Source organism: Mauremys mutica, chromosome 14 (genome assembly GCF_020497125.1).
Source record: "Mauremys mutica isolate MM-2020 ecotype Southern chromosome 14, ASM2049712v1, whole genome shotgun sequence".
NCBI lineage: Eukaryota > Metazoa > Chordata > Testudines > Geoemydidae > Mauremys > Mauremys mutica.
The window spans coordinates 2,419,153-2,705,928 of NC_059085.1; the positions used below are offsets into that span (position 1 = coordinate 2,419,153).

The 286,776-nt window shown below is 49.7% G+C and overlaps 3 protein-coding genes and 1 pseudogene across 5 annotated transcripts; 2 read left to right on the forward strand and 2 right to left on the reverse strand.

The window, feature by feature from the left end:
• Positions 1-729: 729 nt before the first annotated feature.
• Positions 730-16,788, reverse strand: LOC123349501 (C-factor-like). Its single transcript, XM_044987659.1, has 6 exons — positions 16,772-16,788; positions 11,056-11,232; positions 9,902-9,911; positions 9,390-9,548; positions 1,861-1,971; positions 730-852 (listed from the first exon to the last, which is right to left on the reverse strand). Exons 1-6 carry the CDS (start codon positions 16,786-16,788, stop codon positions 739-741), a joined length of 588 nt encoding a protein of 195 aa, XP_044843594.1. The 3' UTR covers positions 730-738.
• Positions 16,789-17,720: 932 nt separating this feature from the next.
• LOC123349502 lies at positions 17,721-41,838 on the forward strand (annotated as a pseudogene).
• A 28,300-nt stretch (positions 41,839-70,138) lies between these two features.
• TMEM170A (transmembrane protein 170A) lies at positions 70,139-93,129 on the reverse strand. Of its 2 annotated transcripts, none has more exons than XM_044987655.1 (3): positions 92,910-93,129; positions 78,010-78,111; positions 70,139-74,665 (listed from the first exon to the last, which is right to left on the reverse strand). In XM_044987655.1, exons 1-3 carry the CDS (start codon positions 93,022-93,024, stop codon positions 74,535-74,537), a joined length of 348 nt encoding a protein of 115 aa, XP_044843590.1. In that variant the 5' UTR covers positions 93,025-93,129; the 3' UTR covers positions 70,139-74,534. The 2 variants fall into 2 exon arrangements, with proteins under 2 accessions (XP_044843590.1, XP_044843589.1); XM_044987654.1 differs by having other exon boundaries at positions 77,941-78,111.
• A 1,107-nt stretch (positions 93,130-94,236) lies between these two features.
• On the forward strand, positions 94,237-233,579 carry CFDP1 (craniofacial development protein 1). 2 transcript variants are annotated; one of them, XM_044987576.1, is made up of 7 exons: positions 94,241-94,534; positions 97,433-97,541; positions 98,566-98,806; positions 101,304-101,422; positions 147,772-147,882; positions 218,331-218,489; positions 232,709-233,579. In XM_044987576.1, exons 1-7 carry the CDS (start codon positions 94,480-94,482, stop codon positions 232,797-232,799), a joined length of 885 nt encoding a protein of 294 aa, XP_044843511.1. In that variant the 5' UTR covers positions 94,241-94,479; the 3' UTR covers positions 232,800-233,579. The 2 variants fall into 2 exon arrangements, with proteins under 2 accessions (XP_044843512.1, XP_044843511.1); XM_044987577.1 differs by lacking the exon at positions 147,772-147,882 and having other exon boundaries at positions 94,237-94,534.
• Positions 233,580-286,776: the final 53,197 nt, after the last annotated feature.

Sequence of the window (286,776 nt, forward strand, 5' to 3'; positions counted from 1 at the left end):
TTGATTCACATCAGCCTCCCTTTGTATTTCACTAATTACTATAGTCAATATGAACATACCTTTGTATAATGGACAACAATAATGTAAAGGTACATTTTATTTTTCTACCGACACTTCTAATGCTGGTGTTGCTGTTTACCAATAAACTCCTTAACTATCGCTGTGAAACAGCCTGTGTACATCCTCTTTGTGGAGGGATAGGAGGGTGGATATTGGTGCTTCACATTCATGTGTTTCATGTTCCTTTTGTTTTCTTAGTGAGCTAATAGAGATAGAGAATTAGACTAATTTCCTTGTTAAAGCCCAATTTCTGTTGTCTAGGGAATTCCACGCTACCTACCCCGTGCCTGGAGTCTGTTATTCAAGTAAGCTCAGCTGGATCGTGCACAGTTAATTTTGTATCTATAACAGCTATTGTAATACTTTGCTTTTAATATGTCTCATCAGAGGCTCTCCAACTGCTTCACAAGGGTCAGGCAGCATTAGGGGAAACTAAGACTAAGTGATGTGCCCAAGGGCCCAGCAAGTCAGTGGCAGAGCTGTCTCCCCTCTAACTACGCGGCAATGCTTTCCTTTAAAGGAGGTATCCTGAATCCATAACCCAAAAGAGTCCTGTGAGGAGAGAGACTCAGTAACAGAGTTTGGGCAGAGATGTTTATTTGTGAGATGCAGACGGGTGCTGGGGTGTCCTGTGTACACTGCTGTACATGAATGAAATCATTCCTGTAGGCTAGGCTCTCACCATGGCACAGTTCTTTCTGTCCAGTCCACTATGATCCCATGATGTTTCTCAGAGAGGGTGGAGAGCACCTTCAGAATCCCCTGCACGCTGTCCTCCACCGTCAGCTCTGCCTGCAGCGTGCACATGAAAGGGGGAGAATGAAACTTCACTCGTGTTCGAAGCACCCACCCCAGGGAAGTGGGCTCCTGGCCTCGATGGCAGCTGGCCCACACCTTCCTGTGCTTGCTGTTTCCTTCTGGATCACAGCTAGCAAATCCAGGCTGTTGCTGGGGGGGCGGGGGGAGGGGAGTGGGGGTTGGGCAGTAGTTGCCTTTCTGGAAGGAAGGGGGAGCACAGATGTTGTGAACCTGTGTGTGTGTGTGAGAGGGAGATAGGGACTGGAAGAGAATATGATGCTGGACCTCCTGAGGTTGGAAGCAGATTAAGTTCTCGAGGCACAAATAAGAACAGCAGCTAGGTGGCACAGGAATATTGGGGAGGGAAAGGGAGGAACAATAGGACCTGGGGAGTGGGAGGGGGGATTCAGCTGGAGGACATGGGACCCAAGGGCCCATGTGGGATAAGATAGAGAGGGTATATCTACCCTGCATTAGAACCTGCAGCTGGCACGTGCCAGCAGACCCAAGCTAAGGGGTTCGAGCTAAGGGGCTGTTTAATTGTGGAGTAGACATTCAGGCTTGCGCTAGAGCCCCGGTTCTAGGACCCTGCGAAGTAGGAGGGTTCCAGAGCTTGTTTATTTTACAACTACAAAAAGTTTGCTCAAAAGAGGGGAGTTTACTCAATGTTTAGCAGGAGCAAACAGGGCAGTGGGTGCAGGGTGTGTTCAGCTCCAGCAGTGGCTGGAGTGCAGAGAAAAGCCTAATCAGCGGAGACATTATCAGAGCTGTTCATGTGAGAACACTTGGCCAAGGGGATTTGATCTGGATGTCTGAGTCTATCCAGTTTTTTCCTTGTGCAAACTTGTCTCGGAATCAGCAGCAAAGCAATGACACTCTGGTCTGAGCGAATGGCAATAGATGCAATGAGTGACAGTGCCTAACCCCACCCATCATCTCACCCTCACGCTGCCGGGAGACGGAGCTCTGGGCACATCTCTGGAAAGTCATTAGCTGCTGTACCTTGGCAGTTCCCAGCTCTGTTTTCACCCAACCCGGGTGCAGCGCAATGCACAGGATCCAATCTTCCTTGTGTGTCACCGACTGGCACCTTGTGAGCATGTTCAGAGCCGCCTGGATGTGAAGAATGTCCGGAACACAGGCAGAGTCATGGGGGAAGAGAATTAACATGAATTTATGAGTTCCAGAAGTGGCACTTCGACAATCCTTCAACTGCACATAATTGACTTGTGCTGCTGAGAAACCTGCGTAACTTGTAGGCTGCACAGGCCAACTAGCTTTGCCCCTTTTCCTTTCTCCTCCCTTCATAAAACAGGAAAATTAAATGCAAACCAAGGCAAATTAAAGCGCTAGATCAGGTACTGACCAGTGAGGACGGTCCCAAAGCTACAGGTTACTCTGCTACATTAACTCAGCTGGGTCTCCTCGGGGTTATAGTTCTTATTCCTCTCCTTGTTAACAGTGATCATGTGCATATTCCACTCCTTAGAGGAAGCAATTGGTTTGATTCCTAAATTTTGGAGCCAGAGGCCTGAGGTCCCTGAAAGCCACATCCTTCTTCCCCCAGGGTCGGTGCCAATAGGGTGACCAGATGAGATGAAGAAAATATCGGGACACATTGGGGATGGGGGGTGGTCCGCCAGCAGAGAAAAAAAAAAGCCGAGTGCTGCCAACGGAGCGAAATATCGGGACAACCACCCAAATATCGGGACGGTCCCAATTTTATCGGGAAGTCTGGTCACCCTAGGTGCCAACACTAGACTTGTCTTCACTGCAGACTTAAGTTGCGTGTTGCCCCTAACCAGGGTCCCATCAACACACTCACAGACCCTCCACTCAAGCGTGGGGAAGCTGTTAATGCTGGATGCCTGGCCCCTCATGGGGCCCAGACCAAACCCCAAGTGAGCATGACTCTTCAGCTGTTAACGTGCCAGTTCTGCAGCTCAAGTGCTGCTAAGCCACCAATGCCTTCCCATAGTTTCCCCAGTATGCCAGCAAGGACAGACACCATCTCCCACAATCCCCTGGGCAAGTTCATAGAGCAGAGCGGCTTACAGCAGCACAAGGATGCATGGGCTATGCCCTCAGACATCTTACAGCAGCGGTCCCCAAACAGTGGGGAATGCCCACCTAGGTGGTGTGAGGGAATGTTCCAGAGAGTGTGGTGGGGCCCACGCCAGCCACCAGTTCTGCTCCTGCCCTGCCCCCAGCTGCATCCTCAGCTTCTGGCCCTGCACTGAGCCCTGTCTCCAGCCTCAGCGCAGCTCTGCTCCCGGCCCTGTGCCAGCTTCTAGCCTCAGCTCCTGGCCTCAGCCCTGCTCCTGGCCCCATACCCACCCCCCCAACTAGGGTTGCCCACTCTGACTGAAGCTATTCTGGGAGATTTTTTTTCCAACATGACATAATGTCATTTTCTTAAAATAGCCTATAAAAATCTCCCGGATTGCTTTCAATAGTCACTGGGAGATTGATGCCAATTCTGGGAGACTCCAGGCCAATCCTGGAAGGTTGGTAACCCTACCCCCAGCTGCAAGCCCCAACCTCAGCCCCCTTACCCCTGTCTGTGCCATCCCTCCCCCCTCCCCCCGCTCCAGGTGTGTGTGGGGGGACATGGACAGGGGTAAGGCGGGAATGTGACCCTCAAAAGTTTGGGGATCACTTTCTTAGAGCCACACGCGAGTGAGGGCAGCATCACTGGGAACACAGCAGCTTGAGTTTCACAGCTATTTTGCAGTGTGGCCATTCTCACTGGAGCTGGGCTAACTTAAGAGAAGTCACTTGAGTGCAGCTAACTCATGTCAATGGGGCAATGAGGACAGACCCTCTCTGGTGCAGAACTGCCCAGTCTCGTGGATTGTAATGGGCTGAGAACAATCCCTGGTATGTTATCAAGGAAAGAGAGGGGGAGTTTTATGGACACCTTAACTACCTTTTACATCCCATGCCAGGGAAACAGCCAAACACACGCTGCCAGCGGAGGGCTCATTTCTGTCCCCTGCTCTTTGTGGGATGCTCCGAGTGCAGATAGGGAATCCTCTGTAAAAGTGGCTCCAAATTGGACTCAGATCCCTTTATTGGGGCAGGGAGCAGAAATTAAGAGTATTTGGCTGTAAGGATAGTCAGGGTTAAGTCTTTTATGAAGAGGAACACGCTCCGTTTGGGGGGCAAAATGAGCATCGATAATTCAGAATGATTTCCCCACGTTAAGGCTCCTCACACCTTTTTGTCAACTGTCTGAAATGGGCCATCTTGATTCTCACTACAAAAGTTTTTCTTCTCCTGCTGAGAATAGCTCATCTTAGGCCTGGTCTACACTAGGACTTTAATTCGAATTTAGCAGCGTTAATTCGAACTAACCGCTCAACCGTCCACACCAGGAAGCCATTTAATTCGAACTAGAGGGCTCTTTAGTTCGAATTCGGTACTCCACCCCGACAGGTGGAGTAACGCTAAATTCGATATGGCTAGTTCGAATTAGGCTAGGTGTGGATGCAAATCGAACTTAGTAGCTCCAGGAGCTATCCCACAGTGCACCACTCTGTTGACGCTCTGGGCAGCAGTCCGAGCTTCGATGCTCTGGCCAGCCACACAGGAAACGACCCGGGAAAATTTGAATTCATTTTCCTGTCTGGGCACTTTGAATCTGACGTCCTGGCTGGACATCGGGGCGAGCTCCGCAGCACCTGCAACGATACAGAGCTCTCCAGCAGAGGAGTTCATGTTATCTGTGAATAGAAAGAGGGACCCAGCATAGACTGACTGGGAACTCTTGGATCTGATCGGTGTGTGGGGCGAGGAGTCTGTGCTTTCGGAGCTGCGCTCCAAAACACGGAATGCAAAGACCTACGAGAAGGTCTCCAAAGCCATGATACAGACAGAGGATACAGGCAGGATGCAACGCAGCGCCGCGTGAAAATCAAGGACCCCAGACAAGGCTACCAAAAAATCAAAGTGGCAAACGGACGCTACGGAGCCTGCCACCACTGCCCCACCAGTGACCGTGGACTCTGACGATGGGACAGTGTCGACGGCCAGTTCCTCGGTGATGTTCGCAGACGGGGAAGATGAGGAAGGGTTTGTGGAGGACGAGGCAGGCGAGAGCGCTTACAACGCTGGTTTCCCCGACAGCCAGGATCTATTCATCACCGTCACGGAGATCCCCCAACAACCCTCCCCGGCCATTAACCCGGACCCTGAATCAGGGGAAGGAGCAGTCGGTAAGTGCTGTAACCATGTTAACTTTTATTCTTAATATAACAGGAATCTTAACTGTGTGAAAAGGAGGGCTCTCTAGATATGGGGATAGAACAGAAATCATCCTTGGAGATCTCCACGAAGCTCTCCTTGCGTTAATCGAAAAGCATCAGCAGGAGGTTCCTGGGGAGAGCTGCCTTATTGGGTGCTCCGTGGTAGCACAGTTTTCCGCGCGAGGCTTTCATGAGGAACTCAGGGAGCATTGCCTCCCCGAGCACGGCTGCATCGGGCCCTGGTTCGTGATAGATTTCACGCAGCATGCGCTCTCTATCTCCTTCAGTGCCCGTCCTCACAGTGATCTCGCTAGGAGACTCATGCATCTAAGTAGTGGAATTACTGTTATGGTGCGCCTGGTCCAAAGTATTTTTAATAAATCCACGGACAGACGGCATAGCACAGACTCAGCATGCAGCTGCGTGACGAGCGTAACGGAAAGCCAAAGAATCAAATGGACGCTCATGGAGGGAGGGGGGAATGAGGACGCAAGGTATCCCACAGTTCCTGCTGTCTCCGAAAATCATTTGCATTCTTGGATGAGCTCCAAATGCTTCTATGGTAAAACACCGTGTCTGCGTTGGTTCAGGGCACAGCTCTGCAATTTACGCAACCCCCCCCGAACCCGAGAAGTTAAAGGGAAATCAATCCTCTGTTGACTCGTTTACATGTCACCGTATCTTTACTGAATGCTGCAGATAGACGCGATGGTGCAGCACTCAACACCAACATCCTTGCTCCCCCCACGCTATGGATGGCTGATGGTACAAAACGATGGGTATCCGTCCTCATCATCAGCCTATTGGCACATGGGGCAGTGCAAAAGGGCTGGTAACCATGCCGACTAGCATCAGTAAGGTCGATCAAGGGTGCCTGTCCCTAATTTTTGATGGCAGATGGTGCAATATGGCTGGTAACCGTCCTCATCATTGCAACAGGGGGCTGAGCTCCATCAGCCCCCACCCTTCATTGTAAATAAAAGATTCAATTGCCCCTGGACTAGCAGAGGGATGATGGGCTCCTTCATCCACACTCCTTAATGTCCTGCCTGGACTATCATTGCAGCTGGAGGTTTCCTTCCACTCATTTCTCACAAACAAGTCACTGTGTCTTATTCCTGCATTCTTTATTACTTCATCACACAAATGGGGGGACAATGGTATGGTAGCCCAGGAAGGCTGGGGTAAGAACGGAATGAACAGGTGGTATTGTTGCAGGAGCACCCCCTGTGAATAGCATACAGCTCATAATTCATGCAGGATCGGACACAGAGCAGCTGTGCTCTCTGGTTCTATGATACAGTGGTTCTCTAGTACACTTTCCCATAACCTAGGCAGGACTGATTCTATTTTTAGATACCAAAAAGGAGGGATTGACTCATGGAATCATTCCCAATTTTTGCTTTTGCGCCCCTGGCTGCTCGGCCAGGGGCACTTATGACAGCACCAAATGGGGCAGTGCAAAAGGACAGGTAACCATGCCCATCTTATTACCATCTTATTACCAATTTATGGTATGGTAGATGGTACAATATGGCTGGTAACCATCTCTGCTGTCATGCAAAAGCAAAAGCATGCTGCTGTGTAGCGCTGCTGGCCCGCCTCTGTCAGCGGCATCTAGTACACATACGGTGACATACACAAAAGGCAAAACAGTGTCCATGGTTGCGACGCTATGGCGTATGCCAGGGCAATTCTGGGAAAACGGGCTTGAAATGATTGTCTGCCGTTGCTTTCCCGGAGGAAGGAATGACTGGAGACATTTACCCAGAATCCACCGCGAAAATGATTTGTGCCCCAGCAGGCACAGGGGTCTCAACCCAGAATTCACAGAGACAGGCTAGACTCAGTTAATTGTTCGCAAAAATGTATCTTTGCAAGGAATTCACTCCCTGTTTCCCATCTCACAGCTTCCACTGTCTCCAGACCTGCCACAGCATCCCCCTCGCAGAGGCTGGCAAAGATTAGGCGGCGAAAGAAAAAGACAAGGGACAAGATGTTCGAGGAACGTATGGGCTGCTACCTAGCAGAGGCGGACCAGCAGAGCCAGTGGAGGGAGAACGTCTCTCTGTGCCAGCGCTCACACAGCGAACGGGAGGAGAGGTGGCGTGAGGAAGACAAGCAGGCGACTGAAACGCTGCTTGGACTAGTGAGGGAGCAAACGGACACGCTCAGGCGCCTTGTGGATGTTCTGCAGGACCGCAGGAGGACAGAGACACCCTGCAGTGTATCTGCAACCGCAGTCCCCCGCCACAAAGTCCCATACCCCCCTCACCGAAAATAATCAGGAGGAGGGGCGGCCGGGGACGTGAATACTGTCACTGCACCACAGCACAGTGCTCAAGTACCCAAAAGCTCTCATACCGTACATTTGCCGAAGTCCTTCACTTCCAGACTCACAGTAGTCCCAATCCCAGTCCCATCCCCTAACTGTCTACTTAATTAATAAAAATGCTTTGCTGTTAATTACTGTTTCCGTTATGTTTTTTCAAAGAAGACTGTGTTTGAATGGGGGGCGTGGGGAAGGGGGTGGTTAATTGCATAGGACAGTCACCTTTCCCAGGGTACAGACACGGGGGCAGGATCAGCAGCGGGTCACACACACGGTGCAGTCAGTAGGCACCCTGGTCGGTTTTTGGAGGTGGTTTCCAGGATCTGTGTGGGCGGGGGAGATGTGACTTTGCAGCGGGGGAGGGCGGTTACAGATCTTATACAGCGGTCCTTGTCCTGGACCGCTGAGTCACGCAGCTGAGGAATCTGTATCCGTCCTCCTCCACCAAAAGGTCACATATCCCCCCGCACACAGAATTCCATAAAGAGGGATGGCAGGCTCCGTTGAAAGAAGCATTCCGGCATTGCGGACCGCTCTAGGAGCAGGAGCCTGTCATTCCTTGAGTTTAGAGGCGGTCTTTACATCACCGCACACCCTACCCAGCACAGCCTGCGTCCCAGTTTCAACCCTTTCACGAAAAGTCATGAATAAAGAAACCTTTGTTAAGTAATAATGGGACATGTATTTTATTTTTACACGTGTGCTGGAAGTGGGGGTAACGGGGTATGTAACCGAAGAGGAGAGTCAACAGTAACTGGGTAAAGAAACAGGGGCAGGTTCAGCTTCTCTGTAAAGAAACTGAACAGTCACAGGTTACGCTGCTCGCTGCTCGCTGGTATTTGAAGAGTTCCTTGTCGCTGTCCCAGGCGCCTGTATAGGGCTTCATGAGCAAGTGCATTAGCGGGCAGGCTGGGTCCCCGAGGATGACTATAGGCATCTGCACATCCACAACAGTTATTTCGTGGTCCGGGAAGAAACTACCTTCCTGCAGGCGTCTGAGCAGCCCACAGTTCCTGAAAACACACGCATCATGAACCTTTCCCGGCCACCCGAGGTTGATGTTTGTAAAACGTCCCCTATGGTCCCCCAGTGCTTGCAGCACCATTGAAAAGTAGCCCAATTTCTCATCAGCTGACTGTGGAAGAGGTGGACGATAAAGTGCGAGGAGGAGAAAACGGCGATGATCGCAGCGGGCTCCATGCTTGCAGTGCTGTGGCGTCCGCACTGTCACTGACCAGAAAAGTGCACGAACAGATTGCCCGCAGGCGCTTTCAAGGAGGGAGGGAGGGAGGTTGTGATTGACGGTTCAATGACAACACTTACCCAAAACCACCCTCGACACATTTCTCCCCCCAGCAGGCATTGGGGGCTCTACCCAGCATTCCAATGGTCAGTGGGGAGTGCGGGAACTGTGGGATAGCTTCCCACAGTGCACCGCTTCCAAAGTCGACGCTGGCCCCGTGAATGTGGACTCAGAAATTCGAATTAGTGTATTTAGTATGGATACACAAATTCGACTTCATAAGGTCGAATCCACAAATTCGAACTAAGTTGATTCGAAATAGTCTTGTAGTGTAGACAAGGCCTTAATTAATTAGCCTCTTAGAATTGGTTGGGCAACTCCCACCTTTTCATGTTCTCTGTATGTATATATATCTTCTTACTCTATGTTCCATTCTATGCATCTGATGAAGTGGGCTGTAGCCCACAAAAGCTTATGCCCAAATAAATGTGTTAGTCTCTAAGGTGCCACAAGTACTCCTGTTCTTTTTGCGGATACAGACTAACACGGCTGCTACTCTGAAACCTTCTCTTTCCTGGTACTGAATGCATGAATCAGCATGGGACATGCCATCAGGGCGTGTTTGGTTCAGGGTAACTACAGAATTGTCAGATAGGACATGCACCCCACCACCCCTAGATCTCATGACTTGTTAGCAGATGGGCCGGACCTTGGTGCAGCGGTAGGAGATGACTGGAAAGGTGGCCAGCCTGGGGGTGTTCCCGATGGAGCCTCCTATAGTGGACACGTTGATAATGGCCGCCTTGCTGCAGCTGAGCCCTGTCTGGGTGCTCTTCTGCTCAGCCTTCTTCAACAAGGGCAGGAACGCCTGGAGGGAGACAGACTGTGTCCGTTTGTCCTGGCTAATAAACCTGTAATGACAACAAGGACAGATCTCCCACCCGTGACTGCTTGTCCAGCCTCTGGCCCAGAGTAGCTGCTACAGCATAGCCAGGCTACCTGTGTGAGGTGCTGGGCCTCAAAACCTGCATACTCCTGGCCTCTCCTCCTCCCCAGTGTCACCCAAGAGATGCCCTCCATGGCATGTACAGTGTTGGGCCCTCCACGGCAGTTCAGTGGGAGGCAGGCATTGGAACCTCTTCTTCCTTGTCCCATCCCAGCTTCTCTTCCTCCCTGAGGCTCCACGCCTGCCTCTGTCTCAAACCTAATCTTGCTGCACACCTGTCCTGTGCTCCACCCCTCCGCTTGCCCTTTTGTTTCCTCCACCCCGTCCCTGTTTCCTACCTGCCTTCACTGCACCCCATCTGCTAGAAACAGCTTCCCAATTCGCTCTCCCTCATTGCCACCCCGCTCCTCCTTCAACCCACTTCTCAGCCACCACCTGCCAGCTCTAATGTCCCTCTGACACCTGAACCAATTTGTGCCTTCAGACTACAATGCTCAGACCCGCAAAAGTACCTAGGTACCTAAGTCCCAGTTGCTATCCATCAAACTCCCGCTGAACCTTGTAAGCACCTAAGTTTCTGCCTCTGGGCATGCGCATGGCTACTTCACTCTAGGCATCTGGATACCTATCTCCACCTAAGCCCCTCAGCATTTCATGAACTGGGGGGAGATAGGTGTTCATCTGCCCAGAGCACTTGCCAGGCCTGATCCTGGTAGTCATGCTCAGAGGCTGCCTACTAGATTAGTCCTCTTCATAGCCCACCTGGGATGTGGGAGACCAGGGTGCAATCTGTCAGAGGGGGAGACAGGATTTAAACAGAGTCTGTCACTTCCTAGGCAAATGCTCTAACCACTGAGCTATGGGAGGGTTCTGATGAGACATTCTTCCCTGGTGAAGCTGTTCCACTGGGGCTAAATAATAAGAGAGTGATTGGAGAAGGGCGACCGGACCCTCAGGCTCCCACGTGGGTGCCCTAATCACAGACACAGCCGTTCTCTCTCTTCTCTCTCTCTGGCCACTGTGGATAAATACTCAAATAGCCATTGGGCCAGAGAGAGAGGGAGTGCATTTTATTCTCTATATGTTCCCACCTGCAAAGTGCTGGGGCCATCTGTAACACTGCATAAGCATCAATAAATGCTAGGAAACATTTGGATGAGCGTGTAATGCCCTGGCAGCCAACGTCATCAAAGAATCTTGGGCTAAAGTCTATTCTCTGCTACACAAGTGCCACTCCATTAATGTCATGGGAGTGGCACAGGTGTAACTAAGGCATCCCTTTGACTTAGAACATCAGGTCCCTTTGACTTAGAACAGAGATGAGTGAAATTCTAGATCTCTTCAGCTGCTTTTCTTCCCTGCAAACCAAAGTACAAGCTACAAATTCTCAGCTGAAGCCCTGTGGCAGGCAGACTCTTACTTGGGTCACAACATTGGTCCCACAACGTTGATTTTATACATGGCCAACATATCTGCAGCAGTTGCTGACTCCAGGGTGCTCTCTGGCATAACACGAGCATTATTTATCAGCAAATTCAGGCCAGATCCTCCCAGATGGGCCTCAGCTTTCTTTGCAGTGCCTGGATGCTCGCGGGATCTGTAGCTTCTGGAGAGAGTGATGATGGGATTTATTACGAGCGCGGGTTGGTTCCATTCCTGATATTATGTGAAATAAATATGGCTGAGGTTACAGTGGTTTGTGTTGAAGAGAGAGAGATGTCATCCCTTACCAGCCAAGCTCTCAGGAGACACTTGTAGAGATGAGCTTTCGTGAGCTAAAGCTCACTTCTTCGGATGCATAGAATGGAACACACAGACAGGAGATATTTATACATACAGAGAACATGAAAAGGTGGAATACCAACAGGCATACCAACAGGCAGAGTCTACCAACAGGCAGAGTTTATGCATACCAACAGGCAGAGTTTATGCATACCAACAGGCAGAGTCTAATCAATTGAGATGAGCTATCGTTAGCAGGAGGAAAAAAAAAACTTTTTGAAGTGATAATTAAGATGGCCCATAGAAGGTGTGAGGAGAACTTAACATAGGGAAATAGATTCAATTGGTGTAATGACCCAACCATTCCCAGTCTTTGTTTAGACCACAGTTAATAGTATCTAGTTTGCATATTAATTCAAGTTCAGCAGTCTCTCTTTGGAGTCTGTTTTTGAAGTTTTTTTGTTGCAAAATTGCCACCTTCAAGTCTGTCACTGAGTGGTTAGAAAGGTTGAAGTGTTCTCCCACTGGTTTTTGAATGTTATGATTCCTGATGTCAGATTTGTGTCCATTTATTCTTTTGCGTAGAGACTGTCCGGTTTGGCCAATATACATGGCAGAGGGGCATTGCTGGCACATGATGGCATATATCACGTTGGGAGATGTGCAGGTGTACGAGCCCCTGATGGTGTGTCTGATGTGATTAGGTCCTGTGATGGTGTCACTTGAATGGATATGTGGACAGAGCTGGCATCGGGCTTTATTGCAAGGATAGGTTCCTGGGTTAGTGTTTATGTTGTATGGTGTGCGGTTGCTGGTGAGTATTTGCTTCAGGTTGGGAGGCTGTCTATAAGCGAGGACTGGCCTGTCTCCCAAGATCTGTGAGAGTGAGGGATCATCTTTAAGGATAGGTTGTAAATCTTTGATGATGCGCTGGAGAGGTTTTAGTTGGGGGCTGTAGGTGATGGCTAGTGGTGTTCTGTTATTTTCTTTTTTAGGCCTGTCCTGTAGTAGGTGGCTTCTGGGTACTCTTCTGGCTCTGTCAATCTGTTTTTTCACTTCAGCAGGTGGGTATTGTAGGTTTAAGAATGCTTGATAGAGATCTTGTAGGTGTTTATCTCTGCCCGAGGGATTGGAGCAAATACGGTTGTATCTTAGAGCTTGGCTGTAGACAATGGATCGTGTGGTGTGTCCGGGATGGAAGCTGGAGGCATGTAAGTAAGTATAGCGGTCAGTGGGTTTCCGGTATAGGGTGGTATTTATGTGACCATCGTTTATTAGCACAGTAGTGTCTAGGAAATGGACCGCTTGTGTGGATTGGTCTAGGCTGAGGTTGATGGTGGGATGGAAATTGTTAAAATCTCAGTGGAATTCCCACCGCTGCCACCATGTCCTGGTGTCTCACCCCCACTTTGAGCTTGTGGGTTCAAAGATGGGGACCCGCAGGTATTCTGCCACCATGTCATAGGTCTCACCCCCACTTTGAGCTTGTGGGTTCAAAGATGGGGACCTGACTTGGTTTCCCTCTAAACTAAAATTCTAGTTTAGATCTAGTAAGCTGCCACCACTCAATCAGGAAATGTGGATTGAGACACAGTCCTTCCCCAAAATCCTAGGGGATTCCAAGAGCCCCAAATCCATGGAGTTCTTACACCCAATCCCTCGGACAGAGATAAACACCTACAAGATCTCTATCAAGCATTCTTAAACCTACAATACCCACCTGCTGAAGTGAAAAAACAGATTGACAGAGCCAGAAGAGTACCCAGAAGCCACCTACTACAGGACAGGCCTAAAAAAGAAAATAACAGAACACCACTAGCCATCACCTACAGCCCCCAACTAAAACCTCTCCTGCGCATCATCAAAGATTTACAACCTATCCTTAAAGATGATCCCTCACTCTCACAGATCTTGGGAGACAGGCCAGTCCTCGCTTATAGACAGCCTCCCAACCTGAAGCAAATACTCACCAGCAACCGCACACCATACAACATAAACACTAACCCAGGAACCTATCCTTGCAATAAAGCCCGATGCCAGCTCTGTCCACATATCCATTCAAGTGACACCATCACAGGACCTAATCACATCAGACACACCATCAGGGGCTCGTACACCTGCACATCTCCCAACGTGATATATGCCATCATGTGCCAGCAATGCCCCTCTGCCATGTACATTGGCCAAACCGGACAGTCTCTACGCAAAAGAATAAATGGACACAAATCTGACATCAGGAATCATAACATTCAAAAACCAGTGGGAGAACACTTCAACCTTTCTAACCACTCAGTGACAGACTTGAAGGTGGCAATTTTGCAACAAAAAAACTTCAAAAACAGACTCCAAAGAGAGACTGCTGAACTTGAATTAATATGCAAACTAGATACTATTAACTGTGGTCTAAACAAAGACTGGGAATGGTTGGGTCATTACACCAATTGAATCTATTTCCCTATGTTAAGTTCTCCTCACACCTTCTATGGGCCATCTTAATTATCACTTCAAAAAGTTTTTTTTTCCCTCCTGCTAACGATAGCTCATCTCAATTGATTAGACTCTGCCTGTTGGTATGCATACTTCCACCTTTTCATGCTCTCTGTATGTATAAATATCTCCTGTCTGTGTGTTCCATTCTATGCATCCGAAGAAGTGAGCTGCAGCTCACGAAAGCTCATGCTAAAATAAATTTGTTAGTCTTTAAGGTGCCACAAGTACTCCTGTTTTTTTTGCGGATACAGACTAACACGGCTGCTACTCTGAAACTTGTAGCGATGTGGCTGGTTCCTTCAAGCTATCGCATTCAAAAAACTGCATACAAAGTTATTTAGGTTGCAAAGTCAAGCCCTCAAAAGTAAGATTTGCAGCTTTACAATTGTCTGCACAACCTTAATTCTGTTCCCTTGCCCATCTAGCTGTGCACTGAAGGAGTCAGGCAGCCTGTGGAAAAAAACCACAGTGATCATGTAACTAAAGACTGCATCATAATGTGTAAACACAAGCGAGCCAAATGGAGGTTGCACAGGCAATCTCTAATTCTGGCATCTCCTGACTTTCCACTAGCTGCTTTTGCAATCTAATTAACATTCCTTTTATGCAGTTTCCTTTATCTGTAATTTCCTAGGTTGCTTTTTTTTTTTAAAGGAAAAGACTAAAAAAAACCCACCCTCCATTATTTGCACTTGTAACCACCCCACTTCATGATCATCAGGAGGCTTTGAACTGTGAATCTTCAGCAGAAATATCTACCACTTGGGCTACAAGACTAAATACATTTGCTAGCAGCAGGAGAAGATTGTTATACTGGAAGGGGATGAATTGATGTCACCACATTCTAGGGACACAGAGTGGCCCAGGAAGCCTGGTTTGCTTTCTCTCCTCCCCCTACACCCCAAAAGTGTGGGGCTCTTGCCACATGTGGTGTCCCCAGAGAGGGAGCTGCGCTGGTGCTATGTATCAGATCAGAGGGATGGTCAGACAGGGAGCCCAGCTGGCTCCCTCCTATCCCCTCCCCACCTTGCCCTGCTACAGCAGCTCAGGCATCTCCTGGTCATTTGGCTGTGAACCCCCTGTGACGTTATTGATATAATCTGGGACCATATAGAATATGGTTGCAACCAAGGTCCTGTAGTGGCACCAAATCTTATGTAAAGGGGGTCATATAAGATGTCTAAGACCAGGTTATGGGTTGCTGGTTATGATTATGGTGTCTATATGTATGTATCATTTTGTAGTTGAAGTTATGAGCATTGGCTCTATACTGTCTGTATTTCAAATTTGTGCTGTGTTTTTGGGAAACATCCCAGACAAGTTGGTGTTAGCCCTGCCTAGCCTGCTTGATGGCCCATTAAGGACCATCAGCTACACAATTGACCCATTGAGAGGAGGCAGATACGCCTTGTAACTCAGCAAAGTATGCAGGGACTTGCCCATGTGACTCCAGACTCCATTTTGCTGTAAAGCCTATAAAATGCTGATGCCTCATCTCCGTCTTGTCTTCAGTCCTGCTTCTTACCTCTGGAGGGACTGTGCTACAAACTGAAGCTCTTAACAAAGGACTAACCCATCCCAGTGGGGGATGTATTCCAGAGACTTGATTTGAACCTGCAGTTTACTCCATCACTGCTACAAGCCTGAACTAAGAACTTTGCCATCACTGTATGTAATTGATTCCATTTAACCAATTCTACCTCTCATCTCTATCTTTTTCCCTTCATGAATAAACCTTTAGTTTTTAGATTCTAAAGGATTGGCAACAGCGTGATTTGTGGGTAAGATGTGATTTGTATATTGACCTGGGTCTTGGGCTTGATTCTTTGGGATAGAGAGGGTATTTTATTGGGGTATTGGTTTTCATAACCATTCATCCCCAGGACGAGTGGCACTGGTGGTGATACTGGGAGACTGGAGTGTCTAAGGAAATTGCTTGTGTGACTTGTGGTTAGCCAGTGGGGTGAAACCAAAGTCCTCTTGGTTTGGCTGGTTTGGTTTGCCTTAGAGGTGGAAAAACCCCAGCCTAGGGCTGTACTGCCCTGTTTAAGCAATTAGTCCTGAATTCAAGTATCAGAGGGGGAGCCGTGTTAGTCTGGTTCTGTAAAAGCAGCAAAGAATCCTGTGGCACCTTATAGACTAACAGACGTTTTGCAGCATGAGCTTTCGTGGGTGAATACTTGCATCCGAAGAAGTGGGTATTCACCCACGAAAGCTCATGCTGCAAAACGTCTGTTAGTCTAAGGTGCCACAGGATTCTTTGCTGCTAGTCCTGAATTGGCACTCTCAGTTGGGTCCCACCAGAACCGCATCGTCACACCCCCACAGAGGGGAGATTGGGGGGCTGACTCTGGGGAGGGAATCCCACCCCCGAATGCCCTGGCTGATCGCCACAAGACGTGAGTTGAAGCTCTGATTGAGGGGACAGATTCCCGGAGTCAGACTGGGGCTGGGACCTGCTGCTAATGGGCAGTTCTTTGTGACTCTAGGAACTGCAGTCAGCTGTGTCCCTTGATCAGCAGGGGGTGGGGGGGAGCAGAGAACATGCCCTGGGCTGGTTGTAAGGGCAGCGAGGTAATAGGCTGGCTGGGCTTTGCCCCAAATGCTCCATTCTTTCACCAGGTGGCACTTTTCTGCTGGCAAAGGGAGACGTAGGATTGTTGACACACTGGTGCAGCTGGCAGTTTGCCCTGCCCAGAACCCCTAGCCCAGGTACAAAGGCACTGTTAAAAAGAAGCAGCCATACGCGTAACCACTGGCAGGTGTGCTGCCAGAGTCTCTTTCTGAGAGCTGGGTGGGGACCACAAATCTGGCCAGGGAGTTGCCAGTTACTTGTGCACGTGAAAAGTTAATGGGAGGCAGATCCTCAGCTAATGTAAAGTGTCACTGTTCCACGGCAGTCGCTGGAGCTATGGCAATGTACCCCACCTGACCTGAGGATCTGCCCCATACGGCACCCCAAGAGAAATGTCAGGCAAGCGATCCTACTCTATTATCGTTAGACTGTTCCCGCAGACGCTAGGCTTGTGGGAGATTTAGTTTGTCTTCTCCTCTCATAGCAGTTCTCACAAAGCTGAGCATAAGCCGCTCCTGCTTCCATTGGGTTCTGCGGCAGAACTCCCCTTTGACATAAAGGCAGCAGAATCTGAGCACAGATTACCAGATTAGGCAGGCAGCCTCTGCAACTGAGCCTACCTTGGTATCCCTAGACCTTTGCCTCTTTCACCCATCGAGTGGCAGGGAGGCAGGGCAGTGGTTTGACAGATGGGTGCGCAGGAAATGCTGAGGGCCCGTGAGCAAGAACCACGTGGAAAGGGGATAAAAGTAGCACATGACAAAGTTCTGCCCTAGCTTGGGCTGTTACTGTGGGAACATTTGTAGATTTACTGGGGCTATAGACTCTGCACCATGCCTGTGTGGGTAGACAGAGAAAGGCCCATTGTCCCAGTGGACTCAGGGAATGACCAGACATTGGTGCAAAGAACTGGTCTGAGCTGAGCTCCTTCAGGGGATGGAGTTTGCACAGGTCCCCTGCATGCACAGGAAGTCCTGGTCATTTGACTGTGAACCCCCACAGGGGCCTGACTCTGAGGAGAGAGCCCCACCCCTGAGCATTCAGGTCGATAGTCACAAGATGTGAATGGAAGCTCTGACTCTAGGGACAGATTCAAGATGTCAGACTGGGACCTGGGAGGTGCTGCTAATGGGCAGTTATTTGGTGACTCCAAGAGCTGCAGTCAGCTGTGTCCCCTTGATCAGCAGAGGGGGGAGCAGAGAACATGCCCTGGGCTGGTTGTAAGGGCAGGGAGGTAACAGGCTGGGCTTTGCCCCAGATTCTCCATTCTTTCAGCAGGTGGCACTTTTCTGCTGGCAAAGGGCGCCATGGGATTTGCTGACTCACTGGTGCAGCTGGCGGTTTGCCCTGCCCATTGCCCACAGCCTGGCTCAGCCATGGTACAAAGGCACCTTTCAGTGATAACAGACAAGCCTGGACCTAGCACCATCTCTGGGCTGCGTAACTCTGGGGCCTGGTACAATCAGGAGTTTATCTTAGACACCTACATTGAAAGTTAGAGTCAGGCACTTACTCTGAAAGGCCTTTGTTAAGTGGGTGCAGCTGAACTGAGCTGGGATATGACTCAGCTGCAAGGGTAGAAAAGGAAAACTCTCTGGCTCCAGGTCAGATATCTTTGTAGGTGAGAGGAGGGATGACAGTGGAGGTTTAAGATAAGAAAGGATCCTCTGGAAAGAAAACAGAGGAGGGAAGAATTGGAGCAAGTCTGTGAAGAGTCCACCCAGGGGACTAGTTAGAATCATAGAACCAGAAGCGGCCGCAAGGGTCATCTAGTCTAACCCCTGCCAAGATGCTGGATTTGTTGTGTCGAAACTGTCCCAGACACATGGCTCGCCAGCCTCCTTTTGAAAACTTCCAGTGAGGTAGATTCCACAACCTCCCTAGGCAGTTTGTTTCATTGTCCTGCTGGTCTTCCAGTTAGGAAGTTTTTCGTGAGACTTAATCTAAATCTGCTGTGCTGTAGTTTGAACCAATTGCCTCTTGTCCTACCCTCTGTGGCAAGAGAGAACAACTTTTCTCCATCTTTTTTATGGCAGCCTTTTGAGTATTTGAAGACAGCTATCATAACTCCCCTTAATCTCCTCTTCTCCAAACTAAATATACCCAGTTCCTTCAGCCTTTGCTCATATGGCTTGCATTCCATCCTTTGAGCATCTCTGACACTCACCTCTGGATCCTTTCCAGTTTTCCTGCATTCTTTCTTTACAACGATGACCAAAATTGGACACAGTACTGTAGCTGAGGCCTAATCCGCACTGAGCAGAGCTGTTCTATCACCTCCCATGACTTGCATGCTATGCTTCTGTTAATGCAAACTACAACTGCATTTGATTTTTTGCAACAGCATTGCATTGGTGACTCATGTTGTGATTGTTATCCACCACAACTCCCAGATCCTCCTCAGCAGTGTTGCTGCCATGTCAGTTAAACCCCATTCTGTATTTGTGCGTTTGGTTTTTCTTCTCTAACAGTAGCACCTTACATTTGTCTTTGCTGAATTTCATTTTGTTGTCTATAGCCCAGTCCTCTAATTTATCAAGAGTTAAAGTACAGCACTTTGGTTTGCACTGCTACTCATACTCCCATAGTCTGAACAGCTAGGCTGTGTAGACAGAGGGCCAAATTCCTTGTTGGTGGAAATTGGTTGGTGTAAAAGCTCAATAGAGCTGAGTCAATTTACACCAGTAAAGAATTTAGCACAAAAAAAATGAAAAGGAGAGCTGGAATGTAGAGCATTTCTAGGAGAGGGAGTTGCAGAGAGAAGATACCTAGCTGCAGTATAACAGCTGATGAGTGGAAGCCACATTCTTAGATTCCTAGAAGGTGAAAGATACTACATTATAGAACCAAAGTGACAAACATGGTCAAAATATAAGGGAAAGTTTACAAAAAATCTGCTCAGGTGCCTGCAGATTTTGGGGAGCCAGGGAGGGGTGCAGAGGGAGCTATTGGGTTGACACATTATTGCCAGGAGGAGGAAGCAGCTAGCCCAGCTGTTTGTCCCCCTCTGATGGAAATGGTGTCACCTCCGCCCACTATCCCTGCTAAGCTCTTCAGGGGGCTCCTGGAGGGGGGAGCAGCAGGCTGGTAGACCCAGGCTCTGCAGGGTCATTCTTCTCTTGTGGGGAGGGACACGTTCCCGGGCTTTCTGCCTGAGGACCCAGACCCAAACTCAGTAGCCCTTCTCTCCGTGTATCAGAGTTTTCCTGCCCCACCTTTCCTATGTCTGTTAGGGGAGCCCAGGACTCCCTGCTCTTCTCTGGGTTCCAGACCTGTGCCCAGCAGCTAGGCGCTGCTCCCTCAGACTTCTTGGACTTCTTCCCACCTTGGCCTTCCTTCAGGCCCTTTCCCCCAGCCCCTCCCTGGCCTGACTGTACATCTGTCTCTCTCAAGGCCTTTCCTCCCCTCTCAAGCAACCAGAGGGACAGCCCCTCCTCAGCTGGGCTTCTGCCCTCAATGCCCCACCCAGCTCCTGCCCCAGCTGGAAACAAAGGGTTACATATAAAACAAAATCATCACACACATTCTAGAGCCTAAGCTTAACTCTCTGACAAGCCCCAACTCCTTTTCTCAGCATTTTCCACCAGATTGACCAAGATCCCCTTTTCATAAGATCACTGGCAGCTTGTCTTCACAGACAGAATGAGGCCAGAGTGTGTCTCTGCACCACAAAGATACCAGAACAGACCTTTGATGTTCATCTGAAAACGGTACCCCCAGTTTACCTCTCCCTGCTAGTTTCCTTCTGAAATCTCTGCTAGCCCTTCACTAGGATTTGACTTATGACTTCTGTTGTATGACACACAATGGTCCATCAGGAGGCAGGTGCAGAGAAGGCAGGTCTGCTCACTCAGAGTGACTCAGCACATAGCTAACATTTATAAAGAGAGCTAGCGAGTCGGTGGAGGGCTGGAGCCAGCAACTGGGTGAAGATGGCAAGGCTGACAGGGGCTGTGCTGGTGACTGGTCTACTCAGGGAATTGGCCTGGGACTGGTTAAACACTTCCTGGGGAAGCCAAACCCACCGGAATGGATCTTTGCGGCCTGCCGGGACCCAGAGGGTGCACGAGTGGAGGTGAGAAACTAGGGAGAAATGATCCCAACAGATTGACTGAAGCCTTGTTTGTACTGCTTCCAGCCTCCACTGTAGTTGCCCTGCTGTAAAGCCGTAGTGTAGACAAGCTAAACTGCAATTTGCATCAGTGCAGTGTACCCTAGTTTCCAGCTCTATTGGGGCACATAATGGCTTTACCTGTCTACACTAGGGGTTTGCACTAGTGCAGTTAGAGTTACCATATGTTTGAGTTTCCCTGCACTGAGCCTCTTTTTCAAGCCTGTTTTCTCTGTCCTGGCAGGGATTTCAAATAACAGAAAATGTGTGGGGTTTTGCAGAGCAGACAAGCTGCAGCTCAGAAAGAGCTCTGGTTGGTCTGCTTCCTGATGGTCCATTCCCCTGCATCCACAGCTGATTGGTTCACATCCACAGCTGCCAGATCCCACCCACCCAGGCCCCACCTCTCAGCCCTTGTGGGTGGGTCCCATTGATTGATGGCTGTTGCTGCGTCCTGGGCTTGTGCCAGCTGCCCTGACACGGTGAAGGGAGTGACATTGACCCCCACCTCCAGTGAGTACCCCTGCTGCGGATACATAAGAACGGCCATACTGGGTCAGACCAAAGGTCCATCTAGCCTAGTATCTGTCTACCGACAGTGGCCAATGCCAGGTGCCCCAGAGGGAGTGAACCTAACAGGTAATGATCAAGTGATCTCTCTCCTACCGTCCATCTCCACCCTCTGACAAACAGAGGCTAGGGACACCATTCCTTACCCATCCTGGCTAATAGCCATTAATGGACCTCCATGAATTTATCTAGTTCTCTTTTAAACCCTAGTCCCAGCCTTCACAACCTCTTCAGGCAAAGAGTTCCACAGGTTGACTATGCACTGTGTGAAGAAGAACTTCCTTTTATTTGTTTTAAACCTGCTGCCCATTAATTTCATTTGGTGACCCCTAGTTCTCCCACTTCAACCTCTCTAACCACTCAGTGACAGACTTGAAGGTGGCAATTTTGCAACAAAAAAACTTCAAAAACAGACTCCAAAGAGAAACTGCTGAACTCGAATTGATATGCAAATTAGATACAATTAACTCTGGCCTAAACAGAGACTGGGAATGGTTGGGTCATTACATTAATTGAATCTATTTCCCTATGTTAAGTTCTCCTCACACCTTCTATGGGCCGTCTCAATTATCACTTCAAAAAGTTTTTTTTCCTCCTGCTGATGATAGCTCATCTCAATTGATTAGATTTTGCCTGTTGTTATGCATACTTCCACCTTTTCATGTTCTCTGTATGTATAAATATCTCCTGTCTGTGTGTTCCATTCTATGCATCCGAAGAAGTGAGCTGTAGCTCACGAAAGCTCATGCTAAAATAAATTTGTTAGTCTTTAAGGTGCCACAAGTACTCCTGTTCTTTTTATCTTCAGAGAACTATCCATGATGACTCCAAGGTCTCTTTTCTGATTAGTTGTAGCTAAATTAGCCCCCATCATACTGTATGTATAGTTGGGGTTATTTTTCCCAATGTGCATTACTTTACATTTATCCACATTAAATTTCATTTGCCATTTTGTTGCTCAATCACTTAGTTTTGAGAGATCTTTTTGAAGTTCTTCACAGTCTGCTTTGATCTTAACTATCTTGAGCAGTTTAGTATCATCTGCAAACTTTGCCACCTCACTTTTTACCCCTTTCTCCAGATCATTTATGAATAAGTTGAATAGGATTCGTCCTAGGACTGACCCTTGGAGAACACCACTAGTTACCCCTCTCCATTCTGAGAATTTACCATTCATTCCTTCCCTTTGTTCCCTGTCTTTTCTCAATCCATGAAAGGATCTCCCCTCTTATCCCATGACAGCTTAACCCCACTTCCAGTTCCCCCTCCCTCTCCGTGTCCTCTTTTTGGGAACCTGAGTTATGGAAACCCTAAGGGCTGTCCGTCAGTGGCTGCAGCCCCTGATGCAGACAGGACCTTACCCCAAGTGTCCCCTGACAAACCTAAAGGACAATTTTTTCAGTGTGGGTTGCTCCTGCTCTCCTTACTCATGTGAGTCATCCCACTGATGTCAGTGGAACTACTCACCTGAGTAAGGGGTATTGGATTTGACCCAGAATGTTCAGATAAAGAAACTTTGTTCATCCTGGGGTGAGAAGGGTGTGAGCCCAGGTTTCTGTGGGCCTTACTCTAGACAAGGGCTGGTTAAAAATGATGCCGCAAAAAAAAATATTTTTTTTTAAACAGAAAATTGAGGGATTGAAAAGATTTTTTTTTTGCCAAACATGTCTGCATTTACACATCTGTGTAACATTTTGACTTTTTGCCAAGAACACACAAAAAATCCCCAAACTGAAAAGTTATTGGGTTTTGGTCAAAAGCCAAATTATTTTGATGGAAACCCAAAATATTTCAATTTTGATAAGCTGCTGCAGTCCCTCATCGGAGTCGTAGTCAGGTTTACTCATGTCCCTATTCTCCTCTATAGATTGGTTCTCCAGCCAGACTACATCTCCTATCATACACAATGGTCAGGGACTCCCATGATGCACCTTCCCAGGGACTCCCATGATGCACCCACCAGGGACTCCCATGGTGCAGCCTCCCCAAGACAGAGAAAGCCATTATGTGCAGCAGTACAGCTCCCCTCCCCAGTGGGGCAGGGGAGCTGTACTGCTGCACATAATGGCTTTCTCTGTCTTGGGGAGGCTGCACCATGCAGTCTGACCAGGGAGCCTCATCTGTGGAGGAGAATGGGAGCAAGAGACACTCAAATGTTGTGTCACTCCATGGCTCCATTGCTGAATTGAACTATTTCCATTTTTGATTTTTTGGCAGCAAGTCAATATTTCTCATGGGGGAAAAAGCCCCACTATTTGACTGTCTCTCCTTCAGACAAGTGGCATAGCTAGGACAGGAAAACTGAGTGAGCACTGACTTTTGGGGTAGAGGGCAATGACAGGGGAGACAGGGAGGAAGGGGAGGCAGAGGGGATGGGGGGGCCTGCCTCCCCCTCCAGCTGGCCCTTACCACTCAGCAGGCACCAGAAGATGAGGCTGCCCAGGGCACACAAGCTGCAGGGCATGCCCATAGGGCTGAGGGGCGGCCCCACCAGGGATCGAGCTCCACCCACCCCTCCTGATCCTGGCTCAGTGTCCGTCCGCCCATCCATCCATGTCCCTCTCCTGCCAGCACCGCGCGCTGCCAGGTCTCCAGCCCCAGCACTAGCTCCACCCAGACTCACCCCCTCCAGGCACACCCCTCACTGGGGATGACTCCTCCCTTCCCAGCCTGTGGATTCAGGGGGCTCCAGCCCTGAGATTTGGGTGGGCCTGGATGCTAAGTGAGTGGATGATAGCCTACCCAGGGCCACACGTGGCTACGCTCCTGCTTCAGACAAATTGCCCAATGATCACAAGGGCAGCTTTGCAAGAATAAATATTGCAAGATCAGGTCTCGAAAGTTAATGCAAGGAACAGAAACGTTCTTGTTCTGAACGTGCCCTAACACGTAGTTGCCGTGGGGCTGATAATGGCTTCGTACCTGGTCGGGAGAGAATGGAACGCTGGGGGCCTGAGCCAGCCCACTCATCAAGGGACTCACATCACATGCTGCATCCCTGACCATCTGTTCCAATAATTGGCCTAATCCTCACCCAGACTCCTATGGGAAAGCACTGGGGGCTAGAGGGTGGCCAGCCCCTGCTCCCCCTTCCTCTCACTCGTGCTTCTGACACAAGAGTTGGATTCATCAGCACTCCGCACACTTCTGTGTGGGGCTTGTGGCTCAGGGGCAGGGAGAAGGCAGGACCATAAGCTTGTACCGCTTCCCTGCATCAGATAGCAGAGCTGGCCAGCTGCAGAGGGCAGCTCACTCTGGGTGAGGCAGAATGTTTCCCAGAGCTGCCAGGGGGGAGGCAGCTCTGACCCATCCTCAATGCAGGCCTCTGCCTTAAGGCCATAGCTTGGCCCTGAGCAAGTACAGCAGTGTTTTAGCTCAGTGTCGCTCAGGATATGTCACAGTAGCCTTATAATATACAGTGCGAGCAGTGTGGAGGGGAAGCAGGGGTCTGGAAGGCCCTGCTCTACCAGACTTCCTTTGTGACCTTAGGTCAGTCACTCAGGCTATGCTATGCTGGAGGTGGCGGGGTAATTTCCAGCATGGGTAGACGGACCCACGCCAGCTGTGATCAAGCAAGCATACTAAAAATAGAAGTATAGCCACCATAGAGCCAGCAGCAGGAGGGGCTAGCTGACCCGATACATGCCTAGGATTTCAGACAGGACTGCACAGGAGTGCAGCTAGCCTGTCCCATGGCTACATGGCTACTTTTAGTGCAGTAGCTCAATCAGAGCTAGCGTGGCTTGGTCTACTCAAGCTGCAAAGTGCACCTCCAGCTCCAGTATAGACATACCCTGAGTCTCTCTGCACCTCAGTTCCCTCTCTGTGTAGTGGAGGTACTAGCACTTCTGTGATAAATGAAAGGGGTGGGAGGGTAGCTCCCTTTTATGGACACCCAGCCAGCCAGTTAGCTATAAGTCCTCTCTTAGTAGTTGTTCTCTACTTGCTTTACCTGTAAAAGGTTAAAAAGTCTCCCTGCCTGAGTAAAAGGAAGGAAGTGGACACCGGACCAAAAAAGCCAATGGGAAGGCTAAAACTTTTTTTAAAAGGGGAAAAAATGTCCCCATTGTCTGCCTGTTGTGGTTCTCCGGAGAGGGGGGACAGAGCAGCGATGCTGTAAAAAGCTTTGGACCAGGTATGAAAAATCATCAGATCATACCTAAAAACTACTCATTTGAAACCCCAGATATGTAAGTAGATCAGGGAATGTTTAGGAAGACGCGATTAGGTTTCTCTCCTTTTTATTTCTTTATGGCTTGTGGACGCCTCTGTGCTAACCCCAGGTGCTTTTGTTATGCTTGTAACCTTTAAACTGGACCTCAAGAGAGCTATCTTGATGCTTAATCCTTGTAATTGTTTTCTTTTAAATCTAGCAAAAAGCCTAAATTCCAGATGTATTTTCTTTCTAATAAACTTTACCTTTTTAAAGAACAGGATTGGATTTTTTTGTCCTAAGAGGTTTGTGCACATGTTTAATTAGCTAGTGGCAACAGCTGATTTCCTTTGTTTTCTTTCTCAGCTCTTCCCTGGAGGGGGGTGAAAGGGCTTGAGGGCACCCCACAGGAAGGAATTCCCAAGTGCGCCTTCCTGGGCTCTCAAAGGGGTTTTTGCATTTGGGTGGTGGCAGCATTTACCAAGCCAAGGTCAGAGAAAAGCTGTAACTTTGGGAGTTTAATACAAGCCTGGTGTGGTTGGTACTATTTTTTAAACTCCTTGCGTGCCCCCACCTTCTGCACTCGAAGTGCCAGAGTGGGGAATCGGCCTTGACAACTTCCAAACCTCACAGGTGTGTTGTGAGGATAAATACATGACAGATTGTGAAGTGCTCAGACATGATGGTGATGGGGCCAGAGAAGTAGATAGAGGCTGGGAACACAATAAAAGCCAGCATGAATATAGAGTGCTCATTGTCTTGTTACTGCATCAGGCCTCCTCAATGCTTTTCAGCGTTACTTCCAGAATTAATTCAATTTTTTTTATCATATTTATACCAGTTTGATCATTACAGCTGCAAATGCCGCATAAGCTCCTCAGCAACCCAGCCTTTAGCCTTATATTTCTAACAGTTTTTTTAAATGTTTCTATTTCCAGGAAATTAAGAATCTTGCTGCAAAACATCCAAACCTTGTGCTGGTGCCGCTGGGTATGTCATTTTTGCATAATCTCCCACTATAAACAATCTCTTGGAAATCTGATCTTTTCTACTTCTGGTTCCTATTATTTGCTTTGAAATTCAAGGTCTTTCTCCAGTTTCCATGCTCCTTTCTTCATCTGGAAATAATGTGCAACTCTCATTCCAGCAAAATGACTATTTTGAACTATTGAACTACTGCAGGTCAGCATTGAGAGCGGCCCATCAGAAATGGCTCAGATCCCAAATTCCTTTATAAAACATCTTTTGTCAGTGTAAAAACGTGCAGACATGAAGTTTGGGCTTTGGGGTTGTCTCAGGCCAGGAGCGGACTGTTGGGGCTGTGTTCAGGGTCAATTCCTGAAAGAGTTTTGCTTTATTTGCCTTATCAATTATCAACAAGGGCACAATGACCTTTAGTTACCTGTTCTCCACTTCAGCAAGGTTTTCCTGAATCCAGTGACGCTTGTAAAGACCCCAGATTACAGGCTTCAGCACAGCACCTGTGTGTCAGATCTGGCTGGAGTCCCACTCACCAGATTGCTATGGGGGAACCCAGCTTCTCGATCCCCAGGTGGTTTAAGCTTCTCTGGGTCTCAGCAGGTGCAGCTCTGGTTCCTCCCTTAACCTTTCTGTCACTGCTCCTGGGCTCCCACTCCGTCTGCTACCCCTTCATGAGAATGGAGCCCCTCAGCCCATCTGCCTTGGGCACCCAGGAGCAATGCTGATCTCCCCAGATACCCTGTAGATTAACCACACGATCTCCCAGAATCCCTCCAAGGGTGTGAGTATCTCTCCCAGCAGACACATGGTAGGTGTAGCATAGAACTCACACAGACTTTGCAAGAGTTCTAGGATGCTGTTGCTCTTAACTTAATCACATGAGAAATACAGGAGTACCTGTGGCACCTTAGAGATTAACAAATTCATTTCAGCATAAGCTTTCGTGGGCTACAGCTCACTTCTTTGGATTCATAGACTGGAACACACAGACAGGAGATATTTATACATACAGAGAACATGAAAAGGTGGAAGTATGCATACCAACTGGAAGAGTCCAATCAATTGAGATGCGCTATCATCAGCAGGAGAAAAAAAAACTTTGAAGTGATAATTGAGATGACCCATAGAAGGTGTGAGGAGAACTTAACATAGGGAAATAGATTCAATTAGTGTAATGACCCAACCATTCCCAGTCTCTGTTTAAACATAAGTTAATTGTATCCAATTTGCATATTAATTCGAGTTCAGCAGTCTCTCTTTGGAGTCTGTTTTTGAAGTTTTTTTGTAGCAAAATTGCCACCTTCAAGTCTGTCACTGAGTGGTTAGAGAGGTTGAAGTGTTCTCCCACTGGTTTTGAAATGTTCCAGCTCTGGGCCTCCCCCCACCCGCACCCCCAGCCCTGGGCTGTCCCCCCCACACCCGCACCCCCTACCGCCCCAGCCCTGGGCCTTCACCCGTGACCCGGACCCCCCTGCTGGCCCAGCCCTGGGTCACTGGTAACCTGCTCCCAGGGCGGGTCATTCAGCAGGAATTTTGGATGTGCACAGAACACAGACAGGATTGGTTCCCATAGGGTTACAGAACTGCAGTAAAGTGGAACAATTTTCAGCTTGTGTGATATCTGGATGCATATTATAAGACTGTCCTCCATAAATGAGGAAAAGTTGAGGTGCCTTTATTATTCTTTTGTTCCACTCTTTGTTTCTATGGGGAATTTGCCAATGCAATATCACTGTCTTCCTTTTAAACAAATAAAACTAAAAAAAAAAAAAGGCAATGATGTTGAAAATAGCAATTCCAGTTCTAAAAATCACTGGGAAGCATTTCTTGCTCAATTTTATCCTACGTTTTCTAGAGCAAATTACAGGGGATCAGTATATTTGATTTGGGAGAAATGAAGTAACAGCTGCCCAAATTGAGCTTGAGCACTCCTGAATTTTGAGGTGATCAAATCTGGAAGGCAGGTGCTAGATTCCCTTTCTGAATATTAGCTAAATCTGGAAAGGAAAAATCAATTTCTGCTTCCATGGCTCAGAAGTGGAAATCCTCCTACGTGCCTGGTACTGTATCTAAAGCTGCCCAGGTCCAGAGCCTCCCGTCCCTTACTTTTCATTTTAAATTCTAGTGGGATCCATGTACCTCCCTTGCTAGGCTTCAGATAGAGAGGAGCACTGTCCATTTAGTCCACCCAATTCCTTCTTTGGGGGCTGCAAGGTGAGGTCACATCAATATCCCTAATCCAGTCTGGGGATGTCTTCTGAAGGGGATATCTGGGCCAAAGCCATCTACTCCTTGGGCACACTTGTTCCCCATTCACAGTGCCACCCCACTCTAGCAGTGAGCTCTCCATTCACAGCAAGCTGCAGCATGAGGTTTCAGCTACCATACTTCCTCCCCCTCCCTTTCCTGTTGAGAATGGCCAAGGGAATGCTGGGAAATGTAGTTCTTTCCCTGCTCCAGGGCTGGCTCTATAGGCAGGGAGCTAACCAAGGAACTACAGCTCCCAGGGCCCCCTGTTGGTTCCCAGCTCCCAGGCTGGATCCCTGCCAGCTGCTGCCTCTGCAAATGAGCTGCCCCAAGCAGCTGCTTGCTTTGCTCGTGTCTAGAGCCACCCCTGCTCATAACACAAGAACTAGGGGTCACCAAATGAAATTAATAGGCAGCAGGTTTAAAACAAATAAAGGGAAGTATTTCTTCACACAATGCATAGTCAACCTGTTGAACCCCTTGCCAGAGAATGTGAAGGCCAAGACCATAACAGGGTTCAAAAAAGAACTAGTTAAATTCATGGAGAATAGGTCCATCAATGGCTATTAGCCAGGATGGGCAGGAATGGTGTCCCCAGCTTCTGTTTGCCAGAAGCTGGGAATGGGCGGCAGGGGATGGATCACTTGACGATTCCCTGTTCTGTTCATTCCCTCTGGGGCACCTGGCACTGGCCACTGTCGGAAGACAGGATACTGGGCTAGATGGACCTTTGGTCTGACCCAGTAGGGCCATTCTTATGCTCTTATGATGCACCATCCTGGTGCCATTGCTCACAGGAGGGACAGGGGAACCGATGCACCATCCTGACCCTGTTACTCACAGGAGCGGGGCGAGAAGGGAAGAAAGTTGTGCTGAGCTGTTGGGCTCTCTGCTTTTCCCTCCCTTCCCTCCTGTGAGAATAGCAAGCAGAGGGGAGAGATTCTGCTGGTTTCCAGCAGGGCTGAGCTTCGAGAGGGCAACGGAGCTTCTCGCATCACCAACAGACAAGCTCCAGCACCCTCTGAAATCCCTTCACTTGTGAAAAAATTGTGCAAGTTGGAAGTACTGCAGATTGTGACAACCTGCCACCCTTCATCCATCCATCTCACAGCCCCAGAGACCCACGGAAGTGTCACTGTCATGTAAGGAGAGTCCATGTCCCCCTTCCGAGTGCTGGGTGTTGGTTCTGTTACAGCTTGAGTTCAGAATACAGTCACAGCTCCCTGAGGGCACCATGTGGACTTTAAGGGTGAAAGACCTATGTTAAGAATTAACCTCTCCATTTCATAGATGGGAACTGAGGCCCACAGCAGTTAAGAGACTTACATAAGATCACACAAGCTGTGGCAGAGTCAAGAACAGAACCCAGCTCTCCTGAGGCCCAGCTGACCACATGACCATCCATCCCATCTTGCTGAAGCACCATGTTATCTTGTTTTTAGAAGTTACTGATCCAACAAGTGTCAAGGCAGCTGCAAAGAAAGTTGGGGACCATTTGAAAAGCTCTGGGCTGAATCTGCTAATCAACAATGCAGGCATGACCGAGACCCATATGGTGGACTCTGCAAATCCTGAAGACGTGCTAGTGGTGTATAACACAAACTTGATTGGGCTCATGTTAGTGACTCAGGTAAGCATTCACCTAGCATTGGGTGCTAAGATCCTGGAGTTACACAGACATAAAACTGGAAAAAGTTTTTGATTTTTGTGGGATTTTCTGTACACCAGAAATCTAGCAGAAATACACAAAAACACAGCTAGGATTTTCCCATTCTATGGCACTTATCTGGCCCCATCACTATAGTATCATCAGAGCAGCTCACACTCTAATAGAGTCACCCTCACACAGCCCTGTAAGGTAAGGCAGCATTACTGGGAAAGGCAGTAGTGACTAGAGCAGTGGAATGGGGCTTGGAAGTGCTAGGTTCTATTCCTGGCTGTGCCAATGGCCTGTGGGCTGGCCTTACACAAGTCACATCACCGCTCAGTGCCTCAGTTTCCCTATCTATAAAATGAGGCCAATGATGCTGATCTTTACTGTTATTGAAAGAAGTTCTGAGCATTTCCAAATAAGTTACCATAGGAATGTTAAGTTTAAAATCTACGGTCCAGTGATTAATGTCACATGCTGGGAGTCAAGAGATATGGCTCCTATTCATGAAACTGCTGTCAGCTCATTCTGAGCTCCTGGGCAAGGCCCATCCCTTCTCTGTGCCCAGCTTTCCCATCCATCACATGGGGACAATAGTCCTCCCCTACCTTTGAAAGCACTTTGAGATTCTCAGATGAGAAGTGCAAAGTATCCCTGATGTTATACCCAGAGTTCAATGGAACTGTTTTGCTAGGAAAGGGCTGATGATAATGGTTTGCTGAAATGGCTAGATCACCTTTCAACTCACAAGGCAAGCTGGATTGTCCCTGCTACCCACCACTACAGCCTACATCAGTAACACGTAACTTGTATTACACTGAGCTCTGGTTTTCCTTTCATGTACAATGCTCACTAGAGATTGCTCACCCCAGCATGGTTCTGTTTCTTTGAATGGTCACTGTTTGCTCTCCCCAGGCGTTCCTGCTCTTGCTGAAGAAGGCTGCCCAGGGAAGCAACCAGAAAGGGATGAGCTGCAGCAAGGCGGCTGTCATTAACATTTCCAGTGCATTAGGGGTCACTTGAGAAAGTGCATTAAATGTTCTTTCTACGAGTGATTGCCTACCGCTGCAGCAAGGTACGGGGGGCCATTGTGGACTGCGCCTCACAGAGACTGAATGAAAGCCTGGAGGGTCAGATTTCCTCCTGTGATACAGCCCCTTTGTGATGCATTGGTGGTGCAAAGGGGCCAGAAAGCTGGGAGATCTTTTCAAGTGGGAATCCCCTGCTGAAGGAGAACTGGCATAGCCAGCTCCTGTGCCACCCTCATCATAGGGGTCATGGGTAGAGGTTCCTGCACTCTGGGTATGTTCAGCTGTCAAGCTGGCCCTTAGGGGCAAAAGCTAGTCAGCATCCTCTGTATCTTTATTCTAAACTGATATTGCTGCTTGGACATCCCCCACTAGTATGTTATAAAGCTTTATAAAGCCGCGCACAAGCGACCAGGGAGCTTTGCGAACAGGGGCTGCTAACAGGGAGTTTCGCAAGGGAGTTCTCCAGGTGAAGGAGGAGCTAATACAGCATCTGTGGGGTAAGTGACTGTCTGTAATGTGTGTTTGTTTGTGTTTGGGGGTTACTTGCTAGTCAGCATCCTCTGTATCTTTATTCTAAACTGATATTGCTGCTTGGACATCCCCCACTAGTATGTTATAAAGCTTTATAAAGCCGCGCACAAGCGACCAGGGAGCTTTGCGAACAGGGGCTGCTAACAGGGAGTTTCACAAGGGAGTTCTCCAGGTGAAGGAGGAGCTAATACAGCATCTGTGGGGTAAGTGACTGTCTGTAGTGTGTGTTTGTTTGTGTTTGGGGGTTACTTGCTGTGTGCTGAGCTTGTGTTTGTCAGTCTGTTTGGTTGTTTGAGGGACCGTGTGCTCTGGCTGGCAGTTGGAGGCAGGTTTGAAAGCTCGAAGCCTCTGGTAATTGGCTGAGCCTTAATCAGTGGGCGGGGCATTCACTCAGGCCAGGGCTTTATAAAGCCGCGCACAAGCGAACAGGGGCTGCTAACAGGGAGTTTCGCAAGGGAGTTTAGAAGGGGAGTGGGAAGGGAGTGGGAGCCCCTCGCCAGCCCTAACCCCTTCCCCGTGGCCCCCCACTAAAATCTATAAACCGAACCACATTCCAAAACTACTTTCCGTAAACCACCCTTTCACTATCTAGGAGACAATGCAGGCAGAAGCCCAGCAGCAGAGTGGGGGCTATCCAGTTTATTGCGCTGACTGTCGCATGTATGATTACCTGCCCTGTGGGCAGGTGGCGTATGTGTGCAGTCGGTGCAAGGAGCTCCTGGCCCTCAGAGACCATGTACGGACTTTGGAGGCCAGGGTGGCGGAACTGGAGGAGCTGAGAGAGGCAGAGAGGTATGTTGATGAGGCTTTCCGGGACACTGTAGAATTGTCCCACCTCCGCTTAGACAGCTCCTGTGCTGTTGAGGAGGAAGAAGGGCCCAGGGAAGCAGAGCAGTCAATGGGAGCAGAGGGAAACCTTCCCGTAGTTGGGACCCTCCTTCCAGATGGTGCTGGGGTTGCCTCTCGCACTGAGGTTGCCTCTCCGGGGGAGGGAACTCCAGTTTCTAGGAAAAGGCAGGTGTTAGTAATGGGAGATTCGATTATTAGAAATGTAGATAGCTGGGTCTGTGATGACCGGGAGAACCGTATGGTGACTTGCCTGCCTGGTGCGAAGGTTGCGGATCTCTCGAGGCATCTAGATAGACTTATGTGTAGTGCTGGGGAGGAGCCGGTGGTCGTGGTACATGTAGGTACCAATGACATAGGGAAGGGTAGGAGAGATGTCCTGGAAGCCAAATTTAGGCTGCTAGGGAAGAGACTGAAATCCAGGACCTCTATGGTGGCATTTTCAGAAATGCTCCCAGTTCCACGCGCAGGGCCAGGTAGGCAGGCAGCACTTCAGAGTCTCAATGCGTGGATGAGACGATGGTGTAGAGAGGAGGGGTTCACGTTCATTAGGAACTGGGGAAACTTCTGGGATGGGAGGAGCCTATACAGGAGAGATGGGCTCCACCTAAACCAAAGTGGAACCAGATTGCTGGCACTAAACATTAAAAAGGTTGTAGAGCAGTTTTTAAACTAGGAGATGGGGGAAAGCCGACTGCTGCAGAGGAGCGTGTGGATCGGACACAGACTTCTCTTAGGGGAGAGTCTGATGATAGAGAATCTCCAGGTTATAGTCAGGAGCAGAGGAATGAGAAGTATAATGTAAGGGCCGGATCAGATGATAAACAGTCACATAAAAAAGAATCTGGCACATCAGAAAAAGGCAGGCTAATAAACAGGGACAAGTTTTTAAAGTGCTTGTACACAAATGCCAGAAGTCTAAATAATAAGATGGGTGAACTAGAGTGCCTTGTGATAAAGGAGGATATAGATATAATAGGCATCACAGAAACCTGGTGGACTGAGAGCAATCAATGGGACACAATCATTCCGGGGTACAAAATATATCGGAAGGACAGAACAGGCCGTGCAGGGGGAGGAGTGGCACTATATGTTAAAGAAAGTGTAGATTCAAATGAAGTAAAAATCTTAAGCGAATCCACAGGTTCCATAAAGTCTCTATGGATAGAAATTTCATGCTCTAGTAAAAATATAACAGTAGGGATCTATTATCGACCACCTGACCAGGACAGTAATAGTGATGATGAAATGCTAAGGGAAATTAGGCTATCAAAATTAAGAACCCAATAATAGTGGGGGATTTCAATTATCCCCATATTGACTGGGAACATTTCACTTCAGGACGAAATGCAGAGATAAAATTTCTTGATACTTTAAATGACTGCTTCATGGAGCAGCTGGTACGGGAACCCACAAGGGGAGAGGCAACTCTAGATTTAATCCTGAGTGGAGCGCAGGAGCTGGTCCAAGAGGTAACTATAGCAGGACCGCTTGGAAATAGTGACCATAATACAATAGCATTCAACATCCCTGTGGTGGGAAGAACATCTCAACTGCCCAACACTGTGGCCTTTAATTTCAAAAGGGGGAACTATACAAAAATGAGGGGGTTAGTTAGACAAAAGTTAAAAGGTACAGTGACTAAAGTGAAATCCCTGCAAGTTGCGTGGGCCCTTTTTAAAGACACCATAATAGAGGCCCAACTTCAATGTATACCCCAAATTAAGAAAAACAGTAAAAGAACTAAAAAAGAGCCACCGTGGCTTAACAACCATGTAAAAGAAGCAGTGAGAGATAAAAAGACTTCCTTTAAAAAGTGGAAGTCAAATCCTAGTGAGGCAAATAGAAAGGAGCACAAACACTGCCAACTTAAATGCAAGAGTGTAATAAGAAAAGCCAAAGAGGAGTTTGAAGAACGGCTAGCCAAAAACTCCAAAGGTAATAACAAAATGTTTTTTAAGTACATCAGAAGCAGGAAGCCTGCTAAACAACCAGTGGGGCCCCTTGACGATGATACAAAAGGAGCGCTTAAAGATGATAAAGTCATTGCGGAGAAACTAAATGGATTCTTTGCTTCAGTCTTCACGGCTGAGGATGTTAGGGAGATTCCCAAACCTGAGCTGGCTTTTGTAGGTGACAAATCTGAGGAACTGTCACAGATTGAAGTATCACTAGAGGAGGTTTTGGAATTAATTGATAAACTCAACATTAACAAGTCACCGGGACCAGATGGCATTCACCCAAGAGTTCTGAAAGAACTCAAATGTGAAGTTGCGGAACTATTAACTAAGGTTTGTAACCTGTCCTTTAAATCGGCTTCAGTACCCAATGACTGGAAGTTAGCTAATGTAACGCCAATATTTAAAAAGGGCTCTAGGGGTGATCCCGGCAATTACAGACCGGTAAGTCTAACGTCGGTACCGGGCAAATTAGTTGAAACAATAGTAAAGAATAAAATTGTCAGACACATAGAAAACATGTGGACAAGGGGGATCCGGTGGACATAGTGTACTTAGATTTCCAGAAAGCCTTTGACAAGGTCCCTCACCAAAGGCTCTTACGTAAATTAAGCTGTCATGGGATAAGTAAGTCTAACGTCGGTACCGGGCAAATTAGTTGAAACAATAGTAAAGAATAAAATTGTCAGACACATAGAAAAACATAAACTCTTGAGCAATAGTCAACATGGTTTCTGTAAAGGGAAATCGTGTCTTACTAATCTATTAGAGTTCTTTGAAGGGGTCAACAAACATGTGGACAAGGGGGATCCGGTGGACATAGTGTACTTAGATTTCCAGAAAGCCTTTGACAAGGTCCCTCACCAAAGGCTCTTACGTAAATTAAGCTGTCATGGGATAAAAGGAAAGGTCCTTTCATGGATTGAGAAGTGGTTAAAGGACAGGGAACAAAGGGTAGGAATTAATGGTAAATTCTCAGAATGGAGAGGGGCAACTAGTGGTGTTCCCCAAGGGTCAGTCCTCGGACCAATCCTATTCAATTTATTCATAAATGATCTGGAGAAAGAGGTAAACAGTGAGGTGGCAAAGTTTGCAGATGATACTAAACTACTCATGATAGTTAAGACCAAAGCAGATTGTGAAGAACTTCAAAAAGATCTCACAAAACTAAGTGATTGGGCAACAAAATGGCAAATGAAATTTAATGTGGATAAATGTAAAGTAATGCACATTGGAAAAAATAACCCCAACTATACATACAACATGATGGGGGCTAATTTAGCTACAACGAGTCAGGAAAAAGATCTTGGAGTTATCGTGGATAGTTCTCTGAAGATGTCCACGCAGTGTGCAGAGGCGGTCAAAAAAGCAAACAGGATGTTAGGAATCATTAAAAAGGGGATAGAGAATAAGACTGAGACTATATTATTGCCCTTATATAAATCTGGGATGTCTGGGAGCTCCAACCTAAACACCAAATTTGCACAGGCTCCTTAGAGCACCTCCCTACAGGGTTGGGCAGCTGGTGGTACCCGATCCCAGTTTGCCCGGCTGCTGTAGTATATCACAATAAACAGATATGTCCTTGGGGACTGATGTGGAATGAGTCAGTATTTTGGACTTTAATGGGGGTGAGTTAATCAAACAGTGATTAAGGCTACAGAATCCTGGCCATGGGAGCCAGAGTTGCATAAGAACAGGGGGTGGGGGAGCTGCGTCCGAGCAGCAGGGTCTGGAGGCACTGGGATTGGCAAAGGACAGAATGTCTCTGGGGCGTGGGGAGTCACCAGAGCAGAATGGCAGCACCTTGCACCCACTCTGCACAAGGCGCAGGGCAATGGAGAATAAGGCCCAACATAGAGTTGGGTAAAAGTGGGGTCAGCCCAAATCTGACCTCCTTTTGCGACAGGCAAGATTCCTGGATTTAACAGGGCCCGGGGTTTCGGGGTGGAGGGGAACATGCAGCTGGCAAGCATTGTGGAAGACAGGCCCAGGAGGCCCTACACGCCCTTCCCTGCCCCCTAGGCCAGGTGCAGAGTGCATGCTGGGAGTGTGTGGAGGAGCCAGAGGTAAGCTGGGGGAGAAGGAGTGAGCTGCAGCACTGTCATCCATCGGGCAGTGTGGGGGGCCTGCTGGTTGCCTATGTTGCTGCATGAGCTGGTTCAGCCCTGGACTGGGAGGGTACAAATGTGGCATAAAACCACCTTCCTTCACCCCTGCCCCCTTCAGCAGATCTGTGAGGTTTATGTTAGTCCACAGCAAAAAACAGCACCCCCAAACCTGCGGCCTTGTCTAGATGAGAGAGGTCAGTCAACTGAACTGTCCTCTAGTGTAGGGTTACCATATCTGAACATTGAAAAAAGAGGACATTCCATGGGCCCCCCCCCCCAACTCCGCCCCTTCCCTGCCCCCATTCCAGCCCCTTACCCACAGTCCCCACCCCAACTCCACCCTCCCTGCCCCATTGGACCCCTTCCCCAAATCCCCAACCCAGCCTCCTACCCGGAGCGTGCCACCTTCCCCCACCACCCCCGCACGTGAAACAGCTGCCTCAGAATGGAGAGGGGTAACTAGTGGTGTTCCCCAAGGGTCAGTCCTAGGACCAATCCTATTCAATTTATTCATAAATGATCTGGAGAAAGGGGTAAACAGTGAGGTGGCAAAGTTTGCAGATGATACTAAACTATTCAAGATAGTTAAGACCAAAGCAGATTGTGAAGAACTTCAAAAAGATCTCACAAAACTAAGTGATTGGGCAACAAAATGGCAAATGAAATTTAATGTGGATAAATGTAAAGTAATGCACATTGGAAAAAATAACCCCAACTATACATACAACATGATGGGGGCTAATTTAGCTACAACGAGTCAGGAAAAAGATCTTGGAGTTATCGTGGATAGTTCTCTGAAGATGTCCACGCAGTGTGCAGAGGCGGTCAAAAAAGCAAACAGGATGTTAGGAATCATTAAAAAGGGGATAGAGAATAAGACTGAGACTATATTATTGCCCTTATATAAATCCATGGTACGCCCACATCTCGAATACTGTGTACAGATGTGGTCTCCTCACCTCAAAAAAGATATTCTAGCACTAGAAACGGTTCAGAAAAGAGCAACTAAAATGATTAGGGGTTTAGAGAGGGTCCCATATGAGGAAAGATTAAAGAGGCTAGGACTCTTCAGCTTGGAAAAGAGAAGACTAAGGGGGGACATGATAGAGGTATATAAAATCATGAGTGATGTGGAGAAAGTGGATAAGGAAAAGTTATTTACTTATTCCCATAATACAAGAACTAGGGGTCACCAAATGAAATTAATAGGCAGCAGGTTTAAAACAAATAAAAGGAAGTTCTTCTTCACGCAGCGCACAGTCAACTTGTGGAACTCCTTACCTGAGGAGGTTGTGAAGGCTAGGACTATAACAATGTTTAAAAGGGGACTGGATAAATTCATGGTGGCTAAGTCCATAAATGGCTATTAGCCAGGATGGGTAAGAATGGTGTCCCTAGCCTCTGTTTGTCAGAGGATGGAGATGGATGGCAGGAGAGAGATCACTTGATCATTGCCTGTTAGGTTCACTCCCTCAGGGGCACCTGGCATTGGCCACTGTCGGTAGACAGATACTGGGCTAGATGGACCTTTTGTCTGACCCGGTACGGCCTTTCTTATGTTCTTATGTTCTTATGTTATCAGCTTGGTTGGAGAGAGGCCTCCCTTAGTCCCCATTGCCATGCTGATCTATGGCTCCGCTGCTCCTATACCTTACCCACATCCTCTGTCTGAGCACCACCAGCTCATGCACCAAAAGCCCCCAAACTGCCGGCAAACCACTCCCTGACCTGCAATCATGCCCCATCTGATCTCCACAGGCCAGCTGCATTGCTAATTTCTGACCATGAGTGCTCACCATCCATGGTAATGTGAGCAGAATGGAGCCTGGTCTCAGCTGGGAATTCTAGGGGGCCAAGGATGCTGGGCATTGCCTCAGCAGAACCGTGCGTTCTCCCTCCCACTGCCCCATCTGTCAGTGCTGTGGGATCTGGGTTCATTCCCCTTTCCTCACATGCTGCTGTCTCTGCTCATGGTGTGTCGCCTGCAGGCTGCTCTGAACATGCTCATCAGGTGCCAGTCCTTGGATTACAAAGAAGATGGGATTCTGTTTGCCGCCCTCTGCCCTGGCTGGGTGAAAACAGATGCAACTAGCGATGAGGTGAATGGCCTGGATCCTGTTAGAGTTAGGGGTTGAGACGGGAGCCTCACTGGCTGTCCTGAGGACTGAAGTTCTGCCTACAAACAGAGCAGAGCATTTGCAGCAGCCACAAAGCACTGCTGCGCTGGCCTTACCTCCCCTCTTGCGTCCCTCCATGGCAAACATGCTCCATGCTGGAGCTGCTGATGCCACCTCTAGAGGTGAGAGGATACCTCAGCCCTCGCTCCCATCTGCCTTTGGCCCCTCTCTCCTGAGGCTGCCAACCAAATACTGGTTAGGACTGTGGGCTTTGGGGATGTGAATATCTGTGGCCAGATACTCTGCTAGTGTAAACTGATGTAGTGCCGCTGAAATCAGCTGAGCTACAGTGACTTGCACTAGCTGAGCATTTAGCCTCTTGTCTATTAGATAATAGCCTGAGACCACAAACCTGTTTCACAGAGATCATGAGTAGCCCAGACCCGTGGTTCTCAACCAGGGGTCTGGGGCGCCCCTGGGGGGCAGTGAGCAGGTTTCGGGGGTCTGCCAAGCAGGACCAGTGCAGGACCCTGAGCCCTGCCACCTGGGGCCAAAGCAGAACCCAAAGTCACTTACCTTCATGGGGGCCCTTGTGATTTGGGGCCCCAGGTAATTTGCCTTGCTTACTACCCCCTAACGCTGGCCCTGGCTCTTATATGCAGAAAACAGTTGTTGTGGCACAGGTGGTCCGTGGAGTTTTTATAGCATGTTAGGGGGGTGGGGGGAGTCAGAAAGAAAAAGGTTGAGTACCCCTGGCCTAGACTAACAAGGTTGCTACTGCTTTTCTTGATCTTTTAAGCATTCTCATCATAGGACATACAAAAATCAACTAGAAATGCTGTCAGCTTAAGCATAAAATTAGGGCAGTCCCTGGAAACACAAGCCTGCTGCTTCCATGAAAATAAATGAGAAGGTAGGTATGTCTCTAAAGCAAATTGAGGTGTGGTTGCAGCATGTGTAGCCATGCTCACATCAATTTTAATCTAGGTAGCATGGGTAAAAACTGTAGTGAAGACATGTTGACACTAGAACTGCTATTGTTACCCACACTAGCATGATTAAAGCTAGCACAGGTATGCCTCCCAGCACTACAGTTGCAGTGTAGACGTAGCCTAACTCCAGAGACAGAACTGTGCAGAAGAGCAGTGTGAGAGCTCCTAGGCCGGAGATTGCTGATTTCCAAGACGGTGGGATGAGAATGGCTGCTCTGCTCTCTCAACTCTTTGGGATCTTCTTTCCTTTCCTCAATAGAAGTTCAACATTTTGCTAGGGAAACCCAAGTGAGCTCTTCCTGAGTCTTCACTACACAGAGAATATCTTTTTATTTATGTGTGAAGTTAAATTACTCTCTGGAGCATTCCCCTGCCGTGAGCCTTCTTCGTTTTTCATGTTGTAAGACTCGTGTTATTAGGAAGTTATTACTGAGGGGTGGGCTGGGAGGAAACTAGATATTTTGCTCTAACATTTCGAGTTGTGAGTAATCAGCTCATGGTAGGGTGGTAGGGTCATGCCATCAGATGCAGAATTCAGCCAATTCAGCAGCTCGTGTTGGTTTGCTTGTTTAGTGAATCATAGAATCTCAGGGTTGGAAGGGACCTCAGGAGGTCATCTAGTCCAACCCCCTGCTCAAAGCAGGACCAAACCCAACTAAATCATCCCAGCCAGGACTTTGTCAAGCCTGACCTTAAAAACCTCTAAGGAAGGAGATTCCACTACCTCCCTAGGTAACCCATTCCAGTTCTTCACCACCCTACTAGTGAAAAAGTTTTTCCTAATATCCAACCTAAACCTCCCCCTCTGCAACTTGAGACCATTACTCCTTGTTCTGTCATCTTCTACCACTGAGAACAGTCTAGATCCATCCTCTTTGGAACCCCCTTTCAGGTAGTTGAAAGCAGCTATCAAATCCCCCCTCATTCTTCTCTTCTGCAGACTAAACAATCCCAGTTCACTCAGCCTCTCCTCATAAGTCATGTGCTCCAGCCCCCTAATCATTTTTGTTGCCCTCCACTGGACTCTCTCCAATTTATCCACATCCTTCTTGTAGTGTGGGGCCCAGAACTGGACACAGTACTCCAAATGAGGCCTCACCAGTGCTGAGTAGAGGGACCGCCGAATACCAGGACCTGCCGCCCCTCTCCGGAGTGGCCGCCCCAAGCACCTGCTTGATAAGCTGGTGCCTGGAGCCAGCCCTGGATTACGAGTTAGGTTGATAAAGGTAATAGGGTTGATGTAATATACTTAGACTTCAGTAGGGCATTTGACTTGGTAGTGCACAAGATTTTAATTAAAAAACTAGAATGAGATAAATTAATGTGGCACACATTGCATGGATTAAAAGCTAGTTAAAATGACAGGTCTCAAAATCTAACTGTAAATGGGGAATCATCATCAAATGGGCGTGCTTCTAATGAGATCCTCCGCCCCGGAGATGTGGTCTTGGCCCTGCACTATTTAACTCTTTTATTAGTCATGCAGAGGAAAACAAACTCATAACTGATAAATTTTGCAGATGACCACAGAAATTAGGGGCGTGGTAGGTATTTAATCTGATCCATGCTATATCACACATAAGAAAAGCCAGATCAGGAAAAGCAGCCATGTTAGAAACGGTTTAGTCAGTTAAATGGTCACATTATAGAAGGTGAATTTCAGGCAACTGCCATTCAATTCACTGGCAAGATTGTTTTAAATGGGAGTTGGATTGGCTTGTGCTCAGCTCGTTCTGCAGAGCCAATACACTGCAATGGTGATTTTAGTCCCTTTTCCTGCAGCAGAGGCATCAGAGCAAGTTACTTCAGCAGCCTTAATGGAAACATGCCTCCACCTGCTCCTAAGCCCGTCTGTAAGAGCTGAGTTGGTGGGAGAAAGCATGGTCCTGTGTAGACAGCAGCAGCAGCACTGTCTCTAACTTGGCATGAGCAGCTACCATCCCATGACTCTTACTCCCTCTAGAGACAAGTGCAGTTTTATCTTCTCCTTTAACATGGTTTGAATTTTGCAGGCACCCCAGACTGTGGATCAGAGCGTAAGTGGTATACTGCAGGTGCTGTTCACACTCTCAGAGGCACACGATGGGACCTTTATGAATTGGGAAGGAAAAGTAGTTCCTTGGTGAGAGAGGCAGCAACATGCCAGACTCAGCCTGAGAATTTCCCCGAGTCATCAGCATGGATGCAGCATCCCTTGCATACATCATTAATAAAGTTGGATTTGAACCATATCTCAGGGTATGTCTACACTACAGGATTATTCCGATTTTACATAAACTGGTTTAGTAAAACAGATTGTATAAAATTGAGTGCACGCGGCCACACTAAGGCCTGGTCTACACTAGGACTTTAATTCGAATTTAGCAGCGTTAATTCGAATTAACCGTGCACCCGTCCACACCAGGAAGCCATTTAATTCGACATAGAGGGCTCTTTAGTTCGAATTCTGTACTCCTCCCCAACGAGGGGAGTAGCGCTAAATTCGACATGGCTATGTCGAATTAGGCTAGGTGTGGATGCAAATCGAACTTAGTAGCTCCGGGAGCTATCCCACAGTGCACCACTCTGTTGACGCTCTGGACAGCAGTCCGAGCTTCGATGTTCTGACCAGCCACACAGGAAAAGTCCCGGGAAAATTTGAATTCCTTTTCCTGTCTGGACAGTTTGAATCTCATTTCGTGGTTGGACATTGGGGTGAGCTCAGCAGCACCGGCAGCAATGCAGAGCTCTCCAGCAGAGGAGTTCATGTAATCTCTGAATAGAAAGAGGGACCCAGCACAGACTGACCGGGAAGTCTTGGATCTGATCGGTGTGTGGGGCGAGGAGTCTGTGCTTTCGGAGCTGCGCTCCGAAAAACGGAATGCAAAGACCTACGAGAAGGTCTCCAAAGCCATGAGAGACAGAGGATACAGGCGGGATGCAACGCAGCGCCGCGTGAAAATCAAGGACCCCAGACAAGGCTACCAAAAAATCAAAGCGGCAAACAGACGCTATGGAGCCTGCCACCACTGCCCCACCAGTGACCATGGACTCTGACGATGGGACAGTGTCGACGGCCAGTTCCTCGGCGATGTTCGCGGACGGGGAAGATGAGGAAGGGTTTGTGGAGGACGAGGCAGGCGACAGCGCTTACAACGCTGGTTTCCCTGACAGCCAGGATCTCTTCATCACCCTCACGGAGAGCCCCTACCAACCCTCCCCGGCCGTTAACCCGGACCCTGAATCAGGGGAAGGATCACTCGGTAAGTGCTTTAAACATGTAAACTTTTATTCTTAATATAACAGGAATCTGAAGTATGTGAAAAGGAGGTCTCTCTATATATGGGGATAAATCAGAAATCCTCCTGGGAGATCTCCACTAAGCTCTCCTGGAGGTAATCGAAAAGCCTCCACAGGAGGTTCCTGGGGAGAGCTGCCTTATTGGGTGCTCTGTGGTAGCACACTTTTCCACGCCAGGCTTTCATGAGGTACTCAGGGAACATTGCCTCCCCGAGCACGGCTGCATAGGCCCCTGATTTGTACTGGCTTTCACGCAGCATGCGCTCTCTATCTCCTTCAGTGACCCTCCTCAGGGCAATCTCGCTTGGCGACTCCTGCATCTAATTAGGAAAATTACCATAATGTTACGCCTGGTCCAAAGTATTTTAAAAAAATCTCCGGACAGACGGCGTAGCAGAGAGTCAACACGCTGCTGCGTGACAAGCGTAACGGGAAGCCAAAGAATCAAATGGACGCTCATGGAGGGAAGGAGGGTGGGGGGGCTGAGGACGCAAGCTATCCCACAGTTCCCGCTGTGTCCGAAAATCATTTGCATTCTTGGCTGAGCTCCAAATGCTTCTAGGGTCAAACACAGGGTCCGCGGTGGTTCAGGGCATAGCTCGTCAATGTACAGCCACCCCCCACCCCCAGAAGGAAAAGGGAAAGAAATCGTCTCTTGACTCTTGTAAATGTCACCCTATGTGTACTGAATGCTGCTGGTAGACGCGATGCTGCGGCACGCTACGGTAGCATCCTCGCCCCCCTCCCCCGCCTCATGGGTGACTGAAGGTGCAAAATGACTGGTACCTGTCCTCATCATCAGCCTTGCGGTAGATGATGTAGTGCAATAGGACTGCTACCTGTCCTCATCATCAGCCCATAAGTAGATGGCCTGCTAACCTTCTTCATCATAGCAACAGGGGGCTGAGCTCCATCAGCCCCCGCCCTTCATGTGTAAAGAAAAGATTCTGTACTGCCTGGACTATCATAGCAGCTGGAGGCTGCCTTACCCTCATTTCATTTCCCTAACAAGTTACTGTTTCTTATTCCTGCATTCCTTATTACTTCAGCATACAAATGGGGGGACACTACAACGGTAGCCCAGGAAGGCTGGAGGAGGAGGGAAGCAACAGGTAGGGTTGTTGCAGGGGCACCCCCTGTGAATGGCACGCAGCTCGTCATTCCTGTGGGATCTGACACAGAGCGGCTGTGCTCTGTAGTTCTCTGATACACTAAAACCCTAGTACAGTTGCCCCATATTCTAGGCGGGACTGTTTCTATTTTTAGATACCATAAAGGAGGGATTGACTCGGGGAGTCATTCCCAGTTTTGTCTTTTGCGCCCCCGGCCGATCTCGGCCAGGGGCACCTATGACAGCAGCAGAAGGTGTAGTGCAATAGGACAGCTACCCGTCATCACCTTGCCAATTTACATTGGCGTGGTTGATGGTGCAATATGGCTGATAACCATCTCTGCTATCATGCAAAAGCAAATGAATGCTGCTGTGTAGCGCTGCTGAATCGCCTCTGTCCACGGCATCTAGTACACATACGGTGACAGTGACAAAAGGCAAAACAGGCTCCATGGTTGCCACGCTATGGCGTATGCCAGGGCAATCCAGGGAAAACGGGCTCGAAATGATTGTCTGGCATTGCTTTCCCGGAGGAAGGAATGACTGACTACATTTACCCAGAACCACCCGCGACAATGAAATTTGCACCATCATGCACTGGAATCTCAACCCAGAAGTGCAAGGGTCGGGGGACACTGCAATGGGGTAGAACAGGGGCAGAGTTTATGCTTTCCGGATTGCCTGCTGCAGGAGTGCGGACGAGATAGGTGCTGTGCATGGTGTTGTTCACAGACACAGACTAGACTGTGTTCATTGTTCGCAGAAATGTATCTTTGCAAGGAATTCACTCCCTCTTTCCCATCACACAGCTTCGACTGTCTCCAGACCTGCCCCAGCATCCCCCTCACAGAGGCTGGCAAAGATTAGGCAGCGAAAGAGAAAGACACGGGACGAGATGATCGCTGAAGTTATGGGGTGCTCCCGAGCCGAGGCGGACCAGCAGAGCCAGTGGAGGGAGACCCTCTCTCAGCAGCAGTGCTCACACAGCGAACGGGAGGAGAGGTGGCGTGAGGAAGACAAGCAGGCGACTCAAACGCTGCTTGGACTAATGAGGGAGCAAACGGACACGCTCCGGCGCCTTGTGGATGTTCTGCAGGACTGCAGCCAGGAGGACAGAGCCCCCCCGCAGTGTATCTGCAACCGCCCTCCCCTGCCACAAAGTCCCATACCTCCCGTCACCCAAAGTAATCAGAAGGAGGGGCGCCAGAGGCCGTGTAAACTGTCACTGCACCCCAGCAGAGTGCTCAAGTACCCAAAAGCTCTCATACCGTAATTTTTGAGAATTCCTTCCCTTCCTGACTCACCCTAGCCCCAATCCCAGTTTCATCCCCTGACTGTCTGGTTAATTATTAAAAATACTTTGCTGTTAATTACTGTTTCCGTCATGCTTTTTTACACAACGCTGCAACTGGAGGGGTGGGTGGGGAAGGGGGTAGGGTATTGCATAGGACAATCACCTTTAGCAGGGTACAGAGACGGGGGCAGGATCAGCAGCAGGTCACACACACAGTGCAGTCAGTAGGCACCCTAGTCAGTATGGGAGGTGGTTTGCAGGTTCTGTGTGGGTGGGGGGGTACGTGACTTTGTAGCGGGGGAGGGGGGTTACAGATCTCATGCAACGGTCCCTGTCCTGGACCACAGAGCCACGCAGCAGAGGAATCTGTATCCGTCCTCCCCCGCCACAAGGCCACATAGCCCCCGCACACAGAGTCCCAAAAAGGAGGGATGGCAGGCTCCGTTGAAACAACCAGTCCGGCACTGCAGACCGCTCTGGGAGCAGGAGCCTGTCATTCCTCGAGTTTAGAGGTGGTCTTTACATCACCGCACACCCTACCCAGCACAGTCTGCGTCCCAGTTTCAACCCTTTAATGCAAAGTCATCAATAAAGAAACCTTTGTAAAGTTACAGTGGAACATGTATTTTATTTTTAAACGTGTGTTGGAAGTGGGGGAAGCGGGGTGGACGGGGTATGTAACTGCAGATGCTGGTCAACAGTAACTTGGTAAAGAAACAGGGGCAGGTTCAGCTTCTCTGTAAAGAAACTGAACAGTCACAGGTCACGCTGCTCGCTGCTCGCTGGTACTTGAAGAGTTCCTTGTCGCTGTGCAAGGTGCCTGCATAGGGCTTCACGAGGCAGGGCATTAGCGGGTAGGCTGGGTCCACGAGGATCACTATAGGCATCTGCACATCCCCAAGAGTTATTTTGTGGTCCGGGAAGAAACTACCTTCCTGCAGGCGTCTAAACAGAGCAGAGTTCCTGAAAACACGCACGTCATGAACTTTGCCTGGCCACCCGACGTTGATGTTGGTAAAACGTCCCCCATGGTCCACCAGTGCTCGCAGCACCATTGAAAAGTAGCCCGATTTCTCAGCAGCTGACTGTGGAAGAGGTGGACGATAAAGTGCGAGGAGTTGACAACGGCCATAACTGCCGCGGGCTCCGTGCTCGCAGTGCTGTGGTGCCCGTGCTGTCACTGAGCAGAAAAGTGCACGAACAGATTGTCCGCAGGCACTTTCGGGGAGGGAGGGAGGGCGTGATTGATGGTTCAATGATGACAGTTACCCAAAACCACCCTCAACACATTTTTTCCCCCAGCAGGCATTGGGGGGAAATCCCAGTATTCCAATGGGCAGCGGGGAGTGCGGGAACTGTGGGATAGCTTCCCACAGTGCACCGCTTCCAAATTCGACGCTGGCCCCGTTACTGTGGACTCACACAGTCGAATTAGTGTTTTTAGTGTGGATACACAAATTCGACTTCATTAGGTCGATTCCACAAATTCGACTTAAGTTGATTCGAAATAGTCTTGTAGTGTAGACATACCCTAAGCACATTAATTCCGTGGTGTGCGTCCACGGTCCGAGGCTAGCATCGATTTCTGGGGCGTTGCACGGAGGGTAGCTATTCCGTAGCTATCCCATAGTTCCCGCAGTCTCCCCCGCCCCTTGGAATTCTGGGTTGAGATCCCAGTGCCTGATGGGGCAAAAATCATTGTCGCGGGTGGTTCTGGGTAAATGTCGTCAGTCACTCCTTCCTCTGGGAAAGCAACGGCAGACAATCATTTCGCGCCCTTTTTCCCTGGATTGCCCTGGCATACGCCATAGCATGGCAACCGTGGAGCCTGTTTTGCCTTTTGTCACTGTCACCATCTGTGTACTAGATGCCGCTGACAGAGGCGATTCAGCAGCGCTACACAGCAGCATTCACTTGCTTTTGCATGATAGCAGAGACAGTTATCAGCTGTTCTGTACCATCTGCTTCTATTGTAAATTGGCAATGAGATGATGGTTACCAGTCCTTCTGTACTGTACTGTCTGCTGCTGTCATGGGTGCCCCTGGCTAAGGTCGGCTGGGGGCATAAAAGACAAAAATGGGAATGACTCCCCGAGTCAATCCCTCCTTTACGGTATCTAAAAATAGAATCAGTCCTGCCTAGAATATGGGGCAAGTGTACTAGAGAACCAGTATATCAGAGAACCAGAGAGCACAGCCGCTCCATGTCAGATCTCGCAGAAATGATGAGCTGCATGCCATTCACGGGGGGTGCCCCTGCAACAACCCCACCTGTTGATTCCCTCCTCCCCCAGCCTTCCTGGGCTACCGTTGCAGTGTCCCCCAATTTGTGTGATGAAGTAATAAAGAATGCAGGAATAAGAAACAGTGACTTGTTAGTGAGATAAAATGAGGGGAAGGCAGCCTCCAGCTGCTATGATAGTCCAGACAGGACAGTAATGTGGGGGAGAGGAGCCCAGCATCCCGCTGCTATGATAGTCCAGGCAGGACATTAAGCAGTGTGGGGGAGAGGAGCCCAGCATCCCGCTGCTATGATAGTCCAGGCAGTACAGAATCTTTTCTTTACACATGAAGGGCGGGGGCTGATGGAGCTCAGCCCCCTGTTGCTATGATGAAGACGGTTACCAGCCGTTCTGTACCATCTACTGGGAATGACCGGGAGGCCAGCCAGGAGCACTCATGAGCTGATGATGAGGACGGATACCAGTCCTTCTGTACTGTACTATCTGCCACCAGGTTGATGATGATGATGGATAGCAGTCATATTGTACCATCAGCCACCAAGGAGGGGGGGCGAGGATGCTACAGTTCACTGCCGCAGCATCGCGTCTACCAGCAGCATTCAGTAGACATAGGGTGACATTTAAAAGAGTCAAAAGACAATTTTTTTCCCTTTTCCTTCTGGGGATGGGTGGGCGGGGGGCGTAAATTGACGAGCTATGCACTGAACCACCCCAGACAATGTGTTTGACCCTACAGGCATTGGGAGCTCAGTCAAGAATGCAAATGCTTTTCGGAGACTGCAGGAACTGTGGGATAGCTGGAGTCCTCAGTCCCCCCTCCCTCCCTCCATGAGCGTCCATTTGATTCTTTGGCTTTCCGTTACGCTTGTCACGCAGCAGTGTACTGAGTCCCTGCTGTGGCCTCTGTCTGCAGATTTTTTAAAAATGCTTTGGAATTTCGTCTTCTGTAACGGAGCTCTGATAGAACAGATTTGCCTGCCCATACAGCGATCACATCCATACGGTCCATGCTGGAGCTCTTTTTGGATTTGGGACTGCATCGCCACCCGTGCTGATCGGAGCTTCACGCTGGGCAAGCAGGAAATGATATTCAAAAGTTCGCGGGGCTTTTCCTGTCTACCTGGCCACTGCATCCGAGTTCTGATTGCTGTCCAGAGCGGTCACAGTGGTGCACTGTGGGATACCGCCCGGAGGCCAATACCGTTGATTTGCGGCCTCACTAACCCTAATCTGATATGGTAATACCGATATTAGCGCTACTCCTCTCGTTGGGGAGGAGTACAGAAACCGGTTTAAAGAGCCCTTTAAATCGATATAAAGGGCCTTTTAGTGTGGACGGGTGTGGCGTTAAATCGGTTTAACGCTCCTAAAATCGGTTTAAACGCGTAGTGTAGACCAGGCCTCAGTGCTTCTCTGCAGAGAACCAACCACTAGATGCTGTGGCAAAAAGGAATAAAATGATCCTTGGATGTATGACCAGGGAAATAGAGAGGTGATTTTACCTCTGTATATGCCATTTGTGAGATCGATATCGGAATACTGCAGCCAGTTCTTGTGTCCACATTTTTAAAAGGATGTTGAATAAATGGTGGGTGCAGACAGGAGACACAAAATGATTTGAGGGGTGGAGAAAATGCCTCACAGTGAGCGACAAAAGGAGCTCAATCTCTTTAGCTTATCAGAAAAATCAAGAGGTGATTTGATTACAATGTATTAATCCTTCATGGGGAGAAAAATACTGGCTGTTTAATCTAGGGCATGGCGGGGGGAGGAGAAGAACTAATGGCTTGAAGTTAAGGCCAGACCATTTCAAACAATAAATAAGGCACAATTTTTTAACAGTCAGGATGATTGAACACTGGACCAAACTACTAAGGGAAGTAGTGGATTCTCCATCTCTTGATGTCTTCACATCGAGACGGGCTGGCTTTTTCAATTAGATGCTTTAGTTAAACACAAGTACTGGCTTAACAGAGCAATAACTGGATGAAATTCTCTGGCCTGGGCTACACAGGAGATCAGCCTGGATTATGTAAAGGTCCCTGCTGGCCTGAATATCTGTGAATCCACAAATATTCCTGTGGGATTGTTGTGCATGAGAGTGTGGGAAACTGATATGCAAGTTTCTAGGATGAGGCTAGTTCTTATCTGCTGGTAGGCAGTAATAGGATAATAAATTAAAAAGCTGTCTAGGATGATGTTACCCAATGAAGTTACAGCTGCTGCCTGTGTGTATTTTATTAACCAATTAGCAATTGCTTGATTGCTTGCTTTAAGTGTATAAAGATGTATGCTGGAGAGAAATAAAATGACTTTGCTTTCAATCATATTGATTGTTGAGCTTTGTCCACGCACGCCTGCGCTGCAACAAATGGTGACCCCGACGTGATTCGTATCGAATGAAAGTGTCGGTGGCCTGACCCAGGCGGAGAAGCCCAGAGGCGAACGGCCAGGAGCCTGAGCCCAGAGGCGGGGAGTGCTTATCCGACGTGACTCGTATCGAGTGATGATAGTGTCGGGAGCCTGAGCCCAGAGGCGAACGGCCAGGAGCCTGAGCCCAGAGGCGGGCGGCTGGGAGCCGCGGCGGGGAGTGCTTGGGAAGCCCCCGGACCCCGACGTGATTCGTATCGAATGATGATAGTGTCGGGAGCCTGAGCCCAGAGGCGAGTGGCTGGGAGCCTGAGCCCAGAGGCGGGGAGGAGCTGCGGCGGGGAGTGCCGGAGAAGCCCGCGAGCGTCCGAAAAGTGAGACGCACCTGAGCCCTGAGGAGAGCGGCTATAAGCCGCGGAGGAGAGGGGCGGCTATAAGTCGCGGAGATAAGCGGCGGCTACAAGCCGCGGAGGAGAAGGGCGGCTATAAGCCGCGGTGGATAAGGGCAGAGCAGCTAACGTGAGTACCGCTGTATCAGCTGAAGAAAAGATAACACAGAAGCCTTTGTTGTACATTATGAACCGACAGGGGAAAAGAATCTCCCCTGCTGCACTATCTTACTTATTAAGAAGAGAGGGGGAGTTGTGGAGGCTCCTCCCGACCGGCCTTCGGGCACAGGACGAGGAGGTGCTCCGCTGGAAGCGAGCCCTGGACGGGAAGACGTTGGAGTGCACGGCGCAGGTAGAGGCTCGTGCCGTGGCCCCGGAGGTCATTCGGACCTACAAGCAAGTAAGTTGTTTTGGCAGGAGCCCGGAGAAGGCTGGCTGGTTTGAGCCTGGGACAGTGCTGGGAAAACCATTATGCTTCTCCGGTATGAGCAGCAATAGCTGACACAGGATTCACAGATTAAAAAAAGCCAAGCAGGGAAGGAAAAGGAACAGCATGAGTTAACTAAGCAAGCTAAAGATAAGACTTGGCGAACAGCCCAGACTAAAGAGAGCGTGACTGGGCCCAAAAAAGTTAATGAGAGCTGCAAAACTCGGCCTGGCATTACCGGAATGTGTTAGATTTCTTTTCTTATGGGTAAAGAAACGCTACAAAAAGACTGACTGCTTGGACCCATGATTTTTACTGCAGAAAGACCCCTCCACATCAGAAGAATCTTTCTACTGATGATTGGCCTATGTAATTTTTTAGTCCTATTGTGTTTTTGGATAGCATGAAAAAGGGACAAGGTGTCCCTTGGCAGCCCCCATTGTGTTATTTGGAATTTTTTTTTTGTTGTTTTTTGAAAGAAGCAAAATTACTACGGGATGGTGTCCTGGTAAATTTCCCCCGTAGAAGCTGAACCATGCCGGTGGTGGAAAACAAGAAAAAACACTTATGTTGTTGATATTGCCAAAGTCCAGAAATTCCTTATTAAAAAGATATTGAGAACTGACCCTGGTGAAGAAACAAAGAATTACACACTGGCAGGACGAAATTTGTGGGACTTATGTTTGGAATTGTGGTATTAATTGAATTTCGGGGTTTATTCTACAGGCTGCGCCCTGTGTTTTGGATAAATCCTTCAGTATGTATAGCCCACCCTAATTGGATTGTAAATGATATGTCCTTATTTTACTGAGGCTGAGAAAGCATTGCCGTGGGAGCTAGTATGTTTGAATTTTTGAATGGCCAGCTGATGGCCATTCGGAGTGATTTTGAGCACCAGGATAGCCCACTGCCCTTACAAATATATTAGGAGTACCATCTGATCTGGAGTTGTAAAAATATATTTAGACACTGTTTAAGTAAAAGTGTAAATATTTGCAGTGCCCCTCCCCAGCATGTAAACCAGTTGAGTTGGGGGGTGAGGGCTTTTACATATCGAACCCTGCCGGGTTCATGGGGAGGATGAATGTGAAATTATTTACCCCAGCTTTTTAGAGTTTAATTGTTTGTTGTTTTTTAAGTTTGAGAAAACTCAGCCAACGGGTTTGTTGAGTATTCTCAAGGGGGGAATTGTGGATTGTTTAGGCATAAATTTAGGTAATTTGGGAGAATGGCTTTGAATTTATGTGATCCTAAGAATTTTTATGTAAAGTGTTTTTGTTAGTTTGTTTAGATTTTTTGTTAATTTTGTATTATGTACTGATTATTGGCAGTTGTATGATTGTTTGATATTTGATGTAGCCCCCACGGTGGGAAAGTACAGATAGTTGTTCACAGAAGATACCAGAAAGGTAGGGGCTAGTATGGTTTAGCAAGAGGAAATATGGATCGGGCCCAGGCAGGCACGCAATAGATAGAGAACTTGAAGAGGAAAAAAGGATCGGGCCCAGGCGGCGGGCAACAGACAACAAGCTTGGAATACTGGTTGATAACCTTGAGGGTGTAGTTGATAGAACAGGTAATTAACTACTAGTGAGTAATGTTAGGCAGAGTACAAAGTTAACTCTGTGGTTGCTGGAGGGAATAGCAGTTGAATTTTGTAAAGATGCTAAAGAGAAAAGTTTTTGGTGTTTTTGAAATGTTTGTATATAAATTTAGGCAAAGAAATTAGTTTGCAATTGTTTGGTCATAAATAATTTGTTGTTGTATTTTGATGTTTTATGTTTTGTTTTGTTTGATGTTGTTGGTGTTGTATGTTATGAATTGCATGGTTATAGGTGAGCTTTGTAGCATAAGGTATATTAATTTTTTTGTTTTGTTTGTATGCCTTCTGCTATAAGTTTGGTGTAGTTTATTGGATGTTTTTAATTTTTTTTGTGTTTAAGAATAGGGGGGAGATGTCCGGTTGCATTTTCCCTATGCTGCCTTGGTGGAAAATTACAGCAGCGTGGTCACAAGAACAGAGGGATGAGATAAAGTTGTTATGAGAAAGTAGGGAACTGCCAGAGCGAGGCAAATGCCAGGTGGCCTAGCTGAGATTGTTTTCAAGGTCCCAGATGGATTCCGGCGAAGTGGGTCCGGCCTTGGCTGATTTTGGCGCAGAGTGCCATAAATACTACGGCCTTTTGCTTGCCCCATGTTGCTGCAGTGGAAGCCCTTATTGAAAACCTGCTTTGTGGGTGTTTGCACATTGGCAGAACCCTCCTGGCCCCTTGGGCCACTTGCGTTACCTGGAGGAGGGATGTTTAGGTAAAAGTAGGGCACTGCGGAAGATATTGTTACGGTTTAGTTAGGCAGCTGGTGTTTAGATTTGCTTTTAGTTTTGCTGTGTAATAGATTGTAGTAATGTGATGCTATGAGCTGGGAATGTTTTGCTGTGCCTTCCCTTTTTTATTATGAGAAAAAGGGGGAAGTGTGGGATTGTTGTGCATGAGAGTGTGGGAAACTGATATGCAAGTTTCTAGGATGAGGCTAGTTCTTATCTGCTGGTAGGCAGTAATAGGATAATAAATTAAAAAGCTGTCTAGGATGATGTTACCCAATGAAGTTACAGCTGCTGCCTGTGTGTATTTTATTAACCAATTAGCAATTGCTTGATTGCTTGCTTTAAGTGTATAAAGATGTATGCTGGAGAGAAATAAAATGACTTTGCTTTCAATCATATTGATTGTTGAGCTTTGTCCACGCACGCCTGCGCTGCAACATATTCCAACCACTCTCATGTCACCTATTAAGAACAGATTCCAAGCTGAGCTGAGCAAGATACCTGACACCTTCTCGGGCTCCATTTTGGGATTGATGTGTTGGCTCTGACCAAGTTTTTTACAGTTTGTAGATGTGGGCTAAGGTTGTTTAAAGGGCTGCATCCTGCCGATTCACGACAGACTCCATCCAGGCCTCCTCATGGCTGCCTCCTGCACTCCCATGAGTTCTAGATTCAGAGGGTAAGGCCAGAAGGGATCATTATGATCCTCTAGCCTGACTTCCTGCAGAACCCAGGCTGTGGAATTTCATCTGGTGATTCCCACATTAAATCCAAGAACTTGAAGTTAAACTAGTGCAAAGTCCGGGGTCTCCCACCCCTGGAGCATGTCAGGATCCCAACAAGGGATAGTCATGACCAACGGTCAGAGGAGGGGCAAACCTGTGCCTGGCAGTGGTGGAGGAGTTCATAGGTTCCAGACCTGGGTTGATACCAAAGATCAGAGTCCAAATAAGGTCTGGGGCAGGAGACAAAGTCCAAGTCAAGCCAAGGTCAAAGCCAGGAGTTCAGAAGCAATGAGTAGAAATCATTGTTGCAGCTACAAAAGACCCATAGTGTTGCCTAGACACTTCCTGGAACGCCTCTTGAGTTTATAGAGGGTGAGAAGCCAATCAGGAACACGAGGCTGCTGCCTGATAGATGCCTTGAGGTGGGACTTCCCATGGTTTATGTCCACAGTCATGGAGCACAAGCAGGGTGTGGCATCCTGGAGATGCTGGTAGCTCTACAGGTCTGGGGTCTAGACCCTGGGGTCTTACAGGGTTTCCCTTGGAGTTCAGTGAACTCAAACCCAGGGCTGGCTCTAATTTTTTTGCCGCCCCACCCCAGCCCTGGGCTCCCCCGCACATCTCCTGGCTGCCCCAGCTCTGGGCTCTCCCCCCCCTGCTGCCCCAGCCCTGGGCTCTCCCTCCCCACCCGCACCCCCTGCCATCCCAGCCCTTGGCCTTCCCTCACTCGTCCCCCGCCCCGCTGGTCCAGCCCTGGACTCCCTCCCCATATCCCTTGCTGCCCCAGCTCTGGGCTCCCCCCTTCCTCCTCACCAGTGTCCCTTGACCCACACACCTCCTGCCACCCCAGCCCTGGGCTCTGCCCCCTCCACCCACACCCCCTGCCGCCCCAGCCCTGGGCCCCCCCCCCACCTGCACCCTCCTTCCGCCCCAGCCCTGGGTCACTGGTAACTTGCTCCCAGGGCGGGTCATTCAGCAGGAATTTTGGATGTGCACAGAACACAGACAGGATTGGTTCCCATAGGGTTACAGAACTGCAGTAAAGTGGAACAATTTTCAGCTTGTGTGATTGGAGGATATCTGGATGCATATTATAAGACTGTCCTCCATAAATGAGGAAAAGTTGAGGTGCCTTTATTATTCTTTTGTTCCACTCTTTGTTTCTATGGGGAATTTGCCAATGCAATCTCATTGTCTTCCTTTTAAACAAACAAAAAGGCAATGGCTGTTGAAAATAGCAATTCCAGTTCTAAAAATCACTGGGAAGCATTTCTTGCTCAATTTTATCCTACGTTTTCTAGAGCAAATTACAGGGGATCAGTATATTTGATTTGGAAGAAATGAAGTAACAGCTGCCCAAATTGAGCTTGAGCACTCCTGAATTTTGAGGTGATCAAATCTGGAAGGCAGGTGCTAGATTCCCTTTCTGAATATTAGCTAAATCTGGAAAGGAAAAGTCAATTTCTGCTTCCATGGCTCAGAAGTGGAAATCCTCCTACGTGCCTGGTACTGTATCTAAAGCTGCCCAGGTCCAGAGCCTCCCCTCCCTTACTTTTCATTTTAAATTCTAGTAGGATCCACGTACCTCCCTTGCTAGGCTTCAGATATTGAGTGGGGCACTGTCCATTTAGTCCACCCACTTCCTTCTTTGGGGGCTGCAAGGTGAGGTCACATCAATATCCCTAATCCAGTCTGGGGATGTCTTCTGAAGGGGATATCTGGGCCAAAGCCTTCTACTCCTTGGGCACACTTGTTCCCCATTCACAGTGCCACCCCACTCTACCAGTGAGCTCTCCATTCACAGCAAGCTGCAGGATAAGGTTTCAGCTACCGTATTCCCTCCCCCTCCCTTTCCTGTTGAGAATGGCCAAGGGAATGCTGGGAAATGTAGTTCTTTCCCTGCTCCAGGGCTGGCTCTATAGGCAAGGAGCTAACCAAGGAACTACAGCTCCCAGGGCCCCCTGTTGGTTCCCAGCTCCCAGACTGGATCCCTGCCAGCTGCCGCCCCTGCAAATGGGCTGCCCCAAGCAGTTGCTTGCTTTGCTGGTGCCTAGAGCTGCCTCTGCGCTCCACATCTCGTCCAAGATTTTCTCCTCCTGGCTTGGTCCGCTCTCAACTGGCACATGAGCCACCGAAGTATCCACAGGGGCCTTCGCAGTGGAGGTGGGGTTGCCCCTGAATGTTGTGTCCAGCTCTTTGTAGAACCGGCAACTTGTGGGCGCAGCACCGGAGCAGCAGTTTGCCTCCCTTGCCTTGTGGAAGGCGTTCCACAGCTCCTTCATAGAATCATAGAATCTCAGGGTTGGAAGGGACCTCAGGAGGTCATCTAGTCCAACCCCCTGCTCAAAGCAGGACCAAACCCAACTAAATCATCCCAGCCAGGGCTTTGTCAAGCCTGACCTTAAAAACCTCTAAGGAAGGAGATTCCACCACCTCCCTAGGTAACCCATTCCAGTTCTTCACCACCCTACTAGTGAAAATGTTTTTCCTAATATCCAACCTAAACCTCCACCTCTGCAACTTGAGACCATTACTCCTTGTTCTGTCATCTTCTACCACTGAGAACAGTCTAGATCCATCCTCTTTGGAACCTCCTTTCAGGTAGTTGAAAGCAGCTATCAAATCCCCCTTCATTCTTCTCTTCTGCAGGCTAAACAATCCCAGTTCCCTCAGCCTCTCCTCATAAGTCATGTGTTCCAGCCCCCTAATCATTTTTGTTGCCCTCCGCTGGACTCTCTCCAATTTATCCACATCCTTCTTGTAGTGTGGGGCCCAAAACTGGACACAGTACTCCAGATGAGGCCTCACCAGTGCTGAATTGAGGGGAATGATCACATCCCTCGATCTGCTGGAAATGCCCCTACTTATACAACCCAAAATGCCATTAGCCTTCTTGGCAACAAGGGCACACTGTTGACTCATATTCAGCTTTTCATCCACCGTAACCCCTAGGTCCTTTTCTGCAGAACTGCTGCCCAGCCATTCGGTCCCTAGTCTGTAGCAGTGCATGGGATTCTTCCATCCTAAGTGCAAGACTCTGCACTTGTCCTTGTTGAACCTCATCATATTTCTTTTGGCCCAATCCTCTAATTTGTCTAGGTGCCTCTGTATCCTATCCCTACCCTCCAGCATATCAACCACTCCTCCCAGTTTAGTGTCATCTGCAAACTTGCTAAGGGTGCAGTCCACACCATCCTCCAGATCGTTAATGAAGATATTGAATAAAACCGGCCCCAGCACCGACCCTTGGGGCACCCCACTTGATACCGGCTGCCAACTAGACATGGAACCATTGATCACTACCCGTTGAGCCCGACCATCTAGCCAGTTTTCTATCCACCTTACCGTCCATTCATCCAGCCCATACTTCTTTAACTTGCTGGCAAGAATACTGTGGGAGACTGTATCAAAAGCTTTGCTAAAGTCCAGAAATAGCACATCCACTGCTTTCCCCTCATCCACAGAGCCGGTTATCTCATCATAGAAGGCAATTAGGTTAGTCAGGCATGACTTGCCCTTGGTGAATCCATGCTGACTGTTCCTGATCACTTTCCCCTCCTTTAAGTGGTTCAGAATTGATTCCTTGAGGACCTGTTCCATGATTTTTCCAGGGACTGAGGTGAGACTGACTGGCCTGTAGTTCCCTGAATCTTCCTTCTTCCCTTTTTTAAAGATGGGCACTACATTAGCCTTTTTCCAGTCATCCGGGACCTTCCCCGATCGCCATGATTTTTCAAAGTTAATGGCCAATGGCTCTGCAATCTCACCGGCCAACTCCTTTAGCACCCTCGGATGCAGCGCATCCGGCCCCATGGACTTGTGCTCGTCCAGCTTTTCTAAATAGTCCCGAACTACTTCTTTCCCCACAGAGAGCTGGTCACCTCCTCCCCATACCGTGCTGCAGAGTGCAGCTGTCTGGGAGCTGACCTTGTCTGTGAAGACAGAGGCAAAAAAAGCATTGAGTACACTAGCTTTCTCCACATCCTCTGTCACTAGGTTCCCTCCCTCATTCAGCAAGGGGCCCACACTTTCCTTGACTTTCTTCTTGTTGCTAACATATCTGAAGAAACCCTTCTTGTTACTCCTAACATCTCCGGCTAGCTGCAACTCCAAGCGTGATTTGGCCTTCCTAATTTCACACCTGCATGCCTGAGCAATACTTTTATACTCCTCCCTGGTTATTTGTCCAATCTTCCACTTCTTGTAAGCTGTTTTTTTGTGTTTAAGACGAGCAAGGATTTCACTGTTAAGCCAAGCTGGTTGCCTGCCATATTTACTTTTCTTCCTACACATCGGGATGGTTTGTTCCTGCAACCTCAATAAGGATTCTTTAAAATACAGCCAGCTTCCCTCGACTCCTTTCCCCGTCATGTTATTCTCCCAGGGGACCTTGCCCATCAGTTCCCTGAGGGAGTCGAAGTCTGCTTTTCTGAAGTCCAGGGTCTCTGTTCTACTGCTCTCCTTTCTTCCTTGTGTCAGGACCCTGAACTCAACCATCTCATGGTCACTGCCTCCCAGGTTCCCATCCACTATTGCTTCCTCTACTATTTCTTCCCTGTTTGTGAGCAGCAGGTCAAGAAGAGCTCTGCCCCTAGTTGGTTCCTCCAGCACTTGCACCAGGAAATTGTCCCCTACACTTTCCAGAAACTTCCTGGATTGTCTGTGCACTGCTGTATTGCTCTCCCAGCAGATATCAGGGTGATTAAAGTCACCCATGAGAACCAGGGCCTGTGATCTAGCAACTTCTGTTAGTTGTTGGAAGAAAGCCTCATCCACCTCATCCCCCTGGTTTGGTGGTCTGTAGCAGACTCCCACCACGACATTACCCTTGTTGTTCATACTTCTAAATTTAATCCAGAGACTCTCAGGTTTTTCTGCAGTTTCATACCGGAGCTCTGAGCAGTCATACTGCTCTCTTACATACAACGCAACTCCCCCACCTTTTCTGCCCTGCCTGTCCTTCCTGAACAGTTTATATCCATCCATGACAGTACTCCAATCATGTGAGTTATCCCACCAAGTCTCTGTTATTCCAATTACATCATAATTCCTTGACTGTGCCAGGACTTCTAGTTCTCCCTGCTTGTTCCCCAGGCTTCTTGCATTTGTGTATAGGCACTTAAGATAACTCGCTGATTGTCCCGCTTTCTCGGTCTGAGACAGGAGTCCTCCCCTCTTGCAATCTCCTGCTTGTGCTTCCTCCCGGAATCCCACTTCCCCACTTACCTCGGGGCTTTGGTCTCCTTCCCCCGGTGAACCTAGTTTAAAGCCCTCCTCACTAGGTTAGCCAGCCTGATTGCAAAGATGCTCTTCCCTCTCTTCGTGAGGTGGAGCCCGTCTCTGCCTAGCAGTCCTTCTTCTTGGAAGACCATCCCATGGTCAAAGAATCCAAACCCTTCTCTCCGACACCATCTGCGTAGCCATTCGTTGATTTCCACGATTCGACGGTCTCTACCCTGGCCTTTTCCTGCCACAGGAAGGATAGACGAGAACACCACTTGCGCCTCAAACTCCTTTATCCTTCTTCCCAGAGCCACGTAGTCTGCAGTGATGCGCTCAAGGTCATTCTTGGCAGTATCATTGGTGCCCACGTGGAGAAGCAGGAAGGGGTAGCGATCTGAGGGCTTGATGAGTCTCGGCAGTCTCTCCGTCACATCGTGAATCCTAGCCCCTGGCAAGCAGCAGACCTCTCGGTTTTCCCGGTCAGGGCGGCAGATAGATGACTCAGTCCCCCTGAAGAGAGAGTCCCCGACCACCACCACCCTCCTCCTCCTCCTCTTGGGAGTGGTGGTCGTGGAACCCCCATCCCTAGGACGGTGCATCTCATGCCTTCCAATCAGTGGAGTCTCCTTCTGCTCTGTTCCCTCAGGTGTATCATCCACTCCACTCTCTGCACTAGTACCTGTGGAGAGAACATGAAAACTGTTGCTCACCTGTATCTGTGTTTCTGGTACATGGATGTTTCTGGTACTCTTTCCCCTTCTGGAAGTCACATGCCGCCACTTATCCTCGCTGGCCTTCTGTCCCCGCTGCGTAGCCTGCTCTGAATCTTCAGAACATTGTGCCCGCTGAAGCTGATCCTGACGTCTATCCAGGAAATCCTCATTTTCTTTTATGGAACGCAGGGTTGTTATTCGTTTCTCCAGACCTTGAATCTTCTCTTCCAAGATGGAGATCAGCTTGCACTTTGTACAGACAAAGTCGCTTCTATCCTGTGGAAGGAAGACAAACATTGCGCATCCTGTGCAGGTCACAACGGCGGATTGCTCAGCATCCATGGTCTCTTCCTTCAAAGAGCTCTCTCCAGGCGAACTCCCAGGCAAACTCCTTCTGTTTGTCTCTCTGCTGTTTGCTTTGACCCTGCACTGTAGTGTGTCCCGGTCATGGCCCCTTTCTGTCATGCACCGTGAAATCTGTCTGTAGGTATCAGGGCTGGCTCCAGGCACCTGCCCAGCAAGCAGATGCTTGGGGCAGCCAACGGTGAGGGGCGGCACGTCCGGATCTTTGGTGGCGGGTCCCTCGTTCTCTCTCAGAGTGAAGGAACAGCTGCCGAATTGCCGCCGAAGACTGAAGCAGCAGCGGTAGAGCTGATCGCAATCGTGTTTTTTTTTTCTGCTTGGGGAGGTAAATACCCTGGAGCCAGCCCTGGCTGTCTGTACATAGGCTATGGCCAGCACCCTTTGTAACTTGAGACCCAGCAGGGAGCTGTGATCAGGTGATACCTTTTGCCCAGGAAGCAGGACAAAGTCCAGGGCATCAGGCCCAGGACTCCCCAAGATGGACTTAGCTAAGAGTCACTAAGTTCTGTGCAAACAAGTTCTGTTCTACGCTGTGTACCTCTCGACAAATAAACCTTCTGTTTTACTGGCTGGCTAAGAGTCACTGCTGACTGCGGAGTTGGGGTGCAGGGCCCTTTGGCTTCCCCGGGAGCCCCACCCGGGTGGACTCGCTGAGGGAAGCACATGGTGTGGAAGGGGAGGCTGAATGCTCTGAGGTCAGACCCAGGAAGGTTGAAGCTGTGTAAGCTTCTTGCCCTGGCGACAGTATGCTCACAGGGAGGAGGTATGCTCCCCCTGAGTCCTGACTGGCTTCATAGGGAGTAGTTCCAGAGCATCACCGTGACAGCTAGCTCTTCTCATTAGTGGATCTCAAAGGACTTTATGAAGGTCAGGATCCTTCTCCCCCTTACAGCTAAGGAAACTGAGGCACAGAGAGGGGCCCAAGTTCACCCAGCAGGCCAGTGGCAAAGCTGGGGATAGAACCCATGTCTCCTGAGTCCCAGTCCAGTGCTCTGTCCACAGCAGGTGTCACTCTCTAGGTCCAAGTGGAGAAGGGGCTCACTTTGAAAATGACTTGCAAGTGAGCTCTGCATGGGCTGTTTGTATGGGTAAGGGGCTCCTAGGCAAGATGACCCCTCAACAGCAGGATACACAAAGGTGACCAGACAGGCTACTTCTGCCATGCCTGGTACAGCAACTGTGAAAAAATGGGATAGGGGTGGGGGGTAATAGGCGAGTACATATGAAAAAGTCCCAAAAAAATGGGACATCTGGTCACCCTATTGACAGAGAGATGTGTTCACAGGGACTCTGCTGATTGAGCTAGTATCAGCTGAAGGTGACCCCTGCAAACTATTGGAGAAACTGACATGATCGCTGGCCAGTGAAATCAATTGCACTAGACTTGTGTGTGGGTGCAAAGGCAGTTCCTACTCAGTAGAGTAGGGTTACCATATGTCCGTATTTTCCCGGACATGTCTGGCTATTTAGTTGTTAATCGCCGTCTAGGAGGATTTTTATAATATATAACAATGTCTGGAAAATACGGACGTATGATAACCCTACCCACTGCCCCTCTCGGTCACGGATTGCAACCCTGCCTCCCACACAGTGCTACTGCAACCCCGTGCCCCACTGCTAGGAGCGGTGGCATCTCTGCAGCCAGTTGCGGGTGGGGGGACCCACGGCTGCTTCTCCCTCCTCCGAGCATCCCCCGCAGCTCTGGCAGAGCCTGTCTACCCCCTCCGCCCCGGCCGTGCAAGGAGCCCCTCCGCCAGGGTCCGTGCAGCAACTCCCGGGGGCCCGAGCTCCCCCTCGGAAGGGCCCGTGCTGCCGCAGCCTCACCAGGTCCGGCTGGGAGCGGGGTGGAGGCGCCCTGAGCCCGGGGACAAGGCCCGGGCCACGCACGCAGCACTTCTCTGCTCCAGCCCGACCAGAGAGGGAGCCCGCGGCTGGGATGCAGCCTCGCAGGTGGGAGTGCGTTGGGCTTCAGTGGAGCATCCGCAGGCATGCCTGCGGGAGGTCCAGCGGAGCCGCGGGACCAGCGGACCCTCCGCAGGCATGCCTGCGGGAGGTCCACCGGAGCCGCCTGCCGCCCTCCCGCGGCATGCCGCCCCAAGCGCACGCTTGGCGCGCTGGGGTCTGGAGCCGGCCCTGAGCCCAGGAAGAACATAAGAACATAAGAAAGGCCGTACTGGGTCAGACCAAAGGTCCATCTAGCCCAGTATCTGTCTACCGACAGTGGCCAAAGCCAGGTGCCCCTGAGGGAGTGAACCTAACAGGCAATGATCAAGTGATCTCTCTCCTGCCATCCATCTCCATCCTCTGACGAACAGAAGCTAGGGACACCATTCTTACCCATCCTGGCTAATAGCCATTTATGGACTTAGCCACCATGAATTTATCCAGTCCCCTTTTAAACATTGTTATAGTCCTAGCCTTCACAACCTCCTCAGGTAAGGAGTTCCACAAGTTGACTGTGCGCTGCGTGAAGAAGAACTTCCTTTTATTTGTTTTAAACCTGCTGCCTATTAATTTCATTTGGTGACCCCTAGTTCTTGTATTATGGGAATAAGTAAATAACTTTTCCTTATCCACTTTCTCCACATCACTCATGATTTTATATACCTCTATCATGTCCCCCCTTAGTCTTCTCTTTTCCAAGCTGAAGAGTCCTAGCCTCTTTAATCTTTCCTCATATGGGACCCTCTCTAAACCCCTAATCATTTTAGTTGCTCTTTTCTGAACCGTTTCTAGTGCTAGAATATCTTTTTTGAGGTGAGGAGACCACATCTGTACACAGTATTCGAGAAGTACCATGGATTTATATAAGGGCAATAATATAGTCTCAGTCTTATTCTCTATCCCCTTTTTAATGATTCCTAACATCCTGTTTGCTTTTTTGACCGCCTCTGCACACTGCGTGGACATCTTCAGAGAACTATCCACGATAACTCCAAGATCTTTTTCCTGACTCGTTGTAGCTAAATTAGCCCCCATCATGTTGTATGTATAGTTGGGGTTATTTTTTCCAATGTGCATTACTTTACATTTATCCACATTAAATTTCATTTGCCATTTTGTTGCCCAATCACTTAGTTTTGTGAGATCTTTTTGAAGTTCTTCACAATCTGCTTTGGTCTTAACTATCTTGAATAGTTTAGTATCATCTGCAAACTTTGCCACCTCACTGTTTACCCCTTTCTCCAGATCATTTATGAATAAATTGAATAGGATTGGTCCTAGGACTGACCCTTGGGGAACACCACTAGTTACCCCTCTCCATTCTGAGGCAGCTGTTTCACGTGCGGGGGAGGAGGGGGAATGTGGCACGCTCAGGGGAGGAGGCAGGGCTGGGGATTTGGGGAAGGGGTCCAATGGGGCAGGGAGGGTGGAGTTGGGGTGGGGACTGTGGGTAAGGGGCTGGAATGGGGGCAGGGAAGGGGCGGAGTTGGGGCGGGGGCCCATGGAATGTCCTCTTTTTTCAATGTTCAGATATGGTAACCCTACACTAGAGGACAGTTCAGTTGACTGACCTCTCTCATCTAGACAAGGCCGCAGGTTTGGGGGTGCTGTTTTTTGCTGTGGACTAACATAAACCTCACAGATCTGCTGAAGGGGGCAGGGGTGAAGGAAGGTGGTTTTATGCCACATTTGTACCCTCCCAGTCCAGGGCTGAACCAGCTCATGCAGCAACATAGGCAACCAGCAGGCCCCCCACACTGCCCGATGGATGACAGTGCTGCAGCTCACTCCTTCTCCCCCAGCTTACCTCTGGCTCCTCCACACACTCCCAGCATGCACTCTGCACCTGGCCTAGGGGGCAGGGAAGGGCGTGTAGGGCCTCCTGGGCCTGTCTTCCACAATGCTTGCCAGCTGCATGTTCCCCTCCACCCCGAAACCCCGGCCCTGTTAAATCCAGGAATCTTGCCTGTCGCAAAAGGAGGTCAGATTTGGGCTGACCCCACTTTTACCCAACTCTATGTTGGGCCTTATTCTCCATTGCCCTGCGCCTTGTGCAGAGTGGGTGCAAGGTGCTGCCATTCTGCTCTGGTGACTCCCCACGCCCCAGAGACATTCTGTCCTTTGCCAATCCCAGTGCCTCCAGACCCTGCTGCTCGGACGCAGCTCCCCCACCCCCTGTTCTTATGCAACTCTGGCTCCCATGGCCAGGATTCTGTAGCCTTAATCACTGTTTGATTAACTCACCCCCATTAAAGTCCAAAATACTGACTCATTCCACATCAGTCCCCAAGGACATATCTGTTTATTGTGATATACTACAGCAGCCGGGCAAACTGGGATCGGGTACCACCAGCTGCACAACCCTGTAGGGAGGTGCTCTAAGGAGCCTGTGCAAATTTGGTGTTTAGGTTGGAGCTCCCAGACATCACTAACTTCCAGACCCAGGGTCAACATGGGCTCTAACTTACCCTCATGTGACCCCATTCAAATGAAGGGGATCACACGTGTGTAACAGCAGAATGGGTGCCATAGAGCAGTGGGGTTTAGCCTAGCTGAGGCACTCTCTGAGGAGTTAGACTTTGTATATTCCCAACAAAAAAGGGTTTATTTGCCCTAGGAAATCAAACTTTTCACAATAAAAAGCCATTTTTTACAGGAAATTTTGAAAAAAAAAGGAAAATTTTCTTTTCAGTTTTTGAAAACCCCAAAATGTTGGAAATTTCATATTTAAGTTTCTCCCTTTCTCTAATTTTTCCCCCACTAAATGAATAGACTGGAGTGGGGTGGAGTTTGTGTTTGCTGCTGCAGAAATAACAGCTGCTGACAGCAGAGATTTGCACTGGGTGCCGCTGAACTGGGCTGGGCTCTGACTCAGTCCAATTTTCTTTTCTCTCTTTTTTCCCTTTCCACTCTGAAACTTTTCAGACTTTTTTCAACTTTGGAAAAGTTAGAGGGGAAGAAGGAAAGGCTGCGACTTTATCACTCTGGAATCCTTTAAAAGATGAGGGAGTTTTGAAAAGATCTAGAATCCCACAGTTTGCTTTTTTCTGTTGCTGCTCTGCAAACTTTTCCAAAGTTAGAGAAGTTTTGAAAAGTTACAGAGTGGGAGAAAACAAACAAACAAACCTCTGGGTATTAGTCATTTTTATTGCACCTTCCTAGAAAGAGGAAAGAAGGAGCTCTGTGTGTGTGTGTGTGTGGAAATAAATACGTAAAAAAGGAAATTTAACATTTTTTAAAAGGTAATGAAAAATTTTTAAAATGGAAGATTACTCCATTTCAAAAATTGCAAAATGGGGGAAAAGAACTGGTTTTTTTTTGTAAATGTTTTCCCCTAAGTTTTGACCATACTTTGGTGGTTCCATAATGCAGTATCTTTTAGCTTCCAATAAATTTGCCTTACAAGCATCCAAACCTTGTGATACTGCTGCTAGGTATATTCTCTCCAAACACCCTAGAAATGCCCTACATTCTAACTCTCCTTCACAGTCCTTTTGCCCAGCTCTGTTGAGCTTTTACACAAGCCAATTTCCTCCAGCAGGGAATCTGGCCCTTTGTGATTCTATGTCTACATGGCTCAGCAGTTCAAACTACACGCTGTGCACCTGAGCGCGCTCAGCTGTTGTGCTGTGACTCCCCTGTGTGGCCACTGCACAGATTCGCTCCAACCCTTCCCACTTTTGTTCTCTTACCAGGGGAACCTTTCTAATCTTGCATCTAAACCTGCACTGTCCCCCTAAAAATATCTGACCTGGGGCAGAACAGTTTTCCTTTCCTACACTTGCAGCTGAGTCAGAGCCCAGCCCAGTTCAGCTGCACCCAGTGCAAATCCCTGCTGTCAGCAGCTGTTATTTCTGCAGCAGCAAACACAAAGCCCTGCAGAGTAAGTGATCCCACCTGATTCTGGCTTTGCACGTAGGCGGCAAAGGTAAGCTCCCTCTGATTGTACCAGGCCCCAGAGTTACACAGCCCAGAGATGGTGCTAGGTCCAGGCTTGTCTGTTATCACTGAAAGGTGCCTTTGTACCATGGCTGAGCCAGGCTGTGGGCAATGGGCAGGGCAAACCGCCAGCTGCACCAGTGAGTCAGCAAATCCCATGGCGCCCTTTGCCAGCAGAAAAGTGCCACCTGCTGAAAGAATGGAGAATCTGGGGCAAAGCCCAGCCTGTTACCTCCCTGCCCTTACAACCAGCCCAGGGCATGTTCTCTGCTCCCCCCTCTGCTGATCAAGGGGACACAGCTGACTGCAGCTCCTGGAAAGTACTGCCCATTAGCAGCACATCCCTGCCCCAGTCTGACTGCTGGAATCTGTCCCCTCAGTCAGAGCTTCAACTCGTGTCTTGTGGCTATCAGCCAGGGCATTCGGGGGTGGGATTCCCTCCCCAGAGTCAGCCCCCCAATCTCCCCTCTGTGGGGGTTCACAGCCAAATGACCAGGAGATGCCTGAGCTGCTGTAGCAGGGCAAGGTGGGGAAGGGATAGGAGGGAGCCAGCTGGGCTCCCTGTCTGACCATCCCTCTGATCTGATACATAGCACCAGTGCAGCTCCCTCTCTGGGGACACCAAATGTGGCAAGAGCTCCTGACTTTTTTGGGGGAGAAGGGGAAGCAAACCAGGCTTCCGTGAATTTTTGTTGCCCTCTGCTGGACTCTTTCCAATTTTTCCAGAAGGATGTGGAAAAATTGGAAAGAGTCCAGTGGAGGACAACAAAAATGATTAGGGGACTGGAGCACGTGACTTTTGAGGAGAGGCTGAGGGAACTGGGATTGTTTAGTCTGCAGAAGAGAAGAAGAGGGGGAATTTGATAGTTGCTTTCAACTACCTGAAGGGGGGTTCCAAAGAGGATGGATCTAGACTGTGGTGGCAGATGACAGAACAAGGAGTTGCAGTGGGGGAGGTTTAGGTTGGATATTAGGAAAAACTTTTTCACTAGGAGGGTAGTGAAGCACTGGAATGGGTTACCTACGGAGGTGGTGGAATCTCTTTCCTTGGATGTTTTTAAGGTCAGGCTTGACAGAGCCCTGGCTGGGATGATTTAGTTGGGGATTGGTCCTGCTTTGAGCAGGGGGTTGGACTAGATGACCTCCTGAGGTCTCTTCCATATTTTATGATTCTATTAAAAAAATACATGGAGATATGCCTATCTCATAGGGCTGAAAGGGACCCTGAAAGGTCATCAAGTCCAGCCCCCTGCCTTCACTAGCAGGACCAAGTACTGATTTTTGCCCCAGATCCCTAAGTGGCCCCCTCAAGGATTAAACTCACAACCCTGGGTTTAACAGGTCAATACTCAAACCACTGAGCTATCCCCCCAGGAATGTGATGACACCAACTCATCCCCTTCCAGTATAACAACCTCCTCCTATTGCTAGCAAATCTATTTAGTTTTGTAGACAAGTGGTAGAAGTCTGTGCTGAAGCATTCACAATTCAAAGCTGTATTCATGATATATGAAGTGGGGTGGTTACAGGTGTAAATAACAGAGTTTCTTTTTAGCTTTTTCATTCTCTAAAAACCCCCTAGGAAATGAGATTAAAAAACTACATTAAAATAATGTTAATTAGATTGCAAAATCAAGCTCCCATAGGTTAAGAAATGCCAGAATTAAGATTGGTCTTGCAACCTACTGCATCATGATACAGTTCTTAATTACATGACCACATACTATTTTTTCCACAGGCTGCATGCCTCCTTCAGTGCACAGCTAGATGGGCAAGGGAACAGAATTAAGGTTGTGCAGGCAATTATAAAGCTGCAAATCTTACATTTGAGGGCTTGACTTTGTAACCTAATTAACTCTGTTTGTATGCAGTTTTTTGTATGTGATATATTGATAGCTTGAAGGAACCAGCCACAGCTCTACAACTATCTCCTGAGAGCTCAGCTGGTAAGGGATGACATCTCTCTCTCTTCAACACAAACCACTGTAACCTCAGCCATATTTATTTCACAGGAATGGAACCAACCCACACTCGTAATAAATCCCATCATCACTCTCTCCAGAAGCTACAGACCGTGTATAAAATCAACGTTGTGGGACCAATGTTGGTGACCCAGGTAAGAGTCTGCCTGACGCAGGGCTTCAGCTGAGAATTTGTAGCTTCTACTTTGGTTTCCAGGGAAGAAAAACAGCTGATGAGATCTAGAACTTCACTCATCTCTGTTCTAAGTCAAAGGGACCCGATCTTGCCTTAGTTACACCTGTGCCACCCCCATGACATTAATGGAGTGGCACTTATGTAGCAAAGAGGAGAATTTAGCCGAAGGTTCATATAGGCATCCAGGCACCCGAAGCAAGACACAAATCATTCATTGCCATCTCTTTCCATTTCTCAGACCAGAGTGGTACTTTGCTTTGCTGCTGATACCGAGATAAGTTTCCTAGTGGGAAAAGTTAGCCAGACTCAGACCTTTAGTATCATCCAAATGAAATCCCCTGGCCACGCGCTGCTCACATTCACTTGGAGCAAACGAAGAGCACTGATAACATCTGTGCTCATTCGGCTTTTCTCTGCACTCCAGCCACTGCTGGTGCTGAACGTGCCCTGCACCCACTGCCCTGTTTGCACCTGCAGACTCCTCCACTTGGAACAAATATTTTGTAGTTGTAAAATAAACAGGGTTTGACTAATGAAGTGAGAAGCCAGGACATTTCTGGAGTCCTCAGACATTTGCGGGGCTGCAGGATGCTGTGAAGGCTGGGAGCGTCCCACTAAAACCTGCATTTGTAGTCACTTCACTAGTAGGCCCTAGGATCATCAGGGCACAAGACCATTGTGATTTCGCCCCCCTGCTGCAACCCACACTCTTGCAGATGGATAGGGAATAACCAAGGATGTGGTTTGTGTTTTCTGGAAGTATGATGGGGTTAAATCTTCCTCCCTTTCCAGTCATTTTTCTCCCATCTTCCAGTGTCCCTGTCTGCATCTCACCTATGATCCCATATGCTCCAGCTGCATCCCCCATCCTGCCTCATCTGTATCCCCAGGTCCTTTTGTCCCCCCCTTTAGCTCCTTTATTTGTGCCTCTACCTGTCCACGAGAACTTGATCTGCTTCCAACTTTGAGAGGTCCAGCAGCTGCTGCAGCTTCTCCTCCAGTCTGTATTTCCACCCCCCACCCCAGGTTCACAAGATCTGTGCTCCCCCTTCCTTCCAGAAAGGCAACTATTGGCCCCCCAGCAACAGCCTGGATTTGCTAGCTGTGATCCAGAAAGAAGCAATGAGCACAGGAAGGTGTGGGCCAGCTGCCATCGAGGCCAGGAGCCCACTTCCCTGGGGTGGGTGCTTTGAACACGAGTGAAGTTTCATTCTCCCCCTTTCATGTGCATGCTGCAGGCAGAGCTGACGGTGGAGGACAGCATGCAGGGGATTCTGAAGGTGCTCTCCACCCTCTCTGAGAAACACCATGGGATCATAATGGACTGGACAGGAAGAAATATGCCATGGTGAGAGCCTGGCCTACAGGAATGATTTCACCAGCAGTGTACACAGGACACCCCAGCACCCGTCTGCATCTCATGAATAAACATCTCTGCCTGAACTAGTGCTGTTACTGAGTCTCTCTCCTCAGTCCTGCAATGAAGCCTTTTGGGTTATGGGTTCAGGACACAAGGAGGACATTTCTTTAAAGGAAATTATTGCCTAGTAATTAGAGGGGAGGCAGCTCTGCCACTGAGCTGGTGGGCCCTTGGGCATATCGCTTAGTCTCAGTTTTCCCCCTAAAGCTGCCTGACCCTTGGGTAGCATTTGGAGAGCCTCTGATGAAAAGCAAAGTATTACAATGGCAGTTATAGACACTAAATTAAGTGTGCATAATCCAGCTGATCTTACTGAAATAACAGACTCCAGGCACGGGATAGATAGTGTGGATTTCCATATATAACAAATTGGGCTTTTAGCAGGAAATTCACCTAATTCTCTATCTATATTAGCTCACTAAAACAAAGGAACAGGAAACAGTTGAATGGGAAGCACCACTATCCACCCTCCCACCGCTCCACAAAGACGATGTACACAGGTCTGCTTCACAGCGATCATTAGACTTTATTGGTAAACAGCAACACCAGCATTAGAAGTGTCAGTAGAAAAATAGAATTTACTTTTACATTGTTTTCTGTTATACAAAGATTTGCTCATATTGGCTGTAGCAGTGAGATAGATAGAAAGGGAGGCTGATTTGGTTCAAACCAGCACACAGTATGTGCACACACATGAACAACAGGACCACGAACCTCTGCTCCAGGCATAAAATGACTCCAGTGCAGAAGGCCTCTTGCCAGGCTCTTTGCTTCACTTAAGCCTTTGATTAGGCCCTCTGGACTAGGATGAAATGCACCTTCAACAGTCAGTCAACAGCACCTGTGCTTTCACATTTTTCTACAAGTTCTTTGCTAGTTTTGGTCATTTTGCCCCACGATGCAGTGGGAACTGCACTGCACCAAAACAAGCCTGGGTCATTTTAACAGCCCCATGCAACAGCTGCACAGACCTTTGATAAAAAGTTGGTGACAAAGAGCTACCTTCTAGGCATAAACTGTTATTACAGTGTCTTCACTGGCTCTTAAGATTCAGTCCCTCTCTGCCCCCCAGTAAATATTTTTATGTACAGGCGGAGGGCCAGATCCTCAGTTTTTGTAAACTAACATAGCCCTATTTATTTCAGTGATGCTACGTCCATTCATACCAGATGAAGATTAACTGTGAGCTTCTTCTACTTCCTTAATTAAGTTTGAAAGGACATTAAGGAACTGAGCAAGCACATTTGATGGTGGGGGTGGAAGACAGACATTGCTTTTAATAATGATTTGTTATATCAGCTCACAAGTGCTCCTTTTGCGTTAGGTTTATTGCGTGGGAAAGGAGAGAGAAGGATGTCTCCCCTGTAGCCTTCTGCATTTCAACAGAGGGTGGAAAATAAGACTGGAGAAAACCGAAGATAGGGGAATCTCCAAAACAATATGAACAGCCTTGCCCATGGGACTCAGTATTTGATAAGACTGGTCACCTTTACAAGACCGCTCCCTGAAAAATTCACTGAACCTGGGCAAATTCAGATAAACACTACAGATAACAAATCATTCAACATCCAATACCTACTGAAGATGCATATTCACATTCTTCAAGATGAGCAGATAAATGGTAGTTAAGGAAATTAAATAGATAGAAAACAGAACAGCTTCTAGGTCTTCCAGTTGCTCTAAGCCATTTTATCCTCATGTTTGTTCTAGCTCATAATTATGAGTTTTTCTCATTCAAGTCCAAACCACAGCAATTAACGGTCAAAAGAACTCTTCTAGTGAGCGGCAATAGAAAGCAGCAGTGCGCTACCTGTGAGCCGAGAGATCTCTTAGGAGAACTTTTTGGCACCAGCTCCCGCCTCCCACCCCTGCTTTCTTCACATCCCTACAGGAACAGTCAGCGGAAAGACAAAGTTTCCTCTACAACCTTCTAGATTGGGGGACTGCTGGCTCAACAAAATTGGCTGTATAAATGAGGGCACCTGCTCTCCAGCTTAATTTATCCCCCTGGATTGTCCTTATTTGAGACCTGCAGATTCTTTGCTCTTTCGTGTCAGGATATCATTAAGCCTTTTCTGTTAAACTCTCCCATGGGGCATGATCCTTGCTCTTGAGAGTCCAAACACGGGAGTGGGAACACAGGCACAGGGGGCACTGCACATGTCTGGAACGCCAGTTTCTAGTGGCCCCTATAAAGAAAGGATTCTAAGATATTGAGTTTACCTGACCCGAGCCCCGTGACCCAAGACTTTTATAGACGAAGGAATTTTGTACCCAACAAAATTCAGGGTCATCTGTGCAAGCAAGCTGTGTTTAGGACATGGGCTATGCTGTGCAGATATTGGAGATAAGTGGGAAACAGGACAAGATACAAGGTGACTTTTACATAGCTCATTTCATACTGCTTTTCCTCCTTTCAGACTCTTGGGAAAGAGTCTGAGGTGACCAAGCTAACCCAAGCCTGAGCCACCAGGAGAGAGGGATACAAGGATAATAATGACAGCCCTTTGCATGCAGCATAACACACATAGGAAACATTTAGAAGTCCCAGTGTTTAGTATAAGTTACTTGGTGTTCAGTGGGTTACAACAGCAGTTACATATAATTTGAACCTTTGCCACCTCAAGACTAGGCACTCACATGAAAGCCTCTCTCAGACTACACCACAGCTTGTATTTTTTTGACTAATGCTGACTGGTCTAGTTTAGATAGATTCTAGGAAGGCCTCATCACAATAAACTGCCTCTCCAGGTAACTGTTGATGGGCAACATGACACGATTCTCTTTATGCTGCGACAAGTGCACTACCTCTCTTCTGACTGTTTATGGTAGATAGCACTCGGTTCAGAGGAAGTGATGGGTGTTATTGTAAAAGGAAGCAGGAATTTAGATGTAAAAAGCAATCTGGTTTGCCTGGTTTGTTAATAAAATAATTTAAACCAAATTCAGTTAGAGAAAAAGAAAAGAAAAAAAAAAGACAACCACTTTTTTAAACGTGTCTCCTGAGGAGCGGATGCCCTACTAATGGACACATCTGATGCTTCTCTTGTAGCAAGCTGAAGGACTCCATTAATTGATCTAGAAATGCAAATACACTGCCCTTGGCACCATGACAAAACAGTGGGGAAGCTGCAGATCCTACACAGCCTGAAAGGAATGCTTAGGGTTAATCCCCAGGCTCTAGAGAACCAGGGATACACCAGCCCCACAGAAAGCACAGGGCTGTACAGGGGCCCTTATTGCACAAGAGCAGAGAGAAAGGAGTTTAAAATCCTTTTCTTAAAAAACAAAACAGAAGAGATCATGTTTCCTGGCAGTACTAGTCACTGAAGGAAGGGCAAATCCCCTCAACACTTTCTGGGACCCCCAAGGAGGCATCCAATCCATGGAGACATCTCAGAGACAGTTAGGCCCAGATATTTAGAATGGAGGATGTGCACAGTCTGTGCTTGCAGGTACCATAGCGGTATGTGCAAGTGGCCCGTTAAGAGAGACAGTTGGCACATGGTGTGACTGCAACTGTGCAGTCATGGAAGCCACCTGCAGAATTCTAAATCTCTGGACCTCTGATTATTACAACATCAAATTAAGACTTGAATTAGCATCATGCCATTGTAAAAATGTTAAGACTAAGTACTTAAAGGGAGAACTAACAAAAGCTTAATCAAAGTCAGGCTGTTTCAAGGCTTGGAAATCAAGAGGGATACACACGTGATTTCCAACTACTTGTTGCTGGGGTAGTGGTCATTTGCCCCCTTAGCAGAAGGTATATGGTGGCTGGTAAGTTTCACTGTAATAGGATGTTATCAATAGTGACCTCTTAACATACAATAATTCTCCTGCCTCAGCAATGAACGTGAATGCAATCTGGCACCAATTTCCATTTCCAAGTATCTAAAATGAGGTTTCCTTTTGCTGCTCCCCCCACTAAGCCCAACACTTAGCATTAGAAAGAGGGGGGCCAGAAAGGGAATTAATATATCTCATAAAAACTGCATTTCACATCTTTAAAAAGTGTTTTAAAAGGTTCAATCACAAAGTGTAAAGTAGCGAGAGGTCAAAGCATTCACTGAACTCTGCACTTGCCACGTCATTCAGTAGTAACATTTCTACAGCAGAACCTCTCTATGTCCCATTGTGGATTCTTTCTGTTGCTACAACAGTTCATTGTTTGAAACATTATACTAAATGTTACTAACCTCCCACCCCATCTTATGACTCCTCTAGGGTGACCAGACAGCAAGTGTGAAAAATCAGGACAGGGGGTGGGGGGTAATAGGAGCCTATATAAGAAAAAGACCCCAAAATCGGGACTGTCCCTATAAAATCAGGACATCTGGTCACCCTAGACTCCTCCCCCAAAAAACCTTGGCACTTAATGTTACCAAAATGTAACAAAATAAATGTTAATAAATTAGCTTCAATTTCAACCAAGTATACAACAGACCGAAGACTGATCAAACAGTATATTCTGGTTTGAAGATGATAACGCTTGCAGTAGCATCTGTGAAATATTTAACCCCTTATTTTCCAGGAAAGCGTGTACACAGATGTGCTACAAGAAAATCAAGACAAGCCTTTTTACTGTGCCTGCTTTTGTACTTTACAGAAGCCAAGTATAAACAAACCACCTTTGTGTTGAGGAACTTCATTTGGAGCACATAACCCCTCAGATTAGATCTCTTCCCTAGTTTAAATCATTCTGCTACCAAATCAGTGACAGAAGCAGGCCTTTAGAAAACCAAAGACATAACACCTTCCAGATACGTCCAGGATCTTCGTCTCATGATGTTTTCTGCCCAGAGATTGAAAAACTGCCACATTCATGGACTACTTCTGCCACGCAGTCGACATCTTCTCCCCTCCCGATTTGATCTTCAGACTCAAGTCTCCAATGGAATGCTATAGAGTTGCTAAAATCCGTGAGAAGGAAACCACCATCACACAGAATGTCTGCCCCACACCTAGAGTGAGCGCTTCGAAGGGGATCATTTGTTTTGCGGCAGCTCTGTAAACTCCAGCAATAGCTGCACCTGATAAGAAAAGAGCGTTAATGTGCTATGGCAAGTTGGAGATAGAAACTTAGTCATACACAGCAATGGACAGCAAGGGCCAATCTCACAGTCTGGTCTATTTTTGTATGCTCAGTTTTCGTTATTTAGATGTCCAAACCACTGAATACATCAGGGTTTTACATCTAAATAAAAGAAAATAATCATGCTAGCAAATAACTGTGCTTACAAAAAGCAATATAAACAAAATTTTGCCTGGTCTTTGTAAAGTCTCCAGTCATTAACCAGACATTTGTTTAAACCAAACACCTGAAGTACATTTTAAAAGCTAAGGAGCTGGAAAGAATTGCTCTTTATTCAGCAGTTAAGACTAGAGTCTTAATTTCAACATTTTCTTCTCCAACTCTTCACTTCATTAATGCCTACAACAGCACAGTGTACTTAGCGAGACATGTCAGCGTTCTTTTAATGAAGTTTTACCTATGGAATAGGCCCGTCCACACTTAACAGCCACCAAAGGAGGGTTTAGTTTCCCAGCTACCCTATTAGACTGTCACAGCACCACAATTAACAGGGAGGTACTGAGATTTTATTATCTGATAGATCACTGTTAGCAGGTTTTACTATAGGTGGTATACGTACACACGTGCTGGATGCTTTGTTTACCATCCTCACAAGTTAAGGGAAGTGGAGAGAGGTTCCGACAGGAGAGGAGACTGGATATTACAGAAGGACCTGGGCCAATGGAAGGGATTTCACTGGGGAAAATGCAAAGCATTATATGAGAGACAGACATGTACTCCCACTACAAGGTGGGAGTATGGCAGACAGAGAGAGAATGCTGAACTGGATCCTGAGAAGGACAGCAATAGCACATTACACATACATTGCAATGTGATACCAAGCACAGTCCAGAAGTATAATGGGGAAGGAATAAAACCTTGCTAATGCCTCATTGAATGGCATATTGTATGGGGCTTCTTTAGATAAACTGTTTATTCAATGAGATGTGGGACTCTGTAGACCAGGATCTTTTGTGCCCATAACTCAGAATCCTTTGTTCAGTTTCAGGCAAACATACAGATCACTGTAAAATATGTTAAATATATTTCAAGTCTGAAAGTGACTAGATGTGCCACAGCTAGATTCCACATTTATCACCCAGCTCTATGTTAATTGTGCTCCATTTGAGCTCGTTTTGAAATCCTCAGTGGAAGACACTAGAGAAAGAGCGCATTAAAGGAAGTGGAAGATTGGACAAATGACCAGGGAAGAGTATAAAAATATTGCTCAGGCATGGAGTGAAATCAGGAAGGCCAAATCACACTTGCAGTTGCAGTTAGCAAGAAATGTTAAGAGTAACAAGAAAGGTTTCTTCAGGTATATTGGCAACAAGAAAAAAGTCAAGGAAAGTGTGAGCCTGTTACTGAATGAGGGAGGCAAACTAGTGACAAAGGATGTGGAAAAAGCTAATGTACTCAATGATTTTTTTCCCTCTGTCTTCACGAACAAAGTCAGCTCCCAGACTACTGCACTGGGCAGCACAGCATGGGGAGGTGGTGACCAGCCCTCAGTGGAGAAAAGTGGTTTGGGACTATTTAGAAAAGCTGGACAAGCACAGGTCAATGGGGCCGGATGCACTGCATTCGAGGATGCTAAAGGAGTTAGTGGATGTGATCGAAGCGCCATTGGCCATTATCTTTGAAAACTCATGGTGATCGGGGGAGGTCTCGGATGACTGGAAAAAGGCTAATGTAGTGCCCATCTTTAAAAAAGGAAAGGAAGAGGATCCGGGGAACTACAGGCCAGTCAGCCTCACCTCAGTCCCTGGAAAAATCATGGAGCAGGTCCTCAAGGAATCAATTCTGAAGCACTTAGAGGAGAGGAAAGTGATCAGAAACAGTCAGCATGGATTCACCAAGGGCAAGTCATGCCTGACTAACCTAATTGCCTTCTATGAGGAGATAACTGGCTCTGTGGATGAGGGGAAAGCAGTGGACGTGTTATTCCTTGACTTCAGCAAAACTTTTGAAATGGTCTCCCACAGTATTCTTGCCAGCAAGTTAAAGAAGTATGGGCTGGATGAATGGACTATAAGGTGGATAGAAAGCTGGCTAGATCGTCGGGCTCAATGGGTAGTGATCAATGGCTCCATGTCTAATTGGCAGCTGGTATCAAGCGGAGTGCCCCAAGGGTAGGTCCTGGGGTCGGTTTTGTTCAATATCTTCATTAATGATCTGGATGGTGTGGACTGCACTCTCAGCAAGTTTGCAGATGACACTAAACTGGGAGGAGACAGATATGCTGGAGGGTAGGGATAGGATACAGAGGGACCTAGACAAATTAGAGGATTGGGCCAAAAGAAATCTGTACTTGTCCTTGTTGAACCTCATGAGAGTCCTGCACTTAGGACGGAAGAAGCCCATGCACGGCTACAGACTACGGACCGAGCGGCTAGGCAGCAGTTCTGCAGAAAAGGATCTAGGGGTTACAGTGGACGAGAAGCTGGATAAGAGTCAACAGTGTGCCCTTGTTGCCAAGAAGGTCAATGGCATTTTGGGCTGTATAAGTAGGAGCATTGCCAGCAGATCAAGGGATGTGATCATTCCCCTCTATTCGACATTGGTGAGGCCCCATCTGGAGTACTGTCTCCAGTTTTGGGCCCCATGCTACAAGAAGGACATGGAAGAATTGGAAAGAGTCCAGCGGAGGGCAACAAAAATGATTAGGGGGCTGGAGCACATGACTTATGAGGAGAAGCTGAGGGAACTGGGATTGTTTAGTCTGCAGAAGAGAAGAATGAGGGGGGATTTGATAGCTGCTTTCAACTACCTGAAAGGGGTTTCCAAACAGGATGGATCTAGACTGTTCTCAGTGGTGGCAGATGACAGAACAAGGAGTAATGGTCTCAAGTTGTAGTGGGGGAGGTTTAGGTTGGATATTAGGAAAAACTATTTCACTAGGAGGATGGTGAGGCACTGGAATGGATTACCTAAGGAGGTGGTGGAATCTCCTTCCTTAGATGTTTTTAAGGTCAGGCTTGACAAAGCCCTGGCTGGAATGATTTAGTTGGGGTTGGTCCTGCTTTGAGCAGGAGTTGGACTAGATGACCTCCTGAGGTCCCTTCCGACCCTGATATTCTATGATTAAAACACATGGGGCAGGACCCTTACTTTGAGATGTTAGCTCCTTTCTCATGGGGAAGAAATAGCATCCCACTTTAGCAAGCTTCTGAAGTGAACTCTCACTAACAGACACCCATCAGTCAAAGGAGTACTTTGGAACGTCTAACATACTTGTTAAGATTCCAGCAGAAATTGGTCCCACGATGCCCATCAACAGGATGCTTACGGACATGAACCTACCATATTTGTGATGTCTGAGGGTGAAGAGCGCCAGTAACCCCGCAGGGATGTGGAAAAAGAGAGAGGACACCAGTGCCCACAGGAATACACCATACCACATTTCTGCAAGGCAAGGAGAAAGGATGTTGACACAGACAGGACACTTCACCATCTACCTGAACACAAGAGCAGCTACCAAAGGCTCCTATCAGGATTGGGCTCCCTCTGTGCTAGGTGCTGTACAAACACGCAGGATGACAAAGTTCTTGCTCTAAAGAGTTTAAGAGGAAACAAGATATAGACCATGTACCCTAAGGGTGTCCATGATGTAAGGGACCAAGCTGTGACCTCACTACGGGCAGCTACAGAAGTTTGTTCTGTACTAGGGATGGCAATGCTAAGACAACATTCAGCCACTGCAAAGGCCTGCCCTGACTTCAGAACAATTTGAAAGTTTCATAACTTCCAAAACTACAATGCATCACAAGTGTAAACAGCCCTGTAATAATGCCTTGAGCATCTACAATCTGATAATTTCTTTATTATAGGAGCCAAGATACAGGCACAATTCTGTGAATCTCTTCATGCTACCAAAACTTATTTCATGCTGCAGGGAGATCAAAGTAACACCAAAATATTTTGGAATAAGAACCTGAAAAAGCAGTAACTAGACAGAACACTGCACTGGTCCGTATCGCTGTCACAAAATGAGCCTTCTTCGTGGGGTTGGGGGAAGGTAAGGAAGAGATCAGGAGAGCAATTTCTTTGGCATGGCCAAGGAATACGACTATGCGTTGAACCCCATGATCTAGCTTGAAAGTGACACTGAATAAGAATGGCAGCACCTCCTTAGTCTGGAAAATTTTCCTCACAGTATAGAGTCAGACTTGCTTAGTTTTATGACAATAACATGATTGACTGCTTTTTACTCCAATGAGTTAACACAGCTACAGCTGGATTTTATGCTGGCTGGTGCAGAGTGGAACAACTGCAGGGCCAAATTCTTCCCTCATTTACACTCATCCAACCCCATTCAGGACAAGGGCTACAGAGATATCCTTGCAGGCAGGATGTGACCTGTCACTTGTTATTGGTGATGATTAGGGCCCTACAAAATTCACAGCCATGAAAAACATGTCACGGACCGTGAAATCTGGTCTTTTGTGTGCTTTTACCCTCTACTATACAGATTCATGGGGGAGACCAGCATTTCTCAAATTGGGGTCCCTGACCCAAAAGGGGTTATAGGGTTATTACAGGGTTATTTTAGGGGGCTCACGGTATTGCCACCCTTATTTCTGCGCTGCCTTCAGAGCTGGGCAACCGGAGAGCGGTGGCTGTTGGCAGTGCCCTGCCAGCAGCAGCACAGAAGTAAGGATAGCAATACCATACCATGCCACCCATTCTTATGTGCTGCTGTATTCAGAGGTAGGTGGTCAGAGAGCGGTGGCTGCTTACTGAGGGCCCAACTCTGCATGCAGCAGCACAGAAGTAAAGGTGGCAATACCATACCATCCTTACTCCTGTGCTGCTGCTGGTGGCGGCTCTGCCTTCAGAGCTGGGCTCCCGGCTAGCAGCCACCGCTCTCCAGCTGCCCAGCTCTGAAGGCAGAACCGCCGCCAACAGCAGCACAGAAGTAAGAGTAGCAGTACTGCAACATCCCCTACAATAACCTTGTGACCCCACACTCCCAACTCCTTTTTGTGTCAGGACCCCACTGTGAAATTTCAAATTTAAATAGCTGAAATCATGAAATGTATGATTTTTAAAATCCTATGACTGTGAAATTGACCAAAATGGACTATGAATTTGATAGGGCCCTAGCGATGATGCACAAGCCAGATAGCAGCGATCTTGACCTGCATATCCCCAGTTGAGTTTGCAGGACTGGCAATTAAGGAAAAGTTGTATTTGTAAACTGACTAAATATGAGATGGATTCACCCAGATAGTCAACATGGATGCAAGTTTTGGTGCTAGGGCACCCATAAAATCTTGAGTATTTAAAAAAAAATTCTAGTACTGACCCTGAGAGGAAAAAAAACCAATTGCCACGGCATAAAGATCCTGTGTTATTTATGTGCTCGATTTCTGCTGGAAAATTAGTTAACAGCTTGGATTTCTAGCACTAAAGGGCTGTTTGAAAACCACATCTTTAAGTCAAACAGCAGAGTACAATAATAAAGAAATCTATGCTATTACTTGCAATTTGTTTTAATCCTTTGACTACTACTGCTCTGCATCTGTTCTTCTAGAGATCAGCTGCCTTTGAACCTGAGCAATAGGGATGCCTAGAAACAGAAGGCAATTTTTTACTCTTGTGTAAATGTAGTACTTCAGAAGCAGTTCTCTCTCCAGGAGGATAGCCTGGATTCAAGCATCATTAGGAAGCAGTTAAATTAAGTTGGCAGAAAAACCGATTTGAGTTTTTCTTCCCATGATGAAGCAGAACTCGACCTGTAAGCTTGCTGACAAAGACTCCTGTACAACTTCTGCAGAAGTTATTTCAGGTTAACCAAGCAAGGAATGTAAAGTCTTGTAATGTGACAAGTGTTAATACCACAGATTCTGGAAACTATTTTGTTTTGTTTTTTGGGAGTGTGGGGACTGGAGTCCTGATAGCTCTGCCAGAGGACTAAAATGATGATCTTTGAGAACCACTGTTGTTCCTCATTTCTAAGGATGTTTACAGTAACTCCTGCTGTATTTCTCCTTTGTCTTATTACGTATTATTGTATTATAATACCAAGCTCTGTATGGATGTGCACTTTCAAGGCCTGCTTAATCTTTTTAAAATAACAAAAGCTCTACAAATTAATTAACTCTCCCTCAAAAAGAAGTTATTAATTGTACCTCTGATTTGAATTTGACACTACAGCTATGCATCTATTGCTTTTTACATTTTCCATTATTTAATGCAGTTGGAGTCTCAACAGCTTACCTATTTTAATAGAGTTGGTCCAAACAAAATGCATTCGTAAACAAAACAAGGAGTTACAGGTAATCAAACAAGCTTGCCACTTCTATATTCTGCGCTCAGAATAATATGGAATTCTTAAATCAAGATTAAATGTTCTTCTAAAAAAAAAAAGTCTGCTCTAGGAATTATTTTGGGGGTGTTCTCTGGCCTGTGTTACACGGACGTTTATAGGATCACAATGGTCCCTTCTGATCTTTGAATCTTGAGGCAGTGCTATATTAAAAAAAAAGCAGCTTAAATACTGCGGTGAACGAGGTCTCAAGAGTAGAAGTGAGAGAAATAGCCAAGGACTCTTTTTTTTTAAATTTCCCGATGAGATCGCTGTTAGAAAGGCCTTCCTACTGAGTAAACAAAATTGAGTTCTGTATCACTATTCTCTGGAACGAAAGGAAGTTCAGTAAAACACAACCTGCATTTGTGACTGAAGTGATACCAAAGCTGTAATTAGATGATTAGTAGTTTTTAATGCAGGCAAAGACATCCTTGCGTCCAGCCTCTCAACAACTAACCAAAGAGCAGCCCCTTTTTACACTTGCTTCAACTAGCAATACTGTACTGTAATAATCAGAAAAGGCTTCACTCCAGAGCTCCAAACTATACAAAGACTGTATGTATCAGACTGATATTGCATGTACACTGTAAGCCTGCAGCCCATTTTGCTCATACTGTAAACTAGTCCCTCTATTTTAAATGCCATTCACTATATGGGGTGTCAAATGTCATGAAAGCTGGAGAAGCAACTGTACTGCCAAAGATATCCATCCATACAGGGGACGAATAAAAAAGGGGATTAAGAACATTAAGAACATAAGAACGGCCAGACTGGGTCAGACCAAGGTATTCTGTCTTCCGACAATGGCCAATGCCAGGTGCCCCAAAAGGAATGAACAGAACAGATAATCATCAAGTGATCCGTCCCCTGTCCCCCACTCCCAGCTTCTGGCAAACAGAGGCTAGGGGACACCACCTTTGCTCATCTTGGCTAATAGCCTTTGATTCAAGTGACCCTATTGGTACCTACATTCATTTCGCCTGAGGGAGGGAGGGAGAAGGTTTTACTTACAGGGCCGGCTCCAGCTTTTTTGCTGCCCCAAGCGGCAAAGAGAAAAAATAATAATAAAAAAGGCCGCAATCCGCAGCAGCTCTATCACGCCGCTTCATTCTTTGGCAGCAATTCAAGAGTGACTGAGGGACCTGCCGCCGAAGACCTGGATGTGCTGCCCCCTTCCATGGGCCGCCCCAAGCACCAGCTTGCTGCGCTGGTGCCTGGAGCTGGCCCTGTTTACTTACAGGTTTTAAAATGGAAGCATGGTTTTGGTGGCTGGTGCATATGGGACACAATCAAGCAAATTGATTTTAAAGGTCAGAGTCACTGCCTGATTGCATTTGAGCATTCCCTGGCCATTGAACTATTACTGTCACTAAGAACACTTAGTCACCGTTTCTCACATCTGCTTCCCAAGCATTTACCATGTTTCAGAACTTGCTGAGGCCTGGCAGGGTTTGGCTTGAATCTAGGAGCAATGCAAACCCATTTGATGAGCTTCTTTCTGGCAGAGACACCACAACTCTGTTCTCTAACCTTACCTACCTAAAAGACATGTTTACAAAAGATTCCCAGTGTGGCCATCACCTAATCAGCGATCGCAAGGATAGGAGCCCTAGGGGCAGGCTCCGGCAGATGAGTTCAGCACCGACTCAATTAGATTTGCTCAGTTCTGGTCACCCTTTCTTAAAGAGCAGACAGCAGCGGGGGCTTGGAGTCATGCAATGAAAACTGTGAAAGACCAGGAGTGATTCCAGAGCCAGGGACTGCTTAGTTCAGACAAAGAGTAAAGAAGAGAGAATGTGATCAGAGCATCCAGACTGATGAATGAAGAGGGGAACGTGCCTGGGGGCGGTCCTGGGCGGATGGGGGCAGGTCTGTCATGGGGGGGATTGGTCCCGGAGGAGAAAGACTGGGTCTGGGGCGGATGTGGGCATAGCTGGAGACTGTCCTGAAAGATGGGGTAGGGAGGGTTGGATCCGGAGAAGGGATGTGGCCAGGAGCTGCGGCAGCGGGTGTAGTGAAGGATACTGCTCCTCATAGGAATGTGCTACTTACAGTATATCTGAGCATGCCCAGTACTTCTGCTGAAGCCACTGCCCTTTACCCTGCCCTTATACCCCTAGGATTCTGCTGACTGCTTTTGACAGAGTTTAAAAAGTGGCAAAGGGGGTGAATCGGGGGGGGGGGGGGGGGGGGTCTGAGCAGGGGGTGGAAATTTACTGGTCTGGAGGGTCAAGCAGGCTAAAGGGCAAAATCAGGAATGGGAGGGGGAAGAGGCAGAGTTAAGCCCAGGAGGGAGGCACTGGCAGAGGGTGTCAGAGGGCAAAACCCGGCACACGCAGGGGCACAGGGGGCAGCAATTACCTCATTGGCACTGAGACACCAGCAGTGCTTTGCAAAACAGTTTGTTGTGGGGGCCAGAGGCTTTTTTATTTGAGCAAAGTGGCTTTTTTGTATGGTCACATGAACTGAGCATGCTCAGTAACAGCTGCTGAAGCCACTGCCCTTTACCCTGCCCTTATTAGCCGTGAAAAATCTGCTGACTGCTATTTAGAGGGGTTAAAAAGGGGCAAAGAGGGCAATTCAGAGCGGGGGGTGCCCAGGATCTGAGCAGGAGATGGAAATTTACTGGTCAGGGGGGTCAGGCAGCTGGAGGCAGGGTTAGGAGAGGGGCTAAAGGGCAAAATCAGGGTGGGGGGGAGGAGCAGGAGTTAAGTTTGCGGTGAGGCACTGACAGAGGATGACCAAGAACTGTCGGTAGACAGATACTGGGCTAGATGGACCTCTGGTCTGACCCGGTACGGCCTTTCTTATGTTCTTATGTTCTTAAGGGCAAAATCCAGCACAGTCAGGGGCAGAGGGGGTAGCAGTTACCCCAGTGTGACTGAGACACCAGTGTTTGCAAAAATGGTGGGGGGGCAGAGGGGCTTTTTTATTTCCCCTCTCACAGACAGCACCTCGGCTTCCCAGGGCTGGGTTCTTAAAGGCACAGACACATCAATGCAGCTCCTCTTTGTCTGATCTAACTAGGGTGACCAGATAGCAAATGTGAAAAATCAGAATGGGGGTGGGGGGTAATAGGATAAGATAAAGACCCAAAAATCAGGACTGTCCCTATAAAATCAGGACATCTGGTCACGCCAGATCTAACCCAGGGGTCTCCAACCCCCGGGCCGCGGATCGGTACCGGGCCGCGGCCTGTTAGGAACCAGGCCGCGAACCGACCCCTAGCACATCAAGCGACGTGTCTCCGGCAGGGCCCCTGAGCCCCGCCCCCTCAGAGCCGCGTGGTGAGGGGGCGGGGCTGCGAGCTCTGGGCTGAGCTCAGCTGCCTCCACTCAGCATGGAGCTCACAGCCCCGCCCTCTCACCACGCGGCTCTGAGCGGGACGGAGCTCAGGCCCCGCCGGAGGCACGCTGCAGCTGTCGGGCGAGGCGCTGAGGCTCCGAGGGGAGGGAGCCGGGGGTAAGAGGCTGGGGCCAGCGGGGTTGGCTAAGGGGCAGGGAGTCCTGGGGACAGTCAGGGCACAGAGAGGGGGCGGAGGTTGAGGGGGCAGTCAGGGGGCAGGGAATGGGGGGGGGTTGGATTGTGGGTGTTCCGGGGGGGGGGGGTCTGTCAGGACTCAGCGTGGGTGGGGGATAGGGGTTGGGGCAGTCAGGGGACAGGGAGCAGGGGTGGGGTCCCAGGGTGGTGGGGGTCTCTGGGGGATGGTGAGGGGACAAGGAGCAGGATGGGTCAGGGATTCTGAGGGGGGCGGGCAGTCGGGGGGGCAGGAAGTGGGTGGGGGTCAGATAGGGGGCAGGGCTCCCACTAATTCTGCATTATGGTCAGTTGTATAATTATTTCATTATATATTACAATAATAATAGAAATAAAAGTACAAAAATAAATGTAATGCGCTTGAATCGTCCCAAAACCATCCCACAGGTCCGCAGAAATTTTTTTTTCTAAGAAACCGGTCCCTGGTGCCAAAAAGGTTGGGGACCGCTGATCTAACCTACTGAAGCTATTTCTACACTACAAATTTCAAAGCGCTGTGCTCCTGGTAATCCACCTTGATGAGGGGATTAGCTCTGAGCACTGGGAGATGAGCCTGTCCACACTAGCGCTTTAAAGCGCTCCAACTTGCTGCGCAGGGGTGTGTGTGTGTGTGTGATTTTTCACACCCCTGAGCCAGCCAATTATAGCGCTTTCACTTGCCACTGTAGATTATCCCTGAGACTTAATTTGGTGAAACATTTTACATCTATCCCCTCAGAAACAAAAGAATCCCTTATCACTGTTTCTGAATGCATAGAGTCTCCAAGCAGTTTCCCAAGTTGTCTTATCTGCTGCTGGGATTCCCTGAATTTTTTCTTCTCATTTTTAGAGCAGATGTTTATTCTGCTGGATCATCTGACTTCCACTCTGACTGAATTTCTGGCGTATTGTCAAAACTTTGTTTTGAGTCAATCCACCAATGGTGTAAATATTGGTGGTCAGACCAATAGGACACCTAATCTAGTATCCTGTCTTGTGACAGTGGCCAATGTCACGTGCTTCTAAGGGAATGATCAGACCAGACTCATTGAACCATCCCATTGTCTACTCCCAGCATCTGGCAGTCAAAGACATGCAGAGCATGGGCCTGCATCCCTGATTATCTTGGCTAATAGCCAATGTACTTATCCTGAGGGACTGATCTAATTCTTTGTTCAACCCACTCACAGTTTTTCCTTTCAAAATATAACAAACACACATCTATAATGACTTCTTTGTTTCGGTCTTCACCGAGAAGTCTGAAGGAATCATAGAATCATAGAATCTCAGGGTTGGAAGGGACCTCAGGAGGTCATCTAGTCCAACCCCCTGCTCAAAGCAGGACCAAACCCAACTAAATCATCCCAGCCAGGGCTTTGTCAAGCCTGACCTTAAAAACCTCTAAGGAAGGAGATTCCACTACCTCCCTAGGTAACCCATTCCAGTTCTTCACCACCCTACTAGTGAAAAAGTTTTTCCTAATATCCAACCTAAATGCCTAACATAGTGAATGCTAATAGGAAGGGGGTAGGTTTAAAAGATAAAATAAAAAAAGAACAAGTTAAAAATCATTTAGAAAAGTTAGATGCCTGCAAGTCACCAGGGCCTGATGAAATGCATCCTAGAATACTCAAGGAGCTAATAGAGGAGGTATCTGAGCCTCTAGCTATTATCTTTGGAAAATCATGGGAGACGGGAGAGATTCCAGAAGACTGGAAAAGGGCAAATATAGTGCCCATCTATAAAAAGGGAAATAAAAACCACCCAGGAAACTACAGACCAGTTAGTTTAACTTCTGTGCCAGGGAAGATAATGGAGCAAGTAATTAAGGAAATCATCTGCAAACACTTGGAAGGTGGTAAGGTGATAGGGAATAGCCAGCATGGATTTGTAAAGAACAAATCATGTCAAACCAATCTGATAGCTTTCTTTGATAGGATAATGAGTCTTGTGGATAAGGGAGAAGCGGTGGATGTGGTATGCCTAGACTTTAGTAAGGCATTTGATACGGTCTTGCATGATATTCTTATCGATAAACTAGGCAAATACAATTTAGATGGGGCTACTATAAGGTGGGTGCATAACTGGCTGGATAACCGTACTCAGAGAGTAGTTATTAATGGTTCCCAATCCTGCTGGAAAGGTATAACAAGTGGGGTTCCACAGGGGTCTGTTTTGGGACCGGCTCTGTTCAATATCTTCATCAACGACTTAGATATTGGCATAGAAAGTACGCTTATTAAGTTTGCAGATGATACCAAACTGGGAGGGATTGCAACTGCTTTGGAGGATAGGGTCATAATTCAAAATGATCGGGACAAATTGGAGAAATGGTCTGAGGTAAACAGGATGAAGTTTAACAAAGACAAATGCAAAGTGCTCCACTTAGGAAGGAAAAAAAAATCAGTTTCACACATACAAAATGGGAAGAGACTGTCTAGGAAGGAGTACGGCAAAAAGGGATCTAGGGGTTATAGTGGACCACAAGCTAAATATGAGTCAACAGTGTGATGCTGTTGCAAAAAAATCAAATGTGATTCTGGGATGCATTAACAGGTGTGTTGTGAGCAAGACACAAGAAGTCATTCTTCCGCTCTACTCTGGGCTGGTTAGGCCTCAACTAGAGTATTGTGTCCAGTTCTGGGCACCGCATTTCAAGAAAGATGTGGAGAAATTGGAGAGGGTCCAGAGAAGAGCAACAAGAATGATTAAAGGTCTTGAGAACATGACCCATGAAGGACGGCTGAAAGAATTGGGTTTGTTTAGTTTGGAAAAGAGAAAACTGAGAGGGGACATGATAGCAATTTTCAGGTATCTAAAAGGGTGTCATCAGGAGGAGAGAGAAAACTTGTTCACCTTAGCCTCTAAGGATAGAACAAGCAGCAATGGGCTTAAACTGCAGCAAGGGAGGTTTAGGTTGGACATTAGGAAAAAGTTCCTAACTGTCAGGGTGGTTAAACACTGGAATAAATGGCCTAGGGAGGTTGTGGAATCTCCATCTCTGGAGATAATTAAGAGTAGGTTAGATAAATGTCTATCAGGGATGGTCTAGACCAGGGGTAGGCAACCTATGCACGAGTGCCGAAGGCGGCACCCGATCTGATTTTCAGTGGCACTCTCACTGCCCGGGTCCTGGCCACCGGTCCGGGAGGGGCGGGGGGCTGAATTTTATTTTAATTTTAAATGAAGCTTCTTAAACATTTAAAAACCTTATTTACTTTACATACAACAATAGTTTAGTTATATATTATAGACTTATAGAAAGAGACCTTCTAAAAATGTTAAAATGTATTACTGGCACGCGAAACCTTACATTCGAGTGAATAAATGAAGACTCGGCACATCACTTCTGAAAGGCTGCCGACCCCTGGTCTAGACAGTATTTGGTCCTGCCATGAGGGCAGGGGACTGGACTCGATGACCTCTTGAGGTCCCTTCCAGTCCTAGAATCTATGAATCTATGAACCCCAAGATACCTTTACAACCACAAAAATTTTAAAATCTTTGTTCCTGAGCCTGTAGGGTGCAGTAAGGTCAGTTCCAATGCCTTGAGCCGAAACACCTGAATGAATTGTAGTCTACCCTCATACTCCCAAACATTTCATATACCTAAGGCCATATCTACAGTTTAAGTGTGGGTTAACTCACATTATGTCAGCATAGAGTCACTATGGTTACTAGGTCACTTGTGTGCATGCCTCCTGGACTCCTTGCCTCAGCAGTCAGGGTACTCACCAGAAGCACTTGTATAGATTTAGAGTGAGAAGCACTATGAATAGATATCCCACTGTCCACCACTGTATTTTGGGAAGCTTTGGTTTGGCAGTGTATGCTGGGTACCAAACTGGTCAGACAGGGGTGGTTGTGGCCATGGGATCAAACTTCTTATAATGCATAAATGTATACATAATGTTTACATCTTTTTTTCTAAACCCACTAACCTGCCTGGCCCTTCTCACTGTCTGCCATCTCACACAGAATCATTGAGCTTGCATGGTTCTGGACTATTGTCATGAGCATTTGCATCCAAAGGAGCATGCGCCTTTATTATTTGCAGATCAGCAAACATACATGTGGGATGTGACATTATACTCTATATTCTTTATGAAAATATGCTTATGATATGGATATGACATAGCTAATAAATACTTTATGCAAGATGGCTGTTGACTGTGTTTATCCAACCTGTATGCATGTAAGACTGCTATCTGTAGGAATCAGCTACATCAGATGGCCTTTTTTTTTTTTTTTTAAAGCAAAGTTGAACCTCTAGCTGCTGCGGGTAGCACGTTCCTACAGAGAGCATTTTCACACACATATATGTGTATGAAACTGCAAACTATAGGGATGTGCTGCTACCTGTAGCACTGCAATGTGATGAAGCTAATTTCTACAGGCAGCAATTTCTCACACCACTGGAATGTAAGACAGCTCTCTGAAGGAATCAGCTACATCAGCCTTTTTTTTGTTGTTGTTGCAAAGTTAGACCTCTCGCTGCTGCAGGTAGTGAATTCTTACCATTAGCAGTTCCTGAGAACTGCGAAGGGCAGTACCTGTTAGCTTTGTGGTGTTCTGAACAACAATTATTAGCTATTATTCTAACAGAAAGTGAGATGGATTGGGTATGAGCTAAAGATATGACAGTCTTAACTCCTCTGCTGACAAAACACGAAAATAACCTTTTCCTTACGTATGTTTCTGGGTGGTACACAGCTGCAGCCAGCTCAGTTACAGCCCAGCTGGCCCTGATAACGGGGCTGTGGGCCAGAAGCTAGAGAAGTACCTGAAGTTGAGCAGTGCTGAGGAAAGGCAAGGGGACCTGTTAATAGTTTTGTTAACTGAAATGGAACACAGTTTACAGATTTTAAGTGTGGCTTATTAATATTTAAGGAGTGATGATTAACTATGTTAAAAACTCCCACCTTAACCTATTACTTCCCAACTCATGAGGATAAAAGAACTAACACAGCGGATACCAGTAAAATTCTAAACTTTAACTTGTCTTTGTGGGTCAATTGGACAAGTCTGTACAAACTAATGAAGAAAAACAACCACAATATGCAACTGACTGAAAACGCACCATTGGTATGATATTCTGAAAGGATGGGCCCCATCTTAACATAAGAACGGCCATACCGGGTCAGACCAAAGGTCCATCTAGCCCAGTATCTGTCTACCAACAGTGGCCAATGCCAGGTGCCCCAGAGGGAGTGAACCTAACAGGCAATGATCAAGTGATCTCTCTCCTGCCATCCATCTCCATCCTCTGACAAACAGAGGCGAGGGACACCATTCCTTACCCATCCTGGCTAATAGCCATTTATGGACTTAACCACCATGAATTTATCCAGTTCTCTTTTAAACGCTGTTATAGTCCTAGCCTTCACAACCTCTTCAGGTAAGGAGTTCCACAAGTTGACTGTGCGCTGCGTGAAGAAGATCTTTGTTTTAAACCTGCTGCCTATTAATTTCATTTGGTGACCCCTAGTTCTTGTATTATGGGAATAAGTAAACAATTTTTCCTTATCCACTTTCTCCACATCACTCATGATTTTATATACCTCTATCATATCCCCCCTTAGTCTCCTCTTTTCCAAGCTGAAGAGTCCTAGCCTCTTTAATCTTTCCTCATATGGGACCCTCTCCAAACCCCTAATCATTTTAGTTGCCCTTTTCTGAACCTTAAATTGTTACACCCAATTATTCTTTTCTTTATTCTGATAAGTTCAACGTTAATTGTAATGTGTGGCATGTTCTGTTGGATGCTGAAACCACTAGCTTATATTATTTCAAAAAAATTATATTGAATGAGACAATTACATAAAGTATGACCCATTCAATACCTCTGGATTGAAGGGTTATTTGCAGGTCAATGTACAGCTGAATTTATGACATTAAAGAATAGAAACAATTACGATTATTAATATAAATTTTATTTTGTATCAAATGAACAAACCAAACTTCACTGTTCTAACACTGCAACTCCCGTTTGCCTACCAACATTCTAAATTGTTCATTACATTACTTTTTTTTTTAAATAAGATTCCCTATTGTAACTAAAACCCCACTTTAAAATGCTTACTCCATTTTGCAAAACCCTGTTGTAACCTTAATTCAGGTGTGTGAATGAGGTATGCATGGATAATGGAATCAACCTCCAGCCAAAGCCTATCCTGATAAAGTTAAGTGCAAACACCAATGGCTGAAGATGCAGACAACAGCCCTGACAACGTAAGAAGAGTCCACCCTACCCCAAAAGAAAAGAACAAAGGTACAATTGAAGCAACATCAAAGACAGGTCCAATTGACGGGTGATCAATCACACCAAAACCTGAGGCAGCCTGACACAGCTAGACTACTGATTCAAACTAAAAGCCTATAAAAAAAGATGGGTGAGATGGAAGACTTTGGGTAACATTCTGCTGCCAAGATTGAGTGGCATCTGTGCACGCCTGACAGAGAGACAGCCCTTACTCATGCCCGGCTTTCCTGGCCAGTTAGCCGCCACAAGCTACAAACCCAATTTGCAAAATCAGGCCACGTACTCAAGCTACATCCAGCAGCTGCAGAACATTTGAATTGTGTGTGTATAAGTATTAGGTATTAGCTATTGGTTATAGATCAAATTGTGTTATCATAATAAACATGGCACTGAAACAATCCTGTGTAGCTTTATCTGTATAACATTTTACTCTTGAGTTAACAGGGGAGGGACAGATAAATAGGCCAGCTACAATTCTGATTTCAGCAACAGATATTTTCACCCCTCCGGATCTATCACCTGGTGCTAGACAGAAGTTGCTGTGCCTCCCACCTCTCTTGTGTGGTGTAGTGGACAAAAGAGATAGAGAAATGATTTTTGTGAACTGTGCCTCAGAATGATAGTGCTATACAATGGGGACTACTTGACCATGATCAGATACCTCTATACAGTGGGTGCTGTTTGACCCACGTCATGACGATGACAATGACAACCTACAAGAACAACCAGAAACACTTGAGGTACAAAGACTGAACGTTGAAAAATGATTGATCCAGGAATCTGGATGATGGGAAGACAGACACTTCAGCTCACCTCAGCATACTGAGAACGATAAGGATCTGATATTATCAACCACTGAAAAATAATCCAGGTGTGTCTAATACAGGGGTCCCCAACGCAGTGCCATGGCTCCCACTGGGGCATCTAAGTGCACCCGCATACTGGCCAGAGGACGAGCATCCACCGAAATGCTGCTACCTGTCGGCGGCATTTTGGCGGCAACGCCTATTGATGTTGCTACTTGTCAGCAGAATTTCGGCGGATGTTCGTCCGCCGCCACGGTCCTCCATGGCTCGTCGTCTGGCGCCCGCCAGACAAAAAAAGGTTGGAGACCACTGGTCTAATATATCTGTTGTCCTCATTATACAGACATAGGCCTTTTTCATTAGTTTTATTAGCAGTGAGAAAACTACACAAGACAAGTTAAGTTTTAACAGTGAAGACAAAGGCTAAAGAAAATGTCTGAAAAATTAAATGAGAGAGCAACGAGGTGACATTCCTACAGAGGAATTAGCTTCATCACATTGCAGTGATGCAGGTAGCAGCACATTCTTATAGGTTGCAGTTTCATACACGTATGTGTGTGTGAAAATGCCACCTGTAGGACCATGCTACCCGCAGCAGCAAGAGGTCCAACTTTGCTAAAAAATGTATTTCAAGCAGTCTCACATGTAAAACCAACCTGATAGCTTTTTTTAACAGTGTAATAAGCCTACAAGCAGTACATGTGGTATATCTTGCCTTTAGTAAGGCTTTTGATACTGTCTTCCATGATCTTCTCCTAAACAAACTATGGAAATGAAACCTAGATGGACATAACGATAAATAAGATAGGCATAACAAGTGGGGTTCTCCAGGGATCAGTTCTGGATATAATGGCATAGAAATATGATAACAGTTTTCAAACATGTACAAATAAAGTAGCATCTTTTTACCGAAGCTGTTTCTTACAATCTATACGTATCACTAACTGCTACAGATAGCACATTTCTACACGTAGCAATTTCACATGTACTACTATAGTGCAAGAAACTGCTACCGTACGCATTTGCTACATCAGGTAACAGTTTAATACAATAGCAACTTCTAACAAGCTATACGTATCGGAAAGTGCTACCAGTAGCACTCCTATGAGGAGCAGTATCCGTCACTACACCGGCTTCCCGGACTATAGGACGGGCTCGGGGTCCCGGAGGGACCGGGTCGGGTTTGCTGTCCCGAAGGACGGGGCCGGAGAACAGACCTGCTCGGGGTCCCGGAAGGTGGGGCCGGGAACCCGGTTCCGGGGGGGAACTCGGCAGGGGGCGGGGCTGAGAGGGGCTGGCCCGGTACCTGGGAAGCTGACCAGCGGGGTGGCGTACAGGGTGCCGTTGCCCATCCGCGGTACTAGACGCAGGCTCAAGATCTGCTGCAGGAGCCCGCCCGCGCCCGGCTCGCCGCTTTCCATTCCGCCGCCATTAAAGGCACGCAGCAGCCTGGGCGCCGCGCCTGAGATTGCAGATCGCCTCTCGGAATCCGTCACCCCGCCCCGGGGGAACGGACGGCTCTGTGCTCCAATCGCACCGCGGCTCGCTCCTCGGGGCCCGTCTCTCACCAAGATAGACAAGGACCTCCGCCCATCACCCCACTGTGCGTAGAGGGGCGGGACGCCGCTCGGACATGCCTCCTCTCGCAAGCGCAAGTGCGCCCCCTGCGGGAGGATGGCGCTGCGCACCCGGGAGCCGCCCAGCTCTGTGCGTCAGAAGCTGCTCCGTGCTCGGAGAGTGCAGGGTCCCCTTGTCCGGGAGGGAGAGGGCGGTACTGGGATCACAGCGGGCGCTACAGACCCGGTCGTCCACGTGGGGCCTCAGACTGCAGACACCATCCGCAGAGCTGGCCCCCACGGCCCCTCCTGCTTTGACCGGCGCCTCCCTCACTGCTCACCACGCCTGTCAGCCAAAGGCCTGGCCACCCCGTGCAGCGACTTCGCTCTGAAGCCTGAGCCCAAGTGCTGCACGGGGAGGAGGGTAGGCAGGTAATTAACTGGCCATCTATTTTTAAGGCAATAAAGGAACATAGGGTAGCAGCAAGATGGTTGGTGCAGGGACCCTGTGTGTGTTATCAGCCTCCGAGCATTGTACAATCACAGCTTGGACTGGAAATCTATCAGCTGATGAAGTATTCAGTATTTCGTATTCACCCACAAAAGCTCGTGCTCCAATACATGTTAGTCTATGAGGTGCCGCAGGGCTCTCTGTAGCTTGGCAGCAGACTGAATGCAGCAACGGCATAGACAATAGCTAATTCAGCCTCAGGCGCCTCTAGCAAGGTGGGCCAGTGTCATTATCCCCAGGAGTGGAGAGGCAACATCACCTGCCCACAGCCTCGCAGCGAGCTGGGCACAGACCCCAGGCATCTGGCTCACAGCAGAGTGCGCAGCTACTACGGAACTACAAGCCCCACAGCTGCGGGGCGCGCAAGGCGCGCTAGGGCGTACTGGTCCCAGCAGCAGCCTGGTGCTTCTTTCGGACAGAGAGCGCCGCACAGCAGAAAAGCCATTTCCGTATCCAGGTAGCGCCGGATGTTCCTTTCCGTTCCCTTCCGGTTCCCCTCAATGAGGTGAGGGCCGGTTAGTTCCTCTATGGCTCGCGCAGGATCACAGGGGACGCTCTAGCCTCTCAGCTCATAGCTCTATGGTGCCTCCTATCGCAATAGGGCGCTCTAAGCCTCCCAGTGCGTGGCTCTATGGTACCTCCCCCACGGACGCGAGCACCAACAGGCGCTCTAGCCGACCCCCTTTGATTCTATAGCTCAGGCGCGAGTCGCGGAGGGCGCTCTAGGCCGCTTTGCTACGTCTCTCTGGTGCCGGCTGGCGGCCTGAGCGGCTGGCTTGGAACAGGCGGCGGCGGTGCCGGTCGGCAGCATGTCGGGATCGGAGGAGTATTCCTCCGCCGAGGACGAGGACTATGTGCCCTCAGGTGGGGCGGGACGCAGAACCTCCGCGCACAGCGTCCCGGCGTTGGGGGGGCTGTGCTGGTGGGGGAGGGGCATTGGGGGCTATGATGGCAGGGGAGGGGCGTGGGGGGGCTGTGCTGGTGGGGGAGGGGCATTGGGGGCTATGATGGCAGAGGGAGGGGCGTGGGGGGACTGCACTGGTGGGGGAGGGGCATTGGGGGCTATGATGGCAGAGGGAGGGGCGTGGGGGGGCTGTGCTGGTGGGGGAGGGGCATTGGGAGGCTGTGATGGTGGGGCGGCTGTGCCGGGAAGGGGGGGGGGCAAGGGCGGCTTTTGCTGGAGTAATAACAATAACTTGGCTCTTACCCAGACCTCCTGGTGCGTAGATCCCAGAGCTCTTTACAAAGGAGGCGATTAGCTCGCTGTGTTCAAGGAGCTGCATGAGCCCTGCCACAAGTGTGTGTGGTGTGAGCTGAGCCTCCAGTCAGTCAGCCAGCCAGCCTGTTTTAGGGTACACTGGGCCTCAGCTGGCCACATGCAGTCGTTTTCAAACCATGGCTCATAGCACTTGCTGGTGGCCCAGGAGGGCCAGCTGGACTCCTGGCTGCTGCAGAGGGTGTCAGTCTGTGGTTCTGTTCTTGGCCAGCCTCAGATTTTTGAGTCCTTCTCCAGTTACTGCCTTCAGCACCTCTCTTTGCTGCTGGTCATAACTCTCCAGAGCAGCTTCAGAGTGAAATTGGCTTGTTTCTAGTCAGTTTTCACTGTTGCCCAGGCATTCTGAATAGCTTCTATAAGTCAGTTTCATTCTGCAGTTGCAAGGAAGCGCTGAGCACCAATAGAGGCAATCTGCAGACTCAGGCAGGTATCACTGCATCATTACACTTGGTTCACATGTGGAAGGTTTTCTTGGCTACCATAGTGGCTAGAAAGTTAGCTTTTTTTAAAAACAAAAGCTCAGATTGTGCAGAGTGAGGGTGTACATCCATAATGAGATCTGCAAACAGCGTGCAGAGCATCACATGCAACTCCAAGGTGAACAAGTCTCTATGTGCATCAGCATTTATATTGTGGTAGCACCTAATAGGCTGATGTTTTACCACACTGGTAAGATGTCTGTCACCCCCTGTCCTGTAACTTGGAGGTGCCTTGGTACCGGGCGGCTGTGGTTCAGATCCCTGACGTTGTATAGCCAGCCCACAAGCATATGGTCTCACCTTGGTCCTCACCAGTCTAGTTACTTCTGGTAGGGTGATCCCAACATCTGGAGTCTCCCCAAATCCATCTTCCATGAGTTCTTAATTGCCAGCTGTTCAGACCATTCTCCTGTGGTTCATCAGTTCCAAAGGTGTGAAACCAGCCCTCCAGTTATCAGTTGATTTTGGTGTACACGCTCCACACAGTTTGCACACCAGAACCTACATGGGATAAAATTAAACCAAAAGTTTAATAGAAAACCTACAGACTCCAAGATGAACTAGTAAGGGAAAGCAGATATGCATAAGTTACAAAGAAAATAAACATATAGATGCAACCCTCAGGCTTTATACTTTTCTATTGGATAAAATCCCTTGTCTAATACAAGTTACCTATTGTCTTTTAACAGCTTTCTGGTGCTCCCATTAAGCTGTAGGGGGGATCTCATGTTCGTGGGTAGCTTTCCTTCGAGAAGCTGTCCCTCAGTTTCTAGATGATCAGCCTCTCCTCCAAGACTCTTTTTAAAAAGCTTTGTCCTTTTTAAATTATCCCGGGTCTGATCTACACTACGCAGTTAGGTCGACAAAGGCAGTTTACATTGACCTAACTCTGGAAGTGTCTACACTAAAATTTTACTCCTGCTGACATAACTGCCCTGCTACACTGACTTAACTTCTCCACGAGAAACGTAGAGTCAAGGTTGATGTAGTTAGGTCCACACAGTGTCAGTGTAGACACTGTGTTGCTTACATCGGCTGTTACTGGCTTTCAGAAGCCGTCCCACAATGCCCCACACTGTGACAGTACCCGCCAACACAACGAGCAAAGTGTAGGCACGCACAACCGATGTAATTACTGCAGCGGCTGTATGCTGATGTAAATTAGGTCAACTTAATTTTGTAGTGTAGCTATGTCCTTAGATTATGGTTGATTCATGGTTATTCATGGGGAAATTCCCTCTTGACATGATACCTGGGGATGTCTCACTGTCTTTCCATTAACTCAAATGGTCCATCCTTGTCTTTTCCTGGGCTGGATAATGAATGGGTATTTGCAAATGGTGTAATGTAAACAACTTGTTTGGGAGGTGCCCCTCCCCGCTTGTCTGCTATGCCACCCTGCTGTGATTTGTAACTGAAGCTTATGAGCCCAGTTTTCTATATACATAAATATATAATTCATCACCATGGTCTGTTTACATATCTAATAATGACTATTAAGTTAGAACATTACAAGCTTTTATAAGAGATCTTACTTGATGTATTTATATACTACAACAACGAAGTATGCAACCAGTCAGTTTAATGGCTTATATTTGGGATTTAAACTTTTTGGTCTCCCCTTGGTGTGTCTGGACATTGATTGTCACGTAGGCCAACCAGGCTGAGGCCCCACTATGCTAGGTGCTATGCAAACATAGTAAATGGCAGAGTCTAAAAGACAGGTCCTAACAAGTGGCATGATAGAATTGAGCACTTCCCTCTGAAGCCTGACTGCTAAGGAACCTTTGAACACAGTATGCCTATAGCTTGTTTCGCCAGCATGCTTTCTGTTGGCAGGCGGAGGAGAAGGTTCCACTGGCAAGACTTGGATATGCCACATAGTTACGATTCTAATTTTGGCAAATGGGTTGTTTGAAACCATTTTTTCCTGTAGCAAGAGCAGAAGCGTCTTTGTTTTCCTCTGTTTCTTGGGTGATTGTGGGTCCTGCTGCTGTGTGGTTCCAGGTGGGGAGTACAGCGAAGATGATGTGAGCGAGTTGGTCAAGGAAGACGAGGATGAGGAGAAACCATACAAAGAAAAAGGCAAAAAAAGTTCCAAAGCCACTGTGTGCAGGTAAATGCCAAATCCACCCCATCTTAATGGGATCATAAGGGCTTCATTGCTAAGTCACTGGGGTCAGCCGCAATCACCCTCCCTCACATCAGTCACGAAAATGCGGTGTAGTTTAAGCTTTTCTCTTTGGTTACAATTAAAGGTTACCTGCAAAGACAGTACAAAAAGTGCCAAACTTATAAGGGACGATTGTCAAAGAGCATTATCTCTGTTCTGCAGACAGATGTGGAGACAAAGGTTAGATGATTTGCCCTAGGCCACGCTGGAAGTCAGTGTCAGAGCCAGGAATAGAGCCCAGTTCCTGTCCTCCAGGTCCAGGCTCTTTCCTCTAGAACAGTGGCTCTCAACCTTTCCAGACTACTGTACCCCTTTCAGGAGGCTGATTTATCTTCCGTACCCCAAGTTTCACCTTAAAAACTACTTGCTTACAAAATCAGATGTAAAAATACAAAAGTGTCACAGGACACTATTACTGAAAAATTGCTGACTTTCCAATTTTTTCCATATAATTATAAAAGAAATCAGTTCAATATAAATATTGTACTTACATTTTAGTGTATAGTATAGAGAGCAGTGTAAATAAGTCATTGTGTGAAATTTTAGTTAGTACTGACTTCACTAGTGCTTTTTATGTAACCTGTAAAACTAGGCAAATCTCTAGATGAGTTGATGTACTCACTGGAAGACCTCTGCATACTCCCAGAGGTACACATACCCCGGGTTGAGAGCCACTGCTCTAGAATGCTTACTTCCTTACCCAAGTTCTCCATCTCCACCAGTCTTAGTAGCATGGGCTTTTGCCATATAATAGAGCATTTAAAGAGATTCTCTGAATCTTGCCCTTCAACTTTCTGACCAGTGTGGGGTTCTGGCTCAGTGTCTCCCCTTGAAGGTAAGTGGAAGCCTCATGGTTAGAATCCAGCAGTCTTTAAATACAGAATCGTCAAGTCACTTCACCCATGCTCATGTTTCTACTGGTGGGGCTTTGCCCTATCTCAGCATTCCTGTTGTCATCTGTTCCCAGGAAAAGGAAGAGAGGAGGCCTCTTGTTAGTGCTAGGGGAAAGAGAGGAATCGAAGGATCAACAAAGCGACAGTGAGGAGAAAGAGGAGGCCGACAGTCTAAGGCAGGTGAAAGGAGGCAGAGCGGAGGAGGAGGAGAAAAAGAAGAAAGAGGATGCTCTGTGGGCCAGTTTCCTCAGTGATGTGGGTCAGAAATCTAAAGCACCGGCTGCTGCTCAGCTGACCAGTCCACAGACTAACAAGGTAATGGAGAAACCTGGCTGGGGCAGTTTTTATTGTATGGAGTGGGGGAAAGAATCCAAAGGATTAAAATCTGCAGATGGTGATGAATAGTTCTAGTTAGTATTGAGTGTTGTCTTGAAAAGCAAAACAATGGATTCTCCCTACCCCGAATGTGGCCTTGTAGGGCGAGGGTGTCAGAAATGGGGTTGAGCTCTTGGCACCAGCCGGAGTGCTGAAGCCAGAGTCTTTTATTCCAGTTGGAAAGAAGTGACACCGTAGAGTAAAGGGTGCTGATCTGTCCTGGCTGCTTTTGGTGCTAAGCAGCAGCTTTCTTTGCCTTTCTCTGAGCGTACAATTGGGCACAGATGTCCCTACAAGGTACAAGGCCTATCTCCTCACTAGCTTTGGCATGGACGCTTCATCTAGCCTCTTGCACTGGCTAAGAGTGGTGAAGTCCTGGCTAAACCCTTCAGTATGATGGTGGGATGGGAAGGTCTGGTCCAGCATGGGAAGGAGGGGAACTGGAGCTGCCAGCTGCCAATGGCTTGTCAGGTTCCTGTTAAATGTTGGGCAGGTTGACTCCCCCTACCATGGGCTGCATGCAGCTGCAAATGGCAAATGTAATTTGCATGAGTGCCTCTAGTGCAGCACTGTTCCTCTTTGGTTCCATTTGCATTTCCTAAAAGGACGATTAGGAGGAGGGGAAACATGGGGTGTAAAACATACCAATGTGACCCCCTGCAATCCAGGCTGTCCTGAAGATGCTGCAGGTTTGGATTGTCACTCTGGGATGAAAGGGGATCTCATCTCTCTGCTGCCTTTCTCTGAAGTGGTGCTTTTTAACATAAACTGCTTGGCTGTGGAGTCTCTGACCCAACTGTCCTTTTCTCCATGGCAGAAGTCTGACATTATAAAGCCCATTGATTTTGGGTTCTTTGGTCACGGTATGCTTTGTTGTAAACATTTCAGCACAAGAACCTGAATGAGAAACTAACTAGAACTACTATTAACCTAATGAACTTGACTAATCCAAGTGGTTTGGCACTTACTGGTAGCTGGTCACATGGAGGTAGCTCCCCCTAGCTTTCAGCTGCTAAATTGCAATACCCCCACCTCCCCCTTAAAATACATTATTTTCCTAATGTCACTTTTCCATGTCCTTGAAGACAATAGGGATGAACTGGAGTCAGTGAGGGCTCAGTTTTCCCCCAGAACCTTAAGTAGAGGCAGTGGTGAGTGAAAGGAAGGAACCCAGATTGACTCTCAGATCCCAATATGAGTGTACAGGGCTGGCAGCTATAAAAAAAATTTGTAAACTTGAGCATACATGCACTGTAGTCATTGAGCGACATGAAACACAGATCCCCACAAGGCCATTTATACAGAGCCACCCTTCAGAATATAGCTGCATCTGAAGGCTCCAAAATGGATTCAGTTGTATAATCCTTGGTTTTCATTTGCTCATAACTTTTAGAAAAAAAATCTCCAGTTGGGTTGAAATCTTCATGCTTGGTCTCTTCCCAAAGGTGAAGTGGTGCCTGTTGAGCATTTGAGTCACTTACATTCAAGATTGTTTTAAAAATAAGATGGTGAAAAAAATACACTATTCTGATAGTTGCTTTTTTGCAGGCTTATTGCTAAAAAATGGCTGGACTTTGAAAGTTCCATATGCAGTTAATTCTCAGTGCAGAGTCCGGGCTAGGTTTGGGAAATCTTGGTTTTGGATTTCTTAAAGTCATATCTGTTTTTAAATGGATAGAAAACAGAAGTGTTACAGGCATGCTTGAAAAGTTTGCAGTTGTCATTTGTGTGCACCATTGTAAATAGCAGTTGTTTCTGACTGGGGACACTGCCTGACCAGAAGCTAACCCAGTTCCTGGTAGCTAAAAATCTGAAGACTTTTCCTTAAAACAAAGTATAATAATTAACTAAGGCAATTAAATGCAAACACTAGTGTCAATATAAGGATGAGAAATCAGTCATCAGAAAATTCTCAAGAGCTCTACTGCAACAGTAATGTAACCATTTTGTATAGATGTATTTTCTCTTTGTTTTCCCTGTTTAAAAGCAAACCGTAGTACATTGCTTTTAGTTGTTGAAAGGTTATGGGACAGGTGAGTGTAATTTGGTAGTAGAAAGCTTAATTTGGGATTTCCAGATGTTTACCTAATTTCTGAACTTTATACTGATGTTAGTTTTTGCATTTGGTCCCTTAAAGGGCAGCCCTTGGATTCCTCGGGCTTTTCTGCTGGATGTGCAGAAGAGTCTGAGGTTCCAATCTTGGCCCTGCAATGAGGGTTAGAATCCAAGTGGCAAATTTAAATCTGCCAGCTGAGCCACTAATCTCCTTTGCCATTATTGTGGGTGACTTGCTTTGGATAGTGACCACTGGAGCCAGGATCTGAGCTGTAAATCCAGTGCCTCGCACTGATGGGGCGGTCCATAGGCCACTTGACATAATTAGGTGGTCTCACTGCAGGTTTCAGGTTCTTTAATTTGTCATTGCTGTGTTTCTCAGACTACAGAGGAGAAGAGTTCGAGCAAACTCCAGGAAGAAGCAAAAGAGCCAGAGAAGCCAAAAGAGATGGCAAAAGTGACAATCACCAAAGTGTTTGATTTTGCAGGTGAAGAGGTCAGGTGAGTTTGCCTTTAGCTGGTATGTCCAAGTTATTGTATGTTGCCTTTGGAAAATGAGTGTCTAGAACATCTGTCTTCCTGCTAAAATGTTGGTGGTGCAGAGCAGAGCTAGATGCTCCTTCTGTTCTCAGTGTGCGGTTCTAGTTCCGTAACTGACCATGGACAACTCTTGTAATGCAAATTGTACTGCAGTTCACTGTAGCTCTGGGTGACCCATGAAGTCTTGTTAAAGACAAGACACAGGGATAGTAGCACCTTGCTGTTAGCCAACTCCCTTATAAAACTGACAGACATAGGGCTGGACTAATGAGTTGTTTGACACTGGGTGTGCTTTGAGGAGCTGGTTCTCTTCAAAGCCTTCCATGAGCAAAGGCCCGACTATCTCTTGGACTGTGTCTCCTTTCACATCCCTGTGAGAGTGCTGGGATCAACATGTAGGCTGCAGTTGAGGGAGCTTAAGACAAAGCTCATAGAATCATAGAACTGGAAGGGGCCTCGAAAGATCTTCTAGTCCAATCACCTGCACTCATGGCAGCACTAAGTATTATCTAGACCATCCCTGGCAAGGGATTGTCTAACCCGCACTTAAAAAAATCTGCAATAATGGAGACTCTTTGCTGCTTTTTCCAATAATGGAGATTCCACAACCTCCCTCGTCAGTTTATTCCAGTGCTTAACTACCCTGATAATTAGGAAGTTTTTCCTAATGTCCAACCTAAACTGGCCTGGTGCTGCAATTTAAGCCCATTGCTTCTTGACCTGTCCTCAGAGGTTAACAAGAACAGTTTTCCACTTTCTTCCTTGTATCAACCTTTTATGTACTTGAAAACTGTTATCTTGTCCCTCCTCAGTCTTCTCTTCTCCAGACTAAATAAGCCCATTCTTTTCAATCTTCCCTCACAGAACATGTCTTCTAGACCTTTAATCATTTTTTCTTGCTCTTCTCTGGACTCTCTCCAGTTTGTTCACATCTTTCCTGAAATGTGGTGCCCAGAACTGAACACAATACTCCAGTTGAGGCCTAATTAGCGCAGAGTAGAGCGGAAGAAGTACTTCTTGTGTTTTGCTTACAACACTCCTGCTAATACAGCTCGGAAGGATGTTTGCTTTTTTTTTTTTTTTTTGGAACAGTGTGACACTGACGACACACATTTAGCTTGTGATCCACTACAACCCCCAGATCCCTTTCCACAGTACTCCTTCCTAGGCAGTCACTTCCCATTTTGTATGTGTGCAACTGATTGTTCCTTCCTAAGTGGAGTACTTTGCATTTGTCTGTATTGAATTTCATCCTGTTTACTTCAGACCATTTCTCCAGTTTGTCCAGATAATTTTGAATTTTAATCCTATCTGCAGCCCCCCCAGCTGGGTATCGTCCGTAAACTTTATAAGTGTACTGTCTATGCCATTTATTTAAATTATTAATGTGATGATGATGATGACAGTAGTGGGGCAGGTTTCTCAGTGGACAGTGATGGAACATCCTTCTGTGGAGCTTAGTCACTGGCCATCTTCAGAGCACAAGGGTAAACTCGCTACTTTGCTTAGGCCTTCCCTCAATGAGGGATGCTGGCAAATGGCTTGCCAGCCTCTTCCCCATGGAATTCAGCCACCTTGCAGGATGATGTGTCAGGAAGTGCAGGGCATTCGGTCATAGTGGGACAACGGTGATGCCTCTTATTTTAAATGCCACAGTGAGAAGCATGTTAGCAATGCCCGAAGTTAGCATTGAGGAGCATTGGCTGTGCTGGGTTGGTGAAGCTTGCATAATGCCTGGCTGCATTATGGCCTGGTAAAGATAATGATGTTGGCAACAGAATAGAATCGTCACTCTACGTAATAAGGCAAAATGCTGATCCCTGATCTCATGAAAAATTAAAACGTATGGAATTGAATTCTCCACCAGGGGGAGCCAAACCCAAGCAATAACACCCCAATGTTATCCAAGAAAGAAGAGGGAAGCATAGATAAACTGCTCCCAATGACATTACTTTTAATTATGGGTGATTGAGTGATATGGAAAGACAGTGAGCCAGTCACATAACTTGGACCTATTTCTCAGTGGAATTAGTACTGTTGAAATAATTGATACCTTGTATTTTCTGAAGATAGCACCTTCTGTTGGAGAATCTCCAAGTGCTTTTCATATGGTAATGAGGTAAGCCTCCCAATTGTGGTGCCTCAGTTTCCCTGTGTATAAAATGGAGATACTGTATACCTTCTGGAGGGTGGGCAGGGGACTTTCCCAAAAGCGTCTGTTGCAGAGTCACAAAGAGAACCTAGGTGCCCTGGCTCCCAGTACTCTACTCTAAGTGCTAGGTTCCATTGCTTCTCTCCAGGACTGTTTTAAGACTTGAACCTTTGCATATGTTCTTATTTCTTACCCACACATATGAGAAATAGAAGTTCAGATGCAGTTGTGCTCTTAAATGAAAAGAGACTAATCAGTGACACTGCAGGTTGCCAGTTTAAAAACCTACACTGCTACTTGGATAAAGCAGCTTCTCAGCCAAATGAAGCATTGCAGAGACATGTTCCCTCTCAGTTACCAAAGGACTCTTTCCTCTCTTCACATCACACAAACGCCTCGTATTCAGGATACAGTCTAATTAGAGGTATAAGAGGTTTGCTCAGCAAGAAACTATTACTGAATTTTTCTGAAATCTGTGGGATGTGGATCTGCAGTTGCTATTGCTGATTCAAGTCTCTTGTGCATATAGGTGAGTATGATAGGGTATAGTTTAAAGGAGGACTTTGATTAATAGGCAAATGTACCTTGTAGGTTTTCTTAAGGACACCAGTATTCCATGGGTGGAAGAGTGCTTAAGCATTAATGCCTTTAAAGCAGGGATTGTCAAAGGAGCCTAGCAGAATTAGATTAATTTATTCTCCTTTGACAATCTTAGCCTTAATTTTTCTCTCTTGTCCTCAGGAAAGAGCCTCTTGCTGAACGGCAGGACAGCACTGTGAGGGAGACAAGGGTGTTGTGAGCTTCTCCAGGCATGAGATCTGTCCCTAAATCTGTCTTGGGCATATGGAGGGGGCCCATTACCACAATAGCTAGATCTTGCAAAATGGATGTGAGAATTCTTACTGCCCTCCCTCACTATGGTGGTGATAATTTTGGGGAGGAGGGATTGGGGACGGATTATTTTATTCCTGCCTGTCAAAAGGAGTGACATGCCCTGGGGGAGTAAAATTTAGCAAGGGACTCAAATACCGAGCTCAGGGCTTTAAACATCAATATCCACTCATTCAAGCTACAGCTTTTTAATATTACATCCTGAATGCCCTACATTAATGTAAGGCATCTTTTTCCTGCAGGAGCTGCTTTTCTGGCAGCCTCCCACTCTTTAGCAGTGGGCTTATCTCTAAGGGGTCTGTCGGAGAAATGAGTTCAGTTACTAGTTAAACTGTCACTTCTTTCTAGAATAAATCAAATCTGGGGATTTGGTGTAATCCTGCAAACCACCAAGGTTAATTTATTTTATATTGTTTAAAGCAAGCCCTGTGTCAGCAAGTCCTCAAAGCTTGGGGTGGCTCGAGATAGACCAGCAGAGCAATGCCATCCATAGCTTGTGGTGACGTTCCAGTGACATGCAGCTGATTCTTAGCTCCTTGGAACATCTTTCTAGTCTCCTTTCCCTGTTTTTATGAATAACCAGCCTGAAGCTCCAGCCATTCTGGCATCAGAGTAATTGACACCCCAATCGCCCATCTACTTGCATCTCACAGCATCCCATACTGCAGGCTGCCAGTAAAGATTCCATGGACCATGGCTTGAGACCCACCCCTCTGAACAGTGCTAGGTTGGGGAAGTGGGGGTGTTCTTTTCTTTAAAGGAATATGATGCTGTTTGTACACAATGGTAGCTTATAGAAAGGGCCTGAAAACCAAACACTGGATTTTTCTCCCAGGGAGATAACTGGCAAGTGTCTGTTATGCTGTTTTCTAAGTGGGCTGAGGCTGCATTTCAGGAATGGTTCCTTTTTTGAAAACTATAGAATTTAGATCAAGATTTAAGCCTGGATAGCTTTGAGGTACAGATCTCAATGGTCTTTTCTTGAACCTCTTATTGCCTAGAAACCATTTATTTTTATTCTTATACAGATACAGAGAAAACACGTCTAATCTGCAACACAAGGTGTTTAATACAGAACCACCCCAAGCTTCCTAGGGGATGGGGTGGGAAAGGCACCTCTATGTCCAGCCCATTGTGTCATGTAGGATATTCCATGATTCCAGGCCCAGGAGAAACCACCCTTTCCTATATTAGATTAATTAATCTAATTAGACTAAGTCTGCTGTTGGCTCACCCTTGCTAGTTTAGAGAAGCTTCTTAGTAGGTTCAGAATATTAAAAATGCCAAATAAAGGACCAAGTTTGTGGCCTACTCTGTTTTCTAAATTAAGTTTACCTATTACTATTCAGAGCTGAAGCATCTCAGTCTTGGAATTATTCATGATCGTTCTTCCATGGCTGATTTCCATTTCTCCTTGGCACCTATTCCCCTGTTCTGACACTGTCTCTGCCGCTTATTGTCAGCAGTTCATGTCCCTTTTGTGTGCAATAGGCACGGAGCAGCGGGCGATTGTCACCCAGAGAGCTGTAAATAGTGGACTGTGGGAGCAATTTGCAAAGCCCGTTTACCTCTCAATGAAAGTTCAGCATCGTCTCGCAGCACCTGGGTGGATAGAAGCCCTTTTGAAGCACTCTGCTTTATGAACTTGCCTCATGATGCAAGGCATGCAGCTGCATTAATAAGCAGCAGTTCTCTGGTGCCAGTCTAATTACGGATAAAAGCCCCTATCAGGAGGCTTGTGTTCTGGTTGGCTGCCGCAACTTCTGTGGCTCCTGGCCTTTCTGTCGATTACTGCTGAGCACTGAGTACAGAAACCAATTTCCAGCTGGAAGGGAGCGGGTGCTCATCCAGAATCGCAGTAAAACTGACCTAGTGTGAATGGAGCTGGCCATGAATCCACGCTATCACTGCAATGTGTCACGGGCCAGGTTAGAATCCAAGCGGTTGGGAGGAGGCCAGAGAGAAACCAGTTCTGATAACAATCAGAAACGGGGAGCTAATCTGAGAGCTCATTTCAGAGGACATTAATTACAGAGAGGAAGCATTGTCCAGTGGGCAGAGCACTTCCCTACCTTACAAGGATGGGAGGGTAACTGTACTGAGAGATTGTGAGGTGCTCACAGACTATGATGATAGGGGCTGTATAAGTACCATCAGTAGAGGTGATATCCATGCAACTAGAGACGCGATCTGGGTTGACTGGCCTGGCCTTTGGAGACCAGCTTTCTAGACCCGTGGCTCTATCCTTTTGAGTTTCAGCCATCCAGCCTCCTTAACTTCTCCAGGCTCCCCACCACCGCCACCACTCCTCGTCCTGTCCCCAGTCATGCATTTGCTTTAAATAGTGCTTGTGTGTGGGCTATTGAAACAACTGGCCCCTTTAGCTCCCCCACGGACAACATGGACAACCACATCCAGCTGCCCATGAAAGCGCACCCACACGAGACAAGCCACATAGAAAAAACACATGAATTTCCTGCAGGTCCCCAGTCATTGCAGTGGGTAGCTACCCCACTTCATTCCATGCACCAGGTGGCTCCATGCAAGGTTATAAACAGCAGCAGTCGTACCTTCAGCAAGGAGTGGTGCCTGCTGGATCCAGAGGAATCCCAGAACAGGTGGGACCAAGTGCTCAGTGCTGCCCAAGGCTGCCCTTGTGATGAGTGTCTGGGTCTCTGTTTGAAACACAAGGGCCAGATTTAAGCAATGAGCTCTCTGCAGTTGGTTCCTCTTCCTAACTTCGCGGAGGGGCTTGCTGTTGTCTTTGTGGAAGCGTTTCTAATGCAATTAGAATCCATTTGTATTGCCCCTTGAGTAGTTCTCTTCCCACCCTTACCCTGAGGGACTCTCATCCTCCCTGGCAGATGGCTCCATCAGAGAACTTTGGAAAAACTTCCCTAAGACTGACTTTGTCCCAAGACTTCTCCTCGCAAGTTTGGAATCAAAGCCACTTTCATCTGGACACACAGTGAGGAGGTGCATTTATTTTTTCCCCAAAGCTCAGATCTAATCCACTCCTTGTAGGGATGCCGGTGTAGGGAGCTTGCCCAATGCGTGCCTTTACTTTCTGACTGCTCAGCTGCAGCAGCAGGGATGCTGGAACCTTCACTGGCACTGCTCTGCCAGGAATGCAAGACCACAGAGCTCTGGACATGAGGCCCATTGGAGCTGGAGTTTTACCACAGCCCTTGGCTGGGTGGAAATGGGGATAGTGGTTTCTTATCTGAGAAAATATTTGACGAATCACTTAGTTGACAACAGAAGATGGCTCACATGTGGAGAAGAACTGACTCAAGATCATCAGTTAAGGAGGGGCTCTACAATTTTCCTTAAATGTTTCTGAGCTGAACATTTGCTGATTAATTCAGGATGTTTCTGAAAGTGCTTTGCTGTGGCTACTGGGCTGCTCATTAAAGCTTACCGCTGTTTTTAAGCCCCCTGCTAGAATGTCCACTGTACTGTCTAGGGCAGGGTTTCTCAGCCTGTGGGTCGGGACCCAAAATTGGGTCTCTAGAATGTTTCAAAGGGTTGTGTGCAGTTCCCACAGGGCTGGTTGGGCTCACCTCCCTGCTCCAGGCACTGCAACCTCTGGGTTCCCAGAGCCACTCAGGTTTGGCCCAGCTGTTGTGATGATGGCAGTCCGGGTAGGCCAAAGTTGAGTGAGTGGCCCTGCAACTCCATGAGCCAGGTCACAACTTCATTCACACAAATTCGGTCCAGTTGAGGGTGGGGCCAAACATTAGCACTGCAACCCCTGAGGTTGCAATGCCCAGAGTGGAGAGCCAAGTCCACAGCACAGGAGCTGCCACTGTGGGGTGAGTGCCAGGCAGGATCCAGTCCCTCCGGGAGGCAGGATCTGACCGAAACCACTCCAAGGCCTTCACCCTCAGACTATTTACTGGGTCGGGACAGTCCATAAACATTTACAACTGGGTCCTGAGCCCACAAAGGTTGAGAGCCAATGGTCTAGGGCAGTGGACAAGCTGACCCTACTGGCTCTTTCACCAAAAGAGCTGTCCTGTTAATTAAATAGCTGCGAAAAACACCTGCTGGTGCAGATTCTTTGCCCCCAGTGTCAGGAAAACCAGTCATATGGAGTCTGCTTTTTTACACTGTCCCTTTAAGCTGAGTTTATTAAAATATCACGTGTGGATGTATAGTAGAAGCACGGGTAACAGAAGGCTCCCTGGTGTGTTTAAAGCCCTTTTGGACAGGAGGTTTTGCAAATGCAAAAGGAAAAAATGCTTAGCATTTCTACAGAACTGTCCATCTAATTATGTCAAAGCACTTTCTAAAGGAACGTTTTTATAGATGTGGAAACTGAGGCAGAGGTTAACTGACATGGTTCAAGGTCACCCAGCAAGCCAGTGTCAGCACCTAGACCTCACTATCCCCCGGACTATATGACATATGGCTGGATGCAGTCAGTTCTTTGCATCAAGGAGGACTGCTGGCTCTGTGTGCAGAGCTGGGGTTGCACCTTTCAGTGGGGCCAGTATTTTAGCGGGGAGGGATAGCTCAGTGGTTTGAGCATTGGCCTGCTAAACCCAGGGTTGTGAGTTCAATCCTTGAGGGGGCCACTTAGGGATCTGGGGGAAAAATCAGTACTTGGTCCTGCTAGTGAAGGCAGGGGGCTGGACTCAATGACCTTTCAAGGTCCCTTCCAGTTCTAGGAGATTGGTATATCTCCAATTATGATTATATTATTATTAAATGTAGGGATTCAGGGAGGAAGAAGGGTCAGACAGAGGCATTTATCTTTTAAAGGTGAAATACAAAGCTTTTTAATAACTGCCTAGAAGTTCTGATCAGTGACCAAATAGATCTGTGAACTTAACTTTAAAATAATTGCTGAGTTTAGGATTGTCACCTGTGTCAGGTGAAATTTAAAACACTGAACTTAGAACTTGGTAAGTAAAAGAGGCTGATTTCCAATCAGTACTGTTTATAAATGCCTTTGTAACTTTCAGTTGTACACATGAATTTAGTCACTGATTGGGTAGCTCATGGCTTAACAGCTTTTCAGTCCACCTTAAGGAAATAGAGCAAGGATCATTCTGGGGCAGTTACTCTTGACTGGGGTCCTAGAGATGGGCGAGGGTTCTTTTGGAGGGTGAAGGAGGTCAGGTTTGGCCATGACTTGAGGTAGGGAAAGCAAAGCCTGGGGGATAGTGGGTCTGAGGAGCTGAACCATTAAGGGTTTGCCTGTTCTGATAAAACCACACATCGAGCCTGATGCTGCAGGCCCCTTATGTGCAGGCTAGAGACTGAGGCTGGGAGTTGTGTCTGCAGAACTGCAGCATTAAGCCCAATGCTGGGAGAGCAATACAGCGGTGCACAGACAATCCAGGAAGTTTTTGGAAAGTGTAGGGGACAATTTCCTGGTCCAAGTGCTGGAGGAACCAACTAGGGGCAGAGCTCTTCTCGACCTGCTGCTCACAAACAGAAGAATTAGCAGGGGAAGCAAAAGTGGATGGGAACCTGGGAGGCAGTGACCATGAGATGGTCGAGTTCAGGATCCTGACACAAGGAAGAAAGGAGAGCAGCAGAATACGAACCCTGGACTTCAGAAAGGAGTCCAGGAGAGCTGGCTGTATTTTAAAGAATCCTTATTGAGGCTGCAGGAACAAACCATCCCGATGTGTAGAAAGAATAGTAAATATGGCAAGCGACCAGCTTGGCTTAACAGTGAAATCCTTGCTGATGTTAAACGCAAAAAAGAAGCTTACAAGAAGTGGAAGATTGGACAAATAACCAGGCAGGAGTATAAAAATATTGCTCAGTCATGCAGGAGTGAAATCAGGAAGGCCAAATCACACTTGGAGTTGCAGCTAGCAAGAGATGTTAAGAGTAACAAGAAGGGGTTCCTCAGGTATGTTAGCAACAAGAAGAAAGTCAAGGAAAGTGTGGACCCCTTACTGAATGAGGGAGGCAACCTAGTGACAGAGGATGTGGAAGAAGCTAATGTACTCAATGCTTTTTTTGCCTCTGTCTTCACAAACAAGATCAGCTCCCAGACTGCTGCACTGGGCAGCACAGTGTGGGGAGAAGGTGACCAGCCATCTGTGGAGAAAGAAGTGGTTCGGGACTAGTTAGAAAAACTGGACGAGCACAAGTCCATGGGTCTGGATGCGTTGCATCCGAGGGTGCTAAAGGAGTTGGCGGATGTGATTGCAGAGCCATTGGCCATTATCTTTGAAAACTCATGGTGAATGGGGGAGGTCCTGGATGACTGGAAAAAGGCTAATGTAGTGCCCATCTTTAAAAAAGGGAAGGAGGAGGATCCGGGGAACTACAGGCCAGTCAGCCTGACCTCAGTCCCTGGAAAAATCATGGAGCAGGTCCTCAAGGAATCAATTCTGAAGCACTTAGAGGAGAAGAAAGCGATCAGGAACAGTCAGCATGGATTCACCAAGGGCAAGTCATGCCTGACTAACCTAATTGCCTTCTATGAGGCGATAACTGGCTCTGTGGATAAGGGGAAAGCAGTGGATGTGTTATTCCTTGACTTTAGCAAAACTTTTGATACGGTCTCCCACAGTATTCTTGCCAGCAAGTTAAAGTAGTATGGGCTGGATGAATGGACTATAAGGTGGATAGAAAGCTGGCTAGATCGTCAGGCTCAATGGGTAGTGATCAACGGCTCCATGTCTAGTTGGCAGCCGGTTTCAAGCGGAGTGCCTCAAGCGTCGGTCCTGGGGCCGGTTTTGTTCAATATCATCATTAATGATCTGGAGGATGGCGTGGACTGCACTCTCAGCAAGTTTGCAGATGTCACTAAACTGGGACGAGTGGTAGATACGCTGGAGGTTAGGGATAGGATACAGAGGGACCTAGACAAATTAGAGGACTGGGCCAAAAGAAACCTGATGAGGTTCAACAAGGACCAATCAAGTTCAATCCTTGAGGGGGCCACTTAGGGATCTGGGGCAAAAATTGGTCCTGCTAGTGAAGGCAGGGGGCTGGACTCAATGACCTTTCGAGGTCCCTTCCAGTTCTAGGAGATTGGTATATCTCCAATTATTACCTTTTTATTACCTAAGGACAAGTGCAGAGTCCTGCACTTAGGATGGAAGAATCCCATTAACTGTTAGACTAGGGACCGAATGGCTAGGAAGCAGTTCTGCAGAAAAGGACCTAGGGGTTACAGTGGACGAGAATCTGGATATGAGTCGACAGTATGCCCTTGTTGCCAAGAAGGCTAATGGCATTTTGGCCTGTATAAGTAGGGGCATTGCCAGCAGATCAAGGGACGTGATCATTCCCCTCTATTCGGCATTGGTGAGGCTTCATTTGGAGTACTGTGTCCAGTTTTAGGCCCCACACTACAAGAAGGATGTGGAAAAATTGGAAAGAGTCCAGCGGAGGGCAACAAAAATGTTAGGGGGCTGGAGCACATGACTTATGCGGAGAGGCTGAGGGAACTGGGATTGTTTAGTCTGCAGAAGAGAAGAATGAGGGGGGATTTGATAGCTGCTTTCAACTACCTGAAAGGGGGATCCAAAAGGGATGGATCTAGACTGTTCTCAGTGGTGGCAGATGATAGAACAAGGAGTAATGGTCTCAAGTTGCAGTGGGGGAGGTTTAGGTTGGATATTAGGAGAAACTTTTTCACTAGTAGGGTGGTGAAGAACTGGAATGGGTTACCTAGGGAGGTGGTGGAATCTCCTTCCTTAGATGTTTTTAAGGTCAGGCTTGACAAAGCCCTGGCTGGGATGATTTAGTTGGGGTTGGTCCTGCTTTGAGCAGGGGGTTGGACTAGATACCTCCTGACGTCCCTTCTAACCCTGATATTCTATGATTCTATGACCCTTACCGAGATGGGGAACTACAGAACAGTGGATCTGGCCTGTGAGAGCTCTTAGCGTGCTGCCAAGAGCTGCCCCCTACAAAGCACCTTCCCTGCTCCCTGGGGGGTTCTTTAGTTACCACCATGCAGTATTCCACATCCCTGCTCAGCTCTGCCTTCTCTCCCAGTAACTGTAGTTTCACTCCTGCTCTTTCCACAGCAGCCAGGACCCCTGGGGTAGGGTGGTATCCCTTCTGCCTCCCAGGCTAGGTGGCTGAGTGAAAAATGAGCCCAAGGGTATGTCTGCTTTCCTGCCACAGTCCATAGGATGGAATTCTGCCTCTCGGTTCTGTTGGGCTATTCTTACACTTATGGCAGCATGTAGAGTACAGAACTATACATGTAGCTACATGCTGTGTCTGGCAGCGGGGAAAGGCTCCGGAAGCTCCCCACTACTAGAGCCTTTCACTGTGGCAAGGAAAGGCGCTGGCAGCATGGAATCTTCCCTCCTGGCTGCTGGAGCCTTTCTCACCGCCTCCCCCTGCCAGAGCCTTTCCTCGCCGCAGTGAAAGGTTCTGGTAGTGGGGGGCAATACTGCTAAAGATAGCAGTATAGGCATGAGAGGTGCTGCTTGGCCTGCAGAGAGTGCTGCAAGGTTGTCAAGGTTCCTTCCCCACTCTGGACTTTAGAGTACAGATATGAGGATCTGCATGTGAACCCCTAAACTGAATTATCAGCTTAGATTTGGTTTTGCTGCCACCACTCCCAAGTACTAATTCCCTTCCCTGGATAGTGTTGAGAGACTTCTTCACCAAGTTCCTGGTGAACACCGATCCAACCCCTTGGATCTTAACACAAGGAGAATTTAACCATCCCTCCTCCATTCCCCCACCAATTCCTGGTGAGTCCAGATCCAATCCCCTTGGATCTTAAAGCAAGGAAAAATCAATCAGGTTCTTAAAAAGAAGGCTTTTAATTAAAGAAAGAATCATCTCTGTAAAATCAGGGTGGAAAATAACTTAACAGGGTAATCAGATTCATAGAGCCCAGAGGAACCCCCTCTAGCCTTCGGTTCAAAGTTACAGCAAACAGAGGTAAATCCTCTTAGCAAAAAGGAACATTTACAAGTTGAGAAAACAAAGATAAAACTAACACCCTTGCCTAGCTGTTACTTATAAGTTTGAAATATGAGAGACTGGTTCAGAAAGATTTGGAGAGCATGGATTGATGTCTGGTCCCTCTTAGTCCCAAGAGCGAACAACCGCAAAACAAAAAGCACACAAACAAAAGCCTTCCCCCCCCCCCACCAAGATTTGAAAGTATCTTGTCCCCTTATTGGTCCTTTGGGTCAGGTATCAGTCAGGTTACCTGAGCTTCTTAACCCTTTATGGGTAAAAGGATTTTGGTGTCTCTGGCCAGGAGGGATTTTATAGTATTGTACACAGGAGGGCTGTTTCCTTCCCTTTATAGTTATGACAAAGGTATAGCTGGGTGTGTGGAGCACTTGAGTTGCCTAAGTCGTGTCTCATCACCTACACTTCTGTTTATACCCAATCTAGCTGGTCCTCTGTGCACCGCCGCAAGTGTAGATGTAGCCTTAGTCTATCAGTACATCATGCTGAGCCCCGATCTCCTACCAGCAAGTATAGGGAAGAGTTGGGAAATGCCAAGCATGAGCTATAAAATGAAACTTCTTTTTTTTAAAGCAAGGATTTACTGCAGTGACTTTCAGGATTTAGAGTGTTTTTCCCATCCCCAGTATAGCTCAGCCAGATGCCCTCCAACTCTATGGTCACTCACAGTGTAGCTCGGACAGATGCATCACCTAAACCTGTCAGGATAGGCTTAGGATAGAACACATGGTTAACCCTCTTCTTGCATTACCAGTCAGGCTTCTGGAAATCCAGGCTGTTAGTAGCGAGAAGTTGAGAGAGCCTTCAGAATTCTTGCCGGAGATGTTGGTGAGAGTCTTGGATGCAGTGTGTCATTCCCAAGGTGTTGTGCAGGGATGAATAGAAGAGAAGGACAGTGTCCTTTGGTGCCATTCAGAAGTGCGGATCAGTGCTTTGATGTCTTTTCTTCAGTTGCTGATGCTGTAGATGAGGCACACAAGGCTGATGTGTATTGCTGATCTTCATGCAGATTGTTTTTTTTTTTTTTTTTCTGAAAAGCTTTTGCAGAATCAGTGAATGATGGGGCAAGTAAGTGCTAGCGGAATTGTTCATTGTGTCCAAAAGTCTCCAATTCCCGTTGCTTTATACAGAAAGGGTTGTAGGATCCAGGGCTTTACAAGGGCTTCCTGCAAAAGTGGACCATTTAATTATTAAACCTACTTCATGGGACTGTGAGCAATTTAGTAGAAGCCCAGTGCATAGCCAGGCAAGGGATCACCCTCTGGAAACCAAACCCCGTGGCTTCCTTCTGGACTGGCAGGAGTTTGGAATGCCCTGCATTTTCCTCTAGTTATTACCTCAAAGAGAGGTATGGAGAGAGCTACATCCAGCTCTGATATATGGAGGTCTGCTGTTTACTGGAAATAAGGGTAATTAACCATTGAAATAATTGGAACAATTTACCAAGGGCTGTGGTCGATTCTCCATCATTGACCATTTTTCAATCAGGAGTGAATGTTTTGCTAAAAGATCTGCTCTAGGAATTATTGTGGAGGAAGTTCTATGGCCTGTGCTATACAGGAAGTCAGACTAGATGATCACAACGGTCCATGTGAATACCTTGAAATAAGTCTGCTTGGGGGCAGTGGGAAGTAGGGGAGGGAGACACCCATCTAGATATTTATACTGTGCTCCTCACCGTGACATTGAGTGCAGTGCTGCTAAAAGCAGGGTCATGAACCTGGAATGGAAGTCCTGAGTCTGCTTGGCCAAGCTTTGAGTAGGGTAAGCTCTGAGGACCATCAGGGTGTCTAAGGCTGCCTTGTCTGGATGGGAGAAGATTGGTCTGTCTTGTGTCCGTTTTAATTCCAGATCCTCTAACCTGGCAAAGGGGATCTGGAAGAGCCTATTCTAGTTGCTTCCTTGTTATTTGTGTTTCCTGGGGTTCGCCTCTACATTCCTCACAGAGCCCTAAGGATCTCCCCACTTGGAACGCCCTGATCCTCATTCTTTTTGGGATCCGCAGCTCCCATCCTTCCTGCAGAGCGAAGCTAGATAGTATTTCCTTTGGAGCCTGCTCTATAAGAGCTGTTCAATGACTGTCACTTATCCCCATTGCCCCCCATAGCATCCCCAAAGCTGGGAGCTCTTTTTCTATAGCACTTCCAGAAATTTGGCCTAGATAGTAAGAGACCAGAAGTCTTTTTGGACCCACGATTTCTGAAAGAGAATAAAGCCATCTTGGGAATGAAGCCAACCCCCCAAGTAGGTTCCAGGGATGAATGCCTTTGATATTGGTTTTGCTCTTTAAAATGAAAAAATGACTAGCAGCTTTGCTGCAGCTGATGCTTAACCCGCTGATCTTGGCATTATGACATGTCAGCAGCACAGTTCAGTGCTGTGTCTGTCCTTGCAATGTTATTGCTCTTAGAGGTCAGAGGATACCTCAGACTTGTGCAGTTTATATTGACTTTTTCCCATTTCAAAAGCAGCTATTGATTTTGGAACCCAGTAAGTAAAAGTATGATACCTCTGAGGAGATGCATAAAGCTTCTGAAAGGGTCTCCTGGCAAGCTTCGATAACCTTTCTGAAACTTATATAGACAAATAAGGACATTTCCCTGGAGGGTCGGTTCGGGTCTGATTTTAGCTAATAGTGATTGATAACTGTTGACCAAAGCTGACATCATTAAATGCAGGCATCAGTTATGCTCCTATACATTATGCATAGGGTTCGCTGGCACTTCTGTGAGTAGATGCAGCCGTATATTCCACTTAGGTGTTTGTACACTGGAGCCAGAGAATTTTGCCTAGCAGTACCCATGGGAGGCAGTGTTCACACCTAGTGGCCATAGCCCTTCGCCTGGCTATATGAGTTGGCGCCGCCTTGACTCCCCTCAATTTTTTCTTACTTTTCCTAGTAACCCTTCATAATATCACCCAGAAATCATACATTTGTGCAAACAGTTTGCCAGATCAGCAAAGCCAGTGTAAGGAAAATGAAAGATCTCATCTGTGTGTGTGACCCTCAAGGAGGGAATCTCAAAGCATCTTCAGAATTGTCAGCTGGATCTTTCCAACCTGTATTGGGTATTTTGAGGACTTCCATCACCATGACCATGCACAGTGAACTTGATGATGGACTCTACTCCTCATCTCTCCCCTCTCAGTTGCTTTCTGGTGGGATATTTTTATTTGCCGCTGGTGCCTTGTCTTCAGTCAGCACTGGAATATTGTAGGGGGAAAGTTTTTGAAAAGCATCTTCAGTGCAGTAGAGAAGGAATCTCTTCCTATGGCTATGGAGGTATTTATACCAAATTAAGGACCACAGCAACACACCAGCTAAAGCACAAGATGAATAGTCAGGAAATCTGAGTTCTTTTCTGTTTGCTGTGGATTTTTTGTGTCACTTGGCTAAGTCTGATCCAGACTGAATCAGATCAAGGTCCATCTGGCTGAGGATCTTATCCCTACAACAGTGGCCAGTACCAGATGTTTGAGAGGAAAGTGTAAGAACCTTGCAGCAGGCAGTGATGGCATAACTTCAGCTCTTCTGTGCGTCCATTTCCGCATCTGGAAAAGGAAGACAACACTACTTGCCGCCTGGGGGGTTGAACAGCATAATGCTGGCAAAGCACATGCAAAATACTCTTCTTGTGCATTAGATCTTAGAAGAGGACAGTAGTTTCCAAGATTTAGTTGATCTGGTTTGTGCCTCAAACTCAGAAAAGGGGAAGGGTTGGACAACGTAGTTGGGCCGCAGGTGGAGGAAGGGTTTTGTTTTTTGAATAGGTGTTTTTCTTGGTAGTATCAGTTGATAGTGTGACCTCTTGGACTCAGTTTGGCTGTAAAGAAACATGCCTGGTGTTGATGGATCTCAAAGCCTAAGGAATTGAGTGAGCTGTCCATGTTTCAAAGCTGCTCTTTTGCTCTCAGGTCATACACAGGGACCAAGAGCCTCTTTTATGGTTTTATTCCAAAGGCGTCCGAGCCAAACTTGCGGTAACTTTTTTGCTGTGTTCCCCTTGTCTCCAAACCACCTCCTTGTTCCTGACAGCTATGGGCTTAGACAAGTACTTTTGATGTCTGAATAGATGCTGACAGAGCCAGCTTTGTAGCCCACAGCTTTGGGTTTCCACCCAGGACAAAGAACAGCTTATGACATTTTAGTAACTGCCAGACTTTGAACCCCAGAGGACCTTTGTGTTTCCCACAAGAGACTGGGGGAAGAGAAGCTGGACTTGTCACTCTGTTATGTCATTAACAACTTACAAACAAAACCAGGCCTAATCTGTTCTCCTTTGGGTGATATTTTTCTCTGGTTATAGTTATGCAGCATCTGTTACCTGAGTATTCACCATCTTTGTCCAGACATTGGTAGTTTTAAGGTGCAGTTTTAGTATATGGTCTTTTGGACCCAGGAGACCCCTTCCTCGGGTGGGGGACGTTTCCCATAATGAAAGTAAATCTGCTGTACAAGAAGAATCAGAGAGACTAGCAGAATATTGATCAATCTTTGACTTTGATTGTACCTCCTTGCAAATCCAGGTAACAAGATGAGAACACCATATTGCATTGACATACAAAGAAAATCTACAAGAGCTAACTGCATCCATCCCCCCAGCTTGGCTAAGGAACCAACTAAAGGTTGGGGCCAGGAGTGGCGAGTTGTATGGGCCCAGGCTCCATGAATATTCAGGGCCCAGGGACCCGGCTCCAGCAATGTTCGGGACTGGGTCTCTCTCGGCCCTGCCTGCCGCTCCCACCTGCTGCCCCCGCATGCCTCCCAACCTCTCCTGCTGCCTCCGGGCGATTTAAAAGGGCCCGGAGGCCCCTGCCACCACTGGCAGCACAGCGGGACTGCTCACGTTAGTGTGTGGCCGCAGCAACACTGTGATGTGTAGTCATGCTTTATCGCCAGGGGAGAGCTCTCCCAGCGATAAAAAATAAGTACCCTGAATGAGTGACAGTAGCTTTTTTTTCAAACCCCTGAACGACTAAAGTTTTAGTGCTGAAAGTGGCAGTGTAGACGCAGCCTAAGGTGGCTTCCTGCCCACCCGCTGTGCGCTGCTCCAGGAAGCGGCCGGCACGTCCCTATGGCCCGGGGGGGGGGGTGCAGCATGTCTCCATGCCTTGCCCCCGAGCTGCTGCCAGAGGGATGTGCAGGTTGCTTTTGGAAGCTGGCACCGCCCAAGATAAGCGCCAACTCCCAACCCCCTCCTGCCCCACAACCCCCTGCCCCATCCCAGAGCCCGCACCCCACACCCAAACTCCCTCCCAGAGACCGAACCCTTTCCTGCACGCCTGTCCCAGCCCAGAGCCTGCATAGAATCATAGACTTTAAGGTCAGAAGGGACCATTATGATCATCTTCTCTGACCTCCTGCACTGCATTGCCACAGAATCTCACCCACCCACTCCTGTATCAAACCTGTGTCTGAGCATTGATGTCGTCAAATCATGGTTTAAAGACTTCAAGGTGCAGATGACCCATGCTCCATGCTGCAGAGGAAAGCAAAAAAACCCTAGGGCTCCTGTCAATCTGCCCTGGAGGAAAAATCCTTCCCGACCCCAAATATGGCAATCAGCTAACCCCTGAGCATGTGGGCAGGACTCACCAGCCAGACACCCAGGAAGGAATTCTCTGTAGTAACTCAGATCCCACCCCATCTAACATCCCATCATAGGTCATTGGGCATATTTACTACTAGTAGTCAAAGATGAATTAATTGCCAAAATTAGGCTATCCCATTATACCATCCCCTCCATAAAGTTATCAAGCTTAAGGATATGTCTACACTACGAAATTAGGTTGAATTTATAGAAGTAGTTTTTTTAGAAATCATTTTTATACAGTCGATTGTGTGTGTCCCCACACAAAATGCTCTAAGTGCATTAAGTCGGTGGACTGAGTCCACAGTACCGAGACTAGTGTCAACTTCCAGAGCGTTGCACTGTGGGTAGCTGTGAGTAGCTATCCCACAGTTCCCGCAGTCGCCGCTGCCCATTGGGATTCTGGGTTGAGATCCCAATGCCTGATGGGGCAAAAACAGTGTCGCGGGTGGTTCTGGGCACATGCTGTCAGGCTCCCTTCTCCCTCCCTCACTCCATGAAAGCAACGGGAGACAATCGTTTTGCGCCTTTTTTCCTGGGTTACCTGAGCAGATGCCATACCACGGCAAGCATGAAGTCCGCTCAGTTCACCGTCACCGTATGTCTCCTGGGTGCTGGCAGATGTGGGTCTGCATTGCTACACAGCAGCAGCTCATTGCCTTTTGGCAGCAGATGGTGCATTACGATTGGTAGCCATCGTCGTCATATTCCTGGGTGCTTTTTTAGTCGACCTCGGTGAGGTCGGTCGGGGGGCCTGGGCAGACATGGGAGTGACTCAGCCAGGTCATTCTCATCTTCTGCCGAGCAGCCAGGAGATGACGATGGCTTGCAGTCGTACTGCATTGTCTGCTCCAGCCCAAGATGTAAAAGATAGATGGATCAAAACAAGAAATTGACCCGATTTGTTTTGTGAAATCAACGGCCTGCTAAACCCATGGTTTTGAGTTCAGTTCAGTTCAGGGGGCCATTCTGTGTGACAGTTGTTTGTGTTTCTCCTTGATGCAAAGCCACCCCTTTTGTTGATTTTAATTCCCTGTAAGCCATGTTGTCAGTCGCACCTCCCTCCGTCAGAGAAATGGCAGACAATTGTTTTGTGCAAAACCAGGCGAGGAGGCGATGGCAGCATGTGATGAGAGGGACATGGTCATAGACTTCTCACAAAGTATGGGCCGGGCAATGTGCACATCATGCTGATGAGCTCTGCAAACACGCTGGCCAAATAGGAAATGAAATTCAAAAGTTTGCGGGCCTTTTCCTGTCTACCTGGCCAGTGCATCTGAGTTGAGAGTGCTGTCCAGAGCGGCCACAATGGAGCACTCTGAGATAGCTCCCGGAGGCCAATACCGTCGAATTGCATCCACACTATCTCAAATTCGACCCGGCAAGGACGATTTCAGCGCTAATCCCCTCGTCGGAGGTGGAGTAAAGAAATTGATTTAAAGAGCCCTTTAAGTTAAAAAAAAAAAAAAAAAAAAAAAAAAGGGCTTCGTCGTGTGGACGGGTCCAGGCTTAAATCGAGGTAATGCTGCTAAATTCGAACTCAAGTCGTAGTGTAGACCAGGCCTTAGTCTTTTGAAGCCAGATATGTTTTTTGCCCCCACTACTCCCCTTGGAAGGCTGTTCCAGAACTTCACTCCTCTGATGGTTAGAAACCTTCGTCTAATTTCAAGTCTAAACTGCCTGATAGCCAGTTTATATCCATTTGTTCTTGTGTCCACATTGGTACTGAGTTTAAATAATTCCTCTCCCTCCCTGGTATTTATTCCTCTGATATATTTATAGAGAGCAATCATGTCTCCCCTCAGCCTTCTTTTGGTTAGGCTAAACAAGCCAAGCTCTTTGAGTCTCCTTCCATATGACAGGTTTTCCATTCCTTGGATCATCCTAGTTAGCCCATCTCTGAACCTGTTCCAGTTTGAATTCATCCTTCTTAAACATGGGAGACCAGAATTGCACACAGTATTCCAGATGAGGTCTCACCATTGCCTTGTATAACAGTACTAACACCTCATTATCTCTGCTGGAAATACCTCGCCTGATGCATCCCAAGACCGCATTAGCTTTTTTCACAGCCATATCACACTAGTGGCTCATAGTCTCATCCTGTGATCAACCAATACTCCGAGGTCCTTCTCCTCCTCTGTTACTTCCAACTGATGCCTCCCCAGCTTATAACAATAATTCTTGTTATTAATCCCTAAATGCATGACCTTGCACTTTTCATTATTAAATTTCATCCTATTACTATTACTCCAGTTTACAAGGTCATCCAGATCTTCCTGTAGGATAACCCGGTCCTTCTCTGTATTGGCAATACCTTCCAGCTTCTTGTCATCCGCAAACTTTATTAGCACATTCCCACTTTTTGTGCCAAGGTCAGTAACAAAAAGATTTAAATAAGATTGATCCCAAAACCGATCCCTGAGGAACTCCACTAGTAACCTCCCTCTAGCCTGACAATTCACCTTTCAGTACGACCTGTTAACCAGTTCCTTATCCACCTTTCAATTTTTATATTGATCCCCATCTTTTCCAATTTAGCTAATAATTCCCCATGTGGAACCATATCAAATGCCTTACTGAAATTGAGGTAAATTAGATCCACTGCATTTCCTTTGTCTAAAAAATCTGTTACCTTCTCAAAGAAGAAGATCAGGTTGGTTTGGCACGATCTACCTTTTGTAAAACCATGTTGTATTTTGTCCCAATTACCACTGACCTCAATGTCCTTGACTACTTTTTCCTTCAATTTTTTTCCCAAGACCTTGCATACTACAGATGTCAAACTGACAGGCCTGTAGTTGCCCGGATCACTTTTTTCCCCCTTTCTTAAAGATAGGAACTATGTTAGCAATTCTCCAGTCATACGGTACAACCCCTGAGTTTACAGATTCATTAAAACTTCTTGCAAATAGGCTTGCAATTTCATGTGCCAGTTCCTTTAATATTCTTGGATGAAGATTATGTGGGCCCCCTGATTTCGTCCCATTAAGCTGTTGGAGTTTGGCTTCTACCTCCATATCCTCATTTCCATTTGTCATCCTACCATTATCCCTAAGCTCCTCATTAAAGACTGAGGCAAAGTATTTTAATTTAATAATTGGAGATATACCAATCTCCTAGAACTGGAAGGGACCTTGAAAGGTCATCAAGTCCAGCCCCCTGCCTTCACTAGCAGGACCAAGTACTGATTTTTGCCCCAGATCCCTAAGGGGCCTCCTCAAGGATTGAACTCACAATCCTGGGTTTAGCAGGCCAATGCTCAAACCACTGAGCTATCCCCACCCCGTATTTGTTTAGCTATTGGGCCATGCCTAGATTATCCTTAATCTCCACTCCATCCTCAGTGTTTAGTGGTCCCACTTCTTCTTTCTTTGTTTTCTTCTTATTTATATGGCTATAGAACCTTTTACTATTGGTTTTAATTCCCTTTGCAAGGTCCAACTCTACATGGCTTTTGGCCTTTCTCACATGTTCTGACCTCAATAAAGTAGCTTTCCTTGCTGATCACTCACATCTTTCATTTCTTGTAGGCTTTCTGCTTTTTCTTAATCACCTCTCTGAGATGCTTGCTCATCCAGTTTGGTCTACAATTCCTGCCTATGAATTTTCCCCCCTTTCTTGGGATGCAGGCTTCTGATAGTTTCTGTAACTTTGACTTGAAGTAATTGCAGGTTTCCTCCACCTTCAGATCCCCAAGTTCTTCAGTGCAATCCACTTCCATAACTAATTTCCTTAATTCTTTAAAGTTAGCCCTTTTGAAATAAAAAACTCTAGTCACAGATCTATTTTTGTTTATCCTTCCATTTAGTTTAAACTGAATTAGCTCATGATCACTCAAACCAAGGTTGTCCCCTACAACCATTTCTTGTATGAGGTCCTCACTACTCACCAAAATCAAATCTAAAAAGGCATCCCCTCTTGTTGGTTCAGCAACTGCTTGGTGAAGGAATCCATCAGCTATCGCATCTAGGAAAATCTGAGCCCTATTATTATTACTAGCACTTGTCCTCCAGTCTATATCTGGGAAGTTAAAGTCTCCCATGATCACACAATTCCCATTAGTGTTTACTTCATTAAAAACATTAAAGAGGTCTCTATCCATATCCAAATCAGATCCCGGTGGTCTACAGCACACCCCAAGCACTATCTAAGGGGAGGCTCTAGTAGTTTTCTTCCCCAGTGTGATTTTTGCCCAGACGGACTCTCTCGTATCCATTCCATCACTTCTTATTTCTTTACAGTTAACCTCATCATTGATATACAATGCTACTCCACCACCTTTGCCTTTACTTCTGTCTTTCCTAAATAGCACATACCCTGCAATACCTGTACTCCAGTCATGACTACTACTGCACCCAAACTCCCTCCCAGAGCCTGCACCCCCTCCTACACCCCAACCCTCTGCCCCAGCCCAGAGCCTGCACCCAGCACCCAAAATCCCTCCGAGAGCCTGAACCACTTCCCACGTCCAAACTCTCCCTCCCAGAGCCTTAGGCGGGGGTGGGGGTGCGGGACTTGGACCTGTTTTGCGCACCACCAAAAATTATCCAAACCTGCTGCCTCTGGCTGGGGCATTTGTCAAGGCTGAATCCCCACTCTGGCACTTTGAGTGCAGAAGGTGGGGGCCCACAAGGATTTAAAAATTTAATACTGGCCACTCCAGGCTTGTATTAAACTCCCAAGGTTACAGCTTTTCTTTGACCTTGGCTTGGTAAACGCTGCCACCACCCAAATGCAAATCCTTGAATCCAGGAAGGAGCACTTGGGAATTTCTCCCTGTGGGGTACCCTCAAGCCCTTTCACCATCGTCTGGGGAAGAGCTAAGAAAGAAAACAAAGGAAATTAGCTGTTGCCACCAGCTAATTAAGCAACATACACCTCTACCCCGATATAACGCTGCCCTTGGGAGCCAAAAAATCTTACCACGTTATAGGTGAAACTGCATTATAGCAAACTTACTTTGATCCGCCGGAGTGAGCAGCCCCACCCCCCTAGAGCGCTGCTTTACTGCGTTATGTCCGAATTCGTGTTATATCAGGTCACGTTATATCGGGGTAGAGGTGTATGCACAAACCTCTTAGGAACACAAAAATCCAATCCTGTTCTTAAAAAAAGTACAATTTGTTAAAAATAAAAAGAAAGGAAATACATTTGGAGCTTAGGCTTTTTGCTAGATCTTAAAAGAAACAATTACAAAAATTAAGCATCAAGATAGCTCGCTTGAGGTTCAGCTTGAAGGTTACAAGCAAAACAAAAGCATTTGGGGTTAGCACAGAGGAGTCCATTAGCCATAGGAAATAAACAGAGAGAACCCTAATCGCATCTTTCTAAACATTTCTGATCTACTTACATATTTGGGGTTTCAGATAAGTAGGGTTGAGGTATGAGTTGATGTTTTTTTATACCTGGTTTTAAAGCTGCTTACAGCATTGCTGCTCTGTGTCTCCGCTCTTTACCGGAGAACAACAACACACAGACAAAGGGAAGTTTTTTTCCCATTTTAAAAAGTTCTAGTGCTCCCATGGCTCTTTAGGTGAGGTGCCAACTCCTTTTCCTTTACCTGGGGAACTTTGTTAACCCTTTACAGGTAAAGCAAGCAGAGAACAGCCACCAAGAGGGACTTTATAGCTAACGGCTGGCTGGGTGTCCATAAAAGGGAGCTACTCTCCTCCTCCCCCCCTTCATTTATCACAGCATGTCTGCAAAATTTGCTACCGGTCCTTTTAGGGGGTGTAACTAGGAGTCATGGGATGCTGTAGGAAGGATGAAATCTAGACTGAATATCTGAATAGAATCTTCCCGACAGTGAGCTGTTAGGCTGAGGAATAATCTCCCAATGGAAGTTGGTAGAAGCCCTGGGGCACTTCAAACTAGTGTGGCCAAAGTTTTAGGAAATGTACAGAGGAGAACAATCCTGCACTGGCTAGGGGATGGACCCCTGTGGAGGACAACCTTGTTACCTCATTCCCAAACCAAATTCTAAACTCATAAACCTTTGAGAAAACAGTCACTTCGAGGGCTGCTTTTCAGAATGTGTTAACTACTTTATGATAAACAATCTGTTCCACCCTGTATTTGGCTGTGACCATGAGTATGTTTCCCAGACATGAAGAAGAGCTCTGTGTAAGCTCAAAAGCTTGTCTCTCATTTACAGTTTAATAAAAGATTGTACCTCATCCACCTTATCTCTTGACCTTTTTAAGTGTCTTCCATCTCTAATCCTGTGGATGATTCAATAATAGGAACTCTGCTTTTCATGGGAGTCAGACCTCTCCTAAGGAAGAGGCACATTCAGGCAAAATTAGGTTTAGGGTGGACATTATGAAAAACTTCCTAACTGTCAGGGTGGTTAAGCACTGGAATAAATTGCCTGGGGAGGTTGTGGAATCTCCATCATTGGAGATTTTCAAGAGCAGGTTAGACAAACACCTGTCAGGGATGGTCTAGATTGGGGGTAGTCAATTATTTTTGGTCAAGGTCTAAATTTCTTGGTCAAGGTATAGTCAAGATCCAGACGCCAGAGAAAATAATAATAATAATTAAAAAACACAAATAATGATAACAAAAAGTACATAAAAAGATTTTGCGTTCCATTCAAATGCATCTGGCAGTCCGGATTTGGCCTGCAGTCCGCCTATTGACTACCCCGGTCTAGATAATACTTAGTCTGCCATGAGTGCAAGGGACTGGACTAGATCTCTCGTGGTCCCTTCTAGTCCTACAATTCTATGAAAATAATGTAGTCCTTAAATTTCTGCCTCAACAGTTAGATCTTGTCTGTTCAGAAGAAAATGGGATTCTGAAAAGCAGCCCTCAAGGTGACAGTTGTCCTAAAGGTTATGAGTTAGAATTTGGTTTGGGAATTATTTACTCTTAAGCAAAGCAGTGCCACTTGTTTTCCTATAGAGCGGTTGGTACAAAAGACCCACAGACTGGATCGCTGCAGACTAATCTCTGCACGTAAGCACAAGGCTGCTCTGTGTCAGACAGGTAAGGGAGCAGTGCCGAGTTACATGGAGACTGAGAACGCAGGCCAGATTTTCTAAAAAGCACCCAGCTGCCCCCAGTCTGACAAAGACCAGATTTTCCAAACAGCGGTGCTGAACTCTTTTGAAAATCTGCCTCTAGTGGCCTAGTAGTGTATGATTGCTTTGTTTGTGAGGTGCCTTGGCTGGTGGACCAGAGGGAGAAGCTCTGGGATTTGAAGAGTCAGGGAGTCTGGTGGGTGCTAGGGAGGTGTCCTGGGGGCCTGGCCCTTTAAGAGGAGTTGGGGCCCAGCCTCACCTGTGACTTGTTAGCTGATCAGTTTCAGCTGGGAGGTAGCTAGGGATCAGGTGATTATAAAAGCTGCATGTAGCCCAGTTGAGGGCAGAGGAGCAGGAAGGCTCCTGCAAGTGGGAGAGCTACAGGGAGTGGGTTGGCTCCTGTGGCAGGCCATGGAGCAGGGGGACTGACACAGAACAGCCGGGAGCGGGGTGGCTGTGGCTGGAAGCTCCAGCTGAGGAGGACAGAGCCCAGTTTGTGGATGACTCTAGGGCAATTGGCCTGTAGAGTGGAAATCTGTAGGGAATAGAGCAGCCCCTGCAAGGAGGCCCTGGTTTAGGAGGTCAGGTTGCTTGATGTGCTGCACTAGGTTTATGTGGCAGCAATAAGGCTGAGCTCTGAGACGAGGGCCTGAAGTAGACTCTGGCCGGGGGCTCAGGCCTTCCTGGGCTGAGGGGATAGGCCAGCTGCCTGCGTGAGGCTGTTGCTGTCAGTGGGACAGAAGCAGACTCCCGTTACAGTGCTACCTCAGGCAGGAAGGGAAGGAAATGCCTGGTGTTTGAGGAACACAGGGAGTGAGAAATCGTGAAGGAGGAAGGGATTGTTCTCAGCCATATAAACAAGGGGGGTGGAGGGGGTGAAAGTTGCCTGGAGTCTCCAGAAACATGAGGTTGGTGATTCAGGGGTCACCTGCCACCTTCTCTCCAGTTGTGAACTTGGCTAAGTTTTGTGGGCTAAGGAGATGTTCAGCCACTTTCCCATTTGGCTCTCCAGGGCATGGCCTCTCCTGACTGGCTGGAGCAGCTGGGTTTGATGGGTGCTTTTTTTTTTTTTTTTTTGAGGGCCAAGGAGTAACATCTAACTCAGAGCAGCAGTGGGTGTCGCGTGGAAGAGACATAGGGACCAGTTCATCCCTGTGCTGAGCTTGGCCCAGGGACCGAGGGGGAGATAAAGGTGGCTTTGTGCCATGGCTAGGCAGTCAAGGATAGCCAGGGCATAGTCTTAGCCCAGCTGTGCACTCTCTCCTCAAGTAGGATGGCGTGTGGCTGTTCCTGACAGGGGAATTCCTGGGCCTCTTCACATTAGCAGAGCAGCACATAGGCCCAACACACCTATTACTATTACGCTGGGAGTCGAAGCTTGTGAGAGGCTGAGCACCCACAACTCCCATGGGTTCACCACCTTGCAGGATGGAACCTGTCAAGGTTCCTTCCCCACTCTGAACTTTAGGGTACAGATGTGGGGACCTGCATGGACACTTTTAAGCTTAATTACTAGCTTAGATCTGGTAACACTGCCACCATCCAGAAATTTCAGTGTCTGGATCACTTTCTGTCCCTCCAAAACCTTCCCCTCCCTGGGCAGCCTTGAGAGGCTTTTTCACCAAGTTCCTGGTGAACACTGATCCAACCCCTTGGATCTTAACACAAGGAGAATTTAACCATCCCCCCTCCCTTCCCCCACCAATTCCTGGTGAGTCCAGATCCAATCCCCTTGGATCTTAACACAAGGAAAACATCAATCAGGTTCTTAAAAAGAAAGCTTTTAATTAAAGAAAGAAAGGTAAAAATTATCTCTGTAAAATTAGGATGGAAAATACTTTACAGGGTAATCAGATTCATTTAGCCCAGAGGGACCCCCTCTAGCCTTAGGTTCAAAGTTACAGCAAACAGAGGTAAAATCCTCTCAGCCAAAAGGAACATTTACAAGTTGAGAAAACAAAAATAAGACTAACATGCCTTGCCTGGCTATTACTTACAAGTTTGAAACATGAGAGACTGATTCAGAAAGATTTGGAGAGCCTGGATTGATGTCTGGTCCCTCTTAGTCCCAAGAGCGAACAACCCCCAAACAAAGAGCACAAACAAAAGACTTCCCTCCACCAAGATTTGAAAGTATCTTGTCCCCTTCTTGGTCCTCTGGTCCAGCTGAGCCACTCTGAGCACAGAAGGGCAGAGGGAGGGTTAGTGCTGCAGTTAGGGTCTGGCTGGACTGTAGGAGTTCCTTTCTTGCCCTGTGTTGGCACACACCTTCTTAGTCTACACCTCTTTGTTCACCCATCACTTTCGTTGTTTTGAAGAAAGCTGCGTTGGCCAGTGTCCCCAGCATTGTGCTGAGCTGTGTCAGGAAAGGCTTGTGTGCAAATTTGGAGCCCAGTAGCATAAGGGGTGGGCTGGTCATAACCCAGGCGTAGTGCAGAGATGCTCTGCATGCTCTCTTCATAGAGCTTTGCATGTGGGCTTCTCTCCTGGCCTGATGTTATCCTCCCTTTCTAGTGTTGGACACCAGTTCTGTATCTTTCTTCCTTTCACACACACAGCTCTGCTCAATAAGGACCCCCTTGCTGTTCCAGTCCTGAGCTTCATACGACTGCCAAAGCCCCTGAGTCCTGACTGCAGCATTCTGCATTTCCAGCCCTCTGCCTCCCAGGGGCAGAAGGTCAGACTGTGTAACAAGGTGTGGGAAGTGGTCTGGTATCTATCCAGGACCAGGTGAAGAGCACAAATCTTGTTTCACTTGTGCCTGAAGCCAGAAGCTGGACCAGAGAAGAGCTAGTATGTTATAGCCCCGCTCTTCCATTGAATTCAAGTACTAAGCTTTAGGGTTTAATAGATTAAATTCAATGTTTTATCCAAATTGACTCAATGTTATAAAAGCAATATTGAAACTAGGCTGTATTGGCTTAGTTGCTGCTGTTGCTAAGAGGGTCGTTGTCATGAGTGGATAGCTCTGAAACCCTGATTTATATTTGAAAATCTTGGGCCTGGTCTACACTACGCGTTTATACCGAATTTAGCAGTGTTAAACCGAATTAACCCTGCACCCGTCCACACAACGAAGCCCTTTATTTCGATATAAAGGGCTCTTAATATCGATATCTGTACTCCACCCCAACGAGGGGAGTAGCACTCAAATCGGTATTGCCATTTCGGATTAGGGTTAGTGTGGCCGCAATTTGACGGTATTGGTCTCTGGGAGCTATCCCACAATGCACCATTGTGACTGCTCTGGACAGCAATCTGGAGTTGGATGAACTGGCCCGGTAGACAGGAAAAGCCCCGCGAACTTTTGAATTTCATTTCCTGTTTGCCCAGCATGGAGCGCTGATCAGCACAGGTGACCACTCAGAGCTCATCAGCACAGGTAACTATGCAGTCTGAGAATCGAAAAAGAACTCCAACATGGACCGCACGGGATGTACTGGATCTGATCGCTATATGGGGAGAGGATTCCGTGCTAACAGAACTCCGTTCCAAAAGATGAAATGAAAAAACATTTGAAAAAATTTCCAAGGCCATGGTGGAGAGAGGCCACACCATGGACTCAGTACAGTGCTGTGTGAAAGTTAAGGAGCTCAGACAAGCCTACCAGAAAAGCAAAGAAGCAAACGGAAGGTCCGGGGCAGGGCTGCAAACATGCTGCTTCTATGCTGAGCTGCATGCAATTCTAGGGGGTCCACCACCAGTACCCCACCCCTGTCCATGGATTCCGAGGCGGGGGTAATCTTAGCCATGCCTGAGGATTCTGCGGACAGGGAAGATGAGGAGGAGGAAGAGGAGGTCGAGCTTGCAGAGAGCACACAGCACTCCGTTCTCCCCAACAGCCAGGAGCTTTTTCTCAGCTTGACAGAAGTACCCTCCCAGCCCTCCCAAGCCACTATCCCAGACAATGAAGCCATGGAAGGGACCTCTGGTGAGTGTACCTTGTAAATATAAAACATGGTTTAAAAACAAGCGTTTTTTAATGATTAATTTGCCCTGAGGACTTGGGATGCATTCGCGGCCAGTACAGTTACTGGAAAAGTCTGTTAACCTGTCTGGGGATTGAGTGGAAATCCTCCAGGGACATCTCCATGAAGCTCTCCTGGAGATACTCGAGAAACCTTTGTAGAAGGTTTCTGGGCAGGGCAGCCTTGACCATGGTAGGACACTTGACCACGCCATGCATGTAGCAAGTATTCTGGTATCATTGCATGACAAAGCCTAGCTGCGTATGGTCCCAGTGTTTGCTGGCATTCAAGGAACATTCGTTCTTTATCTCGCTGTGTTATCCTCAGGAGAGTGATATCGTTCATGGTAACCTGGTTGAAATACAGGAATTTAACTAAGGGGACAGAGATGGTTGGGCTGTTTGCCTGTGGCTTAAAAGAAATCCTTCCCTGCAGTTAGCTTTTTCACGTTTGGCTAGCTGGGATCTTCCCTGCTACCAGCCACGCGGTGGAGGGGAGGGTGGCTAGCAGCGATCTTCCCTGCTACCAGCCACGCGGTGTGGGGAGGGGTAAAGCGATCATCCCAGAGAATTGGATGGGGGCGGTTCTGGTGCTGCACGTTAACAGGAAAGAAGCAGCACTCAACGGGCTTTACTTGCTATTTGGGAAAGGAGGGTGCTGGATATATGAAGGCTGCAGAAGCCGAAAGACAATGGCTTACCATGGCCGCATGCAAGCCGAATTCTGCTGCCCGGACCTGCGTCTGTGATCTCTAACACCAAAGCCACAGGCACCCAATATTAAGATGCAAAATGCGACCTTGTACTGAGATCACATGTGCTATGTAATGTGAATAGTGTTGTTCACCGTGTAAGAGTATAATCATTGTTCTGTAAAATGTGTCTTTTTAAATACTTCTCTCCCTTTTTTCCCTCCCTCCTGCAGCTGCAAATTTTTCAAGTCTCCCTCCTCTGTCCCGAAGGCTATCTCAGATAAGGCGGCGGAAAAAAGAGATGCAAGACAAAATGTTCTCGGAAATCATGGAAGTGACCCGCAATGAAAGAGCTCATCTGAATGAGTGGAAGGACGTGGTATCAAAGTACAGGAAAGATGCCAGTGAACGTGAGGACAGGAGAGACGCTCGAGATGAGAGGTGGCGGCAGGAAGATCAGAGGAGGCATGATGCAACACTGGGGCTGCTGCGTGATCAAACGGACATGCTCCGGCGTCTGGTGGAGCTTCAGAAACGGCTGCAGGATCACAGAGTGCCGCTGCAGCCCCTGTATAACCACCCTCCCTCCTCATCATGTTCCTTAGCCTCCTCACCCACCAGACGACTAACAACGCGTGGCGGGAGGCTCCGTGCACCCACCCCTTCCACCCCAGTGGACAGCCCAACCAAAAGGCTGTCATTTTTTTGAAATTCTTTTAGTGGCCTTTTCCTTCCCTCCTATTCTCCTCCCAAACCCCACCAGGGCTACCTTGTCAGTTCTCTCCCTCTTTTTATAATTAATTAATAAAGAATACATGATTTTTAAACAAGAGTGACTTTATTTCCTTAGAAAGCAAGCGGTAATCGAAGGGGGAGGGTGGGTGGCTTACAGGGAATGAGTCAATCAAGGGGGGGTGGGGTTCATCAAGGAGAAACAAACACAACAGTCACACCGTACTGTGGCCCATGATGAAACTGGTTTTCAAAGCTTCTCTGATGTGCACTGCTTCCTGGTGTGATCTTCTAATCGCCCTGGTGTCTGGCTGTGCGTAATCAGCGGCCAGCCTCCCACCCCGCCATAAAGATCTCCCCCTTACTCTCACAGGGATTGTGGAGCACACAGCAAGCAGCAATAACAAAGGGGACATTGGTTTGGCTGAGGTCTGAGCGAGTCAGTAATGTGCGCCAGCGCGCCTTTAAACGTCCAAATGCACATTCTACACTTGCTCAGCCTGTAGTTGAACAACTCCTGACTACTGTCCAGGCTGCCTGTGTATGGCTTCATGAGCCATGGCATCAAGAGGTAAGCTGGGACCCCCACGATAACTACAGGCATTTCAACATCCCCAACTGTTATTTTCTGGTCTGGGAAGTAATTCCCTTGCTGCAGCCGTTTAAACAGAGTAGTGTTCCTGAAGACGCGAGCGTCATGAACCCTTCCTGGCCATCCCACGTGAATGTTAGTGAAACGTCCCTTGTGATCCACCAGTGCTTGCAGCACCATGGAAAAGTACCCCTTGCGGTTTACATCCTGGGTGCCCTGGTGCTCCGGTGCCAAGATAGGGATATGGGTTCCATCTATCGCCCCACCAGTTAGGGAATCCCATTGCAGCAAAGCCATCCACTATGACCTGCACATTTCCCAGAGTCACAACCTTTCGTAGCAGCAGCTTAATGATTGCTTTGGCTACTTGCATCACAGCAGCCCCCACAGTAGATTTGCCCACTCCAAATTGATTCCCGACTGACTGGTAGCTGTCTGGCGTTGCAAGCTTCCAGAGGGCTATTGCCACTCGCTTCTTAACTGTGAGGGCTGCTCTCATCTTGGTATTCTGGCGTTTCAGGGCAGGGGAAAGCAAGTCACAAAGTTCCGTGAAAGTGCCCTTACGCATGCGAAAGTTTCGCAGCCACTGGGAATCGTCCCACCAGTCTGTGCTTGTTTCCCGGGCCCAAAATCGGCATTCAATTGCTAGAACCTGCCCCATTGCCAGCATGGTCTCCAAAGCGCAGGGGCCCACGGTTTGAGAGAATTCTGTATCCATGTCCTCATCACTCTCGTCGCCGCGCTGCCGTAGCCGCCTCCTCCTCGCCTGGTTTTGCAGATCCTGGTTCAGCATAGACTGCACGAGAACGCGCGAGGTGTTTACAATGTCCATGATTGCTGTCTTGAGCTGAGCAGGCACCATGCTTGCCGTGCTATGGCGTCTCCACAGTTCACCCAGGAAAAAAGGCGCGAAATGGTTGTCTGCTACTTGCACAGAGGGAGGGGTGAGGCTGTACCCAGAACCCACCCGCGACAATGTTTTTTGATCCATCAGGCACTGGGATCTCAACCCAGAATGGGCGGGGGAGACTGCAGGAACTATGGGATAGCTATGGGATAGCTACCCACAGTGCAACGCTCCGGAAATCGACACTAGCCTCGGTACATGGACGCACACTGCCGAATTAATGTGCTTAGTGTGGCCGCGTGCACTCGACTTTATACAATCTGTTTTACAAAAGCGGTTTCTGTAAAATTGGAATAATCCCGTAGTGTAGACATACCCTTATTCTCCCGTTTCCCAGTTTGTTTGCAGAGGCAAGGGCTCCTTGGCATGGAAAATGGTTGGGGGTGGGAGGGGTGTCTGTTTTTCTTTTTTTTTACAACTGCCCAATGACTAGGGGTAACTATGGGCATTTCTTCACTGCAGTTAACCTAGCTCTGATCCAGGTATTAGCCCAACCCCCCCTTGTGTCCACACACACCAACCTTTACCTGGTGTCATGCGGTGGCTGACCCCTTGTGATTGAAATAAGGCCAGCGCCCCTGTACCAGAGCAGGTGCTCCCAGAGGAGCCAGTTAACAAGGAAGGGCTGAATCAGGCTGTAAAGTAGGGTGACCAGATGTCCTGATTTTATAGGGAGAGTCCCGATATTTGGGACTTTTTGAAATATGGGCTCCTATTACCCCCCACCCCCTGTCCTGATTTTTCACACTTGCTATCTGGTCACCCTACTATAAAGCGTCAGGGAGTTCAGTGAGATGGGTGCTATGGGGAGAGAGGGTCTCCTGCGGTTGTCCCTGAAGAAGGGAGCTGGGGCTGGGGAAGAACACCCAGCTGAACATTTTGTTTTCCTTTGGGAGAAGAAAAGGAAGGCAAGCCAGGCCTTGCATCTTCCCAGCTGCTCAGACCTTGTGGAGGAGGGGCAGCACCCAGCTTAAGGCTGGGTGAAAGATTTGGTTTTGTGTTTGCTTTTTGGGAACTTTGTTAACTTGATGGAGAAACCAGACCCCAAGAAGGGCTGCAATTAGCAGAGAGACAGTGTGGAGTTGGTTTAAGGAGCCCTGAAGAAAGGGAAACAGTAGGCAGGACACTGCAGAGGCATCCCTGGCCACAAGGGGGTCCTCGGGTGGCAGCCTCCTTGTTACACTAGGGTTTAGAGGTGCTTTAACACCAGGTTAGCTGACCTTGCTGAGCGTATCAGTTCCAAACTATGCTTTAACCTCGGCTGGGACCCACCCACTTTGCAGCGAGGACTCAGCTAAACCACTTGAGTGCTGATAGTCATAGAATATGAGGGTTGGAAGGGACCTCAGGAGGTCATCTACTCCAACCCCCTGCTCAGAGCAGGACCAATCCCCAACTAAATCATCCCAGCCAGGGCTTTGTCAAGCCTGACCTTAAAAACTTCTAAGGAAGGGGATTCCACCACCTCCCTAGGTAACCCATTCCAGTGCTTCACCACCCTACTAGTGAAAACGTTTTTCCTAATATCCAACCTAAACCTCCTCCACTGCAACTTGAGACCATTACTCCTTGTTCTATCATCTGCCACCACTGAGAACAGTCTAGATCCATCCTCTTTGGAACCCCCTTTCAGGTAGTTGAAAGCAGCTATCAAATTCCCCCTCATTCTTCTCTTCTGCAGACTAAGCAATCCCAGTTTCCTCAGCTCTGCGCATAAGTCATGTGCTCCAGTCCCCTAATCATTTTTGTTGCCCTCTGCTGGACTCTTTCCAGTTTTTCCACATCCTTCTTGTAGTGTGGGGCCCAAAACTGGACACAGTACTCCAAATGAGGCCTCACCAGTGCTGAGTAGAGGGGAATGATCACGTCCTTCTATCTGCTGGCAATGCCCTTACTTATACAGCCCAAAATGCTGTTAGCCTTCTTGGCAACAAGGGCACACTGTTGACTCTTATCCAGATTCTTGTCCACTGTAACCCCAGGTCCTTTTCTGCAGAACTGCTGCCCAGCCATTCGGTCCCTAGTCTATAGCAGTGCATGGGATTCTTCCGTCCTAAGTGCAGGACTCTGCACTTGTCCTTGTTGAACCTCATCAGATTTCTTTTGGCCCAATCCTCTAATTTGTCTAGGTCCCCCTGTTTCCTGTCCCTACTCTCCAGCGTATCAACCACTCTTCCCAGTTTAGTGTCATCTGCAAACTTGCTGAGGGTGCAGTCCACACCATCCTCCAGATCATTAATTAAGATATTGAACAAAACCAATCCTTGGGGCACTCCGCTTGAAACCAGCTGCCAACTAGACATGGAGCCGTTAATCACTACCCGTTGAGCCCAACAATCTAGCCAGCTTTCTATCCACCTTATAGTCCATTCATCCAGCCCATACTACTTTAACTTGCTGGCAAGAATACTGTGGGAGACCGTTATCAAAAGCTTTGCTAAAGTCAAGGAATAACACATCCACTGCTTTCCCCTCATCCACAGAGCCAGTTATCTCGTTATAGAAGGCAATTAGGTTAGTCAGGTATGACTTTCCCTTGGTGAATCCATGCTGACTGTTCCTGATCACTTTCCTCTCCTCTAAATGCTTCAGAATTGATTTCTTGAGGACCTGCTCCATGATTTTTCCAGGGACTGATGTGAGGCTAAGGCCTGGGCTACACTAGCGGGGGGGGGTTGACCTAAGATACGCAACTTCAGCTACGGTATTCGTGTAGCTGAAGTCGAAGTATCTTAGTTTGACTTACCTGGCCATCCTCACAGCGGCGAGTCGACTGCTGCGGCACCCCCGTTGACTGCGCTTACTCCTCCTGCCGAGGTGGAGTACAGGCATCAATCCCCGATACATCAAACACTACCCACCGATCCGGTGGGTAGTATAGATGTACCCTGACTGGCCTGTAGTTCCCTGAATCCTCCTCCTTTTCTTTTTTAAAGATGGGCACTATATTAGCCTTTTTTCAGTCATCCAGGACCTCCCCCGATCGCCATGACTTTTCAAAGATAATCATGAGTTTTCAGAGATAGCTTTCCCACAATTCCCCCTGAAGGACAGACAGGTTCTCCCACAATTGACGCAGTTGACTGGGAAAGAATTATAGAGCATCTCAACATAGAGAACCCTGGGATACATCCCCAGTACACATGGGTGAGTGCAGCGTCAGTGAGGTTCTGGAGTGTGGCTGCTCACACCCAGGCTAGGGCAACCTGAGTGCTGATCGACCTGGGTTAACTGTTCAGTGAAGACATACTGTACAGTAACTCTAAGGCCTTGTCTACACACACAGGATGTACCACTTTAACTATAGCACTACAGTTAGAGTGGTAGAATTGCCCTAATGTGGGTGCAGTAGAATAAGCACATTTATACCAGTATAACTGCATCCATGTTAGAAGATGTACTAGTATAACTATGGTGGTACAAAATCTCTGTGTCAACCAGACCAGATCTGTGGAAAGCATTAAGAAATCGTTGTTAGAATACTGGTTTTAGGTTTTGAGTTTGGGGACGCAGAGTGGGGTGGAAGGGTTGCTTGTCTGTCTGCATGAGGCTCCTGGTAAAAACAGGAGGTGCTGCATTAAGGGAAATAGTATTTGTATTGTCTGTCCATGGTGAAGTTGTGTGAGGCAATGTGGTCTAGAGCAATGGTTCTCAAAGCCGGTCCACCGCTTGTTTAGGGAAAGCCCCTGGTTGGTTTGTTTACCTGCCGCATCCGCAGGTTCTGCACTCCAGGCCAATGGGGGCTGCGGGAAGGCGTCCAGCACATCCCTCGGCCCGCGCCGTTTCCAGCAGCTCTCATTGACCCATTGTCCTGGAGCAGTGAACCACGACCAGTGGGAGCCGCGATTGACTGAACCTGCGGATGCGTCAGGTAAACAAACCCGCCCGGCCCGCCAGGGGCTTTCCCTGAACAAGTGGCGGACCGGCTTTGAGAACCACTGGTCTAGTGGATAGGGACTCCGTAGTCCTGGGCTCTATTCCAAGCTCTGCACCTCACCTGTCTTATGACTGTAGGCAAGTTGCTTTCCTTTTCTTTGCCTTAATTTTCCCCATATGTAATATGGCCTCCTTGTGAAGTGCTTTGAGATCTATGAATGAAATATTGTTTATAAAGCTGGATCAAAAGAACTATTAGCCAGATAGGAGGAGGGTGTCGTTAAACTTTTTCAGGCCCTGTAGTCAGACCCTCACTAATGACTGGAAGACTTGTGAAGTGCTGAGTTTCACAATTTAATATCTCAAAAGCAAGGTCACTGTACTGCAAAATGTGCTTTATGCGTTTGTTTGACAAAGGTGGCTTAGGTTAGTTTTCAAGTATTCACTCAACCTCATATGTAGCTTGTAAATGTTAGACACCCTTAGTGATATCGTTAGTACTGTACTTAGAATGTACGGTCTTCGGGGAAGGTGCTGTCTTGTGCCCTGTGTCAGGGGTTCCCAGGCACTAATAATACCTAGCTCTTATTTAGCACCGTTCATCAGTAGATCTCATACTGCTTAACAAAGGAGGTCAGTAACATCGTCTCCAATTTAAAGATGGGGAAACTGAGGCACGGAGTGGGGACATGACTGGCATAAGGTCCTCATCAGGCCAGTGGCAGTCAGGAATAGAAGCCAGGTCTCCTGAGTGCAGTCCATTGCTGTATCCACTAGGCAACACTGCCTTTCCTTATGCTAGTGCCATACAAATGACAATAATGTTCGTATTATTATATTTTGTACAAGTCTGAGGAAATTCATTTTAACACTCAGCTACTGTATTAAATCTCTATAGAGAAATGAGGAGAGGCAGCAGATTTGTGTGTGCAAATTACAGGGTACGTGAGTGGGCGAGACACATCTGTACTTATTTTAATGCTGACAATATATTTATTTTCATGTTTATTCCTGGGTAAGAAAGTGTGAATAGGATCCTGGTAAACAGCCAGGCAAATAGTTACCTACCAAGTATTTAGTAGCAAAAGGTCTTGTAATTTTCTTTAGTAATCACTGTTATTTCTTCCAGGTGGATTAGCAGTTCCCAGTTCTGTTAGTGCAGAGCAGGGAGTGCCTAGGTTAGTGCAAGGTAAGCTATTGTCTCTTGAGAACCTAGCCTCCATTATTACTTTCGCTTGGCCAGGGATCTGAGGATGGATGAAATGTACATGCTCTGAGCAGGTACCCATCAGAGCCTTTTAATATTCTTTCATTTGTCAGTTACGTTGGAATGATGCAAAGTCACTGCCGGCTTCGGCCCAGCCGTACCTTGCTGCCAAATTGCTTTTGTGTCATTTTATGAGATAGTATAGATCTCTTGTGATGGAATGATCTTCAAAGATAATTCTCTTCATTTTAATTCGTTTCCTGATGCTTGTTTCCATCCTCAGCTGTGCGGCGCTGGCGAAACAGGCTGCGCACTGCATCTGTATCTTGGTGCTGCGATGGCTAATGATTTTTTAAAAATAAATTCAGAGCAGCTGTTGACAGGCCAAAGGGAGTGGTAAATAATTGCAGACAAAGTGCTTTGTTGTACATCCAGCCACCACTGCTGTGTGTGAAGCAAGCCTGTCTCCTCCCACTGAAGCGCAGAGGGCCTCCTCGGTACTGATCCTGCCTTCTCGTTGAGGGACCTAGACGTAGCCTTGCTGGGTTTAGCACTAGGTGGGGGTGAACTATGGAAGCTCAGCTAATGTGACTGTGCTCACTGGGCATCCCTGCTGTATGCTCTTTCACATTGTACACAAGCAAATCTAGTCAGGTATTTTCTTGGGAATCTTAAACTTCATAATGTTCTTTGGCCAGTTTCTTTCCTAATAATTTGGGGCAATGGTGTCTTGTGGTGAGACCAGAGCAGAGGGAGCCAGGACTCCTGAGTGCTGTTCCTGGCTCTGTGACCTTGGGCATGTACTGTGGCTTATCTTATGCACTGCAGTTCGCTCAGCACTACCGAGTACACAGTGGGGTTGTGAGGTTAAATGCTGGCACACTGCCTGAGAAAAAGAGCTCCAGAAATGCAGAATATTATGAGCTGTTTCCAATTGTGTGTTGTTGAAGGCAGCACCAGTAGGAGAGGATCCACTCAAAGCCAACATACGCTCCCATGCAATCACTGCTATTATTAGGTATGCTAACCTAGGACTTGGGAGACCCGGGTTCACTTCCCTCCTCTGTTGCTGACTACCTGGGTGACCTTGGGCAAGTCACTTAGTCTCTCTGTGTCTCCATTCCTCATCTGTATAATGGGGTAATAGGGTTGCCCTGCCTCATGGGTGCAAATGAGGATAAATCCAGTAAAGATTGTGAGGTGCTCAGATACCAGAGTGATGGGGGCCAATCAGGATCAGCGTTTCATTATGCTAGATGCTGTACAAACGTATTGTAGGGATGCTGTCCCTGCTCCAAAGAGCTTATGGGCCATTATTCTTGATCAGAGCATACAGAATTAATAGTGGCATGCTCCCAGTTCCAATTTTCCTCCTGTAGCCCTTGCTTTATTCCCAGACTGCTGCTCTCTGTTTGCCGTCTTCCCCAGGCCAAGGCTATCAAGTTCCAGAAAGGAGTTGAACAGATAGTTTGGCTTCCCAGTGGAAAGCTCCCCTGGCAGATTGGAGAACAGGGGACACTAGAGCCACAGAGTTCCGTTCCATGTCTCTTGAACTCCTGTATCCCTTGGGTTGTTTTGATGTTTCTCATGGCTGTTTGTCACTGTCTTTGTGCCTTGGAGGCACGCTTCAGGACTGGGTGAAAGCATGTGCGGGGCTGATAACAGCCAGGATAGCATCTACATGAGCTGTCATCTTTGTGCAACAGGCACAAGAGCCTATTTTGCTGCACAGCAGTGATGGGAATTGAGCTGCTTCCTCAAGCTGGTGCATTTAAAAATAGACACTGCAATGGTTTTAATCTGAGCCCAGCATCCACCGCTGATAGGCCTCCTTGGGGAGTTCCAGCTAATTGCCACATAAAGGCGATGAGTTTATTCTGTCTAATGAAATTAATGAAAAGTACAATAACTGGTTGTATATAAATACAGCACGACACGAACATTATCTCTGAGGGCTGTGCATGGGCAGCATGTTCTGGATATTCTAAATTGTAATGCTGCTGTAACAAGGATTTTGCTTCTTCCTGAATTAATTTTTCCCCTTTCAATCTGATCTGCAGACACTTCTAAATATTCCTTGCTTTGAAACGGACTTCAGTCCACATGACTGCTGACCACTGGAAATGCAGGTGGCAAAGCTAAAATGAAGCTAATCTCTCCTTTCTGCACTGAATGAACAAGGCTGGGGCAAGAATCAATTAGCACAGATGTTAATTTACTTTTCAACATTCCTTTCCCTCCATATTTGGGCTTCAGGGAGGAAGGTGAAGGTCTTTTTCCTTCATCCCCTCACCTTATTGCATCATGCTGGCCTTAAGGTGCTGTTGTTGCTGAATGTTGACTCTGTATGAACAGCACTGTGGGAATTCCTCATCTGTTCCCCTGTCAATGTCTCCAAGTCAACAAGTCGAAAGCATTTTTCTCACTTCCAGTCTTGGAAACTTATCCAAGGATATGAGAGTTAGGTTGGGTTTTCCTCTCGCACATCAACTGTAATAAACGGTTACAGATTCTGACCTCAGTGACCCCTGTGTAACCTGATTGCATTCCTATGATGTGCTCTGGTGTAACTGATTGGAACATAGGTTAAAGGGGAGACTACAACAGGTCATACTGAAAGGGGAACTATTGGGCTGGAGAGAGCTTATTAGTGGAGTTCTTCAGGGATCAGTCTTATTTAACATTTTCATTAATGACCTTCGCATGAAAAGTGGGACTGTGCTAATAAAATTTGGGGATTATGCAAAGTTGGAGGTGTTGCCAATATGGAGGAGGATCGGAATGCCATCCGAGAAGATCTGGAGGATCTTGAAAACTGGGATAATAGATATGGGATGAAATTTAATAGTGCAAGGGCATGCACTTAGGGACTAACAACAAGAATTTTTGCTATAAGCTGGGAACATATCAGTTGGAAGTGACAGAGAGGGAGAAAGACCTGGGTGTATGGGTTGATCACAGGATGACTATTAGACGTCAATGTGATGCGCAGTGCTAGGATGCATCAGGTGAGGTATTTTCAGTAGAGACAGGGAAATGTTGGTACCATTATACAAGGCACTGGTGAGACCTCACTTGGAATACTGTGTGCAGTTCTGGGCTCCCAGGTTTAAGAAAGGTGAACTCAAACTGGAACAGGTGCAAAGAAGGGCTGCTAGGATGATCCGAGGAAAAGAAAACCTACCTTACTAGAGGAGACTCAATGAGCTTGGCTGGTTTAGCCTAACCAAACGATGGCTGTGGGGAGCTATGATGGCTCTTTATAAATACATCAGAGGCATAAACACCAGAGAGGGAGAGGAGTTATTTAAGTTAAGGGCCAATATGGGCACAAGAACAAATAGAGATAATGTGGAAATGGTCATTAACAATTTTAGGCTTGAAATTAGATGAAAGTGTCTAACCATCATAGGAGTGAGGTTCTGGAACAGTCTCCCAAGGGGAGCAGTGGGGACAAAAAACCTAGCTTGTTTTAAGACTGATAAGTTTATGGATGGGATGGCATGATGAGATGGGACGCATGCCATTTTAGGCAGTCTGCAACTGCTAGTAGCAAATATCCCCAATGGCCAGAGATGGGACATTAGATGTGGAGGGCTCTGAGTTACTACAGAAAATTCTTTCACAGGTGTCTAGATGGTGGGCCTTGTTGAAGTGCTCAGGATCTAACTGATCGCCATATTTGAGGTTGCGAAGGAATTTCCCCCCAGGTCAGATTGGCAGGGACCCAGGGGGGTTTTCACCTTCCTCTGCAGCATGGGGCAGGGTCACTCGCTGGTTTGAACTAGAGTGTATTCTCTGTAACTTGCAGTTTTTAAATCAAGATTTGAGGATGTCAGTAACTCAGGCAGAGGTTATGGATCTGTTACAGTAGTGGGTGGGTGAGGTTCTGTGGCCTGCAATGCTCAGATCAGGCTAGATGATCACAATAACCTTCAGGTCTGAGTCTATAGTCAGCAATTATTTCATGTCCCATGTAGGGTCCCAGGTAGCTCCAGCTTGCTCTTCATAGCTGCATTGGCTCAGCAGGTGTTGTGTATTTGGTTGTCATGGGTTTTGTTACTATGGCAACTGAGTTAGACTATTAAGGGATAGCTCAGCCGGTTTCAACCGGTTGAGTGAGCTCTCTGTTTCTGTAAATAAAATGGAGGTTTTGGTTAGCTGTCTGCTCTCTGGCCTCAAGTGATTGTTTCCTACACCGGCTGCCCCAAGGACTTAACACTGGCGACGAGGGTGGGATCCTGGTGCTGCTCCAGTAACAGAAGGAAGTAGAAGTCAAGGTAAAGACCAAACAAAGAAAAAAAGCTGCTTGTTGCACTGACTGTGAAAGTGAAACTAAAAATCATGGCTACTCTGACCAGGCCCCTGGAGCCTTTTGATGAGAATACAGAGCAGTGGCATGTGTATACTGAGCGTTTTGAGCTTTTTGGTATTGCAAATGACATTACAGAAGCGAAGAAGGTGCCAATATTCTTAACTGTTGTAGGGGCTAAAACCTACTCTCTGCTACACAGCTTACTGCACCCTGTTAAGCCTGAGACTAAATCTTACAGTGACATTGTGGAAATCCTGGGGTCTCATTTCTCCCCAAAACCACTGGTAATTGCTGAAAGATATAGGTTCCACAAAAGAGACCAAAAGGAAGATGAAACAGTTGTACAATTTGTAGCCATTTTAAAAAAGCTAGCAGAACACTGTGAATTTAAAGAGATGTTAAATGATGCCCTGCGTGACAGGTTAGTGTGTGGCCTCTGCAGTGAAGCTATACGGAAGCGCCTACTGACAGAGGCTCAGCTTACATTACAGAAGGCTGTTGATATTGCTGTCTCCATGGAACTGGCTACAAGGGAGGCACAATACATCGGTGCATCCCCTAGGGTGCAAAAAGTGTCACAAGAACTGACCCACAAAACGGTGCAGAGTCAAGAATGTTACCGCTGTGGTAAGCTGGGTCACCAGGCATCAGAATGCTGGTGTAAGGACCTGGTGTGTCGACACTGTGGCAAAAAGGGACACATTGAGTATGCCTGTAAACAAAAGAAAAAGAGGCCTGTGGTCTGGCCGACAAAAAGAGGAACCTTGCATACCCTAGAGCAGACCCAGGATGATCAAGGTGACACCTCCTCACAAGAGGAAGTGCCACTGCATGTTTTGTCTTTGGCAGCGGGCTCACATGAATACTGGGTAACCCCCTTATTGGAGGGCAAACCAATACGCATGGAACTAGACACCGGTGCAGCTGTCTCGCTGGTTCCTGAGACTGTGTATAAGGAAAAGCTACAGCATCTTCCGCTTAAGGCAACAAAAACTGTTCTGAAGACGTATACAGGTGAAGCTGTGCCCATGTTGGGCACTATTGATGTTAAGGTGGAGCTCAATGGAAAGGCGGCTAAATTGCCACTGTTTGTGGTGAGAGGTAACTACCCAGCCTTAATGGGTAGGTCTTGGCTTGGGAAGATTCAGCTGAACTGGGCAGAAGTGCACCGGATGACTAAAGAAGAAACCAGTCTAACCCCTATACTAAGGAAACATGCTGCTGTTTTTGGAGATGATTTGGGAAGTATGAAGGGAATCACTGTGACATTGAACATTAAACCTGGCAGTCCACCAAAATATCTGAAAGCCCGAACTGTGCCATATGCCATCAGGCCAAATGTTGAAGCAGACCTGGAGCGCCTGGTCACCAATGGAGTCCTAATACCAGTTACCCATAGCTCATGGGCCACTCCTATCGTTCCAATAGTGAAGAAAGATGGCTCTCTCTGGATTTGCGGTGATTTTAAAGTCACTGTCAACCCAGTGTTGTGTGCAGAGCAATACCCGCTTCCCCGCATCGATGACCTCTTCGCAGGCCTGGCTGGGGGACAAAAGTTCAGTAAGATTGATCTGAGTCAAGCATATTTACAGATGCACGTCGATGAAAAGTCCCAAGAGCTGTTGACTATTGTGACTCATGAGGGGCTTTATCGATACTGTCGCCTACCCTTCGGAATCACATCGGCTCCCGCCCTGTTCCAGAGGGCTATGGACCAGATCTTGTGTGGCTTGTCAGGAGTTCAGTGCTATCTGGATGATATCCTGGTCACTGGAAGAAATGAAGAGGATCACTTAAGGAATTTAGAGGCTACCCTACAAAGACTGGAAGAGTATGGCCTACGAGTTCGCAAAGACAAGTGTGAATTCTTCAAGCCCTCTGTTGAATATTTGGGACACATCATCGATTCTGCAGGTCTTCATAAGGCCCCTGCAAAAGTTAAAGCTATTGTGGAGGCTCCCCCACCTCGAAATGTAAGCCAGCTGCGCTCATTTCTAGGACTACTGAACTATTATGGAAAGTTCATCTCACAGTTAGCCACACTGCTAAAACCACTTCATGAGCTCCTTGGGCAGAACAAGGCCTGGAAGTGGACTGAAGGCTGTGATGTTGCATTTAACAAAGCTAAGGATGCATTGTTAAATTCTGAAGTTCTAACGCACTTTGATCCATCCTTACCCCTGCAATTGGCCTGCGATGCTTCCCCTTATGGAGTGGGAGCGGTCGTGTCACACATTATGCCTTCGGGAGAAGAAAGACCTATTGCTTTTGCTTCACGCACTCTAAGCAAAGCAGAAACTAACTACGCCCAAATCGAACGTGAGGCATTAGGAATTGTTTTTGGAATTAGGAAGTTTCATCAGTACCTGTTTGGGCGAAAGTTTACTCTTCTTACAGACCATCGACCTCTGACATCAATTTTTGGACCCTACACAGGCATTCCCCCATTAGCTGCTAGTCGTATGCAACGTTGGGCATTGATACTTTCTGCACACACATATGAAATCAAATATCGGAAATCCACTCTGCACGGCAATGCAGATGGCCTCTCAAGGTTGCCTTTACCGGTCAAACATCAAGATAGTGCCCAAAAGGAAATCTTCTACTTTGAACAGGTAGAGAATACACCCATCACTGCTACTCAGATAAAGAAGGCAACCCGCGTTGACCCAGTATTATCCCAAGTTATGGACCTGGTGATGCATGGAAAATCTCGACAAACCTCTCCGGTCTCACCCGACCTTGTTCCCTACATGTCCAGGCGGACGGAGTTATCGGTCCAATCTGGTTGTTTGTTGTGGGGGAGGCATGTCATTATTCCACCACCCCTGAGATCACAGATGTTAGAACAGCTACATTCCGGTCACTGTGGAATAGTGCGCATGAAGGAAATTGCACGAAGCTATTTTTGGTGGCCTAGATTGGACAGTGCTATTGAAGAGAAGGCAAAAGCTTGTATGTCATGTCAGAGTGTAAGAAATGCACCCCAGTGGGCACCCCTACACCCATGGGACTGGCCTGAAAACCCGTGGCAACGTATTCACGTTGACTTTGCTGGCCCCCTTGAAGGAAGCATGTTCTTGGTGGCAGTAGATGCCCATTCTAAATGGCCAGAAGTTTCTATAATGCAGTCCACTACTGCAGAGAGTACTATCCAAAAACTACGAGGACTCTTTAGTCGTTTTGGTCTGCCAGAACAACTTGTGAGCGACAACGGACCACAGTTCGTCTCTCAGGAGTTTCAAAATTTTATGAAGGCAAATGGGATACACCACATCACGTCAGCACCATATCATCCGTCCACCAACGGATTAGCTGAAAGATTTGTGCAGACAATGAAAAACGCTTTGAAATCAGCAAAGGGACAACACTCCATTCAAAAGCGTCTGGATACCTTCTTATTTTCCTATAGAAACACACCTCATGCTACGACCCAGGCTTCCCCAGCCTTTCTAATGATGGGACGACAGCTGCGCACTTGCTTTGATCTGCTGAAACCTTCTGAACCCAGACAAACTGTGCAACATCAGCAGCAATATCAAGTCATCAGACGGGCACCCAGAGCAAAAGACCGAACCTTTAGTCCAGGACAGCCAGGTTTGGCTCGGAATTATACGTCCAGAGCTAAATGGGTCCCGCACACAGTCATCACTCAAACAGGACCTGTTTCCTATACAGTCCGGACTGCAGAGAATCTTACCTGGCGGCGACATGTAGATCAGCTGTTGCCAGGTCATGCCAGTCTTCAGGACCCATCTGCAGTTGAGGGGTCTGACTTCACCCCTCCTGGTGAGACACCGAATCATGAGTCACCTGTTCCTGACTGTTCTCCTCCATTACTGCCGGCAGCTGAGATACCCCTTTGCCCAGCACGAGCTGATACCACCTCCTCACCTATTCGTGCTGCGGACCCTGAGCCCCTAGTACTTTCGGGTGCAACAACTCCAGAAGTTCGCCGTAATCCACCTAGAGACAGAAGGCCTCCTCATCGGCTGGATCTTTAGTTAGGGCGAACCCACGGTTATGGGGCAAAATAATCCCCAGGGTTTAGCCGGGAATGGAGGCAGTCTACCCTCCTTCTCTAGTTTAGTGTGTGTTTTATTTAGGGGATGTTCTTATTAGGGGGGGAGGAATATGTTGTGTATTTGGTTGTCATGGGTTTTGTTACTATGGCAACTGAGTTAGACTATTAAGGGATAGCTCAGCCGGTTTCAACCGGTTGAGTGAGCTCTCTGTTTCTGTAAATAAAATGGAGGTTTTGGTTAGCTGTCTGCTCTCTGGCCTCAAGTGATTGTTTCCTACACCGGCTGCCCCAAGGACTTAACAGCAGGGTTATGAGGAATAAAAAGTTAGCAGCGGTGGGTCTGGATTTTGCCAGGCAGCAGGTCTTAGAAATCAGAGGAAGAGATTTTTACACAGTCACTTTCTGAGAGAACCAGCATTTGTGTTGACCTGAAAAGGAGTCTGCTCAGCGGGCAGATCCAGCAAATGGAATGAATGGAGGTGAGGTCTGGCGGTGGGTGGGGCGGAGGCTGTCCAAAGGGAGCAGTGATTAGCTGCATGGGGGCACACCACTTCCTTTAGGGTGTTTTCAGGCTGTGGATGCTGAACTTCAAGGAGGTTGTGAGAGGCTTTAAGTTTTGTATAAGGGAGTGAGGCTTTTAGTTTGAAAAAACAGGACAAGCTCATTAGGAGCAGCTGAGTGCCTGAAACACACATTGCTAGGGGCAGGCAGCAAAATGAGGAGGCTAAAGTAGCTGGATATTTTGAATGATTCATTATAGAGTAGTTTTCTGGAGATTTTCTTTCTAATATTTGTATTCTCCATAGCAGATGCAATGCTGACTTTTTTTTTATAAGTTCAATATTTTGTATCCTCTAGGCCTGAAACGAAAATAGCAGCTAGAAAATTGTGGCAAATTTCTGCTTTCAGCATTGAGTCGGAGTGTGGTCACTATAGACATGTTCTCTGCTCCAGCATCAGTCACGAGGGGTAGTCACCAGCCCAGTCCATTGTAGGTTGGGAAGTGTGGGTGGGAGAGATGCTATCATAGAAGACCATCAAATGAGGAAATCAAGCACCCAATTAAAGAACAGACTTGCCTCCAGCGACCCATTTGGGGTATTCAGTAGCTTCCAGCGAGATGGGCCTGTTTGAATGAATAAAAACATTTCTGTTCATTTTTAAAGCCCCGTTAGCTCTAATCCGCTATCATTTCATTGTGATGTGAATACAGACAGTTTGCAACTGGAATGGGATCTCAACAAGACATGCTGATTCCTCCTGCAGTGGTTAATAGAAGGGGAATTAACACAATGCATGTGGCCCAGTGTCGCCTTTGATACAGATATTTCCTGTGCTCCCTTGCTGGATCTCTCATTCTCATTCTGTGTGAGTCTCTGCTTTGACACATGGCTTTGTCTCTCCTGTGCCACAGGGTGACTAAAGAAGTGGATGCTGCCTCAAAGGAAGCCAAATCCTTTCTGAAGCAGCAAGAGAAGGAGAAACCGCAGCCAATGGCTCCTGCTTCCCTTCCAACAGTCTCTGGGTGAGTGCATGTGTTTTACATCCAGGGGGTGCCTGAGTTTGTGGGGAGGAAGGAGGCCTGCTTGGTGAGTAAGGCCCAACCCTGTGCTGTTAAAGCCAAAGGAAGCTTTGTATCAACTTCAGTGGGAGCAGGACTGAGCGCTGGAGGCCTGATTCTGTGAGGTGCTGAGCATGCACAACTCCCAGGACACAGTAGTTCTCAGGATCAGGCTCTAATTCTATTGTTACATCATCTCGTCTCAACAGGTGATGTTAAAGGTCTGAAGAGACTGTCAGATCCACTCCATGGATCTGTGACACTCGTCCTTATGAACAACTTGGAAAACTCAGGGCAACCTTCTTACCTAGCCAGGGCACAAAAGAGATGCTTCCACATTCTATTGGGGATTTTTTTCTAGGCCTAAGCCATCTCTTTGTGTTTGAAGAGACCTAAAATGAGTTTGATCGGAATGTGGGTAGAATGAAAACCACTAAATTGTTATTTCATCAGCCTAAAGCGGGTTTGAAAGGACAGTTTCTTGCTGTGAGTTAATTCTGATATTAACTGGTAAAACTTGAGTTCTTCAGCATCTGCAGCTGGATCGTCACTCTGAAATTATCTGTCTGAATATTGTCTTGCCTGTTAGCTAAATTGGGGGAATGTAAACAGACCATTATGAGGACTTCTAATACTCCTTGGATGAGTCTGGTCCTTAGAGGAATGAATGTGTATATATGAGCTTAGTGTTGTCACTTGTGACAGAATCCTGGAGTAGTGTACTTGTCATGTAGGGCAGTCTTCACAACAAAGTTAACTCGGGTTAAGGGTTGCCTCTAACTTGAATCCTGTCCACACACATGCACCCTTCACTGGAATGTGGGTGCTTTGAACTCGAGTTGGCTGCCTCTCAGGAGATACAGGGCTCAAGTGAGCACAACTTGTCAGCTGTTAACGTAAAAAGTGTGCAGGGTAGGCACAGATTAGCAACTCCTGCACTGCCTCCCTACAGTCCCCCCTGGGTGCCAAGAAAGGACAGACAAGTTCTCTCACAATACACTTTGCAATAATGTGTAGTGTGACTCAGTTTATTGCAGTGCAAAGGTTCATGCCCCCAGAAGTCTTAGCACCCCACACAAATATATTGAGTGAGTAATGAGGGCACTCCTTTAAAACATCCTGCTTCTGGAGTGAATGAAGTGGGGCCAGTTGCCTCTTACTAGATCCCTGTCCAGCTGAGTGAAGAGACCAGGAACAGCCTGCTGAAAACATGAGCCGAGGTTGTCGAGTTGGGTGCCAGTGAGGGGAGGCATGTCATGCGTGGTCTGGCGTTGTAGAGTAACATTTAGCTGCAGACCAGCAGTTTGTAGTGCAGCCTAATGACTTGACACAGCCAAAAGCACTTCTGACTGGCTTCACTGGCATCTATGCCCCAAAACACTCTAAGCCCTACGGCATACTGCCATGATGGCACATGCGTAATATTGTGGGGCTTTGTTTAGTTCAGTGTTTGGAACGAGCTCAAGTAGAAAAAAAATCAAAGGTCGCTGGACTGTTGCAAAGTCAGTCTATGCAAGTCTCTTACAGGCCCAGTGGGCACTGCTATAATATCCTAATATCATGCTGTTCTAAGCAGGCTTCCCAGTAGACTTTTACTGTACGTGAATTTCTTTGTACATGTCACTGGGGATAATCCATCCTGGTGCATTTGCTCTGACCATCCATTGGGACTCTTTCCTTTAAGCACAAAGGTAAATGTGCTTCAGAGAATTCTGCTCCCGGATTGGAAAACAGCCAGTGTACTTTCAGGTAAGAAAATTACTAACAGGCCTGATTTGTGTCTTTAAGCCAGAATAAGGCACCTTTACATTAAAAAACGCGCTCAGTTTCCAGACACTGAGCCCAGCTAGTGTCGGGGCACTGACTCCATGTTTCTGGAGTGAGGATCTCCAGACTGCTCTGACATGAAAGCTCTGTGTGCGAGGAGTCTGGTTGAAGATGATAACACCGCCCTTTGTCTGGTCTGTTTAGCACCCTGTGAGCTCTTTGGGGCAGGGACTGTCTGCCCCTCGTGTATTACATCACCTAGCACAGTGGGGCCCTGATATTGACTAGTGTCTCTAGAAGCTACTGAAATACAAATCCTCAGTAATTAAGGTTGTGCTGTTGTTGGAGCCTTCAGAGATCCAGTAACTGATCAGTGATCCCAAAGAGGAGTATGTGTCGGTTGTGAAATGACCTGCTTTTTGACTGGATTGTACTTTTAGGCCCCTGAAGTGTAAGATACAGTTCTAATAACGAAGAGTGGATTCTATGTAGGCTTTTCCTCCTTCATCCTGCAAACAGTTTGTTTTGATTCTGCATGCAGCCAGCCTGCCCCATATTTATTTATTTTCCTTTATCTAAACAGCTTGAAGTAATCCAGGAAAGCAATGGTAGCAAAATCAAACATCCTGTTCTCATCTCCACCTTAGCAAGCCCTGGTAACTAACTTGTCCTGGGGAAGGGACACTTGGGGCTGAAAATGCATTTCTGGTACGCTTGACATCCACACCAGACGTGCTATAAAAAGCAATGGTTTGGGGTGGGAGGGGAGGAGGAAGGGAACAGTTCTGGAGAGGAGCAAACTAAACACTTGGCTTTAATTAAAACCAGGAATAAAAGGCAACCAACCCTGTTCCCTCAGCAGAGTTTGTTCACAAGGTCAGTCCTCGGGAGCCCTTCTGTTTTGTTCCCATAGATCCGGTGCTTCCCAGCCTCTTCCCTATTCCTTATTCCGATGCATTAGAGTTGTCCCACAATGACGTCCTGGCTTCTGAACTACGATTACAGACGATGGCATGGATGCCCCTGGTGATGTTCATTAGTGATTTGCTGGCAAATCAGACTACCACTTTACACCACTTACCTGGTTGCATTACCATTGTGGTGCTAGTTTGTTAGAATTTATGGTCACTGCCACAAGCGTCAGCTAGCATTAAGAAGGCCTTCCAGCTGTCAGCATTTATTTGCCATCCCTAAAATTGGGCAAGGGCTCTCAGCCATAAAATGCCATGCCAAAAAGCTACATGGTTTTTCCTGCAGTATTTCTTACTGCTGTGCATCTGAGCTCACACTGGGGAAGCCGTTATGGTCTGTCTAATCAATAACATGCATGCTTAGCCAGTCCCTAAGTAGTCCTCGGTGACACAGTAGAGCCTTTGTGGTCCACGCTCTTAAAAAAGCCCTTCAATATGCAAGGTAATGAGGACATAAAATGAAGCTGGAGGAACCTCCACACAGGCTGCTGGAATCACATTGCATGTGAATAGCATTGACTTCAAACCAAGGGAGTTCAGCAAAAGACTGAGAAAGATCATTCCCTAATATTTGTGCCTCGATGCTTTCTTGTATCTTCCTTCCCCCCTCCATGTAGGCAGCCATCCATGCTGCTTGATCTGTGCTCCTTGGTTAAGGAGCAAAGTTGCCTCCACTCTGAATTTCCTCACTCTTGTACGTTTTTGGTTTTGTTTTAATCAGTGTATTTGATTTGAAAAGGGGCTGGGGGGGAGATGTTTGTACTTGGGCTGAACTTAAGCCAGGAAGGGGCAAGGGATTTTCCACCAGCTTTGTTCTCATGTTTGTTTATTGTCAAAGCTGTTTGTCATTAAACAAGGGCTTGTACTCTCAACCCAGCTGTGCCCTCCCTGTTTAATTACAGTATTGGGTTTGTGACTTCCCAGGCCTTTTTGCTTTACGGGCTGACAGGAACACAGGGTAAAATCCACCTTTGAAGCAGGCGGGTGCCACTTCCATTGACTTCAGTGGGAGGGGTGCACGTTACCACCAAGAGCTGGATTTGGCTCGCGGGGTTGTGACCTCATTGCAGGATCAGGCTGAAAGAGATGCTGAAGCTATGTGACTCCTCCTAGCCAAGCATGAGGATCTTCAATAAGAGCAAAAGCCAGAGAAATACCTGCCCAGTAAGTTCTTTTCCGGTCAAGTGCTTTTCTCCCACAACCTTTGATCTCCCTGTTTGCTTCAGCCAATTCTTCATTGGCCTGAGGAGAGTCTGCCCTTTGCTTTTAGAAACATGGAGGGGGAAAACCACTGCACAGGTGATTGCCATCCGAGCAGTACTGCAATGGGCAATGCTGACTCCCCTGCCTTCCACTGGGCCATGTGGCCGCATCCTAGCAGAAGTGCTGCCAGGCCTTGTTTCCTCCTCAGCCTTAAAGGTAGTGGGAAGAGCAGCTGTGGGACTCTTTCTGGGAGGATGTGTGTGGGCTGCATCCCAATCCCCATAAACCTCAGCTAAACTTGCTCCCCAAGCGGGGCTGTTCCTAAGGTTTCTTTCCAGGGCTCCTCTGCCTAGAGATGTGCACCAGCCTCCTTTAGATCCTGGTTGGAGTTAATTGGACCCAACCCTCCTCATAGCTCAGGAGTAATTGCTCTGGGTCTTAATGGAGTATTTTAGCACCAGAGCCTGGGGTTCCTCAACAGAAAAGTCCTGTATTCCCAGGATCTTGGTGTCTGCCAGTCTGCTATGGAGGATGTGCAGCAGTTTGAGCGCTGGAGGAATGACAAGGTTGTCCATTTTCAGAGTGGACGTTGGTTAAGGAGGCCAGTGCTACTACACCATTAAAACTGGAGCAGCAAAAGAATGCTGTCCCTCATGGCTACCACATGCTATGGTTTGCCTGGAACACTTCGCTGATTTCACAGCAGCTTGATCTGCCTCCTTTCTTCTGCATACCTGATTCCTGTGTATTTGGGGTTGATGCTGAGTTGTCAGTCATTTAGGTGTGATAGAGCTCGCCAGTGAGGAGTGAAAAAGAAGCTCTGCCTATAACCATCACAGTAGCACAGAGGATGAAGAGCTCATGCTTGCTTGGACTTGATTTTCTTTTTAATAGTGCACTATGTAATTTAACAGCTGAGTCCTCACTAACAATTTCAAGAACCTTGCCTGTGCTTCTCCCCGGTGCCCTGGCTGTGCTCTAGGGGGCAGTATACTCCCAGCTAGGATGAGAAATCCTGGCTCCTTGCACTGGTGCCAACTGTCTGGAGGCGCATAGTACATGACATATATATTTTTCTTCTCATAATGAGGTGAGGCTGCCAGGGTGCGACTTGTGCTCCACAGTTAGTTTTACATATTTCTTATTAATTCCACTTGGGTGTGGAAGATTAACGATTTCCAATGGAGCGAGCTCTATACAGGTCTCTGGTCTGTTTTTATTATCGTCATTGTTATTTCTTTGCATCTCCCTGGACACTTCCCTTGTTAGCTTCTGCTGACTATTGATTTCTTGACTGACTCCTCTTTGATCCTCCAGGGCTATTGTTTTTTAATGTTACACTTTTGTTTGTTTATTACATTGAGATTAATTGCCATGGAAGGAGCAGTGTTTAAAGGCTGGGGAAGAACGGGTGTCATCAGCTTGACTAAACCACGGTGCAGCTGCCTTATTATCCTGTTTAGGACATTCCAAGCAGCTTGACCCCTTGAGCATGCCCCTGTTGACGTCACCGGGAGCTGAGTCTGCTAGCACTGCACACTGCTACAACAGGGGTCGGCAACCTTTCAGAAGTGCTGTGCCGAGTCTTCATTTATTCACTCTAATTTAGGGTTTCGCGTGCCAGTAATACATGTTAACGTTTTTAGAAGGTCTCTTTCTATAAGTCTATAATATATAACTAAACTATTGTTGTATGTAAAGTAAATAAGGTTTTTAAAATGTTTAAGATGCTTCATTTAAACTTAAATTAAAATGCAGATCTCCCCAGACCGGTGGCCAGGACCCGGGCAGTGTGAATGCCACTGAAAATCAGCTCGCGTGCCACCTTCGGCACACGTGCCATAGGTTGCCTACCCCGGCTCTACTAACTAGGCCGGGTTATTGTTCAAGATCTCCTCCCTCCACCCCTCAGTTCCCACTGTGGGGTTGCCATTAAGCATTTTCTCAGGACTGCGGGAGAACTGGGGGAGGGGAGTCTCGGAGTTTGGAGAGCTCTCTTGCTTTGTGTTTGGTACATTGGGCTCAAAGCAAACAATGCAGCGAATATCTTCCTCCAAGAGGGAGATCACAGATCTTCAGTCTCTTCTCCCTTGCCCATGTGTGGAATGGGTAAAACTCTACCCACTTGGATGGAGTGATGCCTGAGTCACAGCAGGGTGAGATGAGAATCCGTCCCCCTGGCGCCCTGCCCCACTGCCACTTTTGCAAGTGTGTGGTGGGGGTTAACTTTGGCTTAGCAGAGCCCAGGCCGCTCCATGCCTTGTTGTATTTCTTTGCCTTGATTGGCCTGAGCAGGTTCCCCAGGCCAGGCTAACTGGGATCAGCTGTTTCTTTTCCTAGTCTTGTCTGAGCTCAGCAGAATGGAATCTCAGCTATTTGAGGACTTAAACTCTCTAAAGCATCTGTCTTATAAAATACAAACGACCCCCTTGAAACTGGGTCCTTTGATAGTTCTCTGATGAAAGTTGGGGGCCAGTTTTCCCTCCAGGCAGCAGGGGTTCCAAGAAGCCTGCTCTCCCCTACCTCCATCTCCTGTGTCACGTGCATTTTTCTCTCTCGAATGGTTGTGGAAACCAGCTGCTAATGGAGCTGGCTGTATTTTTATTCTGGACCATTTGCAAACATGCAGAGGGAGCCCCCTGTATCGTCTGGTGCTGGGCATTGTTGTATTGGAATGGGAAGTGAGGGAAAGCATTGCCGCCTAATGGGTAAAGTATGGTACTGGCAGTTGGGTGCTAATAGTTCCTTTGTTTCAAACTGACATGGCTTAGGGCAGGGGTCTCAAACTCAAATGACCACGAGGGCCACATGAGGACTAGTACATTGGCCCAAGGGCCGCATTACTGACACCTCTCCCCCTCGGCCCCGCCCCCACTTCACCCCTTCCATGAAACCCCACCCCGACCCACCTCTTCCCACCCCTTCACTGCCCCCATTCCAACTCCTTCCTCGAAATCCCCACCCCAACTCTGCCCCCTCCCTGCCCCCAGGGGGTGCAGGAGGGGTGCGGCAGGGGGTCAGGGTGCAGCAGGGGGCTCAGGGCAGTAGATTGGGGTGCAGAAGGGGTGCAGGGTGCAGCAGGGGGCTCAGGGCAGGGGCTCAGGGTGCAGGGTATGGCAGGGGGTCAGGGTGCAGCAGGGGGCTCAGGGCAGTAGATTGGGGTGCAGAAGGGCTGCGGGGTGCAGCAGAGGGCTCAGGGCAGGGGGTCAGGGTGCAGGGTATGGCAGGGGGTCAGGGTGCAGCAGGGGGCTCAGGGCAGTAGATGGGGTGCAGAAGGGCTGCGGGGTGCAGCAGGGGGCTCAGGGCAGGGGCTCAGGGTGCAGGGTATGGCAGGGGGTCAGGGTGCAGCAGGGGGCTCAGGGCAGTAGATTGGGGTGCAGAAGGGCTGCGGGGTGCAGCAGGGGGCTCAGGGCAGGGGGTCAGGGTGCGACAGGGGGCTCAGGGCAGTCTATTGGGGTGGAGAAGGGCTGCAGGGTGCAGCAGGGGGCTCAGGGCAGGGGGTCAGGGTGCAGGGTATGGCAGGGGGTCAGGGTGCAGCAGGGGGCTCAGGGCAGTAGATTGGGGTGCAGAAGGGGTGCAGGGTGCAGCAGGGGGCTCAGGGCAGGGGGTCAGGGTGCAGGGTATGGCAGGGGGTCAGGGTGCAGCAGGGGGCTCAGGGCAGTAGATTGGGGTGCAGGGTGCAGCAGGGGGCTCAGGGCAGGGGGTCAGGGTGCGGCAGGGGGCTCAGGGCAGTAGATTGGGGTGCAGAAGGGCTGCGGGGTGCAGCAGGGGGCTCAGGGCAGGGGGTCAGGGTGCAGGGTATGGCAGGGGGTCAGGGTGCGGCAGGGGGCTCAGGGCAGTAGATTGGGGTGCAGAAGGGGTGCAGGGTGCAGCAGGGGGCTCAGGGCAGGGGGTCAGGGTGCAGGGTATGGCAGGGGGTCAGGGTGCGGCAGGGGGCTCAGGGCAGTAGATTGGGGTGCAGGGTGCAGCAGGGGGCTCAGGGCAGGGGGTCAGGGTGCGGCAGGGGGCTCAGGGCAGTAGATTGGGGTGCAGAAGGGCTGCGGGGTGCAGCAGGGGGCTCAGGGCAGGGGGTCAGGGTGCAGGGTATGGCAGGGGGTCAGGGTGCGGCAGGGGGCTCAGGGCAGTAGATTGGGGTGCAGGGTGCAGCAGGGGGCTCAGGGCAGGGGGTCAGGGTGCGGCAGGGGGCTCAGGGCAGTAGATTGGGGTGCAGAAGGGCTGCGGGGTGCAGCAGGGGGCTCAGGGCAGGGGGTCAGGGTGCAGGGTATGGCAGGGGGTCAGGGTGCGGCAGGGGGCTCAGGGCAGGGGGTCAGGGTGCGGCAGGGGGCTCAGGGCAGGGGGTCAGGGTGCGGCAGGGGGCTCAGGGCAGTAGATTGGGGTGCAGAAGGGCTGCGGGGTGCAGCAGGGGGCTCAGGGCAGGGGGTCAGGGTGCAGGGTATGGCAGGGGGTCAGGGTGCGGCAGGGGGCTCAGGGCAGGGGGTCAGGGTGCAGGGTATGGCAGGGGGTCAGGGTGCGGCAGAGGGCTCAGGGCAGTAGATTGGGGTGCAGGGTGCAGCAGGGGGCTCAGGGCAGGGGGTCAGGGTGCGGCAGGGGGCTCAGGGCAGTAGATTGGGGTGCAGGGTGCAGCAGGGGGCTCAGGGCAGGGGGTCAGGGTGCGGCAGGGGGCTCAGGGCAGTAGATTGGGGTGCAGGGTGCAGCAGGGGGCTCAGGGCAGGGGGTCAGGGTGCGGCAGGGGGCTCAGGGCAGTAGATTGGGGTGCAGGGTGCAGCAGGGGGCTCGGGGCAGGGGGTCAGGGTGCGGCAGGGGGCTCAGGGCAGTAGATTGGGGTGCAGGGTGCAGCAGGGGGCTCAGGGCAGGGGGTCAGGGTGCGGCAGGGGGCTCAGGGCAGTAGATTGGGGTGCAGGGTGCAGCAGGGGGCTCAGGGCAGGGGGTCAGGGTGCGGCAGGGGGCTCAGGGCAGTAGATTGGGGTGCAGGGTGCAGCAGGGGGCTCAGGGCAGGGGGTCAGGGTGCGGCAGGGGGCTCAGGGCAGTAGATTGGGGTGCAGGGTGCAGCAGGGGGCTCAGGGCAGGGGGTCAGGGTGCGGCAGGGGGCTCAGGGCAGGGGGTTGGGGTGCAGGGTGCAGCAGGGGGCTCAGGGCAGGGGGTCAGGGTGCGGCAGGGGGCTCAGGGCAGTAGATTGGGGTGCAGGGTGCAGCAGGGGGCTCAGGGCAGGGGGTCAGGGTGCGGCAGGGGGCTCAGGGCAGTAGATTGGGGTGCAGGGTGCAGCAGGGGGCTCAGGGCAGGGGGTCAGGGTGCGGCAGGGGGCTCAGGGCAGTAGATTGGGGTGCAGGAGGGGTGTGGCGGGGGTTTGGCTGCAGGACAGGTTTGCGGGGGCAGGCGCTGGCCTGACGCGCACCGGGGGCAGGGCAGGCTCCCTGCCTGCCTGCCCTGCCCCCGCGCCGCTCCACTCGGGGAAGCAGCTGGAACGTGGGGGAGGAGAGGCGCAGGGGTGTGTGTTGCTGTTGCTTCAGGCACCGCCCCCAGCGGCTCCCATTGGCTGACAACGGGGAACCGTGGCCAATGGGAGCTGCTGGGGGCGGTGCCTGAAGCAACATCAATACACACCCCTGCGCTTCTCGTCCCCCAGGTTCTGTCCGCTCCCGGGGCGGCGCGGGGGCAGGGCAGGCAGGCAGGCAGGGAGCCTGCCCTGCCCTGCCCCCGGTGCACGTCGGGCCGGAGCTGCTCTAGGTAAATGCTGGCTACAGGTTTAGAAAATGGAACTGATCAGGTTGGCTCGGGTGGCATTTTGAATGAAGTTGGCTTCTTGGGTTGAATTGTGAAACTTGTTGGCTACAAGTGCTGGCTTCTCCCTTCCCATCTGAGTGAGCATTTTCAAACCCTTCCTAACGCTTTGGGGTCTCAGCCCATCAGGTCTGTTGAGCTAGGTAACAAGTACAGCCAGGGCGCAAACTTCCCTCTGCCAGCATGCCTCAGTCCTGATGTGGAGGGGCCTGTTGCTAGAACTCAGCAGGGAATTCAGTCTCTTAATTTTCCCGGAGCACCTCTGCTAAAGAGCCTGTTCGGTTAGTGATGTGCACGGCATGGACCCCGAGACTAAGACTAAGACAGCAAGCTTCACATAATCTTCCAAGCAGCTGTTTGATGCTACCAACCTTTATTGACTGCTGGCCTGCGGTAGATTGAAATATATGAAATGGCCAAGGGACCAGGCCCTGGTTCAGTTCCCTTTTCCCAAAAGCTACAGGAAGGGTGATGAGAGACCCCAGACCTGCACTGAGTGTAAAAAGGCGAAGTAAATGTGTCTCTCTATTTCTATAGCCAAGGGGGCTTCCAAATGGGAAGCTCTCTCTGATTGGAGGGGAGCTTTTCCACCATGCCATGCTGCTGGGGCTGTGGTATGCAGCATGCCATGATGCTTGTGTTCCAATGGGTGATCAGCTGTAATACTTTGGAAGGTATTTAGAGCACGTTTGGCGGTGATGTAGGGTTAAAAATGAAAAAGAAAAGGCTGCTGTAGATTTCATCTCATGGCTTTCCTAATGCAAAGCCAGTGGGAATTCTGCTAAAAGCCTTTATTTCCCCCTTCCTGGCTAGAGGCAGGCTGACCTTTCTGGCACTTAAGGAACTCTGTCCCTGCCACTGCTGCTAACTTGGAGAAGCTTTGCAAGGGAGCAGAGGTGTGAGCTCATGAAAGAGGAGGGTGTTAAACTGGCTTGGGAGAGGGGCGAAAGGGGTGCTTTCTAAACCGATCCTACTGTTTGATTGCATGATGGCTGGCACACAGCATGACCATCTTTACACCATGCAACCGTCTTGGTGCAGCGGGTGTAACAGCTGTTCAAGGCGATCTGATAGAGCAACTGGTGCATAAGGGAACTCTGTATGGATCGTGTGGTTTGGGGACTGGATTGGGCCTTGGGAGATCTGGGTCAGTTCTCAGCTCTGCCACAGACTACCTGGGTAACCGTGGACAGGTCACTTAATTCTTGTGTCTCAGTTCCCCATCTGTACAATGCTATACGCCTGCCTGGCTACAGTAGATTCTGCTTAATAGTAGCCCAGATATAAACAGCGTTTTGCCGGGCACCAATCCCGGCCCATTGACTTTAATGTTAATGGGCTTCGGATATTGGCACTGGCATGCCGCTTATTAGCAACATTTTTTGGAAGAAAGGCCCCACCTGCGGGCAGGTTTGCAAGGCTGCAACCAGGGAAGGGAGCACTGGGACGTGTGGAGCATCCCCTGCAGGCTGGTTTGCAGGGCTGCAGCCAGGGCAGATGGGCTGGGATGTGCCTGCCCTTGCTGCAGCCATGCAAACCTGCTGCAGCCGGTGCTCAGCCCCTGCCAATGCTGCCATCTGGGGCTGCGGCCCCAGAAACCTGCCTGCACACAGGTTCCATACAGGAGGTAAGGGCAGGGAAGGCTGTGGGCAGGGCAGTAGTGGCGAGAGGGGCTGCACCTGGGGAAGGCATGTCCTCATGCTTCGTCCCCTGGCTGCTGCTGCCTCACAGGCCTGACTTCCACTTAATAGCAACTTTCTGCTGGCAACCGAGAGGTTGCTAATAGACAGAACCTACAGTATATCCCATCCTGCCATCCTTTGTCTGCCCTGTTTATTTGAAGTGCAAGCCTTTCAGGGCAGTGACTGCGTCTCAGTATGTACAGCACCTAGCACTCTGGGGGCCTGCTCTCTGTTAGGGCCTCTAGTTGCTGCTGTAATACTAATCACGGTGTCTCAGTTTCCATCTATGCTTGACGCACTAGACTGGGCGTCAGATCCCCCCACTGCCTCTTGTCAATGGATAATACAATCTAGGCCCTTCTGCTTTTTTGAGTTGCAGTTGCTTTAAGACAGCACCGTGATGGTATTTTTCCCTTCTCCCTCCCCACTGTTTGGACTAACCCTATGGAAAGCTAGAACGAATCTCTGTTCCCTTCCCTCCCTGACACGTGCATGGTGCTTTATTGGAAGGCCTGGCTATGAGTGCCTGGCTATTGCATTGTGGGAAATTTTCCACACACACACACACACTCGCTCCCCCTCACTTTCCCCGGTTGAAAGAGCGCTGGAGCATTTGTGTTGGAAACCAAGTCGCTTCTAGAGAATTACATGGACTCTGCAAATAGATTTATAAAAAATAGGTCAGGCGGTTTGGGCCTTCTCTAAAGACTAGGCCAACTCGCCCAGTGCCGCGTTCTGTTTCCTCTCTTTCCTGTTACATGGCTGTTGTATTTGAGCACTCTGGAGAATTCTTTAAAGGGGAAGTTGCACATGGCCAGCACTGTGTGATCAGTATGTGTGGTGGTTCTCTATAGGTCCAGGCTGGATTGTAGGGCAGGGAATAGGATCTCTTTCTGCTCCTGAAGGAATGAGTAGTTTATCTGCTCATCTCTCTTCCTAGACCTCCAGTGGGGTAGCAGAATATTAGCATGAGCTTCTCGATCTTAGGCAGCAAATGATGCTGTGGGGCAGTCTGTCCTCATCCTTCTCTTTCAATGCAAACAAATCTCTCTATAGCCACTCCTGTAAAAAGTGTCCGCTCCCCGAGCACTGGGCAAGCTCTGGGTTGGGACAGTGCTGCTGTTTTAAGGACCGTTCTGCCTTCTTAATGGGACGGCATGGTTGTTTTCAAACATAGGCTTGTATCCCAGGTTAACTGGGAGTTTCTGAAATCACCCGTGATACCTTGCTGCTCTGTACGCTTTATTGATTGCATCTGCATCGCATGGGTATCCACACAGCACTGACTTAGCTCCCTTGAAATCTCACCCTAACAGGTATGGGGTTCAGTGTAAAGCTTGGGATGGATTCTCTTCTTTGATTGTTCCAAAACAGTGAGGAAGTTTGGAGGGAAGGATGTTGCACAAAGATGCTATTGCTCCTCTAGGCCCAGATGGTTACCCAGCATTTGGGGCCAGGTGGGTGCTCCACTAGGAGGAGAAATTGACTGTTGTCTCTGATGCAGTCTGTTTATTTACAAAGAATGTACACAAAGTCCTGATTCTCTGAACACAGTAGGATCAAGCAACAGGAAACAGTTTCCTTGTTCACAACTCCAAGCCTGCCTTTCCAGCTCTGCCCCAAAAACTCTCTCTCAGCTTTCTCTCTGGGCCTCAGTACCAGAGCTTTGCTTGCTATCTCCTGTTTTCAGGATGCTTTCTCTTGGCTTTCTGTTGCTTTCTCCATCTGCTCTTGGTTTCTTTTTGATCCACACAGACAGCTGCAACAAAATCAATCCCCAGACCCTGTGTTTTCATTCAGTCTAGTCTTTGGGCAATGGCTTCCATTGTTTTAGCTCTCATTAAATGTGGGAACAATTAAATGTTCCTTTGTTTAAGGTGAGTGGAAACCAATAACATGTCCATCAGTTTCAGCAACCTCTGTGACTGCCCGCAGATGAGACATGCTTGCTGGGAGCCACCCAACCTCCAGCATAACAATCCTAAGTTATTTGGCTAGATTCCAGACTCTTCTTCCACCCACTCCTGTTCACGGACAACTCCTGCCTGGGATGGGAATGTGCACAGTTTCCAATATACTAGTAGCGTAGTGACCCGTGGGTTATTCTGGGCCACTTCATGTTCCAGCAAGCAATATCCTGGTGGAGAGAACCCTCCAAATGCCTATAAACAAACTGAATGTCCTGCTTGGACATGAGATTCTATCTGAACTGTTCCATAAGGAGCCAACAAGATGATGCCGACTGGATTGTGAACCTAAATCCAAATTGTGCTCTGGCCCCTGGTTAGAGGGTGGCATAGAGCGAGGGGCCTTGGGTTTGAAAACCCAAGCAGAAATGTGTTTATTCCTTGTGCATGTGCCACTCTTGTTCTAGGGGTTCATTCTCTTAGATTTCTAACAGCCAGGAGAGTAGGATGGTGAGAGATCAGCCACTGTAACTATTCAGTCTCCTGATTTTCTGTCTCAAGAGTCAGCTAATGGAAAGAGCCTGAGACGAGACCACAGCTGCCCCAGAAACTCTGAAGCGACTCTCAGCAGGATTCAGTGCTTGTAAAAACTGTTTGCTGTGTGATTTTCCCCCCATGCAGCCGCCACAGGCTGTCGTTGCAGGGCAGCAACGATTGCCAGCTAAGGTCTCCGCTTGTTTTATGTGGCCTGTGTTGTGTGTAATTTTACTACAGGGGAGAGCCATTAACTGTAGCCCTGGCAATGTAAGCCAGATTGATGGCTTTACAGTGAATGCTTCTCAGGCCAGTGTGAAAAGCTTATTCTTTTAGGGTGCCCATATATTTAGAGTTTATGGGGTTGTGTCATATTTCACAGCCAAGTACCATGTGGGAAAAAAACTCTCAGTGCGCTGTTCTGTAGTCAAAGTAGGACTGGCTGGTGGACAGCTGGGTAGAGTGCTGGGCAGAGCCTGGCCTTGAGAGTCCTCTGGATCCCTGGGAGCTCAGCAGCCCTGCTGGCCAGAGGCTGCCAGCAAGTTCAGGGTTAGGCCCTTTCTGTGCTTGGAAGGGGACGTGAAGCAGCTGGGATGCTCTCTAGCCAGCTGGTCTGAATGGTCCCAAGCAGGGGTGGCTACAGGCCCCAGCACGCCAAGCGCGTGCTTGGGGCAGCAAGCCGTGGGGGGCGCTCTGCCGGCGCCGCGAGGGCGGTAGGCAGGCTGCCTCCGGCGGCTTGCCTGCGGAGGGTCCGCTGGTCCCGCGGCTTCGGCAGGCAAACCGCTGGAGGCAGACTGCCTACCGTGCTTGGGGCGGCAAAATCCCTAGAGCCGCCCCTGGTCCCAAGCCACGTTAAATGTGTTTGAAGCGAGGTCACTGCCGGAGTGACTTGACTGTAGTTTTGGCACGTCCCCTCTGGTTGGCTATACTGGGTTTTAAATGTCTCAGTCTAAAGTTGTTTTAAATGGTCAGTAATGCTGCCTCGGGACATGCAGGCCCTTCCCAAACACACACAAGGCTTCAGGGCTGCCATTCGATTTCTGGAGATTTCTGGAGAAGCAGCCAAAAAATTATCTTTTTAATGGGGGAGCTGTGCCTGCCGTTCCCCCCAGGAGCAGAGTCTTGTGAGGTAAAGCTCTAAGCACCAGCCCATGGTATTATCTTGGGGGTAGAGCCGGGGATGCCTGCCAAGACTTGTGATGTCTGCAGCGATACGATGTTTGACCTGCTGGTTCAAAGAACCCACCATTGTTATGTCTTTTGTCAAAAACTGGATCTATTTGTATCTAAGGGTATGTCTACACTACCAGATCAGTTCGATTTAACTTAATTCGAATTTGTGGAATCGACCTTACAAAGTCGAATTTGTGTGTCCACACTAAGGACACTAATTCGACTTTGTGAGTCCACACTAACGGGGCAAGCGTCGACATTGGAAGCGGTGTACTGTGGGAAGCTATCCCACAGTTCCCGCAGTCCCCGCTGCCCATTTGAATTCTGGGATTTCCCCACAATGCATGCTGGGGGGAAAAATGTGTCGAGGGTGGTCTTGGGTAACTGTCATCATTCAACGTGCTTTTGGACGTCTCAAGGGGAGATGGAGGAGCTTACTGACTCGCTCGGATCTCAGCGAAACCAATATCCCCATTGTTATTGCAGCTTGCTGTGTGCTCCACAATCTCTGTGAGAGCAAGGGGGAGACCTTTATGGCGGGATGGGAGGTTGAGGCAAATCGCCTGGCTGCTGATTACGCTCAGCCAGACAGCCGTGCAATTAGAAGAGCCCAGCGGGAAGCGCTGTGCATCCGGGAGGCTTTGAAAGCTAGGTTCCTCAGGGAGCAGGGTAACCTGTGACTGTTCAGTTTCTTTACAGAGAAGCTGAACCTGCCCCTGCTTCAGTTACTGTTGACTTTCTTCTGCGGTTACATACCCCGTTCACCACGTTTCCCCCCTTCCAACAAACGTTTAAAAATAAAGTGAATGGAACATTGTTAATTAACAACGTTTTCTTTATTAATAAATTCGCATTAAAGGGTTGAAACAGGGACGCAGACTGTGGTGGGTAGGGTGTGCAGTGATGTTAACACCGCTTCTACACTCGAGGAATGATAGGCTCCTGCTCCTAGAGCGGTCTGCAGTGCCGGACTGGTTGTTTCAACGGAGCCTGCCATCCCTCCTTTTCGGGACTCTGTGTGCGGGGGCTACGTGACCTTGTGGCGGGGGAGGACGGTTACAGATTCCCCTGCTGCGTGGCTCTGTGGTCCGGGACAAGGACCGCTGCATAAGTTCTGTAACTGCCCTCCCATGCCACAAAGTCACGTACCCCCCACCCACACAGAACATGGAAAACACCTCCCAGACCGACCAGGCTGCCTACTGACTGCACTGTGTGTGTGACCTGCTGTTGATCCTTCCCCCGTGTCTGTACCCTGGTAAAGGTGACTGTCCTATGCAATTAACAACCCCCTTCCCCCCCCTTCACAGACAGTCTTCTGTAGAAAAACTTGACGGAAGCAGTAATTAACAGCAAACTACTTTTAATAATCAACTACACAGTTAGGGGATGAAACTGGGATTGGGGCTTCGGTGAGCCAGGAAGGGAAGGACTTCTCAGCATTTAGGGAATGAGAGCCTTCTTGTATTTGTGCACTCTGCAGGGGTGCAGTGACAGTTTTCACGGCCCCTGTCGCCCCTCCTTCTTGTTACTTTGGGTGATGGGGGTTTGGGACTTTGTGGCGGGGGAGGGCGGTTGCAGATACAGTGCAGGGGGGCTCTGTCCTCCTGCCTGCGGTCCTGCAGAACATCCACAAGGCGCCGGAGCGTGTCAGATTTTCCCTGGGCATTTCCTGTGCGGCTGGTCAGAACATCCAAGCTCGGACTGCTGTCCAGAGCGTCAACAGAGTGATGCACTGTGGGATAGCTCCCGGAGCTACTAAGGTCGATTTCCGTCCACACATAGCCTAATTCGACATAGCCATGTTGAATTTAGCGCTACTCCTCTCGTCGGGGAGGAGTACAGAATTCGAACTAAAGAGCCCTCTAGGTCGAACTAATTAGCTTCCTGGTGTGGACGGGTGCACGGTTAAGTCGAATTAACACTGCTAAATTCGACATAAACTCCTAGTGTAGACCAGGCCTAAGAGAAAGAAATGGAGGAGGGGATATAAATACAGCAGGGGTTTCCTAGGACACTACCCACTGCTTGAGCTTTGTTCTGGTGGGTTTTAGTCACATCACATGTTTGTCATTCATAATGGTCGGTTGCTTTGTTTCTCCCTGTTAAACTTTCTCTCCAAATCACTATCTTTGTGTTTGAGAATGAACCGTGGCTGATCTTCTGTGACACTTCTCATCTTGAGCGTGGAGGGGTGAACTCCAGAGTGATTCATCTAGTCCCCCCTCCTACATGAAGGGCAGTGTCATAGCAAGGATCAGCTGTCATGCTGTTGTGCGAGTAGATCTCTCATACGCACCTTAAGTGCAGATCTGTCGCTCACACGCACATACAGTGTTATGTGACAATTCTAGAAACTCAGAGTGTGCAGAAATAAAGGGTTCTGAACATGAAGTGTTGGTAAAACACACAGCGGGGGTGGGGGGGTGCAATCAGTCCAGAGTAGCATAATGCTTCATGAGCACTGGGGCATCAGGCTGAGTTGTGCCGCGCACCCAAGATCCACGGGAGATCTGGTGTTCCACAATAGGTAACCAACCATTTAAAAAAGTAATAAGTTCATAGATTCGAAAGCCAGAAGGATCATTGTGATCATCTAGTCTGACCTCCTATATAACAAAAGCCAGAAAACTGCCCCAAAATAACGCCTACAGGAGATCTTTTTAAAGAACATCCTATCTTGATTTCAAAATTGCCTGTGATGGAAAATCCACCACAACCTTTGGTACATTGTTCCAATGGGTAATTTCTCTCTCAAAAATGTAGCCCTTATTTTCAGACTGAATTTGTCTAGCTTCAACCTCTAGCCATTGGATCGTGTTATATCTTTCCCTGCTAGATTGAAGAGCACATTGTTAAACTGTTGTTCCCCATGTAGGTATTTATAGACTGTAATCAAGTTACCCCTTACCCTTCTCTTTGTTAAAATAGATTAAGTTCCTTGAGTCTACCACTATAGGGCCAATTTTCTAATCCTTTAATCATTCTCATGGCTCTTCTCTGACCCCTCTCCAATTTTTCAACATCCTTCTTGAATTTTGGACACCAGAACTGGACACAAAATTCCAACGACTGTCACACCAGTGCCAAATACAGCGGTAAACTAACTTCTCTACTCCTACTTGAGATTCCTCTGTTTATGCATGCCAGGATTGCATTAGCCCTTTGGCCACATTGTTGCATGATTATCCACCACGATCCCCATATCTTTTTCAGAATCACTGTTTCCCATGATAGAATCCCGCATCCTGTAAGTATGGCCTACCATCTTTGTTCCCAGATGTGTGTTTTAATGGGGTAAATGTAAATGTGTACATTTGCTTCCGCCAGTTTACTGGGCAGTCCAGATCACTCTGAATCAGTGACCTGTCCTCTTCGTTATTTACCACTCCCCCAATTTTTGTGTCATCTGCAAACTTTACCAGTGACAATTTTATGTTTTCTTCCAGGTCTTGATAAAAATATTAAATAGTGTAGGGCCAAGAACAGATCCCGCTGGACCCCACTGTAAACATACCTGCACGATAATGATTCCCCATTTACAATAACATTTTGAGGCCTGTCAGTTAGCTAGTTTTTAATCCAATTAATGTGCCATGTTAATATAATATTGTTCTAGTTTTTTTAATCAAAATCTTTTGTGGTACCAAATTAAATGCCTTACAGACATCTAAGAGGATATCCACACTATTACCTACATCAACCAAACTTGTAATCTCCTCAGCAGAAAAGATATCAAGTTAGTGTGATAAGATCTATTTTTCATAAACCCATGTTGATTTGCATTAATTATATTATCCTCCTTTAATTTCCATATCAGCCACTCCATTATCTTGCCTGGGATCGATGTCAAACTGACAGAATGACCCTGGTAATTATAGATCTATTTGCCCTTTTTAAATATTGGTACAACATTAGGTTTCTTCCAGTCTTTTGGGATTTCCCCATTGTTCCAAGACTTATTGAAAATCAACATTAACAGTCCTGTGATTTCCTAAGCCAATTATTTTAAAACTCTTGGATGCAAGTTCTCTGAACCTGCTGATTTTAAAATGTCTAACTTTAGCAGCAGCTGTTTAATATCCTCCAGAGATAATAGTGGAATGGAAAGAGGATTTTCATAATCTTATGATGAGAATACATCATCTATTTTCCCCCCAAATATAGAACAGAAATATTTATTGAATACTTCTTCCTTTTCTACATTTTTATGGATAATTCTACCATTTCCATCTGGTAATGGTCCAATACCTTTATTAGGATTATTTTTATTCCTAATATGCTTTAAAAATTCTCCTATTTCCCTCAACCATGCTAGCCATAGGTGCCTTTGTGTCCCTTTGCTTCCTTTTTCAGTTTTCTACAGTTCCTGGATTTTGATTTATATTCATTACTATCAACTTCCCCTTTCTTCCATTTGTTTTATAAATCTAAAATTTTTTTACAGTTTTTTCATTTCCTCTCTAAACCTGGTCATATTTTACCCAATACAGCCTTCTTTCTCGATTGTGGCTTTTTGGGCATCTAGAAAAGTGTTTGTAAACAATTCCCAATTCTCATTGATATTTTTCTGTGCACATTTTTCTGTTTTAAATTCTTTCTGCCAGCTGATTTGTCTCATAATTGTTTTCAGCTGTGTGAAATTAGCCCTTTCAAAGCACCAAATATATACATTTATTGGTTTGAACTTTATTCTGCTTGCTCTTCATAAATATGATCAAGTCTATGATCCCTTGTATCTAAGCTACCATTCATTTTTAGTTCTCTTTATCTATCAAGACTTGATCTAATAGAGAATTCCCCCATGTTGGTTGCAACACTTTCTGAGTTAGGAAATTGTCCTATTATATTATAGAATGTTTAGAAATTCCAAGCATGTTTTACTACTGGCAGCCTGAGATTTCCAGCATATGTCACTCAAATTGAAGCCCCCAGTGACCATGTCACTTGTTTTTCCTGCATATTTTAGATCGGTGCATAAGGAGGTGGTCGTCCTGTTCCCTAGTGTGATGTGGCGGCCTGTAGCACACCAACTAATACCTTATCTTGTGTTCTATCTGTTAGGACATTGATCGAGACGCATGCAAGTAAAGAAAACTAGGCTTAAAGCCTTCTGGATGAACTAATGTACATCCCCTAGTGCAGTAAATAAAACCGAACTGCACAGATGAGCGTTGAAAATTATCAACCTTTTCAGTTCTTTTTATTTAGTTTTTACATTAGTCGGCAACAATAAAATGTCAGCATCAGCTTGTGCTTCTCAAAGCGAGATTTGAAGGGCTGATGCAAGTTGGTAGACTTCTGAACTGAAGCCCAGTGATTCATTTCAGTGCAGTCAAGGAATTATGATGTAATTGGAATAACAGAGACTTGGTGGGATAACTCACATGACTGGAGCACTGTCCTGGATGGATATAAACTGTTCAGGAAGGACAGGCAGGGCAGAAAAGGTGGGGGAGTTGCGTTGTATGTAAGAGAGCAGTATGACTGCTCAGAGCTCCAGTATGAAACTGCAGAAAAACTTGAGTCTCTGGATTAAGTTTAGAAGTGTGAGCAACAAGAGGGATGTTGTGATGGGACTCTGCTAGAGACCACCAGACCAGGGGGATGAGGTGGACGAGGCTTTCTTCCGGCAACTAGCAGAAGATAGTAGATCACAGGCCCTGGTTCTCAATGGGGGACTTCAATCACCCTTGTATCTGCTGGGAGAGCAATACAGCGGTGTGCAGGCAATCCAGGAAATTTTTGGAAAGTGTAGGGGACAATTTCCTGGTGCAAGTGCTGGAGGAACCAACTAGGGGCAGAACTCTTCTTGACCTGCTGCTCCCAAACAGGGAAGAAATAGTAGGGGAAGCAAAAGTGGATGGGAACCTGGGAGGCAGTGACTGTGAAATGGTTGAGTTCAGGATCCTGACACAAGAAAGAAAGGAGAGCAGCAGAATACGGACCCTGGACTTCAGAAAAGCAGAATTTGACTCCCTGAGGGAACTGATGGGCAGGATCCTCTGGGAGAATAACATGAGGGGGAAAGGATTCCAGAAGAGCTGGCTGTATTTTAAAGAATCCTTATTGAGGTTGCAGGAACAAACCATCCCGATGCGTAGAAAGAATAGTAGTAAATATGGCAGGCAACCAGCTTGGCTTAACAGTGAAATCCTTGCTGATCTTAAACACAAAAAAGAAGCTTACAAGAAGTGGAAGATTGTACGAATGACCAGGGAGGAGTATAAAAATATTGCTCAGGCATGCAGGAGTGAATTCAGAAAGGCCAAATCACACTTGGAGTTGCAGCTAGCAAGAGATGTTAAGAGTAACAAGAAGGGTTTCTTCAGGTATGTTGGCAACAAGAAAAAAGTCAAGGAAAGTGTGGGCCCCTTACTGAACGAGGGAGGCAACCTAGTGACAGAGCATGTGGAAAAAGCTAATGTACTCAATGCTTTTTTTGCCTCTGTCTTCATGAACAAGGTCAGCTCCCAGACTGCTGCACTGGGCAGCACAGTATGGGGAGGAGGTGACCAGCCCCCTGTGGAGAAAGAAGTGGTTCAGGACTATTTAGAATAGCAGGACGAGCACAGGTCCATGGGGTCGGATGCGCTGCATCCAAGGGTGCTAAAGGAGTTAGCTGATGTGATTAAAGCGCCATTGGCCATTATCTTTGAAAACTCATGGTGAATGGGGGTGGTCCCAGATGACTGGAAAAAGGCTTTAAAAAAGGGAAGGAGGAGGATCCGGGGAACTACAGGCCAGTCAGCCTCACCTCAGTCCCTAGAAAAATCATGGAGCAGGTCCTCAAGGAATCAATTCTGAAGCACTTAAAGGAGGGGAAAGTGATCAGGAACAGTCAGCATGGATTCACCAAGGGCAAGTCATGCCTGACTAACCTAATTGCCTTCTATGAGGCGATAACTGGCTCTGTGGATGAGGGGAAAGCAATGGACATGTTATTCCTTGACTTTAGCAAAGCTTTTGATACAGTCTCCCACAGTATTCTTGCCAGCAAGTTAAAGAAGTATGGGCTGGATGAATGGACTGTAAGGTGGATAGAAAGCTGGCTAGATCATCAGGCTCAACAGGTAGTGATCAATGACTCCATGTCTAGTTGACAGCCGGTATCAAGCGGAATGCCCCAAGGGTCGATTCTAGGGCCGGTTTTGTTCAATATCTTCACTAATGATCTGGAGGATGGCGTGAACTGCACCCTCAGCAAGTTTGCAGATGACACTAAACTGGGAAGAGTGGTAGATACACTGGAGGGTAGGGATGGGATACAGAGGGACTAGACAAATTGGAGGATTGGGTCAAAAGAAATTTGATGTGGTTCAACAAGGACAAGTGCAGAGTCCTACTCTTAGGATGGAAGAATCCCATGCACTGCTACAGACTAGGGACCGAATGGCTAGGCAGCAGTTCTGCAGAAAAGAACCTAGAGGTTATAGTGGATGAGAATCTGGATAAAAGTCAACAATGTGCCCTTGTTGCCAAGAAGGCTAATGGCATTTTGGGCTGTATAAGTAGGGGCATTGCCAGCAGATCGAGGGACGTGATCATTCCCCTCTATTCAGCATTGATGAAGCGTCATTTGGAGTACTGTGTCCAGTTTTGGGCCCCACACTACAAGAAGAATGTGGAAAAATTGGGAAGAGTCCGGCGGAGGGCAACAAAAATGATTAGGGGGCTGGAGCACATGACCTATGAGAAGGGGCTGAGGGAACTGGGATTGTTTAGTCTGCAGAAGAGAAGAATGAGGGGGGATTTGATAGCTGCTTTCAACTACCTGAAAGGGGGTTCCAAAGAGGATGGATCTAGACTGTTCTCAGTGGTGGCAGATGACAGAATAAGGAGCAATGGTCTCAAGTTGCAGTGGGGAAGGTTTAGGTTGGATATTAGGAAAAACTTTTTCATTAGGAGGGTGGTGAAGCACTGGAATGGGTTCCCTAGGGAGGTAGTGGAATCTCCTTCCTTAGAGGTTTTTAAGGTCAGGCTTGACAAAGCCCTGGCTGGGATGATTTAGTTGGGGATTGGTCCTGCTTTGAGGTCCCTTCCAACCCTGATATTCTATGATTTTGTGATTTCCTGGGTGACTGATGGAGAAAGTGGTTTTGTATGCTGAGTCTTTTATTTAAAAATAAAAGCCCTGTGTGAAAACCGTCAAAATGATATTGTTCTCAAAGTAGTCTCAGGGGTGCGTGCAGCTTTCACACTTCCTGGTTCCTCTTGAAATCCCTGCTCTGTGTTGGTCAATTGCTTGACCACAGTTTGATTCATTATGAAATATATCCCAGAGGCCAAATAACCAGGGTCAGTCCGGTTTATAGCTCTAAGCCAATAATAATATAGTACAGGGAAAAGGTTCTGTACGATACCAGTCTCTGGAAAGCTGTCTTATGCAGCAATGTTACATTCACCTTACGCAGAAGGTATGTTCCCAAAGTTACACATTTCAACTGGTATTCTAATATGTTGGTTGTGAAAGTTACCCGTCTCTTTACACATCATTAAAATCCAACCCATCAGTTTGTCCCAGCTCCCTAATTTCTTGTTCTGTTCCTTCCTTATCTTTGTTTTGGATTCTTGCAGTCCAGGTACTGGTCCGTGAAGGTACTTCCCTAGCTTGTACTAAGACATGGAACAAATGTCTTAATTTTGACAAGTTTTCTATCTGCTTATGCCAAAGTTTACTTCAGCTAATGCAAGGTGCTGTGGGCTACTTAGCATGAGAGAACAGGATTATAGTAGAGGTTTAGGCCAGTTTAGGATATATAACTGCTATACTCTGTGGTTAATGCATACTAATGTATATATGGTATGTATAATATATGATATATCCCAGGTGCTGCTGCGGGGAGAGAGAGCTGTGGGGGAGCCCTCTCTCCCCGCTGTAGACCCAGAGCACCCTCCTGTACTCCAAACCCCTCATCCCCAGCCCCACCCTATAGCCTGCACCCCCAGCCAGAGCCCTCATACCCCGGCATCCCAACCTTCTGCCCCAGCCCTGAGCCCCTTCCCACACTCCAAACCCCTCGATTCCAGCCCAACCACATGAATTTTGCTATGGGTAATTTGTCACACATCACTTCCATATTGGTGCACATAACAAAATTCATTCCGCACATGGGTGGGGAAAAGGTAGAGAGAACACTGACCAGTGTTTCCCAAATTGGGGGTCCTGACCCAAAAGGGAGTTGCAGGGGGCTCACAGGGTCATTTGGAGGGGTTGGGGGGTGGCAGTATTGCCACCCTTACTTCTGCCCTGCCTTCAGATCTGGACGGCTCGAGAGTGGTAGCTGTTAGCCTGGCACCCAGCTCTGAAAGCAGTGCCCCACCAGCAGCAGTACAGAAGTAAGGGTGGCAATACCTTACCATGCCACCCTTACTTCTGTGCTACTGCCTTCAGAGCTGGGCGGTCTGATAGTGGCGGCTGCTGGCCGAGGGCCCAGCTCTGCAGGCAGCAGTGCAGAAGTAAGGGTGGTAATACCATACCATGCCATCCTTACTTCTGTGCTGCTGCTGGCAGTGGCTCTGCCTTCAGAGCTGGGCTGCCGGGCAGCAGCTGCCGCTCTCTAGCTTCCCAGATCTGAAGGCAGCGCTGCCGTCAGCAGCAGCACAGAAGTAAGGGTAGCAGTACCGCAACCCCCTCTCCCTCCCCACCACAATAACCCTGTGATTCCCCCAACAACTCCTTTATGGGTCAGGACCCCTAAAATTACAGCACTGTGAAAATTTAGATTGAAATAGCTGAAATCATGAAATTTACTATTTTTTAAACCCTTTGACCATGAAATTGACTACAATGGACCATGAATTTGGTAGGGATCTATCTATCTATCTATCTATCATATATTGGTCAACATTTGTGTGTGTAACCTATAGAACATGTTTGTATTATGGAGACATCAGTAACTACTCCTTAGTTAAAGTTGCATAGCGATTCATACTTAAAAAAAAATAGGCTGTATATGTTCCAATAAAACATTTCAGTGGTCATTTCTTTCTTTTTGCTGCTGCTGATAACCTTGAGGGTGGTCACACACTCATATATTTTGATTTTGCTTTCTCCAGCTTTTCATCAAACCAGAGGTTTTTTCCAGCTCTAGCCTGCTCTTTGCAAAGTTCCATTATGATTTCTCCAAGGCGCTCTACATCTGCAGGTGTAGCCATGCCCTTTATCACCTAGGGTATTTAAAAAGAGAGAGAATCTTAATTATGTAAAGAAACTTGGTAGTGCTTTGTGAAAGGGTAATAGCTCTTGATTGTTCTAGCTTTCAGGAGCACAACATCTCTGGGTGCTAAAGATTGAGTGCTAGTCTACACTGGCAACACTAACGTGTCTTGTGTGGTCGTGGTGCTCCCAGCACTCTAAAAAACCCACCTCAGTGAGGGACGTAGCTCCCAGCGCTGGTGCACTGTCTACACTTTACAGCTTTACAGTGCTGCAACTTGCTGCACTTGTAGGTGTTTTTTCACACCCCTGAGCGAGAAAGTTGCTGCGCTGTAAATTGCCAGTGTAGACAAGCCCTTACAAAACAGCCTATGCAAACATCTCTGTTGCTCTCCAGAGCCCCTCAGTGTACAGGGTTCCCTGCGGTTCCAGACTGAGCCCACCAAGGAAGGGTCATCTTCTCTACATTGGAAAATGCCCCCAGCGCATCTGTTCATGGAAAATAAGAGTGAGTGAGTGCGTGCTCCTGTTTGATCTCTGTGTGTTTGCATGGTCGTCTTTGTTTACAAACATGCTCATGTTAGAAATAAGGTATAGCCTAACATAGGAAAGTGCTTTTACTGTAGCCCGTCATACAGGAGAAAAATAAATTACATGAAGCCTTAATCTTCTGCAAGGCAGCATGCTGTCTAGAGGCTGTGTTGCAGCAGAAGAGAAGGCTGAAGAGGGGAGGTTGCTCTGGAGCACTGTTCCCCACAATAATGGTGAAAATGGTGCATATGTTTCAGTCATAACACTAGGCAAAACCGAACCTTTTCCACAGGGGACTTCAGACACCATGGGGACCTGGCCTAGTTTCTTTAACGGATTTAAAACAGGTTTTGGCATGGCCTTGCCGAGCATATCAGGAATGGAACAGAAAATATCCTTAAAGCCAAAAGCCATGGAAAGTGCCTTGCGTGCCATGGAAAGCAAGGAACAAGTGCTCTTTCTGATGTAATCTGAAGTCCACCCTCCACCCCCCATGCTTATAATTTATGCCTGATTGAAATCCATTGGCACCAGGCTGAGATGTAGCCATGATGCCTTTTGTTATGTGGGATTCTTGCACTGTGGCAAGAAGATTTGATATTAGAAGTGTGACAGACCCAGGCCAGCAGGGTACAGGAGTCTGGCAGAGGGCAAATAGACTGGTCACTGGCTGAGTAGTTTTCTGTTCCCTGAGTGACCAGAGCAGGGGCTGCACTAGAGTAATCAGGAATCTGCTAGAACCAATTAAGGCAGACAGGCTGATTAGATCACCTGCAGCCAATCAAGGCAGGCTAATCAAGGCACCTGGGTTTAAAAGGAACTCACTCCAGTCAGGCCAGAGGGAGCCAGAGGAGAGGAAGTGCGTGTGAGGAGCTGGGAGCAAGAGGCGCAAGGAGCTGGGAGTGAGAGGCTGTGCTGCTGGAGGACTGAGGAGTACAAGTGTTATCAGACACCAGGAGGAAGGTCCTGTGGTGAGGATAAAGAAGGTGTTTGGAGGAGGCCATGGGGAAGTAGCCCAGGGAGGTGTAGCTGTCATGCAGCTGTTACAGGAGGCACTCTAGACAGCTGCAATCCACAGGGCCCTGGGCTGGAACCCAGAGTAGAGGGCAGACCTGGGTTCCCCCCAAACCTCCTAGCTCCTGATCAGACACAGGAGGAGTTGACCCAGACTGTGTGGGGAAATCACTGAGGTGAGCAAATCCGCCAATAAGCGCAGGACCCACCAAGGTAGAGGAGGAACTTTGTCACAGAAGATACTTAACAACTGAATGTAATTTGTTCTGATCTGCCTGCCATTTGAGTTACTTGGGTATGGACAGTGACACTTGTCTCCCTTTTATACCTATTCCTCCTTCCTGATCCTGTTTTTTGACATCCATTTGTTGTTGTTGTGATAACTGACCCCACGGTCAGCTTGATGATTTTGCTCTCGGATCCAGACAACAGTCTGTAATGAGCACAGATGATCTTTGAGCATCTGGAAATGAAAGTCAGAGACAACTGTGGGAAGATGGAGGCTGTACAGTCTGACTTATCATGGTGGGTGAGCGTGCAGGCCATCTGGCTGGCTGTTGAGGTGGGAACACGGAGGCTTGTCTGTCTGTCAAGGGTGTGCACCTCTGTTAAAGTTTCACCTTAGTATGAAAGCCACTCTTTAAGATAATGGCATCCACAAGACAGGAAGTTATAGGGTGGTGTTTTCAGAAGCGCTCAGCTTTGTTCTAACTGCGCTGGTTAGCCCTTGCCCTTAGGGTGACCAGATAGAAAATGAAAAATCAGGACGGGGGTGGGGGGTAATAGGCACCTACATAAGAAAAAGCCCTGAATATCGGGACTGTCCCTATAAAATCAGGACATCTGCTCATCCTACTTGCCCTTGTCATTGAGCTGGGGACAAAGGAGTAAAAATGTTACTCTATAAGGTATATGCTGAGCAAGTTTATAGGTGCAGGGACCCAGCCAACACCTGGTAGCACTCAGTAGACTGTATCAAGTTCACGGTGACCAGCAGTGACTTGTCAGGTACGTGCTCTTGGGTTTGTGCAGGGCCTCTTGGTGTGGGTTGGTACTGCTCCTTCCATAGTTGAGGCTGAAGCTATCTTAGCCTTGCATCCTGAGCACTCGGACGCTTGTTTTTCTGTTAGGCTGTGATTCTATCGCACCCTGCTTCTCAATCTGCACATTTCAAAATAGGAGGAGGAAGAGGGCAAAGAAATAATGAAGGGTCATAATACAATGGAAAGGAAGCCAGGGAAATGGAGGAGGAAATGAACAGCAAGAAATAGAAAAGGATCCAAACACAGCAGAGTACATGCACTTGGTGTGTTTGCAGGGGGCTTTCTGCCTGGTATTTAAAGAGAGGCAAAGCACTAAGGGCTTAGATTGTGTAGCTGAACTTTCTTGTGACTTTGTGAGCCATTCAGACACCTAACAATGCCCATTATGTAGAGAGACTTGTTTGTTTATACACAATGCCTATTAATGCACCTTCTGTGTTCCGTACCATTTTTTAAAAGCACACAATTAAAACAATACCCTCCAGGCAAGGTGGCCAGACCTTGCTATTTTATTGCACAAAAACCCCATTGTCTGCATGCAGGGAGCGCCTCATTGCTATACAACATCTGCCTTGCACTGCATCCTAAGTCTCCCTATGCCGGTGAAGTGCCAGAGGGAATAGGCTCTGCAGGAGAGAGTCCTCTGCTGCAAACACTGTGCTGCCAATCCTAGAGTTTCCTCTTGGGGACTGGCAGCAAGAACATCTCTACTGGTTTTACTCATTACACCAGACAGAGCCTAGGAGGAGAAGCAGCTTCTCAAATGATAAGATTCCAGTCCATCCAGAGCTTTGCAGGGCAAACCAGTATGTTGAGCCGCATGCAAAAAGATGTCAGAAGTCTGACAACTGGCAGCCTGTGATGTTAGGTCTCCCTGGCAGCCGAGGCTTCTGGGTGATTCCATAACCAGACTGTGTCTACACTGAGCCTGTATCTGTGGGAACCCAGGGCTTGTGGACTCGGTGTTTCCAAGCCTGCATTTGAGCATCCACACTGGTGTACCCCTGGGTTTACAGTTATGGTACTAACTATGGTACAGGTATGCACTAGGCAGACCTCCTGATTTGGATCTGTGGCTTGAACTGTGTCCACACTGCAGAATGACAGGGCTAGGCCTGGAGTCTCTGTGAGACTTGAGCTCTGCCCCACTCCCCTAGCCTGTTCCTAGGACTTGACTGCTTGCTGACCCAAATCAGACTGATTTGTGTGTGGACAGGAGGATGGTTTGGGCTCAGACTTGAGGGTACATCTTCACTGCAGAGTTATTGTGGGTGGTTGGCATCCAAGTTGGCCTAGCCCGGCTGTGCACAAGGCAAGGTCCTACCTGAGTTAAGATATCTTTGGGGGGGTGTGGCACCAGTGTGTGTGTTGCTAGGACTAAGGGGGGCATGCCCCAGGGTTCTTTGTGCTGCAGTAAGCTGGTCCACTCTCATTCTTTCCCAGTGAATTGCTGGAGAACTTGTCTGCCCTTCTGGGCACACAGGGGAATTGTGGGACAGCAGTGGAGGACTGCCAGCACTCAAGTGGTTTAGCCTGCACCTTTGTTACAAAGTGGGTGGATTACTAGCCCAAGTGAAAGCCTCACTTGGGATTCAGCTAAAGCATCAGCTCAGCCAGCCAGGTTGATTGCACCACTGACCATGGGTGAGAGGGTTGTGTGTGTGGACAGGAGAGGGGTTGGGACAATGTCCAAGTAGGAGCCCAAGTTAATTGCAGTGAAGACAGCCGCTGCAGCCTTACAGCCAAAAGTTTAGCCTTGTTACAGAGACACAGTTCTCATCTGCTCTACAGTGTGTAATCATGTTGTCATTAGATCCCCTGATTCTGTTACAGTGTAGACAAGGGCCTGTTAGTATGGACAAGCCCTTATGTGAACCTTTATAACACGTAGTTTGCAGCAAGCTGGGGTGAAAAATCTGCCATGTATAGACAAGCCTGGTGACTTGATGGCCCATATGTTCCTATGTAGGGAAGGAGTTTTTGGTAGTAAAGGGCTCTTTAATCTATCAAACAAAGGCATAACTACATCCAGCTGGAAGCTGAAGCTAGACAAATTCAGGCTAGAAATAAAGAGCAAATTTGAACACTGAGGGTTCTTAACCATTTATGACGGGACACGGTGGACTCACATCCTTTGCCGTCTTTAAATCAAGAAAGCCTTCTTCCAGCTTGCTTGTTCAGTCTTATGTCCTGACTTTTAACAAGCGCTTGTTCAATGAGAAGCACTTAGCGCCTTTCAACAAATTCCTTTTAAAAAAAAAAAATAAAGTTTGTTTTTTAAAAAGATAGAAAATTTCATTCTCTCTCTTCAAGGGAACATCTGGCATCATTGTGCCTAGAAACTGTAGTTAACACAGCTGGCTGAACTCATGAAAGAGCTCTCGTTTCTTACAGAAGCTACTCTGTCTGAAAGAGAGAAAATCTTAGCTATAAAAAGATAGGAGGCAGCCCACCATACCAATCCATCTTTGGAAAAATATAGCAATACCTCTTAGAATCATAGAATAGAATCATAGAATCTCAGGGTTGGAAGGGACCTCAGGAGGTCATCTAGTCCAACCCCCTGCTCAAAGCAGGACCAAACCCAACTAAATCATCCCAGCCAGGGCTTTGTCAAGCCTGACCTTAAAAACCTCTAAGGAAGGAGATTCCACTACCTCCCTAGGGAACCCATTCCAGTGCTTCACCACCCTACTAGTGAAAAAGTTTTTCCTAATATCCAGCCTAAACCTCCCCCTCTGCAACTTGAGACCATTACTCCTTGTTCTGTCATCTTCTACCACTGAGAACAGTCTAGATCCATCCTCTTTGGAACCCCCTTTCAGGTAGTTGAAAGCAGCTATCAAATCCCCCCTCATTCTTCTCTTCTGCAGACTAAACAATCCCAGTTCCCTCAGCCTCTCCTCATAAGTCATGTGCTCCAGCCCCCTAATCATTTTTGTTGCCCTCCGCTGGACTCTCTCCAATTTATCCACATCCTTCTTGTAGTGTGGGGCCCAAAACTGGACACAGTACTCCAAATGAGGCCTCGCCAGTGCTGAGTAGAGGGGAATGATCACATCCCTCGATCTGCTGGAAATGCCCCTACTTATACAACCCAAAATGCCATTAGCCTTCTTGGCAACAAGGGCACACTGTTGACTCATATTCAGCTTTTCGTCCACTGTAACCCCTAGGTCCTTTTCTGCAGAACTGCTGCCCAGCCATTCGGTCCCTAGTCTGTAGCAGTGCATGGGATTCTTCCGTCCTAAGTGCAGGACTCTGCACTTGTCCTTGTTGAACCTCATCATATTTCTTTTGGCCCAATCCTCTTAATTTGTCTAGGTCCCTCTGTATCCTAGCCCTACCCTCCAGCGTATCAACCACTCCTCCCAGTTTAATGTCATCTGCAAACTTGCTAAGGGTGCAGTCCACGCCATCCTCCAGATCGTTAATGAAGATATTGAACAAAACCGGCCCCAGCACCGACCCTTGGGGCACTCCACTTGATACCGGCTGCCAACTAGACATGGAACCATTGATCACTACCCGTTGAGCCCGACCATCTAGCCAGTTTTCTATCCACTCTTAGGTTATCAGCTCCTGTGGGCTTGGAATTTGTATATATAGCGGGTAGCACAGTGGGTTCCTAGTCCTGACTGGGGGCTCTGGATACTACTGTCATATAAATATTAAGCTCAAGATTTTCAAAAGGGTTTCAGTGGCCAACTTTTAAGACATCTGAAAGGGGCTCAGTTTTCTGTGAGTGAGAAAGAGCCAGGCCTTTTAGGTGCCTCAACTTCAGCACCATAAAACCGAGGCACCAAAAATCACTAGTCACTTTTGGAACATCTTGGGCTAAATAATTCTCTTCTCATTCAGAATTTTGCTAGAAGAACTGAGGGAAAAGGGTATTTAAATGGAAGAGAGAGAGGTGCTGCAGAAGCCACAGCCCAGCTAGATAACCTGTCAGTCTATTAATTGCTTTTAATTCTCACTTCAAGGCAGATGAACAGTAGGCAAAGCAATTAACCTCTATCCAGAATATTAACAATAAAATGAAATAACACTCGGCCTCAGCTAGTTCCTGCCTGCATAATTAAAGGGCTGATCTAACTCTTCTTCCAACATTGCTGAAAAGACATTTCCCTTGCTTGAACTTCTCCAGTAATTTTTTTTTTTTTGCATTCAAAATATCTAGAATTTAAATATCAAATGTCCTGTTTTCTCTTCCTCGTTCCAAACCTGTGGAGGAAGAGAATTATGAATCTTATGGTCTTTCTTCTTTTCCTCCCTCCCGTCCCTGACTTCTTAAAAGTGAGTAGGACAGGACTACCTATACTGTAGTTCGTTCTCGTGGTAAATGAAATCTTACGAAAGCATATGGGGGATTAAGTATGCTGTATTCTTCATGCTTCAAAGGTTACCTGAAAAGGGGGGTGCTTACCGTTTTGGGCTTCTTCTTGCACAAGGCATAGAGGAAGCTGGAAAGGTTTTTACTCTTTCTAAAAAAATTTCCTTCTTGTGGATATCAGAAATTCAGTTCTTGTACACCTTGCGAGATTGGTGAGGGACTGCAATATTAAAGAAATTACATTGGCAGGGTTCAAGAGGGTGAAAGCTGAGCCACTGAGAGGGCTGCTTAAAACGCTGCTTCTGTTTGGTTTGGGCAGTTAGCCTCAACAACTAATAAAAATTTTGGAGAAATGGCATCTTTGTTACAGATGCAACCCTCCAACCTTCAGTTAAAGTGATAAAGATCCCTGAGACCTCCAAGAAGTCCTCCAACAAAATTAAGCAAGACTAGACTCAATGTTCCTAAAAGCAGCAAAGAGTCCTGTGGCACCTTATAGAACAACAGACGTATTGGAGCATGAGCTTTCGTGCATCCGACGAAGTGGGTATTCACCCACGAAAGCTCATGCTCCAATACGTCTGTTAGTCTATAAGGTGCTACAGGACTTTTTGCTGCTTTTACAGTTCCAGACTAACACAGCTACCCCTCTGATACTCGACTCAATGTTCCTAGTATTTCTAAGAAAGAAATGGGGGGGACTTATTTTGGGAGGGGGAATTAACACCTTTTCAGTTGCCTTTATCCATAAAAAGGGCACAAAACCCCAGCTTAAAAAAAACCCTTTACGTGTCCTCTCTAAGCATGACATGTGGTATACACAATGATGCTGTCTTTGCAACAATTGCCGTGGTAGCGATGGGGAATGGCATGCCGATTGCATTCATACCAGTGTGTGCACAAGAGGAGGGTGCTAGCAGTTCCCATGTAGACTTTTACAGGGGAGTCTGGAATAGTATTTAACATCCTTGTGCCAATCATTCATCCCTGTGCTGGTGGGGTTATGGGGGGGGGGGGGGTTGGTTGTGTGTGTGGAGTAACAGAGTCTTATTTTGTGGGTGGGGGAGGAGGATTCTTGGTTGGTTTGACACTCAGTGGAGAAGTTACTGGTTTTGACTGTCACCAGGTCTGGGGAGCAGTCTGAGATGCCAAATGGCTTATTTCCACAGCTGATGTTCGGTCTCCTGCCTCTGTGTAATCTAGAGGGCAGGTTATTGAAAAAGGCCAAGGAAGCTTTAGCCCCAAATCCCACTTTCAGAAATCAAGAAGTTGTAAAGCCCTGTATCTGAAACCTCCATTGCTTACCTGTCCAACTCTGTTTAACCTTTGGGGTGCTGATATTGTTCCTCTGGTTTTCACCCACTTTCCCTCGCATGGCATCTGGATCTGCAACTCGCCAGCCACTAGCCGAAGAGACTTTGTCCATTTGGAGCATCTCAATGCTGCTCTTTACATGTGCTGGCACACCGACAGCATGTCCAGCCGTCCAATTCTTAAAGAAAAAACAATATCCTTTCATCTTTTTATCCATCCACTTGTCACAGTCTCAGTGCCTCAAACAGCAGCAAATGCAAGAAAAGGGGAGGAGGTGGTTTCAGAAGGGAACTGGGAGCCAGCTCTTATAGGTTCCATCCCAACTCCATCCCTGACTTTGCTGTATAATCTTACATGTCACTTAACCTCCCTGTCCCATGGCTCCGCGGGAGGCCTACCTCATAAGGATATGGTGAGGCTGAGTTCCTTCGCACTCCTCTGGCAAAAGGTGCAAGAGAAGGGAAGAGCTTTAGTTGAGTGAGTTATTTCAGTTCCTCTGCAGGATAATTACAATTAGAGCTGGTGGAAAAACATTTTGGTGAAATGTTTTTTTCTCCCTAGGAAAATGCCTTTTTGGTTGAAATCAAAACATTTTGAAAAATACTGATTTGGATACAAATTTGGACCCTCCGCCCCCTGAAACAAAACATTTCAGTAATGTCAAATCATCCAATTTCACCATTTTCAGAATGGCACATTTTGATTCTTTGTTTTGGAACAAAATTCTTTTTACATGAAAAAAAGGTTTCCAACGGTCAAGATCGGGACAAAAAGTTTCAATCAACATAAACCAAAAATGTTTTTGGAATTTTGTTTTTCAGGAAATTTCAAAGTCAGATGAAAAAAACTCAAACTCACAGAATTTCCGGCGAAAGAGCAAATGCATTCCCTCCCCCCCCCCCCAGCTTATTCACAATGGCTTAGCCCACAGTTTCTGTGTTTAGGGCTGCAGTCCCAGCGTACCAGCGCATGGCTGCCCTCTCTGATTCACTTACTGTTCTCTATCCTCCACCGTTCATGGCTACAGGACTGAGGCATTTTGCCTAGTATTTGCATGAATGAATGGGAAGGAGGTGATGGCAGCTAGGCCTAGCACAGCTCAACATTTAACATAGATTGCAAGCTCTTTGGGGCAGGGTCTGCCTGTGTTTGTACAACCCTGGCACAGTGATCCATGGCTGGAGCTATCATGATGGTAATAACAGAGAGAGAGGAGAGCCTAGAGTACCAGTACTGGTATGGGGAGCCATGATTAGGATCTGTTGGCCTTAGTAACTCACCTGTTAACTTAGTGGGAGAAGTCCTGCTGCTCTTCCTCCTGCAGCACCTGCTTTCATCCTTCCTGCCATTTTCAGTTCCATCTACTTTTTCAAATAATCTTTTACTCTTTTAAGACATCTCACCTATTTCTTGGTCACCATGAAGAGTCAAGAAGCCAGCAGCATCCAGGCAAGGAAACACTTGGCCTCAATCATTTTGCAGAGGGCAGATCTGATAAGAAATAGGTAAAAAAACCAAATACTCCTACTAACTGGTTACTGACAATAAAATTGACACAGCCTGCCTTTCTCCTTTGCTGCATTTCTCAGAGGAATTCAGTGCAGCAGCATCTGCCAACTTGAAGCAAGGACCACCCAGGAAATGCTCAACTGTCTTCCTGCTGAGAGGAAAGAAAACGGAAGTCTTGTTTTCTGCCCATAATGAAAGGATCACTTCCAAGCTATGCCTTGGGGCAAATATTTGGGTAGAAGAGGCTGTCAGTTTTACTTCTGTCAGACCTTTTCCTGTTGCTTCATTAAAAGCTGGTTCACCTCTGAAAGGTGACTCTAATGGCACAATCTTACTCTGCAGCTCTTTTCCCTTTGGTGTGTCAAGTCAGATCTGTGCAGGTTTTACTGCTTTGATTTGTTTGTGTTATTTTTGTCAGGCCTGTAAAGCCAACACAGCTATGGGGCAGGAAGTTCCATTTTCACTCACTCATCAGCAGATTTAACCAAATTCTGATTTACTCTTGTACAGCCCTGTTGAGACAGTTGAGTCATATGGGTACTGCTGAGGCCTGCATACTCTTTATCTGTGGTGATGATGCACAACCCAGAAAGAGCCAGATTGACTGTCATATCCCATAGTCACACACCCTAGTGATGACTGGCTGCCCAGTTTTCTCCTTTTCTTGTGCCTGCTGCTACCCAGTTTTCATACCATGTCTTTGTACTGATCAAAAGTGCCAGTGTAACATCCCTTCTGTTCAACCACAGTATCAGCTTCCTCTGCACACCACCTCCTCCAATGTGCCAAAATCTTGATTTGGGGACATCCACTTCTGAAGACAAAAGGGTAATTCAGACTCCGTGGTCTACATAACCCTTGGCCTCTCTGCTAGGGCTGCCAGAAAGGTGCCAGTTATGACCGTGTGTTTCATGGTGATATTTTTCCACCAAACTTTTCCATATAAGTGACCAAACAGCCGTCCTGAGGTAATAGCTGGTCTGGATTCTAACCAACGAGCTTGAGTTAATAACTTCTGTACCTCATTACAGATCCCTGGAGCCATCCAGTGCCCTATTGAATTTCAAGAGAGGAATGATACAAAATCTAACAGGAGCAATGTTACGAAGTCTCAAAATGTTGGGCAATTTTTTTTTCTTAAAGCCCCAGCTCTAGGAGGCAAACAAGAATCCCAGCTTTCATTAAAAAACAAAAAGCAGATTTCTGGCTCTCATGGTTGCAGAGAAAAGCTGGAAAATGTGACCCAAGTGCATCCTAAAGGCACAGAAATCAGAAGGCAAATAAAAAGAACCCAAATGTATTATTTTTTAAGACAAACTCATGACTTTCTGGGAGCCTGACTCATGATTTTTGAACACTTGGGGTTGGCAGTACTGGATGAGAATGCCCATGTGCTCTTGATTACACTAGCATTCTGTGCTTGTAAAACTTGGGAGTATGCTCTGTCTTGTATTGCTCATTAATAGCATGGGGCTGCATAGGTAGCCTGCCCCTCCCCTGGCCTGTAATTTGGCTGAGGCTAATGAATGAGCGCTGTGCTAATCTGCCATGCGTTACTTGTTTCCTTGTCACAGAGACTGCATATAGGTTTCAGGTAGTAGAATCCTCATGGGGGTTGCTGTTGGGAAGATTTTAATTGGCCCAATATTAATTTAATGTCCTGCTTTCTTACAGAGTCAAGAGTGCTTTGTATTTAATAAGTTGCTTTGTCTTTTGGCTCCGTAATTTATCTAGTTCCTTTCTATTGTCAGCAGAATTATGTATTATCAGGAAGATTATTGTGCTGATTTTTATACTGTGGACTGGAATAAAACTGCTGGCACGCTCTCTCTCTCACACACACACACATGCTCTCCTCCCTCCAATTAGTGCTGGGCTAGACTAGGATCAGCTGTCTTGATTTAATAGCCAAAGCGGGGGAAATCCAATGCCTTTGCATTTTTTTTCTTCAGTGAACTTTAGCTCTGAGGGGCACGTCTCCGCTAATTGACTATTAAATGAGATTGCTTGCTGAGGTGCGCTGTCTTGCAATTTGAATCCTTTAAGGAACAGCTCTCTGTGCTCAGCTGTACAGATGGCTCTTAAATATAATCTGCCTAATGACTGGAAGGCTTTGACTGGCTGCTCTGCTGGTATTAAGCAGCCTACAGTTTGGGTTACAAAACAAAACTTCTGTGCTTTTATTTCTAAAACAGTAACATTCCAGACAAAGGGCCACTCTTTAATCATGAAGTGGGTCCTAAAAGCAGGGTAATTTTAGGCTGGAGTTTTGGGTAAATAATGCAGAGAGGTCTAGATTTTCAGAATTGTCAACACTCAGTTGCACATTCAAGTGAGCAATTAGATGTCCAGCCTGTCCATTTTGATGTGCAGCTGCAATGACTGCATGCAAATAGTCCCATGTAGCAGTGGTTACCCCAGGGATGGGCAAACTACGGGCTGCATTCAGCCCGCAAGCCATTTTAAGCAGGCCCGCAAGCCGCACCATGCGACTCGACCCTGCTCCGGACGGGATGCTGGGTCGGGGCCACACCACGCCACTCCTGGAAGTTGTGGCATGGCCCCGCTCCGGCTCCTACATGCTCCAGTGGCTCCCTCTGGCAGTCCAATGGGAGCTGCAGGGGCGGTGCCTGCGGATGGGGCAGCGTGCAGAGGTGCCTGGCCGTGCCTCCATGTAGGAGCCAGAGAAGGGACATGCCACTGCTTCCGGGAGCCACTTGAGGTAAGTGCCACTCAGGGCCTGCACCCCCTGAGCCTCTCCCCATGCCCCAACCCCCTGCCCCAGCCCTGATCCCCCTCCTGCTCTCCAAAGCCCTCGATCCCAGCCTGGAGCACCCTCCTGTACCCCAAACCGCTCATCCCCAGCCCCACCCCAGAGCCTGCACTTCCAGCCGGAACCTGCACCCCTGCCTCAGGCCTGATTTACCCCCCCCCACCCTCCGAATCCCTCGATCCTAGTCCAGAGCACCCTCCTACACACCAAACTCCTCATCCCCAGCCCCACCCCAGAGCCTGCACCCCCTCCTGCACCCCAACCCCAATTTTGTGAGCATTCATGGCCCGCCGTACAATTTCTGTTCCCCGATGTGGCCCTCAGGCCAAAAAGTTTGCCCACCCCTGGGTTGCGCAGTTCTGAAATCTGAGGCACCCTGGTTTCATTTGTGTTATAAAAGACTGTATACCAAGCTACCCAATGAGCACTCTGCAGAAGCAGCTTCCAGTCTCCTGCTCCTGCAGCTGGCAGGGCTTTGGAGGTGGCATGCTCGACTTTTGAGAGGACTTACGTTACTAAACAAGGATCCCTTCTGCCCATTTGAAGGGCGAGCACTGACTGACTCCAAAGGGAATTCTATCCACACCTACTCAGACACCAGCATGGTAGCTGCAGCGCCCGCCTATGGGTGACTGGACAAAATTTGGGATTGACTGAGAAAATGAGGCATATTTAATCCTTCCTCCCCCTGATCCCAGGGGAAGAAATAACCAAATCTGTTCCCTTCAGTACGGCTGCCTTCTGCACAGCACTGTCAGCTGGGAGTGCCCATGTGAGGAATGCCATGTGAGCCTATGCCCCTTGTCATGGGAGGCTGGGTGTGGGGGGAAGGGACAGATTGCTCAGATTCCTTCCAGCTTTCTGCTGTTGTCTGATATGCATTGTGCTAGAAACCAGTGTCATCATGATTGAAGCAGCAGGACGGAAGTGGTAAAAGAGGCAAATACCATGCTTGTTTTGTTGCTCTAGGGTAGATACTGCAGGAGCAGGTGGCTTTTCATCACTAATATTACTGCTGGACAAGGGAGGAGAGAATCTGTTGCTAACACAGAGCACCTGGCTTTGACAAATGCCCAACCCAATAATAATTCTGTAAATCACAAACAGGTTTCCCATCCCCCATGATCTCTGTTCCTTTCAAATATTAGTCATTGATTTACAGCAGTGGTCCCCAAACGTTTTTGTTCTCTCTCCCCAGCCCTGGTCCACATCCCCTGAGAGCCACGGTCAGGAGCTGAGTGCAGCCGGTGGCAAGGGCCAGACCTGCGGTGGGGCTAGCGGCAGAGCTGGAGTGGAACTGGGAGCAGAGCGGGGCTGGGTGGTGCTCTCTCCCTGCCCTTTGTGGGGGCTGGGCCCAGCCCTGCCACGCCCCCTCCTCCCCCGAACATTCCTCTGCGCCACCCTAGTTTGGGGGCCATGGATTTGCAGGGAATTGTGTCAAGTGGCTAAATTCTGGGTACAGTAGTTTTAATAAATAAATTTAAAATGGTAGCAGCTTTAGAATAGTGGTTGGAGGAGAAATATATCTAGTTCATAAAATATCTAGTTCAATACTAACTGCGCAAGCTTGTCAGGTTATTCTGCCTTGAAGAATAGCACAGCCAGTTGTTTGTGTTCTACCTAAATATGCTGGAGTCTAACTGTTTAACTGAGGCTTCATGAAATGAGATCTGTATCTCCACAGGGCTTTCTGATGCAACACAATTTTAAATAAAAACAAGCAGCAGGGTAAGGATGTGAGTAATGAATGATCTCCAGCTTGTGCTTGGGTTCTGTCCCAAACCTCAAAATCCACCCCAACCCGTCTCTTCTTCCTGTTACATTCCTCCTTCCTGCCCCAGCTTATTTGATCCCTGTGTTCTAGGTAGCCTGAAGGCCCCCCTCCTCTTCAGAGATGAAAGGCCAAAAAAAGAACATAGGGATCAACTGAGTTCATGGGACAACAAATGAGAAAACTGGAAGGGAGTGTGAGTCAAAGGTTCAAAATCCAGGTTCTGGAAGGGCACACTGAGCAGTGAACCCTGGAACAGAACCTACTGCTCCTCAAAGTAGTTCAAGGAGCTGGTGTACACTGCCCAGAGAAACTGTTCCTGGGTGCCTTTCTACTCCAGACCATTATGACCAGGGGCATAGGAAGTGTTGTATCTATGTAAGCTGCACCCATAAACCCAAGATATAACCAAGAGCCCACAGTAGCTGCATATTTATGTGTTAAAAGAAAGCGGTTAACACCGAAACCCAACTACAATATAAATATCAACATCCTGAGATGAATAAAGTGAGTTCTACCTGTGACAGTGCTGCAGTAGGGCCACATTTGGAAGGCTCTTTGCACCAGCAAAGACCAGAAATACAATTTTAAAAAGCTTAGATTCTGCAGAAACTGACCATGCCAACAGGGAGGTAACAGAATAGCATCCTACCAAATACTGGCTCAACCCGACTCTTGTTTTGGACCATGGTCTGCAGGTTAAGGACTATTTAGAAAAGCTGGACATGTGCAAGTCCATGGGTCCAGATCTAATGCATCCAAGGGTGCTGAGGGAATTGGCTGATGTGATTGCAGAGCCATTGACCATTATCTTTGAAAACTCGTGGCGATCGGAGGAGGTCCCGGACAACTGGAAAAAGGCAAATATAGTGCCCATCTTTTAAAAAGGGAAGAAAGAGAACCTGGGGAACTACAAACTGGTCAGCCTCACCTCAGTCCCTGGAAAGATCATGGAGCACATCCTCAAGGAAACCATTTTGAAGCACTTGGAGGAGAGGAAGGTGATCAGGAACAGTCAACATGGATTTACCAAGGGCAAGTCATGCCTGACCAACCTGATTGCCTTCTATGATGAGATAACTGACTCTGTGGATAACTGGCTCTGAAGGTGGTGGATGTGATATATCTTGACTTTAGCAAAGCTTTTGATACAGTCTCCCACAGTATTCTTGCCAGCAAGTTTTAAAAACTATGGATTGGATGAATGGACCATAAGGTGGATAGAAAGCTGGCTAGATTGTCGGGCTCAACGGGTAGTGATCAACGGCTCCATGTCTAGTTGGCAGCAGAGTGCCCCAGGGTCGGACCTGGGGCCGGTTTTGTTCAACATCTTTATTAACGATCTGGATGATGGGATGAATTGCACCCTCAGCAAGTTTGCAGACGACACTAAGCTGGGGGGAGAGGTAGATATGCTGGAAGGTAGGGATAGGGTCCAGAGTGACCTAGACAGATTAGAGGATTGGGCCAAAAGAAATCTGATGAGATTCAACAAGGACAAGTGCAGAGTCCTACACTTAGGAAGGAAGAATCTGCTACAGACTAGGGACCAATTGGCATGAGTCATGCCTTGAAAAATTCATGAGATTTGACTTAAAATGAGAACGTAAAAAAAAAAAACCTGGGGCTTTTTTCTCTGCTTTCTGGTTTGGGAGCCTTTGGGGAGCACTCAGACTTGCAAACAGGATATATGCCATCATGTGCCAGCAATGCCCCTCTGCCATATACATTGGCCAAACCAGACAGTCTCTATGCAAAAGAATAAATGGATACTAATCTGACATCAGGAATCATAACATTCAAAAACCAGTGGGAGAACACTTCAACCGCTCTAACCACTCAGTGACAACTTGAAGGTGGCAATTTTACAACAAAAAAACTTCAAAAAGACTCCAAAGAGAGACTGCTGAACTTGAATTAATATGCAAATTAAATACAATTAACTTAGGTTTGAACAGAGACTGGGAATGGTTGGGTCATTACATTAATTGAATCTATTTCCCCATGTTAAGTATCCTTCTATGGATCATCTCGATTATCACTTCAAAAGTTTTTCCTCCTGCTGCTGATAGCTCATCTCAATTGATTGGCCTCTTACAGTTGGTATGGCTACTTCCACCTTTTCATGTTCTCTGTATGTATAAATATCTTCTTGCTGTATGTTCCAGTCTATGCATCCGATGAAGTGGACTGTAGCCTACGAAAGCTTATGCTCAAATAAATTTGTTAGTCTCTAAAGTGCCACAAGTACTCCTGTTCTTTTCGCGGACACAGACCAACACGGCTGCTACTCTGAAACCTGTCACTTATTTCTTTTTATAGAGATACAGTTGTGCTAGGCTGGAGAGGCCTGCTTTAATTTTGGGAGTCTTTCTCATCTAGTTATCTTTTCCTTTTTCGTTGGACTTTGCAAACATCTGCTGATGGGAAGCAGCATGTTTTGTTTTGAACCTGAACATTCACAAGTCTGTCACAAGATGCATTGTTCTTTCAGTCCCTTTCTGCCCTGCCCCCATCTTGGCTCTCTTGCCTCGTTTTGATCAGAGTACGGCATTAAACTGGCAGAGTGGGAAGCTGATCAAAATTGAAGCTCAGGCATCTATCAAACCACCTCTGTCATTTTACGCGGGCACACTGATGTAGCCTGGCGCCCGTTCCCTGGAAGATCTCGGCTGAGTAGGATGTTACAACCTCCATGCAGTTATACTACTGCAAGGCACATAGGGCTAAAAAAAAAAAGTGTGGGAATTGCATCAGTTGCTGTATCATCCAAAGCCATTCACTTTGAAATCCCTTTAGTCTTGGACCAATTCCATTACCGTTACTTTTTATACACAATTTGAAGCAGCTTCTCGGCTGGCTAGAAATGAATCAACACATCAGTCTGGAGGGGATATCATAACCAAGACATTCCTGGCGTACTTCAAGGCTGCTTAGAACTGGAATTCTAAACAAAGGAGCTGCTATTAAACAGAAGGGGATGGAGTTTGCCTCCATGAAAAGAGAGGAAGAATTTCTGTTCTGTGCACCAGCAATTACTTTTTTTTTTTTTTTAATAAACTCAATTGCCAATTAAAATCTGGATAGGTTGGCAGGAAGGAACATAGATGTTTTTAAGGTAGCACAGTGGAGTAATTTTGTGCAAACGATTACAGCTACTCCTACCTTTCTTAGGCAAATTCCTTTTAAGTACATTTTATTCCAGGCTTAATTTCAGCCTAGAGCTGTGGTGGCTGGTGGTTTGATTTTAAACATTTGACCAACCTCCGTTGGTCAGTAGGAACTGAGCGCTTAGTAGCTTTGAAAGTCAAGTCACGTTTATTTCCATGCCTAGCTATAGACGTCACTAAAGGGTATTACTCCAAATTGTCACCAATGTTAGTGAGCTGAATTTAGCCCCACAATTATGCAGAATATAAGCCACCAACAGAGTCCACTACTACCTTGTGGTATATATGCCAGATTGGACCATGTAATTAGAGCTGGGGGAAGTGTTTTCAGCAAATAATAAATTTTTCAAAAATGCATTTTTTGGGGCACAGAAACTCTTTAGGAATTTGGCAAATGGTTTCAGCCCCAAAATGATTTGTTTTTAAAGTTGATGGGGTGTTTTGACCATTTCAAAATAAAACACACTGGCTTTTCATTTCAAAATGTGTCCTCTTAAACTTGAGCTAGATTTATATTAAAAATCCAAACAAAAGGGAGCAAACACCTGGAAATGAAACACGATTGATTTATTGTTTTTTTCAGACCAAATAAAACATTTGTTCAACCCACAATGAAATTTTGGGTGTAGGGGGGATTAGATTATGGTGGGAAAAAAAACCCCAAAAACATGCAATTACAGCTCAAACTGAACCAAAAAAAATATTTTTTTGATATTTCGATTCCCCTGCTCCCTTACCAAAAAATCGATAATTCACTCATCTTTACAGGCAACAAAATATCACTGAATCTGTCCTTTCTTTCTATCTGCCACTGGCATGCCATACTAGTTGTCTAACCCATTGTGTAAACACAAGTTTTTATACCGATTTAACTATGTTAGTTTAGAAACAGATCTAGTTAATTTAGAACACGCACTAGCATGGACAAAGTTATAGAAATATGAAGGTGCTTATACCAGGGGTCTCAAACACACAGCCCACGGGGCTACTTCCTGCGGCCCACACCCCCCCAGCCTACCTCCAGGCCAGGGGTGGGCAAACTACAGTGGATTGCCCCCCTCAAGCCCCACGCCACTCCCTGAAGCGGCTGGCATCATGTCCCTGTGGCCGGGGTGGAGGTGCGGGGGAAGCAGAGGGCTCCGTGTGTTGCCCTGGTTCCAAGCACAAGCCTCCCACCCCCGCAGCTCCCATTGGCCGGGAACGGGGAACCGCGGCCAATGAGAGCTTCAGGGGAGGTACCTGGAGGAGAGGCAAGCAGCACGCAGAGCCCTATTGATCCTGCCCCCAGGGGCTGCAGGGACATGGCTCCAGCTGCCCTGGCCCCAGTGTGTGCCGCTGCCACCCCTGAGCCACTCTAGGTAAGCATCCCTCCTGCACCCCGCCCCCAACTCCCTGCCCTGAGCCCCCTGCCTGAGCCCCAACCCCCTGCCCTGAGCCCCCTGCTGCATCGCACACCCCTTCTGCACCTTGAGCCCCCTGCCTGCACCCCAATTCTGTGCCCTGAGCCCCCTGCCTGCACCCCAACCCTCTACCACACCCAAACTCCCTGCCCTGAGCCCCCTACCGCACCCTGCACACCTCCTGCACTCTCTGCCCTGAGCCCCCACAACACCCCTCCTGCACCCTCTGGAGGCAGGGAGGGGGCAGAGTTGGGGTGGGGACTTTGGGGAAGGGGTTGGAATGGAGGCAGGGAAGGGGTAGGAAGAGGCGGGGCAGGAGCGGGGCCTCATGAAAGGGGTGGAGTGGGGGCAGGGCCAGGGGCAGTGACGGCAGGTGTCAGTGATGCGGCCCTCGGGCCAATGAACTAGTCCTCATGTGGCCCTCGTAGTCATTTGAGTTTGAGACCCCTGGTTTATACAGATAGCTTATTGTCTTAATATGCCAATGCAAGCACCTTTAAAGCAATACATCCATATTGGGGGTCTGATCTAACTGTATCCATCTTCTAAACTGGTATAGTTAAATCAGTACAAAACTAGTGTTTTGACCAACCCAAAGAGTTTACAGACTAAAAAGAAGAAAAACACCTTGATGGTGAAATTATCCCACAAATGGTGAAAGCAATGAAATTCAGCACTTCTATTTGACATGTGCCATTAATTTAGAGGGTTGTTTTTGCCACAGTTTATTTTTATAAATGTTTTAAATACATCATAAGAATATAAAGGTTGTGGGTACCCCAGTGTTCAACCTCACCCCATCTTTGCATATAACAATAAATCAGAGGATTATTTATTTCCCTTTTATTTAAAGTGCTGGTCTCCACCAAGAAGTTGCACTGATGCAGGTAAAGGTGTGATGTTTCACTGATTTAGTTAAAGGGGTGCAGCGGTGTGTACAGGGCAGACCCTAGAACCCGTGGTCAGGTGTGAGAGGAGGAATAGGTGGTTACTAGTGGGTTGGAATCATTCTGTCCTCACAGTATCAAAAGCCAGGGCTGTTTCACTTAAACCCTCATTGTGGTCCATGCACAGTCGTTATAATGTAATTAGCTTGCCTTCTGTGACTGCTTTAGAAATCTCTGCCAATCAGAGTATGTCTTCACTGTAGTGTTAGCCTGGGCTAGCCTAGCCTGGGTGGGGTGTCCCCACTACAAAGCCCTACCCGGGCCAGACCCATATAACCACATCCACAGCGTCTCTGGACTAGCTTGTGGGCTGGGATTAATGACTGATGGGGTATCCCATCGTTCTTAGCAGCGTATGAAGCTGGGCTGCTCTGTGAATTCGTTTGCTAGGCGTTGCCTCTTATCTCCTCTTTCATCCACACAGGAAAATCTCTATCCCAGGCTTGAGCTGGGTTTCTCTTTGGCTCAGCTGGCCACCTGCCTACTTCGCAGTGAGCACGCAGGCTATAACAGCCTCACGCTATCCTGTAAAGGAGCCAGAGTTGGGCCTGGCCTATGTACAGTTTTTGTACTGGTGTAACTGAGGGTATGTCTTCACTACCACTTTTAACATGGCTATGTGGTCACAGCAGCTCTCCCAGGGCTGTAAAAAAACCGTCCCCACAAAGGGAGTAGCTACCAGCTGCGCTCCCAGTGCTGGTGCACTGTCTACACTGCCACTTTACAGCACTGAAACGTGCATCACTTCGGAGGGTGGGAGGGGGTTTTCACACCCCTGAGCAAGAAAGTTTCAGTGCTGTAAAGTGGCAGTGTAGACAAGGCCTAAAGGCGGGGGTGATTTTGCACCAATATAATTATACCAGTATAGTGCCCCTAGTGTGGATGCAGTTATACTGGTATAAAGGGGCCTGCTACTAGGATAACTTATTCCCCTACACCGCTGGAAGCACCTTCTTGCCACGCTAGCTGCATCCACACAAGGGTTTAACTGTGCTGGGGCACTTTGACTGTGTAGACAAGCCCTTAGCAACTATCTTTAAAAGGCTCCAGGGAAATATTTTCCTTCATCCCGCTGGCAGGAAGTGCACTCTCCATGGCAGCAGTCTCTTCCCAAAACATTCTGAGCTGGGCAGGAAACTCCCATCCATTCCCTGATGAGGTTTTCCTGCTGAGAAAGGAAACTTGCGGGTCAGAGGCTCACAAACTTTAAGGTCAGAAGGGACCATCATGATCATCTAGTCTGACCTCCTGCACAACGCAGGCCACAGAACGTCACCCACCCACTCATGTAATAGGCACCTAACCTCTGGCTGAGTTGCTGAAGTCTTCAGATCATGATTCAAAGGCTTCTAGTTGCAGAGAATCCATCATTTACTGTAGTTCAACCCAGCAAGTGACCTGTGTCCCACACAGAGGAAGGCAAAAATAAACCTGGGTCTCTGCCAATCTGATCTGGGGAAAATGCCTTTCCACCCCCAACTATGGCTGTAGTTTGAGCTATGTGTTTGCCACATAGCTTTCCAGAACCGTGCTTCCAAAAGGCAAATCAAAGATGGAGGGGGACTTTTGTAAAGCGTTTATAAAGCTTGAACGGTCATCTGCGCTCATAGGGATCACTGGACTGGGAGTTGAGACTAGGGATCTCTGCCATTTGCTTTCTATGTGACCTTTGGCAAGTCATGTTGCTGCTCTCTGCCTCAGTTTCCCCATATGTAAATTGAGGGTGATGCTGCTGACCTTTTTAAAGCGCTTTGAGATATACTGATGAAAAACACTGTATAAGAGCTAGGTAGTTCACCCCTCTCTGCCTCAGTTTCCCCATCATGTCAATGGGGATCATGCTGTTTATCCCCCTTGTGAAGTGGTTTGAGATCACAGGAGAAAAGCATTATGGAATAGCTAGGGTGCATTGTATATCTTGAAAAGTACCATGTAAATCCCCTGCACTGGATTAATATATAAATATAGCAATAAAAATATCTTAGCGTGGCAGAGTTTGACCTTCTGTCAATCGCTACCACCAGGAAGTTGGAATGACATTTTGTCTTCCTGTAGCAAATCTTTATTCCCCGCTGACTTGACTTAGACAAAAATACATCCAGCTCTGGCTGTGCTGTTAGCAAGCTCTCCCACTGCCTCGAGCAGTCCTCACCATGTCAATGACAGCCTTGCTCTTGGCCTGTCACATCCTTCCTTGCGTCTCTGGGCTGATGGAGCCCACATGTCATCTTGTCCGGAGCCTGGCCACTGGGCTTTCCAGGTGTAGCAGTCTGCCTGTCACAGCCACTTCTGGCAGCCCCTTTATTATTGTAATGATGGTGAAAGAACTAAACTCTCTTCCTCGCAGAGGTGACAGGTTCCAGGCTGTGGGAAGGAGGGGTGGGGAGATATTGATTCCCAGTTCTACTTTTGTACTTCTTTGAGGAGCCCTGGTGAGATTTAACCCAAGGGAAAGAAGTCTGTGTGGTTTTGATGGTTATGCAAACATTCCTTTCTCTGAGACTGGTAATCCACTAGGGCTTTCAGCATTGCACATTCATTTTTGTTACCATCATTATTCATTTGGAGAGGAGCATTCGTTTGATAACTGACACTGGCTAGGGCAGGGATCTCAAACTCAAATCACCACGAGGGCCACATGAGGACTAGTACATTGGCCCGAGGGCCACATCACTGACACCTTTTCATACAACGATACAAAAGTATAGTCTAAAATGAAAAAAACTGAAGAGTAACATAGTATGCTATTAAAAGTCAATGTATTAACTTTTTAAAAACTGTAATGCAAAGAGGGGTTTTAATAAAATATAAACACCTGTAACTATTCCTTATGTGGTCAGTAACACTGATGATGATCTACACTAACAGTCTATCAACATAGCTGTAATGGCAGGAACTTTTTAAAGTAACTATTCATACAAAATACATTGCCACTTTTAACAAACATTCTTCCCAACTACTCACGGCAAAGAATAATATATACTGAACTTCATACCTCAGACTGCTCATCTAGTCTGTGAGGCCTCGCCCCTTCCCCACATCTTCCCACCCCTTACCTGCCCCCATTCCAACTCCGCCCCCTCCCTGCCCCTAAGCCAACCCCTTTCCCAAATCCCCACCTCTTCTCCGCCTCCTCCCCTGAGTGCGCCACGTCCCTGCTCCTCCCTCTCCCTCCTGGAAAGTCCTAAGCGGTGCCAAACAGCTGTTTAGTAGCGGGAAGCACTGAGAGGTAGGCAGAGGAGCGGGGATGTGGCACGCTCAGGCCTATGGCCGCGTGTTTGAGATCCCTGGTCTAGGGAGATGGATGTGTATGCCTGCACAGGCTATCACCGCTGTTTAATATATTGCAGTAGCCCCTAGTAGCCTCATCAGGTTGGACCCCACTATGCAAAGCTCTGTACAAACACATACATGTATAAAATAAAATTGTACATATCTCATACCCAGAATCCCTCCTGGCATTTCCACGGTATGTGCCATTCAGTCCCCAAGCCAAGGTGGATTGATTTAAATCAAGGCAATTTAAATCATCAATTTTTTTAATCAACTTTTCCATTTGTACTTCAGTTTTTTTCTAAAGAAAGGTGTGCACGCTCATTGATTGATATAACCATTAAAACATGTTGATTTACAAGTAAGAAGAGCTTTTCCGCTATATTTGGTACATCTGTTTGCTTCCTGGTTTACTATAATGTAGGCTTATTTAGGTAATGATATAACTTAATATTTTCAGATTCTTATTAATTGTGCATTTTTAGCACATTAGAAAATGGTGAATGAGATATTGCTTATTTACTAGATAACTTTTTGCGCATGGTTTGTGTCAAGCTGATTAGTATGGTAACTGGAATTTAAACAAACACACAAAATAGCATATACAATTTGATATAACAACCTTAAATGTTTGAATACATAAACATCTCTGATCAAAACACATTTCAGATATACAACCGAATTATAATAAGTTTAGGTCTTAACATTTTTCTATTAAATTCAGATTTAATTTTAAACAGGTTTATTTTAAAAAAGAAAAAATGATTCTAATTGAAATAACAAAATAAAAAAATCCAATTCAAATTAAAAAAATACTTCAAAAAAAATCTTCAATTTTTATCCACCTTGCTCCGATCACTAGGCTTGGACACTGCATCTGTGTCCTGCTCCTTTTTGTCTTTTTCAGTTGCAACCTCTTAGGAGCACAGCAGCCTTGTTTTCCCATATGGCTGCACAGCATCTAGCACATGTTGCCTATTACAGTCTTAAAAAAAATTAAATGTAACCCTTTTTTATTCATTGAGTGCCGAAAAGGGAGCCTGGCAGCATGCAGATGCTTAAAATAAGTCCCTGGTTCAAAGAGTTTTCAGTCTAGTAAATTACATGATGGAAGAGAGAGAAGACAGGGGATGGGAGTGGGGTGGGGAGGAAGAGAGGACAGTAACAAGACTGTACAGTTTATCAGTGTGTGCATAGCACAGTGGATGTAAGAGGACGTTTTCGAGAGCACAGGGCAGTTCAGTGCCCAAGTCCCATCAAAAGTCGGAACTGCCCTGTACTTTTCAATATCTCCCCCTTAAAAACAAACCACACAGACCTATCAAATAAATGACCTACAAGGAAGTTGTCTTTGCCAGGTCCCATCCTGAGTCTGTCGTGGTAGTGGCAAGTGGTTCTGATGGGGCGAGCATGTGGCGGGGGGCAGCGTGGAGATAGGCTCCAATGCCTCACACAGAACTCACCGAGGCTGGTATCATTAGCAGAATGGGAGAAAGGAGGCAATTTCTTCTCCTGTTGAAGTAAATAGCAAGGCTCCCCTTGTGTTAAATTCAGTGGGAGGTTTGCTACTGACTTTGATGGAGCCAGGACTTGCATGGGGAGTAGCGTGGCTGTGGTTGCAGTAGTCAGAATTAAGTGTCTCTTTATAGCAGCTATGACACATGCGGCAATTTCCTGCAGTATCTTTGGGAGGTGCGAGTGAATTGAGTTTAAATAGCTTTGGAGTCCACTGTATTCTAAATGTAAAGTGCATGTGTTATTGTGGGATTGTGTGTAACTCCTCTAGGGGAGAGATGTGGCCATTGGAAACCTTGGGATGTATTGTGAACTTCAAAGCATGCTTTTAAACAGTGTGCCAGAGGAGAAGGAACTTTTGGGACAAACCACGGGAAGTGGGTTTCCTAGGAAATACCTGGGGGGAGGCAAATGCAAGTTCTCATCTGGACCCAAACTTTTGAAGCTACGCCCTGAGGAGAGAAACATTGTCTCACTGATTACCCCCGCTGTATGAAGGAAAGGCTAATCTATGAATGGGTGTGTTTGTTCTAACAGCTGTTACGAACTTGTAACCACGGAAAAAACCCATGGTGGGGTTCAAAAAACTGTTCACCTGCCTTTGTTGTGATATCTAGTGAGCTTATTAGCATGTGTGTAGGTTCTTTTATTGTTTTTAATGTGTTTTCTCTGCAGTGCTGACAAATAAATGTGCTTGCTTTAGAAAGAGCTGTGTGATAACTTGTAGCTCTGGGCAATTGTGCTGTTTGTAGCCTCTGAGGAAAAAGCAAAGGTCATCTAGCTTGCTGCGGAGTCACAGTGTAGGCAGGGAACTGTGCAGCCTGGAAAAACCCCATTCAGGAGGGAGAGAGACGTGGGTCTCTGCCCTAGAGAGGTGACAGCTAAGGAGCCGGGACCATGCTGGACCATAAAGGGAGCAATAGACGTGCAGTTGCCCTGAACTGTGACAGAAGGAACGGGTAGTGATCAATGGTTCCATGTCTAGTTGGCAGCAGATATCAAGTGGAGTGCCCCAAGGATCAGTGCTGGGGCCGGTTTTGTTCAATATCTTCATTGACGATCTGGAGGATGGTGTGAACTGCACCCTTAGCAAGTTTGCAGATGACACTAAACTGGGAGGAGTGGTTGATACGCTGGAGGGTAGGGATAGGATACAAAGGGACCTAGACAAATTAGAGGATTGGGCCAAAAGAAATATGATGAGGTTCAACAAGGACAAGTGCAGAGTCCTGCACTTAGGACGGAAGAATCCCATGCACTGCTACAGACTAGGGACCGAATGGCTGGGCAGCAGTTCTGCAGAAAAGGACCTAGGGGTTACGGTGGACGAAAAGCTGAATATGAGTCAACAGTGTGCCCTTGTTGCCAAGAAGGCTAATGGCATTTTGGGTTGTATAAGTAGGGGCATTTCCAGCAGATCGAGGGATGTGATCATTCCCCTCTATTCAGCACTGGTGAGGCCTCATTTGGAGTACTGTGTCCAGTTTTGGGCCCCACACTACAAGAAGGATGTGGATAAATTGGAGAGAGTCCAGTGGAGGGCAACAAAAATGATTAGGGGGCTGGAGCACATGACTTATGAGGAGAGGCTGAGGGAACTGGGATTGTTTAGTCTGCAGAAGAGAAGAATGAGGGGGGATTTGATAGCTACTTTCAACTACCTGAAAGGGGGTTCCAAAGAGGATGGATCTAGACTGTTCTCAGTGGTAGACGATGACAGAACAAGGAGTAATGGTCTCAAGTTGCAGAGGGGGAGGTTTAGGTTGGACATTAGGAAAAACTTTTTCACTAGTAGGGTGGTGAAGAACTGGAATGGGTTACCTAGGGAGGTAGTGGAATCTCCTTCCTTAGAGGTTTTTAAGGTCAGGCTTGACAAAGCCCTGGCTGGGATGATTTAGTTGGGTTTGGTCCTGCTTTGAGCAGGGGGTTGGACTAGATGACCTCCTGAGGTCCCTTCCAACCCTGAGATTCTATGATAAGGAATGTATATTCCTTTTTCTCGTGAATTCTTAGTGTGCAAAGGCCAGATCTTCAGTAAGTCAGTGTTGATCCTCTGAAGTCAACTGAGGCTCTGAGCCCAGGTGTTTACAGTCATGCCCACCCTTGAGATAACGGCACGATCAAATGACCAGTCGACTGTCTGCCTGGCATCTCGGTAATCAGGCAAACAAATTATGTTACAGGTGTTTCTAAAAAACCTGCCCCCAAGTACGACTGTTTTTCAAGTGGTATTCAGGCCTTTGCCGCTGCTGTTGAATTGTTCAGGTGATTGTGCATCACCTGAAGCGCTTTTCAGTGGGATCAAAAGGTGCCATCCGTGATTGGCTTTCCCAGCGGCGGGGGGGGGAGGGCAAACGAGCCCTTCATGGTCCTGCTAGTGAAGGCAGGGGGCTGGACTCGATGACCTTTCGAGGCCCCTTCCAGTCCTAGGAGATTGGTATATCTCCAATTATTATTATTATTATGGCTAATGCCATAAAAGTAGAAGGCTGCTAATTTTTTGTTTTGATCTTTTAGCACGAGTAGACGGGGGGCTATTACAGTAATGAAGCTGAATGCAAATGTGTGGGTGTGCAGACACGACACATCTGGGCTGCAAGGCAAAGCAGATGTCTCCCCTTCTCCTTAATTGGTGCAGGGGACTTCCTCACATTTTGCAGAGGTTATGGCCTCTCTTGCCCCAATGGCTGTCTGATTTAAACGTTCATTTTGGCCTGCAGCTATCCCGCCTTGTGCTGTGATCCCGGATTATCCCCTAAGCTAAGCACATCAGGTCAGCTCTTGCGTGAAAGACTTCCGAGGAGTGCACTGGGGACTGCAGGAGGAGCTGATGAGTCACTAGTTGCTAATCTTCCCTCTTGAGCCAGTGCTCCACCTTGGTGCTCTGGAGGGCATTGTCCCGCTGGCAATGCAGGCTTGTCAATGGGAAATGCTAACCACATTGGTCGCCAGAGACCCCACTGGACTTTCGGTCAGTCCTGAGCCGCACCTGATGGGCTCGATCCATCACCAGGGCAGCACGGGGGGATTTGCCATCCTGGCAGAGAAGTACTCTTTGCACCTGTTGGTGGGGGAGACTGCTGTGAGGCAGCTCGCAGAGCGGTAGAAGCCCGCGCTTTGCCACGCTGGCCTGGCACCTTTCCGCTGCATCCCTCACTGCTTTGGGGTGCGTCGGAGCTTGAACTGGTCTGGGAAGAGCAAAGGAGCATTTGCTGTCACTGTGCAGGGCGGGGTTTGAATCATAGAAGACTAGGGTTGGAAGAGACCTCAGGAGGTCATCTGTCTAATCCCTGCCCAAGGCAGGACCAACACCAACTAAATCATCCCAGCCAGGGCTTTGTCAAGCTGGGCCTTAAAAAGCTCTAAGGATGGAGATTCCACCACCTCCCTAGGTAACCCATTCCAGTGCTTCACCACCCTCCTATTGACATAGTGTTTCCTAATATCGATCCTAGACCTCCCACACTGCAACTTGAGACCATTGCTCCTTGTTCTGTCATCTGCCACCACTGAGAACAGCCGAGCTCCATCCTCTTTGGAACCCCCCTTCAGGTAGTTGAAGGCTGCTATCAAATCCCCCCTCACTCTTCCCTTCTGCAGGCTAAACAAACCCAGTTCCCTCAACCTCTCCTTGTAAATCATGTGCCCCAGCCCCCCAGAGCATTTTTGTTGCCCTCCATTGGACTCTCTCCAATTTGCCCACATCCTTTCCAGTAGGGGGCCCAAAACTGGACACAATACTCCTGGCCTCACCAGTGCCGAATAGAGTACTGAATAGAATACTGGCAATTCTCCTACTAATGCAGCCCAATATGCCGTTGTGCTCTTGGCAGCAAGGGCACACTGCTTACTCATATCCAGCTTCTCATCCACTGTAACCCCTAGGTCCTTTTCTGCAGAACTGCTGCTTAGCCAGTTGGTCCCCACGTTGTAGCAGTGCATGAGCTTTTTCCGTCTTAAGTGCAGAATGTGAGAGGCCAGATCCTCAGCTGGTGAAAATCAGCCTATCTCCATTGCCACCTGTTGGCTTTAATGGAGCTACATCTATTTGTACCAGCAGGGGAGCTGCACCGAAGTGTGCCCTATGCACTGCCAAGGGGAGGCGCCTGGTACAGGAAGGGTGCAGGGAGCTCCTGGAGGCACTTATTGGGTGTGTGTGGGGGTGGCAGGTGTTGTAGTGGCTGGCTGTAGGGGGTGCTCTAGTGGGTGCCAAAATGATTGGCCCTGGAAGGGCTTTAATCGGGTGAGAGGAAAGGAAAGTGGCTGGTTCTAGTGGGAGGCACTGGGAAGGGGGTGGCAGTGTGGCTCTGGGAGGCAGGAGAGGTGGCTCTCCAGGGTACGTAGATTTTTTTGCTTCGTATGTGGAGTGGTGAATCTGGAGGGGTTTCTGTGGAGAGCCATGCAGGCAGAGGAGGTGAGGACCAGGCTGCTGGATAACCGTTCCCTTGCACCTGTGCTGCTTATCAGAAAGCCAAATTGATGCTCTGAGGATGGTGACTTGGTGCTGTGAGAGCAGACAGACTTCACCCACTGCCCTGGAGGTGTGGGAGGAGAGGAGAAGCAAATCCAAGGCAACTTGGTTTTCCCTGTAAAGGTGGCAGCTCCCTTTCCAGTGCTACCTCTGCTCTGCTACAGAGCTGCCTGGCTGCCTCTTAACTGAAGAAATATAGCGACTGTATGAAGTGTGATTTCCCCTCCCACCCTCCCAGGCAGGAAGTAACTGCTGCCGCCTCCCCACTGCAGTGTGTGCTGGGGCTGTGCTCTGCACGCCTAAAGAAATTGCTTTGGCAGATGAAGTTCTGACAAGCTGTTGCAAGACTCCCAGCATGCTGTGTGCTTACACCAAGGACAATGAGTATGTCCATTCATACTCCCTTTCTTTCAGCTTCCAGGGAGCATAGAGATGCTGCTAACTCTCGCTCTAGGTTGTTTTTAGAAAGCATGTGACTCATGTGTTTTGGGGCCTCAAAATCCCTGTCCTGCTTTCTCGAGAGCTTCTGAACTCACTGACCTGCTCGGCATGGGCCATTTTGTGTCTATTCCCATCATCTGATGGTGAGCACACGTTTCCTCTTGAAGTCTGATGGTGTAACCAAATCCCCGAACTGCCAGAAATGGACACACTCGCTGTATGAATTCCAACCCCCCACTGGAAGATGGGCTTCAGCTTGAAAAACACGGGCCAGTCCCAGCTGAGCTGCAGGGGAGTCCCCAGGTCTGTTGTAATAACATGTCTCTCACCCTCTCTAGAGAAAGCCCGCAGAGAGTGCTGTGATACTCCTACAATGAAACTGGTACATTACTGAGTCGGGCAGGGGAGCAGCCCAGTGGAGCGTGGGAAGCAATCGCCAACTCTTGGTGATGGGACTTAGACATTTAATAAATATTAAGGGAAACTCTTGGACATTGGCCTGGAGCCGCTGCCCTGCCACTCCAATCCTCCCAGCAGCGCGAATGGGACTCTAGAGTTGGTCCTTTCCAGAAAGGAATGTGACATGTTAAAACTGTCCCATCCCCACTGCTCCCCAAGCATATGGTCAAACAATCCATTTCATTGCAGCTCTCGGGGGAATTTAGGGCTGGGCAAAGGCGCTGGGTCAGCTTTGGAGACCAAGTAGCTCTGTACACCCCAGTGGGCACAGGCTGGGCGGTGGCAGTGCACACATCTCTGCACTATGCCACCCAGGGGCTCTGGGCAAGAGGAAAGATCCCTCATGTGGCCCTTCCGTCCTGCCCTCTGCTCGAGGTGAATTTAGCAAAGCTAGAACTGGATGGAGATTTTGCTCTTTCATATAGGCCACTGCTCAGCCCCCAGATGGTGAGGCTGAGTCACTGCTAATCTAAGCTAGAAAATTTATTTAATTAGACTTAAATACATAAAAATCCACCTAAACTAAGGCTGTCAGTGCCTGGGAAGAGAATTAAAACTACAATCAAAATGCAAATATCGGCTGGCTGCCTCCCCATCCTTCTCCTTCACTCCTTCACCAAGCAAAGAGCCAGTCCTCAGTATCAGAGGGGGAGCCGTGTTAGTCTGGATCTGTAAAAGCAGCAAAGAGTCCTGTGGCACCTTATAGACTAACAGACGTTTTGGAGCATGAGCTTTCGTGGGTGAATACCCACTTCGTCGGATGCACGTCCTCAGTAGTATCAACCACCTCATCTCAGAGCTCACTGAGATGCCCACCCACCAAAATCCAGGCCCTCCCCCCGTGAGGATCCTCTGCCACATAGACTGTGGAAAAGGCTATGGAAGCTGCTCTCAGATATTGGCACCTAGAGCCACCTGTGGGAGTAGAACGGCGAGCCACCAGCAGAAGTGGCCGTGAAAGAGGAGCCTGGAACTGCTGATAGCACTGGACCCACCATCAGGCAAGAATCTCCAGGAGAGGAGGGGACCAGGCTGCAGGTGAGTCTGGGTGGGGAAGCCAGGGGGTGGGTGAGATAAAATGGGGAGTTTATTGTATTAAACCCAATCAGCAATCAATGTGTCCCCCATGCCACTCATCTGTGTCAGCCATCGCTACGGGTAGCACTGAATGAGTCACAGAGCCCCTTGCGTCCAGCTGAGCTCCGCCTGCCATTGCCTTTGTGATTAGTCACTGTCCAAGCTGGAGCGACCCCAACCTGGTTCATTTCGGCAAGTTCCTAGGCCAGGACTGGGAAAACAGAGCTTTTCTCTGAGAGGATAACCCAGCCATCCCACATCCCCGGGGGGAGAGAGCGGCTGCCCTGTGGTGAGTAACGCTCCACTCGTGCTCTGTCCCCACGGTGACTGAGGCCCCAGTGCTCCGTTTGAAAGAGGCGGATTCGGAGACGTCGCCAACCAAGAACCGGCGCTGGTGTCTAGGCTGCGAGCCAGAACTGTGGATTTCTACACAACTTCTCTCTTTGTGGTGTTGCTGAGAGTGCCTCTCGCACGCAGGCACATTGTCCTGGGACAGGAGGGGGTGGGCTTGGTGGTCTGTGATGCATTGGGTAAGAATCTTCTATTTAGGACAGAGAAAGTATTTACTGGCTGCATAGCTTGCCCAGCTGTGGTTAATGTCTAATGAGAACCATTTCCTGCAGTTAAGGAAACTATTCAGCTTCACAGCAGCCCCTGCTAGGCACAAATATTTCTATTGATTAATCCCTCAGCACCCTTCTCCTTGCAAAATGACGTCATTCCTTGCCTCGCCCACCTTTCCCCCCACATTTAGGGATTTCCTGCTTGTTCTGCTGATCCCAGGCGGCCTGCCATCGCCTGGTATACCTGCATCTGTGGGAGAGCCAGGGGACAGAGCCTCTCTTCGCCACCACTCCTGAAGAGGTGCTCTGCAGCAAGTACTGGGACAAGCCTGCTCTGTCAAAGCTGGGGGGGTGGAGAGGGAAGGCAAGTGATTGTACTTCATTCAACTGGTCTGTGCCATTGGCAAGCACTGCGGTGGGTGGAGACCAGGTGTGCAGCTTCCTCAACTGCACTGCAAGGGAATAACATTGCAGACACTAGTTCAGCAGAGGGCTAGTGAGGAGCGTAGCAGCAGGTCTAAGGTCTGGGGTGGGATAGCTCAGTGGTTTGAGCATTGGCCTGCTAAACCCAGGGTTGTGAGTTCAGTCCTTGAGGAGGCCACTTAGGGATCTGGGGCAAAAATTGGTCCTGCTAGTGAAGGCAGGGGCTGGACTCGATGACCTTTCGAGGTCCCTTCCAGTTCTAGGAGGTTGGTATTATTATAATACACACAGCCTCTGCAGAGCCACCTGATGTAGCTGCGATGTGGAGCAAAGCGCCGTCCCATTGCTCCCCTTCACTTTTGATTGCCAATGTCCCTGTATAGACCATCAATATGGGACGCCCCCAAAGCCTTCCTCTGCCCCACAAGCAGCCAGCAGGAAAGGGTTAATCTGGCAGTTTGGGATCGGGTTTTCTCATGGTTGGGACTCTGCAAAGCCCTTGAGCTGTTCAGTCCCCTTGCGTTTCCCCAAGAGTCATGTGCCTACCATCCCATGCAACAGTGAGGTAACGGGTCTTCTGGGAGGGCTTGAATTGTGCAGCCTGCCATCCGCGGCAAACGAGGAACAGAGGGTGGGATGCCCTCTCTTGTGCCTGGGTAGCGCCGCGCTCCTGTCTGTTACAGCTCTCTCACTGCCTAGACCGTTACAAAACTGACCCCCAGAATTGCTTGATTGAAGTGTTTTCTCTTAAAAAATGGGAACTTGGCCCGCACCTTCCCCTGAAAACCAGGTGTAGAGCGCAGTTACAAACCAGCATTTTTAGCGATAAATCTCCAGGTAAACTAACTTCTGGAGGCTCTTGTGGGTACAGAATGGCACAGGGCCAGGGGGAGGTTCTGCGTCTGGCTCTGGCACAGGTTCCCTTGGTGACCTTGGGAAAATCACTGAATCTCTCTGGGTGTCAGTTCTGCCCTGTATGAAAAGGGGAGAAAACCCTCCATCACAGTGGGGCTGGGAGATGTACACCGTGACTGTGTGTCTAGCCACGCCTGGACACCTTTGATTGAAGGTGCTAGGGAGGGATGCTGCAGGAGGTGGAGAGGAGCCTGAGAGTGCTTTGTGGGGGATGTAAGGTGCCCATCATCTTGGTATCAAAGCCCCACCCTAGGGCCTGAGCTGAATGTGGCTCAACAGCATCCCATGCTGGTGTGCTCCATTATGTGCTTGTAGGAAAGTCCTGGTGAGCTGGAAGAGGGCCTATGGTGGCATGAAGGAGGCCGTGGGCTAGAGCTGCATTGGTGTAGGGTGAATATATACACACCTTTGCTGCTTCCCAAGTCCTTTGTTTTATCTTCTGCTCCCTCTGCACGTGGGATGGAGAAGGGGTAGCTCCCAAAACACTTGGTGTGGGGCTGGATAGGTCTTGTGCTGGGCGGAAGCTGGTGAAAACCAAATGGACAACAGGTCTGTAATTATAACAGGATTTTAATGAAACCACTGCAGCTCCATGCTTCATAACATGGATTCATGCGACTTCACCCGAGTCCTCAGAAACCCCCGCCTCCCCTTCCAGTGGCATCCAGTGAACCACTCTGGCTTGGCCAACCATGTCTCAGGTGAGCAGGAAGGTTTGCACTGTGTTCTGACGCAGAGTGTAATTCCCCATTGGCTCTCTTGGCCAGGGCAATGCTGTGCTTTTAAAGACTTGCTAGGGCTTGATGGGCTTCTCCAAGTCACTGAGGATGCAGCAGCACACAGATCTCTCCTAAAGGGGGTTCAACAGAAAAATGTCTAGCTTTGTCATCTTCTGTTCTTCTCCATTGTTCAGCTGCTGTGGCACGCTGGGCGCCCTGCAGGAACCAGCGGCTGTAAAATAAGCTGGATGCCTGCGCGAGCTCTTCCACGCTGCAGCAGCCACTTATTCATTCACAAGATGTTCATTGACAAAAATACAATTATAGGTGGGTTACTAGCAGCTATGCTTAATTGCCACTTTTTGAAAGGAGGAAGAAGGCCAAGTCTTGGCCCATGAATAGTTTGTCTATGCACATCACTAATAGTTCCCCTCAGGTGCGTCTGATTATGTTGCTTCTCCCAATTTGACCATGGAGGGGGGGCAGGGAAGTGTCACTTGGCAGCCCCGCACTGGCCAAGTTTCAGCACCATCAGATTTTATCATCCAGGGTCTGCTGCTTATGAATCGAAGGCCAGCAAGCCCTTCGTAATCTGCATTGCTGCAGGCCAGAAGAGACCCTGCCTGGCTTTAGGAGCGTAACATGCCATGTGGTGCACAGTGGGGAGAAGGGAATGGGGGCTGAGCCAAAGTGCCCCAAGATCCCAACTCAGCCGGGAGCAACTGGAAACTGGGCAGGGATTGAGAATCGATTGCCGAGCAGCTTTCATTCCATTTCATCCCCAGTGCTGGTGGAAACGTAAAGGCAAACAAAAGGAACCCCAAATGTACTGTTCTTCAGACTGTGGGATTTCTGAGACAAGCTCATGATTTTTGAATGCCTGGGATCGGCCTTGCTGCAGATCAGTACGCCCTTGTAACGTAGAGCGTAGTGTTATCACTGTTGTTTACCTTTTGCACTGTGATAGTTCCTAGAGGTCCTACCAGGGATCAGGACCCCACGCTGTGCTGGGCACAAACACACTGGGAGAGCCAACTCCCGCTCCAAAGGGCTTGCAGTTGGCTGTGAGCAGGTGGCCCCTTACATCCAGGCAGAACCAACCAGAGTTCCCTTACACGGATCTGATTGCTGGATTGGGACTGCACTCTCTCTCCAGGTTTTAAGCATGGAAAGTTAGGGCTTGTCTAACTAAGTAAGTGATTATTATTCTGCTGTCATGATGATGATCCCAGGAATCCACGCACACACGGAATGATCCCTTTGCACCTAAGCAAATTGCCTTCTCTCCATTAAGTGTAAGAATGATTAAAGATGCCACAGCAGATACCCTTAATGACTACAAAAAGAGTAATAATTCCTCAAGTTGGCACTCAACGCAGCTAATCTATCCCCTTTTCCTGCTGTTCAAACCGTCGAGGCATATAATACCGTACAACTCCCTAATTAGACTTTAATGGCCTTCAGTTACTCGATTTTGGCACAAGCTCAACAGCTCTCGTCCACTGTGGGGGTTTGCTGTTGGATTTATTTTGGGAGTTCAAAGCCGCAGCACAGAGCAAGAAGATCTCACATGTGTCCTTCAGAATGGTGACTGACTCTGTCCAACGGTATCTCCCACATACACAGTCACAGGGAACATAGGAGTAGCCAGCTTGCCTTGAACCCCCAGCCCAGCTCACCCAGCATCTCCAGTCTCCAGTGTGGCCGGCACCAGTTGCTGAAGAGGAAGATGCAAGAAGCCTGTCAGTAAGCAGATGTGGGAAGATCTGCCTCCCCTGATGGTTTCATCCTAATGCCTAGTGCTTAAAGGTTGACTTACGCCCCGAAGCATGAGGTTTTTTCTGCCTTCCAGTAGCATTTACTGCTTGTAGACGTGCAGACTCACCCCTGCGGCACTGCCTGCTGGTGACTCCTGGGAATTAGCTCAATTCCAGCTCCGGAGCACCCTCTGCAGGCCGGTGATCTGCCTGTCCTCTGGCCCCGTGTCCCTCCCAGGACCCCAGTGCCCTGTTACCTTGGGTGCTGCCCCCTGTCAGTAACCCCTTTCTCTCAGGGTCTCCCCTCCCTGGGAACCCCCCACCCTCTATCCCCACCTCACTTCAGTCATCGTCTAGCCCCTGCGCCCTGGAGCAGACTGCAGTATCAGCCACTCATCGCTGGCAAGGAGGGTTTGGACCTGCTGCCTTGGCCTACCCCTGGGCTGCCCTCTGCAACCCCCAGTACCTGTTGGCCCTTCGCTAGGCCGCAGCCTGGGGCTTTCCAGGCTAGACCTGCAGAGCCAGTAGTGTCCTCATCTCTCCAGCCCAGATCCATTTCTTTTTGACCCCCTTCACTCTTGGAAATGGATGGGAGTTGGGTGGGGCAGGCATTTGATGCCTTAAGGCGAACATATCCCAAGCTGTGTTGCTGTGGGCCGTGCATCTGGAGCACTAAACAGCCTGCTGCAATTGATCAGAATTAGGGGAAAGTCATCTCAGACAAGCTTCTTAGGTGTCTTCATCAAGAGAGCCCCCAGCTGGATTTCACTGTAGTCGCAGTTGTGTGCGTCCACCTGCTGAAGAATGGGCAGGGAAGAGGAAGTAGTACCTTCTGGTATCTGATTGTTCTCAGTGGTGTGGTGAGATCTGTGATGTGTCACTGAGGACGTACGAGGGACAGAACATTTCCAAAGAAGACAGAGGAATTTACAGACACCCTTTCCATCCAGTTCCCACTTTAAAGGCAGGTGAAATTGTACTAAATATTGGTCCAGCAAGTTACACATATGCATAGCATCGTGTTAACTCTAATCTCGCCTTTGCATCCCACTCTAGAAATTAGGAGAAGAGAAGGAGACTTAAAAAATAAGCTGGGTCTCCCGGTGCATCTTGTCTTGTAAGCTGCTGGGGCAGTGAGCATGTTCACTGTGCACCTTGGTCAGGACCTAGCGCATTAGCATGTAACAAATCGCAATAACTGGACACCTCTTGGCATGTGCCAACTCCTGTCTCATACCCTGTCCAACTTGCACGTAGCTGCCTGCCTAGCACCGATGAGCAGAATCAAATAATGAGATTAAGGTGATTGGAAACATCTGTCTGTGTAGGTTCTTTAGCTCATGCCCGTTGCCATGGTAGCCATGTTTCTACGCACCCTCGAGTTACCTCCTGTCCTACGGAATGCATGTGTGTTTATGTACATTCTCCCCTTCGTCTGTGCCGGAGCAAGGGGTTTAAAGCATTCTCATGGTTCAATGTATCAAGCTGCTGTGTGTGAATACAGAGTTACTCATTCCACTCAGTTGTGTTTAGTTCAGGGAATGCTGTGGGGGGGCACTAGCCCAATATTTTCTTTTCCTCCTATTTTGTCATCTTGGGGGTTTTTTTCCACAATTTAAACAGACATCTGATATTAGAATTGGCACTTCTGCAAGGCAAATGCACAATCCTCTGCTCCTGGGTGTTCTCTCTTGCAAGCAGAGTGCCAGTCGCTGTTTCCTTTGCCCTTGTATTCCTGTGGGAAGGTTTTTTGCATGATGTCAGAGGCATCCAGAAAGGTACAACTGCACCCTAGAACAGTGGTCTCCAAAGTGGGGTGCGCGCACGACGATCCATTGGGGGGCACGGCAGGAGGAGCGCCGCGGGAGGGAGGGAGCGAGCGAGCGGGGAAGCTGCCCCACCCCCTCCGCAGGCAGGGCCACCCAGAACACAGGGGCTTTAGGGGCTGCGGGGCCCTGGGCTAAGGGGGCCCCGGGGCCCTGGCCTGCAGCTCTAAAGCCCCTTTTGGAATGTGGCCCTGAGTCCTCCGGCCTGGGAGGAGCAGGGGCAGCCGCGCAGCCAGCGGCAGGAAAGCAGCGGCGCTTTCCCCTTCAAAGCCGGCTGGAGAGAAGTGGCGCTTTGAAGGGGAAAACGCTGCTTCTCTCCGGCCACTGGCTGCGCAGCTGCCTCTGCTCCTCCCGAGTCCTCCGGCCCGTGCTCGCAGGGCCACATTCCGAAAGGGGCTTTAGAGCTGCAGGCCAGGGCCCTGGGGCCCCCTTAGCCCAGGGCCCTGCAGCCCCTAAAGCTCCTGTGTTCCGGGTGGCCCTGCCCGGGGTTGGAGGTGGGGGGCAGCTCCCAGAATTATAGCCACAATTCTGGGAGCCACGAGGACGGTGCCGCGCTGCACAGAGCCACCTGCACACCCCTTGCACCAAATAGGAGCTGCCCCAGGTAAGTGCTCTGCACCTCCTGCCTGCCCCAGCCCTGAGCCTCCTCCCGCACCCCCACCCTGAGCCCCCTCCTGCACCCTAACTCCCTCCCAGACCCTGCACCCCCACCCTGAGCCCCCTCCTGCACCCTAACTCCCTCCCAGACCCCGCACCCCACCCTGAGCGCCCTGCCGCACCCTAACTCCCTCCCAGACCCCACACCCACCCTGAGCCCCCCCGCAACCTAACTCCCTCCCAGACCCTGCACCCCCACCCTGAGCGCCCTCCTGCACCCTAACTCCCTCCCAGACCCCACACCCACCCTGAGCCCCCTCCCGCACCCTAACTCCCTCCCAGACCCCACACCCACCCTGAGCCCCCTCCCGCACCCTAACTCCCTCCCAGACCCCACACCCCACCCTGAGCCCCCTCCTGCACCCTAACTCCCTCCCAGACCCCCGACTGCCACCCTGAGCCCCCTCCTGCACCCTAACTCCCTCCCAGACCCCGCACCCCATCCTGAGCCCCCTCCTGCACCCTAACTCCCTCCCAGACCCCGCACCCCACCCTGAGCGCCCTGCCGCACCCTAACTCCCTCCCAGACCCTGCACCCCCACCCTGAGCGCCCTGCCGCACCCTAACTCCCTCCCAGACCCTGCACCCCCACCCTGAGCCCCCTCCTGCACCCTAACTCCCTCCCAGACCCCGCACCCCCACCCTGAGCGCCCTCCTGCACCCTAACTTCCTCCCAGACCCTGCACCCCCACCCTGAGCCCCCTCCTGCACCCTAACTCCCTCCCAGACCCTGCACCCCCACCCTGAGCCCCCTCCTGCACCCTAACTCCCTCCCAGACCCCGCACCCCACCCTGAGCGCCCTGCCGCACCCTAACTCCCTCCCAGACCCCACACCCCACCCTGAGCCCCCTCCTGCACCCTAACTCCCTCCCAGACCCTGCACCCCCACCCTGAGCGCCCTCCTGCACCCTAACTCCCTCCCAGACCCCACACCCACCCTGAGCCCCCTCCCGCACCCTAACTCCCTCCCAGACCCCACACCCACCCTGAGCCCCCTCCCGCACCCTAACTCCCTCCCAGACCCCACACCCCACCCTGAGCCCCCTCCCGCACCCTAACTCCCTCCCAGACCCCACCCCCACCCTGAGCCCCCTCCTGCACCCTAACTCCCTCCCAGACCCCACACCCCCCCCCTGAGCCCCCTCCTGCACCCTAACTGCCTCCCAGACCCCACACCCCACCCTGAGCCCCCTCCTGCACCCTAACTCCCTCCCAGACCCCAGACCCCCACCCTGAGCGCCCTCCTGCACCCTAACTCCCTCCCAGACCCCGCACCCCACCCTGAGCCCCCTCCTGCACCCTAACTCCCTCCCAGACCCCGCACCCACCCTGAGCCCCCTCCCCCACCCTAACTCCCTCCCAGACCCCGCACCCACCCTGAGCCCCCTCCCGCACCCTAACTCCCTCCCAGACCCCGCACCCCCCCCCTGAGCGCCCTCACGCCCCCTACCTCCCTCCCAGACCCCTCCCCCACCCTGAGCCCCCTCCCCCACCCTATCTCCCTCCCAGACCCCACACCCACCCTGAGCCCCCTCCCGCACCCTAACTCCCTCCCAGACCCCACACCCACCCTGAGCGCCCTCCTGCACCCTAACTCCCTCCCAGACCCTGCACCCCACCCTGAGCCCCCTTCTGCACCCTAACTCCCTCCCAGACCCCGCACACCCACCCTGAGCCCCCTCCTGCACCCTAACTCCCTCCCAGACCCCACACCCCACCCTGAGCCCCCTCCTGCACCCTAACTCCCTCCCAGACCCCACACCCCACCCTGAGCCCCCTCCTGCACCCTAACTCCCTCCCAGACCCCACACCCCCCGCTGAGCCCCCCTGCACCCTAACTCCCTCCCAGACCCCGCACCCCCACCCTGAGCGCCCCCCTGCACCCTAACTCCCTCCCAGACCCCTCCCCCACCCTGAGCCCCCTCCCCCACCCTAACTCCCTCCCAGACCCCACACCCACCCTGAGCCCCCTCCCGCACCCTAACTCCCTCCCAGACCCCGCACCCTCCCTGAGCCCCCTCCCCCACCCTAACTCCCTCCCAGACCCCACACCCACCCTGAGCCCCCCCGCAACCTAACTCCCTCCCAGACCCCACACCCACCGTGAGCCCCCCCGCAACCTAACTCCCTCCCAGACCCCACACCCACCCTGAGCCCCCCCGCAACCTAACTCCCTCCCAGACCCCACACCCCCACCCTGAGCCCCCTTCTGCACCCTAACTCCCTCCCAGACCCCACACCCACCCTGAGCCCCTCCCGCACCCTAACTCCCTCCCAGACCCCACCCCCCCCCCTGAGCCCCCCCGCACCCTAACTGCCTACCAGACCCCACACCCCACCCTGAGCCCCCTCCCGCACCCTAACTCCCTCCCAGACCCCACTCCCCCACCCTGAGCCCCCTCCTGCACCCTAACTCCCTCCCAGACCCTGCACCCCCACCCAGAGCCCCCTCCTGCACCCTAACTCCCTCCCAGACCCTGCACCCCCACCCAGAGCCCCCTCCTGCACCCTAACTCCCTCCCAGACCCCACACCCCACCCTGAGCCCCCCCGCACCCTAACTCCCTCCCAGACCCCACACCCCACCCTGAGCGCCCTCCCCGCACCCTAACTCCCTCCCAGACCCCACACCCCACCCTGAGCCCCCTCCCGCACCCTAACTCCCTCCCAGACCCACACCCCACCCGGAGCCCCCTCCTGCACCCTAACTCCCTCCCAGACCCACACCCCACCCTGAGCCCCCTCCCGCACCCTAACTCCCTCCCAGACCCCACACCCCACCCTGAGCCCCCTCCCGCACTCTAACCCTAATCCAGACCTTCAAATCGCTGTATCACAAAGTGTTAAACCAAAATTTTCAGAAATAATGGAAGTATATTCAATCACATTGCTCTCATTGAAAATATTATTAATAATAATTTTTTGAGAGACCAAAAAGGTTTTTTGTACCGTTAATAAATAAAATACAATAAACATTATTTTAAAAATATTGTTTATTTCATCTTTATTTCATCCTTTTTTAATTTCTATTTTTTTATGTTTTATAATGTACATTATATATTAGTACAGTAGTACAAGTATATAATTTATACATAAATAAATATACATATATTGGGGGTGCGTGCTCAAAAAGTTTTTACTGATAGTGATGCACGATCAAAAAAGTTTGGAGACCACTGCCCTAGAGACATAGGAGAATACTGTAGTTTTGCTTAGGAATCTTTCCAGTAATGGGGATGTTAGTCTTCATGTTCCTGCTTTAAGCTGGGCTTGGAACTGAGCCATCAGCCCGGTTAGACAGCAACCAGTGAGTTCCAGGATTCAATTTGCTGTGGAATTGTGCTTCTATTTAATGATAGTGCTTGCAAGCCCCCATGGTTGTCAAGATAACCTTCAAACTGGACTGAAGGTGAACTGATGCAGAGCTGTCTTCCTGAGGCAGCCCAAAACAATGGTTGCTCCATACACCTCGATGCATCATTGACTCAGTTTGACATGTCAACTCTGTCACTGCTGGTCATTTAAGCCAAAACATCCAGCTGCAACCCCAAACTGCAGTCTGTGCCTTTGCAGGTACCAGAGCCCAATCTGCCAAATCCTCCTCCCAAAACTCCTACAATCTAGTTCTCTTTCGTCTGTACAGACATCTGCAGTACTTTGAAAACTGCAAAGGTAGAGACTGAGACGGGTCAAAAGGGAGCAGGCTCTGAGTCTCTGGCGGTAAGGGCGAGGTTGGTTATTAAGAGTAGAAGGGTGCATGTTATGAAGTGGATAGATGCTTTTCAGCTGGGATGTATTCCTGGCAGGGATGTGACTGCCTGCTCTGGGTACCTTCCTTCAGGGTGCATTCAGCTCAGCCCCACTGGCACATACATGGAGGCTGGTGGGCTCCGTGGTGAGAAGGATTACGCTGTGTGCTCCTCCCCCGGGTTTGACTGGCCCTTGGTTTCTCGTTCCTCAAGCCAGCTGAGGATGAGGGCTCAGCAGAGCCACCGCACTCCACGCCAGAGGCCAGGGTTAGCCTGGCTGTGCTCCACTGGGACATCTGGCTGGCCTGGCAAGGCAACATGAACTAGACCCTCCCACGTGGGAGGAGAATTGTAGCAATCTGGGATCTGTGTAATGAGAGGGGGAAGGGCAAAAGGAGGCCTCAGGAAGGTGCAGGTTGGGCTCCCCAGTATTGCCAGTAGCTGCATGGGTCATTGAGGAGAACAAAACAATCAAGGACCGAACAGTGGCCATCGAAGGTGAAAAGCGCCTGCTGCCGAAATGTTACCCTAGCGATGGACAAGGAGAACTGTGGGGGCAGCTCACGGACCGTGGACCAGACCAATCTGAACAGGAGTGGCCTCTAATGCACACCTGCCACAGTGAGCCTGCCCTTCACATACCGTAGCTGTCGTGCAAATGCAGTCTGATCTGGATTCAGATCCCCGAGCAGCATTGCTCCCCAATAGACCAGCCAGTGTCAGGAACTGGCAGATACTGCGGCGAGCTGTGCTTGTCTTGAGTCTTCTGGCTGAAGCCTGTAAAAATCCATCTTCCTGGATTTAGTCTCATAGAAACTATTGAGTTATTTTTATTCAGAAGCTTGCAAATTAGGGAAACATAAACTGTGTTAATGACCTGATAAGGACGGATTTGGATAAGGAACAGCAACGCACATGAAGCGTATGCTTGAGTTTGGGTGTTCAGTGTGGATCGGAGCAATCTCTTGCATGCACCTGCACCCCCATCCATCTCACCCCCATCGCTCTGGAAAGCAAATTGTTTTCTTTCAGGCTTTTCACAACTGTGCAGAAATGAAGGACTGGAGAATGCTTGTAAATAAGGAGTGCAACGGGTGGGGTGCTGATGATTGCAGGCTGGGTTAACATGAGCATGCATTGCCATTCCTGGCTTTGAGGATTGACTGCTTCTGATACTGATACATCATAGGTGCATTTCCCAGCCCAAACTGGAGGTGGTGGGGTCACACTGTGCGGCACTGCTTGGGTTTGACTTTCAGCTCCTTTTTGCATTGAACAGGTGGGAGTGCTCTCTGCTACGCTGCCCCATGCTATGAGACTGACAGCTTAAGGCCAGTGGAGTTATGATGTGCTGACAGATCTTTAATCTGCCAAGGGAGAGAATGAGGCCTAGTGGTACAGAGCAGGGGAATGGGAATCAGGAGACTGTTGCCTTTATGATCTAGGGCAGGTCATTCCCTGTTTGGTGCCTTGGTTTCCCCTGGACAATGGGGATGATGTTGGTCACTAAGGTTAGTGTTTTATCCCAAGAGTCACAGATTTGTGATTTCTTGTTTTTTTCCTCATTGTTCACTGCTGTAACAACTGCTCTCCCTGGATGCCGGCAAGGGGCTGGGCCTTGCTGGACTCTGAATAACACATGCTGCACCCCCTCCTGTAACATACAGGGGGAAGGGAGCACCAGGAAGCATGAGAGCGAGAGAGAGCCCAGTAGAGACCGTTTCACAAACAGTCCTGGATAACTCACACTTGGGATTGGATCAGAATTTCCCACAATTGATTCAACAATGAAGTTTTGCAGAATTTTCTAAGCCAAACCAGCAGAGTAACTTTCACTTGTTGGATAGGTGCTTTGGGTGCCTCTGCTGGTGCAGCATGGTAGACTAACCATCTCGCTTCAGGAACAGATTCGCTGTGCATGGGAAGGTGTCCTCTGCTCATAACCATACACATGCGGTCTTGCTTATGTCCATCAGACACCTCTGAGATCCCAGAGATCCAGCCTGAGGCAAGAATCTAGGATCCCAGGGGGCAGAGAGTCAGAGGTGCTGATGTGTTATACGGATGAGAGCATGGGGGATGGGTTTTGCCTGGCTGACTGGGAATTCCTGCTGCTTCCATCACCATATTATCCAAGCCTCTAGTGTTCTGGTGGGGGAAGGTAATATTAAGCCCATGCTAGTCTAGAGGTCTAGTGGGGAGTTCGTATTGCGGTGGAAATTGTGTATCACAAGGAGTGTAACAGGATGGCTGGCAAATCATGTGCCTGGGCTCAGCTCTCCTGCTCCATTGTAGGGGCTCCTAGTTGGGCAGCACCTGGGGGGTTATAAAAAGGGCAGGCAGGAGATAAGAGCTGCCAAAGAGACAAGACAGCTCCTGGGAGAAGGCTGAAGGCAGGGGAACAGCAAGAGGGGTTTGCTGGCTGACGTCCTCAAGCCAGAGAGCCAGGACCAGAGCAGCAGTAGAGGTAGATGCTGGCTGGCTCTGAGCTGGAGGGGCCCAGAGAGGGCTGAAGGAAGGGGGAGCAGCAGAGGAGCTCACCAGCTGATGTCTCCTTGCTGGAGAGCTGGCCCAGAGTAACCGTGAGAGGGCTGGGGGCAGAGGGATGCTTCCCTGGTAAAGATGCTCTCCCAGCAGAGAGGCTGCGGGAGTTCCTGCAGGGGAGAGTGGGGTTGTACCCTAAAAGGAAGGGCTGGGGTGGAAGAAGATGCATAAGGAGCCTATCTGTAATGCAAGACCCTGGGGTATGGTGAGAACAAGGACTGCTTGAACTGGGGTGATATGGATTATACTTTGGGACTATCTGCACTATGTATTGTTAATAAACTATGTTGATGGACTAGATCTGCTTCCATGGACTTACTGGAGTCTCAAAAGGAAACTGAGGTGAAGGGCCACTTGCAGGGCTGTCACGAGGCCACAAGGGGGCACCCCGGAGGAGATAACTGGTTTACAGGGAGCTGGCCAGCTGCGCCTTCCTAGTTATGTGATATGCTTCCTGTTTGTTATACTTATACCTCCTCGCTTTAGTAGCCCTGCAGAGGTGGCTATGGCTGATATGATTCATGCCACTGTGAGTGCCACTGCTGTGCAAGCCTCAAAGGGCATCCCAGTCTCCATGCTTTTCTCTCCCCCCTGCTCCTGACAAACCAACAGACCCTGCTTTTTCATTTAGCCTTATGTATTAGAAGGGGACTCTTAAGCTCTGTGTCTGCCCCAGGTTGTGTATGGGTCTTCTGAAGCAGTGGCTGATACCATTAGCCCCTTAAAGCAGGGTATGGAGCTACGCCCCCCTCCCCCTCCCGGTCTTGCTGTTCACGGTGCGTTGTGAGCTTGCAAGGCAGAAGCTCTTTTCACCTCAAAGAGATTCTGCCCATCAGATCTGCATGGGATGAGAGGCTCCAAGGAAATGTGGCTTGTTGGCTGGAGTGTCTCTGACGCAGGGGTTGATCTGAGCAAAGGAAACCGTTCTCCTTAGCTGGGGCCACCTGGTTCACACATAACATTTCTCATCTCTGTTTTGATTTGAGGTGGTAATGACGTCTTCTCCCAGTAAATAATGAGTGTCTGCTTCGTCGTCTCTATCAGGGTGAAGAAGCCAAGTGGCATGAGCAGCCTCCTGGGAAAGATTGGCTCCAAAAAGCAGAAGATGAGCACACTGGAGAAATCCAAACTGGACTGGGAGAACTTCAAGGAGGAGGAGGGGATCGGGGAAGATCTGGCCATCTACAACCGAGGGAAAGAAGGGTAAGACGGGGCTTTATTTAGTCGCAGTTGGGGTCTGCCAAGCACCCAGGAAACCGTCACTTCCTGCAGAGAAGTAACCAAACCCCAAAGCACTAGGCGGCTGTTGATCTCTCTCTAAGGGTCCTAGGGATAGATTGTTGAAGGATGTCTGGCCGTCCTGAGCGCTCCCACAGTCCTCGAAGCCATCAGCAGGATTTTCAGGCCCACCCTTATGGACTCTGGTTGGCATGGCTCCTGATAGGGTGGCAAATGCAGCTTGACCAGGTTCTTTGAGTAGCCAGTCCAGCAATCTACCAACAAAAGATGGTGGCCCCCTGTACTGCTTGCTTTAAAATATCCCACTTTCATAGGCACATTTTTTTTCCTTCTTAACGTCACTCAGGGGCACCATACAGCCTCCTCAGGCTTTCGTCCTCTTCAGTACAGATGCATACAAATACAGAACAGCTGTCAGATTACATTGCCATTTATGCCAGCATTGTGTATTGATTGTGTGTGTCTAGCAGTGCTCACTCCAATGCAGTTAACGGAGGCATCATAATAGTAAGTAGCGGTGCTGTAGATAAAACAGTTCATAATGTGCGCCGTGGGGAAGGGAAATAAGATCAGACATAGCTTCCCCACCGCAAGTGCTTCTCTAGTCTATGGGAAAATCTCCCCAGCTTAGTGGACTACTCATAAAATGTAACCCTATGCTAAGCTGTTCTTACGCTTTGCCTGCAGGAGACCTCACAGCCTCAGGGCTCCACAAATCTGATTTTCTGTTTCAAATGGATATTTTATTACCCTTGTCTTTTCTTTTTGCTGCCTGGCCTCTAACATACCTCTAATCCTATTAGATCTGCCCTGTTGGCTTCTCCAGCATAGACAGGTGGGTGCCAATAGAGGGGGGAGGAGGGTGGCACTCCATCAAGCCAGAGCAAGGCAAAGGAGCTGCGTTGATTTACACGAGGTGTGGATCTGGCCCTCCAGCTTAAGATGCTCATTTATCAGGCTCTGGTGATGTTAGACCAGGATGCAGGACCGGCTCTAGGCACCAGCAAACCAAGCACATGCTTGGGGTGGCACAATTCCAGGGGCGGCATTCTGGGTGGGTTGGTTTTTTTTTGCTTTGGCAGTTGTGTTCTTGGAGGTTTTTTTGTTTTGTTTTTTTGCTTGAGGCGGCAAAAAACCTAGAGCTGGCCCTGCCAGGATGGGGAAGAGGCTTTTGTGCAAGACCTGATGAGTCAACCCAACACAGCGAACTCCGTTAGTGCTCAGAGCTGGACTTCTTCTCTGGGGAAAAGCCCATCTGAGGAAGGCTTACAGTTCAGATGGCATATGTCAGCATCACCAGGAGTGACAGATGTCTGCAAGCAAGGCTGTGCCAGAGCCCTCTGCTCTCTGATGGGCTCCGCTCCCCAGAATGGGTAGATGACAAGCAGTGCCAGTTTCCTCCATACAAAGTCCCACCAGCATCCCTTAGCTTGGCTTTGCAGGGTCTTGCCTTCAAGTGGATATAGAGGGAAGTTTAACCTCCATGCTCATCAGCCTTTGAGATCTCTGTAGCTGCCTCTAGTGGTGCCAGTTGCTTAAAATAGTGATGTCCATGCGGTGGACACTTTTTTTTACCAGGAGCTGGACTAACAACCCACCTGAGAATTCATTTCACATGGACATCTGAGCAGCCATCAGGACTTTAGGCTGCTATTGATCTGGGCTGTATTCAAACCAATGGCATAAAATGAAAGGCTCTGCAACCTTCTATCAACCCTTAGACATTCTTCTTACCCAGAAATGCATCCTTGGTGTATGTTGATGTAGCTCAGCTCCATTGACTGCAGTGACGCTGCACCTGCTTATGTCCGGGCTGACCAGGGCCCCTGCAGTTTCAGTATCACTGCATTAAATATACTAGTTTAGCAGCATGGGGACAAAGAATCTTATAGGAAATCATGAAGATCCTTCAGCCTCTTTAATTGCTTGATTCTAGCCTTGCTTATTAACTGCCCAAGCAGATCTCAGGTCCACTGAGCTATCAGCAGGTGGCTTTGTCATTACACAGAAGAGAAACATGGTGCCATGAAAACACAAGACTCTTCTTTAAAAAAAATTGATACCAGTCAAATGCGTAACATCAGGGGGTTGCCAGACAACCGGCTCACCTTTAATCACATTCACCTCCAAGCACACAAGTGAGCCAAAGCTACTAGTAAATGATGCGGGGGTAAGGCAGTGAAACTGCAGCTGTTAGCCTGGCACCACGAGATCACACAAACACCATTTTCATTGGCTGCTTTTGCGACCCGGCTATTTTGTATGAGCCATTTTTTCTTTTACTATCCTCTCCCTCCCCTCAGATATTTGTCAAGTGGCTTTTGTCCATAATTCAGTGGGTAGTAATTGACACGTCTCATTATAAAAATCCAAACATGAACTATTAGGATGAGGAATGGTGCCTGTTCCTGGTGCCTGCCTGGCGCTGGTGAACCATGCTTCATGTGTCTTTTACGAATCTTTCTGCTGCCATTTGTCACATGGGCGGGCTCTGCAGATCTCATTGTTTAACTGAAGATGGGTTCCACCTGATTAGGAAAGCAGCCAGTCATCCATGGCAAGCCAAGGCTCAGATTGTTAAGCACCAGGCAAACCCGAGACGCTATAGAAATAGTAATCATATGTCTTATGGCCAGGGCGAAGAAATTGTTCCTTTAAAAAAAAATAACCTTGCCAAAGTCACTGTTCACATCTCAGGGCAGCGCCTTGGGCCTTCGCTTGCTTTCTCAAGCTGTTAGAAGTTGCTCCATCAGCACTCTTGTTCTGGCTGAGTGATGGAATTGCAGTTTCCTTCCTTTTGTAACACAGTTCATTCTGCCCTCCGCAGCATGGCCTGCTGTAATCCCAAAGCTAACGGGGACAAATGGTACCCTCTGGCTACATCTAACTTGCCCGTGTCTGTTTCCTCCCCTCGTCATCAATTTTCAATCCATGGGTTTATTTTTCATCAGCAATGGAATCTGGGTTTGTGTTCAACCCAAATTCTGTCAGATCCTCAGGGCCTGTCCTGCTTTTGAAAAGGAGACATTGAGACAGGGAGTGGGGGAAGAGACATCCCTTTTGCTGTAAATCTGTCGCTCTATCATATTTTATAAACTTGAACATGTGGCACAGCTTCTTAACTGTGCCGTGTTATGTAGGGCAACCCCAGTGGGGGATCTGCACTAGATCTCTCCTCCTCTCCTTGTCTCAGGCAAAACTGGGGCTGTCACACTGTGTGATTGCAAATGACTGGCAGGGGACCCAAAGTGCCAATAAAATCCTCCCAAAGGGAACTATCAGCTCTCTTCATTAGCAGAGACATCTTTTACAGCAAATGTACCTTCATCTGATATAGCTCATGGTTACCCCACTTCCATTATTGCAGGTTATTTATAGCGAATAATGAATTGGGCAATGTAGGTTATTTTAAAAAAAACAACCCTTCCCTAGCATGAGGAATTCCGTGTCATTGTCAGTTTCCAACGCCATATCTCATTGTGTTCCTGCTCTGAGGTCTTTGCCCAACTTGCACTGTGGCAGGCTGGGAGCTGTTAGTTCCTGTAGTTTCTTGTTTTGCATGCATATGCTCCGAAAAGCGGCTGTGGACAAATAGGTATGTGGGGTTCCGTGTTCATCTCTCAGAGACTCCAGACAAGCTCCATTTACAGGCAATGTGTTGGCTTTTTTTTCCCTCCCCTTGCTGCCAGCCATGCAAACTTAGTCCGGAATTGGAGTCAGGCTGGGCTGACTTTCCCAAAGGGTTCTCGGGCCCACTGCTGCGCTGAGTGACCCGTGCACAGCCCCATAGCTTTCGTTAGGTGTTTACGGGTGCGACTGTTTGGACTGTCCTAATCAATCCTGCTGCTGCACAAGAAGGAATAGGCTAATATGAGGGGCAAAGGAGTCCAGGCGAGCTGGCTGTTTTTTAAAGAAGCCTTATTGAGGGCACAAGAACAAACCATCCCGGTGTGCAGAAAGAATAGCAGATATGGCAGGCAACCAGCTTGGCTAAACAGTGAAATCTCTGGTGAGCTTAAACACAAAAAGGAAGCTTACAAGATGTGGAAACTTGGACAGATGACCAGGGAGGAGTATAAAAATATTGCTCAAGTATGCAGGGGTGTAATCAGGAAGGCCAAAACGCAACTGGAGTTGCAGTTAGCAAGGGATGTGAAGGGAAACAAGAAGGGTTTCTACAGGTATGTTAGCAACAAGAAGGTGGTCAGGGAAAGCGTGGGCCCTTTACTGAATGGGGGAGGCAACATAATGACAGATGATGTGGAAAAAGCTGAAGTACTTAATGCTTTTTTTGCCTCGGTCTTCACAGACAGGGTCAGCTCCCACACTGCTGCACTGGGCAACATAGTATGGGGAGAAGGTGAGCAGCCCTCAGTGGTGAAAGAACAGGCTAAGGACTATTTCGAAAAGCTGGACATGCACAAGTCCATGGGTCCAGATCTAATGCATCCAAGAGTGCTGAGGGAATTGTATGATGTGATTGCAGAGCTATTGGCCATTATCTTTGAAAAATCATGGCGTTCGGGAGGTCCTGGACGATTGGAAAAAGGCAAATATAGTGTCCATCTTTAAAAAAGGGAAGAGAACCCGGAGAACTACAGACCAGTCAGCCTCACCTCAGTCCCTGGAAAGATCATGGAGCACGTCCTCAAGGAAACCATTTTGAAGCACTTGGAGGAGAGGAAGGTGATCAGGAACAGTCAACGTGGATTCACCAAGGGCAAGTCATGCCTGACCAACCTGATTGCCTTCTATGATGAGATAACTGGCTCTGTGGATATGGGGAAAGCAGTGGACATGATATATCTTGACTTTAGCAAAGCTTTTGATTCGGTCTCCCGCAGTATTCTTGCCAGCAAAAAGTATGGATTGGATGAATGGACTGTAAGGTGAATAGAAAGCTGGCTAGATTGTCGGGCTCAACAGGTAGTGATCAACGGCTCAATGTCTAGCTGGCAGCAGAGTACCCTAGGGGTCATTCTGGGGGCTGGTTTTGTTCAATATCTTTATTAATGATGATGGGATGAATTGCACCCTCAGCAAGTTTGCAGATGACACTAAGCTGTGGGGAGAGGTAGATATGCTGGAGGATAGGGATAGAGTCCAGAGTGACCTGGACAAATTAGAGGATTGGGCCAAAAGAAATCTGATGAGGTTCAATAAGGACAAATGCAGAGTCCTGCACTTAGGCCTGGTCTACACTAGGACTTTAATTCGAATTTAGCAGCGTTAATTCGAACTAACCGCTCAACCGTCCACACCAGGAAGCCATTTAATTCGAACTAGAGGGCTCTTTAGTTCAAATTTGGTACTCCACCTCGACAGGTGGAGTAGCGCTAAATTCGACATGGCTAGCTCGAATTAGGCTAGGTGTGGACGCTAATCGAACTTAGTAGCTCCGGGAGCTATCCCACAGTGCACCACTCTGTTGACGCTCTGGACAGCAGTCCGAGCTTGGATTCTCTGACCAGCCACACAGGAAATGACCCGGGAAAATTTGAATTCCTTTTCCTGTCTGGGCACTTTGAATCTGACGTCCTGGCTGGACATCGGGGCGAGCTCCGCAGCACCTGGAACGATGCAGAGCTCTCCAGCAGAGGAGTCCGGCCAGTCCAAGAATAGAAAGAGGTCCCCAGCATGGACAGACCGGGAAGTCCAGGATCTGATCGCTGTGTGGGGCGAGGATTCTGTGCTCTCGGAGCTGCGCTCCAACAAGCGGAATGCAAAGACCTTCGAGAAGGTCTCTAAAGCAATGATAGAGAAAGGATACAGCCGGGATGCGATGCAGTGCCGCGTGAAAGTCAAGGACCTGAGACAAGGTTACCAAAAAGTCAGAGCGGCAAACGGACGCTCCGGAGCCCAGCCCCAGACATGCCGCTTCTACGAGGCACTGCATGCCATTCTCGGTGGGTCTGCCACCACTGCCCCACCAGTGACCGTGGACTCTGAGGATGGCATAGTGTACCTGGACAGTTCCTCGGCGATGTTCGCCGATGGGGAAGATGAGGAAGGGTTTGTGGAGGACGGCGCAGGCGACAGCGAACACAATACCGCTTGCCCTGACAGCCAGGATCTCTTCATCACCCTCACAGAGATCCCCTACCAACCCTCCCCGCCCGTTAACCCGGACTCAGAATCAGGGGAAGGATCAGGCGGTAAGTGCTATAAACATGGAAACTTTTATTTTTTAAAAAACGGGTATAGAAAAAATAGAAATACTATATACAAAATTTTACATGTCAAACTATATAAATAGTAGGTCCACACATATAGGGATTGAACAATAATCCTCTTGGGACAGTTCAACAAAGCTCTCAGAGAGCAGCTCGAAAAGCCTCCGGAGGAGGTTCCTGGGGAGAGGTGCCTTATTCAGTGCTCCATGGAAGCACACTCTTCCGCGCCAGGAGATCCTAATGTAGAGAGGAATCATCGCCTCCACCAGCATTGCTGCATATGGTCCTGGTCTGTGCAGGGCTTCCAGTAGCATCCGCTCTCTCTGACTGCGAGTGACCCGCCTCAGGGTGATGTCGGTCTGGACAGGCTGCATCTAAGTCGGGCAATTAGTGTATTGTTACTATTGTTAACGGTTTACAATTAGGTTGCATAACAACGACCCTCGCTAAGCAGCCACGTGCTGGAGGCCACAGAGAACAAGCAGACATTGATCTTTCCCGTGCACTGGCGGGAGGGGCTGGAAAAGGCTCAGCCTTTCTGCTTTCCAGATTGCCTTTAGCAGGAGAGCACAGCTATCCACTAACTGATAAGCATGATCTACTTTAAGGCTTACCAGGACTGTCTGCAAGACGGATTATGCTGTATCTCCCCGCTTGTCCGCTCTCCTGTGCAATGGCGCCGCCAATGAGAGCGTATTCCGAAATCTCGAACTTTTCCTGAGATCTCGTGAGACTTGGTGCCCTGTATGGTCTTGTTCAGAGAAACTGACTAGACTGTGTTCACTGTTCGCAAACATGTATCTGTTCAAGGAAATCATTTACTGTTTCCCATCACACAGCTACTGCTCTTTCCCGGACTGCCCCGGCATCCCCCTCGCAGAGGCTGGCTCAGATTAGGCGGCGAAAAAAAAAGACTCGGGAAGAGATGTTCGCGGAACTGATGGCCTGCTCCAGAGCCGAGGCGGCAGAGCAGAGACAGTGGAGGGAGAGCCTATGTCAACAAAATCGCACACACATCGAACGGGAGGATAGGTGGTGGCAGGAAGACCATCAGGCGACTCAAACGCTGCTTGGGCTAATGAGGGAGCAAACGGACACGCTCCGGCGCCTTGTCGATGTGCTGCAGGACTGCAGGCAGGAGGAGAGAGCCCCCCTGCACTGTATCTGCAACCACCCTCCAACGCCAAGAAGTCCTGTCCCCTCCTCACCAAAAATTACAAGACGGAGGGGCGGTAGGGGCCGTGAGAACTGTCACTGCACCACAGCTGAGCGCTAATGTTACACACACCTCTGACGCTATAACTGTTTAGAAGCGCTTCCCTTATAGGATCACCCAGTCCAAAATCCAAGTTTCATCACCCCACTATGTAGTAGATTAATAAAAGCTGTTTGCTGTTGTTCACTCTTTCCGTCACGTCTTTCGTGTCAGAAGACTGTGTATGTGGGGGGGGGGGGCAGGGGATTTATAATTGCACGGGATAGCCTACATTAGCAGGGTACAGACTATCGGGGGCAGGATCAACTGCAGGTCACACACAGACTGCATTCAGTAGTCACCAGGGTCCCTCTGTGTGGTGTATGCTGCCCCGGGTCATTCTGTGATGTGTACGCTTGTCCACGGTCCTAGCGCCTGCCACCCCCTAATGTTAAGGCATGCTGCCCTTACCATGCACTTCCACCGTAGGCGCGATCCTCTCCGCTGCCCTGAGCCCCAACAAGAGCCCTCATCCACGGACAGATACTTACCCTTCCCCCACACCCCTCACCCCTTCCTACGCCCAAACCCACAGCCCAGAGCCTGCATCCAAATCCCTATGCAAAGATGGCACCACTCGCCCCTTCCTGCAAACCCACCCCTACATGCACAACCACTTGAAACCGTCCCCCACCCCAGAGACCTATGTAGGAGCAGGAGGATGTCCGTCCTGTATTGTACAAGCGGTCTGTACATCAGTGCACACCGTGCCCAGCACAGTATGCGTCCATGTTTCAAACCCTGAACAGAAATGCAAAGTAAAGGAAAGATTTATTAAAAAAAACTGTTCCATTTAATTTATTTAAAAACGTGTTTTGGAAGTGGGGGAAACTTGGAGAACGGGGTATGTAACCGCAGATCTCACTCAACACATAGAGACACAGGCCCAGGATCAGCTTCTCTTAAAATCAAGTGTAGAGTCATCGGTTACCCTGCTCTCCGAGGAAACTTGCTTTCAAAGCCTCCCGGATACACAGCGCTTCCCGCTGGGATAGTTTTTCGGCACGGGTGTCTGGCTGAGCGTAAACAGCAGCCAGGCGATTTGCCTCAACCTCCCATCCGGCCAAAAAGGTCTCGCCCTTGCTCTCACAGACATTGTGGAGCACACAGCAAGCAGCAATAACTACGGGGATATTCTTTTCACTGATGTCCGAGCGAGTCAGTAAGCTCCGTCACCTCCCCTTGAGACGTCCGAAAGCACACTCCACCACCATTCTGCACTTGCTCAGCCGGTAGTTGAAGAGTTCCTTCTCACTGTCCAAGGCGCCTGTATAGGGCTTCATGAGCCAGGGCATTAGCGGGTAGGCTGGGTCCCCGAGGATCACTGTAGGCATCTGCACATCCCCAACCGTTATTTTGTGGTCCGGGAAGAAAGTTCCTGCCTGGAGGCGTCTAAACAGACCAGAGTTCCTGAACACACGCGCGTCATGAACCTTGCCCGCCCACCCGACGAAGATGTTGGTAAAACGTCCCCTATGGTCCACCAGTGCTTGCAGCACCATTGAAAAGTAGCCCTTTCGGTTAATGTACTCGCTGGCCTGGTGGGCTGGTGCCAGGATAGGGATGTGAGTCCCATCTATAGCCCCACCGCAGTTTGGGAATCCCATCGCGGCGAAGCCATCTATGATGTCCTGGACGTTTCCGAGAGTCACTACCTTTGAGAGCAGTTGCTCAACGATTGTGTGGGCTACTTGCATCACAGCAACCCCCACGGTAGATTTGCCCACGCCAAAGTGGTTCGCTACTGACCGGTAGCTGTCTGGCGTGGCAAGTTTCCAGAGGGCTATGGCCACTCGCTTCTGCACAGTCAGGGCTGCTGGCATCCGTGTGTCCTGGCGCTTCAGGGCAGGGGCCAGCAAGTCACAGAGTTCAAGGAAAGTGCCCTTACGCATCCTGAAGTTTCGCAGCCACTGTGATTCATCCCAGACCTGCAGCACTATGCGGTCCCACCAGTCCGTGCTGGTTTCCCGGGCCCAGAATCGCCGTTCCACACCATGAACTTGACCCATTGCCACCATGATCTCCACGGCGCGGCGTACCCTGCTTTGTGAGAGGTCTGCGCCACTCTGTGACTTCCTGTCCTCACCGCGCTGCCGGAGCCTCCTCGCCCGATTTCTCAGCAGCTGACTGTGGAAGAGGTGGACGATAAGGTGTGAGGAGTTGACAACGGCCATAAGTGCAGCGATGATCGCAGCGGGCTCCATGCTCGCAGTGCTGTGGCCTACGCGCTGTAACTGACAAGAGAAGGGCGCGAACAGATTTCCCGCCGGCGCTTTCAGGGAGAGAGGGCGGGAGTGACGGTTCAATAATGACAGTTACCCAAAACCACCCTCGGCACATTTTTTCCCCCAGCAGGCATTGGGGGCTCTACCCAGCATTCCAATGGGCAGCGGGGAGTGCGGGAACTGTGGGATAGCTTCCCACAGTGCACCGCTTCCAAAGTCGACGCTGGCCCCGTGAATGTGGACTCAGAAATTCGAATTAGTGTATTTAGTATGGATACACAAATTCGACTTCATAAGGTCGAATCCACAAATTCGAACTAAGTTGATTCGAAATAGTCTTGTAGTGTAGACAAGGCCTAAGTGACCCTGGTTTTACTTTCTCTCAAAATGCCAGATTCTTTCCTGTGCCCCTCGGCATTGCAGTATCCAGGCTCCTCGCAGGAATAATTAATAACCCCTAGCTTTTATCGAGCGCTGTTCACCAGCGGATTGCAAAGTGCTTTGCAAAGGAGGTCAGTGCCGTCAGCCCCGCAAGCACCAACGGATTTCTCCTCCCCACAGCTCTGCGAGGAAGGGAGGTGCTCTTATTCCCAGTGTGGAGATGGGAAACTGAGGCACAGAGAAAGCAAAGGTTGAACTCGCATCTCTTTAGTTCAGCGCATCGCCTTAACCAAAGCCCTGACGTGCTTCGTGTGTCAGTGCAGGTTGCATCACTTCATTTCTTATGCCCTTGTTGTGACCCCCATTCGGCACCCCTGAACCTAGCCCCTTGCCAGGAGCAGCCTGGCTTCATCGCTCATGTGTGTGGGGGGGTGAGGGCTGCCTGCCATTCACACATCTCCGTTGAGTAGAGGGGTGGATGCTGAACAACCCAAAAACTCCCCATCCCAAGAGGGGTGAGTCCTCGAGGATCTCTGAGGCTGGGCGGAGAGCACTGTCCCGGCACGCGGCCAGGCCGGTGTCTGTGAAATGTAACAAATAGGCATTCCCACATTTCCATTGGAGCTGTTTTTCATTGGTACCCTGGAATTAAAAGCACTATGAAATGCTACCAGATGTGAAAGCCAGACCTCCAAGGGCTCCTAGTAACATGCGCAAACTGCTGCTGTGACTTGTCCTGTCGCTCGAAGCTTTCTACAAAACCCCAGGCTCATGTGGCCTCAGTGCCTCTGCAGCCATGTTCTCTGGAGCTCTCCTGAGCTTCTCCCTGCAGCCCAGGGCAGAGTGAATAAGCTAGAAGATAATCTCCAGCAAACCTCCCATGCTGCAGGTGAGCAGGTTCATCAGTCCGGGGGAGGGGGGGAGCTCCCGGCATCCTTTGTGCTCTGCATTTTGTTATGCTTTATTTTATTATAGTGTGGCCCCTGCTGAGATGGGGACCCCCTTGGCCTAGTGGCAGGTACAGTCGTGGAGCAAACACGTTGTTGAGGTAGGGCACTGGAGCTGGAGACTCCAGTTCAGTGCCTAGTTCAGCCACCGCCTCTCTGTAACCTGGAGCTAGGCTACTTGGGCCTCCCTAGCTGTGAATGGGGCTAGCGCTGCCCTGCCTCCCATCCATTACTGACTGGGAGGTGCTCAGATACGCCAGGCTGGATCCACAGCTAGGCTTACAACTAACCAGGCCAGCTGAGAAAGGCAGCAGGGTTCGCCCCGTTCATTTCCCACACATATTAGAGGACAGGGAAGGGGATGCAGATGAGAGCGAGGAGCCTGTTGGAGAATGCAGATCTGGACAATCCCAGCTGATGCCTCTCATTGAACTGCCAAGCCAGGCCGACCAAGCGCTTCATTGTGGACTGGCACGTTCCCCTGGGGGGTTTGCCCATCACAGGAGGTGGAGCTGGCTGGGTACATGACCAGGACCTAGGATGCTCTGAGTGTGAATCCTCACTCTTGCGGGACCTTGCTCTGTATCCATTACCCCATGGCAGCAAGGGGTAACCTGAACCCCACCTCACAGGGAGGTTGGGAGGGGTAGTTAATTCATGTCTAAGCCAGAAGACCTCACTGCCACCAGAATTTCCAGGCACAAGGGCCTCATGTTAGGCACTTGGATAGAGCTGATTTTCCAGAGGTGGTTTAGGGGAGGTGAAGCCCACTGAGCTGCCTCTGCAAATGTGGCCCTCGTCCAGGTGTCTCAGTGCAGACGCCAGCATACCACGCTGACCCCCAGGCGTGCCCGTGTTGGGGTGTAGACACCAGTGGGGGTGGTTGGTCTAGAAGTGCCTCTAGTTTCTGTCCACACCCAGGTAACTCTTGGCCCCCATGGACCTCCCTCACAAGCCAGGGCTGGCCCGCTCAGTGACTGGCACTGCTGTTCAGCTCTCAGGTGAGAGAGTGTATGCCAGAGCCACGGGCAGCAGTCAGGGGAGTCTGACAAGCTCCTACAATTGCATTGGGCCTGCCCCCACCTCGGCTCGCTCAGCTCTGTGCCATGTCGTCTGGCTAGCCCCACGGCTGGTACCGTTCCCGCCCCAGGGCCAGCCTGACTCAGCAGAAGTTCTCGCAGCCACTGCAGCAACATTCTTCCTGCCTACTGGAGCGTTCGCAGGCACTTAATCCACTAGAGCCTCTAACCTCTCTCTTTAGCTGGGGAGAGCCCAGCCCAGGAGCAGTTAAGCTCTGTCAGGGCAAAATGGCTCACTCTCGGGTGCCCCCCTGGTTTTCCTTTGCTCTGAGCCCTCCCAGCTTCGCCCCACAGAATCGTTTGCTGTGATTGGAGGGTCGTTCTCTCGGAAGTGAAGGGCTAGTGCCATTGGCATAGGGTGGGGACAGTGCCCGGGAGCTCTTTTGCAAGTTTTTCCACACTCCATTGCTGTGCACCCCTGTTCATAGTCTACAACACCCTGTGTGGGTGCCTACCCCCACCCAGCGAGCTGTGCCATGCGCCTCACCTCTGATTCACAGCCCCGTCCCCTGCTAGGCCAGGACCAGGCCTTGGCTAAGCAGACACTGCAAGGAGGATCAAGCTGAGTGGCAGCTTGTGACTGGTGAGAAACAGGAACTTGTGCGAAGCAATCTAACTACTGGGCACTTGTGAACTGAAGCGGCTCTGCGGGCAGGTCCCCCCAGGAGAGCGGCCAGGACGAGGACGCTGGGCCACTCCTCCTCGGCAGCATTCACCCCGAGCTGACCCATGTCTGTCATCATGAGATGGCGCAGGGTAGGACCATGTCGGACAGCACTTCTGTCTTTGGGGCAGGGCTGGAAGGGGCAAAGACACATCCCTTAATGTGCAGGCTTGGTGGCAGGCCAGCTAGCACTGCATTTGGAGGAAGCTGCTCACCAAACCTGAGTGGGAAGGTCTGAGGCTGGCCAGTCACTGCAAGAGGGGGAGAAATGTGTTATCGCAGCTTGAGTGCTTGTGAGCGGGGGCTGCAAGCCAGGTATCCCTGCAGTTTGAAAGCAGGCCCAGCCGGGGCAGCAGCAGAGCGCGCTTCCCACCCCCAGTCCTCTGCCGACGGGCCACCTCCTGTCCTGGAGAGGCAAGTGAATGGCTCAACCTCTGTAGCCCATTTAGTCCCTGCCTTCACTGCCACCCAGGATGCCAGCTGTGCCGCTCAGCTTGCTGGCCAGCTGCCCTGGGAAGAGGACTGACAGAGCCAGCTCAGCCAGCTAATAGCTTCTAAACCAGGTGGAGTCTTGGGATATTTATCCCCTCACTGCCCTGGGGCTGGCTCAGCTGCAGCCTTCGCCACTGCTTTGGAGCTGGACTTTCTGTAGGTGGTTAGCACTCTCTGCCCACTGTGTGTGCCAGACATATCTGGGGTGGCAATGAGAGAGGACCCGAGCAAACCCACTCCTCTGTGGCCCTGGGGCTTGAACATGTCTTGGCATCCCCATGCTGAGTGCAGTGACCTTGTGCTGAGCGCTGAGCATGTTCCATGGTGGAACAAAAGGCAAACGAGCATGATGAGTCAGTTACAGCTCCTGCTTCGCTACAGCGATAGGTTAATGAGCAGCACGGAGCCCAGGCTAGCTGCAGTACGGTTTGTGGCAGAGGGTATTATATTACAGCTGCAGCTCATTAACAAATGGCAAAGTGCTTTGCAGACATTGGCTCTGCCCAGCAGTGTTCTCAGGCACTTCTGTGAGAGCTTGGGAAGATGGAGAAATAATCTTGCGGGGGAGGGTAGGGAACTAGGTTGGTGGACTGGGGTCCGTTACCCGCTCAGCCACCGATTGCCTGGGCAACCTTGGGCAAGTCACTTAGTCTGGCTGTGCTTGAGTTCCCCTCTGTACAATGGGGAGAACAGCCCTGCCCTGCCTCCCGAGGGGGTGAGGAGAGAATGCGAGGTGCTCATTAATGGAGGCTGGGTAAAGACATAGACAGGCAGGTTTGTCGTGTAGCATACACTGCTCACCCCCAGCTGCTCGCTTTGGCTGCTTGGGGACATGTGAGAGTTGCTCTGGGATGCTCCCAGGACCTTTCAGTCAAGGCAGCATTCTACACTACAGGCCCCAGGCCTGGCATCCCTCCAGGGCAAGTCTGTGCTGACCTGCTTCTCTCGGCCTCCCTCTCCCCTGCAGGTACATCGACAGGAAAGCATTTCTGGAGCGTGTGGATCACAGGCAGTTTGAAATCGAGCGTGACATCAGACTGAGCAAGACCAAGCCGTGAGACTGGCACGAGGGCATCCCGCTCCTCCCTGCATGGCCAAGAACTGGCCAGTGGCTGGCAGCTGCTGAAAATAAGCCGCAGAAACAGTTTTTCTCTCCAAGACTCAACTTGTACGTCCTGCAGGGTTTTTCCTTTTACTGTAAAGGCAGGGAGGGGGTTTGTCAGCAGGTGGGGGCACTTGGGGGTAGTATTGCCTAGTCGATGGCAGTAGCATATCTCTACTGGCATGATCCCAGTGGGCACTCTCTGAGCACCAGTCCCCATGAAAGCCCTGGGCAGTGTCCCTCTCCCAGCCCCTTATGCTGCTGGCAGTGGGAGGAATCAGACGGAGCAGGCAGGAGCTGCCTGCTTCCTGCCTAAAGATAAGGCCTTGCCCTGCCTGTGGGTGGTCTCGGGGCACCAGCGCCCAGCAGCCTGGGAAAGTGGACGAGGGGATCAAGGTTCACCCCACACACACAGCACAAACTGGACTCCTGCTGACACCCCAGCAGTTTTGCTGTCAAAGCCTCTTTTTGAGGATGCTGTGGAATTCGGATTGTAGCCCTTCACTCCACTCTCCCTGTGGATCCAGCTGGGTCCCAGCCCCTCCGTGCTGGGACTTCCCCCACACGACTCTGGCTCATCTGGGTGTTTTTGTGATTTTATTTTTTTAATACAAGAAAACCTCCCTCTGTCTGGTTTCCATTCAGTCTCCCCAAGAAGGTCAGAGCAACAGCAGGCAGCAGGTGGGGGAGGGCTCGCATCCAGCCGGTCATACTAATAAAGGATTCAATCCCTGCACTGTCGTGTGCTTGGTGTGTCTCATCATTTCTGTCCCATGCTGGGCAGTCTATACGCTTAGGGAGATGCAGTCTCTGCCCCAAGCAGCTTACAATAGAAGCAGACAAGGCAGACACCATTGCAGGGGTGCGGAGCTGGTGAAAGGTGCAGCAAGGAGTCTGGGGCAGAACCGGAAAGTGAACCCAGTTCTGCTGGGTCCTGCTGCAGTGGCTCCACCATAAGATCAGCAAGATGCTGTCTGCACGCATGGGACTCAAATATTGAGGGGAAGGATGGCTCAGTGGTTACAGTGTTAACCTAGGGTTCAGGGGACCTGGGTTGGGTTCTCTGTTCTGCTACAGCCTTCCTGTGTGCCCTGGAGTAAGTCACTGAGGGTTTGTCTACACTGCACTGTAAACCCAGGTCGTGGGACCCGGGCTTCTGTACTTGGTGTTTCCAAGTCTGAGCATGAGCATCCACACTGCACTGTAAACGTGGGTTTACAGCTGCGCTAACATGTCTGCACTGCGCAGACCTTCTGACTCAGGTGTGGGGCTTGAGCTGCGTCCACATTGCAAAATGACAGGGCTTGGACCTGAGTCACAGCAGGATATGGGCTCAGATCCATCCCCTAGCGCTGGTCCTGCTGCTTGCTGACCCCCGTCAGATGGATTTGTGCATGGATGGAAGGTGAGGCTTGTGCTTAAACCCATGACAGAGCCCTGTGTAGACATACCCTTAGTCTCTCTGTGCCTTGGTTTCCCAGCCGAAGAACAGCAATGACAGCACTGCCCTACCTCACAGGGAGGTGTGAGGTGCTCGGCTACTGCGTAAGGGGGCCCAGCGAAGTACCTCAGCTAGATTTCTAGGCTCTCTCTCCTGTTACATACAAGTCCTATACAGACTACATTGTCTTATGGCATAATCATTTGATCCGCAGTTGTCATGAATGGCTCACATAGCTCCCTCCTGGCTTTATGCCCCTCGGTAATGCAGCCTCCCTGGGTTTGTGCCGATAAAGACTCTATAGCATCCTGCACCATCATGGATGTTGCTTACACCATAACATTTTTCTGTAAATGGGCTGGAGAGTTTGGGGTGCTATTTTCACACCCCTCCCCTGTAACTCAAGCTTCTTGATGCCCTGAGTTTAACTGCTCTGGTGTCGGGAGAGGAAGAACAATGTAATGAATAAAGTTCTACAAACGATCTCTAAATCATAGCTCCTCGGGCTATAAGAACTGGTGCTGCGAGGGGCCAATGCCCTGGTCTGCCAGCGGTGGAGGCAAAAGCATTTGACCATTGGAAAGGGGCAGAGAATCTGAGCTCCTCTCCAATGGTGGAAAGCATTCACTCATTTGTAGAGCTGATCACTGCTGGGACCAGTGTCCCTGCTGCAGAGCGAGATGCGATTCAGCCCTGATGTGTTTGGGATGGGAAAATTGGAAAAGCAGCAAATATTTCTGACCGATTATCCTGCTCCACTCCCCTCATTGGAAGTCAAACCAGTAGCTCTTTGAAGGGGAGCACAGCTGGATCAAGAAGCAGAGCTCAGGAGAAGCCATCAAAGGAGTGTAACGAATGCATTGTGTCCCATGGTCCTTGCAGAGGCCGTGCATACAGAGGGAGGGGTTTTCAAAAGCACTCTGTGTTGGCCTAACTCTCCTCCCCCAGGAGTCAGTGGGAGCAAGGCTCTGCCAGTGCTGAGTGCTTTCCCAGATCCCACTGCCGGGAATGCAGGTCATAGAATCATAGAATATCAGGATTGGAAGGGACCTCAGGAGGTATCTAGTCCAACCCCCTGCTCAAAGCAGGACCAATCCCCAACTAAATCATCCCAGCCAGGGCTTTGTCAAGCCTGACCTTAAAAACCTCAAAGGAAGGAGATTTCACCACCTCCCTAGGTAACCCATTCCAGTGCTTCACCACCCTCCTAGTGAAAAAGCTTTTCCTAATATCCAACCTAAACCTCCCCCACTGCAACTTGAGACCATTACTCCTTGTTCTGTCATCTGCCACCACTGAGAAGAGTCTAGATCCATCCTCTTTGGAACCCCCTTTCAGGTAGTTGAAAGCAGCTATCAAATCCCCCCTCATTCTTCTCTTCTGCAGACTAAACAATCCCAGTTCCCTCAGCCTCTCCTCATAAGTCATGTGCTCCAGCCCCCTAATCATTTTTGTTGCCCTCTGCTGGACTCTCTCCAATTTATCCACATCCTTCTTGTAGTGTGGAGCCCAAAACTGGACACAGTACTCCAAATGAGGCCTCACCAGTGCTGAGTAGAGGGGAATGATCACATCCCTCGATCTGCTGGAAATGCCCCTACTTATACAACCCAAAATGCCATTAGCCTTCTTGGCAACAAGGGCACACTGTTGACTCATATTCAGCTTTTCGTCCACCGTAACCCCTAGGTCCTTTTCTGCAGAACTGCTGCCCAGCCATTCGGTCCCTAGTCTGTAGCAGTGCATGGGATTCTTCCGTCCTAAGTGCAGGACTCTGCACTTGTCCTTGTTGAACCTCATCATATTTCTTTTGGCCCAATCCTCTAATTTGTCTAGGTCCCTCTGTATCCTATCCCTACCCTCCAGCATATCTACCACTCCTCCCAGTTTAGTGTCATCTGCAAACTTGCTGAGAGTGCAGTTCACACCATCCTCCAGATCATTAATGAAGATATTGAACAAAACTGGCCCCAGGACCGACCCTTGAGGCACTCCACTTGATACCGGCTGCCAACTAGACATGGAGCCGTTGATCACTACCCGTTGAGCCCGACCATCTAGCCAGCTTTGTATCCAGCTTATAGTCCATTCATCCAGCTCATACTACTTTAACTTGCTGGCAAGAATACTGTGGGAGACCGTATCAAAAGCTTTGCTAAAGTCAAGGAATAACACATCCACTGCTTTCCCCTCATCCACAGACCCAGTTATCTCCTCATAGAAGGCAATTAGGTTAGTCGGGCATGAATTGCCCTTGGTGAATCCATGCTGACTGTTCCTGATCACTTTCCTCTCCTCTATGTGCTTCAGAATTGATTCCTTGAGGACCTGCTCCATGATTTTTTCCAGGGACTGAGGTGAGGCTGACTGGCCTGTAGTTCCCCAGATCCTCCTCCTTCCCTTTTTTAAAGATGGGCACTACATTAGCCTTTTCCCACTCATCTGGGACCTCCCCCAATCGCCATGAGTTTTCAAAGATAAGGTCTGGGTGGTGTGTGGTGAGCAGGGAGCCATAGACAGGGCAAGTCATTCCAGACGAGAGCCAGTAAAACCTTGACACCACATCACGCTGCCCTGCCCCCAGATATCCCACCCACCAGCCGCTACCAAAAAACTGCATGGATGGCAATGCTGTGTAGAGTTGTCAGACTTGTTCTTGGGATTATTTTTTGTGTCCCACCGCCTGTAAAGCCAGAAGCCTTTATGACTATGCATTCTATGGTACAGAATACAGAGGGAACCATAAAACCGTCTAAACAGAACCCCCCTCTCCTCCAAATCCCATGACTTCCTATCTCTGGCCCTCAGTACTGAGCCCGCTGCCAAATCTGGAGGCTCCCTTCTTTTCCAGTTCTGGAGAACTCCTGGTTCTGGTCCCACGGAAGGGAGAATTCAGAGACTTGAATGCCATGACATTTTGAGGTCCGGCAAAGCTGTCACCGTCCCCAGACTGAATGTCAGTTGTCCTGCGGCCACTGTCCTTTGAGGGGTGGGGAATTCTGGGGGAAAGAGGAGGAGGGAATGTTTGTGGCAGGCTATTTCATTTCCAAAGCAGGAATTTGAAGCTGCTCATAGGGGTGGGACATTAGGCTAAGGGCTGATTGACTCCTAAAATGTAGGTTGATCCAGCTGTGTCATGTGAGATGTGAAAATTTTACACCGCTTAGGGTATGTCTACACTAGAAGACTATTTTGAATCAACTTAATTCGAATTTGTGGAATCGACCTTATGAAGTCGAAGTTGTGTATCCACACTAAATACACTAATTCGACTGTGTGAGTCCACAGTAACGGGGTCAGCGTCGACTTTTGAAGCGGTGCACTGTGGGAAGCTATCCCACAGTTCCCGCACTCCCCGCTGCCCATTGGAATACTGGGATTTCCCCCCAATGCCTGCTGGGGGAAAAATGTGTCGAGGGTGGTTTTGGGTAACTGTCATCATTGAACCATCAATCACGCCCTCCCTCCCTCCCCGAAAGCGCCTGCGGGCAATCTGTTCGTGCACTTTTCTGCTCAGTGACAGCGCGGGCGCCACCCCACTGCAAGCACAGAGCCCGCGGCAGTTATGGCCGTTGTCAACTCCTCGCACCTTATCGTCCACCTCTTCCACAGTCCACCTCTTCCTGCTGAGAAATAGGGCTACTTTTCAATGGTGCTGCGAGCACTGGTGGACCATGGGGGACGTTTTACCAACATCAACGTCGGGTGGCCAGGCAAAGTTCATGATGCGCGTGTTTTCAGGAACTCTGCTCTGTTTAGACGCCTGCAGGAAGTTAGTTTCTTCCCGGACCACAAAATAACTCTTGGGGATGTGCAGATGCCTATAGTGATCGTCGGGGACCCAGCCTACCCGCTAATGCCCTGGCTCGTGAAGCCCTATGCAGGCGCCTTGCACAGCAACAAGGAACTCTTCAAGGAGCAGCGAGCAGCGAGCAGCGTGACCTGTGACTGTTCAGTTTCTTTACAGAGAAGCTGAACCTGCCCCTGTTTCTTTACCAAGTTACTGTTGACTAGCATCTGCAGTTACATACCCCGTCCACCCCGCTTCCCCCACTTCCAACACACGTTTAAAAATAAAATACATGTTCCACTGTAACTTTACAAAGGTTTCTTTATTGATGACTTTGCGTTAAAGGGTTGAAACTGGGACGCGGACTGTGCTGGGTAGGGTGTGCAGTGATGTAAAGACCGCCTCTAAACTCGAGGAATGACAGGCTCCTGCTCCCAGAGCAGTCTGCAGTGCCGGACTGGTTGTTTCAACGGAGCCTGCCATCCCTCCTTTTTGGGACTCTGTGTGCGGGGGCTATGTGGCCTTGTGGCGGGGGAGGACGGATACAGATTCCTCTGCTGCGTGGCTCTGTGGTCCAGGACAGGGACCGTTGCATGAGATCTGTAACCACCCTGCCCCGCTACAAAGTCACGTACCCCCCCACCCACACAGAACCTGCAAACCACCTCCCATACCGACCAGGGTGCCTACTGACTGCACTGTGTGTGTGACCTGCTGCTGATCCTGCCCCTGTGTCTGTACCCTGGTAAAGGTGATTGTCCTGTCAAATTACCAACCCCCTTCCCCCCCTTCAAACACAGTCTCCTCTAAAAGAACATGACGGAAACAGTAATTAACAGAAAAGTATTTTTTATTATCAACTAGACAGTTAGGGGATGAAACTGGGACGGGGGCTTGGGTGAGGCGGGAAGGAAAGGACTTCTCAAAATTTAGGGTATGAGAGCTTTTGGGTACTTGAGCACTCTGCTGGGGTGCAGTGACAGTTTTCACGGCCCCTGGCGCCCCTCCTTCTGGTTATTTTGGGTGAGGGGGGTATGGGACTTTGTGGCGGGGGAGGGCGGTTGCAGATACACTGCAGGGGGGCTCTGTCCTCCTGCCTGCGGTCCTGCAGAACATGCACAAGGTGCCGGAGCGTGTCTGTTTGCTCCCTCATTAGTCCAAGCAGCGTTTGAGTCGCCTGCTTGTCTTCCTCACGCCACCTCTCCTCCCGTTCGCTGTGTGAGCGCTGGTACAGAGAGAGGGTCTCCCTCCACTGGCTCTGCTGGTCCGCCTCGGCTCAGGAGCACCCCATAAGTTCAGCGAACATCTCGTCCCGTGTCTTTTTCTTTCGCCGCCTAATCTTTGCCAGCCTCTGTGACGGGGATGCTGTGGCAGGTCTGGAGACAGTCGAAGCTGTGTGATGGGAAAAAGGGAGTGAATTCCTTGCAAAGATACATTTTTGCGAACAATGAACACAGTCTAGTCTGCCTCTGTGAATTCTGGGTTGAGATCCCAGTGTCTGATGGGGCAAAAACCATTTTCACGGGTGGTTCTGGGTAAATGTCGTCAGTCATCCTTTCCTCCAGGAAAGCAACGGCAGACAATCATTTTGAGCCCGTTTTCCCTGGATTGCCCTGGCAGACGCCACAGCGTGGCAACCATGGAGCCTGTTTTGCCTTTTGTGCCTGTCACCGTATGTGTACTAGATGCCGCTGACAGAGGCGGTCCAGCAGCGCGACACAGCAGCATGCTTTTGCTTTTGCATGACAGCAGAGATGGTTACCAGCCATACTGTACCATCTACCATACCATAAATTGGTAATAAGATGATCATGGTTACCAGTCCTTTTGCAATGCACCATTTGCTGCTGTCATAAGTGCCCCTGCCTGAGATCAGCCAGGGGCGCAAAAGCCAAAATTGGGAATGACTCCCCGAGTCAATCCCTCCTTTTTGTATCTAAAAATAGAATCAGTCCTGCCTAGAATATGGGCAAGTGTACTAGAGAACCACTGTATCATAGAACCAGAGAGCACAGCTGCTCTGTGTCAGATCCCACAGAAATGATGAGCTGTATGCCATTCACAGGGGGTCCTCCTGCAACAACCCCACCTGTTCATTCCGTTCTTCCCCCAGCCTTCCTGGGCTACCATAGCATTGTCCCCCCACTTGTGTGATGCAGTAATAAAGAATGCAGGACTAAGACACAGTGACTTGTTAGTGAGAAATTAGTGGAAGGCAGCCTCCAGCTGCTATGATAGTCCAGACAGGACATTAAGGAGTGTGGAGGAGAGGAGCCCAGCATCCCTCTGCTAGTCCAGGGGCAATTGAATCTTTTCTTTACACATGAAGGGTGGGGGCTGATGGAGCTCAGCCCCCTGTTGCTATGATGAGGACAGTTACCAGCCATACTGCACCATCTACCAGGAAAAATTAGGAGCAGGCGCCCTTGATCGACCTCACTGATGCTAGTCGGCATGGTTACCAGTCCTTTTGCACTGCCCCATGTGCCAATAGGCTGATGATGACGATGGGTATCAGTCATACTGTACCATCAGCCACCCATGGCGGGGGGGGGGAGCAAGGATATTGGTGTTGAGTGCTGCAGCATCACATCTATCTGCAGCATTCAGTAAAGATACGGTGACATGTAAAAGAGTCAAGAGAGGATTGTTTTCCCTTTCACTTCTGGGGGTGGGGGTGGGGGTGCGTAAATTGCCGAGCTATGCCCTGACCCACCGCGGACACTGTGTTTGACCCTAGAAGCATTTGGAGCTCAGCCAAGAATGCAAATGCTTTTCGGAGACAGCAGGAACTGTGGGATACCTTGCGTCCTCGTTTCCCCCTCCCTCCATGAGCGTCCATTTGATTCTTTGGCTTTCCGTTACACTCGTCACGCAGCAGCGTGCTGAGTCTCTGCTACGCCGTCTGTCTGGAGATTTTTTAAAAATACTTTGGACCAGGCGTAACATTACAGTAATTCCCCTAATTAGATGCAGGAGTCTCCGAGCGAGATCACCTTGAGGACGGTCACTGAAGGAGATAGAGAGCGCATGCTGCGTGAAAGCCAGCACAAACCAGGGGCCTATGCAGCCGTGCTCGGGGAGGCAATGCTCCATGAGTACCTCATGAAAGCCTGGCGCGGAAAAGTGTGCTACCACGGAGCACCCAATAAGGCAGCTCTCCCCAGGAACCTCTTGCGGAGGCTTTTCGATTCCCTCCAGGAGAGCTTCGTGGAGATCTCCCAGGAGGATTTCTGTTCTATCCCCATATATATAGAGACCTCCTTTTCACATACTTCAGATTCCTGTAATATTAAGAATAAAAGTTTACATGTTTAAAGCACTTACCGACTGCTCCTTCCCCTGATTCAGGGTCCGGGTTAATGGCCGGGGAGGGTTGTTGGGGGATCTCCGTGAGGGTGATGAAGAGATCCTGGCTGTCGGGGAAACCAGCGTTGTAAGCGCTGTCGCCTGCCTTGTCCTCCACAAACCCTTCCTCATCTTCCCCGTCCGCGAACATCGCCGAGGAACTGGCCGTCGACACTGTCCCATCGTCAGAGTCCATGGTCACTGGTGGGGCAGTGGTGGCAGGCTCCGTAGCGTCCGTTTGCTGCTTTGATTTTTTGGTAGCCTTGTCTGGGGTCCTTGATTTTCACGCGGCGCTGCGTTGCATCCCGCCTGTATCCTCTGTCTCTCATGGCTTTGGAGACTCTCTCGTAGGTCTTTGCATTCCGTTTTTTGGAGCGCAGCTCTGAAAGCACAGACTCCTCGCCCCACACACTGATCAGATCCAAGACTTCCCGGTCAGTCTATGCTGGGTCCCTCTTTCTATTCAGAGATTACATGAACTCCTCTGCTGGAGAGCTCTGCATTGCTGCCGGTGCTGCTGAGCTCGCCACGATGTCCAACCACGAAATGAGATTCAAACTGTCCGGACAGGAAAAGGAATTCAAATTTTCCCGGGGCTTTTCCTGTGTGGCTGGTCAGAACATCCAAGCTCGGACTGCTGTCCAGAGCGTCAACAGAGTGGTGCACTGTGGGATAGCTCCCGGAGCTACTAAGTTCGATTTCCATCCACACCTAGCCTAATTCGAACTAGCCATGTCGAACTTAGCGTTACTCCACCTGCCGGGGTGGAGTACCAAATTCGAACTAAAGAGCCCTCTAGTTCGAATTAAATGGCTTCCTGGTGTGGACGGTTGAGCGGTTAGTTCGAATTAACGCTGCTAAATTCTAATTAAAGTCCTAGTGTAGACCAGGCCTTAGAGACGTAGTTAAGCTGACCTGAGCCCCAGTGTAGACAGCGCTGGGTCAGCGGAAGCATTCCCTCCATTGACCTCACTCCCACCTCCCAGAGAGGTGGATTGACTAGAGTGAGGGAGGAGTCTCTTCCATTGCTGTAGGGAGTGTATAAGCTGCAGCTGTGCCGCTGTAGCAGTTCTAGTGTAGACATACCTTAGAATCAGTGAGCAGAGGGGGCCAGAGAGACTTGACCATTTATTCTATAGTGCTGCAATTTAGTGTGTGTGCGTGCGCGAAAATGTTTCCCTGGGAGTGGTATAATCCTATGGTGCTGCAATTTATCACAAGGACATTGTGTGGGGGGAGGGGGAGGTGAAAACATGTCCCTGGAAGTGGTATATACTCACCACTGGAATTCTGGCCATATTCCATATCTCTAGGGGGAAGGGGGCGTGTGTGTACTGGGACTACAGTACAGGGCTGGCTCCTGTGCTGGGAGCGTGAGAACAGCTCTCGGGTCTTAGTTTTCACCTGCCAAGGGGAATCAGTCTCTGCTGAGATGTGGCAGAGACATTCTCCTAGCCAAATGGGTAACAGCTACTTGAACTAAAGGAGAGTGGCCCTTTCAGGCTGACACTCCTTTAACACTATGTGTTTTCAGAGCACTGGTGAGCATTTGCTATCTAATTACCCCATGCGAGGCAGATCGCTAAGCGGTATTAGGCCAGTTTGGGGAAACTGAGGCACAGAGTAGTTATGTGATTTGTGCAAGGCCACACACTCACCAAGTGCCAGAGCTGAGGTTAGAACCTATGGCACGAGTGCCGAAGGCGGCACACCAGCTGATTTTCAGGGGCACTCACACTGCCTGGGTCCTGGCCACCGGTCTGGGGGGTTCTAATTTTAATTTAATTTTAAATGAAGCTTCTTAAACATTTTAAAAACCTTATTTACTTTACATACAACAATAGTTTAGTTATATATTATAGACTTAGAGAAAGAGACCATCTAAAAACGTTAAAATTTATTACCGGCACACAAAACCTTAAATTAGAGTGAATAAATGAAGACTCGGCACAGCACTTCTGAAAGATTGCCGACCCCGGGTTAGAACAAAGGAGTACTGGGCTCCTCCCAGCCTGTGCTTGCACCATTCGTCCTCACTGTCCCTAAAAGGAGGGATGGAGAGAGAGTGAAAAACAGTCCTAAGCTTGGCCTTGCAGCCCTGAACAGCCGAGCCCAGAGCGCTGCATTTGATTTTATGTCACAGCTTCAGACAACAGCCTGCTCATTTCAACTGTCTCATCTTTCAGGGTCTAGTTCCCAGCAGATTCAGAACCCATTTGTGATCTGCCTTTGTCAAATCCTAACAAAGTTATCACATCTTCATTGTCTCAGGCACCAGCAGCTTCTCTGGCAGCCAGCAAGAGAGTGGTCGTCCATTTGCATCTTCACTGTCGCAGGTGGTTTTTTACTCTACATCCTGGCCCTCCTCACCAGCTCTCCTGACTTTCAGCTTGGCATGATTTGTCACTTGTGGCTGCCATGCCTGTCCATCAAGCCAGGCTGAACTGTGCGGGAGCTCCCAGGTGTGCAGGGCTCTGTGAATGTGTGCACTGGTAGGGTGCCTGTGACATTCCTCTGGTGCTATCTGGACCAGTGATCTGCTAGGTGTGTCCAATGCTTGAGTCTGGGAGCCAGCCTGACCCTGCTCTGCTGTGAGAACCCCCACTCCTGGGCTGTTCATGCACAGCCTCTGGCATGTCAGCTGCTCCCAGTTATGTGAGTGAGCACTTTTGGCCAACTGCTGCTTGGATTGTGCAACCAAACGACCCTAGCCAATATCTCCAGTCCCAGACACAACCCTAGGAACCTCCGTCTTGCAGTGTCCAGTTGTGCCCTCGGGATGCTGCAAGCTTATACGAGTTCGTCAATTTAACAAAGAAATTGATATGTTCCAGGCTTGTTATCCCAAGAGGAATCTCTGACATGCTTCAAACCAAATGCACTGGTTCAGGTAGAATAAACAAACAGATTTATTAACTATAATGATAGGTTTAAGTGATTATAAGTCAAAACACAAGAAGTCAGATTTGGTCAAATGAAATAAAAGCAAAACACATTCTAAGCTGATCTGAACACTTTCAGTGCCCTTACAAACTTAGATGCTTCTCACCACAGGCTGGCTGGTTGCTCTTCAGCCAGGCTCTCCCCTTTGATCAGCGCTTCAGTCGCTTGGTGGTGATGTCTGTAGATGGAGGTGGAAGAGGGAGGAAGAGCCTGGCAAACGTCTTTCCCTTTTATCATGTTTTTTTCCCTTTTGGCTTTGCCCCTCCCCCACTTCAGAGTCAGATGAGCATTATCTGATTGCAGTCCCAAACTGACCAAGGGAAGGGGGGTGACTCACTCGAGAGTCCAACAGATCCTTTGTTGCTGCCTAGGCCAGTATCCTTTGTTCCTGTGAGGCTGGGCTTGGTTTGTCCCATACATGCCCTGATGAGGTGTGAACTGCCCTCTGTTCTTGGAGAATTTTGCCTGGGCTTGTTTTAAGCCATGAGAACACATTTTCTGCCTCATCACTATATACATGAAATTACAGCCTATAACATCACTATAACAACAATGCTCAGTGCATCATGAGCCTTCCAAAGACACCCGGCACGACAAACTTTCCATTGGATCCCACACAATCATAAGGATGAACATGGTGGTGTGGGGTGTTCCCCTGAGGTACAGAGCATCACAGTGCTGGCTCAAGGAGTACAGGGAAGAAGAGCATCTCATTCAGGCCAGATAGTGGCTCAGAGCTGCAGGGAAATGGCTACCCAGCACTTCCTAGGCTCTCACTTGGGCTTTCTGGCTTTGGAACAGCAGGGCAGCAGAGGTAATCACAGAAACATAGGGCTAGAAGGGACCTCAAGAGGTCATCAAGTCCAGCCCCTGTGCTGAAGCAGGGCCAAGTACAACCTACACCAGCCCTGACAAGTGTTTTCCCATCTGTTCTTAAAAACCTCTATCGACAGGGATTCCACAACCTCCCTGGGAAGCCTGGTCCAGAGCTGAACTGCCCTGAGAGTTAGAAAGGGTGTTCCTAATACCTAACCTGAATCTCCCTTGCTGCAGATTAAGCCCATTACGTCTTGTCCTACCTTCAGTGGACAATGAGAGCAATTGATCCCCATCCTCTTTAGAACAGTCCTTATCTGAAGACTCTCATCACCTACCCCCTCAGGCCTCTTTTCTCCAGACTAGACATGCCCAGGTTTTTAACCTTTCCTCACAGGTCAGAGTCTCTAAATCTTTGATCATTTTTGTTCTCTTCTGGACTCTTTCCAATTCGTCCACATCTTCCCTAACTCCTGCGTCCTAGAATTGGACACAGTGCTCTTTCTGAGGCCTCCCAGTGCTGAGTGGGACACTCCCCTCCTGTGCCTTACACCCTAGATGGATATGAGCCTTTTTCGCAGCAGCCTCACATCTCATATTTCATTTGTGAGCCACTAGAACCCCCAGAGCCTTTGCAGCAGTTCTGCCGCCTCCCCAGTTATTCCCTGTGGGGTAGTTGTGCATTAGATTTTTCCCTCTAAGTGCAGTACTTTGCACTTGCCTCTATTGAATTTCAGATCTAGACTGTTCTCAGTGGTAGCAGATGACAGAACAAGGAGTAATGGTCTCAAGTTGCAGAGGGGGAGGTTTAGGTTGGACATTAGGAAAAACTTTTTCACTAGTAGGGTGGTGAAGCACTGGAATGGGTTACCTAGGGAGGTGGTGGAATCTCCTTCCTTAGAGGTTTTTAAGGTCAGGCTTGACAAAGCCCTGGCTGGGATGATTTAGTTGGGTTTGGTCCTGCTTTGAGCAGGGGGTTGGACTAGATGACCTCCTGAGGTCCCTTCCAACCCTGATATTCTATGGTTCTATGATCTTGGTGATTTCAGACCAATTCTTCAATTTGTCAAGGCCATTTTGAATTCTAATCCTGTCCTCCAGCGTGCTTGCGACCCCTCCCAGTGTGGTGTCATCTGCAAATTTGATAAGCACTCTCTCCACTCCGTTATCTAAGTTATTAATGAACATGTTGACTAGTACCAGACCCGCTGTAGGATCCCACCAGATACTCTCTCCCTGTTTGACAGCGAACCATTGATAACTACTCTGAGTAGTCTTTCAACCAGTTGTGTATAGTAGTTATAGTCGTTTCCTTTGGACCATGTTTCCTTGTGAGAATGTCATGTGGGACCTTGTCAAAAGCCATACTAACATCAAGATACATCACGGCTCCTGCTTCCCCCCATGCACTTGGCCAGTAACTCCGTCAAAGAAATGGAGACACCTGCTCATTGCTGAAAAGAAACCCAAGTTAGCCAGGACAATAGTCCTGCTCCACTTCGAGGAATGTGGAGGAAGCTTCAAAATGTGACCCCAGTGCACCCTTAAGGCTCAAAAGGCAGAAGGCAAATAAGGACACCAAATCTATTGGCAAAACTGCAATTCCCCCCTCCTGTACTGTGGCTGCAATGAACAGCCACTTGGTGCACTGCGGTGGTGTCTGGCTCACGCCCTGCTACCAGCGCTCAGTGAGAGCAACCACAGCATTTCTCACTGAGGAACAGAAAGGAAACCAGATGATGCAGCCGGCCTGTAACGGGGCAAGACACACACGGCAACTAAACCGAGTTGGCAGGGGCAGTTCCAGACCCCAGCACGCCAAGCGCGTGCTTGGGGCGGCATGCCGCGGGGGGTGCTCTGCCGGTCCCGGGAGGGCGGCAGGTGGCTCCGGTGGACCTCCCGCAGGCGTGGCTGCGGAGGGTCCGCTGGTCCCGTGGCTCCGGTGGAGCATCCGCAGGCACGCCTGCGGGAGGTCCACCGGAGCCTCAGGACCAGCGGACCCTCCGCAGGCACGTCTGCGGGACCGGCGACCGACAGAGCGCCCCCCGTGACGTGCCGCCGTGCTTGGGGCGGTGAACTGGCTAGAGCCGCCCCTGCGAGTCGGGCAGCTCATCTGCAAATGGGCCAAAGCCAGACGCACATATGGGCTGTAAAACTGAGTTCTGGGTAAGGGCAGCTGTGTGTACCCAAGTCAGACAGTGCAACCGTGTGTACCCATTACCAATCTCCTAGAACTGGAAGGGACCTTGAAAGGTCATCGAGTCCAGCCCCTGCCTTCACTAGCAGGACCAAGTTATGCCCTAGATCCCCAATGCGCGCGCACGCACGCGCACACACACACACACAGTCTCCCTCTCCAGCAAGCTGTTAAAGGGACAGGACACCCTTGCCAATGGAAATAAGCTGAGGTGCCAAGATTGTTCACCTGTTTTACACTTGAGTGTAACGGAATCCCACCGAGCTCAGGGAGATCTCTTCCCCCTTTTCTAGCAGCCCCAGGAACAGGGGGAGCTAGTGCGATGTAGGGCAAGTGCAGTGTACTTGTACCTCCCGGTGGGGCATGTTGGTCAGGGGTGCAGGTGGGAGGCTTGGTGCTGCGGGAAGTGCTGGTGGGGAGTCGGGAGTGAGCTGTGCCGAGCGGGGCTGTGATATGTGGGGAGGGGGCACCTTTCAGAGGCAATGCATAACCGGGTGCTTTGTCACCCCTGTGCGGCCACCACAGCTGACTTAGATCTGGCTAACTTCCCACTCAGGCCACCGACCTCAGTCTTCACGGTGCATCGGACACCAGAGGTAACTGCACTTCAAGGGTGAGGGACGGGATTCCACTTCAGGGGTGAAAGATCACTTAGCAACAGCAGGTGATTTCAGAGGTGAGAGTGCTGAGCCACAGGTCACCATGGGGGTAACTGAGGAAGTGCTGGGATTGCATCTGTGGGGAGAAGCTGAGAACCTGAACTATCACTACTATTTGCCTTCCAGTCTCACCTAGAGGCCATAACTAAGATCAGCTCCCCACTGTGCTAAGTACTGTACAGATGCCTAGTCCCTGCTATGACAGGCCTACAGTCTACACCAGGGGTCGGCAGCCTTTCAGCAGTGCTGTGCCGAGTCTTCATTTAGTCACTCTCATTTAGGGTTTCGCGTGCCAGTCATACATGTTAACGTTTTTAGAAGGTCTCTTTCTATAAGTCTATAATATATAACTAAACTATTGTTGTAGGTAAAGTAAATAAGGTTTTTAAAATGTTTAAGAAGCTTCATTTAAAATTAAATTAAAATGCAGAGCCCTCCGGACTGGTGGCCAGGACCCGGGCAGTGTGAATGCCACTGAAAATCAGCTCGTGTGCCACCTTTGGCACATGTGCCATAGGTTGCCTACCCCGGCCTAAACAGACAAGACTGGCAAATGGTAAGATGGTAAACTGAGGCACAGAGAGGGAACGTGCCTTGCCTGAAGTCACACAGCAGAGCTGGGAATAGTACCTACGTTTCCAGAGTCCCTTTCCAATTCTCTACCCACTACTGGGTAGCTGGGTAGCAGTTCTGCAGCAAAGGACCTAGGGGTTACGGTGGACGAAAAGCTGAATATGAGTCAACAGTGTGCCCTTGTTGCCAAGAAGGCTAATGGCATTTTGGGTTGTATAAGTAGGGGCATTTCCAGCAGATCAAGGGATGTGATCATCCCCCTCTACTCAGCACTGGTGAGGCCTCATCTGGAGTACTGTGTCCAGTTTTGGGCCCCACACTACAAGAAGGATGTGGATAAATTGGAGGGAGTCCAGCGGAGGGCAACAAAAATGATTAGGGGGCTGGAGCACATGACTTATGAGGAGAGGCTGAGGGAACTGGGATTGTTTAGCCTGCAGAAGAGAAGAATGAGGGGGGATTTGATAGCTGCTTTCAACTACCTGAAAGGGGGTTCCAAAGAGGATGGATCTAGACTGTTCTCAGTGGTAGAAGATGATAGAACAAGTTGCAGAGGGGGAGGTTTAGGCTGGATATTAGGAAAAACTTTTTCACTAGTAGGGTGGTGAAGAACTGGAATGGGTTACCTAGGGAGGTAGTGGAATCTCCTTCCTTAGAGGTTTTTAAGGTCAGGCTTGACAAAGCCCTGGCTGGGATGATTTAGTTGGGTTTGGTCCTGCTTTGAGCAGGGGGTTGGACTAGATGACCTCCTGAGGTCCCTTCCAACCCTGAGATTCTATGATTCTATGATTCTACCCCATGCTCTCGCTTCTTTTAAAGCTTGTTTTATTTAACTGTTCAAATATTCGGAAAACAGCCTAGTGGAGCGGTACAGGTGTCCCGAGAGCATATCAGGGCCAGACCCTTTAACCACCCCATTGCAGGAGCCTCCCTGCTGGTGTACCAAAGAATTTTCTCTGCCATTCCAACCATCTGTGATACAGGGCAGACGTCTGGGGAAGGCAGTGAGTGTGGAGGACAATGGAAGAGTCCCAGACCTGCAGGTGAACCCCTGAAATGACCCTGCCCACTGCAGTGGGGTCAGACCCTAAATCAAACTACTGCCCCAGTGCATTGTGGTAATGAAGCCAGCAAAGGGCCTGATTCCACAACCCGGGATAGTGCTCCCTGACCGAGTAGCCCCCGTGGAGGTTCCCCGTGCAGCCTCCCTGGGAAAGGCCAACTGAGCATGAGAACAGGCCATAGACCCAGGCGCGTTGTGAGGCCATGTGCCGGATGAATGGCACAGTGGGCTAGGAGGAATGGCCCTGAGTCCTCTTCCTTTGGCAAGTCACTTCCCTCACTGGGCCTCTCTCTCTCCTTGTGCCTGTCTCGCACTCGGTGTGTCTACACAGTGCCTAACACAATGGAACCTCAACCACGCTTGTGATCAGGGCCGCCCCGGGGGGGGGCGACAATTTGCCCCGGGCCCTGCAGGGGCCCCCACAAGAATACAGGATTCTAGAGTATTGCAACTTTTTTTTATGGAAGGGGCCCCCGAAATTGCTTTGCCCCAGGCCCCCTGAATCCTCTGGGCGGCCCTGCTTGTGATACCATTGGTGAATAAGAGCTACTGTATTCACCAGGCATAGACCGATTGGGTTCTGTATTTCACACGGCAAGTAAGTAATAGAATTGTTGTCACACACGTGTTTCCTGTATTGCACCTCCTCTCTTTTCGGTCTGTTTCACACCCATGCTCCGTTCACTGGCCCAGCTCTATTCAGCCTGGCTTTCCACCATACGTCTGCCTGCCCTGGCAAAGGTCCTGCTTTCTCTCCGGGCTGGGACCGCTTCCCTGAGAAGCCTGCACTAAGCGTGGAATTGCACAGCATTCTGCTGGAGCCCCTTCGAAGGAAGCCTTGGGCAGATCGCTAATGTGACTCCTTCAGCCACGTGACTGGCTTGTGAGGGGGAAGAAGGGGGCCGGAGGAAGGGAGCTGCAATTTATGGTGACATTTCTATTTTCACTGTCAGCTGCCAGCCTAGTGGAGCAGTGTTATCTTTCTGTCTGCATACTGAGAGGGCACAGAAGTGCAGCATCTCGGTGCATTTACACCAGCTCTCCACTTGCATGGTAGCGTCTGAACATCTCACAGTCTGTAATGCCATGTGAGGCAGGGCAGCGCTATTCTCCCCATTGTACAGATAGGAAAACTGAGGTAAGGAGCAACCAAGGCCCTGATCCTCAAAAGTATTTAGGCACCTAAATCCCCCTGAAATCATTGTGCGTTAGTGCCTAAATACCTCTGAGGATCTGTGCCGAAGGTCGCACTGGGATTGGGTTACCATACAGCCGGGTTTCCTGGACATTGCCTCTCTTTTGGTCCACCGATCTCCACCCAGGAGGATTTTTCAATGGGAAATGTCCAGAATTTTTCCTTGCTTGTTGTAGCTCAGAACGAGCCATCTCCATGCCCCAGTTGGTTCCTCCCCTGCATCTGCAGCTGCCAGATCCCGCCCGCCCCGCCAGGTTAGTGCAGCTGCCAAGTGCCTCTTGGCCATGCCACCTGCCCCTCTGCAGAGCCCCAGAGCCCGACCGGGAAGGGTGACAGGACCAGGCCCTGGCTCCCCACCCTGGGGAGGAGGCGAGCCCCACAGGGAGACACTGACTGATGGGCTGGCGCTGTGTCCCGAGCCTGCGCCAGCCACTCTGCCACCATGACAGGGAGTGTGAGACTGCCCCCTAGGGTGTGAGGCCACAGGTACCAACTCCAGCACCCCCCAATACCTCCTCCAGCACCCCAAATACCCTTCCCAGTGTGCACACACCCTCCAGCACCCCCCAAATACCTCCTCCAGCATTCCAAATACCCTTTTCAATGTGCACACACACCCTGAAGCACCCCCAAATTCCTCCAGAACCCCCAAATATCCCTACCAGTGCACACACACCCTCCAGCACCCCCGAAATACCTCCTCCAGCACCCCAAATACCCTTCCCAATGCGCACACACATAAGAACATAAGAATGGCCCTACTGGGGCAGACCAAACGTCCATCTAGCCCAGTATCCTGTCTTCCAACAGTAGCCAATGCCAGGTGTCCCAGAGGGAATGAACAGAACAGGGAATCATCAAGTGATCCATCCCCTGTTGCTCATTCCCAGCTTCTGGCAAATAGAGGCTAGGGACACCATTCCTGCCTGTCCTGGCTAATAGCCATTGATGGAGCTATTCTCCATGAACTTATCTAGTTCTTTTCTGAACCCTGTTATGGTCTTGGCCTTCACAACATCCTCCAGCAAGGAGTTCCACAGATTGACTGTGTGCTGTGTGAAGAAATACTTCCCTTTATTTGTTTTAAACCTGCTGCCTATTAATTTCATTTGGTGACCCCTAGTACTACCCTAGTTTACTAGGGTAGTAAACAACACGTCCTTATCTACTTTCTCTACACCAGTCATGATTTTATAGACCTCTAGCATATCCCCCCTTAGTTGTCTCTTTTTCCAAGCTGAAAAGTCCCAGTCTTATTCATCTCTCCTCATATGGAAGCCATTCCAGACCCCTCATCATTTTTGTTGCCCTTTTCTGAACCTTTTTCAATTCCAATATATCTTTTTTGAGATGGGGCAACCACATCTGCACACAGTATTCAAGATGTGGGTGTACCATGGATTTATATAGAGGCAACATGATATTTTCTGTCCTATTATCTATCCCTTACTTAATTATTCCCAGCGTTCTGTTTGCTTTTTTGACTGCCACTGCGCATTGAGTGGATGTTTTCAGAGAACTCTTCCACAATGACTCCACAATCTCTTTCTTGAGTGGTAACAGCTAATTCAGACCCCATCATTTTGTATGTATAGTTGGGATGATGTTTTCCAATGTGCATTACTTTGCATTTATCAACGTTGAATTTCATCTGCCATTTTGTTGCCCAGTCACCCAGTTTTGAGAGATCCTTTTGTAGCTCTTCACCTTTCTGTGCCAAGGAAAGGTTAGATGAACTTCTTGGCCATAGCTGTTCAGTGGCTGTTCCAGACCATTTTGTCCCCTGTGGTGATCCACCCCCAGTTGCTACATGTGTTCCTCACATCCATATTCCTGCATTTCAGAGCTGAAGGCCAGAAGGGACCGTTGTGATCATCCAGTTTGGCCTCCCACGCAACACAAGCCACAGAAAATCCAGCGGTGCCTGCACTGAGCCCAACAACCTGTGGCTGGACCAGAGCCTCTCTTTTAGACAAACGTCCAGGCTCCATTTCAAGACTCCGAGTGAGGGACAATGCACCACATCCCTTGGAAAAAGATTCCAGATCCTCCCTGTTTGGAGGCTCAGGCTGCGGGCCCTGGACAGAAACCTCCATGCTGCAGTTCCAGCTCTGGTTGCCAGAAATGCCTCAACTTTTTTTTTTTTTTGGTTAAAGCTCACTGAGCAAACGTGGAAATTTTGAAACCCTGGAAGCAACTTGACCCTCTGGAAAAACAAAGTATAAACTTGGCGGCTTAAGCCTGCGCTTTGCTCGGGGCACCGCCTGTTGCTCCCATAAGCCCAGGCTAGCTGCACTTCGTAAGCAGAGCCAGATCCAGAGGCTCTTGGATCAAAACCTTTGCTAGACCCACAGGACTCGACTCCCCTGGGTCTCAGCTGCCTCATTCCCCTATTTCCTTACAAACCAGGCTGAGCAGTGACCCTCTGTGCTGTAGCTAATCCCAAAGATCGTCTGGGAATGTCAGGCTAGAGATGAAGCCCTGGGCTCCTGAGGGTTCCCAGTTGTGGGGACCAGTGCCATGAGAGTGGTGCAGCCAGGCTTCTGAGCGCAGGAGTGCCCAGGAATGTCTTAAACATAAGAGACTTGCTCCAGGATGGTGAGCAATTGGACCCCCCATGGCAGGTCAGGCCACAGCCCCCAGCTGCCACCTCTCCTGAGCCAAAGGGGATTTGCTCCCCTCTCAGTGTGCTGAGGGCCATGCAATGATCTGCCCACGGGTGTGATGGCCAGGAGATAAAGGGTTGCAGCAGGGATGGCTTTGTCGCCGGAAGGCCTAGTGCCTGAGCAACCTCCAACTAGTGGGAGAAATGCCAGTAGAAAGCAGCAGGGACTTATTGTTCAGTTGCTTTGAAAAGAGACCAGGGCTCACGCCATGCAGCCCTGGGATGCGCTGTGTGCAGCAGGCGCTGACAGCCGGTGGCAGCAGGACGCTGGGTTTGATGGCCCGGTGGTTTGATCCATTGTGGCAGACCTCCTGTTCCTAGACCATTCTTACCTGCTGTGCTTGAACCGGGGAAACCCCTGGCTGATGAGTGCCCCCCACTTTCCTCCGACACCTTACATGGAGAAGGCTGACCACTGGCCCTTGTCTGGATGAGCTCGTCCCAAGGATCCTCCCAGTGATGTGGCCAGCGAAAGCCAACCTGTGAGAGGCTTTGGGTCCAGGGGAGGGAGCGAGAGCCCCACATTCGTACAAACCCAAGAGGAGGAAAGGGATGAGCTTTTGCAGGGGTGGATAGAACAACCAACCCCAACACATGTTCTCCCTGCCGTTTGCTGGGGGCAGCTTTCCCTGGGGGCACATGAAGGGCCCAGTCCTGCTCCCAGTGACAGATCTCTCGCTGGCCTCAGCAGGGGCCGGATTGGGAACTGGTTGCACTGAGGCTGGGACATTGTGCAGCCCAGGCCCAGAGTCAAAGGCCAGACACATTGGAAACGTGGAGCAGGCCAAGCAATAGAGGTGCTGTGGGTGTGAGAGGATCCCAGCTCCCTTCTGAATGCGCCGCAAGCTCCGCGTTCCAGATCCAGATCTCAGGCTGGGCCTGGGGGCTCCGTCGGCCCCACCCTTACTGCAGCTGCTGACTCCCGCATTGAGATCAGGCATCTGCCTCTTGGTGAACGAAGGACTCTAGGGCTGGTGCTTGCACACCAGCCATAACGTCAATGTGTTTGAGTCCACCTGGCAAGCTATGGTGCAAGGCTCCCCCCTTGCACTCTGATGTTCGACAGGGGTTCCTAGGCCGATCTCCTCACCGTCAGATCTGAGGCCCAGATCCTCCAAGCCATTCCAGTGCCTCACTGCCAGTGAAATCCAGGGGGTTGAGGCATGCATGCACTTTGGGGCTGCCTGAGGACCCCGTTGGATGGATGTTAGCAATGTGGATACCCGTAGCTCAGGCTAGGTGGGTGGATGGCACAGGCACATAGTGAGAGACAGGATGGGCAGGGATGGGACTCACCCAAGGTCACCCCGCAGGCCATGGCAGTGTCAGGACTAAATCCCAGGTTGCCTGAGGCCCAGCCCTGCCCACTAGGGCCTTACTGCCAGGGTTTTACCCTGTTGCCTGTCATTCACTCCCTGGCTTTTCAGTATTCCTCAGGCATGTCACTGGTGGCGCAGCTGCAGCTCTCGATGACTGAACGGGATCACCTGGTACATTCAGAGGGCGAGAAAACTGCAAAGGGCTGCAGGCTGGCCATGACTGGGAGAGGCCATTGCTGAGAGCTACCTTCCGGCAGCTGCGGAGAGCCCGTGAGTCAGACCCGTTGTTATACAACACTGGTCTGCAGAAGAGAAGAATGAGGGGGGATTTGATAGCTGCTGTCAACTACCTGAAAGGGGGTTCCAAAGAGGATGGGTCTAGACTGTTCTCAGTGGTGGCAGATGACAGAACAAGGAGTAATGGTCTCAAGTTGCAGTGGGGGAGGTTTAGGTTGGATATTAGGAAAAACTTTTTCACGAGGAGGGTGATGAAGCACTGGAATGAGTTACCTAGGGAGGTGGTGGAATTTTCTTCCTTAGAGGTTTTTAAGGTCAGGTGTGACAAAGCCCTGGCTGGGATGATTTAGTTGGGTTTGGTCCTGCTTTGAGCAGGGGGTTGGACTAGATGACCTCCTGCGGTCCCTTCCAACTCTGATAATCTCCCGCCCCAGCCCTGGGCTCTCCCCCCTCCCACCTGCACCCTCCTTCCACCGGAGCCCTGGGTCACTGGTAACTCGCTCCCAGGGCGGGTCATTCAGCAGGAATTTTGGATGTGGACAAAACACAGACAGGATTGGTTCCCATATGGTTACAGAGCTGCAGTAAAGTGGAACAATTTTCAGCTTGTGTGATTGGAGGATATCTGAATGCATATTATAAGACTGTCCTCCATAAATGAGGAAAAGTTGAGGTGCCTTTATTATTCTTTTGTTCCACTCTTTCTTTCTATAGGGAATTTGCCAATGCAATATCACTGTCTTCCTTTTAATCAAACAAACAAACAAAAGGCAATGGCTGTTGAAAATAGCAATTCCAGTCCTAATAACCACTGGAAAGCATTTCTTGCTCAATTTTATCCTACTTTTTCCTACAGCAAGTTACAGGGGATCAGTATATTTGATTTGGGAGAAATGAAGTAAACAGCTGCCCAAACTGAGCTTTAGCACTCCTGAATTTTGAGGTGTTCAAATCTGGAAGGCAGGTGCTGGGTGTGTGTGTGTGGGGGGCTGTGGGCTCCGCGGGGGAGCACGGCAGCATATATGCAGCAGCGTGTCTGGCGCTGCATGGAGCCAGACATGCTGGTCTGAGTGGCACAGTAAGAGGGCTCGGGGGGTTGGAGAAGGGGTAGGGAGTTCCGGGGGGGGGCACTCAAGGGACAGGGAGCAGGGGGGGTTGGATGGGGCGGAGGTTCGGGGGGCAGTCAGAGACAGGGAGAAGGGGGGGCTAGATGGGGCAGGGAGAAGGGGGGGCACTCAGGGGACAGGCAGCGGTTGGATAGGCATGGAAGTCCCAGGGGTTTGTCAGGTGACAAGTAGGGGTTGGGGTCCTAGGGGGGAAGTTGGGGGGGTGTCTCAGGAGGGGGCCGTTGGGGACAAGGAGAAGGGAGGCTTAGATAGGGGGTGGGGTCCCAAGGGGCAGTTAGGGGCAGGGTTCCCAGGAGGGGGCAATCAGGGGACAAGGACCAGCGGTGCTTAGATAGGGGTGGGATCCAGGGGGGCAGTTAGGGGCAGGGGTTCCAGGAGGGAATGATCAGGGGACAGGGAGTGGGGGGGGGTTGGATGGGTTGGGGTTTCTGTGGGGGGCAGTCGGAGGGAAAGGATAGTGGCAGGGTGGGGCTTCCCTCCCCCTGGAGTGTCCTGTTTTCTGAATGTTAAAATATGGTGCAACCAGTGATGAGCTGCCAAATTTTTAACAACCGGTTCCCTCCTCCCTCCAAAATTTTAACAACGGGTTCCCTCCTTCCCCCCCCTCTGGGGGGGGTCGTGCCCCATCCAACCCCTCATGTTCCTTGACACACACACTCCGAGACCCCTGACCCATCCCCCCCTTCCCTGTCCCCTGACTGCCCCTTGCCGCCCCACCCAACCCCTCCCCTCATTCTCGATGGCCCCCCAGAACCCCTACCCCATACAACTACCCCTTCTCTCTGTCCCTGAGTGCCCCCACCACCTCATCCAACCCTGCTCTTTCCTGACTGCTCCCCGGGACCCTTGCCCCCATTCAATCCCCCTGTTCCCTGCCCTCTGACCCCCCCACCCCCAAACTCCCCTACCCTCTCTCCAACACCCCCTCCCTGCCCCCTTACCACGCTGCCTGGACGTGGCTGGGCCGGGACAGGAGTCGCGCGGCCGGAGCCGGAGGATGCGGTGGGAGCCCAGCGGCCGGAGCCAGGTAGGGCTGCGGCCAGAGCTGGAGCTGGGCAGCTGGGGCCACCGCCACGCCCAGACCCGCGCTGCCGGAGCCCGGCCCCCTGGCAAAACAGCAGGGGCGGCTGGAGCCACGGGGCCAGGCCGGGCTGGAGGTGGGGGGCCGTGTCCAGAGCCGAGCATCCCGGTAGGTGGGGGCACGGCAGGGCCGGGGGGGGTTGCGGCCGGAGCCGGGCGGCCGGGGAGGGGTTCGGGGGGGGGGTCGGGGACGCGGGGCCGTGCCGCAGCCGGTGAGGGTCGGTTGGGGACCCGGGGACGGGGGTGGGGGGACGGGCAGGGTCGCGGCCGGGAACGCGGGACCGGGACCGCGGGGGCGGCGCGGCCAGGGAGGGACGGGCGGGGAGCGGGCGCGCGTGCGGCCAGTCCCGGGCGGCCGGGGAGGGGTTCACGGGGAGTCGGGGACGCGGGGCCGGGGAGGGTCGCGGCCGGGGATGGGGGGGGACGCGGGGCCGTGCCGCAGCCGGTGAGGGTCGGACGGGGACCTGGGGCCGGGAACGCGGGGGGGGGACACGCGGCCAGGGAGGGTCGGGCGGGGACCCGGGGATGGGGGGGGGGGCTGGGTGGCCGGGCAGGGTCGCGGCCGGGGAGGCGGGGACGGGCCGCGGCCAGGGACCGGCCGGGGCACACGCCCCCCCCCCCCTAGTTTCCTACCTCAGCGTCGTCTTCCTGGGCCGGGGAAGCCTGCTTGCTTCTCAGCCCTCCCAGGCTTCCCGCGCGAACAGCTGATTCGCGGGAAGCCGTGGGGGAGGAGAAGCAAGGAGGAGCTTCATGGCAGGAGGTGGAGGCAGAATTCGCAATGGTTCGCGCCAACCGTTTGCTAAAATTAGACACTGGACAGAGAACTTTAGCATCCGGTTCTCTGTCCGGCGTCTAATTTAAGCAAACGGTTCGCGCGAACCGTTGCGAACCGTCTGCAGCTCACCCCTGGGTGCAACTCTCCACTCACAGCACGCTGCCACATGAGGTCCCCCTCTTTCCTTTCCAGTTGGTAGTGGCCACGGGAATGCTGGGAAATGTAGTTCTTTCCCTGCTCCAGGGCTGGCTCTATAGGCAGGGAGCTAACCAAGGAACTACAGCTCCCAGAGCCCCCTGTTGGTTCTCAGCTCCCATGCTAGATCCCTGCCGCCCCTGCAAATGGGCTGCCCCAAGCAGGTGCTTGCTTTGCTGGTGCCTAGAGCCGCCCCTGGACTAGATACCTCCTGAGGTCCCTTCCAACCCTGAGATTCTACGATTATACGATTCTATGATATAAGTTTGTGTAACCCCTTTGGGGTCTAGAGAGCATGGCCCCTTTAAATCTTTTTCCCAAGGGGGAGGGGGAGAGTAAGAAAAAGGAGGGAAACTCCAGGGGGCAGGGCTGGAGCTGGAGGGAGAGGGAGGAGAAGCAGCATGGCTGGCCCTGGAGAAGGAAGCAGAGAGAACCTGCCGGAGGCCTGAGGAGGACGGGCCCGATCGGGGACAGCCCAGGACAGGAGCCAGGAGGAGCCCTGTGCCAGGGGGAATCACCCGAGAAGGACAGGCCGGAGCTGGACCCAGGATCACGGTTGCCCGGAGCTGCCTGGGGCTGTGAGTACTGGGGCTTGTGACTCTGCACTGGGAATAAGGAGGGAGGCTGTTAGATAGTTCAGTGGGGAGGTGGTCGCTCTGTGTGGCTTTGCAGAGAGCGGCAGAAGAGGCACCGGAGGGGTTTGCTGGGGAGAGTTCGCTGGCGCCGAAGACGACCAGGAGCACCCAAGACTCACCACCGGACTGGAACTTTGCTCAGGCCTCCTGAACTCTGTATGCAGACACGTTGCTCGGTGTCTGCCCTGTCAGACTGTGCTACCACTGGGTCCGTGGGGCCTTGGTTTGGATGCAGCCCTGTTTTACTGCTCCCCCTATATTTCCCCTTGTTGTTTTTCTCCTCCCAGCCCTCTGTAAATAAATATCTCCCTTTGTTATATCCATTGTACTTTTCCTGTGGGTGTGTGTGTTCACTCTGGGGGGGTTGGAACAGGTGCCCCTGGGGTGGAAGGGATTTCTCCTGCTGCATTCCTGCGCGCGCTGTCTCTTGGCCAGAGCTGCCTGCAGAGCAGACTCCATCTTGGCCACGAGGGCGCTAAAGTTACATTTTCCTGGGAACATCCAAACTAACATGTAAACACTGGCGGCGGCCTGCAAAAAGCTGAATCATTCGTAGACATGTGACTTGCCCAGGTGACTGCAAAACTCCATCTTGTTGAGGGGATTTTACACAGGAGAACAGAGGGGTTTCCACCCACAAGAGACAGACTATATAAGCCCCTGGAAACCCCTCCATTTTGTCTTCAGCTGGCTCAAGAGAGAGCCTCTCCACCCCAAAGAGATACCTGAAAGAAACTGGAACATAGGACAGTAACTACGGGGGGTGAGTGATTGCTGGACCCATGCTAGGAAGGAGTCTAGTATGTCAAAGAAGCTCTGAGGGTGAGATTTACCTGCATTTAGTTTCCTACTGTATTAGGCTTAGACTTGTGTGTTTTATTTTATTTTGCTTGGTAACTTACTTCATTCTATCTGTTATTACTTTTAGCCACTTAAATCCTACTTTTTATATTTAATAAAATCACTTTTTACTTATTAATTAACCCAGAGCAAATAATTAATTCCTGGGGGAGCAAACAACTGTGCATCTCTCTCTATCAGTGTTATAGAGGGCGAACAATTTATGAGTTTATCCTGTATAAGCTTTATACAGAGTAAAACAGATTTATTTGGGGTTTGGACTCCATTGGGAGCTGGGTATCTGGGTGTTGGAGACAGGAGCACTTCTTAAGCTGTTTTCAGTTAAGCCTGCAGCTTTGAGGGCATGGACCGGACCTGGGTCTGTGTTGTAGCAGGCTAGCATGTCTGGCTCAACAAGACAGGATACTGAAGGCCCAAGCTACCAGGGAAAACAGGCTCAGAGGTAGTCCCAGCACATCAGGTGGCAGTCCTAAGGGGATTTCTGTGACCCAACCCGTCACAATGGTGTGTGTGTGTGTGTGTGTGTGTGAGCCAATAAGTATTTAGCAGCTGCTGCTTCTACAGAACCAGACTAACACGGCTACCTCTCTGATACTTAATAAGTATTTAATGACAGTGACCGTTGAGATCCAAAAAGTTAAAATTAATGGTTTATAACTACAAAGTGCCAACCTCACATGCCAAAGTGTAAAAAGCCTTAAATCAAACCCTCCAATTTTGGAATAAAAGTGGCAACAGCCGATGTGGTTCCCACATGTGTAAGCCGCACGCAGCCTGGTGCCCAAGTAACTCAGCAGGGTTTCCGAAGTGACGCTGGTGCCAGCTGCTGAGGGGATCAGCTTGGTGCCACACTAGGTACTCTGCTCCGCTGGAGTGCACCTAGGCCCATCCCGTGGCAGTGCAGGGATCTCCCAAACAAGGGAAAACCTTTTGCGAAGTCAATGCTGTGCATCCTGTCAGCCAGATGGAAAAGTAGCCTGGCACTGCCAGGTTCTGACACTCGGAGAAGGCTGGATTCAGGCCCCCCGCCTTCCTCCCCTTCCATCCACCCTGCTCTGTAGCACTTTGTTCTCTCTGAGCAGCAATGTTGTTATGTCTTCAGTGTCCAAGGTTGCATTTTCCAGACCCTTAACCTCTCGCTTCCATTTCCTGTAGTGTTGATTCGTGTGCAGTGACCTTCTCTTTCATATTAATCTCACCTAGACAGTCTCCAACTGAGCCCATCCCATGGCAGAGTGACAAGTCCACACTCCTGGCCGCATCCTGCCTGAATTAGTTACCCCCAGGCACAAGGATGGTTTGTTGGCTCCCCTGGAGTTGCCATTTTTGTTCTGATCTTTGTGGTGTGAAGTCCTGCCCTGAGGACAGCAGCTTGGTTTTTAGGCATGTCAGCTAAGCCAAGGGTGGCTGGATTTTATGCTCCGAGATCTCGTGCTGTGGAATGCTGGGTGAACACTTTTGAAGTCCATTGAAAGCAAAAACCGCTCAGTGCCGGGAGCACCGTTGAGATCTCCCCACAGGCCCCAGATGGGTGGTCAGAGGCCTGTAGAGGAGTCCTCAGAGGGGTCCTACGGGGGTACTTGGGAGCGGGTGAACTTTGATGAGTCTGGCTGTGTTTCCAAATCCTGTCACCGTGCACAAAACGCCTCCCTGCCATTCCAAGTGGTGCTGACAAGCCAGCCAGGTTTCGGAGTGGGCCCTTCGCTGTATCGCTCCCTTGGTTTCTAAGCGCTGTTACCATGGAAAATAGGCCTGTGGCCTTGGCCAGTTCAAGCACTTGCAGTGTCCCAGAGGTGTTAGCCAATCAGTGCAGTGCTCCAGGTGCCCCTAAGCACTGCGGCTGTGGACAGAAGGGCTAAGCTGCATTTCTGAGCGGCAAAGCCACTACCCCAGCTCGGGAGGCTCATCAGCACTGGTTGTAACAGCACTGGTTGTAACAGCCCTGAAGGGCACAACTCAGGGTGGTTGTCTGCTCTGCTGTCCTCCCCGGGTGGCATGTGCCAGCTGTGAACCCTCTGGAGCGTGCCATCTCTTTAGGCCCGGAAACTGAAGAGCGGCTATACCATGAGACCGGTGCTCCAGTGCTCTCCTCTTGCACAAGCACTGATGAGTAGTTGTGTCTGGCACTGCGGGATTCCCAGTGGTGCAAACCATCACTGCTTGGAATAGCTGGAAGAGCTGTGGTGCAAAGTGCTTCCAATCCGGGCTCCTGGCTGTGAAAAACTCCACTGGCCTGGGGACAGAACTTGCAGCCTCTGGGTGTCCAAGCCCTGCAGGTAAGGCTAGCTCACATACTTAGATACTATTTACTGAGCATTGGACCCTGCTAGATGCCAAAAAAGAAAACTCTCATTGATTTAGGGAACCAAAATACCTTTGACGATCAGAACCTTCCTGTTTATGTGGCGTCTAATGAGGAGCCATATCCAGGGTTGCGGGGGAGGGGGCCAGGCGGTGCTGAAACCGGAGTCACAGATTTCTGTATTTGAAGGCCCAGTCTACATCCACATATGGCCCCATTTTAACTAAACCCATTTAGTGAGATCAGGGCAACCCCTTCGTGTGAATGCTCTGAATTCAGTCTGAGAGTGGTCGATACCAATGGTAACATTCAGAAGCCAAATGAATTAAACTAAATCAGCACTGGCCACTTTTACCCCCCCGCACACACACCCAGCACCTGCCTTCCAGATCTGAACACCTCAGGATTCAGGAGTGCTCAAGCTCAGGGTGGGCAGCTGTTACTTCATTTCTGCCAAATCAAATATACTGATCCACTGTAACTTGCTGTAGGAAAAAGTAGGATAAAATTGAGCAAGAAATGCTTTCCAGTGGTTATTAGGACTGGAATTGCTATTTTCAACAGCCATTGCCTTTTGTTTGTTTGTTTGTTTAAAAGGAAGACACTGGTATTGCATTGGCAAATTCCCCATAGAAAGAAAGAGTGGAACAAAAGAATAATAAAGGCACCTCAACTTTTCCTCATTTATGGAGGACAGTCTTATAATATGCATCCAGATATCCTCCAATCACACAAGCTGAAAATTGTTTCACTTTACTGCAGCTCTGTAACCATATGGGAACCAATCCTGTCAGTGTTTTGTGCACATCCAAAATTCCTGCTGAATGACCCGCCCTGGGAGTGAGTTACCAGTGACCCAGGGCTCCGGTGGAAGGAGGGTGCAGGTGTGTGTGTGTGTGGGGGGGAGAGCCCAGGGCTGGGGTGGCAGGAGGTGTGTGTGGGGGCACTGGTGGGAGGGGAGGGGGGAGCCCAGGGCTGGGGTGGGGGGAGGGCACTAGTGGGGAGGAAAGGGGGAAGCCCAGCACTGGGACGGCAGGGGGGGTGGGTGTGGGGAGGGAGAGCCCAGGGCTGGGGCAGCAGGGGTGTGTGTGGGGGAGCCTAGGGCTGGGACAGGGGGCAGCCAAAATTTTTTTTGCTTGGGGCGGCAAAAAACCTAGAGCCGGCCCTGGGGCCACTGATTAGATGGAGCTTTTCAAGATGAATCCAGGATGAAATGAGAGGGCCTGGTGGAAACTAGCCACTGTCAGGGCAGGTGCAATTGGACTAATAGCTCTGTGCTGTTCATTTCCTTCTTCCTGACCTTTGGAATTAATTGCAGTGTGGAGTGGGATTGCTTTAGCGGAGCTAGCATGGTCATTAGAGATGTTATCTCTGCCCTGACTAGGGTTTGCTATCAGATTGTTAATGTCTCCCAAAGTCTATTTTTATAGAATATCTCTGCATGTGAATGAAGCGCTCCAGCTCCTGCTGGCTATGCTGGAGGAGGGTGGTAGGCAGATGTGCCTGATGCGTTGATTACTGCTGAGGCGATTAAATCAGGCTTTGTTTTGTTACTTAGGCCTTGTCTACACTACAAGACTATTTCGAATCAACTTAGTTCGAATTTGTGGATTCGACCTTATGAAGTCGAATTTGTGTATCCATACTAAATACACTAATTCGAATTTCTGAGTCCACATTCACGGGGCCAGCGTCGACTTTGGAAGCGGTGCACTGTGGGAAGCTATCCCACAGTTCCCGCAGTCCCCGCTGCCCATTGGAATGCTGGGTAGAGCTCACAATGCCTGCTGGGGGAAAAATGTGTCGAGAGTGGTTTTGGGTAACTGTCATCATTCAACCGTCACTCACAAACGCCCTCCCTCCCTGAAAGCGCCGGCGGGAAATCTGTTCGCGCACTTTTCTGGTCAGTGACAGCGCGGACGCCACAGCACTGCGAGCATGGAGCCCGCTGCGATCATCGCTGCACTTATGGCCGTTGTCAACTCCTCGCACCTTATCGTCCACCTCTGCAACAGTCAGCTGCTGAGAAATCGGGCGAGGAGGCTCCGGCAGCGCGCGGTGAGGAGAGTGGCGCAGACCTCTCAGAAAGCAGGGTACGCCGGGCAGTGGAGATCATGGTGGCAATGGGTCACGTTCATGGTGTGGAACGGAGATTCTGGGCCCGGGAAACAAGCACGGACTGGTGGGACCGCATAGTGCTGCAGGTCTGGGATGACACAGAGTGGCTGCGAAACTTCAGGATGCGTAAGGGCACTTTCCTTGAACTGTGTGACTTGCTGTCCCCTGCCCTGAAGCGCCAGGACACCCGGATGCGAGCAGCCCTGAGTGTGCAGAAGCGAGTGGCCATAGCCCTCTGGAAACTTGCCACGCCAGACAGCTACCGGTCAGTAGCGAACCACTTTGGCGTGGGCAAATCTACCGTGGGGGTTGCTGTGATGCAAGTAGCCCACGCAATCGTTGAGCAACTGCTCTCAAAGGTGGTGACCCTGGGAAACGTCCAGGTTGTCATAGACGGCTTCGCCGCGATGGGATTCCCAAACTGCGGTGGGGCTATAGATGGGACTCACATCCCTATCCTGGCACCGGCCCACCAGGCCAGCGATTACATTAACCGAAAGGGCTACTTTTCCATGGTGCTGCAAGGACTGGTGGACCATAGGGGACGTTTTACCAACATCACGTCGGGTGGGCGGGCAAGGTTCATGACGCGCGTGTGTTCAGGAGCTCTGGTCTCTTTAGACTCCTCCAGGCAGGTACTTTCTTCCCGGACCACAAAATAACGGTTGGGGATGTGCAGATGCCTACAGTGATCCTCGGGGACCCAGCCTACCCGCTAATGCCCTGGCTAATGAAGCCCTATACAGGCGCCCTGGACAGAGAGAAGGAACTCTTCAACTACCGGCTGAGCAAGTGCAGAATGGTGGTGGAGTGTGCTTTCGGACGTCTCAAGGGGAGATGGCGGAGCTTACTCACTCGCTCGGACATCAGCGAAAAGAATATCCCCGTAGTTATTGCTGCATGCTGTGTGCTGCACAATCTGTGTGAGAGCAAGGGCGAGGCCTTTTTGTCCGGATGGGAGGTTGAGGCAAATCGCCTGGCTGCAGTTTACGCTCAGCCAGACACCCGTGCCGAGAGAATATCCCAGCGGGAAGCGCTCTGTATCCGGGAGGCTTTGAAAGCAAGTTTCCTCGGAGATCAGGGTAACCTATGACTCTCCACTTGCTTTCAAGAGAAACTGACCCTGGGCCTGTGTCAGTTTGTGTCGATTTGGATCTGCGGCTACATGCCGCATTCTCCAAGTTTCCCCCACTTCCAAAGCACGTTTTTAAGCAAATTAATTGTTACACTCATTATTAATAAATCTTTCTTTTACTTTGCATTTCTGTTCTGGTGTTGAGACATGGACGCATACTGTGTTGGGCACGGTGTGCACTGACGTACAGACCGCTTCCTCCATAGAGGACTGACATCCTCCTGCTCCTACATAGGTCCCTGGGGTGGGGGACGGATGACAGTGGTTCTGCATGAAGGGGAGGGTTTGCAGGAAGGGGCGAGTGGTGCCTTCTTTGCATAGGGGTTTGGATGACGGCAGTGGGCTGCGGGTTTGTGCGTAGGAAGGGGTGATGGGTGTGGGAGAAGGGTGAGTATCTGTCCGTGGATGAGGGCTCTTGTTGGGGCTCAGGGCAGCGGATAGGCTCGTGGATCCGTTGCAAGTGCATCGTAAGGGCAGCCTGCCTTCACAGTAATGGCGTGGCAGGCGCTAGGACCCTGGACAAGCATACACATTACAAAATGATCAGGGGCAGCATACACAACACAGAATGACCCTGGTGCCTACTGACTGCAGTGTGTGTGTGCCCCGCAGTTGATCCTTTCCCCAAGTCTGTACCCTGGTACTGTAGGCTATACCGTGCAAGTATGAAACCCCTGTCCACCCCATACACCGAAAAATCCTCTGACAGGAAAGACATGACGGAAACAGTGATTAACAGCAAACATCTTTTATTAATCTAATAAACAGTGGGGGGATGAACCTTGGATTTGGGACTGGCTGAGCCTATAAGGGAAGCACTTCTACAAATTTCTAACGTAAGAAGTGCGGGGTACACGGCCGCTCTGCTCTGGTTCAGTGACAGTTCTCACGGCCTCTACCACCCCTCCGTCTTGTACTTTTGGGTGAGGGGGGGCCAGGACTTCTTGGCTGGGGAGGGCGATTGCAGAGACACTGCAGGGGGGCCCTGTCCTCCAGCCTGCGGTCCTGCAGGACATCAACAAGGCGACGAAGCGTGTCCGTTTGTTCCTTCATGAGACCAAGCAGCGTTTGGGTGGTCTGCTGGTCTTCCTGCCGCCACCTATCCTCACGTTCCATGAGTGTGCGATGCTGCTCACATAGGGTCTCCCTCCAGTGTTTCTGCTCTGCAGCCTCTGCTCGGGAGCAGGCCATCAGTTCAGCGAACATGTCGTCCCTAGTCTTCTTCTTTCGCCGTCTAATCATTGCCAGTCTCTGCGAGGGGGATGCCGGGGCAGTCCGGGAAGGAGCCGAAGCTGTGTGATGGGGAAAGTTAGTGATTTCCTTGTACAGATACATTTTGGCGAACAGTGAACACCGTCTAGTCAATTTCTATGAAGAAGACCGTACCGGACAACAAGTGTCACGTGGTCTCCAGAGAAGCACAACATTTTGGCCTACGCTCTGATTGGCTGCGCCATTGAACAGGAGAGCGGAGAAGTCGGGAGAGATAGCAGAATCCCTCTAGCAGAGAGTCCTGGTAAGCCTTACAGTACATTATGCTTATCAGTTAACGGATAGCTGTGCCGTCGTGCTAAAGGCAATCTGGAAATCAGATACTATGACCCTTTTGCAGCCACTCCCGACACTGCAGGGGAAAGATCAATGTATGCTTTTCCTGTGTGGCCTACAGCACGTGGCTGCTAAGCGCGGGGCTTTGTTATGCAAAGTATAAGTAAACCATTAAGAACAGTAACTATTCGCTAATTGCCCTAATTAGATGCAGCACTTCAGTAACGAGATTACCCTGAGGCGTGTCTCTCGAGTGCAGAAAGAAAGGATGTTAAGGGAAGCACTTCACCGACCGGGACCCTACGCGGCCATGCTGGTAGAGGCGATGGTTCCCCTGTATCTGAGGATGTCGTGGCGTGGAAGAGTGAGCTTCACCGGAGGACCAAATAAGGCAACTCTTCCTCGAAACCTCCTGCGGAGGGTATTTGAGGAACTGTTTGAAGCATTTGTGGAATTGTCCATGGAGGACTATTGTTCCATCCCAATCTGTGTAGACCTACTGTTCGTTTAGTTTCCCTTTAAAAACTTTTAGATATAGTATTTATAGATAGAATTTATATTTTTGGTATACATGTTTTCGAGCAAATAAATATTTTCTTGTTTATACGACTTACCGCCTGATCCTTCCCCTGACTCTGAGTCCGGGTTCACGGCCGGTGAGGGTTGGTAGGGGATCTCTGTGAGGGTGATGAAGAGATCCTGGCTGTCAGGGAAAGCGGCATTGTGTTCGCTGTCGCCTGCGCCTTCCTCCACGGACCCTTCGTCGTCTTGCCCATCGGCGAACATCGAGTAGGAACTGTCCTGGCTCACTATGCCATCCACTGAGTCCACGGTCACTGGTGGGACAGTGGTGGCAGACCCACCGAGAATGGCATGCAGTGCCTCGTAGAAGCGGCATGTCTGGGGCTGTGCTCCGGAGCGTCCGTTTGCCGCTCTGACTTTTTGATAGCCTTGCCTCAGGTCCTTGACTTTCACGCGGCACTGCATCGCATCCCGGCTGTATCCTTTCTGTGTCATGGCTTGGGAGACCTTCTCGAAGGTCTTTGCATTACGCTTGTTGGAGCGCAGCTCCGACAGCACAGACTCCTCGCCCCACACAGCGATCAGATCCTGGACTTCCCGGTCTGTCCATGCTGGGGATCTCTTTCTATTCTTGCATTGGGCTGACTCCTCTGCTGGAGAGCTCTGCATCGTTGCAGGTGCCGCGGAGCTCGCCCCGATGTCAAAGCAAGAAATGAGATTCTAACTGTCCAGACAGGAAAAGGATTTCAAATTTTCCCGGGTCATTTCCTGTGTGGCTGCTCAGAACATCCAAGCTCGGACTGCTGTCCAGAGCGTCAACAGAGTGGTGCAGTGTGGGATAGCTCCCGGAGCTACTAAGTTCGATTTGCATCCACACCTAGCCTAATTCGAGCTAGCAAGTGCGAATTTAGCGTTACTCCACCTGTCGGGGTGGAGTACCAAATTCGAACTAAGGAGCCCCCTAGTTCGAATTAAATGGCTTCCTGGTGTGGACGGTTGAGCGATTAGTTCGAATTAACGCTGCTAAATTCGATTTAAGATCCTAGTGTAGACCAGGCCTTAGGCTGGTTCAAGCCCTGCAGCAGAAATCTACAAGCTTTATGGTGGTTGAGCTGTGTTGATGCTTCCAGGTATAGGATCCCGGTCATAAAATAGGGAAAAGCATCCCACTGACCATTTGTATCTGTGTCCTCTTGTGACTGGCATGTTCTTGTTTCCAGTAGGAGTCTGAATCCTCGCCATGAAAGGTTGCATGACTTCAGGGCAAGACTTTCCAAAGTGACTAGTGATTTTGGTGGCCTCTGGTTTTGAGAGCCCTCATTGAGACATCTCAGTGAGGCCTGATTTTCTGAAGGGGAAGAGCAGAAACAGGTGTCGCAGGCTGGGCAAATTTCCTTAGAGTAGCAGACTCACAACCACTTTTGCAAATCCAAATTCTCCACATCCCTATGCTGATGCCTGGGGGTGGTGATGCAGCAATTAAACAACATTCACAGGAAAGTTTAATGCACTTTGATACTGTTCAGGTGACAGAGAGAACAACCAAGGAAATCATGCTTTGACAGTCAAACAATCAACAGTTCCTTGGTCTACTTGCCCTCGGTCTGTGGCGAGGTCTCCAGCAGCATCACTCTGACACCCATAGGCACTAGAGATGTAATGTATAGACACGATGGTAGTGCACAAGGATTGCCTTGGGATGGGGGCACAGGGCCAGCATAACTGACTGCTACACCTTCCTCTCTGGCCCCCAATCATCAGCACAGGGGCATGCAGCACTAGGGCACTGGCCATTTATGCTGCCCTCGTGGCATGAAAGTGGTTAGCGTTTCTGAGTGCTTCTGAGTAAGAGATTTCCTACAGCGCTGGAAAATAACAGTGAGACTAAATGGTACTTTTTCAAAGACAAGGCCACTCAAGGTGAGAGTTCCTGAGGGCTCAGTTTTAAGACCTCTTCTTTTCCTGCTGGACTTTCAGCTCTTGTGACATCATCTGCATACACACATACAGATGATTTTGTGCTTCGTATCACAGCTTATGAAACAGACACATTGAAGGAGGACTTGGGAATTGTAATTAGATGGGCAAATGAACATAAATTCCAGCGAAATCCAGCAAAACCAAAGTCCACCTTCCTTACCCATGAGGTTCAACTGTAGTCTGAAACTGGCATTGGATGGAGAAGGTATTGCTATTGAGAGGAACCTGGTTTACCTCGGAGTGACCACAGACACAGAACTAAGGTTTGGACCACAACTCAGAAAGATGGTGGCCAAAGCAAAGAAGAGACTGAATCTTCTATGTGCATTGCCAGCCTCAATTGGGGTTCATGTGGTAGGACAGTGACAACAGCACATTGATCGATAGTTCGCCCAGTTCTTGAATACACTTCCCCTTTCCGGCTATATTCTGCTCCCCATAACCTTGTCGAGATGGCCATTGTGCAGTCATCTGCACTTCCCATGATAACTGGAGATGTAAGATCCACTCCAACAACAATTTGTGAACAAGAGTCTGATGTTCAGCTTCTGGAGAACTGGAGAAAAGGAACAGCTAATTCCAGCATGGAAATCATCTTTGTTCCCTACCTGTACTGTTCAGGTCTGTTCAGAAATTGGGAAACCAAATCAAGGCTGAAATGATCTTCCGAAGAAATGGAAGAATGTCTAAAGAATGTCTGAAGAAATGAAAGCATTTGATGTTAGAAGGGTAAAGAAGATGAAGAAGCTCGTATGCCCAGTAGTTCTTCCATATGAACCTATTTACTTTAGTAAACACCTCTCCCTTTAGGAACCTTGCTCGAAGGAACACACAAACTTGGCTACTCTAAGGAAAATTTCAGAAAAGACCATCCAACAGTATCAGTAACAAGACAAACAGATTGATAGGTACATTGATGGTTCCTCAGACAAATCCTTCAGGAATGGTGGTTTTGGGGTCTATAGCCAGTGGCCTAATAGAGTACAGGAAAAGCATTTGTTCAAGGTAGATCAGCTCGAATGATATGGCTGAATGAAAGCTATGCTCAGCACACTGCAAGAAGTAAACAGCAGGAAGAGAGGCAGGGGTGATGTTTGTTGACTCACAGTTGCTGATCCTTTCAAAGAAACCAGAATGCCATCACCAATGCAGTTCAGAAGCTGGCTTGGAGGATTGGAGAAGGAGGCAATACACTGACCGGTCAATGGATTCTGTCGCACGTTGGTATGATGGACAATGCCACACGCAAGAGACTGGCCAGGACCTTCCCTTGTATTCTTCAAAATAGAGCCACAAAGCTCTGTTGCTGTGGCAATCATACCAGGCCAGGAATCTTATATGGCCCTTTGTAAGGGCTTGGGCCAATGTGTCAAATCCGAAGAGTATCACTAGCCTTACAATGTCACATTCTGAAGTGCAGGCAGATGTTAGATCCTGGGCCTGACACCACTTACAGAGCTTGGTCCCACCTCTATTGATTTTCATTCCTGTGATGTGTCCCATTTGCAATCTCATGGGCCTGGAAAATTACATCCATTATGCTTTGATATCAGTCCGAGAATCTTTTCTCTTTCAACCACTTATGTCGGCTAATATTTTCCTTGATATGGCGTTAATGTCCTCAGCTGTTGTCATTCCTACGTGAGCTTCCAATCTTCCAACTTTGGCCAGGAATTCAGGGCACACAATTCAGTGGAAACCCCCCTCTCTGTGCCTCTAGCGAGTGGCAGATATGTCGGAGCTTCCCTCCCTGTGTGGCAGGGACATGTGCTGTGAGACGTGTTGGCTGCTGGGCACAAGGAGAAGGCTAGGGTGGCATCCTCTCTTTGTGTTATGCACTGCAACTGGCAGCACCAAAGAGTGCAGTCATGGAGAGAGCCATGGCCCAGATGTCCAGCCACGCTTCCTCCTTTCTCTGTGATAAGCCATGAGGGGTCTCCGCTTTCATCCTCCTGCCTACAGCACCGCTAACATCCATGCTGTGCCTGTGCCAGGACCCGAAGCTCTTTGCAGGTGATAGTTAAGCCTCCAAGCCCCCTCCCAGGTGCAGGAAGCATTATTCCCACCTGGAGAGGGGGAAAACAACTCCACCAAGGTCAGATGGTGAATACAGCCACAAATAGAGCCCAGGAGTCCAGTGTACAGTCCCTCTTCTCTGACCACTACAGCAAGGCCTAGAACCCAGGAGTCCTGACTGCTAGTCCCCTTCTCTTCTTCTGCTTCCATATGAGGAGAGAGTAAAAAGACTGGGAATGAGGAGAGATTTGATAGCTGCTTTCAACTACCTGAAAGGGGGTTCCAAAGAGGATGGATCTAGACTGTTCTCAGTGGTGGCAGATGACAGAACGAGGAATAATGGTCTCAAGTTGCAGTGGGGGAGGTTTAGGTTGGATATTAGGAAAAACATTTTCACTAGTAGGGTGGTGAAGAACTGGAATGGGTTACCTAGGGAGGTGGTGGAATCTCCATCCTTAGAGGTTTTTAAGGTCAGGCTTGACAAAGCCCTGGCTGGGATGATTTAGTTGGGGTTGGTCCTGCTTTGAGCAGGGAGTAGGACTAGATGACCTCCTGAGGTCCCTTCCAACCCCGATATTCTATGATTGTCTGGTCAGCTTGGAAAAGAGATGCCTAAGTGCGGGGGCTATACTACAGTGCACACAATGCACAGTCAACCTGTGGAACTCATTGCCAGGGGATGCTGTGAAGGCCAAAAGTATAACTGGGTTCAAACCAGAATGAGAAGTTCATGGAGGATAGGTCCAGCAATGGCTGGATGGTCAGGGACACAACTCCATGAACTGGGTGTCCCTAAACCTCTGACTGCCAGATGGTGGGACTGGATGACAGAGGATGGATCACTCGATAAATTGCCTTATTCTGTTCATTCCCTCTGAAGCACCTGCCATTGGCCACTGTTAGAAGACAGGATACTGGGCTAGATGGACCATTGGTCTGACCCAGTATGGCCGTTCTTATGGATAATTTTGCATCAGTCAAGTTAATGAGTGGAGGAAGTATGATCTAGTGGTTAGAGGAGAAGGTGCCTGGGTTCTGTTACTAGCTGTATCAGTGATTGGACGAGTGGTGCGGGGCAAGTCACAGTAATACTAATAAATAACCACTTCACACAGTTTAGGACTGGACAGGGGCCAATATCACCCTACCTGTAAAATAGTTGCTTGGGGTGATCCCAAGGGTTATCCAGCTGACTTCAGTACCATGGAAAAGTACTGGAGAAAATAATTGAAGGCAGCTAACCTCCCCTCCTAGCTCAGCGTGATGTGACAGTGACAAACAGCGTCACTTTAGTGAAGATGAATGGAACTGCCGTAACCCGGGAGTGTCCACAGCTATTAAGGGAGCCCGGGAATCATAGCCTGAGCTGTAATGCCCTGTCATGCATTTAAAATAGGTTCAGCGATAGGTAGCAAAGAGAGGGACTAAATGGCCAGTTGTCAGTGTGGAAAAAGGTTAACGGAGGGCTGCCCCAGCAGATCAGCCCCAGCAATGTATTCCTGATGAGCCGCAGCAGGTTGTAACAGGTGGGGTGACATGACTTGCTGCATTGCACCACAGGGTTCAGGGAGGCTTGCAAGGCACTGCCCAGGAATCAGGCTACCCCAGAGCAGCTGGGACTCAAGGGGATACCTGTTGCAGGGCACAGTGTCAACTGCCCAAAGGCGAGTGAGTTAGCTCTCAAGGCAAGCGCCCAGTGCCCTCGTGAACAGCTCAGCAGGGACATACGCTGCTGGTTCAAACAGAGGCGGATTAAGGTTTCCTGGGGCCTTGGGCCACAGCAAGTGGGGGGCCCCTCCCCACCCTTTCCACCTTCGGTCCCACACCCATTATGCCTCTTCCACTTGCGGTCCCACCGCCTCCCCACCCCACCCCTCCCGTCTGCAGTCCCACCCTCTCTGACTGCGGTCCCACCCCCGTCCCACCCCCTCCCGCCTGCGGTCCCACCCCCCGTTCCGCCCCCTCCCGCCTGCGGTTCCACCCCCCGTCCCGCCCCCTCCTGCCTGCAGTCCCACCCCCCGTTCCGCCCCCTCCCGCCTGCGGTCCCACCCCCCGTTCCGCCCCCTCCCGCCTGCGGTCCCACCCTCCGTTCCGCCCCCTCCCGCCTGCGGTCCCACCCCCCGTTCCGCCCCCTCCCGCCTGCGGTCCCACCCCCGTTCCACCCCTCCCGCCTGCGGTCCCACCCCCGTTCGGCCCCCTCCCGCCTGCGGTCCCACCCCCCGCCCGACCCCTCCCGCCTGCGGTCCCCCCCCCGTTCCGCCCCTCCCGCCTGCAGTCCCACCCCCCATTCCACCCCTCCCGCCTGCGGTCCCACCCCCGTTCCGCCCCTTCTGCCTGCGGTCCCACCCCCTCCCGCCTGCGGTCCCACCCCCGTTCCGCCCCTCCCGCCTGCGGTCCCACCCCCGGTCCGCCCCTCCCGCCTGCGGTCCCACCCCCGTTCCGCCCCTTCTGCCTGCGGTCCCACCCCCTCCCGCCTGCGGTCCCACCCCCCGTCCCACCCCCTTCCGCCTGCGGTCCCACCCCCGTTCCGCCCCTTCCGCCTGCGGTCCCACCCCCGTTCCGCCCCTCCTGCCTGCGGTCCCACCCCCGTTCCGCCCCTCCTGCCTTCTGCGGTCCCACCCCCGTTCCGCCCCTCCCGCCTGCGGTCCCACCCCCGTTCCGCCCCCTCCCGCCTGCGGTCCCACCCCCTCCACACCCCTTCCGCCTGCGGTCCCACCCCCCTCCCCCCCCCTCCCGCCTGCGGTCCCACCCCCCGTTCCTCCCCTCCCGCCTGCGGTCCCACCCCCCTCCCCACCCCTTCCACCTGCGGTCCCACCCCCGTTCCGCCCCTCCTGCCTGCAGGCCCCCCCCCCTCCGCCGGCGGTCCCACCCCCGTGCCGCCCCTTCCGCCTGCGGTCCCACCCCCGTTCTGCCCCTCCTGCCTGCGGTCCCACCCCCTCCCCACCCCTCCCGCCTGCGGTCCCACCCCCGTTCCGCCCCTCCTGCCTGCAGTCCCACCTCCCTCTCCCCTGCGGTCCCACCCCCGTTCCACCCCTCCCGCCTGCGGTCCCACCCCTCCCGCCTGAGGCCTTGCTCATGGGCCTACCCCATTCTGCCCCTTTTCCTGCAGCCCTGATCCTGTTCTACCCACGGTCCTGCCCCATTCTGCCCCTGCCCCTACCCCCACTGTGGCCCCGCAACCCCTTTGCTCCATTCTGCCCCCCAGTCCCGGCTGCGGCCCCAAGACTGGAGAAGCTTAATCCCCCTGCCATGGCCCTGGGGCTGCAGCAGAGAGGGAGAGCTCCTCCAGACCCAGGGCCCCAGCAGGGGTCTGGGTGCTGGGCCTTCCCCTGCCACTCCCCGTGCTTCTGTGCAGGACCGGGGTTGGGGTGCTGGCTCTTCTCCCACCTCACCCACCCGCCACTTCTGCTGGATTGTGGGGTCGGGCATGGGGGCTTCCCCTGCTGCCCCATGGCTTCTGCCAGGGATCGGGGAAGCATGGGGGATGTGTGGGCTTCCTCCACCTGCCCGGTGGGGCTCCAGGCTTCTGCCACCCAGACATGGATTTTTTCCAGTGCCCCCCAGTTGGCCGGGGCCCCTGGGCATGGCCCTGTCAGCCCAGTGGCTAATAGGGCATTAGGCTGTGTGGTTAGATGTTCATCTGTGTGTGTGTGTTCTCCCTGTGTGCTGCCCCAGCTCTGCACAGACAGCCGGCACAGCAGACCTCCAGTGAGCCGCCCAATGACCACAAGATCCGTTAAGGTACGAAGGCACCAGGCTAGGTTTATTGTAGATGAAGCATGGTAATAGCACCTGGCACACTCTACAAGGATACTAAGATATGTATGCCCATAACAATGGATGCAGCTCAGTGAATGGTGGGACTTTCCATTCTCCCCTCGGCTGGACAGATACTCCCTCTGAGACTCCATTTTATACACCAATACAAACAAGTCAGTACTGCCTCTGACATAGTTAGTTACTGCCCCGACATGGCTTGTTATTACCCACCACCTTGTACATGTTTATTTGATCAAAACATCTCTATTACGTACTGTCATCCTGACCTTATCTTTTAGTTTGTTCCATTCTTGATATCGGGATGTTCTGGTAGCACTTGATATAGGGATGTTTGCGTGAGTACTCTGTGCCTAGAACTTCTTAGAAATAGGTATTTCTGCAATATCAGCCCTGTTCTTGCCAGATTCTGTGAGCAGGTCCTGCCTCATACCAGGCCTCTGATACAAGGGCTTGTGTCTCAGGCTCTCTTCCTACTACATTCCCCCACTTTTTGTCTTTTTAGGGGGAGGATGTTTACCCATCATCCTGGAAAAGCATAATGCATGGACTGAAGATGGCTAAACACTGTTATGCGGCCATCTTACTTTTCCATCCACACACTTATGCCCCATCTGTCCCTTGCCTTCATGTTGTTTGTTGTGAAAGGAGCAGTGATTGTCCGTAAGGCTGGCTAGTGGGTCAGGACTGGGAGTCGGGAGACGCAGCTCTGCCACAGCCTGACTGTCTGACCTCTGGCAAGCCACCTCCCTGCTCAATGCCTCGGCTTCCCAGCTGTCAATGGGGGCAATCCCGTCCTCACTGGGGTACTGAAAGAGATGGATTCAGGAGCAGGCAACCGCCTGAGGGGCCAAGCTTGGGAGGCGCCGAGCTCAGAGGGCTGTTTTTCTTGTTAGCAACAAAAGGGAAAACTGAATGTTTGAAGTAACCATGTTTCCAGTATTCTGTATGGGGATTCATTTTTCACTAACCTCCTAGAATGTTCTGGGCCTTTGTAGAATCTCATGGAACCTTCCAGACTTTGTGAGACCTACGTTTTCCTCGAACATCCCTGGAATGTTGTCTGCCATGGCCTCCGGGTATATAAGGGGCTGGGTATCACCAGGCAGTCAGTGAGATATAAGAATGAAGTGAGAGCCCCGCTGCATTATTGTGAACCTTGTTGTATTGTGTAATTGTGAAAGTGTTCTTGTGTTTTAAGACTTGAAGAGTATAAGTAGCGACTAACAAAGGACATATTTAATGAGATGCCAGAGATATCTATTGAACCCATGTCTACGCAACAATATAAAAGAAAATACTGTTACTTCTTTGACCATGCTTCACACATAATGCCTGATGACTTTCTAAGACTGTGGAACATAGACCTTTGCTCTCCCTAATAATGTCCATTTCCCCCCATAGAAAAGAAACAATGCCCCTGAAGAAGCCTTCAGGAGCTCAGTATAAAAAGCTCAACTGCAATCTAGTTTGCAGCAGGGGAAGATTTGATGGGCAACAGAACAACATAGCCTGGGCTTTAGGCAGTAGCAATCGTCCCAGTGCAGAAGAAATTGAGGAGCGAAGTGTAAATGATGGAAGCCCTATATCTCCTCTATATATGTTCCATTCTATGCATCCAAAGAAGTGGGCTGTAGCCCACAAAAGCTTATGCTTAAATAAATTTGTTAGTCTCTAAGGTGCCACAAGTACTCCTGTTCTTTTTGCAGATACAGACTAACACAGCTGCTACTCTGAAACCTATTACTAAAGAATTAGCAGATTTCCCTGACACAATGGAGATGTGAGGAAAGTGATGGAGAATGGTCCAGTTTTCCTGGCAGCGTGAAGGAGATGGATGAAAAAGAAGGATGTGGTTCACGTGGAAAGGAGAGAAGGGATACAGAAGAATCAGCCTCGCATGATGACCGAAACAGCAGTGAGAAAAACTGCATGCCACAAATTGATACATCACATCCTGCTTTATGCCCGGCAATCCTAAACTCTGCCAATATTGATAATTCATGGCATGAATAAACACAGATATACAGAGCCTAGCATGCATGTTTATTGTCTTACAGGAAGGGAGAAATCATGCCTCAAAGTCATGAAATGGGCTACATTTCACGAATACCAAGGTATTCAAAAGATTAAGTAATGGAGGGGGGCACCGGAGACACTCCTCACCTGGGGTGCCATTCGATCTAGGGCCGCCCTGGGTGCTGAGATCCTGGGGTGGCTCTGTCAGTACCGGGCATTACAGGAGCATTCCCCCATTCCAGGGCATCCTGTCCCATGCCCTTGGCGCTCTGGGGCTGACTCCACAGAGCCAGTGAATGCCCTGGGCTGTTCTTGCCATGGCTGTGATAGCAGCAGATTCCTGCGGGTGGGAATGAATGAAACAAGAGGGGTATGAGCCAATGGATTCTGTGCTGCCTTGCTGGGCGGCTTCCCCCACTGCCAATGGAGCACTGAGGATTTCTTCCCTCCCTCCATTTTATCATCTCCCCACCTCCCCCCATTTTATCACCTCCCCATTTCCTCTGAGCCCATTAGCCCTCCCTGAGCCACCCAAAGAAGCTTGGCAGCACCTTGAGGCTCCTGCCCTGGGCTTTCCACACTCCAGTGGCCCAGGGAGGCCTGCGGATAGAGATTCATCGTCTGCCCCTAACAGGGCTCAGCTCTTATCCCTACGCTGGCAGGCTAGGCCCTGCTTGTGCCATGCATGCTCCTTTGGTTGATCTCGTGCAAGTCAAGCATTGCTCCTGCCGCACCGTGGGCATCAGTGTCCACCAGCGTCGGTCATGCGGTGCTTCAGAAACAGGCCCCCTGAGAGATAGCCAGGTGTGAAATAATAACAGTGCTGAGTTGCCTAGCATGCTCCATTGACAAAGGGCTCAGTCCACAAAGCATCCCAGCTAGCAGGTGGGGAAATGTCATACCTGCTCAGATGGGGAAACTGAGGCATGGCAGGGCTGATTCTGGTCTCACATTGGCATATGTCGAGATTAACTCCTCTGCAGTGAATGGAGTTGCATTGGTGTCAGTAAGAGCCAGACTGGTATTAGAGAAGTGGACGTGGCTTGCGAGTCAGGGCCCTCCTGCTCTAACCACTGAATGACGCTGCACCCAAACAGTCTGAAGGACGAGGGTGAAATGTGATTTATAGACAAGGAAAAGGCCAAGACCCCAGTCCTGCAATGAACCCCGTGCAGGCAGGATCGGGGCCAGCCTGGAGCCCTTGACAAATTTGCTGCCAGTATCCATTGCTTTAGGGGTGTGTAAAGGACTCACCCCTGCGGTGCCTCCTGCTGGTGTCTTGGGAATTAGCTCATTTCCAGCCTTGGAGCACCCACTGCATGCCGGTGTCCCGATGCTGATTGGCCCCCGCATCCCTCCCTGGACTCCGGTGCCCTGTTATCTGGGGTGCTGCCCCCAGCAGTACCCCCACAGTTCTGGGTCTCTCCCTCCTAGGGGAACCCCCACCCACTATCCCCACTTCACCTCAGTCTTGGCTACTGCCCAGGCTCCATCTGGCCCCCATTCACTGGGGCAGACTGCAGTATGAGCCACTCATCACAGGCAGAGGGGTTTCGACCTCCTGCCTCTGGCTACCCATGGGCTGCCCCTGCAACCCAGTACCTAAAAGGCCTTACCAGGCCTGCAGCCTGGGGCTTTCCTAGGCCAGAGGTCCCTGGCTCCCTTGGCCTTTCCCCAGCCCTGCTCCACTCCAGATACCTGGTTACCCTCCCTGCAGCCAGGCCATTCTCTCCCTGAACACAGAGAGAGACTGTCTGCTGGCGCTCCTGGCTCAAGCCTTTATAGGGCCAGCTGGGCCCTGATTAGGGCATGGCCCCAGCTGAGCCTGCTTCCTCCCAATCAGCCCAGGCGTCTTGCCCTTCCACAGCCCTCCTGCAGGGCTGTTTGAAACCCCTCAGGGCAGGAGCGGGTAGCCACCCCGCTACCGGACCTGCTCTGTCTGCTTGGGCTGCCCTGCTGGCTGGAGCATTCCCCCTTCTCTGGCTGCCTTGCTGGCTGGAGCCCCTTCTCCCTTCCTGGGCTGCTGCTAGCTGGAGGGCTCCTTCCCTGGACTGCTGCTGCCACTACTGCTGAGCAAGTGAGTGAGGGGTGGGGGGGGCCTTGCTGGCCAGCCCCCACTGCCCCATCTCTGGAGGGAGAAGCCAGGACCCCACCACCACCACCACTACAGTTACCACCTGTGGGGGGTCCTTCCTGCCTGGCCACCAGGGCTGCTGGAGAAGGAGGAGCTGCTGCTGCTGCTGCTGGAGCTGTGTTTGTCCTGGGGAGCTGCTGGAGCCTGGAGGAGGAAAAGGAATGAGAAGACCACCGGCTGCTGGGAAGCGCACAGGACTCTGAAGACCACTGTGGAGGGGGCCATCAAAGACTGAGTAACTCTCTAACTGTGCTCTAGTGGTGGGGGTTTAGACTGTGTTTGTGGGGACACAGGGGGTGTGGCGTGGAGCCTGCCCCCTGGCCCTTCTGTGTCCCCCCCCCTCCAACCCCCACCACCAGCGCTGCCCCCTCCACCACCCCTGCAGTCCCTTACCATCTGCCTCAGTTCCTGCCTCTGGGACTCAGCTGCTCGCCTGGCCTGCCGCGCCCTATTGCCACCGTTTGGGCCTCCAGCAGCAGCCTGCCAGCCATTGACTGTGCACAAGTGCTCGTGGGTGCACGCACCCCCCCCTTCCCTTGGATTGACCCCTGCCCCTCTGCAACAGGCCCCCTGGCTTTGCCCCTTGTTGCCTGCCCCATTCGCCCCTTGTGGCCCCCCCTCCCCCGCCCCACCCAGCTTCAGTTTGTTTTGCCTGCCCCGCCCATCTCCCTTTGCAGCTTTGTTTGTCCTGCCCCAGCCCTGAAGCCAGCCCCTTGGTCCCTCTGCCCCACTCCCAGCCTGGTTGCTACCTTCCCTCCGCGGCCCCTCACCCTGAGTAGCCCCCCCCCTCGTGCGCCCATAGCTCTATCAGTGCGCTTGTGCCTCTCCACTGTTTAAGTTGCCCCTCTTGCACTGCACCCCCCCATTGCTCTTGGTTACCCCCCCCCTCCCCTAGTGCAGCTAGAGGAGCCGGAATTTGATCCTGTGTTGGTACCTGACACCCCCCCCCCCGTGTCCTTGGTAGTCCCCCTATCTGCCCCACCCGTTTTGGCACCCTCCTCCCTGCCCACAGCCTAGCAGGGAGGAGTGGTTGACCTGTCCTTCCCCCCCCCGCCCCCTTTCTCCGGTGTTCTCCCTCCCTCCCTACTCAGCATGGCGGGAGACGCGGGGGGTGGGACCCCTGGGACAACGCCTGTCCCCCCTCCCCCGCCTGCTCCCCCCGACAACCCCCCAGTCTCGACCTCACCCGCCGCGGCCGGACCTCCGGCCACCACTACCGCTGAGGCGCCAGCAGCGGCGACCGTCGGGGGGCCCTCTGCTGCTGCCACGTCCCTCGCCCCTTCCGCCTCTGGGGGAGCTCCCCCAGCTGGCTGATAGGGCCAGGGCAAAAAGAAGGGAAAGGGCCCCGCTAGGAAGACAAAGCCCTCCATGGCGGAGCCTGCCACCGCGGCCCTGCCACCGGCCGCGGCGTCCCTCCCCGCTGTCCCCTCCCCCAGCTCTGCGGGTGCCCCTCCCTTGGCCCCCAGAGCGTACGCCCAGGTGGCGGCGGGCCCCCCGCCAGCCGCTACGTCATCTCCCCCGACCGCCGCCTCCGCTACCATCTACAGCGGCCGGGGCCCCTTCCCCACCTTGACCCGGAAGCACGGCGTCCGTTGCCTCCTGGTGCCCGCCTCGCCCCACGTGGAGACCTACGTGCGGGCGTTGGCGAGGGTGGTGGGGCCCACGGCCATCGTGGCGGCCTCCAAAATGTACGGCAAGGCGGTCTTCTTCCTTGCCTCGGAGGCCGCCGCCCAGGAGGCGGTGGAGAAGGGCCTGGCGGTGGGGGGCGTGTTCGTCCCCCTGGAGCCGCTGGAGGACCTGGGGGTACGTGTGGTCCTGACCTCCGTCCCTCCCTTCCTGCCTAATGTCGCCCTGTTGCCCGCCCTCTCTACTCTGGGGAAGCCCATCTCCGTGGTGAGCCCTCTCCCCTTGGGCTGCAAAGACCCCGCCCTCCGTCACGTCCTCTCGTTCCGCCGGCAGGTGCAGCTTCAACTGCCGCCGGCAGCGCGTGGCGGAGAGGCGCTCGAGGGGTCTTTCCTGGTCCCCTATCAGGGGGCCCAGTACCGGGTGCACTACTCCACGGGGGAGGCCCGGTGTTACCTCTGCCAGGCGACGGGGCATGTTCGGAGGGACTGCCCCTTGGCCCGGCACGGGGGAGCGCCCGGGACCCCCGAGCCCCGGCGGGGTGCCGGCCCCGTCATCGCCAGCGCCCCTGGCCGCCCGGTGCCCAGAGTCGCCCCTCCTCCTCCTCAGCCCATCATTGCTCCCGCTCGGGCCTCAGGGGTACGTTCTCCGGGGCGCCCAGACGAGCGGGAGAGCCCTGCCTCTGCTGCCTGCACTCTGGCGGGGCCTGTGGAGGAGGGTGCGGCAGGGGTACTGCCGGGCGTGGGAGAGGGCTCTCCCCAGGGGGACTCTTCCCTCTCTCCTGCTGTCCCCCCAGTGCCTCTCCGAGCCCCCGAACTGGCATCCTTGCCCCCCGACCCAACCCCTGTCGACCGGCCCAACGATGATGCCATGGAGGGCTGGACCCGGGTAGAGGGTAAGCGGGGCAAGCGGAAGGCTCGAACTCCGCCCGTGCCACCTGAGGCGGAAGCCCCCCGTAAGACCAGAAAGGGGGCCGCAGACACGGAGCCTTCCGCCGTGCCCCAGGGGTTGACCCATCTGCCGATGACGGCTAGGGCAGACGTGGCAGCACCAGAAGGTACCACCATCCCTCCTCCGCAGTCCCTTCTTGCGGAGGCCTCCGATGAAGCCCCTCCTGTTCCCTTGCCCCCCGCAATACCCGAGGTGAGCGTCGCCTCGGGTGCGAGTGGGGAGGACCCCGGGGTGGTGGGAGGTGAGCTCCCCTCCATCTTCGCGGAGATCGAGGCCCTGGGTCTGACCCCGGTCACCCCGGGGGAGGACGACCCTCTGCCCACGGGCCTCGACTTAGCCGACCTCACCCCAGCTTCCCCCTCCCCGTGCTCCACCGACCCTCCCGCTGCGTCCGCTCCCGCCTCTGAGGGTCCCCTGGACTCCTCAGCCTGCCCGGCTGCAGACGGCACCCTGCTGCTGGCTGCCGAGCCTGCTGTGGCAACGGCCGGTGCCTCGTGGCAGGGAGATGGGCTACCGGGGGTGTCCCTCGGTGGTGTGGGGCAATCGAGTTCCTTCCCGGGTGGAGGCCCCTCTGAGGGTTCTGCATCTCTCTGCGCCGAGGCTGCTCTACCTGCCATTGAGCCTGAGCCTGGTGTCACTGGGGACCCCCTCCCTACCCCTCCAACTCCCGTACCTGGCCACGAGGAGCCACTTACTGATGGTTCAGCTCCTGCGGCCCAGGGTCCCGTCTCTCTCCCTCCCCCCCCTGCTCCTGACCCCAGCCCTGCCCCCTCCACCTCCCATGATGTTATTGCCGCCCCTGGGGCTGTCTCCTTCCCTTTCCTAGAGGATGACTCCCAGGGAGCGGCCTTTGAATTTCACAGTCCCGACCCACTCGGGGCTGTACTCTTCCCTCCGCCGCCCCCCACTGAGCCAGGGCCCGTCCCTTGCTTGCCTGTCCCGGTGGGCCACGGGGCTGCACCAGAGGTCCCACCGGTGGACCCCCGGAGGCCAGTGACCCCGCCCCCCCATACGCTGCGAGAGGAGTTGCAGGAGTTCCTGGAGGACGTCCGGGGCTCCCGCAACAAGATCCCGCTTGCTCTCCAGTGCTGGGGGGACTTTCACAAGATCCTCCTGGCCACGAGGGCCCTCATGGGGGAGGGAAAGAGGACCGGGAAGCAGGGTGCCGCGGCTTACCATCGGGTGCGCAAATTCCGTGACTCCTTGCTCACCTTCGGGGTGGGCCACGGTTTGCTGCGCGGCCCAACGGGGGCCGTGAGCGCCCCTGCCGACGAGGATCCCCCCCAGCCCTCCTCATGGCACTCGTCACCTTTGCCACACTGAACACCCGGGGCTGTAGGGTGGGCTTCCGCAGGAGCCAGGTGCTCTCCTTCCTTCGGGAGGGGGGGTACTCTGTGGTTTTCCTGCAGGAGACCCACACGGATCCGGCCGCCGAAGCTAGCTGGCGGCTGGAGTGGGGGGACGAGGTCTACTTCAGCCATCTCACAACCCGTCGGGCTGGAGTGGCTACCCTGTTCTCCCCCGACCTACGGCCTGAGTTGCTGGGGGTCGCCGAGGCTGTGCCGGGCCGCCTGCTGCACCTCCGGGTCCGCATGGAGGGGCTCGTGGTCAACCTCGTCAATGTCTATGCCCCGACATCGCCCCCGGAGCGACTGCAGTTCTATCAGCAGGCGTCCGCCTTCCTCGGCTCCTTGGATCCTCGTGAGTGCCTGGTCCTGGGCGGGGACTTCAACACCGTCCTAGAGGAGCGGGACCGCTCGGGGACCGAGCAGAGCCCAGCCGCCGCGGACGTCCTCCGGGAGATTGTCACCCATCACTCCCTGGTGGACGTCTGGCGCGACCACCACCCGGACGATGCCTCCACGTTCACCTATGTCCGGGTGGAAGCCCATCGGTCGTGCCGCTCCCGGTTGTACCGCATCTATTTGTCACTGTTCCATCTCTCACGGGCCCAGTCCTCCAGCGTCCGGCCGGCCCCTTTTTCGGACCACCACCTCGCCACCGTGACGGCCTCTCTCTGTGCGGAGAGGCCGGGGCCGGCCTATTGGCACTTTAACAACAGCTTGCTGGAGGATGAGGGCTTCGTGGCGTCCTTCCGGGAGTTCTGGCTGGCCTGGCGAGGGCAGCGGCATGCCTTTCCCTCGGCGCGGCGGTGGTGGGATGTGGGGAAGGTGCGCGCCCGGCTCTTCTGCCGTGACTACACCCGGGGCGCCAGCCGACGGAGGGATGCGGCGATAGGGCAGTTGGAGCGGGAGGTCTTAGAGCTGGAGAGGCGTCTGGCCGCCAGCCCCGAGGATCCATCCCTTTGCGGGGCGTGCCGGGAGAAGCGGGAGGAGCTCCGGGTCCTCGAAGACTATCGGGCCCGGGGCGCCTTTGTTCGATCCCGCATCCGCCTCCTTCGGGAGATGGATCGCGGCTCCCGCTTCTTCTATGCCCTGGAGAAAAGGAGGGGGGCCAAGAAGCACGTCACCTGCCTTCTGGCGGAGGACGGCTCCCCCCTCACGGATCCGGCGGAGATGTGCGAGAGGGCCCGGACCTTCTACGCGCGCCTTTTCTCCCCGGATCCGACCGATCCTGCCGCTTGCAGAGTGCTCTGGGACGGGCTCCAGACGGTCAGTGCGGGCGACCGAGACCGGCTAGAGCTGCCTCTCACTCTGGCCGAGTTCTCGGAAGCCCTCCGCCGCATGCCCACCAACAAGTCTCCGGGCATGGACGGGCTGACCGTGGAGTTCTACCGCGTGTTCTGGGACGTCCTCGGCCCGGACCTGGTCAGCGTCTGGGCCGAGTCCTTGCGGAGCGGGGTCCTCCCTCTCTCGTGCAGGCGAGCCGTGCTCGCCTTACTGCCGAAGAAGGGGGACCTCCGCGACTTACGGAATTGGCGTCCCGTCTCGCTCCTCAGCACGGACTACAAGATCGTAGCCAAGGCCATCTCGCTGCGGCTGGGGGCCGTGCTGGAGGACGTGATCCACCCAGACCAGACCTACACCGTCCCGGGCCGTAGCATCTTCGACAACCTGTATCTGGTCCGGGATCTCTTGGAGCTTGGGTGCAGGGATGGTCTGTCGTTCGCCCTCCTGTCCCTGGATCAGGAGAAGGCATTCGACAGGGTGGACCACGGGTATCTCCTGGGCACTCTGCAGGCGTTAGGCTTCGGGTCCCAGTTTGTGGGTTTTCTCCAGGTGCTGTACGCTTCCGCAGAGTGTCTGGTCAGGCTCAACTGGACCCTGACCGAGCCGGTCAGCTTCGGGCGGGGAGTGCGGCAGGGGTGCCCCCTCTCGGGCCAGCTGTACGCCCTGGCAATCGAGCCCTTCCTCTGTCTCCTTCGCTTGACGGGGTTGGTGCTTCGGGAGCCGGAGCTGCGGCTGGTCCTGTCGGCGTACGCCGACGATGTGCTCCTCGTGGTCCAGGACCCGGGCGACTTGGCGCGGGTGGAGGCCTGCCAGGCTGTGTACTCAGCAGCCTCCTCCGCCCGGGTCAACTGGGTCAAGAGCTCTGGCCTGGTGGTCGGGGACGGGTGGCAGGCGAGCTCCCTCCCAAACGCGCTTCAGGCCATCCGGTGGAGCGCGGGTCCACTGCTCTATCTCGGCGTTTACCTTTCTGCCACGCATCCCTCTCCGCCGGAGAACTGGCAAGGTTTGCAGGGCAGGGTGGCGGAGCGGCTCCGGAAATGGACAGGACTCCTCCGGTGCCTTTCCCTCCGAGGGAGGGCACTGGTGCTCAATCAACTGGTCCTGTCCATGCTCTGGTACCGGCTCAACACCCTGGTCCCGGCCCCGGGGTTCCTGACCGAACTCCGGACGGTGGTTCTGGAGTTCTTTTGGCCAGGACTGCACTGGGTCCCTGCAGGGGTGCTCCACCTGCCCCTGGAGGAGGGAGGGCAGGGCCTGAAGTGCCTGCGCACTCAGGTCCACGTCTTCCGCCTCCAGGCACTGCAGAGGCTCCTTTATGGTGTGGGTAGTCCGGCATGGAGAGCTCTGGCACATGCCTTCCTACGCCGCTTCCGAGGGCTCCGATACGACCGGCAGCTCCTTTATCTCAACCCGAGGGGCCTTCCGCGAGACCTCTCCGGGCTTCCGGTCTTCTACCAGGACCTCCTCCGGACCTGGAAGCTGTTCTCTGCGACCAGGTCCGTGGCGGCCACCGAGGGGGCAGACCTCCTCGCGGAGCCCCTGCTACACAACCCTCAGCTCCGTGTGCAGGTGGCGGAGTCCCCCGCGGTGCGCCAGAGGTTGGTCCTGGCAGAAGCCACCAGGGTCGGAGACCTCCTGGACTACGACCGGGGAGACTGGCTGGATCCCCCGACGCTCGCTCGGCGTATGGGGCTCTCCAGACCTTGTACTCCCCGGCGCGTACTACAGGAGGTGAAGGCCGCTTTGCCGCCCGCTGCTCGGGCCTACCTCGACCGGGTCCTGCGTGAGGGCACGCCCCGCCCACCCCCCACCCCGAACCCTCCAGACCTTTTCATCGGGCCCCTGCCCCGTGGACCCGACCGCCCCCCCCCGCCCCTTCTCCGCCAGCCGGCTGCACGATCTGCAGCCGGTCCGTTTCCAAACCGCGCCAAGGAAGCAGCTCTACGCGCTCATGCTCCACACCCTTCACTTCCTCACCCTCGTGTCCCACCCCGACACCAAGTGGCGGGACCTCCTGCCACCTCTGGAGGGTGAGGAGCCCCGGTGGGCCAGCCTGTACTCCACCCTGGTCCCGAGGCCCGTCGGGGATATCAGTTGGCGGCTCCTCCACGGGGCCGTGAGTACGGGCGTGTACTTGGCGCGGTTTACCCCTGTCCCAGACACCTGCCCCTTCTGCGGCGTGAGGGAGACCCTGGCGCACATTTACATAGAGTGCGCCAGGCTGCAGCCCCTCTACCGGCTCCTCACTAATCTCCTATT

Excerpts from the sequence above, each read along its gene's own strand:
- LOC123349501 (XM_044987659.1), bottom strand. Across the intron at positions 1,972-9,389 it reads TCTCCTACCGCTGCACCAAG|GCGGCTCTGAACATGCTCAC; the intron begins GTCCGGCCCATC and ends CTTCACATCCAG. Across the intron at positions 853-1,860 it reads CAGAGCTGGGAACTGCCAAG|GCAGAGCTGACGGTGGAGGA; the intron begins GTACAGCAGCTA and ends TGCACGCTGCAG.
- TMEM170A (XM_044987654.1), bottom strand. The coding sequence starts at position 93,024 with ATGGAAAGCGGCGAGCCGGGCGCGGGCGGGCTCCTGCAGCAGATCTTG. Across the intron at positions 78,112-92,909 it reads CCCGCTGGTCAGCTTCCCAG|AAATGTGGTATGGTGTATTC; the intron begins GTACCGGGCCAG and ends CTTGCCTTGCAG. Across the intron at positions 74,666-77,940 it reads TTCTGCTGGAATCTTAACAA|GTGCAGCTATTGCTGGAGTT; the intron begins GTATGTTAGACG and ends TTTTCTTATCAG.
- CFDP1 (XM_044987576.1), top strand. The coding sequence starts at position 94,480 with ATGTCGGGATCGGAGGAGTATTCCTCCGCCGAGGACGAGGACTATGTG. Across the intron at positions 97,542-98,565 it reads TCCAAAGCCACTGTGTGCAG|GAAAAGGAAGAGAGGAGGCC; the intron begins GTAAATGCCAAA and ends ATCTGTTCCCAG. Across the intron at positions 147,883-218,330 it reads TCCCTTCCAACAGTCTCTGG|GGTGAAGAAGCCAAGTGGCA; the intron begins GTGAGTGCATGT and ends CGTCTCTATCAG.